This window comes from Microcebus murinus, chromosome 5 (genome assembly GCF_040939455.1).
Source record: "Microcebus murinus isolate Inina chromosome 5, M.murinus_Inina_mat1.0, whole genome shotgun sequence".
NCBI classification, from domain to species: Eukaryota; Metazoa; Chordata; class Mammalia; order Primates; family Cheirogaleidae; genus Microcebus; species Microcebus murinus.
The window spans coordinates 7,111,997-7,399,228 of NC_134108.1; the positions used below are offsets into that span (position 1 = coordinate 7,111,997).

A 287,232-nucleotide genomic window follows, 5' to 3' on the forward strand; every position below is an offset into this window, starting at 1 on the left:
TTAGAACAAAGAAGACACTTCCCAGAGACAATGGGAAGCCCTTTTTATTCAATTGGCACTTTGGAAGTTCTAAATGGAATCAAGAGGCAGCCATTGCTTCTCTTAGAGAAAGTAACTCCAGGCTGAGTGAGTGCCTTCATGAAATAAAAAGAGAGATTAGCACGTGTGAGACTGAAACCAAAGCTGTTAAAAAGACCCTTCTTCGGCCCCTCGAAGACCCCACTCGACCCCTTCCCTGCTGCTCTGTCCTCCACACCTTTTTTGCCACCTGTGCTTTATCCTTCACTCCCTCTTTCCTGTTTTATTCACTTGGCTGGTTATTTTGAAAAATTTTCTAGATTTTCTCTAGGCTTAGCTGTATGTTTTCTTGTAAAATCCAGTGATAAATTCCTCTGATTTATGTTATTTTGGCATTCATTTTAATCTTCCTCTAACACACCCAAACTCCTTGATGAAAAAGCTTGAATTCTTTCTGTGTTTGAAATGTAAATTTGCCACCTTGCTTTCTCTAAAATTTGGTAATGGCTTCAGCCCTGTGGGACAGATAAATTTCAGCCTGTTCCATTTATGTATACATGTCTATTTGTATATTGTCTACAGTACCAAATTGGCTTATAAATAAAGGAGTACTCATAAATTAAGCAAATAAGTCCAAATGCTGTTCAAGGTCACATGACGTAGTAACATTTTGGCAGATGGGACTAAGATAATATTGTTGATTTGATGGAAATGGTTGTGTATTCTGAGTTATCAGCAAAATATGCATGCATTTAACTTCAAGGTTCCTTCTTACGATACTTGCCTGACATGCAGTAATGTACAATCAGTTCATAGCAAATTTAGCTTGAAATGATGGCTACCTTTGGCTGATGTCTCAGGCAAATTTCCAGCCCTAATTGTTAAGAATGAACAGATTGGGTGGATGTGGATGGGATAAAAGTTTGCCAGTGAACTTTTGATAATGAGTATGTTTACTTGGGAAGATTTCTCAAATCTCTTTAGTTTTGCTCAGATAAATTAAATGATGGGTGATCTAATGAATTGAATGTTAGATCATTTCCAGATAAGATGTAATGTTGGAACATTGGTTGCTGAATATAAGTTCATATACTTTTGCCGTCTTGTTTCAGAGAAAAAAAATTATTTGGGTCTGTTAGTAAAAATGTCCTTTTCCATATTAAAGAGTTATTCTGTTAGCCTATCTCTCTGGAAGTTATAAAATATGTATTAATGGTTGATACATGATTAATGGTTAACAATTGTTTACTTCCTAGGTTTTTACTAAAAATTAGGATTGCTAAGAATTAACATTGCAATTAATATGTGTGATTAAATTACTAGAGATGAGAAAGACAATTGTGTATGCAAGTGAATGAGGAGGGTAGGATGTATTTTTTGGTAAGGAAGATAAAAAAAAAAAAGAGAGAATAATTTTGTATGGGAAAAAATCTTGTGTGGTAAATTTTTGTCCTAGAGTAAAATGACTGGTTATTTAAGAGGAAGTATAGGACAAAGCTGAAAGTCTAAGCATGTTGTAAATGATCTAAGTAAGTCATGATAAGGTTTATGAGAAGAAAGTTTATAAAAGGAATATCCTGTGTGATAGGGATAGCTACATTTGGAAGGAAATTATTTATGGTCTTTGTAGGGATTGAACTTTGATGTGAAAAAAAACACACTGATACAGAACTTAAAACTTTAGTCCCCTATGTTAGAGCAACAATGTTTTCTTAAAATATTGATTTGTTCTTAGTAAAACTGCAAGTTTTGATTTTTGATTCTGAAATCTGTTTCCCTAACAGTCATCCCCTAAACTACAGTTTTCTAAGTCTGCCCCATCTCTTCCTGAGATCTGATTTCCCCAGTTTCAGGTTGGAAATGCAGCTGTCCTTCTTTCCGCCCTTGGAAAGGTGTATCTTTTTGCTTGGCTGAAGCGATAACCCTCTCCTTCCACCTTTTCCTCAGCTCCTGTAGCTTTTTATGGTCCTAACTCAGCTTTCATGGCTTGACACTAGTGTTTATCTTGAAGGTCTAGAAAAGCAATGTGTCCTCCAGTCTAACTTGCTTCTGAACTTGGAACTTTTCTTAATGTATCTGAATTGTTCCATGTAAACAGGAAATTCCCTATGCTGTGACTAAGAACCAGATATTCTCCCCCTCAAAGTCCTAGTTTTCTTGTTTACATTTCTCTATGCTAGCGTACACTCAGAACCCTGAATATACTCGTCCTGGGCCTAATTAAATTCAAGTACGCTTATCATCATGGTTTAATTTCCAGTTTATCTAAATAAGCTTTCCATAAAGATAAGCAATCACACTGCAGGAGGTTTTCTTCTTTTTACCTTTTAGGTAACTGGCCTAGGAAACAAAGATTCTGTGTTTCACCAAGGTGATTTACTGTGCTTTGTGTTGTCTTTATTAGGTTTTTAATAACTTAGGAAAACTGAGCCTTAAAAGGGTTAAGATTTTTATACCCATGTAACTTCCTGTATTGCTTTTGAAGTCTTTTGGTCATCACTCTAGTTAAATGAATAACTATTATTTAGCAGTGACCTATGATTCTGTTTAATCAAGTACTTTGACATTTTTTGACATTTTGACATTTTTTACAGGTTTCCCCAGGATCCTAAATCAAATCTTTTTGAAAGAGCTATTAAATGATTAGGCTTACTTGGTAAATCATATGGTAAATATTGTCAAATAAGAAATAATGTTTAATTTCCTTTAAGTTACATTTGTGAAAATATATTATTAGAATGTGCTCCAAAATTATGAGAGATTCCTAAAATTCTGATATGACATGATATGTGTGCATCATAACTATGATCATGTTAAATGGTTGTATGCCACAGAAATAACTAAATTTCCTTGTCAATTGTAAACTGTCATCAGATTTCTGGCTGTGGCCATTCTGAGTTTTTGCCATCACCCATTATTGTTTTAAATTCATCACTGAAGCATTTGCAATTGGCTTTAGTCCAGAATTGTTTTTCATGGAACTGCTAATCAATATTGAGCAAAACAGAATTAATTACAGGAAATTAAGTAATTGATAAGGATAATGTTTGCATAACCTTTATTTAAAACATTGTTGGTTCTGTACTTAAATGTTTTGTTTTCCAGATTCAAGCAAGTATTCTTTCGTAAGCTATCTATAGTTTGCAATAATTTGGTACAGGTGTCCTTTTGTGAACAAAGGTAGAGAAGCATTTGCTTTTCCTCACTACTCAATTCCTCCAAAATTCAGAAAGTGTTTATTTTTATTTATATAAGTTCAATAAAATCTGTTCTCTCTTTATAAGAAGAATACAATTGGAAACATTGGATACCAAAGTTTTGACTGAAATGACATAGTAAGAATGTGCACAAAATGCCCGGCTTCAAGAGTTCCCAGCCTTACAAAATTATAAAAATTGTCACTCCCTGGCAGGCCCAAGAGACTTAAGACTGTAAGAAAAATCTAAAGCCTACCTTGGTTTGGCTTCCTAACTTCAAGATGTTCTAAAATCTGAGATTTCCTATTATATATGATTAGTGTGGAGAGAAAAAGTTATGTTTCTAAGGAAAACTAAAGTACACGTGTCTTGCACTTTGTTTTCGAGCTCTTGTTATCTGTAGACTGTACTAGATGCAAATTCTCCTAATTCCCTCCAATATTTGGCTACAACTAAATCCTGATAAAGTTCCCCAGTTCTCTTTCCCAGAGCAAAACTAGGGATGATCTGGGGACATTCCCCCTACTCAAGTTAGATATTAAGATGGAAGATGAACTAGTCAGCCCTCTGGTCGACACTGGGGCTACTCTGTCTGTTCTTAAGCCTGGAACACTTTCAATGTTCTCTCCCTGGAGTTCTGAATTCATCCAAATGGTCGGGGCAGCCAACCAACCTATGACGGTTCCTAGGTTTCCACCTATGCCCTCCCAACTTGGACCCCTCACTGGCAGTCATTGCTTTTTTGTTTATCCCATCAGTCCCCATACACCTCCTGGGAAGTTACTTCTTAGAAGCCTACCAGGGCCATATTTCCTTCTCTCAAAGGGAGCAAATAATGTTTGAGGTATCCTTACCAGATTTTACCATTAATGGCTTTTACCCAGATTCTCATCTTTTCAGTTAGTCTCACCAATGCTACCCACCATGTTCTCCAAGAGATATCTAAGAGTCATTGGGCACAACCCAACACCAACCCTAACCCCTCAAATTATGAAGATGACAGTTATGGACACTTCCAAGGACATGATTTACCTGGAAGGGTTAAGCCTAGTGAAGGAACTAGATTAGGAAAGTTTCTGGAGTCCTGCCTTAAACCAGCTTTTGCTTGGAATGAATATATATGATCAGAAACATTCCCTATACTGTTTACAGAATTGCCTGCTCCTCATTCCAAGCCATCAGGACAAAACAGAGGTCCCTAGATTATTTTGAGAATCATCTATGTTGTTTTGTGCATCAGCAATCCATTTCTTTTTATTGCTGAGTAATATTCCACATTTATTCACTCATCTGTTGATGGATGTTTGAGTTAGTTCCAGTTTGGAGCTATTACCACTAAAGCTGATATGAACGTTAGTGTACAAGTCTTTGCATGGACACATGCTTTCATCTCCTTTGTGTAAATACCTAGGAGGGGGAATGGTTAGATCAGATCGTGGTTAGATCAGATCAGACCCTTGCTTGTGTGGTCCTACATGATCAGATTTCTTTAGCTACACCAGGTAGTGTTTGTGCTAATCGCTAATACTTCTGGCCACAGCCAGGTAAAATTTTCATTCAGGATGAATTACCGTGTTTCCCCAAAAATAAGGCAGGGTCTTATATTTATTTTTCCTCAAGAAGACACCCTAGGGCTTATTTTCAGAAGATGTGTTATTTTCCCCTCAAAACCTCAGCTTGCAGCATGCAAAATAAGATATATGGATGGCAACCAAACAAATAAAGAGATGTACAAGATCAAATTAGATAATTTAATTATGTGCAATTTATTGTATGTCAGTTCTACCTCAAAAATCTGTCTCTTATTAGAAAAAATGTAAATTAAAAGCACAAGGGAGATTCTACCATATGGTTATTTGAATGATTAAAATTAAAGAGACTGACCATAACAAGTGTTGGCAAGAATATGGAGGAACTGGAACTCTCATTGGCTATTGGTAGGAATGTAAAATGATATAACTGCTTTGAAAGACAGTTTGGCAGTTTCTTAAAAAGTTAAGTGTGTACCCACGATCTGATCTAACCATTCCCCCTCCTAGGTATTTACACAAAGGAGATGAAAGCATGTGTCCATGCAAAGACTTGTACACTAATATTCATATCAGCTTTAGTGGTAATAGCTCCAAACTGGAGCTAACTCAAACATCCATCAACAGATGAGTGAATAAATGTGGAATATTACTCAGCAATAAAAAGAAATGGATTGCTGATGCACAAAACAACATAGATGATTCTCAAAATAATTGTGCTAAGTGACTGAAGCTAGGAAAAAATATACAATGTATGCTTTCATTTACTTGAAAAGTTTAGAAAATTCAGAATAATCTATAGTGCCAGCAGATCGATGCTTGTGTGGAGAAGGGTGGAGAGACAAGAGGGAGGAATTACAAAGAGCATGAGGAAATTTGGGGAGGTAGCGGGTATAGTCACGATCCTTATTATAACAATGTGGTAATGAGTTGCATGCATGTCAGAACATCAGATTTTACACTTGAAAGGTGTGCAGTTCATTGTATACCAATTATAGCTCAAAAAGCTGTTGTTGTTTTTAAAAAAATCTTATAATGCTAACTTTGAGAACCTTCCTCAACCGTTGTAGGGCTTTTGAAAAGTAGAGCGGTGTGTGACTGAGGCCAAGGTTGAGTTATGTCTCCATGTTGGCGGGCAGCCATCTTGAAGTAAGCCAAGTTTTACACCAAAATACAGGGTGTGGATATTGCCCTAGAGAAGACTCACCCGTGAAGTCACTTAGCTGTTCATGAGCGCCTAGCAAGTACTGGGCGCGCCTCTGGACAATGAGGACCCGGCAGTGAACAGAGGAGACCCGAGTCCTTGTCCTCGAGCACCTACACTGTAATGGGGGAGGCTGGAAATGAACAGGATGGCTGTGTAAAATACGTTTTCAAGAGTGAAATGCCAACAAGGAAAACTAAAGCCAGGAATGTGAGGGGGATATTGTGACTTCAGGTAGAATATTCAGGAAGGCCTCACGGAGGTGAGGGCTGGATGAAGTTCTGAAGGAAGTAAGGGAGTGCTTATGAAGATTCCCGGGACAAAGTGTGCTGGGGGAGGGACAGTGCAGGGGCTGCCGGATAACAGGAAAGAGGTGGGGGTGGGAGGGTGTGAATGGGGATCTTGGGGTGGGGGGTAGAAGTGGGGAAGGGGGTTTAAATCTCACAGGTCTTATTTTTTAGTAAGGAGGAGAGCCACGGAGGAGGAATGGGGTTCTCTGATGGCTGGGTGGGAACTAGACTGTAAAGGTGAAGCAGGGAGAAAGAGAAGGTCTCTCATAGTAACCCAGGCGAGAGACCATGGTGGCTTGGAGCAGGGAGCTGGCAGGGAAGGTGGGGACAGGTGTCCAGCTCTGCATGTGCAAGTGGAGCTGACGGGCTATAGTGTATACAAGAGAAACAGGAGTCACGATTGACATCGAAGTTTTGGCCCAAGCAACTGGAAGAATGAAATTATTAATACTATTAACTGAGAGCTCAGAGTGTCAGCTTGTAAGCTTGCTTCAAAACTCCTTTCAAAAACTTGAGAATCTGAGCTCATTTTTTAAAGAAAGGCTGATAGAAGAGATATTTCAAGCTTAAAAAAAAAAAAAAAACCTGTTCATTTGCTATTTGATTAGTTGCCTGCTTGAAAATTGGCAGCAGCCAAAACAGTTTAAGAAAAATGTTCTTAAGAGAAAAAAATATAAAATTTCGATCTTTTCTGGTAATAACAGAAAGGGAGACGAGAGAGAGTCTGGTTTTAGTTGCAGCTAAAATGGACCCCGTGTGTGCGAAAACAGTGCTTTGCAGGAGTGTATTTTAAGAAGCTCTGCCTCGTATAATTTAGTATTCATTCACACTGGCTTCTGCCACTGTGTCAACTTGGTAAGGAGAGCTGTAGCGGAAAACAAGTGATAGCGTGTGTGGTCCCCGCTGTAGCCGCCTTCCTGGGGGAAGACGCAAGGACTTCCCTCCTGCCAGGGCGGCCAGCTGCTGGTCTCCCCTGGGCAGCGGCGAAAGGGAGGGCTGGTGAGCGATGGAGGTAGAAGGGTGAATGCAAGCATGTGGTTTGCTGTCCTCTGGCCCCTCCCTCAGCGTGCACAGAATCCACCAAGAAAAGACTTGGACGTTCACGAAGTTGAGGTGAATGGGGGAGTGAGTGGCGGCGGGCGGGCGGGCGGCCGGGCGAGTGGCAGACTGGAGTCCCAGTGGGTGAGCAGACGCTCAGACTGGCCTGCGTGACCCAGAGGTGCAAGCTGCACGTCTTCAGTGAGGAGCAGCCTGCGGCCACCGCACAGCCCTGGGAGAGCCCGGGCGAGAGGGTTTTCTGACTGCGTTGTCCAATGCGGTAGTCGCTAACCACAGGAGGCCGTGTAACTTTAAATGCAAATTGGTTAGAATGACGTAAAATTGCAAATGCAGTTCCTCAGTCGCACTAGGTGCATTTCAAGGCTCCACGGCACCTGCGGCCACTCGCTGCCGCGTGGGAAGGGCAGGCGCGGAACAGCCCAGCCACTGCAGCAGGGCCTCTCGGACAGTGTCTGTGGCTTCTGCTGCCTGCTCTGCCAGGTGGCGGAGACCAGCTGCTCCCTTGTCTGTGGATTTAAATGACTCTGGCGTCGTGGGATCAGGTGCTGCCAAAACCTGAGGTGCGTCATCAAGATGGCCCGTGGGACACGCAGGGAGAACCCCAGATGGCCTGGCCCGAGATGCCCAGCCCGGGCCTCAGCGTCCTCGCTGTTACATTCTCAGAAGTTGGGGACGGATCCCGAGGGCGAGTCTCTGGAAAATACTTTATTGAACTCAAGCGTTTGCATTTTCTAAATCCTGGTCCACGGTGAAATTTTATAACGAAGTATTTTTTGTGTTTCCATGCTACTGCCTTAATTACGAGTTTTTGGTGTCTGTCTTTGTTTGTCTTGGTGTAAAAGGCACGTAAGAACGGGCAGGCCGTGTGGGATAGGACAGGGACAGCAGTGTTGTCCCCCAAGGAAATTTGTGTCGGGACCCCAAATGGGTTGCCTTGAGCCATCTGGGATGCAGCTCCTTGAACCCTAAAATAAAGCGGTTGGATCACAGGTCTGGGACTCTGTGACTGTGTCTGAGCTACCCGCAGTTCTGGAAGCCTAGTAAGTGGCTTGATGTGTGAGCCAGGTTCCGAGGAGGAGGCGTGGGGCCGAGAGCCGTGGGCAGTCCCGGCTCTCCGCGTAGTAAACGCTGAGCCTCACAGAGACTGTCTACAGAGGAAAGCGAGCCCAGGACACTGGGCTACTGATTCCAGCTCATGCAGAGGGTCAGGGCCGTGGACGCGGCGGAGTGCAGCACGCCCTCAGCCGGCCTCTCTCTCTGCCACGCTGCAAGGACGCGCACCGTGTCGCGAGTGAGGAAGGACGGGAGCCAGGGCTTGTCTGCACCTCGGTGCAGTTTTGCTGAAAATACCTGACTTATTGCAAATACAACCCTGGGAACAATGCAGTGACTCAGAAGAAAGGTCAGAACTCGGGCCCCCAGACGTCCTGACCAGGCAGCATTTCTTTAACCCATCAGCTTGATTCTGTTCTCACCCCAGCCTTCGACTGGACTATGGATATTTCTGGATTCCGCACAAAGCCAGCGGCGAATTCATCGTGTGGCTGCGAGGAGACTCACAATGCAGACACACAGCTCTCTCTTAGCGCGGGCAGCGCGGGGCCGCCCTTGCCGGGGGAGCGTAAGCCGGGAAGGGTGTTGAGCCCGGATGGCGTCAGCAGCGTTCCCGAGTGATCTCCTGGAGCCCCGCTCCGGCCGCGCGGGCGGGGACAGGCACCTGCCGTGGCCGCCTGGAGGATTTGTGCCGTCAGACAGACACCCGGCAGCCCCGAGGGAGGGGCGAGGTGTGAATGTCGTCACTGGCATACTGACATAAATTGAGGCGAGCTTGAATATCACTGGCCGTTTGCTGGCTCCAGCGGCCTTTACCAGCCGCGAGCCTCTGGACGGAAAGACAACAGCTCTGCAGAGTGTCAGAATCTGGGACGGGCCTGCCAAGTGACCCCGAGCAACCTGGAGGCCAGGGCCCCTCTTGCCAAGCAGAAAGGGTGGCGTTCACAGTGGTACTGTCTCCCAGGAAGAACATTCTGGAGCCGTTTTTCATTCACCCTTTGCTCCCTCCTACACTTGTTTGTCAACATGATGAATAAGAGGCAGATGGCAGGCCCACAGTGTTTCAAAAATACAAGCTGGCTTTTTACCCCCAGACCTCCGAGTGTACTGGCCAGAAGAAAAGACCTCAAATAAAACCAATTTTTCATGAAGTAAACTTTAACTTTGCATGTATTGCACCCAAGTATCAAATGAACAAAAGCTGTGCACAGATTTATTTAGTGTTTGGCAAGCATGTGGTCACCCAATCACCGGAACCATGGAGAATGATACGGTATACCAAAGTCCTCCAGGGCTGGCTCAAGGGATTTGTTTATTCACAAAGAGAAGGAAAGAGAAACAGACACTTTCTCAAAAAGCATGTGTGAGCTTGGAAGGGACATTTTGGTTACTTAGAATCGACTCAATGACTGTCATTGAAATTTCACAAAAATCTTGTCTCTTAAGTAAATTGGAGACAACTAAAGCAGTACAAGCTTGCCAAGCTGCAGTTTTTCAACAGAAGCTGTGTTATTTTGAGGGTCCAAGCCCAGGGTTCTGGTGCAGATAGGATTGGAACACTGACCAGTGTTAGGCAGCTGGTTTTGTTGCCCCTTGTTGTGGTGAAAAGAGCCCTATGACGGCAGCAGACCAGGGGTGCGGACGCAGGTCTGCTTCTCACTGTGTCTAAGGCCCATCGTGTCCCCTCTCTGGGTCTCCATTTCTTATCTCTAAAATAAGAGGTTTGGACCAGTAGTTCTCACCCGGGGACATGTGGCACATCATGACTTGGGGAGGGGGAGCTGCCAGCATCTAGGGGATAGAGATCACGGTTAAACATCTACAATGCACAGAACATCCCTAAACAACAGTTATCTGGCCCAAAATTGTGCTGAGGTTAAAAAACTCTGGTTTCAACTAGACTATATTTTCAACAAGGTGACATTCAGTGTAAACATCCTATAGGCCTACAGAGAGTTCAATATATTTCTTCCATTCCATATCCTTTATCCTCAATATAAAGAATAATTTTTATACTTTATCAAAAATATGTGCATAACAAGCACTGTTTTAAGGTGTTTTTCTAAAAAAAAAAGCCAACAGAATAAAGCTTCCTAAGACCCTGGGAATACACTCCTCATATTTGCAATGGCAGCTGGCAATGATTCACAGTCTTGCAGGGTATAACCTATATCCTAGCAGCAAAATTAATCTTTGGGAAAGCTACCTTAATAATTGTGTGCATGATGTTTGCCGGATAAATGATTCATCAGATAGTATCTTGGTGCTGAAAGAAAACACACAGCCCACGAAAGCCCCAGACTGTGGGAAGCAGGCACAAACAACCTGCGGAAGCTCCTAGCTTAGCCCAGCCTCCCTTCCCCGTGCTCAGAACACTCCCGCTAGCCTATGGTTGGGCAGAATCAGCGAACCCAAAGCCCATCTGATAATGAAGTGTTGGGCATCTCACGTGATGTACTAAATATTGTACTGACAGTGAAAAATGGAATGGTTATATGGCTACTTGAAGTCGTTTCTACTGACGGCGTATCACTTTTGCACCATTATAAAGTTGAAAAATCGTAAGTCGGATCATTTTAAGTCTAGGACCATCTGTAGTTCGCCTTCTAAAATGAATATGAAGCAAAGAGGTTAAAAATGTTCTTTAAATTCTTGATTACGCAATATTTTCTTCACATTGTGTTCTTTTCTTTCTTGTGCTGGGTAAATGAATATGGCTTGTTGGCCCTTAATTTACTTCCAATCCTATGAAAATGATGCCCTTAGATGCCTGATCTTTCTATTCCTGGATCGAATACAACTAAACTCTGAGACTTGATCTTGAGGAAATCCCAATTATAAACAAAACACTTTGCTCAGTTGCCCAACATCTCTCATGCTGATCATAAATCCACAGGTCTTTTACTAGTCTTCTACTTTAATTTGTCTTTTTTAGGAAAATGAGGAATTTATGGAGGAATTATTTCAGTGATAAGCTTGATAATTTTTTCTCTTAATCAATGAGAGTAGCAACCTAAGAAAATGAAGAGGACACAGGTAGCTGTTGATCCAGGAACTACGCACCTCACAGGGCAGCTTGGTCCACCTGTATTAAAGTGAGAGCCTTTTGAAAGAAAGAAGGAAACATTTATATATGTGCTGTGATGAGAGATCTATAGCAAAAGTGTTACAGAGCTCTTCATTTGTATGTGACATAAAAGACTTCAGATTTACCGCTAGAAAATCGCTAAGTCCTTAAATTATGACATTTAAAGGATCCATAGAGATGAGTTCATTGCCTTTAGTTTATGAATGAGAACATTACGACTCATTAACTGACTAGCTTAAAGTAACAGAGCAAGTTCTACCCACCTGGGACAAAGTACATCTTCCTTTCTAGGTCAGTCCCTGTTTTGTTATACAGCAAGGTGCCTACCCAGCCCCTTTGAACACCAAAGCTGGCTATAGACATTTATATCCCTTTTTTGGGGATATAAATCTGAAATCCAGGGTTCAGAGAGCTTCTAGTTGGTGGACACATGGAGGTGACTGGGGAGGGTGTGGGAGCCCTGTGCCCTCCCCCACTTAGTCCTCCTGCTCATTATGCCCTGTCACTCCCTCCCATTCTTTGGTGAGAGTAAGGTGGTGAAGGCCACCAAGTAGTGGTGAGGATGACCGAGTGGTCCTAGACTGCTACAGGTGGTTTATGTGTCAGAGACTTCCAGAGCTTGCTGTGACCACGGTCTTCCGGCAGCCCACAGGCCTGCTGCGCCCCCCCCCAAACCTGTCCTGATGATAAACTTGAACTTTGTTCTAAAGAAAGAACTTCTAATGCAGTGTGGAGTGAGGATCATTCCATACTCATGGGAAGCAACATAATGAGGGAAATCCAAGATCACGTTAGGCTGTTTCACCATGTACCTGTCAGAATCCAGTCCCACAGGCCAGGGAATGCCAAATATCAGAACAGAAGATGCACCGAGCACCCCTATTGCTCAGGAAATGACAAGGGCTTTAGGGGCTCCGTGCCAGAGAGCACGGAGACCAAATATGCAATTCGTATTATATCACAATAGCGCAGTCCACCCCTGGTCTCTGGCCAGAGATCCCTTGCAGCAAAATGGTATACAACCAAAAAGACACTGTGTCACGTCACTAGAATTCCACTCAGTCATTAACAATTAGTCCAGTCCATCACTATATCTTATGAAAGGGTCTCCCAAGGTGAGGCCACTCAGGTTTGTGGCTTCCATCGGATCTAGTCAGGTTCCCAAAGCAGGAGTGGTCTTGGCAAAGACGTGGCTTCACCCTTCCTGGCATCTGCAATAATTGAGCTAAGGGGCAAGGTCATCTCCCGCTCTGGGCCTCTTTCACGGTGTTAGTGTAACATTGGACTTCCCTCATTACATAAGCCCTGTGTTCACTTCTTTACCCTCAGCTACTATTTCTTCCTTTCTTTGTTATACCCAAACTTTTCCTTCTTTGGAAGGGACATTAGGATCGGCCACTGTGCTGGCTGGGATTGCAGGGAGCAGTACTCGTGCCTGCCCCTGAGTCCACTCCCATTCAGACAGGTCAGGTTTCTGGGTGCAGAACAGTGGGCTATATTCATCACACCCAAACAACTCAGCCGCTTTTGGTGTTAACCCCAGGGTTGCGGGGGGGGGGGGGGGTGGTGGTGGTGGTGGTGAATGCACAGTCCGCCCTCACCATGCCCTTAGGAATTCCAACACAGTGGCTCAAAAGCAGTTATGGCTTCTTGCTTAGGAATCGTCTCTGCTTCCAGCACTTGCAGTTGCAGCCCTGGCCCGCTCACCCCTGCACAGGGAGGGGAAAGAATTAAGGTACTGTGGGGGAGAAAGGAAAGAAATACACCTAGTCATTATACCAGTGTCCTCCTCCCTTGGCAAGAACTACACTCGTACCGGCATCCTCCCACCCCTCCCCCAGATCCACCAGAAAAACGGAGGAAAATCAGGTGGGGACACACCCTCAGGCCCACTCACACCGAGTGTGAGTGCATGCTCCGAAGGCGTGTGCGCCAGCCCTTCATGCTTTCATCTTCCCCTGTTTCAGACAACCGATGTTTTAATTGCCCGCTGCAGTTCTCTGTCAAACTATTTGTCTGAAAAGGCATCTCTCAGACCACTGTGGACATTACAGCCCATTCCTCGGTCTGAAGAAAAGTGGCTCTGGCATCCACATCAGCGAATACCTTCTGTCCGTGGTCTTGTAGCACTCGGAACATTTGCATCTTCCACCAGGTAAGCAGCACCCGGGCCAGAGAGCGCGTCCATTCCTGTCAAGACCCTGGGCTCCCTGGCTATCCCCAAGGTGCCAGCACCAGCCCCGCCTGCCAGCCGAGTTCAGCCTCCCCGGGAAGCTGCCCACAGCCACCGCAGTCTGGCCCTGCTGCGGGTGGTCAGACAGTTGGAATTGGCACTTTGTGCCTCCAAGGGTGCCAGAAGAACGTGTCTCAGCCGGTCTCTCTACAATGCAGCAGGACCCCACGCCCACGTTGCATGGCCCAGGTGCCACCCCAAGGGAGCACATGGGGACATCTGCCTGTTCATTTTAATCACCATCTGACCCCGAAAGGAGGTTCTTCAACATGTCTTACTTGAATGCACCCCTCAAATTCCCATCGTGATTTCCACAGGGTTTCCATTGCCCTTCTGCCTGACCCCATGGCCTGGCCACCGGCCACTGCCCATGAGGCAGGACAAACCCAGCCACAGGGCTCCTGCCACTGTGCCATTCTCCCACCACCGCTAGGAAACGGCACGTGGTCCAGGCCACTTAGCCGAGCCTCCCCTTCTCCGATCAGAGTGGTAGCCTTCCATGTCGTCCGTTCCCCTTGGGACTGCCACTGCAAACCCCACAGCTCTTCATCATCCCGTTGACAGCTGTTCACAGGGCCCTGTCCAAGTGACGATGGGGTCCGGCAGCTCTCCACGGGCTCCAGAGTCAGTCCTGGGGGAAAGAGGCTCCCTGCTCGTGAGCGTCTCCTCCTCGCGTTCCTGGGCAGTGTGATCCTGTACGAGCCATTTCCATGTCCCTGTGGGGCTCCTCCGGACACTGCCATCCCCATTAGAGCTTGTCTGACACCCCCGAGACAACGTGGGTATTTCAGGTTTTGGTCATTTTCCGTCCTTCAGCCAAAGGCGCAGCTTGTGTTTGCATCTGATACCATGTTAGTAACTGCCCCCCAATGGAACCCTTCAGTGCAGAGTCCCCGAGGTCGTCGCGGGGAGGTGCTCACAGGCTTAGCCATACGCCCAGCCCACGTTCCACGTTTGTCACGCAGAGGCTCTGTCCCCAGCAGGCCAGCTCCACTCTGCGCTCCGGGGGCCCGTTCAGCATCCCGATCAGCACTGCTCGGCGGGCGGCCTCCGCCCGTGCCCTCTGTGAGCCGACACCGGCGGGGGAACGCGCCCCGGTTGAGAGGAAGCCCGGCCCCGTCGTGCAGCCCGGTAGAAGAGACGCAGCCGCGGCCACGAAGCCTGTGCAAGCACACCGGCTCTCCTGAAACTTCCACCTTAATCCCGTCAACCTCACATTCCTACCTGTGAACTCCGTCGGGACTTTATCAACAGGCTTGCAGTATGAGACAGGGAAAGCGGTCCCCAGCCAGCCCGTCCATTCCCACCCGCGTTCAGGTAGATGAAACACGACGTCTTTACATGAAGCCGATTTAAATGTTCCAACCTTCATGGCCTGTTGCTAACTTGCCCAAAGCTGCCTCCTTATATAAGTAAGTGTGGCCTGGAGGTTTCTCAGCACACGGTGGGCTGTGACTGACCGGATGTGCGCACACGCCGCAACCCACTCTTGGCACACGCGGCGAGTCTCAGCCCAGCCCCGCAGCCGCGCTCCAGCCCCGCGCAGCGGCGCAAGCCACGTCAAGCCACGTCAAGCCACGTCAAGCGCGGGGCCAGGCCCGCAGCCCCTGTGCCGCGCTGCTGTTTTCCGTCCCTCTCTTTCCTTTTTCTGTCCATAAATCCTCTCCAATCCACCATGCAGCAGTGCCAGGGGCGCTCTGAACCCATTCTGGGCCTAGGGACTGCCAGTTCACACATTGTCCTTTGCTCGATTAAATTCTGTTAAATGTAATTTCCTGAAGTTTTTCTTTTAACACTATCAACTCTCACATTTTTCTGTTCTGTCAATCTGTTACTGTGGCCTGAGTCGCGGCTTCACCAGGGGTTTTGGTACCGCAGTGTGGGGGGCTCCCTGCAATGGGGTCCCGGGAACTCCTCGTCTCCACGCCCTCCACCATTTTGCTGACTTAGTACGTAAGGTTTTGGGTCCCCTGGGAGGGGCCAAGCCAAGGGACCTTGGCGGCTTGCTCAATCTTCATCTGATTAACCTGCCTAACCGTTGCCCTGAGGGATTGCTGGTCAGGTTTCTCGCTGTCAGCTCTGTCTTCTGGCTTTTTAAATGTCCCCAAACTGGGATAAATAGGGCAGACTGGTTTGGAATCCTTTAATGTTGGGGAGGCAGCAGGGGGTTGCTTTGGCCTGCACAGCCTTCCATAGTGTGGTATTGAGACCTTTGTTTTGATCCATCAAAAGAAAAAGTTTAGACAAATTACATTTAACAGAGTTTAATTGAGCAAGCAAAAAAAAAAAAAAAAGCAAAACAATGTATGAATTGCGCAGCCCTCAGAATTGCAGCAGATTCAGAGAGATTCTGTGGCTGGGGAAAGTGTACAGACAGAAAAAGGAAAGTGAGGTGCAGAAAACAGAAATGAGATACGGAAGCAGCCGACTGGTTACAGCTTGGGGTCTGCCTCATCTGCACACGGTCCGAACAGCCGGTCGCCTGTGAGTGGCTGGAGCACGGCCACCGAGGCTGGCTGAGCGAGCCGCAGCGGCTGGTGCAGAAGCGTCCCCGAACGCGGGTGCTCAGCGGCCCGCCTGCCAAGCTAGGCTAGATTTGTCCGTAAGGACTCAGGCAGGCGCGAGTGTGGGGGCTTTCTCAGGCCAGAATTTAGTTTGATTTAACAATCCCCATCAGTGTCTGTCTGGTGCATCCCATTTGTTAACAACCATCTAGAGATGTCAACCCTGCTGGGACAAGTCCTGTGATTCTCCACTTCTTTTTTCCTCTTTGGTTTACTCCTTTCAATATTTGCTTTATTCACCTTCTTTCTTTTTTTTTTTTTTAATTTTTTTTCTTTCAGCATATTACGGGGATACAAATGTTTAGGTTACGTGTATTGCCTTTGCCCAGCCCGAATCAGAGCTTCAGCCGTGCCCATCCCCCAGACGGTGCACGCTGCACCCATTAGGTGTGAATACACCCCTCCCCTCCTCCCCACCTGCCCGACACCCGATGAATGTTACTACTGTATGTGCACGTAAGTGTTTATCAGTTAATACCAATTTGATGGTGAGTACATGTGGTGCTTGTTCACCTTATTTCTTAATAATCACTTAAAAATTTCCACCTTTTTGAAGAGTCCTTCAACTCTTCTCTTGGCCTTTCCCCATTCTCTTGCTAAGTAACACGGCTTTGCTGTGAATCGAAAGGCCTGTTTCTGACACCTGTTTTGTTCTTATAAATCAGTTTGGAATGAATCAATGTTAGCATTATACATTCCCTTTGACTGTAGCCCACACACACCTGTGTTGAAAGCCCTTTATCATAAATAGACAGGAGGGTCACATGCACTGTTTTCCTCAATGCTCTGAATAAACAGTCTTAAGAAATAATAGTTTGGTCAAGGAGGAAATTGGTTGCTAATTCCTTATAATCGCTGAGAATTATGCCAATAAAAATTTTACAGAAAAGGTCCTACTCTTCATTCCCTAACAGTTCTCCATGCAACATTTACAGGGTGCTCTTCCTGTCTCCCTGGATTCTCTCTTTGAAGAACGCAGTCTGGTCAGGATGTTGACTCCCGTCTGGGTTTCTGCAGGTTAAATGCCCAAGAAATTCTAATCATGTCTGGATCTTAATGGAGAGTCGCTTTGGCAGATGGAACCGTGTGAAGACCCCCAGTGGCCAGACCAAAGCTACGTGGGCCTGCGCTTGCATCCTGGCTGCTCCTTTACCCTGATGTCGGGAAAAGAAACGATTTCTTCTCCTCGCCCATTGCTGGGTTCGTGGCTGAGGCCCCTGTCCACAAGAGACAGATTAACAAGAGAAAAGCTACACATTTATCTAAGTTTTACATGCCTCGGGAGCCTTCGGAAGTGAAGACCCAAAGAAACAGCGACATCTGCGTTTCTAAGCTTCGGTTTCATGAAGCGCGGACAGCTGCAGGGAGGTGGGGCGGGAACAGACTGGGGGGCTTAGTCAAGTGTGCTTGTTTAGATTCTTCTCTGCGTCCCTGTGTCTTCAGGTCTAGGACAGGCACCTCTCAGACGAGGGTATTGTGACCCGATTCAGGAGAGAGGGGCAAGGGAAGGCGAGAGGGAGTTTCCTGCTTCTGCGGTTTTCTCAAACGCCATGGTGCGGGATTTTGGAGTGGCGTGTCCCGAACCCCCTCACCCCCTCGGAAGCCAAAGGCCTAACTAAATACTTTGTACTTAATTTTACATAGAGTAGTAATAGTCCTTAAAGACAAGTATTGTCTAGGAGGAAGGAAACTTAGTACTTAACTGTCTGGGTCTTTTGAAAAAAATGATTCTCCAGAACCTGGTGCACGATGAGGAAGATCTTTGCAGCGGTCAGCAAGGTCCAGCAGCAGCGTGAGCTGACACCGAACAGGGAGAATTCACATGTAGCTACCTGGGACAGGCGTTGAGGAACTGAAGCATCAGATGTGCTACTCTGATGTCCTAGGAGGTGCCTTCCTTCCAGGAGGTTCCATGGGCCACGCTTCTGGATCAAGGCAGATCACCTGCAGCTCTGCTTGGCCCCGGAGCCCTACGCCCAACCCACCTGGCGGTGACGCAGATGGGCGGCAGGGAGCTGAAGAAGAAAACAAAGGCATGTGTGGGATGGGAGCCGGGCAGAGAGGAAGAAAAAAGCGGAGGAAGTCCCAGTGGATGACCACTAACTACTGAAGCTACCCTAGTCAGCAGTAGTCCTATGTGACCCCATCTACAAGAAGAGATAGGAGCTTGCCCAGGTGACACGGATACTTCAGGACCAGGCGGGGCTACAGTCGGGCTCTGCTGACTCCCTTTCTGGTCCTGCCGCACATCCCTGTTGGCTGAGTACAGAACACACAGCACCCATCACCGGGAGACATGGGTGTCAGTCATTCTTGTCTCGGGTAGACTTCAGCTTGGCCAGGAAGTTGCACCGACCCCAACAGATCAGATGTCAACTGCTGAAAGCATCCTGCTTAGCAAATGACCCCAAAGTCTCCTCTTCAATTGCTGATGGGTCACCCTTGTTCTGCCCTGGTGTCCTCTGAAACCCTGGCACCTGGCTTGCCATAGGAGGGTGTCGGCTCTAACTTCCCACCTCAGCTGCCCCTGTCCTCTTGCGTGGGACGCTGAGAAAGTGTGAGCACGGCTGCCTCCCTCAGTGCTGAGAGAGGACTTCGACCTGGGACAGTGTCTATTACACTGTAAAGGAACCTGACAGAAGATTGAGAAATACTTCCCACATTAATTACAATGAATTATCAGATTATATGGACTAAATGACCATTTGGCATCGGATCAGATTTCCCTCTGGACACACTCCCATAAAGAAGGGGACATTCCACAAGAGACCCGCACTCAAATCCTAAGTGTTGAGTTAGCTCTGCCCCTACGCTCCTTGCTCCTTCCCTCTGCCATTTGGCCTTGGAGTTGTTCACTCGCTGGCTGCCCGAGTGGCTTTGCTATAGTCTCGAGCCTGTCGCCTAAGGGGACTGGTTTTAGGGCGGGTATGCTGCGGAACAGCAGCACGTGGAACCGTGTTGAAGGACTGTGCAAACCTATTGCTGCAAGCGATCTGAGTCCTAACACCTCCTTATCAGATCATCCACTCTAAGTAATTCCTACCCAATTTCAACATCACTTCCCCTCCGCCAGCGAAGCGGCCCTCGCTGGCGCTCCCTCCCTCCCTCACGGTGTAAAGTCTGGTGTGTTGAAGTGAGCCGTGAACCGTGAACCGTGAAGGGTGTGGATGAGTCAGACTGAAGTGCAAGTGTCTGCACCTTCCCTAGTAAGAGGCAGTCGGACCGTCTGCGGGCCCCCGGGGTGCAGCGAGGTTTGACGACCTCTGTCACTTTTTAACTGGCGGCTCCACGGCCCTGTGGTCACCGTGGAGGTGGAGCACGGGGGTGGGGAAGGCAGGGACCTCACGGTGGACAGACCGGCCTCGGCTCCCGCCTGTTCACTCACGAGGCCGGCTGCGACCAGGAAGGCCCGCGCTGCTCTGAGCCCGCTCACTCAGCTCATGCCGGCGGCGCCGCAGCGGCCTCTGCTGCCCCACGCAGCCGCAGTGGAGGTCAGTCGGCAGGTGGCCCCGCTGGTGCCCGGCTTTTTGCTTTTTTAAGAAAACAAAAAGCTTGCAGCTGCAGTGAGGGGGAAGACTCCTAGGGGTCACTGCTTTTAGGCCATGCTATTATACCCACTGAGTATTTTGTAGAAAAAAAGAAGAGAGAAAACTGGATTAAATTCTGGTGGTGTGCTATGCAGGGGTGCCAGCAGGCACCTTCTCCACGTGGCAGTTGTGATGCATTAAGGATCCTCTTGTCCACCAGGAAAGACAGATGGCCTGTCGCCCCTGTATTTGGGCACATCAACACCTTCCTAAAGAGACACCCCTGACCCACAGTGAGGCAGAAAGGGGCTGCTGAATCCTTTCCTCTCCATCATAAGGGTCACGACTGCCAACCCTGTAACAAAAGACAGGTTAACAAGAGAAAAGCACGACAAATTTACTTGATCATGGTTGTATGTGATACATGGGCCTTCAGCACGAAGACCCAGCGAAGTAGGGAGAACGGTTCATGTTTATGCTCAGGTTCGATGAAGAATGGACAGCGTATAGAGCTGCGAGTGGGCAGCAAGGGCATGAACTGACGCTGACGGGCAGGGGCAGAGCCCACAAGGCCTGTCTGTGCAGATCCTTCCCGGCCTCCCTGTGCAGCAGCCCTTCCTCCCGGGTATGAGGAGGACCCTCTCGAATGAGGAGGGTGTTCGTTCCTTTACGGCCAGCTGCCACACACAAAGGCAGGGGAAGGTTAGAGTGATGCGTTTAGGCTTTATGGCTGGCTTTGGGGAAAAGGGGTTCTGTTTTTTTGTGACCTGCCTTAGAGAAAAGGGATTCTAGCTCCACGGCTAGCTGTCGGGGAGAGTGGGGGGCTAGAGACAGGAGGGCGGGAGAAGGTCAGACTTTGCTTCTGATGCCCTCACTTTGGGGTATCATTTTCTGAGCCCCAACAGAGCACAGACAGAAAAATCCAGAACAAAATGACAGCGGCATGAACACACCCCACTTGCATTTATACTTGACCTGCCCATGAGGTGAGCACTTTATACTTCCCTCACAAATGGGTCCAGGAGAAGGAAACTTCAGGGTTAAAAGGCAAGAGTGCCAGATTGGAGCAAAAACACTTTTAAAAAGCGGAATTATAAAATCTGGAAAAAATCAAAACAAGCAGTCACAGCACGCGTCCCGAGCACACTCGCTGTTTGGAGAAGGAGCCCAGGGGTAGGGCTCGCAGACCAGTCTGAGTGTGGACAAGGGCGCTGACCCGAGACCTGGACTCACACCCCCCGGGCAGCCAGACACGTGTGCTTTCCGCACGCGCCCTGGGGAGATAGGGGTATATTAGGTTCCTGGACACTTGGGGTGCCAGAGGAGGATTAACGGGCTGTGATATGGGAAAGCACTCAGATTCCTCCCCTGCGACACAGAGAAAGGGCTGTTAGTGGTGCGGTGTGGGCAGCCACAGCTCATGAGGCACTAGTGACATCGCGCCTGCCCGGGGAGCCGCTCGGGGCACTCTGGGAGCACAGCAGGGCGCTCCGCTGGAGAGCTGCACACTTTGAAGCCTGAGCAAGGTCTCCTTCCCAGGTCAACTCTCACCCCTTGACTTTCGGCCAGGATCTGTGCTGAGCTGGCCGCAGCCGCTCCGGGCAGCACTTGGGACGTCTCGGGACAGCAGCAGGACTGCCGGCCTCCGGAGCCATGCCCACCGTGGACGACATTCTGGAGTACATAGGGGGGTTCCACTTTTTCCAGAAACAGACATTTTTCCTCCTGGCCCCGTTCTCGGCCGCCTTCGCACCCATCTACGTGGGCATCGTCTTCCTGGGCTTCACCCCCGACCACCACTGCCGCAGCCCCGGGGTGGCCGAGCTGAGCCGGCGCTGCGGCTGGAGCCGGGCGGAGGAGCTGAACTACACGGCGCCGGGCCCGGGCGCCGCGGGCGAGGCCTTCCCGCGCCAGTGCCGGCGCTACGAGGTGGACTGGAACCGCAGCGCCCTGGGCTGCGTGGACCCCCTGGCCGGCCTGGCCGCCAACGGGAGCCGCCCGCCGCTGGGCGCCTGCGAGCACGGCTGGGTGTACGACACGCCCGGCTCCTCCATCGTCACCGAGGTGAGTGAGCTCAGCCCCCGTGCGGAGCAAACAACTGAGCTTTTCTTAGGGGAAAAACCGGGAAAGACCCGGCTCTCACAGCTGGGCCTGGACATGCTCTTTGGACTCCATCTCGCTTATAAAGCCCTAGTTTCCGAACCAAAGCAGGCAGCTTCTGGTTTGTGTGGACAGCGAGTGGACTAGTTCAAACTAAAAAATTAGTTTCCTCAAATTCCGACAGCGATGGTTCTAGCTCACACATGTCTCAGCAGTAAGAAATGGGCATAGCACATCAGCGCCCTGGGAAATGATGCCAGGAAAAGGGGTGTCATGGAGCCCCCTCTTTTTCTGGAAGCCCCACCTCTCCCTGTGCTCGTCCACCATACAGACGGACCCCCGAGGGTGGCGGGGCTCCCCGAGCTGTGCCTCGCTGCGTGGCCGGGTATAGACGCTTCTCCCTCAGCGGCTGCCTTTTTCTCTAACTTGCTCAAAGAGGCTTGCCTTAAGAGGCTCTTGGCATGGCTCATCCCATCCCTTCCTGCAGAGATGAGGAAGTGGGGGGCCCAGAGCAGAGGAAGTTCTGCCCCAGGCAGAACATGAGGAGGGAGTTGGCAGAGTTGGCCCAGGCAGCCACATCTCCTGTGGCCCCTGAGCCCTCCCCTTAGCCAGAGGAGAACAAAGGAGAGCGTTAGCAGGCGCCCCTAATGCTCTTGCTGTTAAAGTGACAGCGATGAGATGCCACACAGCTCAGCTCTGCACGGCCGCTTCTGTGTCATGTCAACACACCTGTCTGCCTCTGTGTATTCAAGTTAGAAGGGTAAAAAAATGAATTTGTCTATAAATTGGAATAATTACCCAATTTCAGCTGATTTAGCCAACACAACAGTCCAGCCTAATGACAAACCCCCAGAGGGAAGGGCAAATCTTTTGGTCACATAAAGAAAATTAACATAGTCGAAAAGCAGTTGGTTTATTGCCATTCAGCCACGCACTTCAATTCAAGGAATAGTGAACGTGTTTCCTGGGTTGAGCTGTGTCCAACAGGACCCTAATGGGATTTTGTTTTCTTCCTCTCCTCTCGGAACACGTCTCCCGCCTCGGCAGTTTAACCTGGTGTGTGCCAATTCCTGGATGCTGGACCTGTTTCAGTCATCGGTGAATATGGGATTTTTTATTGGCTCTGTGGGTATCGGCTACATCGCAGACAGGTAGGTGAAGCACCTGTGGCGGAATTTAAACAGCCTCGCAGGTTTGGAACACACTTGGACACACCTGCCCCTTCTTGAACACCATCCCCTCCCAACACAGGTACACCATGGTCTCCTGGCTTTAACGTCGATTGCTTTCACAGTCTTAGGTTTCTTCTGCTACTTTGATCATCATGAACCGTGTCTTCATTTGCAGATTCTCCGAGGCCTTAGAAAAACGTTTAGGCAGCAGTTTCTCCATGTGGGCTACCCAGCAGCTTAGGGTCAGACAGCAGAGGAGCAGATGACCTAACCCCCTTGGTAATTCCCAGTTCATTTTTTGACCTCATCACCATCCACTTGGTCATGGGCGTTCGGGGCCTCTGGGCTCTGTGTCACCCGCCATCTGCTGTGTCTCAGGTACTGGAGCCACCAGCACCAGGCCCGGTGCAGAATGTCCCTATGCCCGTGGGATTGCAGGATTCCTGAACTGGGTCCCTGGGGCCAGATGTGACTGTGTGTGGAACCTAGGGTGTGATCTATGGAAGGAGACCAGGATCTGTCTGCACCAAAGGAGGTCTCTGTCCTCCTCCACAACCTCAGTGTCTCTGGAGAGAGAGGACAAAAGGCCCTCGGGTGACTCCGTGTGTTTAGAGGCTGGTCTTCCATGCTCACACTGACCAGGCTCTTCTTATCTGTCTTGTTTATCCAGCATTTTGGAAACCTGAGCTCCTTTCGTGAGACCGACTGTTTATTGAGTGTTTTCCATGCTCCAGGCACTGTGCTCAACATTTTGGACAGTATTACTCTCCTTAATCATCAATCACCTAGTGAGATAGTGGCTTGTAACTATATAAATTATACATAGCATACATGTATAAGCATGAATCTATAACTCTGAAATCAATGCTAGAGACACTCCGTGCCTGCTGCCCTCCCCGAGCACCCCAGCTCCGCCCACGGTACAGCCCAGACCTGTGGGTATAACAGTAAATGTTATTCTCTGGTTATGTTGTCAGGAGGGATTAAAACTTGCAAATGTGGTGAAGATTAATAATGATGACTTAATGTCTCCTCCCCCTTGGGGACACCTGCCTTTCACAGGGGAGGGGGCCTCCTGGCAGCAGGAGGGAGAGGGATGGAAGTGGCGTCACCCACGCTAGTTGCCCTCCGCTCAGCCTCCCTGCCAGGGCTCCTCCTGGGCTGTCTGGGGGAGCTCCCGAGGTGAAGAGGAAGGTCGTTCGTTTTTATTTTTACTGCTGCAGCATGGAGGAGGGTTGTCGGGAGATGTCCCATTAAGTCAAGAGAGACACTAACGAGAGGGTCCGGAGCCCGAGCTCGCTGGGGGCTGTCTGGCCGAGTTGTAAGGTGGGACCCTCACGCTCAGTCCGCGGGGAAGGATGTGAGCCCGTAGGGGACTGAGCTTTGCACAGCGGGGGAAGGAAATTGGGTAATTATTTTCATCCCACTCAACGGGGAGGAAACTGGTTATGATTTCCTCTGACAGTGCATTCCTGAGTGATAATCCGCAGTTACCCACCTTCTCAGACGACCTCATCATTCCTATTGTTGAAATCTCTTCTGCAGGGTTGCTGACTCATTGTTCTCCCCTCAAATGCCGTCTACTTGCCTCTTTTCCTTAAGCTGTCTGAAGTTTTGCCGGCCATTGCCTCCTCTTCTGTTCTGTCTGTGCCTGTAGGCAGGAGTGTGAAGGGTGGCCTAAAGGAACAGGACAACCACCATAACATTAAAAAAAATAATAATTTTCTTTGCATAATTCATGCCTACAATCTTCATATTTTATATAATGGGACAAGAATCTCACGGACACCCATATTTTATCTACAGACTAAACTAACATTAAATAAAACATTGTCTACCATGAAGAATTTTTAAAATATACCCTAATAGCAGATTAGGGTGTCTTCTAAAAGGAAACCAAGAGGATATTATGAGAAAGTTGTAAACAAGAATACTGGAGAGCTGGCCGTGGTAGTGCACGCCTGTAGTTCTAGCGACTCAGGAGGCTGAGGCAGGAGGATGGTTTGAGCCCAGGAGTTTGAGGCTGCAGTGAGCTACGACTGCGTCACCGCACTCCAGCCTCGGAGAGAGAGAGAGAGAGAGAGAGAGAGAGAGAGAGAGAGAGAGAGAATACTGAGTTTTACCCCAAGTCAACTTTTTGAGGGTCAGCTTTGGAAAAGGAAGGAAGGAAGGAAGAAAAGGAGGGAGGGTGGGAGGAAGAGCATGTGTTAGACAATTTGCGAATGAATCTTTTATAAGACGTCTAATTTATTCCATCAGCCATAACCTCCTGAAGAGTGATTTTTGAGTGTCACTTGGCACAAAAAAGTAATCCCTCACCGATTCCAGGTGTTTTGCTCTAATGGTTAATAATCATAAGTGCTCGTTTTAGTGCATGCTTGTGAATGTTTAACAGCTGGCTCTCTGGGAGAAAAGCTGATTTCCAAGGTGCAAACACACCCACCCTGGCCCATTTCAAGCTATCAAAGAGAAGTCACCGGACACAATGTTGGCTAGAAATTTGTGCCGTTACACAACATTTCCACTATGCAGACACAGCAGACGTAAGTAACCTCACACGCATGGAATGGCCAAATACAGTAAAATCATTAGGAAGCAATAAGTTTTGCATATTTATTATACTTGTTTTTGATATAACTTACTTAATTATAAATGTATCTAATTTAATTTTTAATAATGGTGGTGTTGGACAACTAGCTTGCCAATTTTCTGAAAGTCTAGTCATCAGCTCTCCAGAGCCAGCGCCCCACTGTCTGTATGTCAGGATAGAACCAGATCAAAGCAGAAACGGGGGCCCAGCGGGCTGCAGCCGAACTTACCCAACCAGCCAGGATCTTCCGAAACAAGTTCTCCACTGATTACTGTGGGCCGTTTGCTTCACTGTGCATCTTCATTTGTCATAGTTCATTTAGGATCACGACAGCATTTTTAAAGTACATTTTATAATCCATAATTTACAGATGAAGAAACTGAGGCCCAGTGAAATTAAAGTGCTGCTTCCTGGATGTTCAGGTGCATATAAACCACTGGGGGAGCTTGCTAAAAATCAGATTCCGATCCAGCGGGTCTGGGGTGGGCCCGAGGTTCTGAATGTCTAACTAGCTCCCAGGTGATGCTGTTCATCCCTCCAGTCCCCTGCTGACAGTCCTGGACCACGTCCTGAGTAGCAAGTAGCTAAAGGACATAGGAAGCTGGCAGTCCTGGGAGCCCGTCTCGCCTCTCCTATTCCAGCAATTTGTTTTTCATTTAACCACTTAAGTATCTGTGCTGGGTAGAGAGGAAGTCTGAAACCACTATCCCTAGACCTCCCAAACTTCTTCTAGCCATGCCTTATTTTTAAAAAAATATAACATTGTATCCCAATTTGGAAGATGTCCCCCAGGGAAGTTTAAGGCCACGATTAAACCAGGTTGCCAACTTTTTCCTCTATTCTGTGTATTGGAACAGCTCTCTGAGTCCCTAAACTAATGCAACCTAGTTCCCTCGAATCTCCCCAAGGTGTTCCAAACCAAGGCCCCATGGGATGGTAACGTGTGTGTGTGTGGCACCAAAGACAATTTCCATGCAGACACACAAAGACCGTGTTGAAAAGGGATGAGGGTGTGTAGTGAACACTGAATTATGTTTTTCCCAAAGCAAAAACTCTCTTGGGTGGGCAGTTGGCTGAGACTGCTAGAGCAAAGGCTGCAGCCCTAATGATGATGTAAGAGGCCCGGAGGGCATGCGGCACTGGGTGGCCTGGAAGAATACCTGCCTGGCGTGGGGGTGTGGGCCGGAAGCACTCTAACCCTGGTGAATGGGCCCATTGTGCTTAAACTTCATACACAGCAGCTTGGTGAAAAGTGGTAAAGGAACCGAAGGCCGATTCTCTCTGTGGCTGCCAGTCCGTGCCTCTTTATTTCCATGATTTAGAGTTAACTTCTGATTTTGTTTAGATTTCCTTATCTTCCAGGAATTTACCCCAGCCTTCAGGAGTGAAATTTAATTTGATTCCCTCTCTTTGTTTTCCTCCCTGCAGGTTTGGCCGTAAGCTCTGCTTCTTGGTTACAATCCTCATCAATGCCACATCTGGAGTTCTCATGGCCATTGCCCCAACCTATACATGGACGTTAATTTTTCGCTTGATCCAAGGACTGGTCAGCAAAGCGGGCTGGTTAATAAGCTACATCCTGAGTAAGAATGTGTGTGTGATTGCAGCTGTGGGGACAAAGGAGCTTTGCTGCCAAAATACAGGCCGGTGGGGGGCAGCTCTGCGGGAAAACAGACCCAACTCCAAGACAATGTTGACAGGTTTTGTTTTTCCATATCAAAAGAATTTCTAAAATCATTTCAATCATCTCATTCTGCCTTCCTCCTATGAAGAGAACAATGAAAGCAGAAACAACGACAAACATCATACCACCCAGATTCTTACTATATAGAACTCTTGTGGAATTTTTGTTTTTCTATTATATCGACAGAAAATCCAGCCCACCTATTCACAAAGAAGATTTCAATCATGAGAGAAAATAGTATACTTATAGAGGACTTTAATGTTTTGAATAAATCCATTCTTGTACACCTCAATTATCCTCAATTTTCATACAAGGAAACTGGGAATAGGAGTACTGTGGTCAGCCTAGATTACTCAGCCAGCCATTTGTAGGAGCAGGAATATAATTTACACCCTGTTCATTAGTAGCCAGAGTTATGGGTAAGCTGCATGGAGTGTAAGAGAATATTTGAATTTTAACAGCATAGCATCTTCAGCAATATTCAGAAAAATCACCACCACATTAGATCTTGGGAATTAACCTCATCCTTACTTTCCCTTCATCTACATTCAACCAGAATCTATACAAAGGGAAATGGATATTTTGAAATTAAAATAATAATAATAATAATAAAGCTCTCATTACACATGAGAAAACTAGAATATGTGTGCTTGCAATTTTACCTGGGAAAGTTATTTGGGGAATTCCATAAAAGGAAGAGGCACTAACTAGTCCTGCCAGTGTAGGCACTTAATGAATGTTTGGTCAAAGAAGGGATTAATGTGAGCAGTATTCAACCAGTAACTTGGTGTGTAGGAAACACAGTATGTAGAATTATACAGAATTTAATTGTGTAAATGTGAATTTCAACAAAAGTTAATCTTAGCCTCCTCCCATTAATTTCTTCTGCTATCCCTCCGAATGTCCATGACCTAAGCCTCACTGCTCCACTCTGCCTATGCTCCCACCCGAACTTCATCCCTGACCACAACCCCTCTGAAAGACAGACATTTCTGTTTATGGAGCACTTACCTCTGTTTACCTGTTTTACAATATTTTCAGATAATTCACAGTAATTTATAGAAATATTTTTAGGGTGCATTTCCATTTGGTTTATAAATAATTGAAGTCTTTAACATGTTTGCCAAACATTTAAAACAAAGAGCGTGGCTTGTGGAATATCTTGAATTTCTAGTATGTCTGTCATGTAAACACAACTATCCTCTAATTCCATGTACATGGACCTCGTGTCTGTCTTGATGTCATCACGGACGAGATAGAGCTGATTATCGTACCCTGTGCAGTGATATGCTGCCAAATCGGCTCTTAGAGAATAAAAAGCCCTGATTTGTAGAGTTTTCCAGTTTCCAAGATGTAAATACTCCCACCATGGTTGATCTCAAGATACCAATGGGTTGAACAATCAGCTTGCAAAATTCCTGAAAATTTAAAAACCAGTTCTTGCAAGCCAGTACTATCTGACTGCAACCCTCTGCTAAGTTTCCAAGGCATTTACACAAATAGGATTGCAAAGGAATATGTAACTCATGTAAGAGAATATACAGGTGTTCATTTACATAAAAATTATCTGCAATCTAAATTCAATGCTTGATTTGCTTCTTCAGGTCTTGAGTTATCACTGCCTTATTACTCTAGATCAAAATTTTGCATATACAAACTCAATTGCCTTTGTCCTTGAAATTATTCTATAAATCAAATGTTTTTGCTCGTGTGGGCATGCCTTTCATCCTATCTAAGATGAGATTATAAAATTTCATATCAATTAATACAACAGCAATTGTTATAACAAAACAAGAACTAAAGGGCATTTAAAAATATTCAGAGAGCTGTATAGAAAATTCTAGAATATGGACTGTATTTTTGAAGTTGCCATTCTAGTTTCCTGATAGTCAGCCAACTCACTGCTGTGCTGAACTGCACTGACCATGTGGATTCTCTCTGCAGTTACAGAATTCGTGGGGCCGAGCTATCGGAGAACAGTGGGGATTTTTTACCAAGCTGCCTTTACCGTCGGGCTCCTGGTGCTGGCGGGGGTGGCGTACGCTCTTCCTCACTGGAGGTGGTTACAGTTCGCAGTCACTCTGCCCAACTTCTGCTTCTTGCTCTACTACTGGTAAGTCCACTTGGAACAAACAGGAGATAAATCGAAATATTTTATGTTGCCAAAAAGGCTGCCTTAGTGCATAATGTCCTTCTGATTCCTAGGTTTCTTTCAATTTCCAGGCTTATTTCACAGGGAGCCCAATTCCGTGTTTCAGGGATAAGAATCACAAGTTTTAGCCTGTCTCTCCTCGACACCCCAAGCCTGGAAATCAAATGTCTTTCTCTCTGGGCTTAAAGTTTTTGCGACCTGGATCTTACATTTCTGCATCACTTATTTGGTGTTTAAATTAGCAGCTAGCAGCTGTGGTGCAATTTAGACTGTAGACCCTTTGAAGAGATTGATAATAGTTCTGTCCCTCCTCAGAGGAAACTTTAGGATGAAGAAGGCAAAACATGGCATTTGTGTCACCACTTCCCAATACCTGTGCCTGAGGCAGACATCCCCAATCAATCACAGCAGTCTCCATCTCGGATAAGGCCACCATGGCACTCCAGATAGACCATATCAATCCATCAAAGTTACCAAGGAAAGTAAGTTTCCCTGCCCAAGGGAAACACATGGGAAATGGCAGGAGCTGTTAGAAACCTCTAATCGACTCAACTTGAAATAAAGCAAGGGGGATGCTGGATTATCAGACCAAATATCTCTCCCATGCAATAAACCCATTTATTTACTTCCTACGGGATGTATCCACTGTTCTTCCCATGGTTGTCTTGCCTGAGACATAAATGTTGCAACCTTCCCCAGGAAGTGTGTTTCCTTGTCCAAAAGCCAATAAAACTCTGTGTCTTAGTCAGCTCAGGCTGCTATAACTGCGTACATAAAAACAAACACCTCACAGTTCTGGAGGTTGGAAAGTCCAAGTTCCAAGTGTGGCAGAGTCCATTCCTGAGAGGGCGTCCTGGCTTCAACACAGCTAGACTTGTTGCTGTGTCCTCACATGGTGGCAGGAGAGAGAGGATCCTCTGGCCTCTCTTCCTCTTCTTATAAGAACACTAATCACGTCCTGGGGTCCACCCTCCAGGCCTCATCTAATTACCTGCCAGAGACCCCACCTCCAAATTACACATTGGGGTTGGGACATCAGTGTATGAGTTTTGGGAGGACACAACATTCAGTCCATGACACTCTGACAGTGACCTGTATCTCCCCTCCCTCATCTTCCTCTACGCATTTCCACCTCCTCGGCCAGGCGAGGTGGCTCACACCTGTAATCCTAGCACTCTGGGAGGCCGAGGCAGGCGGATTGCTCGAGGTCAGGAGTTCAAAACCAGCCTGAGCAAGAGCGAGATCCCGTCTCTACTAAAAATAGAAAGAAATTAATTGGCCAACTAATATACATATAGAAAAAATCAGCTGGGCATGGTGGCGCATGCCTGTAGTCCCAGCTACTTGGGAGGCTGAGGCAGGAGGATTGCTTGAGCCCAGGAGTTTAAGGTTGCTGTGAGCTAGGCTGACATCATGGCACTCACTCTAGCCTGGGCAAGAAAGTGACACTCTGTCTCAAAAAACAAAAACAAAAACAAAACAAAACATTTCCACCTCCTCTATACCTCAGAATTCACCCATTTTCTTTTCCCATTAGGAAATCATTATTATTTCTTGCTTGGGTTGCTGTGATAGAGTCCCAACTGGTCTCCTTGACATTTGGTTTATTGTCTTTAATCCATGCTTCCTGCCACATGTTAGCCATCCAGTTCCACCATGTCACTGCCCTGCTTAAAATTCTTTCCACGGTTTTTCCCTGCAGAATAAAGATCTAGTGCTTTAGCATGACAGATAGGCCACCTATTATCCAAGTTCTGACACCTCTCAAGACTTCCTCTTGCCACTGTCGCTGAATAGAGTCAAACTGAATTTGCTTACAATTCTGCAAGCTCCCTCATGGGCTTTACATTTTTGAAAGATTGCTCCAGATGCAGAGTAGAAGACAGGTGTCACAGGGGAAAAATTGAGGCAGGGAGACCAGAGAAGAGACTATTGTAATTACCCTCACAAGAGAGGGCGGAGGCCTGAATTAAGATGGAACTGGTTGGTATGAAGAGGAAAAATTATAAGTAAAATTCTAATGAGGCAGCAATGACAGATCGTGGTGACAAACTGTATGTGTGAGCTCCCTGTGGTGGCCTGCACACTTCCACCTCTGCTGCTTGACCCTCTGTCAGTTCTTGGGCCTTTGCAAACCCGGGCCCACTCCGGCTGACCCGCCTCTCCTGTGTGGAGCGTGGAGTCAGGTATCCAGCGGTACCCCACTTGGCAGCTCGCTTCCTGGGGTTCCACTTGGAAATCTCTGAGGAGGGAGCCGGAAGGCTTCCTGGACAAGGCCGACCACAAGTCCCATTTGAGGGAGGAAAGAGCCACCTGTCCCCCTGCGTGATTGTTAGTTTCTTTGTGGATCCAACTGGACCTTACTGTGTAAGATCCTCAAAGACATCTGGCTAGGAAAATTGGAGTTGGGGGGACGTCAGTAAGACTTTCTCCTCCACTGACCTTGTACCCTAGGTGCATACCTGAGTCTCCAAGGTGGCTGATCTCCCAGAACAAAAATGCTGAAGCCATGAGGATCATTAAACACATCGCAAAGAAAAATGGAAAATCTCTGCCTGTCTCTCTTCAGGTGAGCCAGGGCCTTAAGTATCAAATCAGGGGACATGAAAAGGGAGGTTCTGGGAAGACACACGGACACCAGCGTTCTCGGGGGAGCACGGGACCAGCCCACCACCTTGCGTTTGGGCCTAACTTGTAGTGAAATGCAACAGAATATTTTATGTACTAAGATTTGGGGGTCCCTAGGAGAATACTCTAAACAGATGCAAAACATCAAACTAAAAGGGAACCAGAGATCTTTTAAAGGTCAAACAAGGAGTTTCTATCTTGTGCAACTCACACCTCTGCCGGCCACTCATGCCGCGCTTACCTGTGTGTCTGGCATCCTCGGGTCAGATTCTTAGATCAGTATGACAGTTCTTTTTTTCTTTCACTGAAAACTTTTCTATTGGCCCTTTGGATAGAAACAGGAATTTATTTGCTGGGAAGGATGATCCTATCACGATGCTGCTAGAACCAGTGCGGGCTCCTCTCGGCTGGTTCCGTGCTCGGCCCAGTTCAGCCCGTCCTGCACTTCTCGTCTGCAGCGCTGACACCCGGCTGCCCGGCACCGCACAGAGTCCGGCTGTGCGTGCTAGTGCTTGCGTCATATTCCATACCCGGACCGATATGCTCCTGGATCCCCAGACCAAAGTCTCCAGTATCTGACAAGTTATTTTTTCTTAACTCATACTCCCACACTCTTTAAACCTTTCTCCAGGAATTCTTCTGCCTTGGCCCCTCTGGCTGTGCAGGGAACAGCAATCTCATTTCTGCTGCTGCCAAAGGACCTGGCAGCGTATCTAGCCGTGGAGGACACAGGGTGCGAAGTTCCCACATAGGCTTCCCCTTTCCCCTCGATCTGCCACCATGGAGAACCAGAAGAGAGAACAGTTCTTTAAACACAAGCAATTTCTTAGCATTTTAAACATTGGATAGAAATTGCCCCAAAACATTTTAAGCAATCCGCTACCTTCTTAAATAGAATCGAGTTACTGAAGGCGCTTAGTGTTTGCCTTCAGTAGGTCTCACCACTTTGACCTCAAACCTTCTCATCTAATAGGGACTGGAAAAGAAAACATCAAGCTTATTAGGACATTACGTCAGAATGAGAGTAAATCATTTCTGAATGAGGATCTATTAATATGATAGGTTGCGTGTAAGAGCTTGAGATTTACATGACATTTAGAGTGAGCATTTGGGGGACTCAGAGGCCTTTCTCCTTCACTTTCTCCCTGGTTCCTGGGTGGCTGAAATGCGTGTCTGGCAGAACGCCTGATTCTCAGGGGTTAGATTCCTTCAGCGAAGGGCCAGTGGGCAAACCACACGAGAGTCATCACCTCCCAAGAGGTGACATCCAGGTGTTGGCAGAAAGCCTCCACTCCACCACCCGCCGACCAGACGCTTCTAGAGCAGAGTCCTCAAACCTTACCCCCTGTGCACAGGAACCACGGAGAACCTTGTGAAAATGCAGAGAGGTCTGTTTCCCGCCTATTTCTAACTCGCTCCAGGTGATGCTGGTGCCGGCGTGAAGGCCAAGGTCCAAGGCACAGCCTCCTGCCTGGTGGGTCACAAACGGGTCCAGGTGGCAGACACATCACTTCACCCTCAGCCCACAAGGCCGGGCCACGAGGCTGGGCGTGGATTATAGCAGCCACTGTGCTCTACAAATCACATCATCCCAGACAGGCACTACAGCAATTGCCTAACTTCTCCGCATCCCAGCTTCCTCCTCTGTAAAACGGGGTGAAAGAAATAGACCCTAACTTCTAGGATTTTTTTAAAGATTAAATGAGACCAAGTGTGCAAACTGTTTAGTGTAGTGCTGGGCTGGTGGTAAGCACTCGATGTAAGAAATTATTGTTATTCCCAGGGACACCACCATCAAATAGACAAAGCTGTTCGTCTGTGTCTTTTCTTAGAGCCTGAGACCCGATGAGGAAGTGGACGAGAAGCTGAACCCTTCCTTCCTTGACTTGGTCAGAACCCCTCAGATAAGGAAACATACTTTGATCTTGATGTACAACTGGTAAGGAATGTTCTTCACTTTAAAATCCCCCTGAAGTCTTTTAATCACAGTCAGCCACGTTAAGGGAAGAACAAAGGTGCCTTCAACATAGCACCTAACCCCAGTATTGGCACCAGCGGCGGGCGGCAGGTGTGCCTGACACACAGCAGGTTTCCCAGCAAGTGCTGAAATCCACCTTCAGTCCCTGAGCACAGATTGGGGCGTCCTCAACCTTGCCTTCATATTAGAATCACCTGGATCTTATAAAATACCAAGGCCAAACCCCCCCATCTCCAGAAATACTGATTTAATTGGTGTAGGGTAGGGCCCAGCGACCAATATGGTTTAAATGTTCCAGGTGATTCTGACATACAGCCAAACTCAAGAGCTATTGGTAGAGATTGATAGATGATGAGTGCAGATCTCTACGGCAGTACAGGGCTGGCAAGGAAAGAGATTTTTCTTTCCTACCTGGAGAAAAAAATAAATTAATGAATGAACAGGAACAATGTGTTGGCTCCGCAACCCAGTAACGCGATCTCCACCGTGCGGGCTGCGGGCGCTGGCAGAGCTTCGAGGCACGCCCTCCCGTGGGGACGCTGGCTTTCGGCAGCGCTGGGGCTCAGCCGGCCTTACGCGGAGCTCCCCAGGGGTCGGCCGAGCAAGCTTCACAGCACTGCACCGAAAAGGCGGCTTTGAAATCTGGCCTCATTATCCTTCCTTCCTTTTCTGAAAAACTGTGGCTCTTGTTGATTATCTTCACGTTTTCTGTTACATATAATGACCGTTTTTAGTCAATAAAGCTAAAAACATTGTCCAAAATGCTGTTTGCATCTGGTTGAGGGAGGAATCATCAAGAGAGGCGCTCTGCCCGTGTGGTCTTCTGATTTCCTAAAATTGGAATTAAGCGGCCCGCCCTTTCGATCCCACTGCGCTGGAAGACCACAAAGACAGACGAAATTCACAAGCACTCATAACTCGATCTAGTTTTACTAAACAAACTGCTCTGTTAAGACATTCTTTGCTGTCCATCTGGCCAGGGAATGCTATCCTAATTTCTTCCCAGGGTCCTCGGGTCCCAGCCAGCCGATGAAGGGGATCAGATTTTGTAAAGGTGGGGGAGGGTGGAGGGATCCCTGGGAAAGGTGGCCTACAGCCAACTCTTATTTTTCCAGAAGCCTCTGCCCTTGGGTGGCCCGTGTTTGGCACTCCACTTGACCTGAACTCTCCTCTCTGCTCAGGTTCACGAGCTCTGTTCTCTACCAGGGCCTCATCATGCACATGGGCCTCGCAGGGGACAATGTCTACCTGGATTTCTTCTACTCTGCCCTGGTTGAATTCCCAGCTGCCTTCATCATCATCCTCACCATCGACCGCATTGGTCGCCGTTACCCCTGGGCGGCGGCAAACATGGTGGCAGGAGCAGCCTGTCTAGCCTCAGCTTTTATCCCTGATGGTGAGTTTCAGGCCAAGCCGGGGTCTTGTCTCTAAGGCCTCGAGAAGAGGGGGTGTCCACAGCCCTTTGATGGGAAGACCATGTAATCTATCATTCAGATCCATTTGAAAGACGGAGAATAGTGTCCGGGACCTTCCTGAGCAAACCCATACGGCCTGCCTACCTTTAGGAGCAATTGTGCCCAACTGTTCCCTGATGTGATATAACAAAAGAGGCCATGGAGACCCTTGCTACGGGCCACCGAGCCAGCCCAGGGCAAAGCTGGGCTTTGGGGTAGAGCAGACCCAGGTTCAAAATCTGACTCCAGGACATCCCAGGTATTATTTAGCAACTCCTTTCACCTCCCTGCATCATCCTACAGAATAAATGAGAAAACTTAAGTAAATGCCATCAATAAACAATTACTCTATTCCTTTCTCTCCTTTTAAAAATGTTTTCTCAATGAAAGGGAGCAAAGGCCTGTATAATAGAATTCTTTTAACAACTTGGATTTGTTTTGATCCTTCCATTATTAGTAATTTTAAAAAATGTGTCCATGTTTTGCTGGTTTTTTAGAGTGACCTCTGTAGACTAAAGTTGGCCCAGCTTTGGAAACTGGCATAATTCCACTGTCATTAACAATGGAGGTCTAAAGTTAGGAGAGCACAGAGGATTTTTAGGGCAATGAAATTATTCTGTATGATACTATAACAGTGGATACAGGTTTGTCCAAAGCATAGGATGTACAATACTAAGAGTGAACCCTAGTGCAAACTGAGGATTTGTGGTGATCATAATGTATCTGTTTATCAGTCGTAACAAATGCACCACTTGGGTGGGGGGTGTTGATAATGGCGGAGATTGTGCATGTGCTGGGGCAGAAAGAGTATATGGGAAATCTCTGTATTTCCGTCTCAATTTCGCTATGAACCTAAAACTGCTCTAAAAAAATAGTCTTTAAAAACAAGAGCGAGCAAGTGTCAGAATCGTGTCTGAGGTTCACACAAACACACGTGAGAGCTTGCTGACATGATCTGCTTTCTCGCCCCATTCTGGAATGGGCGGCTTGTCCTCACAGCCCGCACCCCACGCCGCGGCTGGGAAGGGGGGCCGTCGGCAGCACGCGTGTGCCAGTGGTGTGCTTGTCCCCGCAGATCTGCAGTGGCTAAAAACGACTGTGGCGTGCTTGGGCAGAATGGGGATCACCATGGCCTTCGAAATGGTTTGCCTGGTCAATGCGGAGCTGTTCCCCACATTCATTAGGTGAGTGCCTTTGCCTGAGCATGACAGGGCACTCGGGCGTTTGCTTGTCGGCTGGAACTGCCACGGGCGCAGGCAGAGGGCGCCTTACTTTTCAAAACGCAGTGTAAGGGAAGGTGAGAAGATCTGAAGGCAGCAGCCGGGCCCAGCGGCTCCCCGCTCACACTACAGGCCGGTAGAACACAGACGCTGTGGCGAGAACAGAGGACACTGGGACACGGGGCAGGGCTCCCAACGGCTGCAGCAGAGCGCGATGCCGGGCAGCGCGGGCGGACGGGCCGTAGTGCAGCCAGGAAGCCCGGTGAAGGGAGCAAGGAGGAAGAACTGCTCTTCCTCCCGCCATGAATCATCTTAAAGCTCATGTACAACAGGAAATGAGTGGAATTATATACCTGTATTGTTTTTAGGCATTGAAACCAATGTAAACTTTTCCCCCCAGTTCTTAGATATTTTAATGATTTGGGGAAGTGTTTATTTGGAGGTGAGGTGGGAGATAATGTTACCCCGGCCGGATGAAGGCCAGCGTGCTGCCAGCAGGAGGTCATGGAGAAGTTGCCGAATAGCACAAGGTGCCAGGCGAGGCCCGGCATGGATTTCTCAGCCCCATCTCCTCTGGAATGTGGGGGCTAAGATTTTTGAAGGCGTTTTCGTGACCGGAGGGCTAGGGAATGGGGTCTGCTGGCTGGCTGGGGACGAACTCATGCAGTTGGGAGGCAGAAACAGTCTTCCTGGTAAACAGGAGTCTCTGGGCGGGGGCTCGCGGGCCCTGTGGGATCAGCCCCCACGCCGAAGGCAGAGTCTGGAAGACATCTCAAAAGCCAGCCTCAGGTTTTACCAGAGATGCCGTCTGCAGAAGCAGTTGGAGAAGTCACAAGTCTTGCCCCTGTGAAGGGACAAGCAGCGAGTGGTGACAGCATTAGGGAAGTTAGTGTTAGCTATGTCCACGCTTCTATAGAAATCAGACTTTTAGCGCTATTCCTGTCCATGGCCTTACGTTATTTTAATATGGGTGGTTTCCATAGCTACTGCACTTTGATAAATTAAAAAGTTAAATCAGTTGCCTGCATTTTAGGAACCTTGGTGTCCTCGTCTGCTCCTCAATGTGTGACATTGGTGGCATCATCGCTCCCTTCCTGGTCTTCCGGCTCACCGACATCTGGCTTGAGCTCCCACTGGTGGTTTTTGGTGAGAAATCCTCATAGAGGTTTTTAAACGAAAACCTGTGTTTTAGGGACCTTCATTTCTCTCTCTCTCTCTTTTTTTAAATTTTTAATTTTTTACTTTTTCTTTATTTTTTTCGTTATTTTACATCTGTTAATGAAGTCTCATAGAACCTTCATTTCTCTACTTCAAAATAGGCAGCGTGCCTATTAGTAAATACCAATCGCTACTACTCGTTAGTAAGGTTATTAGTATCAGCAGTGCTGGGGTGATACAGTGCGGGATTCATGCTGTCGGTCCCCGCGAGCACTCAGGTGTGGGCTCAGGCCTCGGCCCGAGGCGCACAGCCAGGGCGAGGCAGGGCCTCCCTGCAGCTGCCCTAACGCTCCGCCTCTCCTGTCTCGGCAGAGAGCTCACTCTTCTGCCTCCTCCACGTCCGGAGGGTGAAACACAAAGCCCCTTTGCTTCTTGCTTCCCAGAAAGGCAGTTACCATTTTGCAAAGGGCAATTCTGAAACCCGGAGGAAACAAAGACCCACATTAAGAAAAGGCATCGGCACAGTGGAGCCCCTGCGTGCTCGCTCCTCTGCTGCTGCCTGCGAGCTGGGGCCAGTGGGGATGTCCCAGCCCCGAGCCCCTCCCCTCCCCGGAGGACAGAAGGTGACAGGGACAAGTCCAGTCTTCAGCAGTTAACACACAGAGGCAGGAGCTCAACGTGAAATCTGCCGCCAGCCATGAAAGGGCGCTGGGGGTCCTGGGCACGTCCGTCCGTGGGCGTCCACTGCTGTCCCCACAGCTGCAGGCTCTGCGACACAGCCACTCCTGTGTGTCCCGCACACTCCTGCCGTGCGGACGCTGCTTCAGTTCACACACACGGCATCCGCCTTCCCTGGTGCCCCGGCCCACAGTGCACCCATCTCCGTCTCCTTCAAGACCCACTCGGAGCCACTTTTAATTCGAACGTGTGACGCTTCTTCCCTGGGTGTACGGCACTCACTCAGTTTGGGGGAAGGAGAAGAAAAGGCCCCACTCTCGCAGGCAGCCCAGGAAGCCCCTGGCCTCGTTCCTCCTCTTCCCCTCTTCCCAACCGATTTGCGAGGGGGACTTTTCCACTGCGGTGCGTCTGCCAGCAGAAGCCCCAAAGCACTGGTAGAACTCACCCTCGAAACAGACCCGCTGAATTCCTCCCATTCCCGCTGAATGACAGCAAGGTGGCCAGCGCTGGTGGAACACGAGCTCTTTATCCCGCGATACCCGTGGTCTGCCCACGGAGTAGCTGGCGCTGATGAGACGTGTGTGCCCAAACTCCTTTCTCCCCAACACTGGCTAACGAGCCTGTCCCCGGAGCCCCCTTTCCAGGTTGAGGCCACACTCTGGCCCCCTGTCTGCTAGGGAGGAAGTCAGAGCCATCTCAACATCAGCGACTCCCTTAGGTGGCCAGCGGGTGGCCGGTGTGTCAGTGGGACACTTCTGGGTAGCAAACAGATACTTCTTGTTTCTCTAAGTCTGTTTAACAAAGCAGTGCGAAATCCAGACCCAGAGGAACATTGTGGACCCTTGCTCATGCCTCATCTTCCACTGGGAAGGACAAAGGATTGTAACTACATTGCAATATATACAGGAAAATCAAAGACAATTCCAATTGTATTCTTGTGGGTAGTTAAACATCTTCCCTCACCAACCCTTCATCTGCTTAGTTAGCAGAAAGCAAAACCAATAGTTTTGCATTTTAGTTTCTTTCCTTTTCTTTCTATGCAAGAATGTCGTGCTAATTGTGGTCTTGAAATAGTTTTAAAACAGTAATTGAAGAAACATGAAAATCAACACATTGGAAAATCCTGGGTGAAAGACCGCTGGAGAAATTGATAAGGATTATCCCGGTTAATTAGGCCCATCTTTGCAAATACAAAATTCTGAATGAGGGATCATTTGATTAATCCATTGCATTCGTCACAGTCCCCTCACTTCAGAGATTCCGATGCCTGTGAATGTGCATTGTGTTTGCATTAGTTACGATGTAATAACCAAGGGAATCTTGGGAGCTTTGGAGCAGGTTGAGAGGCTGTTATCTAGTGAGCACTTCCACAATTCATACCACGTGCCAGGCACTATTCTCAGTGCTTGGCAAATATTAATTCATTTCAGCCTCTTAGGCCTGTGGGGGAATCTGGCCCAGCAGCGAGATTGCAGAACTTCCCAAGGCCCTATGACCAGTAAGTGAGGGAGGCAGCGAGGCAGCCCAGGCAGCCCAGGCTGTGTTTTGAGCCAATGTGCTCTGTGGCTTCTATTAAGCCCATTTTTAAGGGTTCAAAAATAAAGGCCAGTGTGCTTGTTTTGAAACCCCAAACTAGTAAGAAACCCATATCCCACTTCCTGCATTCCAACATAGAAGACATAAAAATATAACTTTAAAAGATTCCTTTTACTGGAATCTAAAGAAGCAAAAGCATTAACGTGTTCATTATTAAAAACTAGAGCCAGAGACAAGGATCAACAGGAATTTAGCGAACACCTGAATTTGAACTAAATGCCTGGCTATTCTTTATACTTTTTAGTGTCATTATGTAGTTACACATGATTTATTACTTTTATTTGCAAGTAATGATCCAAGTTTCTGAATTATTTTCATTACTAAGTGCTTTATACTGGCAGGGTTATGTTCTTCCTTTTCACACAGTTTTTTTCAAAGTTATTTTCTAACTCCAAAGTATCTTAATATGGTGGCAATGTCCCCTAGCCTAGAATAACCTTGACTCAAAATATTAAGTATTTCATTTCCCTATAAGGAATTGTAATTCAATGGAGTTGGGAATTGGTATAATATTTATGATGGAACATGGGGCAGTCGGAGATGGCAAAAGAATCTGTAAATAAATATAGAAAAAAAACACCCCCCCCAATTTTTTAAATAGAAAAAAGGAGAGCTCTAATTATAGAACCTGTGTTTTTCAGTTCTTAACGTGGTTTGCGTCTGTTTGGCTTTCAGCCGTGGTTGGCCTGGTTGCCGGAGCACTGGTGCTGTTGCTGCCAGAGACCAAAGGGGAGGCTCTGCCTGAGACCATTGAGGAAGCGGAAAACATGCAGAGGTAGGCAGCCCAAGTTCCTAAAGGAACTCTTTGTCAAAGGTTTGGGGACAACTCTGTAGCCAGTTGGAAAGGAAGATCAGAGCAAATCCATACCTCACACCGTACATCCAGATAAACGCAAACTAAATCAAAGACTTAAGAGTATAAAAAAGAACCAGTAAAATAATGAAGACGCCGTGGGAGGATTCCTTTATACTTTCGTGGAGGGGGAGGTCTTTCTAAGTATGCCCCAAAAATCCAGACCCCATAGAAGAAATATCAATACCTGTTTTTTGTTATTTCTGAATTTTGGACTATAGGAACCTAGTCAAAAAGTAAATTGAAAAAAATCTAAATGAAGAGAAACCTGTATGACACCCTCCCACAAGTGTGCTTATGCGGTATGCTTAGATAGTTCTATGTACTTTGTTTTTATGCCATTTTTGGCCTACTGGTGCCACAAACTGAGCTGAATTTTATCCGTTCTACGAAACCTTCATATTTAACATGTTCCTCGGAATTGTTCTTGGGCAAAACGTTGCCAAATCGCAGTGGTCCAAGGCTTTCCTAGAACTTGAGTCTTAGATTGGAAGAGGTTCTGGAATCCGACCAGAGGTCACACACCGGCAGCCCACGGGACACCAAGTCCTCAAGTTCTCTCTGTTTGGCCCACATGGTGTTTGGGGTTTTATTGTTGTTGTTTTTTAAGAAGGAAATTCCATATAAACTGGACTTCCAGGATCTGTTTTAAAAAACCAGAAGATTCGGTAACACTGAGCAGGTGTTCGCTCTTGTTGGCAATTTCTAGGGGCTGAGCGAGGGCTCGGCTTTCTGAGGGGCATGCCCTCTGCAGCAGGCCAAGTCCCTGCTGCTCCTTGTCGTCTTGTGTCTGGTGCATTATAGGGTCCACTTGGTGCATGCAGACATTGGAGCTTGAGACCCTGGATGGAGCCCAACCAGCCCCCCTCGACGACACCCGCGTCTCAGCACAGCCTCCCACGCACATGGGTGCCCCCCTCCCAGATGGGCGACTGAGTCCCGTTTACCGTGGCATCCCCAGAGCCCAGCACGGGACCTGGCACACACAGGGGAGGAGCTCACCAAACAGTCGGGGCACAAATGCTGGCGTTCCTTCCACGGCACCCTTGACTCAGGCTCCTTTTCCGAGGCAGCGTCCGCGCCAGGCAGGCAGGGACGTGAGCGGTGAGGAGCAGGGCTGTGGCGTCTGACAGGCTGTCCTCACATCGCTGTCCCTGTGGCCTGGCGGCCTGCAAGCCTCAGTTCTTCGCCTGTAAATGGGGGCAACAGTATCTGCTCGCTGGCGTCGGTCACAGCTAAACAAGCCGACGTGTGTAAGGGCCTGACGGTGGAGGTCCGGGAGCCACTGTCACTGTTCACAGAAGCTTTCATAGCTGTTCTGTGAAACAGGAAGACAAGCACCTAGACTATCTATTGAAATTCAAATTTTAAACTACGTCCTGAGATGTTTTAAGACAGAGAAATGTAGCTCAGGGACACACATACACGCCATTACTCATCAGAGTCATTTTCTTCAGGCCGGTTTTCAAAGCAGGCTAAGGAGATATTTCAAAAGAGTATTCCTGTTGTTATTTTATATTCTTTCGGTTTATGTGATCAACAAATACTCCTATGAAGATCTGCACTTTTCCTTTCTCTGTACCCAGTGACTGAGTTGACGTTCTCAGACAGAAGACAGGTCTGCGTGTGGTGTGGGGCATTGCGGGAGAGACTCGGAGGGGAGGCGGGGACAGCTGGGACAAGGGCCCCTGCAGCGGGAGGGCTGGGAGGCAGGGCCGTCTGGCAGACCACAGCTGGCACGGAAAGCTGACCCAGGTAGAGTGTCGCGGACACCAAGGAGGGCCAGCAAGAAAGGGCAGGGCCGAGAGCCCGTGGGTTCCTAAGGATGCTCGTCCTGTTCTAGTTACAAACGAGTACAGCCTGTGCGATTCTCGCCTGACGCCTTATTCGCCTCTTAAGCCTGTTTCCTTTTCTGTCGAATGAGGGTAAGAAGAGCCCACATTTACTCAGAGCTCTCACCCAGTGCCTCCCCAGCGTGCGCGTGCGGGCACTCCTCGTTTCATTGCATTACACTTTGCTTTATTGTGCTTTGCAGATGCTGCGGTTTTTTTTTTTTTTTTTTTTTTTTTTTTAATTTTTATTATCGTTTGACACCTTTTCAGGATGGGTAATGCTGCGGTTTTTTTGTGGGTTTTTTTTGGCAATTTAAAGGTTTGTGGCAGCTCTGCATTGTAATTCCCGCAGTACTTCAAACTTTTTCATTATTATCATATTTGTTGTGGTGACCTGCGATCAGTGATCTTCAATGTTACCATCGCAATCGTCTGGGGGCACCACAAACCGCATCCACATAAGACAGCAAACTTAACGGATGAATGCAGTGTGTGTTCCCACGGCTCCACCAGCCAGCCCTCCTGCCTCTCTCCCGCTCCGGGAGCCTCCCTATTCCCTGAGACACAACGGTGCTGACATCAGGCCAGTTAATAACCCACAACAGCCTCTAAACAGTCAAGGGAAAGGAAGAGCCACATGCCTCTCACTTCACATCGAAAGCCGGAAATGACTGAGTTCAGTGAGGAAGGCGTGTCCGAACCCAGAAAGGCCAGAAGCCAGGCCTCCTGTGCCCAACGGTCAGCTAAGCTGAGAGTGCAAAGGGGAAGTCCTTGAAGGAAGTTAAAAGTGCTGCTCCAGTGAATGTAGGAATGGCAAGAAAGAAAAACACCCAAATTGCGGGTATGGAGAAAGTATGAGTGGTCTGGATAGAAGATCAAACCAGCCACCACGGTTCCGTAAGCCAAAGCCGGATCCGGAGCACGGCCCTAGCTCCATTCAATTCTGTGAAGGCTGAGAGAGGTGAGGAAGCTGCAGAAGAAAAAATTGAAGCTAGCAGAGGTTGTCTCATGAGATTTAAGGAAAGAAGCCATCTCTGTAACATAAAAGTGTGTGGTGAAGCAGCAAGGGCTGATGAGAAGCTGCAGCAAGTTATTCAGAAGATGCAGCTAAGATAGTGGGCAAAGGTGGCTTCATTAAATGACAGATTTTCAAGGCAAACAAAATAGCCTCATAATGGAAGAAGATGCCATTTAGGACTTTCATAGCTAGAAAGAAGTCAATGCCTGACTCCAGAGCTTCAAAGGAAAGGCTAACTCTCCTGTTAGAGCTAATGCAGCTAGTGACTCTATGTTGAAGCCACTGCTCATTGGCCATTCTGAAAATCCTAGGGCCCTTACAAATTATACTCAATCTACTTTGCCTGTGCCCTACAAATGGAACAACAAAGCCTGGAATGATAGCACGTTAGTTTGCAGCATGGTTTACTGAATATTTCAAGCCCACTGTTGAGACCTACTGCTCAGAAAAAAGATTCCTTTCAAAATATTAATGTTCATTGACAATGCACCCAGTCACCCAAGAGCTCTGATGGAGATTTACGAGGAGATGAATGTTGTTTTCATGCCTGCTAGCACAACATCCATTCTGCATCCCATTGATCAAGGAATAATTTAATTTCAACTTTCACAACTTATTATTTAAGAAATACAGTTCATAAGGCTATAGCTTCCACAGATAGTGATTCTTCTGGTGGGTCTGGGCAGAGTGAATTGAAAGCCTCTGCAAAGGATTCACCATTCTAGATGCCGTTAAGAATATTTGTGATTCATGGGAGGAGGTCAAAATATTTGGAAGAAGTTGATTCCAATAGTCACGGATGACTTCGAGGGTTTCTAGACTTCAGTAAACAAAGCAACTGCAGATGTGGTAGAAATAGCAAGAGAACTAGAATTTGGAAGTGGAGCCTGAAGATGTGACTGAATTGTTCCAATCTTATGATAAAACTTCAACAGATGAGGAGTTGCTTCTTATGGATGAGCAAAGAAAGTGGTTTCTTGAGATGGTAATGATGCTGTGCACATTGTGGAAACTACAGCAAAGGATTACCAATATTACATAAACTTAGTTGATAAAGCAGTGGCAGAGTTTGAGAACTGACTCCAATTTTGAAAGAAGTTCTGCTATGAGTAAAATGCTATCAAACAGCATTGCCTGCTACAGAGAAATCTTTTATGAAAGGAAGATTCAACTGATGTGACAAACTTCACTGTGGTCTTACTTTAAGAAATTGCCACAGCTACCTCAACTTTTGGCAGCCACCACCATGATGGTCAGCAGCCATCAACATCAAAACAAAATCCCCACCAACAAAAGATTATAACTCACTGAAGGGTCAGGTGATTGTTAGCATTTTTTAACCCTTTGCACTTGGTTGCCTTTTTCTCGATTCCTTTATTCTACTCGGGATTTAATTTTTTAAATACCCCAGATTTTACAAAGCACGGCAGTAGAATAAAAAACTGGAGTTTCTTTTCATACAAACTTATTTATTTGGATTTTTTATATTTCAAATTATTGGTACATTCAAAGAGTAATTTTAATCTCTATAATTTTTGCTAACCATGTCGAGTCACACTCGACATCTGAGTGCAAAGGGTTAACAATAAAATATTTCAAAATTAAGGTATATGCATTTAAGACATAATGCTATTGTACACTTAATAGACTACAGCATAGTGTAAGCATAACTTTTATAGGCACTGGGAAACCAAATTTTCTGTGACTCTTTTTATTGCAAAATTTGCTTTATTGTGGTGGTCTAGAACTGAAACTGGAATATCTCCAAGGTATGCCTGTATCCCCTCATTGATTCCCCACAACAACTCTGTGAAACAGGTATTCTTATTAACCCCTTGACGACTGAAAAAAACCTAGGGCAGAGAAATTAAAGGCACACAGCTGGTAAGTGACAAAGCCAAAGTTTCAATACTGACGGCCAGATTCCATGGCCCAGGTTCTTGTCTCTGCCTCAGGGGTTGGGCTCACAAATGCTAAAATGCAGTGAATTGCCCAGTGCAGTGCCTGCGTTTAGTCTCCAGTGGCTGGTGTGGCTGCTGACTTTGCTGCTGGTGCTATTGTCATTGTTACTATTGTTGCTATTGTTATGGGTGCTACTGCTGTTCTTGTAACTGTTGTTGCTAATGTTTTTATTGCTGCTGTTACTGTTGTTGCTGCTGATGCTGATGTTGTTGCTGATGCTACTATTATTCTTGTTATTGCTATTATTGTTGCTGATGCTTCAGCTGCTGTTGTTGCTGCTTCTATTATTGTTGCTACTGTTGCTGTAGTTGCTATTGCTATTGCAGTTGTTGCTACTGTGGCTGCTGCTGTTGCTGTTAGTTTTTACGATGCTGTTGCTATTACTGTTGCTACTGCTCTTTCTGACATTGTTATTACTGCTGTTGTTGCTGCTCTTGTTGCTGGTATTGCTGTTGTTGCTGTTATTGTTGCTGCTGTTGTTGTAAATGTTGCTGTTGCTATTGCTGCTGTTGTTGCTGCTGCTGCTATTGCAGACTTTGTTTTTGCTGTAATTGCTGTTGTTGATTATGATGCTATTTCTGTTGCTGCCATTGCTGACATTCTTGCTTCCACTACTGTTGTTGCTGATGCTCCTGTTGCTGCTACTACTGTTGCTGCTCTTGTTGTTGCTGCTCTTTTTGCTGCTGCTATTGCTATTGCTGCTGTTGTTGCTGCTATTGTTGCTACTGCTGTTGCTGCTATTGCTATGACTGCTGTTGCTATTGCAGGTTTTGCTACTGCTGCTGCTGCTGTTGTAGTTGCTGTTGTTAATTGTTACATTGTTACTGCTGCTGCTGTTCCTGTTGCTGCTACTGCTATTGATGACATTGTTGCTGCTGTTTTTGTTGCTGCTCTTGCTGTTACTATTGTTACTGCTATTGTTGCTGTTGATTATGATACTGTTGCTATTGTTGCTGCTGCTGCTGTTGCTGACATTGTTGCTATTGCTACTGCTGCTGTTATTGTTGCTGTTGCTGCTATTGCTGTTACTGCTGTTACTTCTGCTGTCACAGTAGCTATTATGATGCTGTAGCTAGTGCTGTTGCTGCTGCTGCTATTGCTGATATTATTGCTTTTGCTACTGTCGCTGCTGCTGATGCTATTGTTATTATGATTGCTATTGCTATAGCTGACATTGTTGCTCCTGCTGCTGTTGCTGTTGTTATTATTGTTGCTATTGTTATTGTTGCTGCTGATGCTGCTGTTGCTATTGCTATTGTTGATACTGCTGTTATTGTTGATGCTGCTGTTGCTGCTACTATTGTTGTTGCTACTGCTGCTGCTATTGTTGCTATGGCTATTGCTGTTGCTGCTGTTATTGCCGCTGTCGATATGGCTACTGTTGCTATTGCAGTTTTTGATATTGCTGCTGCTGCTGTTGCTGCTGCAGTTGCCATTGTTGATTATTATATTGTTGTTGCTGCTGCTGCTGCTGCTGTTGCTGTTGCTACTGCTATTGTTGCTGTATCTACTATTGCTGCTGTTTTTGCTCTTTCTGTTGTTGCTACTGCTGCTATTGCTATTGCTGTTGCTGCTGTTGTCACTGTTGTTGATTCTGATGCTGTCATTAGTGCTGTTGCAGCTGCTGATATTGCTGCTGTTGCTGCTGTTGTTGCTGATGTTGCTGTTGGTCCTGCTATTGCTGCTACTCTTGCTGCTGTTGCTGTTGTTGTTACCGTTGTTGCTTTTGTTGCTGCTATTCTTGCTGGTTCTGTTGCTGCTGCTATTGTTGCCGCTGCTGTTGTTGTTGCCATAGAGACCATGAGAGCTCAGCAGACTTGATTGTACCCCTCCATCTGGAATTTGAGAGAACCCCAAAACTACAGGATGATTTGGGCGAGATTCTGCTATGCCCCACCTCACATTGGACTGGTCCAGAAGTTTAGGCAGGACTAATCACCTCCAGGTGGGGGAAATTCTTCGAGGAGCCAGATGTCTGGAAGCAGCCCACACCTGATTCAATATTACTATAAACAAGAACAGGTCCAAAGGGCGTGGCTGGGAACAACAAAATGAAGAAAGCAGCATTTCTATAATGACTATCAGCAACATCTTGGCCTTCACAAAGACAAGATGATTGAGAAAATTTGCATTTGAACGAATGTTTTAATTGCATTCCTCACTTGCCAAACTGTTGAAAAATAAATGAACTTTGGTAAAAAATAATTTCTCCAATTCTATTTGCAGAAACTGGTGATAACAACGTCTAGATTTTAAAGTCATCATCTTGTACTGACATAAGATTAAATTTAGACTTTATCTACATTCTCCATTACAGAGAAAGGTGGAACGCCCTAAGAAAGGAACTTATTTAGGCCAATTCCACATCTGGAGAGGTTTCCAGGAACCACTCCATCCACATTAGTTATTCAACAAGCTCTGTCTGTTTTCTTTATGGGAATCACTGCTCAGAGCACTTTGCAAGACTAATCCTGGACAAAGGTTATACCCATTTATTACTCCTTTTATTTATTATAATATTTGCTTTATTTTGGTTTTCAGCCTCCTCATAATTTCTTTCTCCCCTATTTTTATTTCTTATTGCAGACCAAGAAAAAATAAAGAAAAGATGATTTACCTCCAAGTTAAGAGACTAGACATTCCATTAGACTAAGAAGAGAGTCCTCTACTCCTGCTATGTCCTTGCTTTGGTGATGCCAAGGCTGGAAGCAGAGGTTTCTTCACTCATCACAAAGCCCAACGATCCGACCTTCCCTACCCTGGAGCCCCATCAACTGAGACCTTCGGCCCATGGAGTTTGTTGTCCCCTTTGTAAGAATGTGCCTCCCGGACCAGATCCTGCCAAACTCTCCCAGCTTACTCTATTCTCAGCATTCCTAGGACAGTGGCCACTGGTTTGCTGGAATTTTTTTCCCCCATATTTGTATTTTTTATTTGATTCCTTTTCCCACAATGACATCAAACCAGAATACCTAGGGGGACTGTGGGCCAGTGACACAGAAAGGATCTGACAAACAATAAAGTTGAGAGAGATAGACTATTTTCTTTAAGAAATAAAACATCCAACACAATATTGAGTTGTCCAGAATGTATGCGAAAAACTTCAAACAGGCCTTTCAGGATCATAGGTGAGAATATTTAAAATACATTGATTGTTATCTGGATTAGACTTGAAGGGGAACTCAAATAAAAGAATCAGGAATACAACTTGAATAATCACCAAGTCCTTCCATAGTTACACTGGATAAGTACAAATGTGTGATTTCTAGAAAAGATCTTGAGAAGAGTTCAGGTTCACGAAAGAGCATTGTTGGCAATTTTAACCCAGAGATGATAATTTTTTAGTCTAGTAAAAATTCCTCAAAATTTCTGGACTTTAAAAAGTATATTAATATTATATCAAAGTAATATAGTGAATATATTTTGAAAAGCTAAATACTATAAGGCCTGTAATGAAAAACTAAATTTCCTTGCCCTATTCCACCTCTACAAAAACCCTGGAGAAATTTTTCAACTATTTAGCTTTGTTTTCCCTAGATTGATCTCCATGCATCTAAATAATTTCTTTATATTGAAATTTTTTGATTTTTTAGTTTTAAATATTATCTATTGACTCTTTAATATAAAAAATGAAAATGTAGCTCTCTTCACCTCTCCTTGTCATCCCAACACACTACTTGTCTCTGCCTATAATCTTTGTATTGTCACATTTTTATTAAATCAAATAGTGAACATTCATTGACCTCATTATGGCTGTTACTAACGCTGAGCCACATAGTGTACTACGAGGGTGCTTCCTTTCTCTCACAACATCTTGTTTTTCCTGACCTTGGTTTTTATTGCTTTGTTTTCTATATATTCACCATTAATTTTCCCCAAACTCTCTGACAGAGCAACAAATCTCCTCTCAATGTATTCAAAAGCATCACACACTGGTTCCCTTTCTTATCTTTTTTCTTGAGAGTCCTCCCAGCTGGAAGCGCCAGACCTCCTGCTTTGTCCTGGCTGATCTCTAGGCTCCTGCACAGCTGTTGCTGTGGCTGTCCTTCCTCACCTTCCTGATCATTCCCATTGCCTCTTTCTCCTGTGGGATCCCCTGTCTCCTGCATCCAGAGTCCTCTCTTTCTTGGTTTTCTCTCTGATTTTGAAGAAGCACATCTTGCAATGGCTTCCCGAGAAAGAGTGCGTGCCTGTCCTGCGCTCTCTTCTGCGGCATCGGTGCTGAAACCCACAGACTACATTTCCCAACCTCTTTTCCACCCGGCCTCCTGTGAGGCTATACTGATGGGTAGCACTGGCCAGAGAGAGGAAGGCACCAACAAGTTCTTGGGCTCCAGCCAGTAGCAACTACCACTTCCTGGTCTTTGTGTATAAACGCTTTCCCCTGTCTAGCATGTCTTTGTCCTTTCTACTCTACCAATGGTTTTGTAAACAAGTGTCTATATTAAATTGCCTCTATTTGAAATACCTAGAGTGGTTTCTGTTTTGCTGAGTCATCGCTGATTAATACTCTACTTGCTACTGTGAGTAGACCTAGGAACTAAATGCCCAAATACGGGAATCTGGGGTGTGTTTAGTAAGGGGATCGAACACACTGATGACTTCATTCTCAGTGAAAATTGGGATACTGATAGTATCTATCCATAGTACACAGTGGCAAAACAGCCACTTAAATTATTAGCTGTGATTACTTGACATGAACTGCCTATTCCAAGAAGACTTTGGACGGCCAAGTGATTGTTGAATGTGATCACTGCTGTGGGCATTATGATCTCAAAAACTCTGGGGTAGGGCTGGCTGGTTCTGATTCCACTGCAGAAATTAAAAAAAGAAAATAAGAACTTGAGGGCTTTAAAATACCAAGTTGAGGCATTGTCAGAGAAGGAGATAAACTCCTATAATGGCCCTAAAGGAGATTCATCAGATTTATAGAGGCAAGGGTAAAAAACTGTGGAAAGCAGACTCAAAAATTGATGCTATGGGTTATAGAATTGCATCATAGGTTGAATGCACAGCCTAGTCTGGTCTCTGAAATGAAAGTCACACAACTGGTGTGAAGGAGGAGACCTCTGAGAATTGGGATGAAGACACTGAGTAGACTCAAGTGAATCTGAAAATCTTAAACCCTCAAACCCACTGCACCTCCTTTGCCAAAAGAAGCAGCCCCTCTTTTCCTTTTTGAGAAAAAGATAATCTCCCCTTGCTTGAGCACTTCTAATCACTTCATCTGAGTTAGGTACCTTGAGAGGGGTGCCAGGACTCCTCGAGACCTTCCCCACCCATTTTTGCCCCAGTATGCCTAGAGTAGATTCCTGCTCACAGTTCAAGGGGAGAAGGCAAAAGTCTGTCTAAGGAAGAGACAGCTCACACATCAAAAGAATTTCAAGATTTTGTAACTTATCAACAAAAGTCAAGGGAAAATTTAGGAATAAATTGTAATGATGCTAGACTCAGGAGGGTGAACATGATGCCGGATCAGGTCAGATTTGTTGATATGAGTTCCCTAACCCAAGATTCTGGATTTAATGTGCTAGCTGAAGCATTGGGCATTAGCTCCAAGAGTTTGCAGATCAAGAATTTCAGAAAAAATACAAGTGACTATTTCCATAATTTGGAATAAGGAAGGGCGTATTAGGTAAGAACAAAATACAGGAGATGCAAAACAAAAGATTGATCAATTTGACACAAAAACAAGACCAAATTAAATGAAGCTAGCTAAGTAACACACACACACACAGATACACACACAAACACACATACCAAAAATAAATTTAATAGATGGGTGACATATTTGAAAAAATATAAAATATGTAAGGAACTAAGGTCCAAAAGAAATAATGTGCTACTATAGATCAATAAGAAAAAGACAGTCAAATGAGGGAAAAAAGATCCAGGCCTACAAATAGTTATTTACAGAAGAAAACATAAAAATGGTCAATTAATTTATAAAAATATGTGCATTCTCATTATTAATCAGGGAAATAGAAATTAAAATAACAATGAAATTTTTTTCACTGAGATTAATTAACTAAATTGATAATATTGGGTTTGTACAAGGGTGTAAATAAGCTTTCATACTTTGCTAGTGGAGGTATTGATCGATACTTTTTTTTTCTTTTTGAGATAGATTCTCACTCTGATGCCCAGGCTAGAGAGCAAATGGCAATAGCTCACTGCAACCTCAAACTCCTGGGCTCAAGTAATCCTCCTGCCTCAGCTTCTGCGTAGCTAGAACTACAGGTGCACGCCCCCAGGCTGGCTAACTTTTAATTTTTTGTAGAGATGGGGTCTCACTGTTGCCCAGGATGGTCTCAAACTCCTGGCCTCAAGAGATCGTCCCACCTTGCCCTCCCAGAGTGCTAGGATTACAGATGTGAGCCCCCACGCCCAGCCTGATACATTGTATTAATACAATTTGACAGTGCCCATCAATATTATAAATATGCATGTCTATGACCCAACAATGTCACTTCCACATATCTATCTTTGAAAACACATATGTGCACAAGGAAGCATTTCAGAGATGCTAATTGTGGAATTTATTGGCAACAGCAAAAATTGGAAATAACCAAGTCCATAAACGTGAGGAATGCCTGAATAAACTACAGTACATCCACTCATCAGTTAAAAGGGAAGGAAAGAGATTTGTAGATGCTCTATAGAAAGACCTCCAAGACAAAAGGCAAAGGCAAGTGTCAGAACAGCAGTGTAGGAATGACGGGACACACGGCTAACTGAGGGCCTGTGGAGCGGAGGTCTGGGACTGGGCAGTGCACAGGAAGGGATTTTAGATTTTCCTGTAGTTCATGTATTTCCATGTTTCCATGTTCATGTCCTGTGTTCATATTATGTTTTTAAATAAATGATTACCTCTGAAAAATAAATTGGCAGTTTTATAAAAAAAAACTAAACATGCACTTACCATGTGACCCATCAATGGCTCCCCTGGGCATTTATCCCAGAGTAATGAAATCATATGTGCACACAAATGATACACGCGGTCAGGCATGGCAGCTTTGTATGTAATCGTCAACAATTGGAAACAACTAAATGCCCTGGTGTTGGTTGGTTTTGAACTGCTGTAAAGGGACGCCTGAGGCTGGGAAACTTATCAAGAAAGGTTTATTGGGCTCCTGGTTCTGCAGACGGTATAAGAAGCATCGGGCCAGCATCTGCTTCCGCTGAGAGCCTCAGGGAGCTGCCAACTCAAGCAGGACCTGAGGGGAGCGTGCATGTCCCATGGCCAGGGAAGGAGCACAGAGAGGGAGGAGGTGGTGCCAGACCCTTAAACAACCAGCAGTCGTGGGAACTGAGCACACCAGAACTCACTCATTATCGAGGGAGGGCAACAAGCCATTCATGAGGGCCGTCCCCATGATCCAAACACCTCCCGCTAGGCTCCCATTCAGCACTGGGGATCTAATTTCAACATCTGATTTGAAGGGGCCGGACATCCAAACCCATATCACCCCTCAAGGGGTAACTGGTTCAGCAAGTTGTGGTGCATCCATACTAAGGAATACTGCTCAGCAAGAAAAACAATTAATATCCATACCTACATAACTTGCGTGGATCTCAAGGGGATTATGCCGAGTGATAAAATCCAATCTCAAAAAGTCATTCTTGAAATGAAAAACTGTAGAGATGGAACACAGATTAGAGGCTGGTTGTGGTAGTGGTTACGCAAATCTACACATGATAAAATAACACAGAACTATACTCACATATGGTACTGCACCAACGTCAGTTTTTGGGTTTGGATATTGAACTGTAATTACATAAGCTATGACCCCTAGGGGACACGAGGTGAAGGGTACCCAGGACCTCTCTGTAGAACCTACAATTATTTCAAAATAAAGCTTTAAGAAATAAAAAATTGAAACTACATGCAGGATTTTAAAAGATTGGATGCTATGAGAGCCCAGAAGAGGTCATTTCGCTATAGCAATGTGACTTACAGTTATCGATCTTGATGCCTTTGAAATCTGAAGAAAACTGATTCCTCTCCCCAGAAAAATACGGAGCCAAAATGTGCACACACTTTCCTAGACTGTACTGCTCCCTCACCCGATTAAGAACTGTTGCTGTGACACAGAGGTTAGCAAACCACAGCCTGTAGGCAGAATCCAGCCTTCCCCTATGTTTTAAATAAAGTTTTATTGGAACACAGTCACAGCCGTCATTTATATATAGTCTATGGCTGTTTTCAAGCTACAGCAGTGGGTTGAGTAGCTGCTGCAGAGACTCTCCTGCCCACAAACCTCAAAATATTTACTATCCGACCCCCTGGGTATAATTCTACCCCTATAACCTGAAGGAACATTGGAGCCAAAAAGAGTAAGAGCAGAGAAGACAGTATCATCAATATCCTAAAAGCTGCATTTCACTTTCTGTGTGCCTGGAATTAAATATCATTTTTTGTAGGCAAACAGGCAAGTGGTTAGATTAAAAGGCGGCAATTTGGAAAGAAGAACAAAAACTAATGTTTATGGAATGCCCCTGGGTGTGGATTGTGCTCTCTGTGCATGTGTCCTGGGAGTCCCTCCCCGCACCCCCAAGGGGAGGCTGGGCTGCCATCTACCTGGGACCCCGGGCCTGGGCTGTGCCCAGGGCATGGTGATGCCACCAACCCCTCACTCCTGAGTCTGGGAGGTGCTTGTGAGTGGAAGGCCAACACACTATCCACATTGTTCCAGACAAGCTCAGGAGAATCCCTTGTATCCAACGCCCATTTATCAAAGAGCACATTATTTTAATTTAAACTAAAACAAATAATTATTTGCCTCTGATGAAGGATAAAGATCTTTCAATACAGGTCTTCTGATAGAAGTTCCACGTGCTGCTTCTTGCATGTGCCACATTCATAATTCATTGTTTGTGATTTGCAATTTCGATTTCTTTAAAGTAGAGCTAGAACTCGAGACATTTTGAAACATTCTGAATCCCAAATACCAGATTTTTACAGTACATTTTCCTTTACATTTGATTCATCCCCATTTAATTAGACAGCATTCTTTTTTTTTTTTTTTTTTTTTTTTTTGAGACAGAGTCTCGCTTGTTGCCCAGGCTAGAGTGAGTGCCGTGGCGTCAGCCTAGCTCACAGCAACCTCAAACTCCTGGGCTCAAGCAATCCTGCTGCCTCAGCCTCCTGAGTAGCTGGGACTACAGGCATGCACCACCATGCCCGGCTAATTTTATATATATATTAGTTGGCCAATTAACTTCTTTCTATTTATAGTAGAGACAGGGTCTCGCTCTTGCTCAGGCTGGTTTCGAACTCCTGACCTCGAGCAATCCGCCCGCCTCAGTCTCCCAGAGTGCTAGGATTACAGGCGTGAGCCACCGCGCCCGGCTTGGACAGCATTCTTAGTGATTCACATTTATTGACTGCTAAGGAAGCATTTAATTTGCATTAATTAAATTACAAAATGTAACTCATTTGCGGATTTACATTTCACCAGGTTACATAGTAAGTAATCAGCTTTGGTAATTAGGATACCGAGTTCAATGAGAAAAAACAGATTTGGGAGCAAAGCCAGCTGCCTCCCGGTTCAGCCTGCAAGTCAGCGGCAGTTGTGGTTGGTGAGCGCCGGGACGTGGCCCCGCGGGGGACGTGACTGTCGGCTGGCTGGCTTCGGGAGGAGGGTCCTGACAGTGGGCGCAGCAGAGGCCGGTGTTGTGAGCTTCCCCTACGGCCAGTGTTGATATTTCAAACCCAACATAGAATTGTCTTTATCTCTCTCACACAGGCCTCATTGACGAGGACAGTGTTTATAAAACACCACCAGACCGAACCCCAAGAATAAAGCTCTCTTCCCTTCCCTTGTTTGGTAACTCTCAGCACGAGGGCCGTGATTAACAAGGATTCTGCAAGGAGGACTCGGGCCAGCCCGAGTGACCTCCATTAAGTTCTGGAATCAAAAGTGACTTGGCAAAGACATCTTTTCCAAAACAATTTGACTCCACTTTTTGTCATCAGACAAATGGGTCTTGGGCTCCGGATGACATTTTGATGTCCTTGGCAACAATGTCTTCGAGGCGAGAATCCGTGGAGGGAGAAGGCTGTGCTTGTCCGGTCCCAGCTGTCCTCTCCGGCTGCCATAATTTTCGGGTCTGTGTGGTTTCAGCGTTACCTCATTCTACACCTTCTCTGGACAGCGGTCCCCAACCTTTCTGGCACCAGGGACCAGTTTCACCGAAGACGATGTTTCCACAGACAGGGGCGCGGAGGAGTGGGTCATGGGGGAGCCAAGGCCCAGGTGCCAGAGAGATGGGGAGGGGAACGGCTGTAAATGCAGGTGGCGCCTCACCAGCCTGCCTGCCGGTCACTCACCTCCTGCTGTGCCCACCCCGCCCCCACCCTCAGTTTCCTGTGGAAGGCCATCTTTCCATGGCCCAGGGATTGGGGACCACAGGTCTGGAATATAATGCATCTTGCAGTGAGTGCTTTTCCTCAATCACAGAGCACACAAGGACACCCCTTCCACAAGGACCGATCCTGGTCAGGCCGAGGCCACATGTCCAGGTGCCCTTGTGCCCAGGGCTGCCTCTCCTCCTCCCCAGGCAGCCCGCCGCCCCTCTCCTGTGACAACAGCAATCTCCCCCCAGGCCCCTCACCGTGACCCAGAATCTGAGGACTCCGCTACCGAGTGACGCGTGGGGGCAGAGGACACTATTCTGTAAGCCAGTCTGGCTGTGTTGTGGAAACTGGTGGTCACTGTCCAGAACCCCGGGGCCTTAAATCATCGGGAGTGCCCGTGTGCCCAGAGGCTCCTAAAAAGCAGCGACTCTCTCGACCCCGGGCACCTGCTATGATGCCCACATCGATGGCTCGGGCCCAGAACGCTCTTCCCTGTTCCAGACATTGCTGTTTAGGTGTCCCGAGGGTTTCCCATGGGTACCCTGTCTCACTGGAATTTTACCACCAATGACTAAAGTGTCCATAGATCTTGGTTAGAAGATGAATTCTGAAAAAGTTTGTACTCATATTTTGCTTGCCATTATCTAAGCCATCTCTCATCATCCCCAGGAAAATCACCCGAAAATTTGGATATTCAGTGACTATTTTTATGTCTACCTGAAAAATGGATGTTCAGTGACTATTTTTATGTCAGGCTCAGAGACATCGGGAGTGAAGCGCAGGCCCTGACCTCCCGGAGTTCATCACCCAGCGCGGCCACCATGCCAACACAGCAAACCGTGACGCTTAACCAGCGTTGTGTGTGGTGTCACTGCAGCGTTAGACTGCAGCCGCAGCCCTGAGTGGGGGGAGTTTGTGTTGATCTTTTCTGCTCAGTAATCACTGGCTGTCGAATACCACGCCAGCACTGCACTAGGCGCTGGGACAAGATAAACATCCATGGGTGTGTTTTCACAGGGAGGAGAGAGGCGGGGAGCGGGGCAACCGCAGCACAGTGCGATCCGATCCCTGCGCCCTGGGAACAGGAAGAGCGAGCTCTGGGTTCCCAGAGTCAGAGCTCAGTCCTGCCCGCTGGGCTGGGACGCCTGTCCGTGGGGAGCTGACATTTAGCTGCAAGGCTAGAAGTCAACAGGATCTGCCAGGCAGGCGAAGGAGAAAATGTGTTTCCTGCAGAGACAGCAGCACCCCAGAAAAGGCAGCGGCGGGGCAGGCTGGGAGGGGACGAGGGACAGAGGTTACATGAGGAATTTAAGACAAGTGTAGCAATGAGAGTGATCCCATAACACTCTAACATAAACTAGAAACCCAGCCAGAATGCTCAGCAGCATTCTGGGGACACTTAGTATAGGGACAGAGATCCAGGGGCAGCTCTATAGGTCCCGAGATCTTAGAGCAAGATGCAACTCCTGTACAGAGAATGCTCAGAAAGCATAAAAGCAGATGCAAGGACATTAAAAATATTCTTCCAGAAAGCAAGAAAAAAATATACAGCATTTTAGAAACAGTTTCATCCAAAACAGTTAAAATGGAAATAGAGTTAAGATTGTGGGTAGAGGTCATTTTAAATTTTCTTCTTCACAATTTTGGCATTTCCCCAATACTCTGGAATGTATGAATTTAAAAAAACTTGTTAGGTAACGTTTCCTGCACACAGAAGCATGTGCGTATAAAGCTCTTACTCCTGAAACCATACCCCCTCCCGACACGAAAGGGAACGACTCCTGCAGGTTTTGTCTATACCACGTCCTTGCTTTTGGTTTTTATCACAAACACACGCAGGCATGCACACACGTGTGTCTGTATGTATCTGTAAAGGCAATATTTTTTAGTTTTATTTAGCTTTCTGAACAGATGTGTTGAGGTATAATGCTTGTGCAATAAACCACACGTATTTAAAGCATACACTTGAATAATTTCTGACATGTGTGCACTTGTGAAATCATCGCCACAGTCAAGACAGTGAACTGCCCGTCCTCCCCGAAAGAGAGCGCACAGCCTGCACTTCCGGTCCAGAGCAGAGCAGCTGCACGCCCGGCAGCTCCCCAGACTGGGCTTAGGGCCCTTGAGGACTCTCCTGCCGTGTGCACTGTAGGTGTCTGCGCTGGCAGGACCGGTGGGGGCCTTCTGCTCAGCCCCAGTCCGGGCGGGGGAGGCAGGGCTGCAGGGGCCTGGTGCCTCCACGCTGCCCTCCTGGGCTTTCCATCACCGCAGGTGCCTCTCCTCTCCCCTGCCGCTCTCCAGAGCCCTCCCTTCCACACTGCAGTCACATCCTAGCAGAGCGTTCACCGCCGTGGTCCTCTCTCTCCCCTGTGGGGACAGGCGCCAGGCACCTCTAGTCAGCCACCGTGCCCTAGTTTCTTCTTTATATCTCCCGGATATGAACTTTATCAGTTATAAATGTTGGAAATATCTTCTCTCAGTGGGTGACATGTACTTTACTATCCTTTTGATGTCCTTAGATGAACGAAAGCTCTTAAGTTGAACATGGGTACATTTATTGATCTTCTCTTTTCGGTTTGCACGGGTAATGTCTTCTTTAGGAAATCCTTTGCTACCCACAGGCCCCAGGCATAAGCCTCTACAATCTCAAAGTTTTGTCTTTCGAGCTCCAGTTGTTAACCTGTCAGTGTGTAACTGTTGTGTTCGGTAAGGAAACGGTCTCTTGGTCTCTCGTTTAGCCAGTAATTTGCTATGCCACCTCTGTCGTAAATTCTGTTTCCATAGAGACATCCTCTGTTTTTGCAGCTCTCTTTTCTGTTTTGTGTATCACCTTCCAATCCCTGGTCAGCATCACTCTGTCAACACCTGTTATCCTTATAATAAGTCTTCACCTCTGCTAGAGAAAGCTTCCCCCTTTCTCTCCCCCTCCTTCTCCCTCTCCTCCTCCTCTTTCCCTCCTCCTTCTCCTTCTCCCTTCCTTTTCCCTTCCTCCTTCTTCTGTGTACTAGCTATTCTTGGACCTTTGCTCTTGCACATTAATTTTTTCCAAGTTCCCCTCAAAACTCAAAACCCAGGTGGGACTTTTATTGGAATTGTCTTAAACCTGTAAATCAGTATTGAGAGAATTAACATCTTCGTAATCTTAAATCTTCCTACCCATGAGTGTCTTATATCTATACATTGAATTTAACCTTCTCTAATATCTTCCAGTAAAGTTTTATAATTTTCTTCCTACAAGTGTTGCAAATCTTAGATTTATCTTTAGGTACTTTTCATTGGTCGTTATTGTTTTAACTGGTATGAAATTATGTTGCTTTTTACCGGTACACAGAAATGCAATTGACTTTTCTGCACTTGTCTTATTATTGTTAATACTTTGTAGATTCTGTTTCATTTTCCATGCAAACTCTCATGCCATCTACGAATGATGACAGTGTTGGTCCTTCTTTTCCAACATTACACCATTTCCCCCACGGGCACTGGCTAGGACCTTCAGGGTAGTGTTGAAGCTGTATTGAACGCACGGCTGTTGCATTAGCCCTGACTTTAAAGGTAATGATTGGGGGGCAGGGGCAAGATATGTAACCCTAACAATATTTGTACCCACAGAAGTTGAGATAATAAAAAAAATAAAATAAATAAAGTTAATGATTGTAACATTTCACCATTAAGAATGACAGTTGCTCTAGATTGTTGACCAACAACTTTATCGGGTAAAGCAATTGCCTTCTATTTCTCCTTTGCTAAGTGTTTCTCTTCATTTGATCTGCTACTGTGGTTAATTATGTTCACAGGTTGTCTAATGTTAAACTGCTGTTGGAATTCCGTGGCGAACCTGACTTGCTCATGATATCATCGTTTCTATTAATTGCTGGATTTGGTTTGATAGTATTTGTTCAGGATTTTTAAATCTATATTAATGGATAGCGACGGCTTCTAGGTCTTTTCCTCTTGTCCTGCCCACAGCTGGTTTTGGAAGTGAGGCTGTGGCGGGCGTGCTCAGATCTCCGGCAACAGGGAACAAAGCTAACCGAGGGCCGAGGCTGGGCTGCGGGACCCATCGCCGGCTGTGCCCGGGCCCTCGCGCCCCTCGGGCTGCTCCCAGATGACGCCTGAGCCCGAGGGACACTCAGGCCGTCCATTCCCGAGCGGTTTATCTGACCACTGACTTGACAACCGTCTCCCAGACTGCCCGGGAGTCCAGTCCCCCACGTGCCTCCTCTCCCTTGCTCCTTCCCTGGTGTCGCTGCCGGACAGTCTCCCCCAGCTCTGTCCCATCTGGTATCACAGGTGTCCCCCCAGGAAAACTCTTGCACTTTTAATTCTGACTTGGCATTTGCTTCTTCTCAGAGGACTCGGTTTAGTGCAGAAATAAGATAATGCTGGCCTCGTAGGAAAGTGTTAGCAAGGGGTTAAAAAATCTGCTCCCTGCAGCTTGGTGGGCCTTGCCTTCAAAACCATCTAGCTGGTGTTTTCTTGGGGAAAAGCGTGCCACTGCCCAACCACTTTGTTTTAATTGTCATAGTATGATTTAGTCTTCCTGCTTCTGGAGCCAATTTTGGTAGTTACATTTTTCTAGGAATTAGACCATTTCTTTTAGTTTGCTAAGGCATTGGCATAAAGTTGTGTTTCGTTTGCTCTTGGTTTTTTAACCTCTCCCAGATCTGTAACTACTCCCCTTTTTAATTGTTACCATTTATTCCTGCCATCGTTTAGCGTTTCTTGGTAACTCCCATCAGAGATTTGTCTATTGCATTCATCTTCTCAAGAAGTCAAGTTTTGGCTGCCTTGATACTTGCTTTTTATCTTTATTTTGTATTTCATTATTTTCTGTTCTTTTTTCTCCATTTTTTTTTTACTTGGGGTGTATTCTGGGATCTTTTATCTAATTCTCTATTCCATGCTGCCAGAAATGTAAGTCTTCCTGTACATCATTATTTATGTATGTTCAGAAAAATATAACACACTTTAGAGGAAAAGGGTGATTTTTTTAATTCAATGTATCCATCATTTATAAAATGTATCATTTTATAATAATTTATCAGTTGGACTTTTAAATCCCTGAAGCATGATTTTTCAGGTTATATGTTTTGTAGCTTATGTGTCATTGTATTTATACATAATTCTGAATCTTTCTTGACCATATTTGATCCAGTAGTTGTAACAAGTAGCTACCATTCCATTTTACTGAAGGAAAATGTACTTCCCTCATCAGAATTGAGTACAACGTAATTGCTAATCAAGCTAGCTAGTAACCAAGGGAAGATCCTGCAAGTTCTTATTCTATGATGGCAAATGAACTATAGTAATTTAATAAAAGTGTTTATCTGGAAAAAGAAACACATGAGTATGTACTTGAGGTTTCTTTGGCTGTTGAAGATTCAAGCTCTTTTGACATGTTAGGACACAATGTTAATTCAGTTGACCCAATAGCCTTAAAAACTGGAAAGCAATCAGATGAAATGGACTATTTGTTTTTATTCATTTAGACCAGCTGGGGATAAAAAAAAAAATCTGGTAGTACTTTCTTTAAAATGTGACTTAGAATAACATATCTTCTTTCTTTGACTTACTTTTAAGAAATGAAATTTCCAGTATTTAGAATGGAAAGGAATTGTCACTTGCATGTGTTGCAACGTAATTACGTCAATGAGATTAAACGAGATAGCAAGATTTCTGCTAACCTCAAAAACTTTAAAAAAAAGCAAGCGTTCACCAACAAAGTTTTAAATGGCCAGTTTTGATTAGCTAAACTAGTAAATATTTGGCAGCTGATTCTGGGATTAAAGCTACAGTCAGATAAACTCCCTTAAGTGTTTGATGTCTTTTGGGGCCAGCCTACAGCTGTGGGAGAAGCTGCCCTCAGACTGGGACCCCATGGGACAGCTACAAGAGTGGAATAAAAGAAAGGCAGAGTGAGAAACATAAATACTGCTTGACCTACAGACTTTGGGCGAACCCCAGACTTCCTGGGCACCCTTTGGGAATCAATCTAAATCGAGACAATCTACCTATGGCTACCATACAATCCAAAGTGTGAGCCTTTGTCCTTCTTGAAAAAATGAAAGACATTGTAAGAAAACACCTGGAAGGACCTTAATGGCCAAATCCTATTTATTTGGAAGGTCCTTGGAAGCCTAGAAGAAACACAACGAGGTCGGGTCCCCAAAACATGAGAACCTGCTAGAGACACATGTTGTGGACTCTGGCAGCTACCAAGGGTGGATAAATGGAAGTTCTGGTTTTGGAACTGCTACTCTCAATGTTATCCATAGGTCTTACAGAAAAACCTCTGCCAATTGCCATGCATGAGGAAAAAGCTATTAAAATCTATAGGGTCAAAGCAAAATAGACGTTTTATTGACATGCACAGTAGTGCTTATTTGACCAATGCTCATTAAGTGTCTATTATGTGCAAGAAGTACTGCCCTGGGCATGGGGACACAACGTGGAACAGGAGAGGCCGGGCTTATTCACCCCTTTTGACCTTTGCGTGACGTGGAGACACAGCAAGAAGGTGCCACTTATGAAGCAGGGGACCCTCACCAGGAACCAAATGTGCTGGACCCTTGATCCTGGACTTCCCGGCCTCCAGAACCGAGAGCAGTCCATTTCTGTCGTTTACGAATTACCCAGTCTATGGTAATTTGCGACATGGACTGAGACAAGAGGCAGGGCAAGCCCAGGCCTAGCCATTCGCAGGGAACCAGCTACGGAGGCTCTGGAGGGGACTCCTCGAAAGCTGTGCCTGCGTGTTCCTAATTTTCCTAGTTGGGAAATGAGTTGCCCAAGGTCAGACACTGGCACATGATTATCTCGGCTCAGACACATTGCAGAATAAAGACTCCCTCTGTTCCACGCACAGGAGAGTAAGGGTTCCAGGGAGAGCACCTGGGGGAGAAGCTACCTCGGGAGGACAAAGGGAAACTCGGAAGAAGAGGCCCCTCCCTTCCTTCAGGTCTGGCTCCAGGGAACTCTGCCGACTTCCACTGGTAGAGTGATTCTTCCAGAACATTCCAGAGAGGGGGAGTTGATAAAGGCTAAGTGCCCCTAATTAAATGAAGTCCCATAAATGGATATGATAAGGTTTGCAAAGGGAGCAACAAAGTACGTGGTCGTGCTGTGGTGCACAGGGGAGTGGACGGGGAAGGATAAGACAGCCAGGGAGAAGGCGGGGAGGGACGGGGAGAGCGTGAGTTCTCTGCCCCGGGGCTGCTGCAGCTTCAGCTGCCGTCAGTTTCTGAAGCTGTGGAGAGAAGTGGTGAAGAACACGGGGATGGTGGAAATTAGATTTGTTTGTTTGCCAGCCATGTGCCTCGCATTTTAAGATTTCGCTATGTACATCAGATTGTCCTTCAGAATGTATTACAGATTAATTCCGCCAGCACTCTGGCAGAGAGTGTGGCCTTCCCATATCCCCACGGCCACACACAGCACGTGAGCGCTCTGTCTCACAAATAGGAAATACTATCTCATGGCTGTTTTAGCTGCATTTCTTTGCTCCGTGAGATCGAACATGTTTTTATCTTTATTGCTAATTTTCTTGTTGTGCTGAAGTGACTGTTTTTGTCCTTTGCCCATTTTCATTTTGGAATATTCCACACTTTCCTTGATTTACAGGCCCTTTGGCACGTACTCTTAAAATAATTTCTTAGAGTTGGTCATTGGCCCTTTAATTTTTCTCTTTGGTATTTTTCATAGAAATTTTTAAAAATTCTAAGTGGACAAGTCTATACTTATTTTCCTTTGTGACTTCTTAATTGGTATTATGTCTAGAAAGTCTTGCCCTCACCCAAACTAGATAAATGTTGACCTACCTGGTATTCTAATATGTCAAATGGTTTTATTTTCCACATTTAAATAATTGAAGCAGATGTATTTTGATGTAAATTGGAAGGTGTTGATAGAATACTCCAACTTCTAGGGAATGTTCCAGGAGGTCCCCAACTTCCAGGGGTAACTTTAGTATGATTAAATGAGATGGCCTTTGAAATGTGGCCTTACCAATACCCTATCTAACAGAGGAAAATAAACTATCAAACAAACAGAAAGTAAGAGAGACTCACAGCACATAATTGCCCTTCAAAGAGAGAGCTCAGCACAGCTGCCTCCCTTGTTTTGTTTGATTAAACACCTGGGGCTCAAGTCTCTTTAAGCCTAACTTGTTATCTTTTACGATTTGTTTCGTAGCCTAGAAGAGCCCTGAACAGACAGCAGGGGTGCAAGCTCTCTGCCTCAGTTCCTGCCAGGACTACATTGCAAGGACTCTGATAAAGCCAGGCTCATGGAGAAAAGGAAAAAAAAAAAAAAAAAAACTGGAAGAAACAAACTCAGCCTCTTTAGCGGCTCCTGTTGTCAGTCTGGAGCAAAAGGGGGAAAAAGCCATTTTACGCTCTCAGCAGCTTTTCCCCAGCTGCTGGCATGGCCCTCCTGTTGTCCTTTCTCTTTCTCTCTCTCTCTTTTCTTTCTTTAGAACTTTTTATTATTTTCCATCCTAATCTCTGTGTGAGAAATCTTTCCTCCAACCTGCGCCCTGAGCTCCTCCTGGGTCCCCCGCTGAGGGTCCTGGGTCTTGCTCAGTCACCTCTGGAGGGCGCCAGAGCGACCGGTCCGCCCCTGCTCCCACGCTCCCGGAAGGCGCTCCTCAAAGCCGCAGCATAGACGTAAAGCAAATAGAAATGTAATTTCCAGCCTCAGCCCTCTGCATTTGCAGATTGCATGGACTGCATCTGCTTTCCTTGCCTTTCATCTTTTTACTCGTCATGCTCACTTTTGCCTCTTTCCTCTGCATTCCGGCGGGATCTCTCAACAAACCTACCTTCTTCTCCTGCCCAGATTTGGTTTTCTGTAATATTCAATCTACTCTTTGCTGCCTCAGTTGCTTCCAGATTTTTTCCTTCTAAAAGCAATACATCTTTAACAAATTCTTCCCTTTCATGGCTTCATGGTTTTTCTGGAATCTTGGGGACAACATGAATTAGAGACTTTCAGAAGTTCTCTCCTTTTTGGTGGGGAGAACTCTTTTATGAGGAAATATTTGCTATGATATCTCAGGTTTGGCACTTAGTCTAAATTTTTTTAAATGTTTGGATATCTTTGCTCCTTTCTTTTTCGCAGACAAAAGCTACGTTTTTTTTCAGAATTAGTAGATGAGGTAGATGAGGTGTTTTTCTGGACTGTGTTTCTCAATGACACAAAATGATCCTATACAAGGCCCACGGGCTATTAAATGGCAAGGCCACCGCCACAGGCACACACAAATGTGTGGGTCACTCTTCAAACCTTCTGGGCACCGACCTATGGATAATAGAAATGTTAGATTTGCTACGGTTTTTCTTTGCCGAATGTTTTGAGACCTACTGTAGATTGGACTTGTCACCCACCCTGGGCCAGACTGCTCTTAGATTCTCTTGCTCATAGGGAGATGGAAACGCCCTGGCATGGAGAGCCTGAGATCGGTTGCAGGATTCCACCCACTCTTTTCTCCTGATAAAATGCAATGCTCAGACAGTATGTCTGTATTACTTGCATTTCTTTCAGCCTCTGCTTGAGAAGTTTCGAGCCGATGAGCAGGTCTGGGGCTCTGCCCTGCTGTGCCAGAGAAGACAGAACAGTGAGTCCACTGCTGAGAGTAAAATTCAGGAATTTGGGGGCCGTTCCATTCCAGCAACTGAAGGTTAAGAAGGCAGAACTTGTAGCTTGGTAAAGAAACTTACTCACAGCCTTCCTGGGGCTTAATGTCATAGAACTTGCTGAACAAGGACAGATGGAGCCTTAGAGGCAGATAGGAATCTCTCCCTAAATTGGTTGGGAAGGGGTGTCACAACAAGGAGCCCAAAAGGTCCCTAAGAAAAGAATTCAAATAAATGAATTTACATGTATTATCAATCCTTTCTCAATAGAAAAAGGGGATTATACACTAAATACACTACTCAGGAACCGTGGTAAAAAAATGTATTAATACTCTAGTCAAGAAAAATGGTTGCACAGTTATTTAACCTAAATTAGCCCTGAGGGATCCATTCACGCCTTTCTGTGCACCATCATCCTAAGTGACTTTCTCTCCTTCTGAAATTGCTTTGTTCCTCTGTTTATTATATCTACTCCATCTCCCCCAACTCGAATGTAAATTGGAAGAGAGTGAGAGATTTTGCCTTTGTTGTTCTCTAACCCAAAGTCCAGTAGCTAAAACTGCAACTGGCACACAGTAGACGATTGGTTAATAACTGCTGAGTTAGTGGGGATGATTGGATGATGAATGGAAATTTCTTGAGCCATGGTATCTCTTTATTTGGGCTTTACTCACGACAAAATAAAAGTTAGGGGCACGTGGCTGGTTGTGAAGCCCAATGATGATGATTAATCCTGTAATAATCCAGCAGTATCCAGGCAGGAGCATTTTTAGCTGTCGCTGTCAGGAGACCAACTTTCATTATCTCAAATGGGTCGTTCATCCATTGACTACATTTGCCTTGTTGATTTTTGGTAATTACCAAGTACACTCTTTAACTTAACCATCAACTAGAAACTCTGCATTCTTTACGCAGTGGCTGTCATCGGCAAAAGACATGCTACTTTAACCGAATTCGCCAGGATTTCTGCACCAAGTGTTGAAAATACCCAGCCTTTTCCTGAATAGGAGTGGTCCAGTGTTGTACAACTGTCCTTTAGAACAAAGCCAGCACAGAAACAAGGTTTCAAGGGCCACTTGTGTGCACATCAGCATTCGGGATGGGGGTATCAGCCCTCGTCTCATTGTCCTAGACATCTGTCTTTCTCTTCCAAAGAGAAAGCAGCCCTTTGGTTTGAGCCCTGGAACATCAGAGGTTATGTGTACAGTAGGTCATGTCTTCAGCTTCCAACAACAGTGACCATGCCAGGAGCAGCTGATCCATGGGACCACACTGGAAATGGAAACTTCTAGAACCTCCCAATTCCAAATGACTGTGGGTCAAGATGTTATATCTCCCCAATCCGCAGACAACATTTCTTAGTGCCCTTGGTTTGGGTCATAGGTGTCTCACTTTCCTTTTGTCCCCCATTCCCAGCCACCAATAGTTAGAGGGTTTTTATCTCTTCATTAGCCTTTTTGGCTAAGTGTGATCAGTGGATCAGCATCAAAGGATTCCCTCAAATTTTGTTTTAAAAAATGAATACATATTGTTTTAAGTGCATATGCCTGATTAGTATATGCCCATGCAATGATTGAGGTGACAGTTTCAACCTTCTCAGTAGATGGCCCTCCGGTCCCTTCCCAGTGGCTTCACCTGGTCTGTCAGGGCTGTGGCTGGTTCTGCCCAATCATCACCTGTCCTCAGCGTCCCTGAGCAGGTGGCCCTGGAGGAGGGAGCCTGTGGCGGTGGGAATTTCAGAGTCTTAACAGTTTTGCCTGGGACTTAAAGTGCCATTTGGAGTTGTGGCTATAATCACCATCAGGAGTGTGTTAGATAAAGTGGAAGGAACCGTCTCATAATGGCCAATTTTTTCGGTATAAAGCAAGAAGTTATATCATTTGAAGATACCATTTTTATTATTTTTTAAATCTTTCAAAGTGATGAACAGTTCTACGACTATTTCTGCCCAAAGCTAGTTGGGCTGAACCTGCTGCCTTGTGGGTCCTGGCGGGGAAGGCCCATGGGCCCCGTAACCCCCACCCCCGCCCCGCAGGTCACTTTCCCCGTGTGGGCCAAGGAGGTCCACATTCTCTAGTCCAAGCCTGCCTTCTTCAATTTGCACTGAGCCCCTGAACGATTCGACTATGGTTTCCATGTCTCTCTAATCTGGATGGCCAGTGTATTTTAATTTGAAATTATCAAACCATAGACATTATATATTTTAAGCACATTTCGTTTCCTCTCCACATCTGTTTCTTACTTACGGTTGTTTACTTTGGTGTTAATCTAACCATGAGGGGAAAACTCACGTGAGTTGTGTTGAACCTCTTGTAAACTTTACTGGAAGCCCACGCGTGCTGTTCCTTGGCGCACTTCCTGATATTTACCCCTATTGAGTGCCATCGTGCACTTGTGAATCTTTATAGGCTCGGCTCGTTCCAACTGACTATAATCAGTCTTGAGGACGTGGGAACTGTCCCTGCTCGGCCGTCGGGGGGGGGGGGCGTCCGCATTTCGTCCTCTTTGTCTTTCAGCCCTACCTTAGGCAGCGCTGACCGGGTGCTCCCTCTTTGGCAAAAACATTTCCCCGCCCTTCTTGAACTTTGCATGTTTCTTGTTCTTAGGTCCAGTCTCTGCAACCCTTCTTGGAAACTTAATTTCTTGTTTTTAACAAATTATGTGTCAGAGACTAAAATCTGGGTTCTGGGATTGCACATGAGATGGTCCCACGGGCTCTGGAGTGGGCAGTCCCTGTATCAGAGGCAGCCCCAGCCCTGGGGGGTGCCGGGGGGCTACGAAGTCAGAGTGCCCACGTCCCCTTTGGACTGATTTAACAAGTCCTCACGTGTCATGTTCTCATGTGAAAATAAATTTGTTTCTTTATCTGTACTATCAACTTTTCTTCTCGTCTCTGTAATTCTCTAATGTAAAAGATCCTTTGTTAACTTTGGTATGTCATGCTTGAATTCCTCCCACCAAACCTCATCTCTAACTTATAATATCAGCCAAAGCTTTAGACATCTTCATTTTCCTTTCTTTAAGGAAAAAAAGAAAAGATATCATGCAGCAATTTTTAAATATTTAAGCCAGACAGATGCAATGCAAGGGTGCAAGGATGACATGGGACTAGGCGCTGGCCATGAAGGACAGGAACAGGACAGCAATTTTGGAGACAAAAGTAAGTTTCTATCAGAATATTGCTTAAACGGGCTCTCTGTTTAGCACATGCGTATGCAAAAATGACATGGTCAAGGGAAGCAGGTATAATTCTTCGGATATCTTTCCCTCTTGGGGGTGACGGGGGGAATCCCCGGCCTTTGTGTAAACATGAGAAGTGGAAATAAGTATCCTCCTCCTCTCTATCCGCTGCAGGAAGAAAAAAAAAAAAGAGACCCAGCACTACTTTGCAAACTGCAACTGGCAGAACCTGGTACATTTTTGTGTCTCGACTGCTACTAGAGTTTTAAGTAAGAATGACCCCGGGAACACAGTGTCTGCCCAAGTAGCAGCTAAATGACATCTATTGGCTCACTCGGGTCCCATGCTACCGCTGTTTCTCAGCAAATTCTCAAGTCTCTCTGTTCTTTCTCCCCTCCTGGGTTCTGTCCGGACCCTGCGCCTGCCCGTCCCAGACCGCATTCTCTTCCCTCCCCACATGGTCTTCGCCCTGGCCGTGGGCACAGCCCTTCCCCCCACCACAGCAGCCCTGTGTCGTAGCGTGCGTCGGCCCCCTCCACGGGAACAAGGAATCTCTGAGCTGCCTCTGCTCCACCAGCTCAGGAGCCCCCGGCAGCCACGTGCACCCACCTCTCCCACGCCGCCTCGGCAACCCACAGCAGGTCTCCTCTACTCACAGACCCTCAGATTTACTGTCAAAGTCCTGCCATCCTGCCGACCAGAGCACAGTCTTCTGCCCCTGCAGCTGTTCTCACCTACTTCCCTGGTGACGGGACCCAATCCCAGGTGGGGCCCACAGCCACCCACCTCCTGTCTCTGCAGCTCTTCTGGCCATGAGGTCCAGGGGTGGGGCCATGGATAACATCCAGATGTGTCCTTAAAGGAAGAGGCTGTGTTTCTCATGGTGGCCCTGTCTCCTGCATGTGACAGGCCAGCCAGAAGCCAGCATGGACCCTGGCAAGGAAGCCCTGCCCAGCAGAGCCACAGATGGCAGGTACCTGGGCCCGTCGTTTTGGAACCCTGGACAAGCTCTGCACTGACATCCTTTGAGCTTTCTGATTACGAGAAAGAAAGAAACTTTATCCTGTGTAAGCCCCTGGTACTTTAGAGATTTGGGTTGCTCACAGGCACATTTAGCTCACACTAATGCACCCCTGGGAAGCTAAGGCAGAGTCGGGGCGCAGGCCAGGCCAGGGCCCCTTCCCAGGGAGCAGCACCAACTCTGGCTTCTCTCTGCACCCTTCGCTGTCTGCCGGGCCCAGAGCAATTCTGTCTCCTCTATTGACAGGAGACGTGTCTGACGCCGGCCTGCCGCCTAGTGCCAGGTCTGCGTCCTGCGTCTCTTGGTGTCCTGTGACCATGCGGCCCAGGGCGATGGTTGCTGCGGTGTGGCGGCCTGAATAGGGGTGAAAGGAAGAGTGGGGGGATACATGCTCTTGGGCTTCAGAGGGGCACCCCGACACAGGCTCACGGGGGACAGGAGCTCACCACGCTGCCCCCAGCAACTCCCGGGGCTGGGGCAGTGACCGGCCTTCATTCTTCCTCCGAGGAATTTTTTTAAGTGGAGGGATTTGAAGTGACTTTTACTTTTTTCATGTTTCTTGGTACTTTTAAATTAAAAAAAAAAAATCAAAACTTAGGAGTCAGGCACACTGCAGTTTAGGCGTTGTCGGGGAGAGCGCCCCTCAGCCCCGTGCAGTTGAAGTCTGCCCTGCCCGGCCCAACGCGGACCTTGTATGGCTAACCGGGGCGCAAAGTCAAGCAGAATAGGTACGCACACTGTGTTCTCAGAAATATGTCGTAAAAGTGTCACAGGACCTCCCTTCCTGCAGCCAAGCCAAACCGGTTCCTGGTGTCGGTGACTGCAGCCAGGAATTCCCCAGGTGACCACCAACGGGCCACCAGGAACCAGCCAATTAAGGGAGACTGGGAATTTGGGGCTTCATGTCATCCACTTGTCTCCGTGAGCACTGCCCACCCGGCAAAGGAAACTCCCGAAATTCCAGACGACATGGGTGATGGGCTTGGGTGTCTATGGCTTTGCCGCCGGCCGGGAAGATTTCAGGAGGAACATGATCCCCAATGTGGGGCTCCTTGCTTTGGCTGGAATTCGGCTGGAACTGGAGTGACATTGCCCTCAAGGCACATCAGCCAGGGGTGTAGCCAAATAGACAGGGTCTTTTACTGTCCCAAGTCTTCCAAAAACAGCCTCTGACCTGTGACCACCTCAGAGACACCCTGACGGCCGCAGGAGTTGGATTCGGACGGGCACCCTCCCCTTCCCAGCCCAGTCTCCCGCAGAGCGCCACTCCCCCCTCAGACACTTCTCCCGGGCCTCCGGCCCCACTGCCACCTGTCCTGCTCCTGCCTGGCCTGCAGCCCCCACGCCCATTGCCTGCTCACCGCAGGGGACCGCACTTCTCCCCTCTCGAGACCCGCAGGAGGAAGTCTCTGCAGGTGGAACTCCGGGAGCTGAAGGAAATGTCTGGGGCAGGACTGAGGGGCTGATTGTCTCGACCTTCAAATCCTCCACCGGCTACAGGGTGGACCCTGCCTGCCCCCACAGAGTGCTCGGTCCATGGCGCTGCCCCCGGGGGCGGGGAGGAGGCTCCTCCCCAGCAAGGCCCTCCCAGGACCTTTTTGTGTTTCCTGATGCCCGAGTCACACCTGCCATCTTCCCAAGCCTTTAGACGCCCACTGTGCCCCAACCAGCTCATACCTGTGTTCACACTGCCCGACGGGCACCCCGCCACCCCTGCTTCTCCTAGGTTGACTTTGGCTTCATCCCAGCAGCAGTGAGGAAGGCAGGAAGGGCAGGCCCACCAGTGTCACCTTTGTGACACAGCGGGGCACATTCAAACACACTTTGTTTCCACCGGGCTCCCTGTGGAAACTGGTTCCCTGGAATAAAGCTCCCTCCCTCAGGGAGAGCACGGGAGGATATGCCCGCCCGGGAGGAAGCTGCACCCTGGGACCCACTTCCCAGCTGGGCTGCCGGGACCGACCTTGCTGCGACCTGCGCTGCAGGATCTAGCGCAGCCGTGCCTAGCCCCACGGGAACGGCACACGCTCCTGTCCCTTCCTGTGTGTCCTCACAGCGCGGGAAGCTGGGGGACAGGGGTGGTTGTTTCAAACGATGGCCCTTCTTTGCTTAGAGCCTTCCGTGGAAGGATTCTAAGAAAGGTTAGAGGACTTTTTCAATACACATTTGAAAAATGTGATTCGAAGCTCATATACTTTTCGTACTTGTTACCAGTAAAGAGTACAATCATCATGATCGGAAAGTGTAATGTACGGGGTTAGGGCTTTGCTGCAAACACGCTGAACTGCAGTGCTAGTTTCACTCTGCTGTGGAGAATTAGGAAGGCAAGGTCCTCTCCCCACCCCCTTTTTATTGGCCAAGGGCAAAGACTGAGGTCTCCGAGCAGCACTGTCCATTTTTAAGGCGCTGCTCGGTACCAATTGCCACGGCCTCAAGTCCCCGTGGCCCGTGGCCATCGCTGATCTTAGCTAGATCAGGCCAGAAACGTTGATAACAGCCACATGTGTTTCTCAGGCCTCCAGTTTGCATGAGAAAATGTTTTTCCCTGGTTGTGCTCTGAAGTCTGGCTACTATGTTATCTTTGTGGGTTGCTTCACACATAAAGAAATTCTAAAATAGAGTTCTTTGTGGGTTCTCCAGTAACAAAGTCACTGCGCAGGGTTTAAGAAGCAAGTAACCGGATAGTCGCATGAATGCCTTTTGATGTATTTACCGTGATATCTCACAGTTGGCGTGTGAGTTCACCTTCTAGAATCACCAACAAAAACCCAAACCATGAGTGAGATAGAATAAAATATTCCTGGAATACAGGTGGTAGAAACTTCTCCCCTAAAATGGTCATGGTGCCTCTGGTCTTTCCATGAGAATCATGTTTATTCCACCGTGTGTATGTAAATGTGACCAGGACACGGTTTGCTGGCAAAGCCACCGTATTGAAAACCAAGTACAGTCATCCCTCGTTATCCACGGGGGCTTGGTCCCAGGACCCCCCTCAAACACTGAAATCCACAGACGCTCAAGTCCCTCATATAAAATGGTGTGGTACTTGCCCATTAGCTACTCACATCCCTATACTTTAAATAGTCACTAGATTACTTATGATACTGATACATGTAAACACTCTATAAATAGTTGTTATGCTATATTGTTTAGGAAATAATGACAAAGATAAAAGTCTGCCCGTGCTCAGTACAGATGCAACTGTCTTTTTATTCTGAACATTTTCCATCTGTGGTTGGTTGGAACCCATGGGTACAGAGGGCCAACAAGCCATCTGCATGTTGATATGTTTTTGCCAACACAGATACCTTCAAAGGCAGAGGCATTTTGTTTCGGAGAGTCAATAAAATAATACTTATTCTAGAAAAGCAGTAGTGATCTTCAAAATACTTTAGATAATTTAGTACCTGGTCCCAAGAGTACCAACCGCTCTCACTAGCATGGGTGAATAGATGAAAGATCGCCAGGGCTTTGGGGGACTTGAAAGCAAGAAACCAAAGTGAGACAAAGCCCATGCAAACAGTTCTTTTGGACGGGTTCTGGCGTGGGGCAGGCAGGTATAAGGATGAGCACAGAGAAGTGAGGGCTTCGAAGGATTTCTGCAGAGGGTGACTCCATCTCTGTCCCTGCGACACTCCGTCCCCAGCAAAATGTCTCAGCTGCCTGGGCCTTCTGAGGTTTGGACCTCAAAGTAAATCGTCTTTTCTTTGGACTTTGCTTTCCTGTAAGCAGCCAAAAACAAAAATCAAACTTAAGAGAAATAAATAAGCAATCAGTCGTGTTGATAAACCATTGCAAAGTTTTATGCAGGAACAAGTCTCAAAACAAAAAACAAAAAAAGCAAGGTCGGCAAGCTCTAAAGAAGAAAAGCGGCTACAGCCCAGGGGCCAGATCCGGCTCACAGCCCATTTTCGCACAGCTCATGAGCTGAGAATGGTTTTCTATATTCTAAAGTAGTTGGAAAAAATTAAAATGAAAATATTCCATGACCTTAAAAAAAATTAGATGAAATTCAAACTTCCATGTTCATAAATAAAATTTTACTGGACTCCAGATGCAGCCACTCCTTTATGTGTTGTCTGTGCCACTTTTCTGAGGGAGAGGCAGGGCTGAGCGGTGGCAGCACAGGCCCTGTGGCCCCGCAGCCTGGGATATTTACCGTCCGGCCCTTTACGGGAAGAGGCTACAACCCCCCGGAGCACAGCATCGATGGCTCTGCGGCCTGACTCGGCCACCGTAGGGTCAGCATTCCGCTCGGGATCTGGTGATTTGGGGCACCTGTCATTACTTCCTCCACCTGCAGAATGGGCACGACAACCACAGCAGCCGGCACACAGGGTTTGGGAGGATCAGGCGAGAATAACCGCACGCGCTCAACACTCCATAAAGCTGAGCAAGTGTTACCATCACTCCCATTCCCTGGTGTTTTCTGCTGAAAGTAGGGAAGGAGTAACTGAACAGTCTCTCCGCTGGCAGACTGTCTTCTTGTCTGTCTCCTTGTCTGGAGAAGACAGACGGGGAAATAAGAGAATTATTGTGAAGTACAAAGAGGATTGTGGAGAACAGAGGGTGAAGGGGAGGGTGGGGCTCGGAGCCGAGCACCCCGCCTCCCTGGCAGGACAGGAAGAGTTGTGACGACAGAGTGACATGATTAAACAGGACATCTCCGGGATGACCAAGTGCATGCTAGCAAAGTATCATGAAACATATTTAAATCGGGTAATACAACATTAGCTCTGTATTTCTGCCACTGGGGACCAAAAGGAAGGAACTCCCCTTAGCAACTAGAAAATGTGTTTTTCATTAAAATAGAGTATTTGGCCCTTACCAGTACCAAGACATCCCGAATATCTCTGAGTGTGTTTTACGGAGCCCCTATCTGCCATGGGCATTGTTGGCAGAGTTATTAAAACAGATTCCTGGCCCCACCTTGCACTTCCTCAGTCAAAGCCAAAGCCAAGAAGACCTAGAGATCTGCATTTCAGCAAGTGCCCTTTGTGATTCTTCTGCACACTAAGTTTTGAGGATCACTGAGGAAATTGCACAATTTGCAAGAAGAGCGGAGAAAATATGAGATTTCTTAAACACCTACTATGTGCCAGGCAATGAATTAGTCACTGTCACCTACTTAATCTCATTGAATTTCCCCAACAACTCTCTACATTAAGTATTATTTGTTTTTTTGTTTTTTGTGGGTTTTTTTTTTTTTTTTTGAGACAGAGTCTCACTTTGTTGCCCAGGCTAGAGTGAGTGCCGTGGCGTCAGCCTGGCTCACAGCAACCTCAAACTCCTGGGCTCAAGCGATCCTACTGCCTCAGCCTCCCGAGTAGCTGGGACTACAGGCATGTGCCACCATGCCCGGCTAATTTTTTCTACATATTTTAGTTGGCCAATTAATTTCTTTCTATTTATAATAGAGACGGGGTCTCACTCTTGCTCAGGCTGGTTTCAAACTCCTGACCTCGAGTGATCCTCCCGCCTCGGCCTCCCAGAGTGTTAGGATGACAGGCGTGAGCCACCGCGCCCAGCCACATTAAGTATTATTGTGGCCACTGTGCAGGCTTGGGAAGTAAGGCTCTGCAGGGTTGGGTGGCATTCCTAGCGTGGCGTGACCACAACCAGTTTTGGGGCTCAGGCCTTCACCACGCCGCAGACTCCTCTCTGTCTGTTCCCCAGGACACACATGTCCTTGCTGTGGAATCCGTAGAATTGAGTTTGGGAAAGGACCTAAGAAATGTCACCTCATCAAGCACTTCTCCTTCCTTTTCTTTTTAATTCCTTGAAAAGTAGAATCTAAAACTCCAGTTTATCCAAAACTCTGTGTCACAAGAATTTTGTGAGAAAATCACTAAAGAATCTGAGCCAGCAATTGCTAAGAGGACAGAAGATGGATTTTAAAATGCTCCCAACTCAGAGGTATTAATCGTGGGGTGCTCTGGGGACCTCGCTGGCCAGGCAGTCAACATCATCCTCTGCCGCGCCGTTTGGAACTGATAACTGTCAGCTAAAAATGCATATTCACGCTCTCCGTTTTTTCCTTACGTGAGGTCATTGGCTGTTTTGTTTTGTTTCCCTTATAGAAGTTCTGGGAGTGGGAAAAAGAAACACACAAATAAGGCTCTTCTAAACCCCTGGATGGATGAAATGGAGGACGTGGGTGATATCTGGACGCTTTCAGGGGGCATGTCTGACACGGACCCCCACCCCTACCCCAGGGCCCGAGCGCCGGGGCGCTTCACCTCTGCATGTTCTCAGCATCCTCGATGGTCTCTGGCAGAGCGACCCCCTTGGTCTCCGGAAGCAGCAGCGTCATTCCCCCGGCAGCCAGGCCCAGCCCCCCTTCAGAGGAAACGGGGTGCAAACGGAGCCATTAGAACACGGCCAGTACGCCAACGCCGTCTACAGAAACGATGACTGCCAGACAACACGGGTGGGACAGACACTACTTTTTTTAAAAAAAGGTTGTCAGTAACATTTAGGAAAGAAAACTAAAACAATAGGATAACTGGGGAAATGCCAGAGTAAGAAAAGGGAAGACTGCCTTCATGTTACTGCTATAGAAGTATAAAGTTCCATAGTAACTGATGCTTGAGTATCAGGGGTTTTGCTGATTTAGGTTATATACACATATACGATTAGATACAGGCCAGTCAGTACATACACATGGGCATTATGACTCTCCTTCCACTTCCTTCTCTCCCTCCTCCTGCCCTTCTTTCTTTCTCCCCCTCTCTCTTCCTGCCCCCGCTTGCATTCACCTGTGCCCAGGCGTAGCAGGTCTCTGCACATGACCAGTCATTTTTGCCTTCCACCTAGTGGGTAAGCAGGGTCCTGGAGGTGCCCTGGCCCAGCTCTGGGCAGAGGAGGCAAGAGTGCCCTCTTCCTGCTCTAATCCAACTCCATCAATAACCAAGCTGATACAGAACTTTGATTCCCACTTGTCTCATCGTGTCTGTTCCCGATTGTTAAGATCTGGATGCAGAAGAGGGGTGAAAATTTAGTACCTTCAAGACTCCAGCAATTATATGTTAAATGCATAGGAGTTGCTGATCAAATTCATAAGAAAGCAGGCGACTAAGGCAAAATATCTCTCATATTCTATCCTGTAGGATGAATTGTTGGAGTCATAGGGTGTAAATCTCTGTCCCACCTCCTAGGAGTGGCATCTTATCTTTCCCATGAAGCAAGATGGCGGAACGAGCCAGGAGATGACTGAAGAGCACACACCATCCTTGCCTTCTGTAAACCAGCTGAGGGGCACCATTCCCTTCACTCAGCACATAGCTACTGAGTTCTTATGCTGTACCCGTCAGGGAGCCCGCTGCCAGGCTGGAAGGAGGAATAATAATGCTCCACAAAGCCTTACCAAACAGGGCGAGGGGCAAGTCCTGCCACACCTCGATCAGCCTGAAGACCATGAAGGGAGTGATGATCCCACCCACATCACACAGGGAGGAGCACACCATCATTCCAAGGTTCCTGATAAAATACAGAGGACAAAAATGCTTACGTGTCTGTGATTCACTTTTCCAAGTGTCACCTGGTCCTAGAGCAGACAGGATGCCCACACTTGTGGCTCGCTGCAGATGACCAGGGCTCAGCACCCCAGAGGAGCCGTGGGGACAGGCCGACGTGGTCCTGAGAGGACGTGACTGGCTAGAGTGAACGCTGGCACGAGCTGCCCATGCGACTGAAGAGAGCCTGCCTCTTGTTAATTACACGTCCAAATATTGAGCTCTCAGGAATGTAATTCCTGAAGAATTGCTACAAGCCCAGGGAGGGAGATAACAACAGCACGTGCTACCTGCTCTTCATCTCACCTTTACCTCGGTGCTGTCCCAGGGCCATGATCTGTCCTCACCTGTGAGGAAAGCACAGTGTCTAGGGGGTACTGGCTCTAGGAGGATCTGGGCTCCTCCCGACCCTAGGACTCTGGGAGTGGGGCCGAGCCAGGAGGGAAGTCTTGACTAATCTGCCCAGCGACTGACCAAGCCATCAACTCGATGGCCATCAAGGCACCCTCAGAGGAGACTCGTAGGAAGAAAGGAAAGGAAGGGGACTAATTACAATGAAGGATCTGTCATTGGAGCTCTCGGTTAAGCTGTGTCAAGGAATGTGGTTCGTGTGCATCTAACACAGAGGAAAGATGTGTTGCACAAGGTGACCAGCCTTAAGTATAGGCTCCCAAGAGGAAAATGAATTCTAGCTTCTAGCACTGGCACCATGGGGTAGGGGCATCTACAGTGCTGATGAGGACAATCTGGTGCTGAACTGGGAGTTGTTGAGGAAGATAGGGCTGATTGTCGAGTCTAACTTAAAGTTTCTTTCCTGTGGCTGAAAGTTTTGGTCTCTGTTGAGGGAAGAATGTTCCTGGGAGAATGAGATTTAAACTGTGCTCAGTCACTTTTTCCACCTGATGAGTGGCTAGGGATGCTCAGAGCAGGTGTTAAGAGCTGGAAGGCTCTGGGAGGCTGAGGCGGGAGGATCACTCAAGGTCAGGAGTTCAAAACCAGCCTGAGCAAGAGTGAGACCCCAGTCTCCACTAAAAATAGAAAGAAATTAATTGGGAAACTAAAAATATATATATAGAGAAAAAAAAATTAGCCAGGCATGGTGGTGCATGTCTGTTGTTGCAGCTATTTGGGAGGCTGAGGCAGGAGGATCACTTGAGCCCAGGAGTTTGAGGTTGTTGTGAGGTAGGCTGATGCCACGACGCTCTAGCCCAGGCAACTGAGTGAGTCTCTGTCTCAAAAAAAAAAAAAAAAAAAATTAAAAAGCTGAAAGGGAAAGAACTTCCACTAGGGAACCGGATATGCATGAAGAGTTAAGGAAGGGTTAACAGGGGGTATTAAGGAATGGAGGACACAGAAAGCTAGAAGGGAAATATGTAGAGAAACCATCTACTTGAAACCACCCTCCTTATCCCTAGGAATATTCTTTGCTCTGAAATCTACTATTTGATATGAGTATAGCCTCTCTGACTTTGTTTTGATTCATGTTAGTATGCAATATCCTTTTTCATTCTTTTACTTTTAAACTATCTTTCCCCTTATATTTAAAGCGAGTTTCGCATAGGTGACATGTAGCAGTTGGGTCTCACTTTTTTGTCCAATCTGACAATCTCCGCCTCATCGGAATTCTCTATGTATTAAATGATTTGTAAAATTCCCCTTCAAAAACATTGTAGATTTCTTCTTTATCATTATTTAGGACCTTCCTTGTCATTACATGTTTTTCCATAAATTCAATTTTGATAAGATTTTGATATTTGTCATATTTTTGTTTGCATTTTCCTAATATGCTTTTGTGCCTTCTTTTCTTTTTAATGTTTCTGAGGAAAAGTTGTATTTCAGGTATGCAGCATATTGTTAGGTTTTGCTTTGTAATCAAATCAGGGAGTCTTGTTTTCTTTTTTTCCAGTAGAAGAGCTGAGAAATGTCAGAAATGTTTGGCCTTAATTCTATCATTAGCTTTTTTGTTTTGCTTTTTTTTTTTTTTTTTTCAGTCTAGTGGATGTGTAATATTGTTTTGCTTTTTATTCCTTCTGGTGTCTTTTCTTTTTTAATGTGTTGGTTATGTGTATTTTTTCCTGATAATTTGGAAGAGTTATATTTTTATTTGAAGGACTACCTTTATAACTTTATATAATACAATTAATATTCTATTCTGTTAGACAGTATTAATTTCCTGTGATGAAAAATTATAAAATTAGTATACTTCTATTTCCTCCTCAAACCATTTCCTTCATTCCCTGATTGTAGTTGATTATATCATTAGTTTTAGCATTTGCCTTTATATTAATATCTTAAAATATACCCAAATTACTTAACATAGTTTCCAATGATACACTTTTTTAAGGAAATCAGTGTATTACACCATCTCCAACATTCCCTCTCTCTTCTCTTTTCAATCTTGGTTAGTTATATTTCTTTATTGTCAGATTTGTGACATTTATATTCTGTTTTGTAACTAATATGGCATTCCTTTTAGTCTCAAATTCAATGATCATCACCAATAACTTTGATACATAACTCCATTCATCACTGTGTTCATTGAATTTTTTTTTCTCTAATAGCTTTTTTGGGAGAGGTTCATAGGAAACATCATCTTTGAGTATTTTTAAATGATTGACAATTGCTTTTATATAGGAATGAGAGTTTGGCCTTTCTCCACAGAGAACCAGGCATTCAGAACCTTTGACATTTTGAGTCAGTCTCTTGGGTCCAGTGGCCATGACAATGGAATTGTTTGGCCCGGCTATTTTAGACTCTGTGCTCACAACTGCCAAATATAGAAAGCTTTTTTTCTTGAATTTGCTTTTGCCTCCTTGCACTCAGTCCAAGCAACTTTTTACAAATGAGAGGCTAAGAAGGAATAGACAGGAAAGAGAGAATCGGGGTCACACTCGCGTCTCTGGCTTACTGAAGGGCTCAGAGCCATGCAGGTGTGTAAGGTGAGTCTGGGCAGCTGGGCTAGTTCTTAGAAACCAGGAGTATGATGACAAAGAAATGATTTGTACAGAGGAAAAAAGGAGTTTAAGGTAATATGCAAAATTCTAACAAAGGTCCGTTTAAGATAAAGGCAATTTTTAAAATTTAAATAAAGTGGTTACTTTTATAATTAAAATAACCTTCATTAAAACTAAGTCTTCTAAGACAGAAGGCAATAAGTGCATGCAAAGACACTGAACAATATTAGTAACTATGAAAAAATAAAGTCACAATAATACCACTACCTCCCAGAACAACTTTTAAAAAGCCAACAATCCCAAACACCAGTGAGGATGTGGAGCAACTGGATCTCTCTAGCATGGCCGGAGAGAAGACAGAATGGCACGGCCACTTTGGAAAACTGTTCGACTTTTCCCATAGAGTTAAAAACGCACTAAACCATGTAACGCAGCAATCCTACTCCTAAGTTTTTACCCAACAGAAATGAAAACGTGTCCACTCAAAGATTCATACCCGAACGTTTATAATAGCTTCCAAACTGGAAGCAGCCCAAACATACCTTAAGTGGTAAATGGATAAACCAGGGGTGGGGAAACTTTTCATGCTGGAAGCCTGTATTAATTTAGCTGTAATCAAATAAAGCCACATTCAAGAAACTTCAATTAGATATAATGAGAAACATACATTATTTTGTAAAAATATAACTATGTACTCAATAATTTCAAAAAGTGAAAACTAGTTGTTAATTTTAAAGTTAACTAACCTTTTTAATGACTTTGTTGTATCTGCTTTTTGTTGGAAAGCATGTGATTATTTGGTGGCAGCATGGAGGTCTGCAGTTTCAGTTGATCTTCTACATGGGTATCAGTCATCTGTGACTTTAAGGGTGTCTTGATTTGGGTTGGGTAGGAGAATGTAGATTCATAGAAATAAGTGGTTGAAAAGCAAGAAAGCATTTTTCGGGCATGTTGCTGAAGGCATGGGTATTCTACTGCATTTTTCCATATTTCAATTGGATCTTTCTTAGCATCAAACAATGAGTTTAAAATGGCATCTACTTATGAGGACTTCATATTAAGAGAAAAAATAAAATAAAATGTCATCTACTGAGAGCTCAATCAATTCCATCTGTAGTTCTTTAGGTGCCTTGGTGACTTCAACCAGGTGAGGCTGAAATGCTAACTATAGTGCAGTGCCATGATTCTCAAAGCCAGTGAACCTTTCCTTGTATTCTCCAATTAATAGGTCTATAACAGCTGTTTATTCTTCAAATGATTTTTATATATCATCCTGCTCATCAATGACCTTTGCTAGCTGGGGAAAATGTTCATCCAAAATTTCCTTTTGAAGAATAAGTGTTTTGAAAAAAGGTAGCTATTTTTCGAAATGCCTGGATTTTTTGCCACATATCATATATAGACTTAGTTTTACCTTGCAAAGAAATATTCAAGTCATTTTGATTTGAGATGCTATCACACAGAAATGCTACATTCCTATAGAAATCTTCTTTCAGTAATTCACATTGCTGATTCTATCCTTCATAAAATTTTGGATCAAAATTGTATCTGTTCTCACAGAGATAAAATTTTGGCTAACACCTCTCCTGCAATAGCTAACACACTTTGGAATGATACAGCAAATCCACACTGAATATCTCATCATTTAACTTTAGCATGTTACAAAACTGAGGGTGCCATATTGCATTTGCATGAATATAAGTAACAATATATATAACTTGTTGCAAAATGTCACATAAAATAGTAGCTTTAGCACAAAGATTTTGCTGATGCAAGATATAATGAAAAGAAATGAGAGTATCTGGATCTGTTAATACTTTTTTTTTATTGTGCAATAAACCTTTCATGTTTTCCTATCATGGATGGTACACTGTACATACACTCACTAAATTTACCAAATTCCATCCAACTTCACAACATTTATCTTGAAAATCATTGAAGATATCTATTCTCTGTGTTCTGTTCACAAGAGTGCCCAAAGTGAGTAACTCATCATAGCAAAGAAAATCTTTTGTTATGACCCGAATGAGGTATAAAACCTGTGCCGAGTCAGTAGTATCAGTTGATTCATCCAAAGAGATTAAATAATATATATTTGCCTTTTGAAGTATTGCATGAAGTTGTTCTGGTAAGTTGAAGGCTAATTCATGCTGCCAATCAGTTACGGTTCTCCTTTAAAGAGGCAGTTGTTTGTACTTTTAAACCTTCTCGGGGGTCTAAGCATCCTACGACTTTGACAATGCACTCTTTCACAATTTCTACATCACTGAATGGCTTCCTTCCCCCCCTCCCCTGAAGTATATAAGCTACTTTATAAGTTGCTTCGGTGGCATTATTTCCAGGTCTTACTGCTGCTTGAAAGAATTGTCTTTGCTTTTGCTTTTCATCTTTTAATTTCCGCAATACAACCTTTGGCACCTCTCCCTCTAATTTAAAATATTTGTGGTCCTTATGAGTGTCATAATGCTGATGAACACTGAATTTGTTTATGTTAATATTGTAGTATCAGGAAGCAAGCAAATCATCTTATCTTTAGCAGAAACTCAATAATATTGCAATCCTCATTTAAAAATCTATTTTCTTCCCTCACAGTTCTCTTGGTCTTCTTTGACATGATGGGCTATTAAGCAGACAGAATTAAAAAATACTGTCGACCTGTGCAACTATTTGCAAATTCCACTTCCAGCAGAAACACAATGCACCATTGTCAAAAGCTGATAACAGACTGGTGCACTTGACCCCCATAAACTCTCGCCAACCAGCCTCATCCTGTAGTGGCGAGGGTCAGGCGGGGGAAGTTAGAACTAAATCATGAGCATAGAGCTGTCAATTTAGCCCTTATGGCTTACTAACTGGAAGGATTGTTTTGTCGAAACTTATTTTATTTTTTGGTATTTTAAAATACCTTCATTTAAAAAATAAAATAAAAATATAAAAGATGAGCAAAAATGTATTAGTAAAAATAAAAGGATTTGTTCTGCAAAATTTGGATTCAGTCAAAAGGCCACACTTAAGGACCTAGAAGGCCACATATGGCCTTAAGGCCGCAGGTTCCCCACCCTGGGATAAATGAACTGAGGTACATTCCCACACTGGAATGTACAACCGAGCAATAACAAGGAACAAAACGGTGATATACGCAGCAAGGTGGATGAATCCCGTTACGCTAAGCGAAAGAAGGCAAACACAAAAGGCTACCTGCCATATTATTCCATTTACAAGCCATTCTGGAAAAGATAAAACTATAGGGACAGAAATCAGATTAGTGTTTTCCAGAGGCTGTAGGTGGGGAGAAAATGGGCTTGACTGCAAAGAGACATGAAAAAACTGTTGGGGGTGATGGAAAGAATCTCTATTTTGATTGTTGTGGTGGCTAACTATATGTTGTCATAACTCATAAAACTGCATTTTAGAAATAGTGAATTTTATTCTGTGTAAATTATGCCTCAATAAACCTGAATTTTAAAAAAAGTAAGTTCTTCGGCACCAAAAGGAAAGCAACACAAGCAAACAGATAAACCGGACTTCATCGAAATCAGAGCTTCTGCGCATAGAGGGATACGATCAACAAAATGAAAAGGCAACCCATGGAACGGAAGAAAACGTTTGCACATCACACTTCTGATAAGGGGCTAATATCCAGACCATATAAAGCAATCCTACAATTCAACAACAACAAACAAACAACCAACCAAAAACCGATTCAAATATGAGACAAGGACTTGAGTAGACATTCTCCAAAAAGATAGACAACGGCCCAGGAGCATGTGAAAAGCTGCCCAACGTCCCTCACCACCAGGCGGACCAAAGCACGGCGAGCCACCCTGCACACCTGCCAGGATGGCGTCCGCCAAACAGAAGTGAGGAGTGCCGGGGAGGACGTGGGCGATTGAGACCCTCGTGGACTGGTGGTGGAGATGTGAGGTGCGCGGTAGGGCAGCCTCAGTGGAAAACACTACAGCAGTTTCGCACAATGCTAGACATAGAATTGCATTATGATCTCATCGTTTCCCTTCTGGCACGTACCCCAGAGAATTGAAAACAGAGTCTTGAAGAGATATTTGTATGCCTGTGTTCATAGCAATACTCTTCACGACAGCCAAAGGTGAAAGCAACGCAACTATCATTGAAAGATGAATGGTTAAACAAAATGTGGTGTGTGTGTGTGTGTGTGTGTGTGTGTGTGTGTATCATTCAGTCTTAAAAAAGAATAAAATTCTGGCCGGGCGTGGTGGCTCACGCCTGCAATCCTAGCACTCTGGGAGGCCGAGGCGAGCAGATCGCTCAAGGTCAGGAGCTCGAAACCAGCCTGAGCAAGAGCGAGACCCCGTCTCTACTAAACTAGAAAGAAATTAATTGGCCAACTAAAATATATATATATACAAGAAATTAGCCGGGCATGGTGGCGCGTGCCTGTAGTCCCAGCTACTCGGGAGGCTGAGGCAGCAGGATCCCTTGAGCCCAGGAGTTGGAGGTTGCTGGGAGCCAGGCTGACACCACGGCACTCTAGCCCGGGCAACAGAGTGAGACTCTGTCTCAAAATAAATAAATAAATTAAATTAAATTCTGACACATGCTACGACATGCATGAACCTTAAGGAAGTTATGCTAAGTGAAATAAGCCGGTCACACAAAGACGAATACTATGTGATTCTGCCGGTATGAGGTGCTCAGAGTAACCAAAGTCACAGACACAGAAAGGAGAAGGTGGCTGCCAGGGCTGGCGGGTGGGGCGCCTGGGGGTTGTTTCACGGTACGAGTCTCAGTGCTGCGAGAGGAGGAGACTTCCGGAGACTGGCTGCGCGGCGGCGTGAGTGGACTCACCACTGCTGAACTGGACACTTAAAAGTGGTTACGGTGCTAGATATTATGAATACCTTGCCACAGTTTTTTTCACAGTTTCCTCAGTTTACAGAACAGTGACGTGCCACAATGGAAAAAAGCACAGGCTTCGGTCAGAAAGGTGTGGCTGTGCCCCAGCCCTGCCGCTTTCTAGCTGGCAACCCTGGCAATGCCTCTCTCCCTTTCCAAACCTCCGCTCCCTCATACACGAAATGGGATAATCATGCTCAGGGACCAATGTAAGGGCCAAGCCGAATCACCGGTCTGGAAACGCTCTGTGCATCGCTGCACATGTCAGCTGTTTAAGGACTCGGGGCCCAAGTTCTTAAACTTGCGGGAGTTTACACAACTAGTTAGCGCTCAGGACTCAGGTCTCCCGCCTCCCTGTCCAGCGCTCCCTTCTCCGTGCCAGCTGCCTCCTCTCTTGCACTTACCGGCTCCACAGAGCGCAGCTTGCCCCCTCTGTCACTTCACATTCCTGCTATAATTAGGGCTTGACCCCTCTCTGAGGTCCGACCCCATCTCTCTGACCATGCGTTCCTAACAATGCCACTTGACATCCAAACTGATCGGCCAAGCCTTGGAGCGTCTTGGGGAAATGTTCTGAAACCGTCGGTCCTCACCGAGCCTGGCTCACCTGACCAGCCCTTTGGGCACTCACCTGATGAAGGTGGGGTACAGCTCGGCATTCACCAGGCAGAGCGTCTGGGCCGCGATGGTGATTCCCATTCGGCCAACACAAGCCACTGTGATCTTCACCCAGTGCAGGTCTGGAAGGGACACGAAGAGGGGGTGTCAGTGGGTGGGGGCTCTGCTCCCTGGGCTGCTTCAAGAAGCCCTGGCGGGCTGTGCTTGGACAGCTAGCGCTGCCGGGGCTGGAAAGGTTGCTCTATCTAACCTTTTCATTTTGCGGTCAGTAAACTGAGTCCCGAGAGATTTCTGGACACATTTGAGGAGACTCCATTGTGCAGAGGAAAGAACGAGCTTTCTGAGTCTCAGCTTGGTTTCTGAGCTCCAAAATGGGAATAATTATATCCAGCTTGTAGGTTGCCATGAGACTCAGAAGGAATGTCTGTCAAATGTCCACTGTCGCCCCCGAATTATAAAGTTGGCTTTTCGATTATCATGTAGTGGTGTCCACTGCCAGCACAGAGCCTGGAGCACACAGGCACTCGATAAATGTGGTTCCTTCAGGCACTAGTTCCCAAACTAATGGAATGAATTTCTTATTCTCAATCTAACGTTCATTTCAACACATTTTTAACTGAACCGTCTTTCATAATGGCCTCGGAGACTGAGAATTAGGGCAGCGAGCTTGGTCTCACCCTGGCAGGCCGCGGTGGGCTTCTCGATCACCCGAAGGAAGGCCCAGGAGGAGCCCTCTCCTGGGGGCTGACCGAAGAATTGGGCTTAACCAGAAGGAGCCTGAGATCCTCGGTACCACTGTCACCTGCTTTACCTGGCTACCCCAACACTATAATGCAAGTGGCCTTGTGACATGCCAGCTCACCAAAAAGGCCTCATGAACGTTGTCATCTCGACCCCTGTCCCCGGACACTGGCTGCATACCGGAATCTTGATTCGTGTCACTCGGCTGGCGTGAGGTTCCAAGAGACAGTGGAACTTGCTCACCCAGGGGTGCAACCCGGCCCCCCTGGCCTCCTGCGGCCCTCGGCCTGGCGGAGAGCCCACCCTGAGCCCTCAGTGAAGGACCACACCCCTTTAGCAGCTAAAAGACAAAGGGCCTTTCAGGTGTTCTTGGGGAGCTCTTTGTGCACAGGTCTTTCGTCTGGAGGGAGCACTGCTGGGGAGGAACCGCAGCCCCGACCGCAGATGGGTGCCCTGTCTCCGCTCCGCACCGCGGGGGCCACTCGTCACGCCGGCCAGAGGGACTCACTTAAAACCGGAGTCAGGTCAAGTCAGCCCCTGCTCAAAGCAGACTCTGGGGACGAAGCCCATGCCTGCCTCTCTCCGGAGGACTCCACGCCTCCCTCTGCCCGCCGGGCTCACCCCGTTCCAATCCCGGCAATCCCGAGCTGCTCCCCCAGTGCCACACTCTCCCCACCCCAAGGTCCTTGCACCAGCCGGAACACTCTGCCCAGATTTTTACGTGGCTCATTCCCACTTCACTTAGGTCTCCCAAGGCCTCCCTGCCCACTGGAGAAAGAATTAACACCCATCACTCCCGAGCCGTCTCTCTGTCCTCCCAGGTCAGGTCACGGGGCAGGGACTTTCTCCGCCTTGCTCACCGCAGAGATCCTAGGACCTGCAGGCCTGCCGGCCACACAGAAGACCTCAGGGGGTTTCCTGGAGGGAGTGAATGACTCTCGGGCATTCTGATAGGACGACGGCGGGGGCAGGTGGAGAGCCCAGGCACCAGGAGGACCGTCCCGGGGAGGGGGCGACGCCTGAGCTCTGCCAGGTGAGGATGGGACAGATTCAGCCCTCGGTCACTCTCTTGCCCGGTACTCACTGCTGTTGCTCTTTAGAAGTCTGCCCCTTCTTCACGCCTAACCCAGGACTCCAGACACAGGGAGACGGGGAGGAAATGGGGAGCATGTGTTTCAGATCCACTCCGCCTCTTGTCCTGCGGTCTCTGCTCTTTCCCCGTAAAAGGAAGGAGAAGAAAACTGAGCTCTCTCCCCCACCTTTCTCTACGTCCAGTCTGATCTGCACAGCCTGGGTCTTGAGAGTACATATTCCGTGGGACATTTTCGGGGTGCCCTGCACGAGAGCCCGCCACGTGACCCACCGAACCAAAGTGCGCCAGCAGGAAGAACTGAGACAGCAGTAAATCTGCCTCCGTATGCATTTAACATTTCCAGAAGCAACGAACGTGAAAGGCAATTTACCCACCCAAATTAACGCTGGCTAAAGTTGATCCGTGGCTTGGTTTATCTTGGATCGTAAGCGCTACAGAGGGAAGGACACATCCACCAAATGGCCAGTGTTAAAAAGACTAGCAGCTGGGCCTGGTGGCTCATGCCTGTAATCCTAGCACTCTGGGAGGCTGAGGCGGGAGCATTGCTCAAGGTCAGGAGTTTGAAACCAGCCTGAGCGAGAGCGAGACCCAGTCTCTACTAAAATAGAAAGAAATTAATTGGCCAACTAATATATATAGAAAAAATTAGCCGGGCATGGTGGCGCATGCCTGTAGTCCCAGCTACTCAGGAGGCTGAGGCAGCAGGATTGCTTGAGCCCAGGAGTTTGAGGTTGCTGTGAGCTAGGCTGACGCCACGGCACTCACTCTAGCCTGGGCAACAGAGCGAGACTCTGTCTAAAAAAGAAGAAAGAAAGAAGAAAGAAAGAAAGAAAGAAAGAAAGAAAGAAAGAAAGAAAGAAAGAAAGAAAGAAAGAAAGAAAGAAAGAAAGAAAGAAAGAAAGAAAGAAAGAAAGAAAGAAAGAAAGAAAGAAAGACACTAGCAATAGCAGGTGTTGGTGAAGGTGCAGGACGACCGGACCACTCACGCGTTACTGGGGACGGGAAATGCTCACTCTGGCCGCCTTGGAAGGCGCTTGGCAGGGCCCACTGCAGCGACACACGTGCCTCCCTGGACCCAGCAAACGAGCTCCGGACCTGTCCCCCAGAGACGAGGGCATCTGCCCTCCAGAAAGACAAGCGCAAGGACGTCTTTAACCCCAACGAGTGGCGCATGCTGGAGACAACACCAGCGACACTCAATAGCGGGATGGTTCCGCGGTGTAATATTCACACGACGGGATGCTCCATGATCATTTTGTAAAAGTGCAAACTACCCTCTCGTGTGAAAGCGTGGATGCATCTCACAGGTGCAAGGATGAGTGAATGAAGGGAGGCCCAAAAAAGTGCATTTGGTGTGGCTCTGCTCACCTGAAGCCCAAGAACAGTCAAAACTAAGGCGTGGAGAAAGAGGTCAGGATTGTGGTGATGGGGGTGAGGGCTGGGCAGGGGGGGGTATGGGTCGTGAAGGAGCAAAGAGACCCTTCTGAGGTGCTGGGGGTGTCCTGTGTCTGTGTCTAGGGTCACCCTGTCGGTGTGCACACGTGTCAAAATTGATTGAGATATACACTTATAATCCACTCATCACATACATGCTACATACACCTCAATTTAAAGTTTTTTTTAAAAAAATCGTAGACTAAGGCAACACTTTGCCAGTGTCCTTGTTCCAGAGGCTCATCAGAAAGTGAACAACACTATTCCCACAATCGATTTCTCGGGAAATGATGAAAATGGCCAACTCACCGTGCGAGATAAAAACCATGATGAGGCAAGCTGCCCCTGCCACCAGATTTGACACGGCCAAGGGGTAGCGGCGGCCGATGCGGTCGGTGGTGACGAAGATGACAAAGGCCGCGGGGAACTCGACCAGAGCAGAGTAAAAGAAGTCCAGGTGGAGGTTCCCGCTGGTGGCCCCCATGTGCATGATGAGGCCCTGGTAGAGCACAGAGCCGCTGAACCTGCGCGAGGGGGGGGCGTTCTGGTCAAAGGCCGGCTCCGCGGCCAGGCGCGGTGGCTCACGCCTGTAACCCTAGCTAGCACTCTGGGAGGCGGAGGCGGGCGGATTGCTCGAGGTCAGGAGTTCGAAACCAGCCTGAGCAAGAGCGAGACCCCGTCTCTACTATAGTTAGAAAGAAATTAATTGGCCAACTAACATATATAGAAAATAATTAGCCGGGCATGGTGGCGCATGCCTGTAGTCCCAGCTACTCGGGAGGCTGAGGCAGGAGGATCGCTTGAGCCCAGGAGTCTGAGGTTGCTGTGAGCTAGGCTGACGCCACGGCACTCACTCTAGCCTGGGCAACAAAGTGAGACTCTGTCTCAAAAAAAAAAAAGGCCAGCTCCGTGGAAGGGGAGCCACGGAGACAGCCCCTGCCTGCCAGAGAGAAGTGCGTGTCACTGGATTTGACCGTCCTGGAGCACCGTGAGGAGGGGGAACGAATCGGGAAGGGTGTCCCAGAAGGGCCCTCTATGCGAAACTTCCTTCCTGGCAGATGTGAGAGTGGCTTCTAGGATACACCCCCACGTCTCCCGAGACTGCGGGTGGCGATCGCTACTGTTCACTGCATGCTTGGGCGCGTCCGGCCGTGCGCCACACGCTGCCCACGCTCATCTAGCCCCGCCACGGGCCTCCAGGAGGTCGGTGGGAGGAGGCAGTGGGCAAGAGAGCAGCTTCCAGGGCCAGACTGCTTGGTGAGCTGCGTGACCTTGAGGAAACTACCTGACCTCTCTGGGCCTCAGTTGCCTCATCTGTAAATGGGCTAATAATAGCACCCACCACACTGGTGCATCTTGGGACTCACTGAGTTAGTGGACAAAAGTGCCGGCTGCAGTTCCTGGCATGTAGTATGTGCTCAATAAAGATGAGCTTTTGTTGGTGTCATCCTCGTCATCCTCCCAAGATCAAGGACCCAGAGCACCACAGAGCAGACAGCGCACTCCCTCCCCCATCTCGCGCTGTCTCAGGTGGGCACGCCCACCCACCTGGCCCCCCACCCGCGTCCGGGGGAAACACGGCAACACTACAGAACACGGCACACAGACCGCCGAGGCCTCGCCTAGTCACTCTCACGTGAGTCAAAATTTAGAGTGTTTGCTGGCGCGGTGGCTCATGCCTGTAATCCCAGAACTCTGGGAGGCCGAGGCAGGAGGATCACTTGAGGTCAGGAGTTCGAGATCAGCCTGAGCAAAAGCAAGACCCCGTCCCTACTAAAAATAGTAACAAATTAGCTGGACAACTAAAAATATATACAAAAAATTAGCCGGGCATGGTGGCGCATGCCTGTAGTCCCAGCTACTCAGGAGGCTGAGGCAGGAGGATTGCTTGAGCCCAGGAGTTTGAGGTTGCTGTGAGCTAGGCTGACGCCACGGCACTCACTCTAGTCCAGGCAACAGAGCAAGACTCTGTCTCAAAAAAATAAATAAATAAGTTAGGTGTCCATGTGTCACTTTTGGGGAGGCAATATTTCTTTGGACATTCAAAGCCTTTCATGATCACATTGGTGTTTACATTGTGAGAAGAGATTTTGTTTGATAACAAATTACTCTTATCCCAGCCTGCAAGCTGCCTGTCAGCTCCAAAGTGGATATCACAACGGATGTTTCTAATTTACAGACCTCTTGTTTTGTAAAACTTTGCCCGGAGAAGCACTGGGATGCTTTTGTTTTTGGTCCTAAATTATTCCTCTCTGGCCAGAGGGGTCAGGAGAACAGGAAGGAAGGCTCCTGCCCGAGCCCCAGTCCCCAGGCCCCCGTCCCCAGCCAGGCCATTCAGCCAGGGCTGACAGAGACCCTGAGGAAGAGGAGTGCCAGATCGATTTTCCAGGCCACAGACCAGCGCACGAGCGTGCAGGGCTGCCACCTCTGGGCAGAGCCCCTGCATTGCATGTGTCTCTTTAACAAAAACAACGTGTTACTGTGTCCGGTGCGGATGCCGGCCCCTGTTCTTAAGTGGTTTTCACAGATTCGCTCACTAATTCTCCCAGCATGCCTCGGAGATAGGTCCCGTCATTACTCCTGTTGCTGATGAGGAAACTGAGTCACAGAGAGACTAGCACACGCGGCCACCCAGACAGAGCTGAGGGATGTGTGGAAGGACTGAGCTGGGGCTTAGAGCACAGAGGCGGCGGGACACCACCTTGGGGTGCGTCGGGCTTGGAGGGGAGCCTGAGCAGTGTGCAGAGCAAGCCACCATTTATTTCCCTCCGCAGGAGCCCCCGCCTCTACCCTGCAGGTGCCGCTGAGCAGACGCTGGGCATCTGCGGAGATCTGCTGGGCAGGGGCGCTGTCTGCAAAGGCTCCCGGGCCCAGCGTGTGGACGGGCCAGGACCTCAGGGTCAAACACAGGGACGGGGGCAGGGGGTGAGGGCGAGTCAGGACAGGGCGCAGGGAGCCTGGTGACCAAAGAGCTTGGTGGTATGTGCAGCGGTGGTTATTCATTCAACTTCCAGCAAATATTTATTGAGGGCCTGCTATGTGCCAGCCATGCCCGTCCCAACTCTGTGTTGGAAGTGCAAGCCGGTGTCCCCGGGAAGCAGGGCAGGCCCCGGGGGGAGGGGAAGGCCCTGGGTGCAGGTGGGGGAGAAAGCCCTTCTGTCGGGGAGGTGACCCCATGTCCCCTGAGGGCACAGGGTAGGGACTCCTCCTGTCATAGCAACTGGGGGGGACGCAGACCCCGGGAGTGCTCAGGGGCACGTGTGTGACTTTTCTGAGTATCAGTGCGTGACACTCTCTGGTAGGGGCCGTGAGGACTTCAGATGTGAGAAGGAAACTTCCCCCCTGAAAGGTTGAGCCCTGAGACCTGCTCCCCCGTCTGACCGCGAGGCGCGACTTGGCTCTTTCCAGATGAGACGGCGTAGGCGGAGGCAGCCTCGGAACCCCTCTGTCCCGTTCCACCCACCTTCCTGCCGCCCTGTCCTCCTCCCCACTAAAAAGAAGACCTTTTCCCATGACCCAATCTTCGTGGGGGCAATAAGGGCCCTTTGGCCACTCAGCAACTGTATTAAACTCCCTTTCCAGCCCGTGCGTGGTGGCTCACGCCTGTAATCCTAGCACTCTGGGACGCCGAGGCGGGCCAATTGCTCAAGGTCAGGAGTTCAAAACCAGCCTGAGCCAGAGCGAGACCCCATCTCTTCCAAAAAACAAAAAAATAGAAAGGAATTAATTGGCCAACTAAAAATATATACAAAAAATTAGCCGGGCATGGTGGCGCATGCCTGTAGTTCCAGCTACTCGGGAGGCTGAGGCAGGAGGATGGCTTGAGCCCAGGAGTTTGAGGTTGCTGTGAGCCAGGCTGACTCCACAGCACTCTAACCCAGGCAACAGAGTGAGACTCTGTCTCAAAAAAAAAAAAAAAAAAACCTTTTCACCCTCCTCTTTTCCCACCTGAGTTTCGCCCGTCTGCAATCTGTGCCGGGCGGGCGGGCCTCACCATAGGTACATGAGGATGAAGGTGCGCTTCCTCAGGCTGGGTGTGCGGAACAGCTCTGCGAAGCAAGGGCTCAGCTTCCCCGTGGCGTCCTCCTCCAGGGAGAGCATCTGGGGGGCGTCAGCGCGTCAGCCCCGCCCGAGCCGCGGCGAGCAGAACCGTCCCTGGGCGCCCCAGGTGGGCCACGGCCGCCGCTGCCACGCCCCACGCCCTCCCCGGCCACGGTGTGGCCCAACTGCCTCCCCGGCCAGCCCCAGGGGCACCTTCTACATGACAAAGCCAACCCCAGGCTCAGCGACGCCCGAAACCCCTTCCTGGCTCTGTCACCTTCACGTCCTCAGGAGGCAGCTTCCCGTTCTTCTGGGCGATGTGGTTCATTATCTCCACGGCCTGAGAGTTTCTCTTCTGCGACAGCAGCCACCGGGGGGACTCCGGCACGCACCTGCGGACACGGTTCAGCCGGCGTGGCGCTTTCGCCAGAACCCGTCTGACCGGGAGCCCGAGGAGGGTGACGCCGCTGGTCGGGGCAGCCTGCCCTCCTCCCACGGGACGGAGACTCCAGGCAGCGGGGGTGAGAATCCGAGGTCATCGCTGTGCGCTGGCCGTGTGGCCCGCGCGGAGCTCCGAGGGTCCCTCCTACTCTTAGTGCCGCCAGCTAAGATGTACCAACCAACAGGGAGCCACCGTGTCCTGCGCTGCCTTCTCTCTACGGAGCAGGCGCCGTCTCTCCTGGAAGTGGCAGCCCTGGTCCCCGGGAAAACACTCACTCGGAGCAGTCGCCCCCCCTCCCCGGCTGCTCTACATCGGGGTGTCTCCGTGCAACACAAGGGCTGCTGGACACCTCTCAAAATCTCTCCCAAACAGAATAAAATGAATTTACTTTTCTTTTAAAATCAGAGCAGGGCCGGGCGCGGTGGCTCACACCTGTAATCCTAGCACTCTGGGAGGCCGAGGCGGGCAGATCACTCAAGGTCAAAGTTCAAAACCAGCCTGAGTAAGATCGAGACCCCATCTCTACTATAAATAGAAAGAAATTAATTGGCCAACTAAAAATATATAGAAAAAATTAGTCGGGCGTGGTGGCGCATGCCTGTAGTCCCAGCTACTCAGGAGGCTGAGGCAGGAGGATCGCTTGAGCCCAGGAGTTTGAGGTTACTGTGAACTAGGCTGACGCCACGGCACTCACTCTAGCCTGGGCAATAAAGTGAGACTCTGTCTCAAAAAAATAAATAAATAAATAAAATCAGAGCAGCACCATGCTGTCTATGTCAAACGGGACACAGATGTCACAGCGCAAATCTTGGGGCTCTCTGGGATAAGGGTCCTCTGAAAACACACAGGCGCCACCTCCCCTGCCCGACCATCGGCCATGGAGACTTGGCCTGGGCGATATAAACACGAACACGCGGGAGAGGAGAGCACACAGAGGAGAGAGAAGAGGGGAAGGGGGAGAGGACCAAGAAGACCACGAGGAGAGGACGTCTGAGCTAAAGCCAGCAGCGGTGGGGGACACTCCGGGGGCCGCCAGGGGCAGTAGCCACCACAGCAAACCCGCCGCTCATCGGACCTTCTCCAGGTACTGGCCGCTTTGCACAGATTGTCCCTGGCTGACCCACCGAGGCCCCTCTCCCCGCTGCCAGCGTGGCCTGGTGTGTCCAGAAGGTGCACACTCTGAAGCCACAGGATTCCCCCGAATTTTTGTTGGACTCTTAGCACCGCTGGAGGTGAATTTAAAGAGGCTGTGTCTGAGGAGAGCTCCCCACGCAACGAGGATCGCCGTAATACCAGAGCAACCTGGACGGCACGAGTGGTGTGAAGGCCAGGCTCCGGGACAGCCCCGTGCCTTGTGCGTGGGGACGCCAGGCGCTTTGGATGTCGGGCGCCCCTCACTCCAGAGCCGGGTCCCACGCGCGGATGGCGGCGGAGCGGGAGGAGCGGGCGGGAGGAAGGGCCTTACCAGTAGTTGAGCAGGAAGAGGAAGGTGGGCAGGGAGACGGCCAGCTGCAGCCAGCGCCAGTGGGGGATGGCGTAGGCCAGCCCGGCCAGCAGCACCAGCCCCACCGTGAAGAACGCCTGGTACAGGATCGCCACCGTCCGTCTGTAGTCCAGGCCGACGAACTCTGTGACTGCAAGGGGAGACCTGGTCGTCACGCAGGCCCTCACGGTGCTCAGAAGCCGAGGGCCCCTGTCCCCTCCGTTTCTCCCCGGGAGCGACTGAGCCTCCCCCTGCCCCACCTGCCCCAGCCTCTTTCTGTCCCGTGTCCTGCATTTCTCCTTCCCCCAAACGCAGCAGCGCTCAGCTCTCACCTTCCCTGCGCCCCTCACACCTGTCGGCTGAAGCCCCCAGGTGCGCCAGGCTGCTCTGTCCCCGGCTTTTCTCTGCCTGTCCCTTTTTGACTCCGTCCTCCTGGAAGCTCCAGACGGAGCCAGGAGACTTCTCAGGACCCGGGAGTGTCCGTTAATTGAGCAAACATCTCTGCGTGCAAATATCTCTGCGGGGACCTGGCACTGCTCTGGGTGTCGGGCTGCTCCGTGGCACGAGAGTCCTGCCATGGCGTCCTCGCGTCCCCGTGAGAGACGGCAGACAACCCATCGCACGTAGCAGATTCCACACCGTGTGAGAACCCCACCATGTGTGGCACGTGGCTCTGACCCAGTCAGTCCTCCGCTCGGGGCCGGCCGTGCGTGTCGGCAGACAGGGCCGCGCAGGCTCAGCCCGCGGACGGGCTCGCCCGCGACACTTCCCCAGCCGGCTCATGGCTCTCAAGGTAGGAACCGGGTTTCTCTGGGCCCTAGCGGAGCTATTTCTTGGAAGAGGGGTGCCAGGTGACGGGACAGAGTCTTCAGAGGTGACGGGACGTGGCTGTGGATCGCCCTCACCGCTCTCTGTGCCCCAGCCTGGGCTCGGGGAATACAGGCAGCCGTTGCACGGAAGGGAACTTTGGTTTCCTGTTATTACCTTTCATTCAATATTTGAAAGGAAAAAAACATGGGCTAACATGTAGAACTGCTCATGTTGGTTTATACCTCAATTTTCTGAAAAACCATAATGTTTCTCTCCTCTGTTCCTTTATCATGTGCTTTCTCCCTAACTCTGGTGTGCCATTCAGACCAGGTGAGTTTGTTTTATTTCTTTCAAGGAGTTGCTGGTTCCTTCATATTTAAGGTGTTAAAATATTCTCCCACCTGTCTCTGCTTCCCGCACCCCCTCACCGCCAATCTTTCGTTCCCCAAATAGATTAGTTGACATGGAAACTGCGATCTAAGCGACTGTGTCTCAGATACGAAGAGAGAGCAAAGGAGGTCGCACCTGCCCACTCTCTGCCCTGGTCGCACAGACGTGTACGCGCAACCGGTGCTCCCGCGAGCCCCCCAGACCACAAACATGCCCCCAAAAGCCCCCACTCCACGCCTGGCCCCCTCCCACTCCACCCGCCACCCGCCTCTGCAGGTCACCAACGTCCAGGCAGCCTGGGCCTTGGCGTGCTTACTCAGGGTGTAGCCGGCCATCCAGCTGCCCTTGCTGACCAGCCCCTGCAGCAGGCGGAAGAGCAGCACTGACACGTAGCCGGGCACCAGGGCCATGAGCACGCCCGCCACCGCGTTCACCAGCACGGTAGCCAGGAGACACAGCTTGCGGCCAAACCTGCAGAGACGGGAGACGGGGAGGGTGACAACTGGGGTTCAGACGTGCAATGGGACACCAAGGGTCCTGGGGGGAGGCCCACCACGCTGCTGTCCTGGCAGACCAAGGCCATCCTGGGGGACCACAGGGGACGGTCGGGGCAGCACCGCCCAGCACTCGGCCTGGCCGTCGGCCCCCAGAAGCTCTGCAGCTCTCGCTGGGCCCAGTGGGGAGTCCCAGGCCCTCCCGGCCCGCCCCGTCCTCCTATGTGGAGCAGACGGCTGCTAACTCAGCGAACAGGGCGTGCCGAAAACCGTGCTTGTCCCCTCACATGGCTAAGCTCACAATGGTGGTGGAAGCCTTTCTGTGAAAACATTCAGTCCCAGTGGTGTCGCCAGCGAGGACGGACTCTCCTTGCGTTGTTCCTGGATGGAGTGGCGAGTTGGCTCCTAACGTTCCAACCAGCAGCAGCTTCGTGGGCTCCATCTTTTCAACCGCATCCCCCGTCGGACAGTCCCGAGGGCGCCAGGGGCGAAGTCACCCAGCCCAGCCTGCCCTGTCCTCTCTGCCACGCTCTGCCGTCCCCAAACCCACTTCGCCCTCCAGCCCCGTCCGCTGCCTCAGGCCTCCGCCTCTTCCCGGCACCGCCCCACTCCCGCCAGTAAACGCCCGTGTCCTCTACGGACCAGGGGAACTTCTCGCCCGGAGGGCCAGCCCCGGCTGCACGGTGTTGGTCTCCTGTGTCCCTGCCCTCTGAGCTCGGCCGGGTCCCTCCCTCCCTCCCATCCGGGTCCCTCGCCATCCTCCTCTTCCCTCCACCACGGCCCTGCCCGCCCTGGACCCCCAGGCTGTGCCCGCTCCGCCTCCTCACCTCCCTCGCCTCCCCCCATCCCCCTGTCACCTGGACAGCTCAGGTGAGAGCTGTCCACACCTGCACTCCCCTTCCTCACCGCCCGCTTCTCTTCAGCCGGCCCTGTCCGGGCACCCGCGGCCCCACGCGTGCAGACCCTGACCCTCCGCACGTTCACACTGCCCGGAGAAGACCCGTCCCTCTCCCACCGCCCTTTCTTCTAGCCGTCCTTTGCCAGTGCCTCCCTCCCGCCCGCCCGCCGCGAGCCGAAGCTCTCTCCACTCCCTCTTCTAGCGTGTCTCGAACATGTGTTACCGCCTTAAACACAGGCTCCTGGAGACAAATCCCAACTCTCGAACCCCGGCCCGAAGCTCGCTCCTGAGCTCAACTCACACACCCGACTGCCTCCTGGATGTCTCTTCCCACAGCCCCAAACTGCACACGCCTGAGCCAACTCTGGCTCCTGCATCACCCCTTCCCCTACACGCAGCTGCAGCGGAAATCCGTCCCTAACCACGCTCTCCCGCCCCAACCCAGCCCTGCACACTTGCTCGAAGCATAAACCTTGGCTTCGCCCCACCTTCCCCTCAGCCCCCGCCCCAGCTGCGCGACCCTCACGCAGCATCTCGAATCGCCCGCCTTGCAGCCCACGGCAGCCCAGAGCACAAGCGCCGCGGCTGCGCTCCACCTGGGTCTGCAGAAGCTTCCCACTGGCCGCGTCCTTCCATCCCGCCCCGGAATCCCTCTGCCCGGGGCGCCGAGGGCGCGTGCAGTCGGACTGGCCTTGCGTACCTGTCTGCCATGTAGCCGACGGTCAGGGAGCCCAGGAAGAAGCCCACGTTCACGCAGGACTGAAAGAGGTCCAGCTTCCAGGCGTTGGCACACACCAGGTCAAACTGCCAGCCACGGCACGCCGGGAGGGGCCAAAGACAGAATGGCGTGTAGGTCAGGACCACACCCTTCCGTCCTGTGTCCAGGCGAAGTACATGCGTCTCACCGCACCGGGAATCCCGGGCTGTTTCTCGGTTTTCTCTTACCGCACTTCCATAGGAAGTGCACGGACACGCAGATTTTCCCAGTGAAAGTCACACCAAGTGCGCCTGCCTCTCCTGCCTCCCCCCACCTCCTATGCCTCTGCCACCCCCGAGACAGCAAGACCCACCCCTCCTCCTCTTCCTCAGCCCACCCAACGTGGAGATGATGAGGACCTTTATGATGCTCCACTTCCACTTGATGAACAGTAAATATATTTTCTCTTCCTTTTGACTTTCTTAAATAATATTTACTTTTCTGGCCGGGCGAGGTGGCTCACTCCTGTAATCCTAGCTCTCTGGGAGGCCAAGGCAGGAGGATCGCTCAAGGTCAGGAGTTTGAAACCAGCCTGAGCAAGAGCGAGACCCCGTCTCTACTATAAATAGAAACAAATTAATTGGCCAACTAAAAATATATAGAAAAAATTAGCTGGGCATGGTGGTGCGTTCCTGTAGTCCCAGCAACTCAGGAGGCTGACGCAGGAGGATCACTTGAGCCCAGGAGTTTGAGGTTGCTGTGAGCTAGGCTGATGCCGTGGCACTCTAGCCCGGGCAACAGAGTGAGACTCTGACTCGAAAAAAAAAAAAAAGTACAGTGTATAATACCTGTAACATACAAAATATGTGTCAATCAATTTTCTGTTATCAGTAAGGCTTCCAGTGAGCAGCAGGCTATTAGTAGCTAAGCCTTTGGAGAGTCAAAAAAGTTACATGTGCATTCTCAGCTGGGTGAGGAAGGGGCCGGCACCCCCAGCCCCATGTTGTTCCAGGGATGACTGTATTCCTAAGACCCTGTGTCACTCTCATCATGTATTAAATAAAGAGGTTGTTGTCAAGTGCTTTGTCATTGACACTTGGTTATCAAAGGACAAAATGTCTTTTGTAAAGGTAGCAAGTACAGATGAGCCTTCTCAAAAGAGACACGGCTGCTAGGTAAGATTTCTAAAAAGAAATACAGCCAAGTAATTTTCCAAGAACAGGAATGTAGCAAAAGAAATACAATCTGTTTTCCAGAATTGGTCAGAGATCCTTCATCATATTATTATATATTTAATTAAATAAATTGCACTAATAATTATGTACATGCTGTTGTCACGTTGGAGCTGTGACAACTGGAAAAGAGGGGAGCAGAGAAGTGTGGGGTCTCAGGGGCAGCCGGCATTGCAGCATCGTGGGGGTGGGGAGAGACTTAGGGTCCCATGTGCCGAGAGCCAGGGCAGGGGAGGGACCAGGGCGGGAAGACAGAGGGGAGGACGGGCGGGGGCTGCCGGGGAAGGGCTTGCTGTGTCTGGGGCTTCGGAGAAGGCAGAGGCGCTCTGTGGTTACAGGCCTTTGAGGAAGAAAAGCAGGACGAAGGGGCGTGGGGCAGCCCCCCTTCCCTGGCACAGAGAACAGGGAGACACTGGCACCTGCCTGGGCACGTGTGAGGCTCTCTTTAGAGCTGAGAGAGGCAGGGAGGCGGCCGCGCTCCAGGGAGACCAGAGGCTGGAGGGTGAGGACTGGGGCCTGTCGCTGCCTCCCCGACCCGACACAGCCCCTGCTGGGTGGTGTCGGACTACACATCCCTCCTCACCGGCCCTGCCTTTCCACGCTTCTCTATTTGCTTCAGATTCATGCCTCCACCTTAGCGGGGGGGTGATGGCAGCCAGTCCCTTAGCAGCTGTGGGCCTCAGTTTCCCGATCTGAAACAGCACAAGGCACCTGTTGTTCTCCGTCACACTCGGGCGGCTGCCGTGAGCATCAAAGGTGACTGACCGCGTGAAAACTGTGTTGCTCAATTTTATAACAAACCATTTCATTTTAAACACTGAAGTTTATTACCCGCTCCCCCAAATCCCCGACGTTGCCCCCACTCTGGGGCCAGACACCCAGAGCCTCAGGGGCTCTGAACGCAGCCAGCCTGGGTGCCACCTGCCTGGAGGCGTAGCTCCTCGGCATGAGCACTTTCACCCTGAAATGTAGGTCAAGTTCTGCAGCATCACCGATCGTCAGGAACTAGTGCGTTGACTCCTGGGAACTCTCCTCTGCACGGATTCGGCGCCCACTCCTGTGGGTGGTTCGGCCGTGGGGCGGGTGACAAGCTTCTGCTCGGGGCCACTCTCATTCTCTCCACCAATCCCAGTATTTATTTCCTCTACAATCTAGCTCAAAACACTCCTCCTCCACGGAGCTTCTCCCAGGTATAATTCACGCAAGGTGGAATTGTTTAGCCGGCGGCGCGGGGCCTCCCGCCTGCCCTGTGCTCTGCTGTCCCCGTGTGCAGGGCGAGATCTCTCCTGCGGGCTCTCCGGCTGCCCCAGGGTCTGTATCCCCAACTGCTCGACTGTCTCTTGTAGCCTCACCCACGTCGCCAAGACAACTTGGTGTGTGCCGTGGGAGGAGATTTTGCTGAGCCACAGGCACAGAGGGTGTGGGATTGTTACCCCTGGGCCTCGGCTTATTCCCTGCTTGGCCAGTCATGTGGCCATTGTTTTTTTGGTTTTCTTTCTAATGTCTGCAAGTCAGTGTCTCTGCAAGGTGTTCCTGCCGCCCTTCCCGAGTGCCTCGCTGCCCCAGGACTGTGCGTGGAGCAGACAGCTCCCGAGCTGGAGGAAGTGTGTCTTACCTTCCACACACACCCCTTCCCCAGGAGAGCTGCCTCTGCCCCCGCCCCTGCAAGGCTGTGAACCTGCCGACCTCCTCCGCTCCCAAACTCAAGCCTCGAACCTCGCCCTACACACCCGTGCACACCTGGGGGAGCTGGGGCTGCACGAAAGGCGGGGGCGGAGGGGCTGTCCCAGGCCCCTGGGCTGCCCTTGCTGGGATCTCACCAGGGCCGGGGACTCTAGCTGTCACAGCGTATACACAACAGGGCAATGCTCACCAGCTCGCCCCATCACAGGACCCCCCCCCCAAGGTCCTTGTTAAAATACAATTTCCCGGGGAATTCTGCCTCAGCAGGTCATGAATAGGAATCAGGGGAGCCCAAGGAGTAACAGGTCCACAGCCAGCTCTGTCTCACGTTGGCCAGAGACCTCTTTCTCAGCATTTGTGCCTGATGGAAGACAGTGGCTCCCCAGCCCAGTGCAGGGCTGTGGCCGAAGCCGTGGCTGATGGAGCAGAAGCTCTTGATGGGGGAGTCAGAAATCAGGGGACATCCACGTTCCTTCCCCAAGGGACCTCGTGACCTAGCCCCTAAGCCTTGGGGTGGGAGCTAAACTTGGTGTTAAACAAGTCAGCGCACCCTCCTTCTTTAAGCAAATTCCAATGTCCAAAGCAAAGCTGAGTTAAAATTTAGTTCTGCAGCAATGAATAACTAAGCCTAATTATGTAACGATCTAAGTAATGATCTTCGGCTTAGGGGGAGGAGCTGGGACGCAACGGGAAGGGGGGACTGAAGTGGGAGGCAATTCCCACCTGCCGCCCTCCTGCCCGCCCACCCAGGCAGCCGATCAGCCTCGAGCACCTGCAGTGGAAGCCGCCCGCTGCCCCGCTCCTCAACACAGCCACGACCAACTCTCTCCCAAACCCCTTCCGGGTGGCTGTCAGTGAGCTTGCCAGGATTCCTGCGATCCTCGCCAAGGCTCCACAGCTCGCGGTCATTCGAAGCCCCTCCCAAGATGCTCTTGGGCCCCTTGAGTCTGCCCCCGATTCCTGCTGCCACCCACCGAGGTCCCCTCCCCCGGCTCCTCCACCTGCCCACACAACTGCTCTCCCGGGTTCCCAGCCTGGCCTTCAGCGGCTCTGTCCGCCCCCCAGACAGAAGCCCCCAGCCAAACCGGGTGCTCCTTCTCCCCAGCCCAAGCACTGTCTGCAACTTTCCCATGGTTTCTTCCGTCCGTTCCCACGACAGACGTGTTGTTGACGTTCCTCTCCGGGGCTCTTTCCTTGGCCTGCTCACGTGTCTCCCCACCTCTCGTGAAGCCTCCCGTCCCCCGCCACCCTGCTTCCCGCCCATTCACGAGGTCCGGCTGGGAGCATCTTGTTCCTCTGCCCAAATAAGACCAAAGTCTCTGTCAGAGTTAGCAAATAAAAATAGGGTGCCCAGTTAAATCTGAGTTTCAGATAAACAGCAGGTTTTTTTAGCATATGTTTCATGCACTATTTGTATTCCCAGTCATAGTCATCAGTATCAAATAGGATGCAATAACGGGGACATAATTGCCCTATAAAATTGTATTATCTGAAATTCAAGCATAACTGGGCATCTTGTATTTATCTGGCAACTCTATATGGGGACTGTGTGTCCCGGCCCCAAGGCGAGATACCATCGGCATCTCCCATGACTCCTACAGGACCCTGGATTCCAATCAGATTAACAGCTCATTGCTCCCTGAACTCATTGCTCCTCTCCCTGGAAGCTCAGCTCAAGCTCTCCCCCTGGCCTGGGATCGACTCCCCCTCCCTCCTGTTTCCTCCATTGCTGCTCAAAATACCCCCTGAGGCTCAGCTCCAATGCCACCTCCTCCAGGAAGACGCCAGGATTGGCTCACCAGCTGAGCTCTCTCCCCCTGTAGAGCCCACCGGTCCCTCTCTGCCCTGCTCACAGCACTCACCACACGCAGCCCACAGCTGGCCTTCAATGGACACTGGCCTCACGCTCGCTGCCCCCTCCCCTCTCATCCCTGTGGGACTGCAGGTGCCTTGAGGGGCCCCACAGCCTCCTTCCCTCCCTCCTCACAGCACCACGCCCCGCGCCGGGCAGAGGGAAGCCCAGAGCACGCTGGCTGGACGCCCCGTGGGCGAGTGGATGGATGAAGGACTGCGCCTGGTCCTTCCAAAGCAGAGCGTGCCTCAGTCCCGGGGAACGGACACGTCCCCGGCCTGCCCTGCTTTCAGGAATGTTCACCTGTCCCGCGGGAGCGTCGTCGGACAGTTGAACATCCCTGGAAGGTGAGTCTCACCGTAAAGCAGGTCTCGCCAGCACCTGCTCTGCCCAGGTGAGCAGGCAGGGCGCCGACTGGGCCAGCAGGGAGAGGGGACCCTGGGCTCTCCTCCAGAAACGGCCCCAGATGTGTCCCCATGGCAACCACTAAGGAAAGGGAACCGAGGATGACAGGAGACCCGAGAAGCCCTGTGAGCCTGGGGACCGTCGGTGGGGGTGGTGGGCAGCTGGGAAGGGCGGGGGCGGGGAGCCCAGTGCCCTGGTGTTTCAGGTAGGTGGTGCCCTCGCCAAGCCGGGCCACCGCTGGCACAGCCACTGAGCAGGCGCCGGCCTGTGGCTTCTCCAGTTGACCGGGCGCCCACGCGGGTCACAGTGCACCACTTTCACAACGGCCCGTGATGGAAAAATCCCTGGCGGCAGTTCCTGCTAACAGAGCCTTGAAGCAAAGTGCTCTAATAACCAATCAAACTTCCCAAGGCAGGCTCCTCTGCCGCCATCGCCCTGCCCCCCAGGCCGAATGGGACCAGCAGTCCCCAGCGGAGCTGCACACGCCCGTGAGGCGGTTACCATCGACCCCGGTCTGCCGGGGATGGGGGTGCCCAGAGAGCCAGGGCGGGTACCCCGGGACGCTCAGCCAGGGAGGGGCGCGGCTGGGACCCAGGCAGTCCGACTCCAAAGCCAGGGCGATTCCCAGTCCCCAGCACCCCCCTCTTCAGGTCACTTGGCATCACTCTTTTTTTTTTTTTAAAGATGAACTATACATTTTTATTTCCACTCACTAAATTAAGCCAGAGAAAGTATGACAATTTATAAACCTGAGTTTCATTTTGGTCAGTCATTGAGCTACATAAATAGTTTTTCTTATAGATAAAGTCTTGAGGTTCTGAGAGTCTTTTCCATTATCTAGCCATTACATGTGCTGCTTTGAAATACAAAACGCAAACTATTATCTCTCCCTCTTTTTTTTTTTTAAATACTGCTTGGTTATTAAAAAAAAAAGAGAGAGCCATGTGTGATTTCAAGCAAGGCATCACTCTTGAGTGAAGGGCGGGCCCACGGCTCTACCTGGGGGGCTTGGGTTCAGTGTGCTCTGGGAGCAGCTGGCGGCAGGTGGAGAGGACCCCCGGTCTCCCGCAGACCCTGTCCACGCAGACCCGCCCCCGCCGCGCCGGCTGGGCCTCAGGGCTCCGCGCCCTCCTCGGACACCCGGCTTTGTGGAGGATCAAACCAGAGAAGAACGCAGGGCGCCAGGACCGAGCCAGAGCCCGCCACGCGCGTGACAGGCACCACCTCTGCTCCCCCTTTCCTGACGCGAAGCAGAACCACGCGGGACGTGCCCTCCGCTCCCCCTGCCCCGACCCCCACCTCACCCCAGAGGCGGAGCCCGCCCTCACCTCGGTGACGATGGAGGAGCCGGGCGTGTCGTACACCCAGCCGTGCTCGCAGGCGCCCAGCGGCGGGCGGCTCCCGTTGGCGGCCAGGCCGGCCAGGGGGTCCACGCAGCCCAGGGCGCTGCGGTTCCAGTCCACCTCGTAGCGCCGGCACTGGCGCGGGAAGGCCTCGCCCGCGGCGCCCGGGCCCGGCGCCGTGTAGTTCAGCTCCTCCGCCCGGCTCCAGCCGCAGCGCCGGCTCAGCTCGGCCACCCCGGGGCTGCGGCAGTGGTGGTCGGGGGTGAAGCCCAGGAAGACGATGCCCACGAAGATGGGCGCGAAGGCGGCCGAGAGCAGGCATAGCGTCAGGAAGGCTCGCTTCTGGAACCAGCCGAACTCCCCGACCTGCTTCAGAACGTCGTCCACGGTGGGCATGGTGGGCCGGCACCTCGCCACCCGGGCGGGCCTGCTCTGGCTGCAGTGGACGGGTGCAACGTCTCTCCTAGAGATCTTTGAAAAGGGGTGTTTTGAAATCAAGGGGCTGTCCAAACGCGATAAGCCTGGAAGGCGACCAAGCAGAAATAATCTTTTGCCCCGCCGCGCGGTCTCAGAGCAGGGGTGGCGTGCGCAAGGCTGCCGGGCCAAGCCCGTCCTTTGCCAGGGAAGCTCGCGGGCAAGGCCAGCTGGAGTCCACCGCGGAGCGAGGCAGGGAGCCAGACAGCCCTCCGCGCAACCCCCAGTCTCTGCGGGCTCCTCCGCGAGATCACCCTCTGAAGAGCGTCTCAGAACCCAGACAAACCAAAGGCAGCAAATGGGCCTCCCGCACAGCCAGGGGCTCGCCAGCCCCTACAGCCCGCCCTCCCGTCCCCACCATCAGCTCCGTGTCCCACCCGCAGCCCAGCTCCCTGCCCGTCTCTGCTGAGCCGCGGTGGGCGACGGTGTGTGTGCTCTCCGGGCCCCAGTGCCACCTGTCTCTGAGGGGTTTAGGGCCAGAGGCCAGCGGGAGAGGGAGCCGTGGACAACCAGGGCCGGCGCTCTGGAGCCCGCAGCCGGCCAGCCACGCCTCGGCGAGCCTCGGCAATGCGCACAGCGCCCTCCGTCACGAGCACCTGCTCGGGCCTGAGCGTGCGCGACCCATGGCGTTCATTCCCCAGCAGCCTTCGGGGAGGATGCCACGTCCCGCTCCACAGCCGGGAGACAGAGGCGTCGGGAGGGAAAAGCGACTGTCGAAGTTTGCGCTGTTACTGGACTTGAACGTCGTCCTGCTCTGAAGCAAGGTCTCTGGATTTCTCCAGCTGCCCCTTCCTGCCCTAGACCCCTCCGTCAACAGCAGCTCATCTGTTGGCTCCTTTGTTCATTCAGCAAATGTCTGCTGGGTCCCTACACACTTCGAGCTGCATGCCGGGCTATGGGACACAGAGACGGGGCAGTGCCCAGCTCTAAGCTCCGTCCAGTGGGGGACGTGGACTCCGAAAGGGACAATCACTTGGGCTGTGATGGCCGTGAGCACAGGGAACCAGGGGTCCCCCAAACTAGTCCCTCAGCCCAACATGCACCTTACAAGGGAGCAGCAGGAGAGGAGGAAGACAGGAGGGCAGGGTAGATTGATAGCCGGCCGGCCGCCAGGCCAGGGCCTCTCGGCTGAGTGCGTCAGCACCTGTGACTTGCTTGTGGCCAATGGAAACAGCAGAGGTCGAGGATGACACTCCCGTGTTTATGTCCCGGAAGACTGTAATGCCCGCCTTGCTGGGAGTCTCCCTCCCTCGCTGGCTGTGATGCAGCTGGCGGCCCGGCAGGGGAGGCCCACAGGGCAGGGAGCTGGGGCACCTCTGCCTGACAGCCAGCCGGAGACCGAGGCCCTCAGTCCCAACGCTGCAGGCACTGAATGCCACCAATAGCACGCCAGCTCGGGAGTGCATCTTTCTCCAGGCAAGCCCTGTGATGAGTCCAGCTCGCTGCAACCACCCTCCTGGCCACAGAACCAGGAGACCAGGCGTGTGCGTGCTGGACACGGCTCAGTTTGTGGCGATGTGGTTACGCTGCAGTAGACAGGAAGGCCTCGGGCCTCTGGGAGTCCCAGAGCACAAGCGAGGCCTACAGGCGTGAGCCCTGTGCCGCTGCTTGTTTGTGCTGTAGCCCACTGCGTGGGGTCCGGGCCGGGTGACGCACTCCCCATGTGCCCAGCTACCCAACGCAGCCCCCTGGGGACCTGAGACCACTCCATGGTCCTCCACAGAGCACCCAGCGCCCTCCAGCAACCCGGTCTGCTGCTCACCCCTCGTCAGCCAGGCTTTCCAGAACTGCCCCCCCACGGGACTCCAGTGGGGGCCAGCACCTCCCCTGGGCAGGCCCCTCACTGCCTGGCTGTGACACAGCCTGAGATCCCAGGGAAACAGGGCCCGGGAGCGGCCTCTGCACAGGGGCAAAGCCCCGTGTGCTGCAGCCCAGAGCTGTTGGCGGAAGGCACCGCAGGGCGCCCAGGCAGAAAGGAGCCTGCCCTGCGCCAGGCCTCAGCCCCAGCCGGGGCTGTGACACAGAGGGCAGGTTAGCAGGTGCCCGGGATGCCAGGTGTTCCCTTCACTGCTGAGATCCCTCCCTGCTCCGTGGGCACTGGCAGCTGGAGCCCCAAGCCCAGTGGCCCATGGGCTGGTGTGGTCAAAAGCGTGTCCCACCGCAGCCGGCTGCAGCTCCCAAATCCCCTCCCTATGGGTTTTCCTCTCTGGAGATGCTCAGTTGCTGCCCAGGGAGGGTGCAAGGGGGCTGCTGCCCAGGGGTCTGAGTGCGACCAAAACGGGGGGGGGGGGGCAGAGCAAGGCCCTCCCCAGAGCAAGGCCATGGAGCACAGCTGGCCCACTCCCCAACACGGGAAGCAGCGGAGTGCAAAGGTCCTGCTTTCAGATGCTGGGGAGAAACTAGGGCCCCTCCGGCTGTGCCTCCCCTGTGGCCCGGCCGGGCCCCCTGCTCCCTTGCTCCATGGAGAAGAGCAGCTGCCCCCTTCCCAGCTGCTCAGACCTTGTCTCTCTTATTGGACTAGGGGGCCCCACCCACCCCCCAGCCTTCCCCTCCCCCGTCTCCCAGCCCCACGGCTCAGACCCACGAGGGCTGGCCGGACACCCCGGCAATCCGAACTGCACAGCAGCTGTTGCCGCCATCCTATGAATAGCTGAGCCTCTGCGACGGAGGAGCAGCCTCCTGGCTGAGCCACTCGTGAGCCGACAGAGCCTGTGAGTTCCCGCACATTGCAGGTGAGAAACCACGGCCGAGGGAGCTGGTCGCCTGCCCACAGTCGCGCAGCTGGCTCCAGGCGAGTCTCCAAACATCCCTCCACTCAAAGCCCATCACCAGTCACCAGTTTCCAAAACTCCCTGTGCTGCAACCCAACTCGCCAAACGTCCAACTGGACGCGGATTCCAGTGGCCGCCTCTCTCTGCTCCGGGCTCAGGACCTCCCGGGCACCAGGTGGAGACGGGGGCAGGAGCCGGCGCAGAGGCAGGGCTTGCCTGGCAACACAGAAAGAAAGGGCCGGCCTCAGCGGCAAGCCCAGATTTGCTCGGGAAGCTTTGGCCACCACGGTGCTGTCCAGGCATTCCAGGTGACGTTCCCGGTGGGGTGGCTGTCAGGCCTGTGACGACGGGGCTGTGAGAACATCAGCCACGGTTCTGCCAGTCGGTCTCGGGGGACTGAGCCTGCCAACCCCTGGGGACCCTCGGTGTGGGGGGATGGCAGCCTGGTTCAGAAGCCCCTGCTCTGGCCACTGGGCGCCCTCCCCGCCTCTCACCTCCCGGCTGTGCTCAGGGCCCTGTCGCCTGCCCAGGGCTTCCTCAGTGGGCCACCGGGTGGGCTGTTTGCCCCTCTGCGCCTGGAACAGATTCTCCCTCACAGCCTCAGGAACCAGCCCTGCCGACGCCCCAGTCTTGGACTTCCAGCCTCCACTGCTGGGAGGTGGCATCTGTGGTGCTTTGTCCCTGCGGCCCCCTGCAGACAAGGGCAGAGAGGAGAGGCCCAGGCCTGCCGGGAGCGCACGGCCTCCCAGACGCACGCGGGCCCGCGGGGTCCCGGTCCAGGCTGCCTCTGCCTCGTCCCTTCACCAAGCTCTTTCTTCCTGGGACCTACTGAAGCATGATGCAGAAAATTCACTCATTCTCTCACCCGATCGTGCGCTCCACTAGGTGGCCCTGAAAGTCTACTTTAGGCCACGACGCAGACATCTGTGATCGGGAGAGAAACACTCCATCCCTTCCCTCGTGGAGCTTTGTACGAAAGGAAAAAATCCCGTTCGTCTGCCCGTCTACGTTCTCAGCTGGGGACCCGAGAAAAACGGGAGTCTACCAGCACGTGCACCTGGCGTGCAGCAGGGGAGAGCGGGGAGAGCCACTCCAAGAGGGGGCTCGGAGCCCCGATGCTGTGGTGTCTTGGACAGAGCGTCCTCTGCGGAGAGGTGGCGGGACAGGGTGGAGGGAAGGCCCACGCAGCACGAGGAGAGCAAAGGCGGACGAAGGCCGGGCGGCGGTTTGCCACGCAGGTGCCTCTGGCGCCAGCTCCAGGCTGAGGAGGGTCCGGACTCGTCTGCCCACGAACTCTGTCCTTCCCGGCGGGAAAGCGCACGCATGTCTGCTCTTAGGCAGACAGGAGGACAGGCAGCCCTCCTCGAGTCTGCTTCCGCCCAGGACGAGCCCCACCCCGCAGGGGCACGGCTCAGGGTGGCCCCGCGGTCTCCTCCCGCTCCTGCCCACAGAGGCGCGATGCGGAGTCCCACGCGGTCTCCCAGAGGCACGGGCCGCAGGTGACATCCAGCGCCGGAGCGCACAGGCTGTGTGCCTGGAGGCGGGAGGGTTTCTGGCCGAGTCTGTGTCCGTCTGCCCGGGCACGTTGGTCTGTGTGTGGCTTATGCGACTCAGCATAACGTCCTCCAGGTTCAACCCCGTTGTCACAAAGCATAGGATTTCCTTTTTTGTTTTTGAGCAAGGCCCATCACTTCAGAAAGAATTTCCTTCTTTTTGGAGGCTGAGTAGTATTTCATTTTGTGCAGGACGCACACCCTATCTTTCTCCATTTTTCTCCAGGACGGTGCTGTGAGCAGCTGGCAGATGCCCCCACCTGGCTGTGAGTGAAGACGGGAACCTGCGTTTCATTTTCACCCTCCCCAGGGCGACTGTGTGTCCCTCTAACACTAGCAGTGTCAAAATGACACTATAAATTATATTCCATTGGATTTTATTTGCAAACTGGTCAAGAAGCAAAACAGACTAAAGAGGCAAAGAAATACACACCACTGGCCATTTACATGCCTACCTCTTTGGCTTTTCCCCGTCTTTACAAAAACGCTGTTTCCTCCGGGAGAGGAGCTCCTTCCGGGTGGAGTCACAGGGTTTCCGGCATCTGCACAGCCAAAGCCCCCCTCGCCCAACCCGGCCATCTGGATGCTCAAGTGCCTCCATTTCTTCACTTTCCCTAGTCTCTTCCTCAAAAGCAAACCCAGCCACTCTGGGAGAGTCCCAATCCCCCAGCCGTGACTTCCATGGGGGACTCTGGCTCTGGGCCTGCTCCGCTCTCCTGCCCACTTTGTCCCTTGCCTCTGGGGGCCGCACCCCTCCACTCACACCGCACCTGCCCCTTTGCCTGTTTACCTGTTCTCGCAGAAGCGTGCAGAACAAACAGCGAGTTCAGCCCAAGGGCACGAGAGGGCAACTACCGTACCAGCCAACGCAGCAGGGCAGAGGCCTCACCCAGCCACGGGATTCTTCGGGAGCCACGAAGGGATTTCTGGAAATTGAGTCTTGCCCGCACCTCTCCCTCCGCACACACGGGACCCTTGTGTCCCAAACTACTGGAGAGGTGAGACCCACCCTTCCACCAGTCCTTCAATACAAAGAAAGGATCGGGCTGACTGGCCCAAAATGTTCTTTTCGACCACCAAGGCTGCTGTCATCCTTCGGAAAGGAATCGTCTTGGGATGTATTATTTCCGTGGTCGGTGAAGTGCATGGTGAGAACCAGGTTTCCTCTTTGTGGTGGATCTCTTGGGCGTGGGTTTGCCTGTGCAGTCCTGAGACACCCCCCTTTCTCATCCCATGTCTCTGCCATTCAATGGGCAGCCCCAATATTTAAGGGGCACAGAAAACTTGGTTGAAGGGAAACTAAGTATCAAGGGTGTGATCAATAAAATTATTCTTCTGAAAAGATTCTAATTCCCACTTACTTGAAAACTTAAAAAAAAAAAAAAATATCCTAACCCCTAGCTGCTGTCCGGGCACGTTTCCCTAAAAATAACTGTAAGGACAGCTGGCAAAGGATGATTACTCTGTTGTTTCGGAGGCTGGGGCTAGACACTACGTAGGTTCTTATGCATCAAAGCACATGTGCTCACACAGCCTTGTCCTCGCTTCTTCCCTTCTGAGGGCCAGACATGAGCCAGCTTGTACATGGCACACCTCCCTGCCATTGAGCCACCAAGGGGGCCAGCAGGTCCCTCTGAATGCCCCTCTTTATAGAGAGGGCACCCATGGACTTCTCGGGTGGGAATGGCTTGGAAGTCAGGCCCGGGACACAATGCCTGAGGACCAGTGACTCTGGTCCTGATGTAACCTGTACTAGACCCTGGGATGACTACCTCAGGAGAGATCTTGTAAAATCCTTACTTCTAAAAAAAAAAAAAAAAAAGATAAAGTAACTCCAACTAGATAATTACAAAATGAGATGGAGGGGAGGACGCTGATTCCGAGAAGTCTGGTTTTGACACGGTAGTAACTCTCTGCTTTCAGGGAGGCTCTTCTCGGTCTCCAGTCAGTCATTTATGACGGAAGACTCGGCCAACCTGCTCCAGAGAAAACCCTCCCACCTTAGCTGAGGTTGTACGCAAGGTGCTTTACTGTCCCTCTGGAATCTGAAGCCCCTGGGCGTTGGGTAACCAGGACAAGCCCTGAGGTCTGCCTGGAGACAGCGAGGCAGTCAGATCTAGACCAAGCACAGGGCAGGGAGCCTGGACTCAGAGTTGACACCGGGGATGGGAAGTCACAGAGAAAAACCGCAGCGCCCTTTCCTGAAGGGTCATCTAGGACACCAAATTCCAACATTCTTCCCACCTCACAGAAAGAACGACAGACAGGCCGTCGGACTGGCAACTAGCTCAGTAACTTCTCACCATCCGGGGGTGGGAAAACATGCTAACACCCAGTTAATAATTTATCTTTTATTGAAATTGTTGAATAATTTATATTACAGTAAAGTTGATTGAAAAAAAAAAAAAAGAAATGAAGAGAAAAATCAATTTTAAAAAATACACTCATGTTGAAATCAAATAAGCCAGCCAAACCGGTACAAACCAAGGGATTCTGTAGGGCGGTTTGCTTTTCAGTATATGAATACCATCGAGTCTATATACAGTTCCACAACGTGAGAAAAGTCACTCGTCAAACACTTCTAGAAGGGAGCGGCCGGCCGGTGGGAGGGCCCAGCACGCCCCGCCCTGCCCTGCCCTGCCCTCCCTCCCTCCCTCCCTCCACAGCCCTGCGAGCGGCCGCCTTGGCCTCCCTCTGCGCAGGCACCCGAGTGCAACGCCAGGGGCGGGATTCGGGCCCCTCATCTTTCACGCAACTTCCGTTAAGTCACACTGTGCAAATTAAGGCTTCTTATAGGTCGGATGGTCGATAAACGATTTTTTTTTTCTTAAAAAAATAAGCACAGTAAAGGTGGTGTCATGAGAACCTGAAGAGATGAGACCTATCCCCCAAATCTGGAAAAAAGTTATTTCCTCTTGACATCTGAACTCCACTCTCACACACACAAAAATCAATCTTTGGGTGGGTTGTTTGGATTCACCAGCCGGTGAAAGAAATACTGACGAATGTGCTCTGTACACCTAGGGCTGAAGATGTCATGCAAAGCTGCGGCCGGTCCTGACTAAAGGCATAGAACAGGAGAACCCTCCAAAACCTAGGCACTCGGGGGCCCTGTGCACATACGTGTGTGTGTGCGTGCGCGCACATGCGTGTGCCCTTTAAGAAACAAAAAGCAAAAGAGAAAAGACACAGAATGAGTATTCCAACTCAGGGGACACGGTGACCACCAGGCCGAAATTCCACAAGAAACGTCCCAGCACGCTGACATCACCTCCCCCCCCCCCAGAATGGATGAACCGGTACGTGACACCCCTGCCGGCAGGAAGAAACTGTCGCTGTTTTCTTTTTTCCTTTTTCTCAAACCTGAGTAATTGTCAAAGTCAATAAATAGGGGGAGAGAATAAAATGCTAAAATATAATGGTCGGATACCCTACAGGGCCTAAAGCAGCAAGGGTTTGTTTCAAATGCAGCCCTCTGTCCCGAGATGTGTCTGGCCTTAAGCTCGCAGACGAGGACTTGGGGCAGAAGCCCGGGCGTGAGGCGCCGCCCCGCGGCCGGCCGCGCCGCGCCTTGCTCCAGCGACTGTAAACACTCGTGAAGGAGCAGGGCCTGGCCTCCCTCGCCCTCTCCTCCAGCACAAAAACTCTTCCCTTTTGAGACAGTTTTTGTTAAAGGCAAAGTTATCGAAGCGTCGTCGAGTTGAAGTCTTATTTGGTTGGAGGTGCTTGGCGGTCCCGCCCCGCGTCCCGCGGGCAGGCAGAGTCAGATGTGCAGGAGGTCCTCGTCGCTGTCGTCGTGGAAGGACACCAGTGTCGTGGGGGCCGCCGCCTTCTGCTGCGCAGACCTGGGCCTCCCTCTCCTCGCCCTCTCTCCCGGCACCAGCCCCACCCGGTCGTCCGCCGGCTCGCCCGGGGCCTTCCTCCGTGGGTTTCTCGCCGGGTGGGAGCTTTCTGCCCCGCCTGCCCTGCCCGAGTGAACTTTCACCTCGGGGATGGTCAGAACCTCGTCCTCGCTGTCCTGGTCGTCCCCGCGCAGGGAGCTGAGGGCCTCGGCCTTCACGGACTTGGTGGTGATGTGGCCGTTTTCCTGCCCTTCCTTCCCCGGCCTCGGTGTGGGCAGCTGGATCTCCTCCATGAGCCACTCCGTTTCGTTCTCATCTGCCTCCTCCTCCTTGTTCACCTGCGAGGGGTCAACAGCGGAGACCAGGTGAGCCCATCGAAGGCCCCCGTTCCGCTCCTCTGCTATCTCCAGCCACCACCCACCCAAGTCAGGGCCCCTTCCGCTGGTGCGAGCTGGGGAACCAGCCCGCCGCCCACCAGAATCACCGCGTCTCCAAGGCCCAGGTCCCCACGGGGGAAGGCGAGGGCTGGCACCCCTGCTCGGCCCAAAGCAGGGGGGCTGCGGAGGGGTCAGCAGACGGGCCGCTCGGCAGGGGCCTCACGGCTGGGGTGCAGGGCAGCGCAGAATGCGCTAGGACGGGCCCAGACAGGGAGAGTGGGCCCTGACGGGCCGGCGGTACTGGCGGGAGAAGGGGCTCTTCTGGGCTGCTCATCACTTGCAAGGTGCCCATTGGCAGGGAGGGGACACGCAGTATGTAGGGAAGACAGACACACAAGGGACTGGTGCCAACAAGTCTGGTTTCAGAAAGCGACTTGGCAATGGCTATCAAGTGTCACCAACATGTTTATGTCCTTTGACACAGAGAAGACCTCTTTTCCAGAAATTTATCTGAAGGAAACCATCCACATGCTAGGTGCACAAATATCTTCATTACTCTGTTTTTTAAAGAATAGCCAAAAAGTGGACAATACCTAAATAGTAAATACTCTACCTAAATCACTTGCGACCACAACAAGAGACACTTGAAGGACAAAAAAAAAAAAACCAAAGAGTGCACAGGTGAACGCGCAGGGGAAGCAGCGAAGGCCGTGGGCAACGTCTTCCTTCCTTCGAGTCAGGCCGCCTGCACGCTGCTCTCAGCTGTGTGGGGGGCGCGGCGCCCACGGCGCTGGAGGTGGGGGGCAGACACCCCGACACGCAGCAGGAGTTACCTTTGAGTATTTGTAGGACACGTTTGAGCTTCTTCTGCAGCAATTGGTGAGTCTGCTCATCACTGTTTCCCTACAAGAGAGGAGCCGGTGAGCACGGCCAGGCGGAAGGAGCAGGACCAGGAACCCCTCCCCCACCCCGCCAGCCCCGACCCGGCGCCAGCACCTTCCATAGAGAGTTTCGAACTGGGAACCTTAGGACTTCGCTGCTGCTGGGCTCGAAAAGAAGAAACACCCAAGCCCGAGAGCTGAGTGTGCCACACGTGCCCCGCCCCCACCCGTGCGCCCCACCAGCGCCCCTCACCTCCTTTCCTTCTTGTACAGCAGCAGGCCCAGCAGGCAGCCCGTGAGCGCCACCAGAAGCAGGCTGAGGACGGCCCCGACGGCCTGGCTCCGCTCCGAGAGCCCCTTGGACCCCGGCCCGCTGTCCCCAGGATCCTCAGTGTCCCTGGAAGGAAGTCACGAGAAAGGCCGCCCCGTCAGGGGTGGCACGGCCACCACAGCCAGGCCCCAGGAACGCCCCACGCAGAGAGCTCTCTCTGCCTCTGCAGACGCCACGGGACCGTGGCTTGCTCCAGCCTGTCGCAGCAAGACCCGCTCGACATGGGAGAGGGCAACAAAACCCTTCCGCCGAGGAGGCGGGGTGCTGGGGGGCAGACTCGCAACACCGCTCCACGGGAAGCTGTCAACACGCGGGACGTGAGCAGAGACACAGCCCTCAGGGGCTGGCTCGCCCCGGCGGGGCACAGGCGCTCCTAGAGCGAAACCTCCGAGAGGCCCGTTTATACTTAGGGGAAAACGCAATATTATTTCCACGGCATTAAAACATTCAAGGAAAATTGTGAAAATAATACAAAATGAGAAGCAAAACTGGACTGGCTTCCCTTTCCACTCGGAGGACGACATGTGTGTCATGATTTGGCACTTCTAATCTTTCTGGCCCTCTGTCACCTGGGGCCACACACGCACAGAAACAGAAATTCTTCCCCACCCAGAGAAGGCAGAGGACAGCGGTGAGAAACAGACAGGCTGCTCGGGATAAAAAGAGAGGCCACCTCAACAGGTGCTGAGGCTGCTGGCTGTTCACCTAAAAAAGCACTTAATTAGGACAAGCGTGGCTCCAAACAATCGGGTCAGAGGGCAGCCAACCACCACATGAGGGTCGCTGAGTCTAAGTCCAGCTTAAACCCAACAATCCTGCCTAAAACATAGAAAGACGAGATACAGCAGCAGCACCGGGTGGTCAGTTCTACCCCGGCCTGCACTGCTGAGCCCTGCTCGGGTAGAAATGTCCCCACGCTGCACACACGTGCCCGGGGACCCCACAGATCTGCCCAAAGCCAGGAACCGACTCGCCCAGAACCCGCTCGGGCCTCTCAGAAACACTTCGGATGTGTCCCCAGAGACCCTCACCATTAGCCAGTTCTAAGTATGTTTTAATTTCCACCTTTGATTTCTTCTTTGAACCATGGATTACTTAGAAACGTGTTTTAAGTTTCCAAATGTGTGTGTATTTTTCAGTTGTTTGTTCTGAATGGTCCCTAGCTTAATCACATCATGTGTGTAGTTAATATGGCATCGCGACCTTTAGAAATTTGCTGAGACTTGGCTATTTCATGGTTAATTTTGACAAAATTTTGTGAGGGATCCGTGTGAGCTTGAGAGAACAGTATTCTCCAGTTGTTGGGAACAGTGTTCTGTGCAGGTCTATTAAGTCCAGCTTTTCCTTGTGTTGTCCCAATCTTGCAAAAAAGCCTTCCTTTTTGTCTACTTGACCCGGCAATCACTAAAACACAGAAAATTGTCATTTCCTCCCCTGTGTGGTTTGTCAATTTCTGCTTTACAGACCGAAGCTTTCTTATTAACTTGACATAAGTTTAGAGTCCTTGTATCTTCCTAGCAAATTGAGCCTTTTAAAAATTATAATGACCCTTTTTATCCCTAACACTTTTTCCTTAGTATTTTATTTTATCTGATTTTTTTACATAAGTACAGATTTCTTTCGTGGTACTTGCTATATCTTTTCTTATCTTTTGACCTTTGGTCTTTTCTGTGTCCTTGTTTTAGGCATATTCCCTGTCAACAAAGCTGTTTTAAAAATCCAGTTTGACAACTTGTCTTTCAATTGGCAAGTTTAGTCCATGTCACCATGGTTACTGACACATTCACATTTATTTCTACCACCTTAGGCTGGAATTTCTACTTGTCTAATTTCATTATGCTTTTCTCCTTTTTTTTGTCTTCTTTTGGGACTTAAGTTTTTTATTTCTCCTTTTCTTCTGTACTGTTTTGGCAATTATATACCATATTTTCATTATTTTAGTGATTATTCTTGAAATTTTGGCATGCCTACTAAGACAAAAAGTCTAGAATTGATTTCTTCCAAATAATAAGAAAGTCTACCTTTTATTTCCATCCTTTGTTTCAAGAAAATAGTTTCACTTTAATATGCTATTACATAAGAAATTAAAAAAAAAAAAAAAAGAGAGAGAGACTCTAATTATCTCCCCACAAAGCCTACATACTATTGCTGTCCAGCAAATTCTCACTTCATGTTGTCAACAGGTTCTGGGAAACTGAAACTTCAAGCTAAATTACACACACCAGTCCTTGAATAATGTCATTTCCTTCAACGTTGTGTCATCATGATATCGAGGGGAAAAAGTTTCTCTTAAAAGATTGCAGTTTCCAAGAGCCTATGGACATTAAGTGAGAATTTACTGTATTTTATTCTTTGTTATTTTTCGGTCCAACAAATTGGCTTCCCTTGAAGCTTTTACAGTCTTTTCATTAGATGTGCTATTATGATATTTCACAATTCCGTGGGTCATTTTGTCATGGTGGTTAACTATGGCAGGTACGTGACAAGCCCGTTCCATGCAGGTTTCTTAGCTGTGGGAAGTTGTTTTGTTATTTTACGTAAGCATAAGTAGTATATATAAACACTGATTATTGCTTTAACCAAAAATTGTGAAATGACCACTTTGGGGAAGTAGAAAAGGAAAGTGCAAGAAAACTAGATCTCCATCTAGTACCGCAGGAAGCCAACAGATGAAGTATGAAATGCTAATTAAAAATACTGAGGTAAACTCCAGAAGAACCAGCTAAAAGAATTAAAAATGGTCATCTATGAGGGTAATAATTACTACTCATCTGTTGTATTTATGTTGTTTTAAAACGTACGCCACTTTGGTAAAGAGAAAAACCCCAGGCACTATTGCGCTTCACACACCCGTGTGGTGGCCGCGTCCATCGGAATCCGTCATCCGCCCCGTGCGAGGGGGAATCCAGCGACGGTCCCCAATGGGTGGAGGTTTTACTGTTGGTTTTAACTTTTGTTTTTACAAGTCTTTATTACTTCATCGACACGTTAAGGGACTTATGCAACTCTCGTTTCTGATGTTCTAAACATCAGGAAAAGCAAGGTCTCCTGCGGAATCTTCCTCTCTAGTTACAGAGTAAAACCCCAAAGTCCCACAAGCCGTGTCCCCAGCTGTGCTTTTCACATTCACAGAAAGTCTGACTTCTGAATGCCTGACACAGACACGGTCTCAGGCCTGGGCTGGTTTCCTCCAAACGACACACAAAACCTTTGTTTATGGCACGTTTAGCCTCTTAGTGACAGAGAATGCAAGGAAAGTTCACTTTTAAGTGTTATAAATAAATTTTTTTTTTTTTTTTTGACACAGAGTCTCACTCTGTCGCCTGGGCTAGAGTGCTGTGGTGCCAGCCTAGCTCACAGCAACCTCAAACTCCTGGGCTCAACCAATCCTCCTGCCTCAGCCTCCTGAGTAGCTGGGTCTACAGGCACGTGCCACCATGCCTGGCTAATTTTATATATATATACATATTTTTTAGTTATCCAATTAATTTCTTTCTATTTTTAGTAGAGACAGGGGTCTCGCTCTCGCTCAGGCTGGTTTCGAACTCCTGACCTTGAGCGATCCTCCCGCTTCGGCCTCCCAGAGTGCTAGGATTACCGGCGTGAGCCACCGCATCCAGCCTATAAATATCTTTAAATTCACGTTTTGCTTCTGTCAGAAAGAACTTCAGTCTTAAACCTCTTTTTGTAATGACCTCACCAGAACCCCTATAAATACGCAAAAGCGCAAAGTACCGGTAGTGAAACTTCCACCGAAAGCCTCTTTCCGTGACTGTGGGGCTAGGAGTCCTGACATCCACGTCCCTAGAATACTGGGACAAAGCTACTTTTGCTGAGCTAGTACCTATAGGTACATGGAAAAGCAAACTGATTTAAGATCTAAAACATGTGACCTGAATCCCCGCATTACCCCGACACTGTGGTGTGCTGACCCTAGGACCCCTTGCTCAGGAAAAGAAAGAATTATCTGCGTGGTAAGAATCATTTTTCTCTCGAAGTCTTAGGACGGAGAATGAGAAGTGCGTGTGAGACGGTGGGCCGAGTGCAGGAGGACGAACACAAACCCAAGAAGGCAAGGAAGGGATGGCTGGGAGACTCGGGACGACCACAAGGGGGCGCCACCTCCCCGCAGAGCAGAGCCGTCCCGCCCTGCTGCCCCGCACCCTGCCCCGACCTTCCCGATGTGTGGGGTAAGCGCCTCGTGCATCCCACACAGAAAAGGCTCCACTCAAATCTGAGTGAAGCTTTGCCACATACTAGTGTGTGTGAGGACACGAAGAAAAGATGTTCTGGGAAAGCACAGGTGAGGCCCGGCCGGTACCTGCCTCCCAGGAGCTGAGGAGGGACAGGGGCGGGAGTGGGGGGCACGGGTAGGAGGCGGGGAGGCCCGGGCAGAGCAGCAGGGGCTCCGGCGGGACCGTGTTCGGGTCACAGCGCACGTGAAGCAGGCTCGGCCACTCTACTGAGGGGGCAGGTGGTGGTGACACTGGCATGGACAAAACAAACAGCAGGGTGCCGACGATCGCTGGACCCGGGTGCCGGCTCTGTGTGTGGGGTCTGACTACCGTTTTTCTCTGTTTTTTTGTGCCGGTTTTGAGGATTTCACAGTAAGACACTGTGGGGGTAAAAATCACACACACACACACACTTATCCCAGAGTCAGGCTCGAGAGGGGATGTGGGGCACAGCTGCTAGTGCCAGGACACGCACTCACCCCAGGGGACACACGGCCGAGGTGTACCAGGAGAAGAGGTACTGGCAGTCGGCGGTCTCGTGGCTGAACTCGGGGATCCCGTCCTTCACCAGCGGGTCGCAGTGGAAGAAGATGGTGGAAGAGACGGACTTGGTCTTGTCCTTTCCACACTTAGAGGAGGAGGCAAACACGACGTCAAGATCGCCATCTGTCGGGAGGGAAGGGCACACACGACCGCAGCACGTCAGCACTGACTGCAACAGCAGCCCCAGGTCACCTCTGCCTAGTCTGTAAGAAGTTTGCAAAGACTTAAAATCAGATGTCCCACGTGCACCGTCGTCACAGCACGAAAGGGCCACTCTCCAACGCACGTCTACAGAGCCCCTGCCCTAAGTCAGAGTGCAAGAGAGAATCTAACCTTGCGCCCAAAGAGGTCTGGCCTCTGTCCTCAGCTAACGACAGCATGCGGAGTAGGGGCTGGCCACGCGACACTCGGGCAGCCAACCAACCAACCCGTCACGCCTACAAAACGGAACCCCAGCGAGAAGCCCGGCCTGCAGGCTCAGGTGAGCAGCCCCGGTCGGCGACACTCCATGCGTACCGTCTCCCATGCGTGCTGGGAACGTGCAGGTCCGGCTTCCACAGGGAGAGGCCGGGAGGGGCTCTGCGCTCAATTCCCTCCAGACTCTGCCCTGTGTGCACCCCCCCTTGGTTGAGTTCAATCTATATTCTTTTGGCGTAAGAAGTAGTAACTGTGAGTTTAACGGCTTCCGGTGAGTTCCGTGAGTTCTAGTGACATACTGACGCTGAGGTGGTTTGGGGACGCCCCTGAACTTGCAGTCGGTGTCAGGAGTGACCCCTGCAGGGACTCTGCTCCCTCCAAACTTGGTGGTTGGCTCAAGCCCTGCGTGGTCTGCTGCTGCTTGAGTGCCAGGAACACGGAGATGAGAGCGCAGTGCGTGAGACGGCTGTGACCACAGAGGGGCGTCCCCTGAGAAGGGTCCCGCGTCCTCGCCTGCGATGGGGCGAGGCAGGAACCGGGCCGCTCTGCAGGGCTGGCGTGGGAGCACATTGCCTAGCTCGTCAGGCCCAGGCAGCAGCTCCACCTCTGACCAGAGACGGGGCTTCACAGTTCCCTGTTCCCGCCCTCTGAGGGGTGACTAGACTCATGCAGAGACTTAAACTGCGTTTCTTCATAAAACGTGCAAAGAGGTCTTCAAACTAAAGCTACTTCCTGGGGCTGGTGAATGAAGACAGTGAAAAGGTGCAAAAGGGATTTAATTAACCAAAGAATAGGTGGACGAGGCCGGGCGTGGTGGCTCACGCCTGTAATCCTAGCACTCTGAGAGGTTGAGGCAGGAGGATCGTTCAAGGTCAGGAGTTCGAAACCAGCCTGAGCAAGAGTGAGACCCAGTCTCTACTATAAATAGAAAGAAAATTAATTGACCAACTAAAATATATAGAAAAAATTGGCTGGGCATGGTGGCGCGTGCCTGTAGTCCCAGCTACTCAGGAGGCTGAGGCAGGAGGATCACTTGAGCCCAGGAGTTTGAGGTTGCTGTGAGCTAGGCTGATGCCACGGCACTCACTCTAGCCTGGGCAACAGAGTAAGACTCTGTCTCAAAAAAAAAAGAATAAGTGGACGCACACGTACACGCGTGCACATGCGTGAAGATTCCAAATTCCAGAAGGTCTACTGGTCCAACATCTGTGAACTTGGAGATTCTCACTCTTAACCGACCAGTGCTGCAGAGCTGAACACTCCTGCAGACGCCCGAGGCGGCGTCACCCCGGGCAGGAGGAAGGTGGGCTCCCCGAGGAGGGACACTGGAGGTAGGCGTGGAAGGATGAGGAGGGTGGGCAGAGGCACTCCAGCACAGGCAGCAGCATGCATAAAGCCACCAGGCAGGAGTGTGACTTTGTGAACAATCGATGGCTGGAGCCATATGCACTTGCAGGACCAGCGGCTTGTAAGCCTGGACTGGGAGGCTGGGCCCCTCAGAGATCTTCAGGCTGCATAAGACAGCTTGGACTTTCCTTCTCTGCATACCAGGGCACCGTGAAGGCTCAAAGCAACCCTTTAGTCAGTCAACAAACATTTACCGAGCACCTCCTCCAGGGCCAGGCGCTGACGAGACGGGACAGCAAGAGAGGGCAGGACAACGTGACGAGCGGCACTGACTCTGAATCATGACAGGGTTCACGGGTGTGTCAGGGCAGCACAACGCGATGTGGGATTCCGAGAGTGAGGCCGATCGACCTCCCTAACACGGCCGAGCCCAGAGAGCAGAGCGTGAGCTTCCCCCGGGTCTACTCAGGGGCCGCAGGCGCCACCTCGAATGCACCCACGCAAGGAGCAGCTGCTACTGTAGCGACAGGCTCAGCTCCAGGGCACGGAAGCACGTGCTGCTTCTTGGGGACAACCATCGGGGAGCAGCCTCTTCTCCCCTCGCAGGGGACCCTGCCAGCAGCCCTTGTACATCAGAGTGGGCTACAGCTTTTTTCAAGCACACTTAACTTTTTATAAAGTTAATGCATTCACATGGTTTAAAATCAAATTACAAAAAGTACTCGTTTACAGGGAAAGACGAGTTGCTTAAAACAAAAGCCGCCCTTTGGAAATACTATTTCAAGGACAAAGGCAGAACCAAAGACAACACCTTAATCAGGACCGCCACAAAACCTTCATTCCTCCCGCTGTTTCCAAATACTCAGGCCAGCGTCTCACAATCCTCTCCTTTCGTCCTTTTGACAAATACGAAATCTCTTACCCTTCTCTAACATTACTTGAAGTTTCAAAATAAGGAAGTGTCATGTCTAAAACCAAATCGAAGGTAATTCGGACCACAAACACCCCTGCCTCCACCCCGACCTAGAACCACTGGTTTGGTTTGTTAGCTGAGATGCAATTTACCAGCAGTGAGATGCTCAGGGCTCATACTCACTGATGTGTCTTAACAAAATGCATATCAAGGCACAGAATTAGACCAGGCTTTTGCTTCGAAACTGATCTGAAATTTCAACTGAAAGGAGTGTGTTGATGAGAAGTCTAAGCCCCTTCTTCAAGGAAGTTAACTACGAAGATTAATGGAAAGTGATGAGTTACCTTGAACGTAGTATTTGGTTTTATCTGCGGTCCCAACCTTCCTACTGAAGTGCTGGTCGTTGGGCTTAACCTGGCATATGTTGGCCCCGGAGCAGGCAGGGTTCCTGGAGCTCGTGATGGTGGAAAGTTGGATTTCGTACAGGTAGTTGTCCCCATTGGTCCTCATGTCCCCAGAGGCTCTGAACAGCCTAGAGACAGGAAAGATGACAGTGACTCGAAGTCCTTTAAGAAGGTATTTGTTACATAAACCCAAATTCCCTGCAATAGCTGTAGGGTTCCCGGGTGTTTCCTTTCCCTAGTGGGCACAGCGCTTCCCCCAGGGACGCCAAAGGCACTGACTGCCATCTCAGTCAACCTGCTCCCCACGCAGCTCTGCTCTCAGAGCGTTCACGCGCCTTTCTCAAGACGCTGCGTCCAGCGCCACGTGGCCCTCCCTCCACCTCTGCGTGGCCAGGCGCCTTGGCCACCTGACCCCAAGATCAGCCCTAGTGACACTGCTGAGAAACTTTTTTTCCCCCCTCTGCTAAGCCCAGAAGATTCCTGCTCACACATGTGTTCAGAAAGCTTTGGCTGCAAGCCTTGGGCTTATCATGAAGTGAAAGAGGAGAGGGGACTTTATTTTTACACTCACAAGAATTCACCATCTTTGGTGTTAAAAATTTAATAGTTGAGCAAATGTTTTCCCTCGGTTTGAGCAAAATATGAAGCCTGCTCTGGCGACAGTAACTAAAACACACAGAAACTATTTATTAATGTCTCGTGATGCTCCCCGATAGAGAAAGATCTGAACTGGGGGGTTTAATTTTGAGTATGTATCAGTGCTCAAAAGGAAAATGTTTCCCTTACTTAAAATAAATATCCCCGAGGCTGAAGCTCTTGCCATTTATAGGGTTGGTGATGGTCCCGTTCACCATCCGCACCTCCTGCGGCTTCACGGCGCAGGCGGCTCGAGAGTCCCAGCTGAAGTAGTAGGTGCAGCTGTCGATGTCAAACCTGGGAGGAGGGAAGCACGCATGACAGTCACCTGCCAGCTGGGCACCACGGGACTGCGAAACAAACAAACGCTACAGAGCCCTGGGGCAGCCTGCTGCCCCGGACCTCTCCGACAGCCCCAGGCTGCCAGTGCTGCTCCACCGGCTGGAACTTCCAGACTCAGCACTGACAACAGCTCTGGGCTGGGACGGCGACGTCACTCTTTTCCAGCACCAGAATAGGGAAGATGGCGTGTACCACATCAGTGACGTGACAAAGCAAGCAAGCATTCAGCACAAATTTTTATGAATTTAGCCACTGCAACATTTAAAACCTGGAAAAATTTGCTCCTAGATTTTCGAACTTTTGTTTTACAAGCTTCTCAGATTCGTTCATTAATAAATCCTTTGACAGTGTCTGGGGTTCCCCCTTTCCAAGCCCAGCTTCCAGAGGAGCCAGTTTGTTCACAAACACCAGCTTGCACGCTGCCTCTATTGGCCAAACTCGGCTTGCAGCAGCCAGGATGGTGCCTGGAGGACTCTACATGTAAGCACTGCCCAGGAGTGGGCCCCACCTACCCATGGGTCCCTCACAGGCTGCTTAAACCCCTGGCCTTGGGTGGGACAATCGTGCCCCTTTGATTCTACTCTGACACTCAAAGACCGAGGCCTGCTAAATACCATTCAGCCAGCCAGCAGAGACAGTCCTAAACCTCGACCAAGAGCAGGTTTTCCAAGGCAAGCTGGGCCAGGAAATTGCATCAATCCAGTCACAGGGTGTCTCAGCACTTTCCCCAGGGGAACTACCCGTGTGAGCAGCCCAGCCCACTACGGGACAATCAGGCCCCAAGTCTCAGTAGCCGCTCCCCCCACCCCTGCGCTGTGACAAAACCCCACGTGAAAACCCGGGAGGACTCTGGGGAGCTCCCAGCATGCCCTGCACAGTCCCGCTCTGAGCCCCAGCCTCCTGACCTCTCGAAGGCAGGTCTGCCCACCGTCTTCGCACAGGTCAATTCTATCACGGTGGACGCAGTCTTATTGTCACCGCATGGATAGCCTTTTGAATAAGTGACAATCACTCTGTCATCTGAAATACACAAATGATTGAACTGATGTTATTTCTGGTGCATTATAAAAAGCCTCAATGTTGGGAGTCAAAATCCACTTGAAGGGCCAGGAGGAGTTTTTGGCTTGCTGAAGGTGTGCCGACTCGCTCTCGACACCCTTAGGTTTGGTGGTGGCCACCCGGCTTGCTCCGCCATTGCCACGGCAACAGCAAGACCTGGGGTCAAACCTGCACCTTCCACTTCATGACCCTAGGTTGCCAAACTTCTGAGCCTTGATGTGTAGAACAAGAACACTGTCCAAAACGCGCGGTTTCAGGGCTGTGCACATGACACGTGAGAACAACGGGACCTCAGTTAATGGCAGCAGTCACCGCTGCTCCATCACACACAGTTTCTGCACCATCTTTGGTACTTTCCTAACAGGGCCCCTCACATAAGCCTTCCAATAATAACGGGCAGGGACCCGGCAAAGTGAAAAGCCAGAGACAGAGACCGGCTCTGGTGTTCCCGGGTGTTCTGGCTCTAAATCAAGCTCTGTGTGCTTTTTACAGGGTCACATTAAAAGCTCTCTAACTTGCAGAGTCTAAGCAAAAAGGGAGTACACGCTTTAAGTTGCATGTATCACAGGGGCAGCATGGCTACAAGGGAGTACACGCTTTAAGTTGCATGTATCACAGGTGCAGTGTTGCTACCAGGGAGTACACACTTTAAGTTGCATGTATCACAGGGGCAGCGTGGCTACCAGGATTCGATACTCTAGCACTGCTGCCGAGAGACTGCCAGGCCTGCCCGGGGTGCCGTCCTAGGACCGGTCTGAGCCCAGCCTGGCCCCGCAGACAGACGATGTCCCCAGGGCAAGGCACGGGGTCTCCGGAGGAGCACGCTCCCTCCACCCAGATCTCACACACGTATGTCCTTCCAGGCAGGGGCATGTGGCGGAAACAACTTGAGTCCAGTACCAGGTGACTCAGGTGTTCTCCACAAGGCACTGGCTGGGGCACCAGGGACCGTGTGGCGGGGAGGTGAGAGGTGGGACTCCAGACCCTCCACCCTGCCCTGAATTCAAAGGTGCTCCAGCTGGGCTTGTTCTAAATATTGGGCTTCTGCGCAAAATTCTGGAAGAAAGAGCTTCACTGTTTTAAGAAAAAAATTTTAAAATGCTAGAACATGGGAACAAACAAATGTGGGTTGTAATAGTGTAGACGCCCCGTGCTAGTTGGGCGACACGCTGACCTTCTGCACCTCAGTGGCCTTACCTGTGGAATGGACCGGGACTAAACACGGACGAAGCACATTTGCTTGGTAAACGTTAGTGCCTGCAACAAAAAGCCCACATCCACGGCCACAGGGATGTATTCCCTACACGAATGTCGGGGTCGCCATAATCGTGAAGGCCAAGAGTAAGATCCCACCTACTGTGTCGGACACCAGGAGATCATTTCTAGCTCCAGGCCCAGGAGAAAGCACGAGCTCTGCCCGCTGGGCCGCGCAAGACGGCGCTCACCACACAGAAGGCCGCCAGCAAGTCACCACCAGCAAGTCAGATCGCCCGTCCCACGTTACCCCGTATTCACTGTTCTCTTGTTCCCCCTGCCTCGAACTCTTAGTGAAGCCATAAATACGTCGGTCTTCTTCAGCTGGCTCCGAGAAAGACTGCGAGTTCATACGGGACCCTCCGCCCTTCTCGGGTGATGTGGGAATGGCAGCAGTAACCACCCCGCAAAGCGCCAGGAGCCTCCAAATGGGGGCGAATCTCGGCTGAGGGCCGGCCGCTGCTTCCTGTGTGGCCACGCTCGCCCACGGCCAGCCTGCACAATCTGAGGCTGCTTTTTATCGAGGGTGGCGCTGGTTTCCTCAGAATCCCCTTCTCCATTTCGCCATCCTAAGCTGACTGAAGTCACCCTGTGGTTTCTTCAGGACAACCTGGGCAACTCCACTTCCAGCCTACCGGGCGATGGTGAATTTATTTCTGTGTTGGTCCCTCCCACACATCCCAATAGTTCTTAAGCCAAGAAAGCTCTGTTTTCCTCCTCTAAGTAATGAAAGAGAACACCTTTCACTCAACAATGAATTGCAAGATGAATTTTCTATTATTAAAAAAGCATCATTATTATTTTTGAAACTGTTACAATGTTACAAAAATACACCCCTGAATTATCTTTACCAGGTCCTTGTGCAACTGTCTGGCTTTCCAACAAATTTACATATATGTCGACTCAGGCACTTGATCTGCAGCCAGAACATGAACTCCAGAGGAACTCGGAGCATTCTTACTTCCTCCCCGACAGAAACACCTCCCTAAGGTAGCCGGACCCCTCTAAACACACAGACAATACAAAGTGGCACTTATCCTAACGTTCCAGGAGCTGCCAAAATGCCCGAGTGGCGCCCCTGGGGAGCAGCACCTGGAGGTTTCCACCGGAACCGGCTGCCACACTGAGAGCACCCTCCCCTTCCCAGACACAGCTCCCCTTCCCACCCAGCCCAGGACCCGCGGGCCGTACCTTTGGCGTCCAGCTTCTGCGTGTGAATGAGTCCCAAGACCTGGACCTCCCCAGTTGGGCTCTTCCTGCAAACACTGGCTCTTTCGGGACAGTCGAGGGGGCCTTTATGTACTCTCTGGCACAAATTTATGTAGTACCTGTAAAACGACACAAAGGGGCAGGGACGAGGAACGCAGTTGAGTCTCTGCCCTAACACAAGTGGGGCAGTGGGGACAATCAACTACCGCATCCAGCAACACCTAAGGAGTTCTCGCCAAAGACCTGGGAAACCCAACACACCTCCCACAGGCCCGAGCAGCAGACACACACAGAGGAACCTAGCCGAATTCGGCCAGCCCAGCTGCTTCTGGTTGTGAGGGCTCCGTTTCTGTTCACCCAGACTCTCCTCCCTCCCGAGTCCGAATGGCCCCAGCGCGCCGCGACCGACACCTAGGCTGCCTCCTGGGACCGCGAGCCCCACGTGCGTGTGCTGTTCCCACCTCCTGAACCACGCCGGGCCGACTACCATCCAGCAACCTCGAGTTCCCACCTGCGGCGCGTGACCTGCGGGCCGGCGGGGGAGGGCACTCACCAGGCACCCTCGTGGACCAGGGACCAGGACCCGGTGAGGGACGACAGCAGCCGCAAGTCGTAGGTCTTGTGCTTCTGAACGAACTTGCACTCCATCTTCGTTGGAGGGCAGACGACTTTGGTCTTCCACTCGAACGTCACCTCACACCCACGCACTTCACTGAAGACTTGTGGCCTTCCGACGTCCTCGTCTTCATCGCACTTAAATATGATCGTGGATGTCCGGTGGCTTTTTGCTGAGGGGCGGCAGGAGTGGGAGGGGTCAGCCCCGCCTGCGCCCCAGACTCGTCTCCCAGCCCTCTCCCCAGCTCTGCCCGCTGACTACTCAGCGTCTGCCTCTCCCCCGGTCTCTCCACCCCATGGCACCAGCACAGCTCCTCGTAGACAGGTGTTCAGTATTTGATCAATGTACTAACGATCACAGAGGTTAAAATAACTCGACACCTACAATTACCTACAGAGTGACGTTCGATGAACCAGGAATAACATTTTGTCAAAATAAGCCCCAAAACTACAGTGGTCAGTCCCTTGTAAATTTAAGGTCTATGGCTCCTTAAAACGTCCCATTTTGTTCCCTGGTCGTTTACAAGAATGACGTGATTTTTCAAGCACTTATCTAACTGTCCTTTGGAACACACGCCACGTGAGTAGGATCGTCCCGTGACGTTCATCTCTAAGAATCCCAGGAGCGAGAGCGCCAGGGTCAGCACGCCGTGAACGGACGCCCTCCCCGTGGCTGCCACGTGGCAGTCGATGCATGAGTCCCCTGGGTTTCCTGAACATTCACTAGCCACCCTGAAGACCCACGACAGGCAATCATTTTGCCGAGACTCGAATCTGAACCGCCGGGGCTGAAAACTGGTAGGTGGACCCAAGCCGGCTAGTGAGCAGGCCCAGCCAGCCACCCGGGTTGGCATCTCTCCGCGGCCCTACTGCGCGGTCGACAGAGGAGGTTACCCGGGGCTCCCACGGATCGACTGCGATGTTTCTCAGCAGGAAACAACCCTAACAAGAAAAGGTTTCACGCAGCAGAATTCCTGCCCTTGACCTGAACGTCCGCAAAGGTCTCGGCACGAGTCAAGCCTGCAAGGTGGGGAGGGTCCCCTGCACCGGCCGTGCTGGGACGCAGAGCCCCCACTCACAGTGTCTGCAGAAGCCCCACTCGCGGTCCCGGTCGTAGTTCGCAGTCGTGCTGCACCAGAGCTTCGCCCTCCCCTCCACGACACACTCCTCGTAGCTCTTCCCGTTGAACGTGAAGGGGAAGACACAGGGAACGCCTTCGTCCGTCTCTGGAAAGAAGAGGAGGGTCTGAATAATCCCGATTACCATATGACATCAGCAGTGCCTTGCCAGGCACCGTCACCCAAGAACACACACGAAGGGGCCCGAGGAAGCTGCCCAGCCTAAACCCAAGCGTGACAGCCAGGAGTCCCCTAGGAGAACTTAACGGGCCACTGGCAGAACGTGGTGGGATTCAAAGCGTGAGCGTTCACACCCAGGAGGATGGTAACGCCGTGCTTCGCGTGCAAACCCAAGCTTTCTGCATTTATAGGGTTTTGGAGCTTCGTGCCTCAGTTCCTTCCTGCTGCTCAGTCTACGGATATAAAATTTATGCCGTTGCAAATCTTTACCTGGAGGGCAAGCATCACCATTCACGTAACTTAAAATGACCGCCTCGTCCTGGTGCCTGTAGTCCAGCTTCATGGACGCCAGCCGTCCGAACGACACCCCCTTGCTCCCCGAGAGCAGACACACGCCGCCATCCTTACAGCCTCCTTGGTCCGGGCCGGTGGCCGCGGTGCACACCCCCACGCTATACGTGCGCAAGTCTCGAGTCACCTGGACAGACAAATGTCACATGTGGCTTCGAGCAGAGCGCCAGCACCTGGATCTCCAGGTGCAGAGAGAATAGTCACTGCCATTCGAGGCATGCTGGGGAAGGTGTAGCTCTGCTGTCATCAAAACGCATTCACCCCCCCTCTCTCCAGGCCTGAATCCCAAGGGAGCCTCCCGCCAGCCCGGGCCCAGCTTCCCTGCCCATCCTGCTGCCCCCCACTGCCCTGCCTGTCCTCTCCAGCCAGGGCCCTGCGGCTCAGCCCACCTTCCCGCAGCCCACGTGTCCTTGCCTGTGCAACAGGGTGTCGTGAGGACTGAGTGCATCAGTGGGCAGAGCAGACACCCCACGTGGACAGGCAGCCTTGCCCCCCTCACCTGCCCTGCCCCGGCAGGCTCCCACCTGCTGCACACCCAGCACCTGAGCCCAAAGCTCAGAGCTGCCACACTCAGACAGGTGCTGGGATCGCGTAGCCTGGTCCAGATACTGGCACGACCTGGCCACATCTAGATCCCCAGGCTCAGGGCTCAGGGGCCCCACCACCAATGACCATGACCTTGATGTAGCCAGCAATCCACAGGGATGTGCACAAGGGCTCCGGCATGACACCAAGTCACACGCTCAAATCCTTCTTGAGTCAGGGGTACCCCCAACTCCCTCCACTATCACCTCTGTGGGCAGCAAACAGCTTCCTCTCTATCTTAAATCCAGGCTGGAGACAGAGCAATTCCCCACGGACTTTGGCCAGACACACTAGACATGGCCCTGACGCTGTGGTGTGTGTTACTCACCTGTCCCCGAGCCGCCCTGCCTGCTCTCATCTGATACGAAGGTCCCCCTGCCCCCTCATTGGGTCCCTTGATCCTCACGAGGTCTGAAGCACAGAAACACCCCGACGCATGATGTCCCAGGCCAAGGATCAGCTGTGCTTAGCCACAGCGTCCAGAAACCTTGCTGACACGTCCCCCACGTGAGAGCCACCACTCATGTGCTGCCATGGTGCTCACAGATGGCCACAGGTGCCACGGCACCCGAAACACGCCAGGCAGCCTGGTGGTGGTCACCAGTCACAGAGCATGCCCACCCCGTGAGGCTCGGGCGCCTCACCTTAAAGGTGCTCTTGGAAAGGCTGGACAGGTTGAAGCTGTAGAGCAGCTGCTCGTCCGTCAGGGCACAGCCCTCGGTCCTCACTTCGTCAGGACAGACGATCGGCGTCTCCCACTCGAACACAAAGTCACAGTCGCTGGTCCTTAACAGCTTCGGCGTTCCCTGTTGTCCGGAAGAGCACGGGCCTTAAAAACCCCGCGGTGCAGGGACAGCAGCTGCCCGCTGCACCCTACGAGGACCCACGGCGGGGGAGGGACGCTCGACAGACAGCAGTGGCTGGAGCACCCAGCGCTGTCCTGGGGCACAACGGGCACCTCTGACCCTGCCCCACGCACGCGGAACTCCCCGGCTCACTCCGGGTCACCGTCCTTTACTTAAACAGAAGCAGACCCTCGGAGTTCTGTGCCACAGGCTCAAAGGGGAAGAGACGGGAGGTCTGTAAATGTCACGAAAGCGAAGTCTGTGAAATCGAAACCCTCTCAGCAAAGGAAGCAAGTGCTTCAATCACAAGCAGGGTCTTCATGCCACCATTTCTAGAAACTGGGGATATATTTACAAAGGGGGCAAGATGCCACTCGGCCAGATGTTCCATAAGCCAAGTGTCCCTGAATGGGTTTCTTTGTCCCCTCCCTCCGCGACAGCAGCAAAAGCAGATGGAGCAGCTGGTCGGGAATTTCACTTTCAATTGCTGTGAAGCATCTTTTTCCCTATGATACAAGTGTTTTGTAAAAGTACTTCCAATGAAGATGGAAACCACAAGGGAGGAGAATCTCTCTAAAATCTTTCTGAAAACGGAGCATACATTCAGTGTGAGACGCCCCGTTTCTAAAAGCCAAGTCAGTAATGATCACTCTCAATGTGCAGTTGCCCAGAAGGAACTGGAATCGCTCCGGTTCACTCGCTCTGTGCAGTGGCAGGCTGAGCACGGCTGCACGTTCTCCACCCGGTAGGGAGAGAGAACCACGGGAAGCTTGTTAAGGGGCGAGTCTGGGAGAGAACTAGAGAATCTCCTTTAAACACTGAAATGCTGTTGGGGACAGAAGCCCTTGCAAAGGTCAGGTCCACGCTGCCCTATGCTGCGTGTCTGCAGAGGCATGAGCAGACGCACCTACATAAAAACGCAGGTATACACACAAGCGCGTGACAGGAGTCGACTGAACACAGCTTTACCTGTCCTTGCTAACTAAGGACTGTCATCACACTCAGAGTCATGAACAGGGGCATGTCCAAGGGCTCTGAGCTGCTTTGGGCCTCTACACAGAGCAGCCTATATAGCAGAGGTTTTGGTTTTTTCCTCCTCTCTGTTACTGTACTTTCCTCGTTGCCAGGTGGCTGCCAGGTCCCTTCCCGCTACTGCCGACAGACCCGAGCCTGGCAGGCCTGGCGCAGGCTTTACAAACCTGCCGCAGGCCAAACATCAGAAAGTCAACTTTATTGGAACTGGAACCATAAGACATGGCAGATCATAATCCACCACCTGAACTCCTTGGGGTCAGATGAGCCTTGTGATCCATCATCTTTAGGATTTTAAGAGGCAATTTGGGATATATTATTTATACTACGTAATAGACACACGTGTATACCCCATATCCTAGAATCAAGCACATCAGCATTTCTGCAGCAGGATGTATGAATATTCACATTAGGCAGGCAAATACCAGCCACAAATAGCTTCAGTTCATTCATGTCAAAGGATTCACAAGTTTCCAGAAGTTCAGAGATGTCAGAAGCACAGAGGGGGCTGTGGAGCAAAGGGCTGTCCCTCCACAAGGCAGGCTGGGACCAGCGGTGCCACCACCGAGCTGCCCTAAGTCGCTGGGGAACGGGAGCCGTAACCTACCAACTTATCTCCTATTCAGAGAGGGTCAGGACAAAACGTGTGCAAAAACTCTTTATAACAAAAACACACTCATTATAATGTATGCTGATATCATTAATATATATTTAACAGGCACATAAAACAGAAGTCAGTAACCTTCTTATAAGTAAAAGTACTACTTTGTTGTAGCCATTTTGATTCCAGAGGTCTCTTGTTACTTGCTAACTACTGAATTTTGAGCTATGCCCTGAATGATTATGGCTGCCCCTAAGTCTGATTTCCCAATAAGAATAAAATCAGTAATGTCATAGTAAAAAAAAAAAGTTATGACTCTTTTATACAACAGTAGTCAAAGCTGAATGTCATTTCTATACAAGTGTCCCATGGTTTTAAATTATAGCAAGCCTTGATGTGCTTCTAACTCAGGGTGAGCCTACTCGGTTCTCAATTAAACGGTTTTCAATTACTGGGACGCGCCACTGACACCCCATGTCACCCGGGGCAGACTGAGGAGCACCCTGCACTGAACTGCGCTCTCTGGTCGTCCGGCCCCGGCTCACTAACCTGTGTCCCAGCGTCTAGACTCCAGAAGGCCGCGGGCGGTGCACTTACCATGCTCACTCCTCTCTTGCAGTGGAAGGCGATGAGGGAGGTGTAGTTGAAATGCCTGTCTGCTAAGCAGGGAGTGCTGCTTTCAAAGTTCAAGTAAATTTCTTTCGCTACCGGATTGAGTATTGGAGGTCCTGCGACCCGGCCAATATCCTAAGCAAAGAACAAAGAGTGTTTTGGGAAATTAATTGTTCCCCCAAGGTTAGAGGAGTCAAAGCGAATACAGAATCATAAAAACCAGACCTCATCAGTTCTGAAGATGAGCAGCATCTAAAAAACTGAGTTAATACCAACTCAAAGTAAGAGTCTTGACATTAAGATGCTACGAAAGAACTTCCGTACACCAGTGGTGATTAGTTTTGATCCTGAGGCTTAGTGCTAGGTAAGAAGATAGGTTCTATTTCTATGCATATTCAATTTTCAGGATTCTAGGCAATAGGAATGCCTCTCTCCAGTCATACTGAGGGTGACTGAGTGAGACCCTGTCTCTTAAAAAATAAGAAAAAAAAAGCTACCTGGTCCTCCATCACCTGCTGGTGGAAAGCAAGAAGCTGAGAAACAGCCCCCACCTCCTGACGCAGCCCTGGGAATGTTCCTTAGCCTGACACGGCAGTCCTTGCTAGGTGTGTCCTCAGGCACGGGGACAGATGTTCACTATTGATTTTCACTGCTTATCACAGCACCTGACACATAGTGGCTGCTCAATAAATATTTCTCACTGAGTGAATGAATGAAGGAAAGGTGAGTGGCCAGAGATGGTGTGTGTGATGAATGTGCATGTGTGCACACATGTGAGCCCGTGTATTCACACATGTGCATCTTCCCCATGATTTTGCTCTCAGCTGCAATGCTCTGCACTCATCACTGTGGGACATGTTTAGGGCCACATAACACAGCACCCTCTCCAATTAAAGAACTTACTATACTTTTCTAAATCTGACCAAGGTTGGCTAAGCAGGAAAACAACTCACACGGGAGGACCCGAAACCCAGACTGTCAGAGGATGCTACCAGAGGCTTCCTGTGAAGGTCCGGTTTACCCAGGCCTCCAGTCACACAGCTGCGGTTTTGCTAAACGCACACTGCAGCTGGGCGTGGTGGCTCACACCTGTAACCCTAGCACTTCTGGAGGCCAAGGTGGGAGGATCACTTGAGACTGGGAGTTCAAGATCAGCCTGAGCAAGAGTGAGACCCTGTCTTTACAAAAACAGAAAAAAAATTAGCTGGGCATGGCGGTGCAAGCCCGTAGACCCAGCTACTCAGGAGGCTGAGGCGGGAGGATTGCCCAAGACCAGGAGTTACAGGTTACAGTGAGCTATGACCAGGCACTGCCCTCCAGCTTGGGCAACAGGGTAAGATCCTGTCTTTAAAAAGATCAAAAAAACAAAAAACACCTCATACTGTGGCCATAGATACAAACACAGACAACTTTCAAGACACATGTCAAGTACTAAAATACACCATGGACTTAACCAAATGTTAATAAAACTCATGGAGACAATTTTTAAAGATCCAAGTCTGTATAAAAAAATGCTTCCATAAAGCCAAAGCTTTCAAAGTAGACAATTTAGCTATCTATCAGCAACCTGCTTTTGCCCTTAATTACAGCACATTACCATAGAAGGTGCTTGCATTTCACGAGTGCTTTAATCGCACAAGACAAGCATTTCAGACAAAGAAACCGGGCCATGCTGATGCGTTTTCCTGCCACTTTACCTAAAAACTTCTCTTCATTAGGGTCAACCCTGAGGCTCCTAACTTGACAGACACACACAAAAGTATCTATAATATGTGTTCACACTGTCTTCCACAGCTCAAATACTTCCCGGCTACCATTATCAACAGCTAGCGACAGCTCAACGCACAAACCCCGACCTCACTCTTCCCCGAGAGCACCCAGAACACACCGAGTCCCGGCTAATTTCTCCATCCTCTGAGTCACTCTCCCTCGAAAGCAAGAAACACACAACACAAAGGCCATCGCTAAACGTCTTGCAAAACTCATCTCCGCCCCCGGTTTCCCACACTCACGATGGGGGGCCCGTCCACGGGGACTTTGCACACGGCGGCCCCGGCAGGACACGGCACCCCGTGCATGGGGTTCAGCGGCTGGCAGATGTTGATGTAGAAATCCGGGCTGGCGTCGGAAGCCTCGTCCTCACTCTCGTCGTACGCTTCGTACCCGCCGGTGCGGTGGATGAGAGGGGACAAGTCGATGATAGAGCTTCCGTTCCTCACGGAACATTCTATCTGTTAAGCAGGAAAGACTGCATTGGAGTCGCCCCCCCCCCCGCCAAAATTTTCTCAATCACCATTAAGCCATAGAAGAATTTAAGAACCTAACGACGACAACAACAACAAAAAGCACAGAGGGTAGGAGAAAGTCTCAAACTGCTGCATCACACAGCACCAGGCGCTTCTGGTCAACTTGATTACCGGGACAATCAGGGCAGACGAGCTCAGCTGTGAAGCCAGCCCAGGGCGCACGGGCGGAGCCGGGCGGGGACTTCTGGACTCACCGCCTGCTCGCAGGCCAGCGGCGTGTGCCAGGAGAAGAAGAGCGTGCACGTCTGCTTGTCCAGGGAGATGAGCATGGGCCTGTTGGCCGGCCCGGAGTCAGGCCTGCACACAAAGCTGATCACACTCTTGTAGCTCAGGCTGGATTTGGAGGGACAAGGGGACCCGTTCTCGTACACCAGCCGCAGGACCTGGTCCGCGTAGGTCAGCCTCTTGCTGGCCTTGCCCACGCTGATCCTGGTCTGGCCAAAGCAGGCCCCTGCGCCACAGGGAAGAGTGGAGGGAAAAGCACGCGGTCACGGACCTGGTGGCCCATCTGCTCATGAGAACTTTCTGCACACCCAGACTGTCAACTTCATGCTATCACTAGTAATATCGAGTGTGCGGTTTGGCTCTGGCCAACGTTACGCATCTAATATCTCACCACATACCCCCATGCCGGCTGATGGCCACGGAGACAAAGGTGTTTGACCTTGGCTCTGTGCGTCTCTTTTGCCATCAGCACGAGGTCACGATGGGGACAACCCAGGGACGGGGGGCCAGGCGATGCTCCAGGACCGAGGCACTCACCCACGCCAGGAGGGCAGTTCTCGTTTTCCCCGCAGATGCTCATGTACACCAGCCCCTTCTCGCTGTAGGCGGCTGTGAATCCTGCTCTGCCACTCAAGGAGCTCAGATCGAACAGGTGTCCTGTGAGACGAAGTGGGAGTGGGACACAGTGACCCCAGCAGGCTCACACACGGACCCCTCGAGCGTCAGGACTTCTGAACCTCACCACGACTCACTGCCCCGCTCACCGATCAATGCCGCTCCAACCAGCTACTGTGCATCACAAGGCGCCAGTGCCCAAAGTCATGTGACGGCCCATCTTCCCCCAAAGGTGGTGGCTCCCTGCACCCTGTGCTCTGGGGCCACAGCACAGCAGCCCTAGGACTCCCCAGGCATGAGGAGAACCCCACAGTGTCCCTCTAACTGCCCTTGGGATGCTCCCTGCACCTCTCTGGGTGCCCAGCACAGAGGACAGCGGAAGTGTCCTGGCCCATCCCGAGAAAGGCCCGACGCACCCACACACGCGGACACTTCCGCCCAGGGTGCTGCTGTGCACGACTCCTCAGGCCCCTCGCCTGAGCCGGGGCTGGTGACGGCACCGTCCCTCACCTGTGTTGGGGTTGGTGACCTGGCAGTCGTCGTGCACGTTGCTTTTCACGGCACAGGCGGCGGCCGTGGGCCAGGAGAAGGTGTACTCGCAGTCCTCCACGGCGCTGATGAACATGGGCCTGGAGTTCTACAAACAAGCACAGACAGGCCCCGGGGGGATCTCAAGTCTGACGCCTTAACTCAGCTACGCCATGGGGAAGCTGCTCTGCAGAACTCACGAGCATGTGGGGTTTCTGAGGGTCTTCTGGGGACAAGGTGCAGATTAGGAACACAGAGGGTCAGAACGTTCTCCCAGGGTGCCGTGGTGGGCTTAGCGCCCACAGGGAAGGGAAACCGCCCAGAGCCGGAACCCACGGAGGGCCAGGAGGGCTCCTCGGGCTGAGACAAAAGACATTGCAGCAAGGGGCCACCAGGAGACACGAGTGAGAAGACAACGGGTGACATTCTGAAGACACACCAGCTAAAATCTATTACACAGTCAAAACAAAAAGACCCACCAAGCGCACTCCCTGTTAGGTCTGTGGATCCTCCCACTCCTCGGGCCAAGGCTGCTCTGTTCGCGTGACCACAGGGTTGGCGAGACTCACTCAGCAGCACCCTACTTCCCGGGTAACCCTGAGATAGCTCTGCGCGCCCCACTCCCAACAAGCCCTCCCGCAGTGCGCGATCTGGGCACCCTTCCATGCTCAGCCACAAGCCTGCCTGCTCAGCCAGGAACCAGAGCCCCGGGGGGGCCCGGCCTCCAGCACCCAGTAGCTGCCAGCAGCCCTCACATCTGGGCAGAGCCTCCGCGTGTTCTTCCCAAGAGGAAACCTCGCTGCCACTCCAGGAGAGCAGGCCTTGGGCGCCTGGCATGCCCTTTGTCCCGGCTCTCCTGCCGCTGCGGCCGATGGCTGGGGGAGCAGACAGTCAGCCTGAGCAAGCACCCAACACACCTACAGCCCTAATCACACCAGCACACGGGGCTCTCCTCAATCTCACAACACGGAAACCACTAACAATCAGCACCTGCTGAGCCCACCACTCAACCAAGCAGGGGAAGACTCGCCCCCGGCCAGTGTGCACCTGCCGGGAATGACGCCTGGCACTTCCGACCTCGTCCCTGGAACCCCCACCACACCGGCAAGATGAGCACCCCTTGTTACCACTGGGAGAACAACGTGGAGTGCCCGAGTAATTAACCAAGCTACGTGGCCAGGAAGTGGAGACGCCACCTCTGACCTGGGTCCGCCCACCCTTCTTGCTCTTCCCAAGCTGCCTCCGTGAAGACAGGGCATGCTGTCCATGTCCTCTACAGCCTTCGGGGGATTCTGAGTCAAACGCAAAAAAGAGCCTACTAAACGTGAGACTAGAACTGCGAGGGGAAGCGTCTAAGAAGCCGGGGGGCGCGGCAGGTCCCCAGATCGCAGGCTGGGGCGACGCTGGACTGTCACCCTCGGTTAAGCCGCGCCATCTCGACCTCTAAGACTCGCACCCCGTGCAGACGAGGGTCTCCCTGACCTGGACGTGGGCCCTCCCAAAGCTGCAGCGGGGGCCGGCCCTTACCACTTGGCTCTCACTACAGGTGAACCGGATGGTGGTGGACTTTTTCCGAATCTGGTCTGGGCATGAGTCGCCGTCGACATACTTGAGGACGATCACACCGTCGCTCCGCTGAGGCCCGTCCCTCACCCTGCCAAGGTTCACGGGCTTGGAGCCACCCAGCAGGCACGCGGCAGCTTCTGGAGGGCACGGCTCTGCAAGACACGAGGTGCAGGTAAGAGTCACCTTCAGTGACCCTCCAGTCCCGAGCAGAACTTCTAACAGGCACCCCAAAACAGCTGCTGTGTCTGCCACACCCGTCAGACGACAACGACATCACGTCAGTTCTCACTCAGTTCACTGCTGTTTCAGCCCAGGCGGACGGGGGACGGGCACAGGGTGTGGTGGGGGATCCCAGACACAACAATCTAAAATTACTCCTGAACCCCACAGACGATGGAGCTGAAACTCCTCGAGGGAGCCAGTGCAACATGTTAAACGGCCCACGTTCACGCACTCTTTATTCAAGAAGTTTCCAAGTGGGAGGCAGAGGCGGGCGGACTGCTCGAGGTCAGGAGTTCGAAACCAGCCTGAGCAAGAGCGAGACCCCTGTCTCTACTATAAACAGAAAGAAATTAATTGGCCAACTAAAAATATATAGAAAAAATTAGCCAGGCATGGTGGTGCATGCCTGTAGTCCCAGCTATTCAGGAGGCTGAGGCAGGAGGATTGCTTGAGTGAGGCCAGGAGTTTGAGGTTGCTGTGAGCTAGGCTGACGCCACCGTACTCACTCTAGCCTGGGCAACAAAGCGAGACTCTGTCTCAAAAAAAAAGAAGTTTCCAAGAACTCTGCCTACTTCCCAGTCCCTGAACCATCCGTGCCATCTGCCCTGGGGAAAGACGTAGTCCCATACCACGGTGCGAACCACAGTGACACAGCCTGCCCAGCAAGACGCAGCAAGGGGAAGTGGGCCCACGGTCTCAACCCACACAGAGGACGAAAATGACACAAGGTGTGGGTGGGTTGTATTAAACGCCACAAAAATGGGACGTTTCATCTCAAGGACTCCAAGAGGCCAGGTGTGGCACCAAGATCCCTGGGAACTGCTCTTGGTCCCAGATGCACAACTGGCTTCTGGTCTCAGCCCTGGCACTGAGGAATTGGGCAAAACACAAAAGGGCTGCCCACGCTGCCGTGGATTAACCAGCGGCACGCAGCGGATCTCCTGCCCTGCTGAAGAGGATTGCTCGCCACCACCTCCATTCCTACCAACCTCCACCTCCCCTGTTCCAAAGCGGTGACGCCGTCCCCAGCAGAGTAATGAGTGACGATCTATCCTGCGCCGCTCCCGGGGCCAGTAGTTAGGACCCTCAAACCACTGCTCCTCTGCTGCTCCTTGGCCACAGCCCTGACGTGATGCAGAGTGCAACTCCTCCAGGCAACGCCCTTCCCACTCGCCCCTCCCCCGTCAGTCCACGACCAGCCACCCCTCCCCCCGCCCCTCTCACCGGTGCCAGCCTGTGGGGACAGAGACTTGCAGACGTTGATGAGGTAGTGCTCTGTGGACCCCGTGCCGGTGACGGCTTCCCAGTTGTCGCTGTACCTCGACAGGGACGAGAGGTCGAAGGAGTTGCCGGCCGCGTCTCTGGAGGGAAGGGGACACGTGGTCAGGCTCGGCTGTGCGCCAGGTGAACCGGGCCCGCCTCCGGGAAGACCCAAGTCCTTCCGGCAGGCGTGCCCTTGGCATGGTGAATCACGTCTCGCCCGAGACAGAACTTTGGACTAGACCCCTCCCTCTCCCTCACATCCGGTCAGAGTCAGCAACGACACAACTTCAAGTGCGGGGAACTCTAAGACTCGCTTTAGCAAAATTAAGTCCTAACAAGAACCCAAACCTGAAGGCGTGTGCTGTCCTCGCCCCCCCGTGAGGAGCAGAGCTCGCCCGCGACAGCCGGGAGCAGCGAACACGCTCGGCCCATACGGCACGGGCCACCTCAGCGCAGCCCACGCAGGCCACCTGCTGTCCAGCCCTGAGGCCACCCATGGTCACCAAAATAAAAATGGCCTCTAATGACCTTTCTGCTCAGGCCAAAGGTTCACTAACTACACAAACCCCGAAAATGACTGAAACCCAACCACGTGGCAGGCACAGCATTAACGGGGAGCAAGACACACACCCTGAGAAGGTGAACTCGGAACAAACTCTGAAAGAAACGAAGGGCTAGCCCTCTTGGCACCCGGCACCGAGCACCCTGGCAGAACAGCACGTGCAAAGGGCCTGCGGCACAGCAAGCCTGGAGCGTTCCAAGAAGAGGATCCCGTGTGGCTGGAGCGGAGTCAGTGTGAGTGCGCGAGACAGCAGGGGTGAGGTCAGAGAGGCGCAGGGGAGATACAGAGAGGGCCTCTGTGACGGGGAATGAACTGTGGTTCCACGTGAGACGGACAGTCGTTGCATTGAAGCTTCAGCAACAGAGTGACACGGCTAGACAGGACCGTCCACTTACTGGGAGAGACCAGTCGGAGGCGGGTGAGGGCAGGGGCGTAAGACCTGGCGTGGCTGCCGGACGGCAGGGGCAGGAGGAAGGGAAGGGGCGCCCAGAGGTGATGGATCAAGCAACAGAGCTCAGAGCACACGCGCTGACGTCCTAAGAGTGTCCAGCGGGAGAAAAAGAAGTACAACCGAGGCAAGCAGGCGGGCAGCCAGGAGAGGAGGCCGGCGCCCTCGGTCACAGCCTGCGCCTTCTACAGCACAGCGGCAGGTGCCAGAGGCTGGCGAGGCGGTGTGCGCGCCCCTCGGAGCTGCACAACGTTCCACTCACAAAGAACCGCAAGAAGACAGGGTCAAAGGGGTGGGGGGGCCCAGGTGAGGGGTGGGGGAAATCTCCCCTCACACATTTTTGCACTCTTAACTGATTATAATAAACATGTATTAACTTTTAATGTCACTGATCACAAAAGTCTCCTATGACTTAATTCTACTTTAACAAATTTGGCATAATTTTCAGAAAAAAAAAGCTTTGTGTATATAAACAAAATCCAAACTTTACTCGTTGTACATAAACATCAGAAAACTGAAGGCAGCCCCCAAAGGCAGCAGGACTGCAGCTACGTGAACCAGGGCACCTGCTCAGGACAGTTCACACCCACTGGAAATGGCAACGTCGCTGAAATTATGACATTAACTGAACGTAAATTATTAAATGTATGCACTTATATACGTTACTAAAACTTAAATCACGGTTTCACCTAAAAACAGATGACACAGCAGGACAAAGGCTAGAAGGAAACACAGAAAGGATTGCACCTCTCCCCAGGAAAGGGTGGGGTGGCTCAGTGGTCACGCATAGGGCGGCTCATCACAAGTCAGAACTGTCAGCGTGTTCCTACAACATGCAGAACTGCAGAGCTACAAAACCAGAATCTCCAGGGACGGGGCCCCGAGGTGCCTACCTGGTAAGCTCCAAGAAAGAGTCTGTGGACATTCACATTCAAGGAGAAGCCCCCACACCCTATATCAAGAGCGGCACATGGCGCCTGGCCCACGCCCCCCCACATACACACACGTGTGAACCTTGCGTGCATGCAGGCTCCAGGGTTGTGCTCCAGCCCCAGTCACTTCCCCGCCCACTTTACATCTTAGTGCGAAATAATCGCAGAATCTCAAAGCAGTGAGGGGGATCTGGGAGTTAACCTAACCCACCTCCTCACTTTAACATTAGGGAACTGAGGTGCAGGGAAACTAACTGACTAACCTAATCCCCCGGCCACTAACCATTAAAGCAAAATCGTATCAAGGCAGTCTCTGTCCAGAAAAGTCCACACATTCATCAACTTACTCGAAGGAACACTCCGTCACGTCGAAAGGTGGGCAGGCATACTGCGTCCGCCACTCGAACAGGTAGGAACAATCGGAAGTCTCCTTCAGAAACACCGGCTAATAAACACATTAAGACGGAACACACGTACAAAAACAGGAATGCAAAACTCGAGTTAGTTTATTATACTTTTTGAGTTTTAAAGATGAAAACGGCAAGGAATAATTATGTTGGTTAAAATCTACAGAAACAGCCGGGCGCGGTGGCTCACGCCTGTAATCCTAGCACTTTGGGAGGCTGAGGCGGGTGGATTGCTCAAGGTCAGGAGTTTGAAACCAGCCTGAGCGAGACCCCGTCTCTACCAAAAATAGAAATAAATTAATTGACCAACTAAAAATATATATACAAAAAATTAGCCAGGCATGGTGGCGCATGCCTGTAGTCCCAGGTACTCAGGAGGCTGAGGCAGGAGGATCGCTGAGCCCCGGAGACTGAGGTTGCTGTGAGCCAGGCTGACGCCACGGCACTCACTCTAGCCTGGGCAACAACAACCAAAAAAAAATCTACAGAAACTGATGAAAGTTTCAGCATATTTTCCATAAGTAATGTATTTTAAACCAAATTAGCCAGATGTCGTGAGGCCTGACGACAGATTCACCATACAAAGACGGTGGCAGCGGCCGGAGGGAGGCGCAGGCCCCGCTCAGCACGGTTGCACACACTCACCTTCTGGGTACTGCGGTCGCAGTAGAAAAAGATGGTCGTGGAGCGCTGGTACACCTTATGGCATGTGTCCCCTCCCGTGTAGTTTATTTTTAACAATCCATTTTCGTAAGTCAGCTTCTGAGTGAGGAGACCTATTCAAGCAGCAGCACGAGAAACAAGGTTTGGTCCGGGCGTCCCCAGGTTGCTGAGCTTATCGTAAGACATGTCACGCCACACGCTCTGAAGAACAGGGGACAAAGTACCCCTGGCCTCCCGACGCTGTACTACCTGCTCCTTGTCACATTTTTACACTGCAGGAAGAATAAACTCGGGCCTACCCTGATCAAGGTTGCAAGGTGACAACTAACCAGAGGCAGGATGACACACAATGCCCGAGTGGCTGAGAGAATGTCCCTTCCTCTGCAGCACCTGAGGCTGCCCAGGTCCTCACACCGGCAACTGCAACTCCATTTTAACAAGTTCTTAAACTTACTAAAATCTTGCTGCCAAAACAGCATGAATGGCCAACAGTCTGCCCTGGAACTTTTACGGCCAAATCCCCATAAGAAATGTGTCCCCTCTGACTCAATTCTAGAAAGTACCATCTTAGAACACCCATTACTCGCTAGTTTCCTGTGTTTTAATGTTGTAATAAAAGAAATGGCATCTTAGAGCCGGCAACCGGTATGGCTAAGAAAAAATAAAATAAACAGACTCCTAACAAAATCCTCCAGTATGTATTCTGCTTAACAAAAAGCAAGGGAAATCAGAAACATCATTAATGTCGTTTTACCAGAATACTCATTCTTCCTACTCAAGAGAAATGCAACCTTCAGCACAGCATTTTAACATTTTAATTCCATTCTTTTGCAACAAAAGCTGAAGGAAAAACCTCGGTACCTGCCACTCTCTGGAATCCCTGCAGTCCTGGCTTCTCCTGACACGAGGAGACCACCTTAGACCTGTCGCTGGTGAGGCAGACCCCGGAGGAGAGCTGCCCGCAGACCCGGAAGTAATAGTTGTACTCGCCGGCCCGCACGATGGTGTCGTTGAGGGCCAGGGGCTTCAGATCGTACAGGTTGCCATGCCTCGGGTCCCTCACCTCGCAGTTGTCTCCTTCAAGAACACAGAGCGGGAGGTGCCGGCAATCACACACACACTTCCAGGCAAAAATATTTACGGTTTTTAATCAGGTAAGGACTGCCTTCAAATGGGCATTAAAAACCATTTCCACATAATTTTATATATATATATATATATACATATACATATATATATATATATATATATATATATTTGCAACTTGTCTGGCAAACAGCTTTCTAGAAAAGCCCCGGTCCCAGGATAAGGACCCACTTCATCAAACAAAACGAAACCAAACCCCAATAGGAGTGTTTTCAAGTAGGAGAAGCCAAAAACACATCAATCCGGGCACATGAGGAAAATGTGACTGGCAAAATTAGCAATGTGCTAGGGTATAAAAAAGTCTAGGATGAGAACGTACCCACCCTCCCAAAGGTGTTTCTTGATCCCACCTGTGGCCACTCTCATCATAAGGTTAGACATCTAGGACATAGCTCAGAACGTCTACAGCTCTCAACATTCACAAAGACTCGTACGGGGCACACCCGGGTCTCACCTTCCACTCTGACGACGGGACAGGCTTCCACCGTTCTCCAGACAAACACGTACTCACAGTTGTCCAGGAGCTGGAAGGTCGGGGAGCCCTGCAACACACACCGACAGCTTGCCTCCCTTCCCATTCATTTATTTAAAGACATTAATCACGTGATAGCCACAGTTAATATCTAATCTTTAACTTCCATGAGCAAAATATACAGCATTTCTTAAACATCTAAGGACCTGGGTAAACTCATACATTCTAGTCAAATCCCAGGGATGGCCAGAAATCCACAAAAAAACCCAGGCAAGTTTTAAGTAGCGTAGAAGATTCAGAGGTCGAAGGGACACAGACAGAACGCGCACTGGCGGGGCGAGCACGCACCGATATCTGAGCACACTCGAACGTGATCCTGGTGGAGAAGCGCTGGGCCCCACACTTGTCGCCGTTGACGTACACGATGGTCAGGGACCCGTTGGCCGCGACCTGAGGACTGATCTGCACCACGCCCAGGTTCCAGCTGTTGGTCTCCGTCACCAAGCAAGACCCCACGGCGCTGCCTGCGAGAACAGGAGATGCGGTTTTGGGGAGAGGAATGGGAGGGGGAGGAGGGTGGCCCTGAGTCAGAAACAGCATGAACAGACGGCAGTAGGACAGGCAGGACCCACCGTGGCAGCCGGGGATGTACGGCAGAGGGTCGCAGACGCTCAGGTAGAACGTCCGCCTTTGGCCGTCGGCCGAGGTGTCCACGGCAGTCCACGGCTTCCTGACCGAGCTCAGGCCGCTCAGGTCGTACTCGTTTCCGGCCGAGTCTGGAACACAACAGGAACCTGCTGGGAACTCTGCTTTCCCGTTAGCCTGCGGGGCCTCCTCTCCCCCAGGGAAGGACTGCTGGGGCGCGAGCCTCACGTCCCAGCCATAAGAGAGAAGGGCCCTGCAAGAGGCTGCGCCTACAGCACACACCCCCCCTCGGCCCTCGCAACTGCCATTCGCGGCCACGTGGTGGTGGCGGGCACCTGTAGTCCCAGCTACTCGAGAGGCCGAGGCAGCAGGGTCGCTTGAAGCCCAGGAGTTTGAGGCCAGCCTGGGCAACACAGCAAGACCCCCCCCCCATCTCTTAAAAGATGAACCAAAACCTGCCCTTCACAAGGAAGCCCCACTGCCATGGAGGTGGCAGGGCCAACGCACAGAGGTCAGGCACCCTGGGGACACCGATCAGCTTCCAAGGCACGGCTTGTGGTATTCTTCTAATGCCTCTTTCTTTCTTTCCTCCTCAAATAAGCAGCTCTGCCGTGTGCATTTAATTTTTTGTTTTCCTCTGAGTTTTCTGTTCTTAAGCAGCATCTGATTCCAAATCATAGCTTAAAACTAGTGATGGCATGCCCAGATTCTCTTCAAGAAAAACATTACAACTCTAGGCACCACGTAAACAGAATTATGTAACACGCCAATGTCACGCTGCCTCTAAAACAGACCATAAACACACACACACGTGTGCACACATGCATGCAGACACGCCTTCACGGACATTTTCTCTCTCTCTCTCACACACACACACACACACACACACTCTCCCTTTTGACCGGCCCTTCAGTTCTCAGAGCTCAGGGCCTACCGGTGACTTGGCAGTCCACCGGGGAGGGAACACAGGCCAGCGCCGTCTCAAACTCAAAGAAAGTGTCTCGGATCCCTCGTCCAGAGTCAATGTCTTGATGCAGGAACTTAGCGGTCCCGGGGTAAAGGTCATCGTTGCAGATGAAGCGGATGATAAAAGCATCCGAGGTACCTGTGGAGCAGGAAGGCCTGGCTGTAAGAAACGGTACTCTCGATGCAGCCCATCAACACAGTGTGACACCAGGATGACACCACCACAGGCACCGGCTTCCCGGCCACTCGCCGACACGATGGCATCACGGGTCTGTGTCAAGGGACGTGGACTGAACACAGCGGCCACACTCGTTGCGGCAGTGAACCTACGTCAGGACGGGTTTATGCCACGAGCCTAGTGTCTGGGAGCTCTCACTCTTCTAGAAACCCCTATCAGCTTATCAATCCAAACATTAGAAAACAATGTAACTCTCATTTATTGGTTAATTCCACAAATACGAAGTCCCTACTCCCTACAGGAGCGAAAGAGAAGAAAACCCCTGCCCTGGGACGTGTTGGTTACAGGGGTACAAGCATGAAGGCTCAGGAGCGGGGGCAGCTTCTGTCTTTCCAGAAACAGGGAGACCAGCAGGACCGAGCGGGAAGAGCAGGGGTGACCAGGTCAGAGAGCTGTCATGGGCGTCCCACAGCCACCGTGAGAGCGCTGGCTTGTCCTCTAGGTGTGACATGGAGCCTCCACAGAAGGCCCTGAGCTGACAAGTGACATGATCTAATGTTCTAAAAACATCACTGGCTGCTGCGCTGAATACAGACTGCAGCAGCCCCTCTTTACCTGTGGGGGACACAGTCCAAGACCCTCAGCGGGTGCCTAAAATCATAAACCCTACATACACTATGTTTCTGAGTAGATACATATACCTGTGATTAAGTTTAATTTATAGATTAAGCACAGCAAGAAATTAACAATGACTAACAATAAAACAGAAAAAATTTAACAACACGTTGTAATGCAACTGAACGTGGTTCTCTCAAAATATCTTGACATTTTTCAGACCACGTTTGACTTCCGAAAGCGAAACCACAGGTAACAGGGGACTCCTAACAGGGGACTCCTGTGCTCTGTGAGGGCAAAAGCAGGAAGACCAACGAGGAGGCTCCTGAGCAGGGTGGGCGGCACAGGCCACGGCGGGGGAGAGCTGACACCGTGTGCTCGGGAAGGGGGACGGTCTGTCGGGCACAGAACCCCCCCCCTCGGCCCCCATTAGCTGCGAAAACAACAAGCCTGCGAACTCACCCCTGGTGGCAGAAAGAGGCCCTTTGTAGGTCAGAGTTATGAAGCCCTCTGTGGACAACTGGAGGCTCTTCTCCAATCCCACCGGCCTCTCCGGCCTCAGGTCCTCCAGGGAGTCCGTCTGGGTGTTCGACTCACAGCCGGAAGCAGGTTTCCCGTCGACGGTCCCACACACTGGCATCGTGCCGCAGACGTTGAACTGCAGGCCGGACAGCGAGAACCACACAAACGAACTTAGGCCGCATGACTTACCATAGACAAAACCCCTAGTGACTCAAAATCCCACTAGGTCACCAGTTATTACCAACTTTCCAACCTACCCATGTGTGGACAGCTGAGTCCCAAAGTTAGTACATACAGTAAAAATTTTAAAGTCCAAACAGCAACACCCAGAAATTTCCCTTAAGGTTCAGTGTATATCATTTTATTTATACAACCCTGTATCTACAAATGCATAAAATAATGTACCATATAATAGAGGAAATATATATAAGCCATAATTTTATGATATTTTTAATCAGAGAAAGTACATATAATTGAAGTCATGTTAAGATGTTGATATCATTCTATTAAAAAGCAGTTAGGTTTGCTGTAGCTGTGAAAATGAAGCAGAACGCACTCCTTGGTATGCAGATACGGAAAGGACAGACTTCTATCTGTTCAGTGTTGACAGACACTGAATACACAGTCTACCTACAGAAAGCGTTTTTCTTAAAGACCAAAAGTTGCCCACTTAAGAAATGGCCAGTGAGGACTAGATCCCACTAAGTGCTCTAGCCGCTGCATGGGCTTTGTCTGGGGTCCCCGATCATGGAAATCAAAGGCAGATTCCCTTTCCTTCCTTCAAGATCTTCCTATACATTAACCACAGAGCTGACAGGTACCTGGGCTCTGCCCTGCCCAGCACCTGCACCTGCTGCAACCTGGTGTTCAGGCACGCTTAGACATGTCCCACCTGGCAGCTCCAGCAGCACGGAGAGGCCGAGCCCGACAGGATGGGGTGGGGGGGGGGAATCTGGGGGCTCCGCCTGGAATGCCAAGGAACACGCTGGCCGGGCCCCCATCAACTCTGTTTCTACTTTTGTTACCTGAGTTGGTCTCTGTTGTCTACTACATACTCCTCCTAACTGTCCTGCTAGTGGACAAGGCAGAGCCTCCCTGACCTGTTTCCAGCATGTTCTCTGTGGGGCTCATGGTCATCTCTCCTAGCATGTTCTCTACAGGGTTCGGGGAGGTTTGTGCCTGCCTCTCACGACCTGTTATGCACCTGTCATATATACCTTTTGTACAGCAACCTGCTGTAAACCAAGGTCTGTAGTCAACTACTTGGTAAATCAAACGGTACTAGAATTGACTTTAACACGGAGGCCGTTATCAAACACATTATGAAATGGAGACATCCCTGTAAAAAGACACTGGAGGCCGGGCGCGGTGGCTCACGCCTGTAATCCTAGCACTCTGGGAGGCCGAGGCGAAAGGATCGCTCAAGATCAGGAGTTTGAAACCAGCCTGAGAAGGGTGAGACCCGTCTCTACTATAAATAGAAAGAAATTAATTGGCCAACTAAAATATATACATATGTTAAAAAAATTAGCCGGGCATGGTCGCACATGCCGGTAGTCCCAGCTACTTGGGAGGCTGAGGCAGAAGGATTGCTTGAGCCCAGGAGTTTGAGGTTGCTGTGAGCTAGGCTGACGCCACGGCACTCTAGCCTGGGCAACAGTTAAGACTCTGTCTCAAAAAAAGAAAAGAAAAGACGCTGGAGGGCTGTGGGGAAGGAGTCAGAGCCCAAGCGCTGCGAAGGGACAGGGCCTCTCCGGTGTTCTCCTGGCTGTGGGACAGGCTCTGTGTTCCTCTCCATGAGGTATTTTACAAAGTTCTCTTCTGTGTCAAATTTTTATAAGACTTTCTCATCCCAGCTCCCTGTTTTCAAAGCTCTTTTTCCAACGTGGATTTTGTCCCAAGCATTTAAACAAATCAAAATCAGCATTCTTAAAAAGGTTTCTCTTTCTAGCAGTGCTTCGTTTATAACAGAATGGCATTAATTTGGAGGTTCTTCTATCTCAACGGCTCCAGACATACCCGCCAGAGCTGTTTATGAAAGAAAGGCTGTCAGAAGATTCTAGAACACAGCCATCCAGGTGGCTTCCCTTTTACAGGGCAATATAATTACCAATTCCTCTTTACTAGAGGTTCTCAAGCCTCCGTGAGCATCAGAGCCACCTAGAGTGCCTGCTAAACAAGAGCTTCTGACTCTGAGGTCCGGGGTGGGGCCCCAGAACCCGTATTTCTAACAAGTTCCCAGGTGGCACCAAGGCTGCTGCTCTGGGGACAGCTGCTCCACACACAGCAACAGATCAGGAATAACTTAGTATTCGACCAGTAACAGTCCTCATGTCAAAACCGCACCAGCACGGTGGTGACAGTTTTACATCATTTCCCCCCTTAATCTGGGTTTCTCTCCTTCCACGTGAGAGCTGCTGTCACGGTGCTCTGGGCAATTCCCGGGGACACCTGCCTCCCCAGCCACCAGCTGCAGGTGACTCTAACGCTCTGTCTCTCCCCGTCACAAAGCAAACTGGAAATTCATTGTATCACTCTTACCACAAAAGTCTTCCCAATGCCTGAGACCACGTATCCTTGTGAGCTGTTCAGTGGGTTCAGATTAAACACAAACCCAGTGTTGGGGTCCCTTATAGAGCAAGCCTACGGGAAACAAAGGGGGGGGGAGAGACACATTGGGAGCAATTCCACAGGAACACGGACCAATACAAAGCACCTCCAGAGCCCACAGGTCTGCACGTCACAAAACCGCGTTTCCCCATTTACTTAAAAACCCCTATCAGAAACGCGCCCTGCAAGTGCTCAACAGCCTCTTCAAACACAGCGCCTCAAGTATGCCAAGGGTGATACCCAAGACTCAGATACTAACTTTACCTGGATTTTCCTCACCTCCCAAGGCCTCAGATTTAAAGGGAAAGTGAGACCCCTAATTAATTTTTTTAAAGAAAACAAACATCTTTAGAAATCTCATTTTCTGTCTCAGTTATTCACTTTAAAGGTAACGATGGGTAATGGAGTATGATCAGGTAACTCTCAAACGATTCCTTCCCTTCTTCTCGGTGTACTTAATTCTGCCCTAGGCCTCCTGCGCCCACTGAATGCAGGCAGGGGGGCAGTGGCCACCGCCCGGAAGCACTGCCCACAGCAGGGGCCGGGCATCCAGCCATCCTGCCCTCACTGGGCACTCGAGCGGCCAGGCGCCCGTGTCGGGCCACTCCTGTGCATAAGCCACACTCTCCGCTGCCCAAGAGCCTGCAGCTGCAAGCAGGAATGCAGGATGACCCCCAGCCACCTGCTCTCGACACAGAGGGGACGGTGACGCAGTAGCTGAGTCAGAAAGCAGGGGCAGGGCTCGGCTCAGGGCTGGGACACCTGCGTGGAGAAGCCAGGTGGGAACACACGAACCTGCTCAGTGTCCGTCGTCGTCTGCACAGGACAGGCGGCCTCCGTGTTCCACAGGAAACTGACCACACACTCCCAGTTGAGAGAAAAGATGGGATGGCTGTTCTGAAAGGTCAAACCCAGGATAAGAGTCAATGTGGCAACACGGAACTTGATCTAACCAGAAGAATTCTGGTCTGGTAAATAAAAAACAGCTATAATCTACTGAATGTTTATTATGGGTCCGTCAATATGCTGGGCACTTAATGTGCACTGATTAATTATCACCTAATGTTCTCGTCACCCCTGCAGAGGAGATAAATCTCTCATGTTTGGATGCTAAGAAATGCAGAGATCCTGCCAGCGGTAAATGGTAGTCTTGGGACCCAAACCCAGGTCTGGGGCCAAGTCCATGCTGTGGAGAAATACTCTACACCAAAAGTCGGGTGCAGGAAGCCAGACGCAAAAGGGGACAGCACGCTTGATTTCACTGACGTCAGCTAAGAATTAGGCAAATCTGACTGTGACGTCAGAGGTCAGGAGAGGTGCTGAGAAGTGACAAGAGGGCACCGGAGGAACGAACTCTGGGGGTGCTCATGTTCTCTTCCTTGCCGGGGATTCGGTTGTACAGCTGCATTCAATTCATGAAAACTCACCCAGCTGTTATCAAGTTGTGATTTGTACACCCGTCTGTGTACGTGCTTCCATCACAAGTTTGCCCCAAACATGGCACACCCCCTTTCTGCGCGAGCTCCACGCCCACAGTGGAGTGTGCACCACGCACCAGCCACTGAGCTAGGAGTTCTGCTAGCGCTTCTCAGCTGAGCATCAGTGACCCACCCGCCCGGTCCCAAGGCACCCAAAACTGCAGATGAGCAAGCAGGCACAGAGAAGTGAAGACCCCTGCCGGGGCCACAGGCTAGGGGACGATGGCCGTCTGACCTGAGCCCAGGCCCTTCCCACCAAGGCTCTCTAACCTGAAGGCCCTCCCACCTGCCAGCTTCAGCAACGCTTCCCAGTAAAACCGCACCAGCACCTTCCACCTGGTGGCGACAAAGGTCCAGCCCGTGGAAGTTCTGAGACTTGCGAACTCTGAGCACGTTCCCCTTTACTCACTCAGTGAGTGTGTTTCCTGGATCCACGCTGGGCACCAGGCCCCGTACAAGTTCTCAGAGATACAGTGAAAATGTGAAATTACTCTGAAAACTGAAGTATCCCACAGAAAAGCTAAAAAATAACTAAAGGTCTAAGAACTTTCTGGGAGTACCCAGTATCTCAGTGGCAACAAACACCCAGAGAGAAAGCAGGAGGCAGTCCCCAGGCAGGGGTCCCGGGCGTGCCCGGGAGGCAGAGACGGCCAGGCTGAGCCGGGTGACCTGGGCACACACCCGTGGAATCAAAGACCCCGAGATTCCTTCCTGAGACTGAGAGGAAAACAGCGGCCCCGGCTCAGGCAAAGCACAGGCCGTGCCCAGCCAGCTGGCTCGTCATCCACTCCCTCACCAGTGAAATACAGGTAAGCCCTTAGCCCCCAGTCGACTGAACAGACTCCTCTTGGCCAAGGGGACCCCAGAGAAACCTTAAAACTGAGTTCCTGGCCCTGACAGGGCGGGAGGCCATGCACCTGGTGACCTGCATCGGCCTTTCTTCCCTCAGGGCCGAACAGACGTGCTCAACGCTGATCCCAACCACCTCCTGACTCCCCCCCTTTCAAGGTTTTTTTTTTTCTTTTTTAAATATACTAAGCTTAAAGGCAGACCTTTTGCAGTCCTGACACAAGTACCAAGCATTCCTTCCAGGTAGGAGACCGCCAGCCATGGAGGGGCTCCGGCCAGGCCACCAAGGTTGCACACAGGGGCCACCGGGTCCTCTGCATCCCCTTCTGTGGCAAAAGGCTGAAAACTCTGCATGCGGATCATGTCAACGCCACCATTTCTTGAACACGGGACCATGAAGTGGCATGAAGCTCAGCTGCACGTGTCCGCGTTTCTCCTTTCATAAATATTCATGACTCCTCCTGTAGCTTGTTAAATACTACCTGCACCCACCCCACTCAGCACGAATTCCTGTCCCTCTACCCCTCCCTTGAAGGGCTTGCTCTTGGCTTCTGCCCGAGGCTACAACCCCTGCGAGAAGTAACGCTCCCCTTTCCAAATGTGTGAACCTCGTGATTCTCCAGCGGACAAGAGAGCTCTTTTTTGAACTCTGAAGAAAGCATCTCTTAGAGAAAATAGTATGTGAGCAAATGACGAAGAGAACCGGGGCTGCAGGCTGCTGGCACAGGAGTGACTCAGCCGCTCACTTGAGCCACCCTGGAGGCAGCTGCGACCAGCCCTTAGCAAGGGCACCGTGAAGGATTTAGCTGCTAAGGAGCACGCCTGCCGGTGTGTCTCCACTCTGGATTCACCTGACCGTCCGGTAATTTCCCCTAAACACAGGATCCTGGTATAAACCTAAAACTCCAGGTGATAAAGCAATTGGTTTTGAGACAACACAAAGGGTTCTGGAAAGGGATACTGGTGATGGATGCGCAACACTATAAAGGTGCTTAATGTATTTAAGCCAAAACCCGTCAAAATGGTCAACTTTATGAGATACATATTTTACCACGATTTAAAATAAGAAGCAACTGAGACTGTACGGCATGAGCCCAAAGTATTTTTATGTCATTTTCTCTGCTGTTCACCCCTGGCTGAGGAACTCAGAGCCAGCAGCGACCGTAACCACTGCCTCTACTTCTCAGCCTGTGTCTCGTTCCTATTTTATTCTGTATTTCATACACGTCCTTCCTTGTCCACCATGGCCGAAGCTACACAAAGCCTCAGCTATGGACTCTGGGGCTGGGACTCTGGGGCTCAGAAAGTGATACCCTGAAGACTGGCGCTTTGCCAGGCTGAGAGGCCTTAGACCAGGCGTCCTCAAACTATGGCCCAAGGGCCACATGCGGGCCTCCTAGCACATTTATCCGGCCCTCCGGGTGGTTTTGCCGAGGCTCCCTGTCCTGCTTAGCAGCTGACTCGTCCCGGGCCCACAGTGCGCACTCTCCAACAGTCTGAGGAACAGTGAACTGGCCCCCTGTTTAAAAAGTCTGAGGACCCCTGCCTTAGAAGCTGCCTTGAGGGCCTTTTGACCCTGCCTTGTTCCTTCCCCAGACCCCGAGCACAGGGAGGGGCTCCCCCTGGAATTTCCTCATAGGACCAAGAAAGCTTCTTTGCAAAAGAAACACAATTACCTTCCATCTCCTTCCTGAAACCTCATTTTATAGGGAGACTTTTTATTACTGCTTCGACCACGCTGCTTGTTATCGGTCTGTTTAGTATTTCTCTCTCTTCCTGACTCAGGCTTGGGAGGTTGTGTGTTTCCAGGAATTTATCCATTTCCTCTACATTTTCTAGTTGTGTGTGCAGAAGTTTTTATAGTTTTCGCAGGTTACATTTTGTATTTCAGTGGTATCAGTTGTAATGTCTCCTTTCCTCCTATTAATCTGCCTTTTCTCAGTTGGTTTTCAACGAACCTTCAGAATACAAAGGGGAAGTTCTCCCCCAGCCCCTGCAGGACCAAACCGTCTCTAAGACCCTGTTCCACTGCCGTGATCCTCGGATCACCAACCCTAAGAGAAGACGGTGCCTGCACAACGCAAAGTAAAAATCCACTATCTATGGAGCACCGAACAGTGTACGGCACGCCAGAGACTCAAACTCCACAGCGGAAGGTGAAGGTGAGGCTTGTACTTCTGAAGTCACAGCCACGGGAGTGCCACAAATGCGCTCCCTGCCTGCTCACGTTTAGCCCCCACGCTGGCCGTAAGCAGAATCACGACCAGCACAGCTCCTCTGCGCACCCCGGACGCATTCACTGCTGTTCAGAGACACGTCAGGTGGTGCCACTCAGGAAAGAACCCGGAGCGACCAGGGTCATGGGCCAGGAGCAGCGCCCTACCAGGCTGCCGCGGGAACAGACGAGGTGGATCCTCGTGGTGTAGGTGGTCGCTCTGCCGTCGCTGGTGGTGCAGGCGGAGCCGTTGACGTACTCCAGGAGGAGGCTGCCACTCTCCTCGATCACAGGGCCGGCCCTTGCCATTCCCAGGTTACTGATGGAGACTGCTTCAGCAAAGGAATCCTGCAACGAAACCATCTCGTTAGTCTCTTCCCTCTAAAGAGAAAACAGCTGACTTTTTCATTACTAACAGTCGATTCATCACTCATGGTAGTTACATCCTATAAAGTTGCAGCAAACAATAAATTATCAAATACTGAACAACTGCTCCTAGGGGGATTACGTAATATACATACACACACACACAGCTCACGTAGGTTATCATCCCGAATCCTAAGAACAACTCATGCTGACGGATTCTATTTCCTTTATTTTACAAAAGGGGAAAAAAAAAATGTTCAGAAGTGCTAAATGACTCACCTGAGGCCGCCCCACTAACCGGTGCCAGCGTAGAGATTCAGACCCTGTTCCACAGAGCTCCGCCCTGCACTGCCCTGTCCCACCCTTGCCCCACCCTCTCCTTCTTCTAGCCATCTTGGTGTGAGGCCGAAACAAGAGGACAGAGCCTGGCCTTGTTCAACCTCAACTAGGAACGTGTATGTCAGGCCGCTGCGCACATGCAAGGATGACTAAGAAAGTGCTCTGTGTGCTGATTTGGGGGTTATAAATGTTAGCAAGTAGGCACATTCACAGATGCGGATTCTGCAAGTAACGAGGACTGGCTGCACTTTGAGGTCGCTGCTCCAGTTAAGAACACACACTTGCGCACAGGTACACATGACCGGAAGCTCAATTCTTAACCACCAGAGGCATCTCACCTCCTTCCTTTAAAAAAAACTCCAAGCTGCCATTAATATATGCCAGGAAAAGTACATTCCTGACACGCTATTTTTACAGAAGCCAACTTCCAGAGCACACAGACGTCTTTATTTTGAGATTCACCACGTACGCCGACCACGAGGCAACATGCAAGGTCCTAGCAGGAACGGCCTCGATCCCGTGAGGAAGCACAGCTCAGTCGCTCAAGTGGGAACTCACGTGTGGATCTAGTCCACCCATGGCAATTCACCCAAACCAGTTTTTCCCCCCTGATTAATCCAGAAGCAAGAGCTTTTGGAAGCAAAATCTCTTTTTTACAGATGTCTGCTGAAGCACTCAAAGACGCTTTTGGATTCATGCTGGAGACAGCCATTAAGCACTTCTTCGCCCTTTAAATGATCGAAGGTCCCCCAAACCACAGCATTTTCTTTCTCTGAAGTTTTAAATCTGAACCATGATTTGAATATGACACACATCTGCTTGGGAGGCAGACCAGCTTACAGGGGGCCCCATTCTCACTCAGAGGGCTTCGCCGGAGCACCAGGCCGGCTTTGGATGGGCGTCCGGAACACCCACCTCCACCCACTAAGCCGTGCACTTATTGGGGAAAATGAGGCCAGCAGGGAAGACAGACTCACTTGATCCTTTTCATATTTCATCTGGCACGCGGACGCGTAGCGGTCACAGCCCGGCACCGGATTCAGAGGCCGACACACGTTTATGTAGTACTTCCTCCAGGTGACGTGTTCCCCTGAGGTGTCCATGGCGTACCAGTTTCCTCCACGACCACCTTCGGATTTTGCTAGCCTAAAATATCAAAGGAAAATGTGCACTCTTACGAGCTTACACATTTCGGTCTGAAAATGTATTTCGAAGTAGTTAGAGAAATGAGGGTATCAGAAGAAACATGCTCTACCCATCCAACTACAGAGTCTGGCTCAGGTGACACACTTGACCTTCGCTACAATCGGCACGCAGCGGGCCCTAAACCCATCCGTCCCCCACGCCTCTGTACTGACAGTCACTGGTTCAAATGACAGAGCTAAAGACTAAGGCTTTGCTGTGGCGAAGACCGGATGATGCCACCGGACCATTAGAATTCGTTCTGCTTAAAGCGCCCCACCTTGGCCCTGCACCGCCATCACCAGTTCCACCCCCGCCCCCCGCAGCTGCGCTGGACCAGGGACCCTGGCAGCTGCCCCTGCCTCACCTGGAAAGATCGTACTGCTCCAGCGTGGAGGGGTCGGTCACCACACACTCCAGGGGCTCCTCCGGGCAGGCGTAACTGGTGTACCACCGGAAGTTGTAGGTAGAGTTGTCCTCTTCCTAATTGCGTGACAGGAAGAGAACTGAGGGGGCGCACGACCAGAAACAGACGCGTCACGCAAAGCCAGCATTCAAAACGTGACAAGGGCATTGTATGAAACAAAAACCGTAGGGAAAGAAAGCTTACTTTGCCCATCTCCTTTCGTTGTAATAAGAAGAAAATTGCCCAGTAATAAATTAAGATGGAAATTAAGTGAGGATAAAGGATTGTTTTTGATGCTTTTGCGTGTTTTGTACCCAAAACTGATGAGCCTCTGGGCCATCACTGAGGTGTACCACCCACTAAATAAACAGCTAAAAAACAAACACCACCTCTGTACCCTGGTGACTAATAATAGGTCTGCGTCTAAATAAAGGGTCCACGAGGGGCTTGCCTGTCCCCAGGGGCAGCCACGCGGAACGATCCCTACCTGGTACTCAGGGGAGCCTACTCCGGCGTCCCGGTCGCAGAGGAAGGTGATCAGGGTAGACCGCGGTGTGTGCCTTTCGTTATTGTAGGGCGTACCATCCCTGTAGTTCAGCTGGATCATCCCATCGTAGTACGAGAGTTTAGCATTGCTCTGTCCCAAGTTCCAAGTCTTCTTATCACTAAAACAAACAAGAGTTTCTCTCACAAAGCCCCGATGAGCAGGAGCATCCCGGGGCTGGTGGCCGGCGTGCCGGGCCGCCAGGGCCAGGCAGGGGTGCAGACCGCCCACCAGGAGCCCTGCTCTCTAAATGCAGGGGAGGAGTGCCGCCCACCCCACCAGGACCCAGATCTGCTCTCGGAGAAGTCTGGGCATCCAGCAGCTGAGAAGCGCAAGACGCACAGGAGGTGTCAGTAAATCCACGTTCCTTTCCCAGGGATGCGGCTTGCCCCTTCGCTGAGAAATGAAAGTCCTGGCACCTTTTAGGCCAGGCTTTATCAGCGTTTAAATGTTTATCGTGAAGCAATGGCATTAGAAGGGAACACACCTATTCCTGAATAAAATTCCCATTAACACAAAATCCGTACGGATAAACCTGTAAGTGAAAAGCTACTTGCCTTCTGGCCACCTGACAGGCCCCCGAGCCTGGCTGGCAGGAGCCCGCAGACACCGGGCCACAGACGTTTATGTAGAAGTCATACTTCCTTGTCTCAACTTTATAGGCACCGCTTTTCTTCATGAGGGGTGACAAATCAAAAGAAAACCCTGAGCGAGAATAAAGACAATGAAAGTAGGTAAGGTCAGTCAGAACACGGTCAACAGGGCAAACTCACCCCACAGTCTCAAAGAGCAATTCTTCCCAAGGCTTCCCGCTGGCAGGAAGGAGCTTGGCAGGCAGGAAAGACATTTTCCCCTTTTGGGCCACCAGAGCCACAATCACCGATGTTTCCCTTGGAGCCGGATCCAACACCGTCAGTCCCTGTTACTGCATTAGCCTGAAACCCTATGCAAAACCCGTAACGGCTAGTCTGATAAACAACCTGCATGTTCCAAGAAGGACGACCACAATATAATGGGGTTCTTATAAAGTCTCTCTAAGGTAGGTTTCTTGGCTAGAATTCATGCAACAAGCCTTTTCAAACATGAGTTATTCCCTTGTGTTCTTAAGATTTTGCATTCAGCAAACCTACTCCAATGATGATCAAAATAGCATTTTCAGTATCTCAAATAAGCCCCAAGCATCAGACTTTCAGAACTTTGGTCAAATAGCATTAACAAAATTCATTATCAAATCAAATCAAATCAAATAGCATTAACAAAATTAACAAAATGTAGGTTATCTCAAAAAGCACTCACAGAAAATGTTTAGAAAAACACTAAGTGGTTGCAAGCCACCCTAAACCAAGGAGGTGCTACCCAGACACGCACCTGCCTGAGAGTCGAAGACCGTGCAGTTTTCCCCTTCCGTCTTAGACAGCACGCAGGCAGCAGCCGTGTGCCACTCAAACTCGTAGAAGCAGCCATTGTCCCCTGAAGTTCTGAACACTGGAGCACTTTCCAGATCACCTGTCCATGGGGAAAAAGAGCCACTATACCATTAGCTCCTAAAGATCTCACTTCGTTCTTACTCTCTTAAAAACAGACTTGGAGGCTGAGTACAATGGCTCAGGCCTGTAATCCTAAGCACTCTGGGAGGCCAAGGCAGGCGGATCGCTCAAGGTCAGGAGTTTGAAACTAGCCTGAGCCCTAGAGCGAGACTCCGTCTCTACTAAAATTAGAAAGAAATTAATTGGGCGACTAAAAATATATAGAAAAAATTAGCTGGGCATAGTGGCGCATGCCTGTAGTTCCCAGCTGCTCAGGAGGCTGAGGCAAGAGGATCCCTTGAGCCCAGGAGTTTGAGGTTGCTGTGAACTACGCTGATGCCACGGCACTCTAGCTGGGGCAACAGAGTGAGACTCTGTCTCAGAAAAAAAAAAAAATAGATTTGGAAGTGGCAGCGGGAAATGAAGCACGACACACCAAGGGTCAAAAATGGTCCTACAAATAAATACCGGATGGTTCCACTTGTCCATGGAAACAGACAGTGGAACGGTGTGCCAGGGGCTTGGGGGAGGGGGGCAGCGAGGAGTTAGTGTTCAATGGGGGCTGAGTTTCAGTTTGGAAAGATGAGAAAGTCCTGCAGACGGATGGTGGTGGTGGGCGCACAACTACGTGAACGAAAGCCCTTCATGCCACCGAACTAGTGGCCTTAAAAATGGTTACGATGGTAAACTTTGTTATGTGTATTTTATCACCACTTTTAAAAACAGATTTTATGTATATTTTACCACAATTAAAGAAGCAAAAAAGGCATGTTCCTAGCCTTTGGCCTTCTCCAACAGCTGGGAACTTATCCAAAGGAAATATTGCAACGAGACGTGGAGAGAGGACATGCAATAGCACAATACCAACACTGGAAACATGTTATTAATACAACAATAGGGAAAACATTTAAAAATAGTAAAACCACACCACATTGACAAGGAAGTCTCTAAAAATTATAAATAGAACTGTGAAACACAGAAGAGAATTCACAAAATACCACATTTTGAGGAACATTAAAATGTGTGAACACACAAAAATTTTGACCCAGTAATAACAATATATACCTAAAATACAGGAAATGAAAATTAGCCTTTTGTTTAAATGATGAGAGCACGGGCAATATTTTAAAACCATTTATGATTTTTTTTCCCCCTTTGGGGGAAGTTAAGCAACTCACACAACTGACCCCGTTATCACTCCTGAGGAGGAGGGTGCCGTGCTGAGACTCCCGGCTCCCTTTGGACACCATCTGGTTTCTCCATTTCTGGATTGGTTTTGGGTGGAAGACCAGGGAAAAATCCAACTGATGCAGCTCTTTTTTATATATATATATTTTTTTAACACAGAGTCTCACTCTGTCACCCAGGCTAGAGTGCCGTGGTGTCAGCCTAGCTCACGGCAACCTCAAACTCCTGGGCTCAAGCAGTATTTCTGCCTCAGCCTCCCGAGTAGCTGGGACTACAGGCATGCGCCACCATGCCCGGCCAATTTTTTCTATGTATTTTTAGTTGGCCAATTAATTTCTATTTTTAATAGAGAGGGGGTCTTGCTCTTGCTCAGGCTGAAACTGATGCATCTCTTATCGCCAAAGAGTCTAGAACCCAAAATGCTTAGCACCACCCCATGCTAGCTGATCACCTTGCAGCAGCAAATGATGAACACAGAAATGAAGACTGCAGGACACCTCTGGCAAGCGACAAACTCTCTGGCAAGGAAAAACTTTTAAATTTTTACCTGGCTTGCACACAAGTGTGATATTAGTTCTTATTTTCTTGCCATCACCACAATCATCACCATCTGAATAAGAGAGTTGAATGTTTCCTTTCTCTGTTGTGGGAGAGGAAATAAATTTTCCCAGATTTTTACTTCCACTCTTGTCTGAAAGAGAGAAAATAGGAAAAAAAATACAGAAGATTAAAAATGATCATGACACAGACAAAGAGGCAGGGGGAGGGGGAAACACAGCCCAAACCCAGCAGGTACACCACGACCCCTTCTTCAGCCACCTAGCCCACTGGGGCAGCAGTGGATTATCTTCTTTTTACTATTATTTTTGTAGAGATGGGATCTCACTATGTTGCCCAGGCTGGTCTGGAACTCCTGGGCTCAAGTGATCCTCCTGGCCTACTAAGTTGCTGTGATTACAGGCATGAGCCACCGTGCCTGGCTCAACAGGTTTTCTTGAGTGACAACATTTGGGCAGTAACAGCTATACTGGTGCCTCCAAGGCCATCTGTAGGCCTAGCAGGAAAGTGCCACGAATGAATGACATACAACATCTGCCAAGGGCACAAGAGACAAACAGCCTGTAGGGGCACCATCACCATTTGTAAAATCACACTACCTCTCATTTTCAGGGCCTCAGTTACCCGGGACACAGAGTCTTGAAATCACAGCCCAGGGGTCAGGGTTTGTCTCGTGACCAAAGCAGAAACTAAACCCTGTTCAGCAGCCCGAGCAGGTGGCCACTTCTTGGTTCAGTTGATTGTTACTATAAAGTGTTATAAAACTCCATCTCAAACTCCTGCTTTTAAAGACACATCACCAATTCTGAATACTGGGATAATCCCTACAATCCAACCAACGCTCACAATTCCTTACTGAATATTTATAGTAGATTCTCATCACTCTTAAAACCTGGCATTTCCGAGGTGAGTCTTAAATGAAAAACAACTAACGTGCTAAATATCTATATCAAATCGAGAAGTCTCTGCATGATAGCTACAGGACCAAAACAATTACAGCAAAAGGAAACTTAAGCACTCTTTCACAAGGTTACAACTGAGATTCCACTTCCCTTACGGCGTAACTTCTGAACAATTCCAGGCACTCACGTTTAAAAAGTCAAAATGGACTTTACACGAGTACCAGCAATGTTATTCTTCAGGTCACAAACTGGAAAGATGACAAAGTATTTTCCAACACGGTTCCTTCTGCTCCTGGTTATGGCTGTAGCCAGGGTCAGGAGGCTTTAGCCAACCTCAGGATTTCAGAGTACTTCACACAGTTACTGACATTTAAGTCATTAAAAAAATTTTTTTGCCACCCTTTACATGCCAAACCCAGAAAGAGGAGGCTTAGATGAACCACAGGAGGATTTTCTAACTCATGCATGCCGGACGCAGCATGCCTTTGGGAAAAGCATCACCCAGACCTTCCCGCTGGGCAGGACTCACCTACTGCGCACACGGCCGCGTCCTCCGGACAGCCTTGCGCCTTGCCTCCCCGAAGCACTCTGTGGCAGATGTTAATGAAAAAATGCTTCTTTTCTGTTTCCGCCTGGCTGCCATCCACGGCTTCCCAATTCTGTTCTGGTTCTGTGACAGAAAAAAAAAAAAAGTTTCTTTTAGCCAAAGGCAATGATGATTTCTCCTATGAGTCACACCTAAATGGTGAATAATCCAAAGGTCAAGGGCCCTAAGCTCCCTGGGCGATCGGTCACTCAATCCCCAGCACGGATCCCGGCAGGCTGAAGGCACAGAACCTCGCTGAAGTTTCTCCGGTTTCTCGTTTAGTGTGATGGAAACAAACTATGCCCCAACACTCCTCCAGAAAAGCAGTCTCAACTGGGGAGAATTCAACAGTACAACTCTCCCAGGCCCCACCGCATAAAATGGGAACCTAAAAACCAAATCAGGAAGCCAGCCCGTGTCTCGGGACCTGGCAGGAAGGCAACCCACTGCCAACGTGCCCAGCTCCAATCCCTGTGAAGGCCAATGAGCTAGAAGAAACCCACAGCTCGTACGATGCTCGGTACCACGGAAGATAAACAAGATCAGTCTGGCCACTGAGCTCTCAGGCCAAAGTGAACAGACACTGACCACAGAGCAAACCATCCCACAAACAGCTGCCGAAGGAGTAAACCAGAATTGTGTGAAGACGGACATAAAGATATAAAAATGCATGTTCTCGTGTGCAAATGCTCCTTTGCAGGCTGGGACTGGGGTTTGCAAAGCAAAACACCAAAACCCATCCACGGTAAGGCAACACTTACGGAGAGCTGTGCTCTGACGTGAACAGGCTACAAGAAACCACACAAGACCGTGAACGTCAACAAGGACCCGCCTAAACATTGGGAGTTTGGGTTGTCGTGGGCGTAGCCTGGAAAGTCCTAAGACGGGACATTTTTAGGCAGCGGGAAGGGTTTTATCTTCCACCTCAGTGCCTCCTTGGGGCTGGGGCTATCTGCATGCAAACGCTATGCAATACTCCAGACTCCTAGAGAACCGGAGCCAGGTCAGGAAGTCTCGGAGTGAGTAAACGTATCTCTGCACCCTTCACAGGTCCTAGGTTGCGTCTTGTGCACGGCGCTGTTTCAAAAAGAGAAGTTGCCAGAGGCGCTCTAGTACGGCCCCTCAGCCTACCGCCAGCCCTCAGGCTGGAGGACGGCCTGCTCGGGGAACACGGCGGGACGCGGCCGCGCCAGCCCTGGAGAGTCTCTGGGTCGGACGCTAGACGGGGCTCCTTGCACTTCACGAAGAACCAATGTCTTCATCAGCACACGCGCTGGAACGTGACCACGGCGCCAGGGCTCTTCCCTGAGGCAGGGCGTCTATAGCGGAGCTGCCGTGGTGGAGGCCAGGGGAAGCTCACACACCACAACAGAGGGATTCCTGTTCCGACACTGTACTCTCCACACCAGACAGGACCCGGGACACACGAGCAACGATCCTGTCGCCGCTGGTGGTCACGTGACTTTTCTGAGTGGCAGTTACTCGAGGCAGGGCATTCTCTCCACCTTGGGGACGATCTCACCTCAGGGAGGCAGCTGGCCTCCACACACCTAGTTCCAAGGCTGCCAAAGGGTTAAAACCACAAATGCCCCAGGAAGATAGTTATCCCCGTCAGAAGTTCCCATTCCTATTATTCCGTGTCTTCTCTGTTTCCTGCTAAAGTCCGAGAGGGCAGCAGGTGGTGCTGCGGCCTGGGTGTGAGCCCTGCCTCACGCGGGCAGAGGCAGCTCGGCATGGCGGCCGGGGTCCACGGCCCCCGCAGGAGAACAGGGGCAGGGAACGCACATCCCGCGTCACGGGCGGGAAAGCAGCAGCAGGACAGAGGTGGAAACACAAGGTGGGAAGATGTGAACCGAAGCCCAGCTCCACCCTCGCCCGACAGCTCCTCCCTCACCCGACAGCTCCTCCGTTCACTGGGAAGACCACCTACCAGAAGGCTGACGTGAGCCTTGAAAAATAAAAAATAAAAGCTTCTAAACACAAAGCACAAGGCCTGACACAAAGCAGGCACCAAGGCGGTTGTCGTTAAACTGTAGTAAGATCACCCGGGGAGACACGACTAGAACACGGGAGTGCCGGTCCGTATTTCGGCTCCCAGTACCACGCTCTTCCACCAAGTCCTGCAGCTACACGTGGAGGGGCTGTAACCCAATCAGCTGACAGCCAGAGAAAACAGCGGCAGCATTTCCAAACGTGTCCGCCAGAAAATGCCCCAGAGTGCACAGGCTGAGACCCCACAGCGGCAAGGGGAGCTACCTGAGTGGCGGGGGAGAGCTACCTGAGTGGCGGGGGAGCTACCTGAGTGGCGGGGGAGCTACCTGAGTGGCGAGGGGAGCACTACCTGAGTGGCGAGGGGAGCACTACCTGAGTGGCGGGGGAGCTACCTGAGTGGTGAGGGAAGCACTACCTGAGTGGCGGGGGAGCTACCTGAGTGGCGGGGGAGCTACCTGAGTGGTGAGGGAAGCACTACCTGAGTGGCGGGGGAGCTACCTGAGTGGCAGGGGAGCTACCTGAGTGGCAGGGGAGCTACCTGAGTGGCAGGGGAGCTACCTGAGTGGTGAGGGGAGCACTACCTGAGTGGCGAGGGGAGCACTACCTGAGTGGCGGGGGAGCTACCTGAGTGGCGGGGGAGCTACCTGAGTGGTGAGGGAAGCACTACCTGAGTGGCGGGGGAGCTACCTGAGTGGCAGGGGAGCTACCTGAGTGGCAGGGGAGCTACCTGAGTGGCAGGGGAGCTACCTGAGTGGTGAGGGAAGCACTACCTGATTGGCGAGGGGAGCTACCTGAGTGGCGAGGGGAGCACTACCTGAGTGGCGAGGGGAGCTACCTGAGTGGCGAGGGGAGCACTACCTGAGTGGCGAGGGGAGCACTACCTGAGTGGCGGGGGGAGCACTACCTGAGTGGCGAGGGGAGCTACCTGAGTGGCGAGGGAAGCTCTACCTGATTGGCGAGGGGAGCTACCTGAGTGGCAGGGGAGCTACCTGAGTGGCAGGGGAGCACTACCTGAGTGGCGAGGGGAGCTACCTGAGTGGCAGGGGAGCTACCTGAGTGGCGAGGAGAGCACTACCTGAGTGGTGGGGGAGCTACATGAGTGGCAGGGGAGCACTACCTGAGTGGCGAGGGGAGCACTACCTGAGTGGCAGGGGAGCTACCTGAGTGGCGAGGGGAGCACTACCTGAGTGGTGGGGGAGCTACATGAGTGGCGAGGGGAGCACTACCTGATTGGCGAGGGGAGCACTACCTGATTGGCGAGGGGAGCTACCTGAGTGGCGAGGGGAGCACTACCTGAGTGGCGAGGGGAGCACTACCTGATTGGCGAGGGGAGCACTACCTGATTGGCGAGGGGAGCTACCTGAGTGGCGAGGGGAGCACTACCTGAGTGGCGAGGGGAGCACTACCTGATTGGCGAGGGGAGCACTACCTGATTGGCGAGGGGAGCTACCTGAGTGGCGAGGGGAGCACTACCTGAGTGGCGAGGGGAGCTACCTGAGTGGCGAGGAAACTACCTGAGTGGCGGGGGAGCACTACCTGAGTGGCGGGGGAGCACTACCTGAGTGGCGGGGGAGCACTACCTGAGTGGCGGGCCAGCGCGGACAGGTCGTAGCGCTTCTGGCCGTCGGTGGCGCCGCAGAGCAGGTCTTCCTTCTCCTTGACACAGGCGTACTTCGTGTCCCAGGTGAAGAAGTAGGTGCAGTCGACCTCCCCGGTGAACACGGGAGACCCTCTCCCGTCGTCATCTGCACAATTCAGGAGGAAAAAATAAAACTCTGTTACGTGACCAGAGCCGAGGAATTAAGGAGCAAGGGAAGAAACAGTCGACAGGACCACGGCCAACTGTCCTGTTAAAAAAACACCAGTCCAGATTTCTCAGAAGCCCTTGGGGTCAGAGATAGGAAGGCTCGTGTCACGTTTCAGATGCTCAAACATAAGCCCTCGCAAGCAGGCCTGTGTGCCAGGCTGCGTCTTGCTAGAGCGGCGTCCAGGAGCTTGACAGAGAGCTGTCTGCGCGGCGTCCCGTGATAAGACGAGAGGAGCGCGCACAAGGGAACGTGCCGGCGGCCAGCGGGACTCTGGGGTCAACCACCAGCAGGGTCACGGACCTCTCTGGGCAGGGACAGGGACTCGCAGACGGGAGGGCAGAGACCGGGGCTCCAGCTGACAGAATGACGTGACCCGGAGCAAGACAAGACCCCTGGGACTCATCCCTGAGGTGGAAGCAACAGAGCGGAGAACAGGAACAGTCGCTCCCGCTGAAGCGTGCCCAGATCCGCGCCAGCCCCGCGGCGCTGGTGGCACACCTCCAAATGCCACAGGCACTCTCGCGGCTGCCTCGGGGCACCCCTCTGTAATGCGCTCCTCAAATCCAGCTTCCTCCTCCCTCTCCCCCCAGCCCCCAATGAGCCCCACAGATGTCCCGTCCACTCTTCTCAGGCCGCCCGCCCATCCCAGAGCCCGGGATCCGGCAGACTTTGCAGCCCTCCCCCTGCTGGAAACCCCATCTCCTCGCCTTGCCAGGCCGGCGGGCCTCGGGCACACAGCTCCCTTTTCCACTCCCCTTGATGATTTAAAAATGCTTGTCTGGACCTCCCACATGATTGGCCTGCTCAAGGTTTGGTGCCCTGAGTTGTTAAATGTTCTAAGGGAAAAGGAAGCACGACCTTGTACTAAGAGCAAACGGTATTTCAGCTGTAATTTCTACTACATCTTTAACATTATAATCCTCGAAATTAAAATACCAGCAACAGCAGCGGACCTCCACCAAGCACAATCTGAGCCAGGCACTAAGCTAAGCATCTCAGCTGAAGGAGGGCTGGCTGCTGCAGGGGAACAGGCTCTGCTTTAAGAACTTTACAGATACAGCCACCTACTATATAACGCTGACGCTTCAGTCATTGACAGGCCACATACACAACACTGGTCCCAAAAGATTATGATGCCGCGTTCTCACTGTACCTTTTCTAAGTTTAGATAAATTTAGACAATCGATACTCACCGTTGTGTTCCAACTGTCTGCAGTGCTCAGTACAGTCGCATGCTGTCCAGGTTTGAAGCCTCAGCACAGGCTACCTCACACAGCAGGTGTGCAGCAGGCCCTGCCATCCAGGTGTGTGTATAAGCACACTCTACCATGTCCACTGGACAACACAATCACCGTATAACACATTTCTGCCTCAAGACCCTACGGCACGGGTACAATTTTAGCCCCATTTCCCAGATTCAGGGTGGCTAAATAATTTGCCTGTGGTTTCATCACTGAAAAGTAGGGGATCTGGGAATCAAATGCAGATGGTCTGGGATTGGCCAGGCTCACAACCACGAGGCAAAACCTCCTACTCCGCTGTGGGGTTTTTTTCTATTTTTCTTATTTTTTCTCCCCTCTGGTTTTGACTGGTTGGTTTTGTTCTGAATAAGTACTTCAAACTATTCGCTCAAGCAAGAGTGACTTCCACCTCCCTTTCCCGGGCACAGTGGACAGCGAGAGCCCGCCCCCCCCCCCCCCAGCTGGGCCCGTGCCACCGTCCCGTGGCGCACTAACTCAGTACTCACTTACCTAGATTAAGAGCAGTTTACTCCTACTGGATTCCTGTGTCTCCACTACTGGGAAAGGATTAGTGTTTCCGCAAACCTAAAATATTCACTGTGTTTTCCTTTAACCAGATAAATGTGAATTATTTACAATTAAATAATACTATGAACGGCCCTAGCTACTCATCCCTACTTTGGAGCTGGTTTTGCATCTGAGACTTACTAACTATCTGCAGGCAGAAACCACCACTGGTATGCACCTTCCATGCATTCTTTTTTCAAAGGATTTTAGCAGAAGCAGCAGCTACGCTCCCCTCTGCCAAAGGGGCTTTGCCTCCAGAAATCACCGTTCCCGGGGCCTGTGGTTTCTCCCCGTCCATCCACAGCACCAGCGTCAGCTCTGCACAATCTCTCCCTCACTCACACAGTCCCCGAGGCTCCAGCCTGGCTCCCCAGGCTCCAGTTTATTCTGCGGCACACCCCTTTCCTGTGTGGCCGGCCCAGCCAAGGGGAGGGGAGATTTCGGACAGAACCAAGGGGCTCTCTGCCTGAGGAGCAGGCAACAGCACTCCTAATCCGTGACTGTGACAAAGACAACGCCACCTACTCCCAAACCGGCTTCGTCCTCCCTCTAGGCACACAGCTAAACTCCACTTCCCAGCCTCCCCAGCCCGCCAGGCTGAGCCAAATGACTTAGTTCTGGCCCATTTAAAAAAAAATTTGCTGGTCCCATTCTGCACAGCCCTTGGAGGCCAAGTCTGCAGATGGCAAGAACATAGGAAGAAAAGCGTGCAGGGTCCCCACATGACCACATTAGCAGAGTCCCCACCTCCAGCCTCGCACCTGAGGACTCACACTGAACTAAAGAAAATAAATCTTTAATGGACTAAACCACCTAAATGTGTGGGTAGTTTTTTTTCTTTTTATTAACCTACCCTAATATATCTTACACGCTTCCCCTAAAATTATCTAATGTCCTTATATTTGAAAGATCACCAATAATAAGGCATCACTTCACAACAAACTAGATTTAAGTTATTAAAACAAATGTTAAAAAATATTATGGCCAAAAGAATGAACATAAGCACCTTTGTGTCTTGAAAATGCATGAACCTTAGAGTCATATGCATAAATAATGCCTAGCAATCCAACTTAACTATAAACCATGTTACATTGTATTACATACCCAATTAACACCTACTGACATTCAAAAATGCATTATTACATTTATCAAATGAACACAGAATCCACCAAGGGCTTTTCTCCAAAAACTGTGAAATTAAATTCAAACAAAGTAACAATGAAATAATTTTATAATATATAGTTTGCTCCAAAGTTTGCAGTACTGAATCATAGAACTAGAAGGAATCATAAATACTTCATAACCCAACTCCTGCCAGACAGCAGGCTCAAAACCCTCCCACAAGACACCTAACATCTCTCTGTCCAGGATCCTTGTTAAAATCATAATGAAAACAGGGCCGGGCGCGGTGTCTCACGCCTGTAATCCTAGCTCTCTGGGAGGCCGAGGCAGGCGGATTGCTCAAGGTCAGGAGTTCAAAACCAGCCTGAGCAAGAGCGAGACCCTGTCTCTACTATAAATAGAAAGAAATTAATTGGCCAACTAATATATATAGAAAAAATTAGCCGGGCATGGTGGCGCGTGCCTGTAGTCCCAGCTACTGGGGAGGCTGAGGCAGAAGGATCGCTCGAGCCCAGGAGTTTGAGGTTGCTGTGAGCCAGGCTGACGCCACGGCACTTACTCTAGCCTGGACAACTAAGTGAGACTCTGTCTCAAAAAAAAAAAAATCATAATGAAAACAGCCTAGTAAAACATTGGCTTTTTGATATTAGGGTATCATTGTTCATTTTGTTAAGTACAGTAGTGGTATCGGATTTACATAAAGGAATTGTTCTTTTCTGGCATCAGGTGGGGCGATATGATCCACCGATGATGTATGGTTTACAGGAAACAAATCTAGCCAAACATTAACAGCTGTTAGAGTGGTGGCATTTTTCACTATAATGTCTTTCTACTTGCACATTTGAAAAATTTTATAATAAAAGAGAACAAAGCGGGGTGGAGGTGCTTTCAGCATTTTCTTCAAGCATTGACTCCTGTGGGCTTTAGCTTTCTCTGGGCACAACTCTGCAATGTCCACTCCTCTCCCCTGGAGTCCGCGACTACATGCCCTTCTCACATCCTCCTCATCCGCTTGGATCTTTTTGGATCATTACACTGTCTTCCCAGCATCCCCAAATGAGATCAGCACACTCTCAGAGACCTCAGCCAAGTCATTAACAAAAACCTCTGAACAGAACGGAGCCAGAGGGAGTCACAACAAGGCTGGAGGGAGACTCGGACCACAGCAGGGCGGCCCAAGCCAGCAGGGGGGATACAGAAGCCAGAACCAAGCACGGGTACCTGAGGGCTGCGGACATGGAAAAAGAAGCAGGCTGCACTTCCCAGGGACAGGAGACACAGAGCAGGAGAGGTGAGACTCAGAATTCAGAGGCGGTCTCCTAAAAGTAGGCTGAGACCAAGATGACACAAGGATGGAGACCCTGAGTGGGGCAGGCAGCGTTCAAACCACACAGATGTACCCAAAGGCCAGCCTGGTTTGTCTCATTCACAAATCAGATGCACGTCACACCCCTGCTGAGAATCTGTGGGACTTCACAGCGATTTGTAGACAGGGTCCAGCTCTTCTGCAGGACAAACACGCAGCCTCTGACCTGCTTGCAGCTACTGCAGTGCCTGCCTTTGAGCACTTGAGTCTGGGTGCCCACCGCCCCTGCCATGCACCCGGCTCACTTCCATGCGCCCTGTGGCTCGGGCAGCACCCCTCCTTGCTTAACTGCCTAACCCCCGTGGGCAGCCCAGACCCTGGCCCAGCCTGACCTCGGTGCCCCTCCTGGTAAAGGGCAGGGGTGATGACACCAAGCAGTGGCTCTATTTCGGCACGAACGGCCCTGGGCTTCAACCATCTTGTTCCTTTTTGCTATCTGCTTCTAGTCCGGGAACACCTAGAACATTGTCATATGCACCCTCAGACGTCGAAGGCGGGCCATAAACAAACAGGCACTAAACAAATGTGTGTACCGTGAAAGTGGCAAAAAGGGCCAGCAAACAGATCCCAGCGGAAGAGTCCACATGCAGAAGCAAGGACAGCAACGGCGGACCCTGTGAACAACGGTGCCCCGGGGGGGGGGGTGGGGGCGGCCCACAGTCGGCAGTGGCTCGAGCGCCTTCCCAGCTGCATCCCCTGGGCTCGACGCTTGCGTGCTTGCTGTGGAGTTTATTGGAGCCTGATGCTGCGATCGCACAAGCACCTGACGTCTCCCCCACTGCAGACACGAGCCTGGGGAGCTTCACGAGCACAGATCCTCCTGTGAGTCACGCAGGAGCCTGCTCCCCGAGCAGAGCGTCCACAGCTCTGCCACAGAAACTCACAAAACAAACAGAAGGAAGGGCCTGAAATACCTTCAGGGGTGGGGCAGCCATGTGTACTTGGGCTGGTTGCACACAGAGGGTGCTGGCAACCAGGCCCCGCTCTGGAACAAGAGCTCTGTGCAGTGGCTGGTGGGCCTGCAGGGGCGCCTGGGCTCACAGGCTGCGGGTCACCAGATAGGATGGGTCTCTGGGTCTCTGATGACGACGGAATCCCACCGCCTGCCTCTCTACAGAATGCAGCTGTGTCTAAAACCTTCATGATACAGATACCATCACAGCTTTCTGAAATGCCAGTGCCTTGGTGACTCAAGGATGATTCTTTTAATCACTTATAGAAAGCCAGGCCACCTTCAGCATAAACTTGCCCGGTGACACCCTGCAATTCCCAGATCCGGAACTCTACCACGGGGCTACCATGTGTAAAAAAGGTTATCTTCTTGATACTCATTACACAGAAGAAGGGGCCACCCGTTGGAAGCTGGGGGGCCAACCCACCTCTGCTGGACCCATCCTTGCTTGAGTGTGCGCCGAAATTCAAGACAGAAACTCTTTCCCAGCAAGCTCAGGGCTGGGCCATTCCCAAAACAAACAGGATGAGGAAAATGGAAACAGGATGCAGAGAGCAGAGGAAAATGGAAACAGGATGTGTGTGACCCTGGGGACTGGGGGAGGGGGATTACTCCAGCAGAAAAAACCAGTCTTGGGACTGGAGGTGGCCAGTCCGAAGGAGGACAGCTCACTTCTCCGTTCAGTGGTCCACGTCCAACAACACACTCACATACACACGCGCGCACACACACATCCATCAGTGCAGACGGTAGGGTCTGAACTCCGGCGCACACTTACCTGCGCTCTTATTGCACTCAAAGTTGATGACGCTCATCCGCTGAAAGCCTGAGCTGCATTCGTCACCTCCGAAATACAACAAGGTGAGGTCTCCATCAGAGTATCTAGATTTTTGTGACAATAATACAAACGTGTTAGGTAGAATCAAGAAAGAAACTTTAATTTTTTAAAAAGTCTGCATTAAGCCTTTTGCATACTGTCAACAAATCACCACTGACATAAAACAGCAAGCTCTCCAGCCAGCTGGAAGAAAATGTCTAAAGGAAATGAGTTCCAAATGTATGGGCTCGCCGTCTCTTCTTGCTTCAAAGTACTAACTGGCTGGAAGAAAATGCTGAAAGTTTTTCTGTGGGCATGAAGACTTCTCTTGTTCTCAATTCTAGATTTTGTACAAAATAAATAATCCCCAAGAATTAGACAGCCTTGCCATCAGCTGCCGTACACACAATCTTACCTAGGGATCCTGGGCAGTATTAACCCTGAACACTCTGAAAGGAGCAGAGTGAAATTTTTTAAATGCAGATATTCCACAGTTCTGAAAACCTCAAAGATAGGTTGTTGGGTTTTCACATTTTTCTGTTCCTGTCTTTTGAATCATAATTGCCCATATCACATTTTTAAAAAACTCCATTTTCATACTACTTTTCTAATGGTTAACTACCAAGGTAAGGGTCAGATAGATTGCACCAAATGCATTTTTTTTAGTTGTTTATATATACTCTTATGTAATGTTAATGGCATTTCAGATTCTCAAACTGCCAAAGAAAAATCAAAACTCCTCAAAAACATATTTTGAAATACAAAACCATATCAACTGTGAATTAATTAGATAGTTTTCCTACAGTATGGCTCTTACAAATAATGTGTTTATAAAACGAGCAGTTCTAACAGAGGCACTCTTATTAAAAAGCCAGGAGAAACATCCAACTGCTTAGCGACAAACAGCAACTTGCCCAAGTCAAACAGGAAGGAACACTGGCTTAACTGATTCTCCCGTACTTTACGGAAAATGGAAGGAGGAAGAGGAGGAGGGAAGTGAGTTACGCTCCACAAGAATATACACGATACACTTGAAAATTACAGAGAAGCTCTTTACACACCGGAGGGTTTGAGTCTGGTATCTTCCTGCTACTTTGACTTGGGTGGAATCGGTCTTTTTAATTTGGCAAACGGCAGTGTCTTTCTTATTGCAGATCTGTGTTTCAGTTCCTCCACAGACATTCAAATAAAATGTGTATTCTTTTCCATCCGAATGATAGAATAAACCTGAAGAACGGGAAATAAACAAGAATAGGCTCTTTTGCATGAGTAGGTGTTAGAAAGTTACAGCACTGCTTCAGCCGAGGCGGAACCCTGTTTCTGAAACACCAGCCCAAACTGCAGTTCTCCACCCAGCGGCACGGACCGCTCAGCCCCGGCCGCCTCGGCCCCTCTCCTGGCAGCAGGCGGGCAGAAGGAGCCCACTCACCTTTGCCCTGGGCCAGGGGCCTGAGGTCGACGGCCACATCCTGCTGCCCGCTGCTCAGAGAGCAGGTTTTGCTTTCCAGGTAATCTCTGTGGCAGGCGTACTCCGTAACCCACTCAATCTCGTAGCGGCAATTGGATTTCGCAGTGAGCTTGGGAATGGTGCCCTACCAGGAACAATTCGAAAGGAACAAAGTAAACTTTCTAAAATGCAGCCGAAATGCAGATTTTCTATGCTTCTGAAAAGCTCAAAAAGAGGTTATTTTACATTTCATTATTCCTGTTTTTTTAAATCATAATTCCCCCATATACGTTATTTGACTTGCAACAACTGCATTTACTTTTACTTTTTTAAATTTTATTCTTTTGAATTTTTTCTTAACTCTTACTTGTTTATGCTTGACTTATTAATTCCATTTCCTTTTTTTTTGTTTTCTGTGTTGTTGTTTTTTTTTCCATGAGACAGAGTCTCACTCTGTTGACCGAGCTAAAGTGCTGTGGCATCAGCCTGGCTCACAGCATCCTCAAACTCCTGGGCTCAAGCGATCCTTCTGCCTCGGCCTCCTGAGTAGCTGGGATTCCAGGCATGCACCACCATGCCCCGCTAATTTTTTTTTTATATTTTTAGTTGTCCAGCTAATTTCCTTCTATTTTTAGCACAGACTGGGTCTCACTCTTGCTCAGGTTGGTCTTGAACTCGTGAGCTCAAATGATCCACCCGCTTCGGCCTCCCAGAGTGCTAGGATTACAGGCGTGAGCCACCGTGCCCAGCCTCCATTTCCTTTTTGGTCACCTTTAGAGAGATACAGGAGCTTCAGCACACCCTGAAGTCAGCGGCACCTGACAATCGTTTATGACCCCGCAAACAGTACTAGGTCGTGAGGGGTGCCTGGTCCACTCGCTCCCTTCCACGAGGAGCACTTCGCAAGAGCCAGGTGAACATCGCTCTGCGTGTACACATCCAGGGCAATGGTCCACAACTCCTTTCCTAACAGTGACAATAGGGTCTCTTATCTGAACGCAAACCGTCTCCTGGGTGAAGCCAGGGCATCACCCAACCACAACCCCGGATTCTGCCATTTTGCTGCCAGAGAGCTGCTTTCACAAGCCGGGAGCCCTGACACTCATCCGTGTGGGAACTGTGGAAGGTGCTGATGAGGTCACTGTTCACCGGGGTGCCACTGTCACCTTTTTAAACATCCTTGGGAGAAATGGCTTACTGGGCTTAGTACCAGAAACAGCTGTCTGTCTCTAGGCAACACTCATCCCTTAGGCATTTACTGAGCACCTGCTACATTGCCCAGCACAGAACAAAGGGCCAGGCTTACAAATGGGTAAATAGGTCACACACAGCTAGTAAGCTGCAACTGCAAGCCCAGCCCTCTTCCGTCTGACTCGAGATTGACGCTTCCAACCCCTTGGCTCAGTGCAGTCTGACAGACAGTGAGGCACAGCAGAGTGCTCAGTGACAGAAGCCAGACGCAGAAAGCCACAGGCTGCAGGATTCCATCTATATGAAATGTCCAGAAAAGGCAAATCCATAGAGACAGAAAGAAGATCCGTGGTTGCCAGGGCTGGGGGTAGGAATGGAGAAAGACTGCTAACGGGCATGAGGTTTCTTTTTGGGGTGTTAGAAATGTTCTAAAATTAGATTGTGGCGATGGGTGTGCAATTCTGTACAGATAATAATAACCATTGAATTGTACTTAAAAGAGGTGAATTTTATAGTATGTAAATTCAGTAAAGCTTTTTTAAAAAGACCTATAAGACAAGGTGAATATTTACCGGCTCCTGGAAGCACTGAATGAGCCCACATAAATGCTTAAATAAAACTTCTATGGGCCGAGTGTGGTGGCTCACGCCTGTAATCCTAGCACTCTGGGAGGCCGAGGCGGGCGGATTGCTCAAGGTCAGGAGTTCAAAACCAGCCTGAGCAAGACCCTGTCTCTACTATAAACACAAAGAAATTAATTGGCCAACTAATATATATAGAACAAATCAGCTAATATAGAACAAATATATAGAACAAATCAGCTGGGCATGGTGGCGCATGCCTGTAGTCCCAACTACTCGGGAGGCTGAGGCAGTAGGATCGCTTGAGCCCAGGAGATTGAGGTTGCTGTGAGCGAGGCTGACACCACGGCACTCACTCTAGCCTGGGCAACAGAGCAAGACTCTGTCTCAAAAAAAAAAATAAAACTTCTAAGTATTGAGGGGTATCTAAGCACATGCCACCCAAGTTCCACCCAGTGAGCAATCAGGCTTGAACAGGAACCTCTAGCCTCACTAGCAACAAATCAGTTTCCTTGAACAGGAAGAAACACCTTACACCCCTTGGAGGAAAAATAGGAGAGAAACCCTCAGTAAAAAGTGATTCTTACCAAATATAGAACAAACTAAAAGGAAAACACTAAAACTACTACCAGTTCAGAACATCTCACAAGACGTGAAAGATCTGAATTCACGTGGGTACAAACGGAAAGTGTAAGTAAATATTCTCAACGTTCCCATCCAGAACCAACAGCAGACAGCCAGGTCTGCGCCGACGGCGACAGCACATGGACGCGGAAGTCTGGGCACACAGCAGGGAGCTGAGCCTTGACCGCACTGGTGTCTGCAGACCCCACACTCCCACGGCGGGCCAGCCGCCAGCCTTAAGCCAGAGCAAATTCCACATGTGCTTGCGGGAAGGGGAATGTGGTTCTCTGGCCAAAGAATTCAGCCCCACCTACTTCATTCTCTTACCAAGAAAGCAGAGAGATAAGTTAAAGCAAAGTGCTGCCCCTTCCTCCCTGGGGATGCCGCCCCCTGTTAAAACACTTAGCCAGCAAACTGACCCAGCCCCAAGGAGTCAAGGACAAATACCACTCGGCAGCTACCCTCAAGAAGTTTACGACAGTGGCGCAGATTTAATAAACAGTCGGAGGACAGAGCAATCAATCTGCCCTGATCAAGAGCAGGGGAGTGGGAGGGAGGGAGGGACACGCTCCCCTGGAAGCAAGCACAGGCTTGAGATTATACTCACGGTCTTTCAACTATTCCGCTAAAATCAACCTAACTACAACCATAAAACCACCTCAGGCAGACTCAGACAACACACCATGCCATCCTGATACACGCAGAAGCCCCTCCTCCTGCTTGGTGCAGAAAAAAGCAAAAACCAAGCAGCCAACCGCTCTCCGTGCAGCGAGCCTCCTCCTGCAAACCCAGCAGCGGCCCTCTCGACACACCCCACTCCTGCACTCAGGCCCGCCAGCCTGCCCCGGCGCGGACCTGGGCTCAGTGACCCAGGCTAACATCTCTGCTCTGAAGTCCTGACGACACAAGTCACTTACCTCTCTCCGCTCTGACGGGCAGACAAACGTAATAGTCACCGCTGGGCTGTGGCCATCACAAAAGTCCAGCTTTTCTGCCTCTTCCTTCACGTAACTCAGGACCAGCCTGCAAGATCCGCATTAAGGAAAAGAGAAAGACAGAGGTAAAAATGACATTCAAATTAGCATGCGGCCCCAAGCACGAGGCACACACACTTGGGGACAGAGGGGTGACAGCAGAAATATTAAAATATAAAAGCAGCTTTGGAATAAAGTAACTTTATCTCGATTTGGAAAAAGACAGTTTAAAAGTAAACGTCCGGAGTGAGCATTGTATTTGAAATACTAAGAAAAGCTGTTTGAGCAAAACAAACAAAAAGGTTATAAATGAGCTAACACAACAAAACAAACACAGAAGATCAGGCCAAGCCCACTTTTACCCACAAGGTCACAGGGTCATTTCCTCTTTAAACAACAACTTCTAAGTGCAAGCCACAGATCTTTTTTTTTTTTTTTTTTAACCTGAAGATACCCCAGAGAACCGGCCCAGCAGCCACAGAGCTGGAGCTGTCCCCACCATGCACAGAGAGCCAGGGCCCTGCCTGCCGTGCCCACCGTGCTCACGGAGGGAAGGGCCGCTGCTCCCGGCTGCCCGGAGCGGGGTGGCTGACAACAGGTGGCCTGCCTTTCTCCCAAGACAAGCTCGGGCTTCTGTTCGGTGCCCCAAGTTTTACTAAATCTTCACTCATTCAATCACCAGTATTAAGAATTGCCAATTCTTCACTTAGGACACTGATGGGCTGAATGGTTTCAGCTTCTCCTTGAGGTACACTCACTTTAGCTCACCCCTTTCCATTTCCAATTATATGTTGAAGCCGTGAGCATTACCTCAGTACGTGGCTATCTCTGGACACAAGGCCTCTGAAGAGGCAAATAAGAAAAAAAAAAAAAAAAGTCACATGAGCGGGCCCCTCGTGCCCTATGACCACGTCCTTATCAGAAAAGATTAGGACAGACGCGCGGAGGGAAGACAGTATGAAGACACAGGGAGAAGACGCCCGTCTAACAAGCCAAGGAGCGATCCTTCAGAAGAAACCAACACTGGTGACACGTTGGTCTCAGACTTCCAGCCTCACAGACCGTGAGAGAATAAATTTCTGTGGTTTAAGGCACCTAGTCTCTAGTATTTTCCTATGGCAGCCTGAGCAAACTAATGCAGACACGTAACACAGAAAATTCCAAAATTCAGGTTATGCTCTTGTGCTTTCTAGGGACAGGAGTGCAACCTGCAAGTGCACACCATTTCTATAACCACCCTGACACGCCAGAGAAATGAGGCATCTACCAAAGGCCCCTAGAATGGGGAGCAAATCAGAATCCTTGCTCTAAGTTCAGGACACGATCGTGGGCAACGTGCTGGAGAAAAGGAAGAACATATGTGTAAACAGCACAGTTTACACAGGAGCACTCAGTGCCTGCTGGGAAGCAGGGTGCCCACCACTCCCCAGGGAGGAGGTAACTGTACACCCTGGAAGATCAGCAACAAACTGCCCTCTCCTGTCCCATGCCCGCCAAAGAGCAGATCACCAAAGACACAAAATTGAAACATGGGTGCCACAAATGAAAACTATCAGAACACACCTTAAGACGGGTATTATTTCAGGAAGCAAATGCACTATGCACCGTGGACCGGATCATGACATACATTTTTACTGCTAAAGAGACGAGCGGTGAGAAAGCGAGCAAAAAAAGCAAACCACCCTATGTGACTCACAGCAACGACCAATGAACTCATAAGCACATGGGAAGTAGTAATTTTGCAGGGACCATCTAAGCCCTGTAGAAAAAGGACACTCTTGCAACTCCCTAAAAGTCAGGCTCTTGTTTAAGATTAAAAATGCCAACAGGATCCTATTGATGTGGTGTGAGGAAAGTAAAGACAAATAAAATAAAATAAATAATAAAAGTAAAAAACATTAAAAAAATAATAAAAATATAAATTAATTAATTAATTTAAAAAATGCCAGCAGCAGGGGAGGCCTCAGACTGACCTGTCCTTGCCCACCAACTTCAGCCCCTCCTTGGGCTGGCCCACGTCGAACGCCTCATCTCCTCTCACCAGGCAGGCGGCAGTGCCGGCGGGACAGGCACGGAGCTGTGAACCCGGGTCCCGAAGCGAGTCTGTAAGATATCACATACTGTGTTTTGAGTGTCAGGCATGGTAATCGCACAGACCCCTTAGGCCCAGGGTCCCCTTAAACAAATTATTAAATTTTTAAAGTCTCCATAGTGACCACTCTGAGACCTTGGGCAAGCGATTAACCTCCAAACAAAGCTCAGGGTGACAGAGTGTAAAGTGCCGGCTCTGTGCCGGCACAGAACAGGTGCCCAGGAAACAGACCATCTTGCCGGTCGTGGTCAGGGAACGTATCCACCTTCTCTTCAAGGCACGCTAACTTTAGCGTTATCCCCTTTCGAGCTACCGGAAAACGCTCTGCAGATGAGCAGATTAGTGGAAAGAACCCACAGACTGACCACTCACTACTACTGCTGTAACTTCAGTCTAACGACACCACCATCCAACTGCCGGTGAGCCACCTCATGGGTTTGGGGAAGGACTAAAGATGAGAACACACTAACATGCTAGAACAATACCCAGGCTTTACAGACTGCCAGCAGCAACAGCCGAGGACCGCCACGGCTGGCTTTCTCTTTACCTGCACGCTTTGATCTGGCCTGACCCCTTACACAGGACACTGTTGGTTTGTTTACTATGTATCTTCTCCCACTTGACTCTAAACACCAGGAAAACAGGAACTGTGGTGAGTTCAGTGCTATAATCCAGTGCCTAAATTAGTGCCTACCACCCAGGAGGGATTCAAAAACTCTTTCTCCCGTGAATGAGTAACTGAATAATACTGCCTCCCTTGGATTTTAACTGCCTCTTCAATCAGAGGGGAGAAGGTTATCACACCCTTTGCCTGGAGCAGTCATGAGCTAATGAGCAGGGAAGCGAACCTTGGACTCTGGAGCCCTCCAAAGACAGGTGGTATTATGACAGTTCACTTAATGGGCTGTTCTGTTCCACAGATAGTTGTTTGCCATGCCACGGGCTACTTGCCCTCACGGGGACTCAAAGTTAGACCGCTTGTCTACTGAAGGCAGAACGTAATGCAAGTGCCCTGAGTATCTAAGGAGTTTAAGCACGCGGCAGTAAACCCAAGACTATGCATGTGGTTTTGAGAGTCACATGCAAACTTGGTTTGAGGCTCAGAGCAATTTCCGGGGCATGGAAAATGTCTGAGCGAAAACTGGGGCACCTCTAGTAAGAATCAGAGTCATTCAAGTTCAAATCAAATTGCCAGTAAATTTGAAAGAAAAGGACTTTTATAACAAAATACCCAGCGAATTCAGATAATCCTCAAAATAATTAAAGACCAGAAATGTAAATGTTTTCCAAATCAAAATAGCTCAGTATTTCAAAATTCAACAATCTACAAGATGTTACAACTTGATAACCATACCTGAGTTACAGACTCATTTAAGACAAAGACTTTATCTATCAGCCTTTTTCCAAAATAATAAGAAAGGCTGTCCTTGGAGAACAAAAAGAGTAACGTAATATCGTGACACACAAAATATCTAAAATTATCACTGGTCACTTTTGGCAAGCCATGTGAGTGGTATAATTACCATGTTTAACTATTTAGAAATAATACATACCATCAGAAGGATAGAGGTAAAAGAAAATAAAAAAAATAAAGAAAAAAATAAAAATAGAAATAATACAGGAACAAGATGAGGCATAACATCTATGTACAATTTAAAGAATAATTATAAATTAATACTCAGGTATCTACTACCCAGCAATACCCGATGTGTTGACTTTATTTTTATAAATTTTTCCAAACTTTCCTAGAGCCAAAGCATTAGGTACTATGTGAGAAATAGAAATATAAGGAAAACACTAAAAATGACCTTTTAATTAGTTAACCACCATCGAAATCTACTCATGGCTGGCGCTGCAGAAAGACAAGTCCTGGCCAACAGGGCTAAAAACTCACAGCCCTTAATTAAGAAAACCATGGAGCCGCCCACCAGGCATGGTGGCTAACGCCTGTAATCCTAGCGCTCTGGAAGGCCGAGGCAGGAGGATCCCTCGAGGTCAGGAGTTCAAGACCAGCCTAGGCAAGAGTGAGACCCTGACTCCACTAAAGATAGAAAGTAAATTAGTTGGACAACTAAAAATATATAGAAAAAATTAGCTGGGCATGGTGGCGCATGCCTGTAGTCCCTGCTACTCTGGAGGCTGAGGCAGAAGGATTGCTTGAGCCCAGGAGTTTGAGGATGCTGTGAGCTAAGGTGACGCCATGACACTCCAGCCCGGGCAAAAGAGTGAGACTATCTCAAAAAAAAAAAAAAAAAGAAAAACATGAAGCTAGTTTTTAGAAACCTAGCTTAGTAAAACTAGCTAAAGACTAGGTTAAAGGATTAGTAAAACTTATTGTTGCCCTTTATCAATAAAGACCATTTATTCACAGCCTTTTCATTAATTTAGCAAAAAGATTCTTTTTTTTTTTTTTTGGAGACAGAGTCTCCAAAAGGGCTCTGTCGCCCTGGGTAGAGTGCAGTGGCATCATCATAGCTCACTGCAACCTCAAACTAACTCCTGGGCTCAAGTGATCCTCCTGCCTCAGCCTCCCAAGTAGCTGGGACTACAGACATGGGCCACCATACCTAGCTAATTTTTCTATTTTTAGTAGAGAGGTGGTCTCTCTCTTGCTCAGGCTGCCCTCAAATTCCTGAGCTCATGCAATCCTCCCACCTTGGCCCCCCAGAATGCTAGGATCACAGCCATGAGCCACTGCACCTGGCCTAGCAAAGATTTTAAATCTAAACCTAAAGCCTCTCACACTAGTTCTAACATCTAAAGAGAAAGCCAGGGAAGAAAGTGACCTGGGCCCAAATATGCATCATGACCTAGTACCCACCCAGCCTCCAACTCGAAGCAAGGGGACTTGGGTACACACAGGAGGTTAGACCAATCCTTGCTCATCACGGAACTCTGAAACCCAAAGTGTCTGGCAGAGAGAACTCATATAATGGACCAACATTATATGTCTGGTCTGGAATTTGCAGGGACCAGGGAGAAGGCATGGAATCAGAATTTCCTGGGGGTAAGGGGTGGGCTGTGCAAAGAGAACATCTCTCGGGACAAAAACTTTCTTAGAGGGCCTACCTAATCAGTGACATGGATGTCCCAATAGACAAAAAAGAAAAGGCAAAGCTACCAAAGCCTTATAAGAAATCCCTCACCACCACCATCGCCCTGCCCCACAAAGGTGCGTACCTATGTCTCTGCAGACGTTGATGTACAGAGAAGTGTCTGGATCAGAGTCATCCACCAGGTAGCCGCCACTAAGCTTGATTAGTGGGTTTAAGTCATGCTTCCTTAACTCTTCATCAAATGCATAGCAAGGTACCTGGTAACGAGCAAAAGAAAAGATGAGTCCTCGACACGCACCGTGGAATGTGAGGGTCAGAAAGCCTAGGATCAATGTCATACAGCACCGGTCTCCATTCCCTCGGGTCTACCAGGCCATGACACACCCCCTACCCTGTGAGAAAAATAAACAAAGCAAAGGCCCAGACGGACGTGGTGGCTCACACCTGTAATCCTAGCATTCTAGGAGGCCAAGGCGGGCAGATTGCTCGAGGTCAGGAGTTTGAAACCAGCCTGAGCAAGAGCGAGACCCCGACTCTACTAAAAATAGAAAAAAATCAATTGGCCAACTAACATACATAGAAAAAAATCAGCTGGGCATGGTCGCGCATGCCTGTAGTCCCAGCTACTTGGGAGGCTGAGGCAGGAGGATTGCTTGAGCCCAGGAGTTTGAGGTTGCTGTGAGCTAGGCTGACGCCACGGCACTCTAGCCAGGGCAACAGAGTGAGACTCTGTCTACAAAAAAATAAATAAAAAATAAACAAAGCAAAGGACCATAAATGTTTCCACGTCTCCACACTGTCCTCAGCACCTCTTCTCCCCTACACTGGGACCATGCACACGCCCTCCCTTGTCCCTGCACCCCCTCAGCCATCCCCGGGGACCCTGCAATCGGGAGCAAAATTCCCTCGAGTGTACCCACCCCACTCCCTCTTCTTCACCTTCCGTTCTCTCTTGAACGCGGTCACATGGGACTGCTGCCCACCCTCGTGCTCCAGCAGAACCATGCCTTGCATGTCCAGGCCCATCCACCACTTCCTCGATGCCGGGCCCAGCACTCAATTCCCGGCCTCCCCTCACGTGGCCTTTCGCGCTGTGGACCATCCCCACCTGCTGAAACCCGCTCGTTCCCCACTGTGCTTCCCAGCTTCTGCCCAAACGCACCCCTCGCCTGCTAACCTGCCTCGTCTTCCTCCCAACACGCTCGGCGCAGGCACGCCCCACAGCTCGCTCGGCAGCCCTCCTCCCCGGCTGCTCGCACTCCCAGGGTGAGCTTGCACATGGCTTCGAACGCCTGCCAGCAGTTCCCAAATTCCCATCTCTAGTCTTGACCTCCCCCGGGACTCCACACCTGCACAGTCGACAACAGCGGAGCTGTTTCTGAGCAGACTCTGGAGACAGACGACTGGGTTCAAACTCTGGTGCTCACACTGAGTATGACCAGGAGCACACTTAACCTCTGTGCCTCAGCTTCCCCGTGTGTCACATGGGAATGGTGCCACAGGGCTGCCAGAAGGACTGAGTGAGTTACCAACAATGTGCATAAAGCTCATGGTGCAGCGCCTGGCAAGTCAATTTAATTGCTATTTTTTCTTTTTATTTCGACTGTCAAGGAAATGAGAGATTTAATTGTTATTTGCCATCACCATTTTGGACACACAAACTTATCTCCAATTTCACATGTTTAACACGTTGACTGCCATACCAGAAAAAATAATTTTTTCCTTGGGGCCACAGTGTTTGATTACAAAAACAGAATAAAAACTTCAAAACAAAACTTCAAAAACAAAACAATCCTTTCTAATTTTAATGAAAATTTTTTTTTATTGTTTTCTGTGTGTGAGTTATATGCAATTAAATTGTCAATATTAATTGTAATAAGAACATCGGCAAGATTTTCATGAACCAACTGCAATTACATATGCTTCACAAGGCCCCAGGCTCAAAACTGGCGTGAGTTAAATACGACTCATGTGGCAGTCAATGTGTTAAAATGGGCCTCTGACTTCTCCCCTGGACGTCGCTCTTGCCCCAGTGTTCCCCATCGCAGTGAACGGCACCACCACTAACCAGCGGCTCGGGCCAAAGCCCTGTGTCATCCCGGACGGCTCCCTTCCTCACACGGCCCGCATCCTGCCATCCGCACGTCCTGCCAATTCCACCTTCAAATGAAAGCCAGGGCCACTCACGCCTCGTCAGCTGCACCACTGTGCCCTCCGCCACACCACGGCAGCCCCTCGCCTGCAACAGTCCCTTGCCTGGCCCCCCGGTTCCAGCTTCTAATGCGCTCCTACCCCTCAGCCCGCATCTCCACTCCACAACCATGGGGTTGGCCTTTTAAAATTAAACCAGGCCACTCCCCACCCAGCTTCCCATTATGCCGAGAAGAAAATCTGGTCCCCCCATTGCGCTAGCCCTCGCCCCACACAGCCACGCAGACCTCTCGATGTGGTTCTGCCCCTGGAAACTCAAGGGCCCTCTCCCCAGGATGTGCCCCTGAGATCCGCATGGTGTTCCCCCTCGCTTCACCCAGCTCCCAGGTGAAATGTCACCCTCAGTAAGGCCTTGTCGGACAGCTTTATCTAAAATGGCACTCGCCATCTCTCTCTGTCCCTCTTACCCGACCTTTTTTCTCTTTCCAGACAGAGTCTCGCTCTGTTGCCCTGGGTAGTAGAGTACATTGGTGTCATCACAACTCACGGCAACCTCAAACTCCTGGGCTCAAGCAATGCTCTCGCCTCGGCCTCCCAGAGTGGTAGGATTGCAGGCGTGAGCCACCACGCCCAGCCACCAACCTTATTTATGCCCATAGCCCTGCAATGTGCATCACCAGGCACGGCTATCTGCTGACTTGTCAGTTTCCTCCCACTAGACTGTAGGCTCCTTGAGGACAGGGGCTTTGTCACCAGGGCAGCACTAACCAAGGCAGCACTAACCAAGGCTTAGGACAGACAATGTCTAGAACCTAACAGGAGCTCAGTTACAATAAATTACGAAGCTCCTCCTCTGAGCATCTTAATCCATCCTTACTTAGGTCTAAGTTATGGCCACTATCTCATCCCTATGAACTAATGGTCTTTTTATTCTATAAATGTCAGGGAACCAGTCATTATAGTTGATGCTTTTAAGAGTTCTGCCTATTTCTGAAGGCAAAGCATTCAAGACCAAAGATGTGCCAAGAGGAAAATGTCCTTGGCCACCAAGTGAACACCCATCTACTGTCATGACTTTATTTGAAACACCCCCATAATTTTATTTCCAAAATAACACACTGGCATCATTTGAACTGCCCCCTTCCAATGAATATTCTAAACATTCATGTTCTCTGCCATCATTTCAAAGTGGCTAGTTTTATTACTTTCCACAGATAAATTTCCTAAAATTTCATCTTTTAAACTGAAGCAATTCACAAGCAGGTCTATTTACCAAAGTTAGCTGCTTAATACTTATTTTTCAATTTTTTCTTAGAAAGATGCTATCAAAACTGCAGGAATATGGGAGGCTGAGGCAGTAGAATTGCTGGAGCCCAGGAGTCTGAGGTTGCTGTGAGGTGGGCTGACGCCACGGCACTCTAGCCTGGACACCACAGTGAGACTCTGTCTCAAAAAGAAATAAATAAATAAAACGCAAGCCTGCGACAGAGAAGGAGCAAGATGGCAGGCGGCAAGAGGGGGAGAGACCGGGCCACACTGGAAAGAATTCGTCATTCTGAAACTGGCTCCATTTCACCAAGACACTGGGGACGGCGAGACCAGCAGACATTCCGCTGGGGGCAGCTGGCGAGTTCGGCTGTCTCCCTGCTCCAGGCGGGAACAGCAGACATGCCTCCCAGTGCTCCAGGGAACCGAGTGTGCCTCAAAAAAAAAAAAAAAAAAAAAACAGTCCCGGCTCCTGGGGAATGTCCTCCCACTTCCTGCTACAGCAGGCAAAGCAAGGGAGACATTCATGAGGCCGGGAATTTGGCAGCCTGGGGGAGGAGTCCACACTGTTTCACGTATATAAATCTTACTTATATAACTCTGGTAAGACTACCAGCAGCCCAGTTCCGAACTGTGTGTGCGCCCGGGAGAGCTACGGTAGGGGGTGTCTTTGCACACTGCTTTAATGAAGTAATCTCTCAAAAACTGCTACCAAGATCCACGGGACAAGTTTTAAAAGGCACTGTTCGGAGCTATTAAATACCAAGCTCTTTACCCATCAAATCGTTCTGAATAAAAGAAATGAGGAGACATCAGTAAATTAAAGAGTACAGTGTGAAAAAAAAAAAAAAGAGTACAGTGTGGAAATTAAGACCACACTGACACTAAACTAAGTAAGGCTTTTTATTTTTTTTTAAAGGAATGATGAGTGTTTTACAAGCACGTAAAACCTTTAATACATCTTCAGAAGTGATCACACCATAGCCTGTAAGGTGCGATCAAAACACACGGAAAGGGCACGTGCTTTATTAAGACCTGTGAGGTGACAGCACCGGCTTTCAGCAGTCACCATGCTCTGGAGTTCTTTCCGTCAACCGCATCCACCCCTAAGGCAGGAAGACACGGAGCCCGAGAACACAGATGTGTCCTCCATACCTGTAGTCCCTGGGCTCCCAGAAAGCAAGAACCACTTTAAAATTTAATGAAATTCCTACTGCTCAGCCCATAACGGGCTCTCAATAAATGCAAACTGAATGAATAAAGCCCCAGCTGGCATCCACACCTAAGGGATGACAAGTGAGAACAAATTACTAACGTTTCTCGTGTATCTTCAGATCGGCTTCCGAGAGAAATTACACGTCCCTGTTTTGAGAAAAACACACTACACCTCCACCTCCCGGCCCAAAACACTGTCTAGAACAGAGATCAGCACGCTGTCCCTGTAAGGAGCCGCGCGGCATGTATCTTAGGCTTTGTGGGTCACACTGGTCTCTGCTGCATATTCTTCTTTGTGGGTTCTTTTGTTTGTTTTTACAATCTTGTAAAAAAAATGTAAAAACCATTCTTAGTTCTGGGGTTGTACAAAAAAAGAGCCTGTGATGGGACTTGGCCCATGGGTTGTAGTCAGACAAAAATGGGTGTCACCACCAGGCTGGAGAATCAGAGCCCAGGAGGACACTTGGGGCTGACAGAGGGGGTCAGGGGTCTCACGGGAGCAGAGGGGGAGGCTCTCCCGGTCACCGCTCCAGCCTGCCCCTCGGGAAGCAGCTCACACGCAGCCAAGGGGACACTTCAGGGTGCCTGCATCTTCCTCCTCCAGCGCCAAACCTCGAGATGCTCCTCCTGTCTCTAACGGTGTTATCTACCGTCATCGAACAGCTTAACCTGAGTTTTAAAACCTAAACAAAGCTTAAATGTGACAGCACTCCTAAATATCAGCCTAACTCTCTCCACATTAAACTCCTCCTTCGCTGAGCATTCCTGACGCTCTTCCCCAGCAGGCGGCGAGAGCCTCTTCCACTTCCAGGTCAGACCGTCTTGTCTTTTACAGATGACCATATTTAAGAAATCAGGGATAATTATTATTCAGCACTTGATTAGATCTTTAAAAAGCTAACATCTCTTTCTGCCTTTCTTAAACTACATGGTATTAGGCCACCAGTACAACTTACTGATGGCTGCCATTTGTAAGTTCCTGTATCCTAAGAGAATCTTTCAACTCAATCCTTAAAAACTGAAAACTAACGGAGAAAAGAGAGAATAATCAATCCACTAAGACTGTAAAGACAGGGACCTCCTCGGAGATCTGGGGGTGGCAGGGAGAAGGTGCAGACGGAGCACCGTCACCCTTGCCCACGCCAGGGACAGTTGGGGGCAGAACAACGCCCGAGGTCCCAGGCTGGGAAATGACTTGACCAAGAGAGCCGTTATACAACATGGTGACTACAGCTAACAGCAATGTACTGCATTCTTGAAAATCACTAAGAAAGCAGCTTTTAAGTGCCCTCACAAAACAAAACAGTAAATATGTGAGCTAATGCATGTTAAACAGCTCGATTTAACCATTCCACAATGTATATACATATCTTGAAACATCATGTTGTACACAATAAATACGTGTGTGTGTGAGAGTGTGTGTGTACATACACACATTCTGTATGTGTGCTGGCGGGGGAGGGGGGGCTTGGGTTCACAATTCAGCCAGAAGCCAGCCCAGGCCTGAGGAGAGGGACCAAACAATGGAAACAGGCAGAGGGGGCTTATCAGAGCAGGATGCACCACAGGCACGAAGCCAGGTGCAAAGGAAGACCAAGCAGTCAAGGTCAGAAACAGATGGCTTCTGAAGACAGGCAGAATCATCTAAACCCAAGCCCAACCATGTTACTCAGCTTACTTACTGAGTTGCACAGCACCAAAAAACAAGAAGAGCTAGCTTGCCTTATATGGGCGAGCCAGTCTATTTCCAATCTGGACCAAAAATCACATCTTGTGATATTTTAAATGCCCTGTCCTAAAAATAAGAACCACCCAGAAAAGTTTTAACTATTAAATCACATGGTATCTCTGCTCAGATGGAGTTTGAAAACTTAAATTTTCATCCCAAAAGGTTAAGGAGTCTTTCAAATGCTACAAGGTCCACGGAGTATACTTCATAAGCACAGAACCTTCAAGTTCCCTTGTTATTACCTCCTTATTAGCTTTAAATATGTCTTTCTTGCAGGCTGCAGTGGTCCTCCACTCGAAGTAGTGCACACATTCTGTCGCAGTTACAAATTCAGGAGTTCCCTATTTAAAAAAAAAATTTTTTTAAATAAGTTACCATACCATACATTGTAAAGTTTCTTTTTAAAACTAGGACACAGTAAAGGATACTGAAATAAAAAAGCAGCGGCAAGAAGGGCTGGGGGGGAGGGGGGACACAACTATTTTAGCTAAACGAGGTCATCGCGAGGTTCCCAAACCACAGATTCTGGTGCGGAAAGCTTCATGAAATCATGTTGGAATTTTAGTACGACTAGTCCAAAACTGTTCTACTGCCCCAACTATGTCAGTACAGTAAAGCTCCTGGGAAGTAATCCTACGAGTTGTTCGACTCTCACAGTCTAAATGTTCTCTTAACCAAACGCCAACAAAATCTGAGCCAGAAACCGTGACCTCATGCTTCCTGTGAAGAGGCCCGTGAGGAGCCCATCTGCGTCCCACCCAGTCAGTCCCCCGCCCGGACTGCGCCCAGACCCCCGCCCTCGAGGCGCCTCCTGCTAGACTTGACCAGAGCGGACTATAAAACCGGTCAACCACAGCACCAAGGGGTAACACACATGGCACAGCAGGAATTAACCCCTACACTCCACGTGCAGATCTGGGACACTCTCCTTCACGGGTCTGTTTCTTATATGGCAAACACAGAGTGCTTCAAGGAAATTAGTTAAAGCAGCAGCAATATATTTTCTTCTATAACATAAGCCTTCAAATTTCATACTGTTGCAAACAGATTTTTTATTTTTAAGGTTTCAATGTGCATGACAGCGCAATTAATAGGCTGATCCAAAATTAACAATATTAGTTCTATTTTCAAAGGTCTTCAGATGAGACGTTATATAGGGCTGAAGATGCAAAGGTCACAGACGCAAATTCTAAAATGGTATTTCAGACCAATCTGGTAGCCGCGAGTTTCACTCAACCCGACTTTCCTAAACACTTGGGTTCTTACTCTGATTCGAGAATACGCATAGGATTTGTGTAACAGTTGCTTTTCCTACAAGCTAGCAATTACTTACTGCAAGTCCCTTTCTAGAAACTAAAGACTAAAACCAACAAATCACACACAATATGCCTAGAGTAAAAACAAACATGCTTTATACAGTGATGTCCCTTTTAAACACAAGGTAATGCCCTAAAGGCTTGGGACCCATTACCTACTGGCCATGGCTTCTCCTAAAAAGATGTTGATCTCCCCAATTTAATGTAAACGAGAAAAGAAAAATATATTTTAAAAAAACTAAACACATTGCCTTAAAATCTAACAAAATGAAATGCTAGGAGATTGCGTGTTTTTTTTTTTTTTAGCGACAGGGTCTTGGTGTGTCCCAGGCTAGAGTGCTATGGTGCAAACATAGGTGACTGGAGCCTAGAACTCCCTCCTGGGCTCAAGTGATCCTCCTGCCTCAGCCTCCCAAGTCGCTGGGACTACAGGCATATGTCACACCAGGCCCAGCAAGCAGAAGTTTTAGAAAAAAAAATTATGCCTGTGACATAAACATTGAAAAATGTGCTGAGTTTTACACACACCAATCACTTTGAATTATAGTCTTACACAGAATGTGGCTCAAGTTTCACTTACAAATTGTAACTATAAGTTTGAGGTGTGTTTACTTATTGGTTCTGGAGGGTGGTGGAGATTTGGTTAGGGTCTTTCTATTCGTGTTTTTAATGTTGCTCACTTACTCTTCCCGGAACAGCATTATAGCAAGAACGCCCAAGGAACAGACACTTTTAACGAAAGAAATACATAAAGTGACCGTGTGCACTCACCAGGGATTTCCCACACAAGAAAGTGATGCTGCTCTGGATTTTGTGACCCTGCTTCTCACAGTCCACTGTTGTGTTGAATTCCAGAATAGATGTGGCCATACTTCGCAAAGCAGAGCTACCTATTTGGAGAGTAAAGACAAATGCACAGGCTATAAAACACACATAACTATACAGCTATTTCCAAGGAAAAGCAAATTAAAAGTGGCATTACAATCTAACTGAAAGCTTATAAACTTGCAAAATTGTCCTTCTCCAGAATTCTCCACCTCAGAAGCGGCAGCCCTACCCGCCTAGTTATTCAAGCCCAAAGCCATTACCTTACCTTGAGTGCTCTCTCCCCCTAGACTACTACATTCTAACACATCAGAAAGCTCCGTCTCCAATCCATTCCATTTCCTTCTCTACTGCCACTAAAGCCACTACCGCCTCTACCTGCACTCTGGCACCAGCCTCCTAATTGGTCCCCTCGCCCTCACTCTAGTCTCATCCCTCTCCACCCCTATCCCATCCATCCTGTACCAGTGTGATCTTCAGAAACATTAACCAGAGCATGTGTAACTTAGCTCCTGAAACTCTTCAACACTTCCCATCACACATGCTGTAAAATCAAAATTCTTTAGAAATGCCAACAAATAGAGTGACCATGTCTCAGCTGTGTCTGGGACATTAATAATACAGAATAAGAAGGCTATATAAAATCAATATGATGGGGGTTGGCAGAGCAATGAACTGACAGACTAGAATAGAGACCAACAGACTAAAAGAGAAAGCAGAGGTACATATGTGTATCAAACTTTGATGAGCCCAGAAGTAACAGATCAGTGGGAAAAGAAAAGGCTGTAGAGTAAATGGAACTGGAAACAAAATGATTATCCACATGAGAAAATATAAATTGGATCCCTACCTATCACTGGTTACAAAAATCAACTCTAAATGGATTAAAGACATAAACATCAAAATCCAAATTTTAAAACTTGGTAGAAATCTTAACAGGAAGAAAAATTTCTTAAGACTGAAAAACATTAACTACAAAGGAAAAGACTGAGCTCTTCGCTGCTTCTGCTATGAGAATGAAGGTCATTCTCAGCAATCAGACTGTTGACATTCCCGGAAACGTCGACGTGACTCTGAAGGGACACACACAGCTATTGTGAAGGGCCCCAGAGGAACCTTGTGGAGGGGTTTCAATCATGTCAACGTAGAACTCAGTCTCCTTGGAAAGAATACAAAGAGGCTCCCGGTTAATAAATGGTGGAGAAAACCAAAGAAACTGCCCATGATTCATGCTACTTGTAGTCATGTACAGAACATGATCAAGGGTACACTACGGCATTTCCATTACAATATGAGGTCTGTGTATGCCCACTTTCCCATCAACAGCATTATCCAAGAGAATGGGCCAATTGTTAAAAAATGCAAAATTCCTCGGGTGAAAAATATATCCAAAGGTCTAGATGAGGCCAGGTGTGCCTTGTTCAGTAGTCTCAACCCAGGAAGATGAGTTAATCCTTGAGGGAAACATTCCGCTTGTTTCAAATTCAGCTACTTTGACTCAGCAAGCCACAATAGTTAAAAACAAAAATATCACAAAGTTTTGGGGTGGTATCTATATCTCTGAAAAAGGAGCAGTTCCACAGGCTGATAAATAAGATCTGAGTTGTCCAGCTACAGAAACAAGACGTGGGGTGATTTCTAAGACCTATGTGTGATATTTTAGTAATGAAGTAAAAGACTTCTGTTGGTCTGGGGGATGGAAAGTAGAAAGACTGATAAGGTTTACCTCCTCTATTTGAGATTTTATATTCATCAAAAAAGAGTTTAAAGGAAAGAGAAATGTTATACAACGGGAGGTAAACAGAACTGGCTTCAAAAACATCTTAGCGGGGGGCGCGGTGGCTCACGCCTGTAATCCTAGCACTCTGGGAGGCCGAGGCGGGCGGATTGCTCGAGGTTGGGAGTTCGAAACCATCCTGAGCCAGACCCCGTCTCTACTAAAAATAGAAAGAAATTAATTGACCAACTAAAAATATATATACAAAAAATTAGCCGGGCATGGTGGTGCATGCCTGTAGTCCCAGCTACTTGGGAGGCTGAGGCAGGAGGATCGCTTGAGCCCAGGAGATTGAGGTTGCTGTGAGCTAGGCTGACGCCATGGCACTCACTCTAGCCTGGGCAACAAAAGTGAGACTCTGTCTCGGGAGGGGAGAAAAGAGAAGAGAAGGAGAGAAAGCGACAGAGAGAAAGAGAGAGAGAGACAGAGAGAAAGAGAGAAAGAGAAATAGAGAGAGAAAAATAGAGACACAGAGAGAGAGAAGTGGTGTCTATGAGGGGACCCGGGATCAGGGCTGCAGCACAGCACCAAGCACGTGCCCTCCTTCTCCTGCCTGCCGACCTGCGTGCGTGCGAACATCCGCCGGGACGAGCTCTTCCTGAAACAGCGGGGGTCTTTTCTAAACTCTTTTCCCTGACCTGCTCGGACAAAAGGGCGCAGAAGCCCAGCCAAAGCTCGGTGACCTAGGACGGTGCCCAGTGGACAGCTCCATGAAGCCCCGCCCACAGCGGGCCTGTCTGGGGCGGGACCTGGAGATTGCACCGCGCAGGTGCGCAGGCGGTGGGGGAGGCAGGGGCGCGCGGGCGTGGGGGGGCGCGGAGGCGCGCGGGCGTGGGGGGGGCGCGGAGGCGCGCAAGCGGTGGGGGGGCGCGGAGGCGCGCGCGCGGGGGCCATGGAGGCACGTGGGAGGGGGGCGTGCGGCAGCGCAGAGGCGCGTGGGGGGGGGCGCGGCATCTCCAGACAGCCTTGCAGGCCACAGCCCTCAAACCCAGGGACCCTGCACACTCCTGTCCCCCCACAGGGTGAGCCCTTCGTGTCGACAGCTCTTGAGGGCCCCTCCTAACTTGCGGGGCCTGTGCTCAGAAGATTACATTACAACCATAGTGTTGATATTTGGGATTCTAAAAGGAATGCCAATATATTTGGTATGTTTATTGCAATGGTGTTGTGTTGTGTTTTTGAGACAGAGTCTCACTCTGTTGCCCGGCTAGAGTGCCGTGTCGTCAGCCTAGCTCACAGCAACCTCAAACTCCTGGGCTCAAGCGATCCTCCTGCCTCAGCCTCCCGAGTAGCTGGGACTACAGGCAAGTGCCATCATGCCCGGCTAATTTTTTGTATATATTTTTAGTTGGCCAATTAATTTCTTTCTATTTTTAGTAGAGACGGGGTCTCACTCTTACTCAGGCTGGTTTCGAACTCCTGACCTTGAGTGATCCCGCCCCTGCCTGCCTCGGCTTCCCAGAGTGCTCGGAGTACAGCCACGAGCCAGCATGCTCAGCCCTATTGCAATGTTTAATATCAAAGTTTGTTATGAGCAACTGATTTAGGCTTATGACACAGTATTAGAACACCTAACAGAATTTTAGGTTTATCACATTTATAACATTAAACTATTCCATTTATAAGAATTATTGTTGGCCGGGCGTGGTGGCTCACGCCTGTAATCCTAGCTCTCTGGGAGGCCGAGGCGGGCGGATTGCTCGAGGTCAGGAGTTCGAAACCAGCCTGAGCAAGAGCAAGACCCCATCTCTACTATAAATAGAAAGAAATTAATTGGCCAACTAATATATATATATATATAAAATTAGCCGGGCGTGGTGGCGCATGCCTGTAGTCCCAGCTACTCGTGAGGCTGAGGCAGAAGGATCGCTTGAGCCCAGGAGTTTGAGGTTGCTGTGAGCAAGGCTGACGCCACAGCACTCACTCTAGCCCGGGCAACAAGCGAGATTCTGTCTCAAAAAAAAAAAAAAATGAATTATTGTTATACTGCAGTTTTCTAATTGTTAAATCAGACCTCTGAAGTACTTAAAAAAGGAAATCAAATACAGTTGACTCTGAACAGGTTTGAACTTCACAGGTCCACTTAGATGTAGATTTTCTTTCTCCTCTGCCACCCCTGAGACAGCAAAACCAACCCCTCCTCTTCCTCCTCCTCCTCAGCCTACTCAGTGTGAAGACAAGGATGAAGACTGATGGCTGGGCATGGTGGCTCACACCTGTAATCCTAGCACTCTGGGAAGCCAAGGCGGGAGGATCGCTCGAAGTCAGGAGTTCAAAAACCAGCTTGAGCAAGAGCAAGACCCCATCTCTACTAAAAACAGGAAGACATTAATTGGCCAACTAAAAACGTAGAGAAAGCCTCCCGCTGGAAGCCTGAAAGGTACCTGTCATGTGTCTGGGAGTAAAAATGTGATTAGAAACTGCTAGTTTATATCATCAGCAACTTAAACAATAACTTAGCCTTTACTCATCTAGTTACCTTCAGCTTCTCGCCTTTAAGCAACCTTTCTATCCATTGGGCCGGCTTTCTAAAGACACCTTCCATCACAGGTAACACCTCCCTCATGAACATTACAAAGAACATGTAATGCATCTACTACCTATCAGAAAATATCAACTCTCTTTCCTCTGTTTCTAAGCCTACCGTAACTTGGTTGTACTCAAATTTTGTCCAGTGAGGCCAATCTCCCAAATCATGCTAGTAACTTGTCTGAATCTGGCACTAGTCTATCAGTCTGTGTTGTTATGCTACACTATACTACTGTATCACCACACTCTACAAGACACACTTTCATTACCCAAAAGTATTAAAGTCAAGTGTTATAATAAAGTCAAGAAGAAAACTACCTTTTTCCTCTTTCTGAAAACCTCAGTAACGGTGGCTCACGCCTGTAATACTAGCACTCTGGGAGGCCGAGGCGGGCGGATAGCTCGAGCTCAGGAGTTCGAAACCAGCCTGAGCAAGAGCGAGACCCCGTCTCTACTATAAATAGAAATTAATTGGCCAACTAATATATATAGAAAAAATTAGCCGGGCATGGAGGCGCATGCCTGTAGTCCCAGCTACTCGGGAGGCTGAGGCAGGAGGATTGCTTGAGCCCAGGAGTCTGAAGTTGCTGTGAGCTAGGCTGACGCCATGGCACTCACTCTAGCCTGGGCACCAAAGGGAGACTCTGTCTCAAAAAAAAAAAAAAAAAACCTCAGTAAACTTGCCTACAGACTCACTTGTGGCCTCTGTCTAAATCGTCAATGAGAAAACCGACAATCTCACCTGTAAGTTTCCTAAGTATATCACCAAACAATAACATTTGCCTGGCCCGACAATCCAGAACAACTGGTGCTTTCTCAGACCTCTCTCTTGGGCCTCAAATCTCCCTGGCCCAGTGTTTTCAGTCTAGAAAGTCTCTTGTGTTTAGAGAAGGAACTCAAACAGGGGATGGGCCTCAACCAGCAGACTTGGCACTGCTGTGACTCCTTCCTCGAAACACTGCTTTCTAAAAGGTCCTTTAACTGTGTCTAGGACTTTCCAATCAAAAGGAGGGACGGAGCTACCACAGGAAGCCACCCCCCCCCGCAAATTCAAAAACCTACCTAACATCCTCTTCCAGATCCCATGCCCTCCCCAAGCACACAGTGCTTCCGCTTCGAGACTGTCCGCCATGAGCAAACTTCACCACTCCGACTGCCTGGGTCGAAGGTCACCACAGCCATCTCCATGTTGCCAAGCCCCAGGGCCACTCACCTGCTCTCACGTTCGCCCTGCCTCCCTTTCGAGAGGCGTGTGCCCCTGCCTCCTCTGCCTGTGACCAAGAAGGCTGTCAATCCACTGGGACCCACCTTCCTCACAGAAGGAAAGGGGGACCCAAAAGGGGTACAAGCGGGGAAATCAAATGAACCCCAGGAAAGAAAGGGTTGCACCTTCTTCTCTGAGAATGCCAATCCTCAGGATTAATCTTTAATAGAAGCCTAACACCAGAGACCACCTGTGAGGACACACAGCCTGAGCACCAAACCAGCGCAGAAGACAGCTGAAAAGGCACAAGGGAGTGTAGGGAGGGGGCACGAAGGGAAATGGAGGTGAAAAGGGGAAAATAGTAAAGTTAGAGTTTAAGAAAAATGTGGGAGAGAAGGAAGAGCCACCTAAGAAACATCTCTCTATATCAAACACACCTCTACATAATTCTTCGTAACCACTGCCTGCATAGTATCCACTAGACGACGGAAGCAACCTGATTTTATCTCATACTGGACACTCAAATTGTTACCACTTTTAACTATTATAAAACATAAAATACACACTATGTATTATAAACATATACATATGAGTGTGTATATAGCTACTTATAATAGCCATACACATGAAGTCATTTTTGCAAAACTGAGGGACCACACTGCCCGTCCAGTAACTTAGGCAGTTTTACTCACCCACTGAACGGTAACTGTCTGTCTTCAAGTCGTGCATGCAGACGGCACTGGATGACCCACACTGGGCAATATTCACATCTCCACAGACGTTGATTTTATACAGTATGTTATTTGCAGTATCAACAGCTTCCCATGTATAACTGGAAAAGAAGAAAAACAACTTGTCACTGTCACTGACTTGCCAATAATTAAACTTCTCTTTATATTCAAGCCACATTTGCTTAAAACTACCACAAACTACAAGGTGCTTTCATTAGCCAAAAATACTAAAGTCAGTTATATTAAACTGATGAGAAGTCAGGGCAGAAACTACTAAATATGACCCCGCTCCGGTTAAACAAACACACTCTGAAGCCACCTCAGGACTCGGCCATCACCAAAATATGAAAATCATGAGCTATAACCACGCCACGGCACTCCAGCCTGGGTGACAGGCCAAGACTCCCATCTATTTAAAACAGAAACAGGCCGGGTGCGGTGGCTCACGCCTGTAATCCTAGTACTCTGGGAGGCCGAGTTAGGAGGACTGTTTGAGCTCAGGAGTTCAAGACCAGCCTGAGCAAGAGTGAGACCCCGTCTCTACCAAAAATAGAAAGAAATTAATCAGACAACTAAAAATATATAGAAAAAATTAGCTGGGAATGGTGGCGCATGCCACCATTATTTTTTAAATAAAAATTTAAAAACAATCTACCATTGATTTAAGAATAATCAACTCAGATAATTTCCCAACAATCATGTTGAATATAAGATAGTATATAATCCTTCCAATCACACGGAAATGCTGAAAAGCCAAAGGATTTTCAACTCTTTATTTTATTAAAAAACTAGCTATGGCATCAAAGACAGTTCTACTGGTTTTACCGTTTATAGCCACAGCTCAGATCTGAACTGACAAGATAAGGCTGTGCAAATGAGTCAACTATATGATGCGAAATCAGACAAAATTTAGTTTAGGTTGATTCACTACATCAAGCATTAAAACTCATTGTTCAAACCTCTGGCAAAGCAGACAATGAGTAATCGCTAATGAATCAATCCATATGCTTGGGGCAAAAAGGTTGGTGTTTTGTCGGTTCAGTCACAATAATTATTCTCAACTCTCTACTCTTCCTTGGGAGAATGCTTTGTCCACTTTGTAAAATGGGGACCAGTTTCCTCGGCAAGAGCAGAAACAGAAAAAGGGGGAGAGTGACTGAAAAGTTCCTTGTAAAATGAAAAAAAAAATGTCTTACTATATATAATAACTTTCATTCAACAGGACTGCTGAAAGGAGGGCAGAGAAGTTAAACTGGAAGTGCTTAGACTGGCCTGCCCAGGAGCCGTGGAGGGCTGGGTGCAGGACCGTTTGGCTTATCTGAGCTCACCCAGCACAGCACCTCCTGGCAACAGGACGCCTCCACACAGAGGTAGCAGTCCACCCCCCAGAGCGCCCATGCACACCGGCGGGGTGCTGACTCAGCACAAAACTATCAGGCCACACACCCTCCCTGCCTCGAATCCGTTTCCCAGTGGCCAGTAGCCCCGTCCAGCAACGCAGGCGCCACAACCATCCTGAAACTAGCTCTGGGGAACAATCAGATCCACATGCCACGAAGCCAAGGGACACAAGCACACAAGCACACCAAGCAGGGTGGCAGAACTTCCAGCCACCAAATTGCTGCAAACCTGAAAAACAGGTTGGTGTACTTAAGTGCTGGCCTTGTGGGGTGTTGTGACTACTACACTCAGCTTCTTTATAAGTCATCTCCTATGGTCAGGATGACCAAACAGCATGAGAAAACCCAGGTATTATCGGCCACAGAGAAAAGTCATCAGTGCTTGCTTCCTATGCCCTTCGTTAACCTTTATTCATTTGTTTCACAAATAGGTCTGTGAAAGGCACAGGAGAGTAGGCAGTGAACAAAGCTGACAAAAAGTCCCTCCCCTCTTGAAGTGTACATTCCAGTGGAGGACAGAAAAATAAATATTATCAGTAAGTAAACAAACACACAGGCTAATCCCCCCTGCTAATACCTGCTCTGGTGGAAACATAAGAGCACAACAGACAGGAAATGACTGGTAGGGACTGCAGACTGGGAAGACTTCTAATTCGAAGATGGCATCTGCCCGGAGATGTGAATGACAAACACAGCAACTCTGGGGGAAACACAGCAGGGAGAATGCTCCACGCGGACAGCCCAGCCACGGCCAGGGTCCTCAGGCGGGAGTGAACAAGGCACATTTGCAGAAAAGGGGAGGGCACTGTGGCCAGAGCGTGGTGGGGAAGAGGAGAGCAGGAGGACCCGCTGGTCACCAGGACCCTGCAGGTTAAGGGAACAGTTTTGATTTTTTTTCATCTTTTTTTTAATTTAATAATTTTCATTTGTTTTTCTTTATTATTTTTTTAATTCTTTTCTTTTTCTCTTTCTCTCCCAGTTTTGATTTTATACTTGAAGCAAAGGAAGGCGATTCAAGACACTATGACTCTTTCTTTAAAATGCTATGCCAGTGCTTTCATTTGCAGAGTATTAGTAAAACTTTTCTATTATTAAGTATGGTTGATTCAGGGAAAATGCTAATCTCTTATTCAGGACCAGGACAGCAGACAGCAAACCTAAAACTGTAGCAGTGGGCCGGGCGTGGTGGGTCACGCCTGTAATTCTAGCACTCGGGGAGGCTAAGGCAGAAGGATCACTCAGAGTTCGAGACCAGCCTAGGCAAGAGTGAGACCCTGTATCTACTAAAAAAAAAAAAAAAAAAATAGAAATTAGCTGGACAACTAAAAATATATACAAAAAATTAGCCAGGCACAGTGGCGCATGCCTGTAGTCCCAGCTACTCGGGAGGCTCCAGCAGGAGGATCACTTGAGCCCAGGAATTTGAGGTTACTGTAAACTAGGCTGACGCCATGGCACTCTAACCGAGGCAAGAGAGTGAGACTCTGTTTCAAGAAAAAAAAGAAGAAACCATCAACAAAAAAAAAAAACGTAGCAGTGGCATCAGAGTATTTCACAATCCTAAGTGTACATGATAGAGGCAGATAAAGGTGATCATTTAAAATGAGTCAACTTGGTAGGAACCAACGCTAAAAAAAACCCACGCAGCACCTAAACACTACGCTTTTCTTAAAAATGAAATTCCACTGCCGATTTTGCATAGGTGCTATTTAAATAAGGTGAGTATAAAAAGCATATGTGTTTATGGAGAAGAAAAGAGATGAAAAAAAGAAAAATGAGGGATATTTCCTGATTATCTGGAAAACTGAGCTTCTAGAAAGAAAAATGTCGCTCTCTTTGATGACATTCTTTCCTGCATTTGCATTTCATATTTGTTTTGTCAAGATTCATCAAAATGTAAGTGGGTGTGGAGGTAGGGAGGGAAGCTCCTGTTACAGTACCTGCACCCCGACTTTTTCAGGGGGATGACCTCACCACTTAGCACACAGGGCAACGCTGCTCCAGGCTTGCGCCTCCAATGCCGTCGCAAACCCGTCAGCAGCACCAATATCTCAGAGTTCTTACATCTCTTAAAAATGAAGAAATGGTCACAGAAGGTTTGTAAACTGCACTACCAAGACATCTGCAAGCTGTCAGGACTTGAAACATTCTGATTCCAATGGACATTACGTCTGCTTTAAAACAAAGAGCTAGCACGTAGTAGCAGCAGGAGCACAGGAATAGTCATTCAGTTGAAAGAATCTCTCTGAAAAATCCATGAAGCATATTCCAAAAACTGTTAGGTACTTTGGTATGCACCTTGGTTAAGTTATCACCTAGATATGCTTCTGCCAATAGTAAATATTTTTTAAAGACTATTTCATAATAAACTTGAAAGTCAGCTGGGCGTGGTGACTCACGCCAGTAATCCTGGCACACTGGGAGGCCAAGGCGCGTGGATCCCTTGAGGTGCGGAGTTCAAGACCAGCCTGAGCAAAAGCGAGACCCCATCTCTAACTAAAAACACAAAGAAATTAGCTGGACAACTAAAATTATATACAAAAATTAGTCAGGCATGGTGGCGCATGCCTGTAGTCCCAGCTACTCGGGAGACTGAGGCAGAAGGATTGCTTAAGCCTAGGAGTTTGAGGTTGCTGTGAGCTAGGCTGACACGACGGCACTCTAGCCAGGGCAACAGAGTGAGACTCTGTCTCAAAAAAAAGAAAGTCATATAAATATCTGATAGCACTGTTTAAGAAATTGCAGGTTGGAAACTAGATGATTCTTGATTTCTTTCCAGATTAAAGGCCAAGCTACCAGAATGGCCTAGGCTACAATCACTCTTAAAATTAAATTGATACTGAAGTTTAAAAGCACCATGATCATATTATAGAACCAGAGAATGGTTTCAGAAGCAATAAAAGTATTAAAAACTAAGTAAAACATAATGGCATCTTTGAGGAAGAAGAAAACTTTTGTCTAAAAGTCTGTGCACTACAAAATTCTCTATCTGAACACGTACAGCCAAAATTAGGAAACTCTATTGCACAACAGTATGGCTCACTTAACAGCCAAGCAAGTATGACCATTCAGCTGAGAGTCCCAGAAGAAGGTACATTGTAGACTAAGTCATTTGAGTTTACACAAGTAAAGACTTAAAAAAAAAAAAAAAAAACCAGAAAAAAATGAGAGCAACATATTAGATCAAAGAGAAAACTAAGCAGTGATATTAAAATTTTAAATTTTAGCAACAAGCCTCTGGAAAAAGCCATCTGCAAGCTGTGTGGAAATGCAGCCTTCACCCAAACACACACACACACACACACACACACAAATGTTTTAAATATATGTGCTACAATAAGGAACTTTTGCAGCAGGTCCCTCTAGGAAGCCCTGTGGGCATTTTCTTGCAACTCTAACACTGTCTATGTCCTGTCTTCTAATAAATCACCGACTCTATGCTACATTCCGTCTCACTGGAAGGAAGCCGACAGGACGCACCGAGGAAGAGCAGGGAGAACTGCAAGGAAGAGCAGGGACAAGCTGCAAGGAAGCAGCTTGTCAACTGGAAGCACCCCCAGAACCCCTGCCTATTGTCCCAGCCTTGAAAAATCCAGCTAACATTCTCAAAGGAGGCAGCCGCATCACAGCATTGCTCTTCTGGTTATGAAGCTGTGCAAGAACCTTGGTTCTGAAACTAGCAAAAGCAAGCAAAATCCTTGCTATGGACAGCCGGTGGTCCCTCTCCCACTTTCAAAAAATCCAAATCCATCCCCAGTCAAGCCTGAGGATTCTAGACACACATGCATGGCATGCCCACTCCCTGCTGAGGCCACAGCTCTGGCACCGGGTCCCCCACACAGTCCATACAACTCCACGGTAGCGTCTTCTGGGGCGGGACAGTTTAACGCCCGCCCTCCCAGGACAACCGGCACTTGCAGAATCAGTATTCACCCAGGGGCTGAGGACAGCAACCTTGGAGTAACAACACGTCACCGCACAACCCACCACAGGCCCTGACATCTGAGCCGAACCTGCCAGGCACTTGATGCCATTACTCAACTCTCCCACGTGCCCGGGAAGAACAAGATCTGGCCCAACCTCACACAACTGTGAAGTGACAAAACCAGAAATGAGCCCGGGTCAGTCTGAGCCCCAAGTGCTTTATTTTCCATTTTAAAATAATTTTTTTAACTTTTCAGAAAACATTTAGTTTCAACTACAGCACTAAAACTGGCAAAACACCCACAAAACTTTAGAGTTCAAATCTTGCCCGAGTAAATGCCAAGGCGGGAGGATCGCTTGAGCTCAGGAGTTCCAGACCAGCCTGAGCAAGAGCGAGATCCTGTCTCTATTTAAAAAAAATAAAATGATTTCCAAGTTCCTATCATATACCAAGTTGTCAACCATCTGCAGTACGATATGATTCAGTGAAATGCCAATTATACCGAAAAATTAAAGTCAGCCCTTTACAGCTCTTTATAGTAACAGATACAGTGGTCCCCCCACCCCTTACATTCCAAGACCCCTGTGGATGTCTGAAACCACGGACAGTACCAAACCCTATATATACCATGTTTTTTCCTATGTATACATGCCTATGATAAAGTTTAACTTATAAATTTGGCACAGTAAGAGATGAGCAACAATAATTAATAATGAAATGGAACAATTATAGCAATATACTATAATAAGAGTTATGTGAATGTGGTCTCTGAAAATATCTTAAGATTTTTGGACAGCAGGTAACTGAACCCTTGGATGAGAGGGGACTAGTGTACCATCGCACGTTGCTTAATGATGCACACGCATTATGACAAATGTGTCATTAGACAGTTTCATAGTTGTGCGGCCATCACTGAGCATACTTACACAAACCTGGATGGTACGGCCAGCTGCCCACACAGGCTACAAACCTATACAGCACGGGACTGTACTGAATACTGTAGATAACTGTACCACAATGGTAAGTGTCTGTGTATCTAAACATAGGTACAGCAAAAACGTGGCACACAAAAGACAAAAATGGTACTATATTGGGAACTTACCGTGCTGGGTAGGGCATGTACCATGAATGAGCTTGCAGGACCGGAAGTTGCTCCGGGTGAGTCAGGGAGTGGTGAGTGAATGTGAAGGCCCAGAGCATTACTGTACACTTTCACATGACTAGCAATGCAGTAGGTTTGTTTTCACCGGCATCACAACGGACACGTGAGTGATGTGTTGCACTTACAGCGTTACTACGGCTCTGGCATTACACCGACTATGACACTAGGCGATAGGAATTTTCCAGCTCCACCATAATCTTACGGGAGCATGGTGCATACGCTGCACGTCAGTGACCGAAATGTCCTTGTGTGGCGCGTGGCCGGATTTGTAGACATTCCCTTCTCGTTTTCAATGTCGTAGTTCACGTGGATCGCTGCTTGGAGAGTAAAAGCAGACTCCTCAGAGTGGCTGAACCCAGCTGAGGACAGCCTCCAAGAAAGAGCCGTGAGCTGTCCGAAGATTCAGACTATACCATGTCATACTGAGCAACAGATCACATGCTTCTCCTAGCTCGAGTTCTTCCCCAAGTGTTAAACTTCTGCTTTTTACTCTCGGTCCAGTTCTGCTTTCCCTTGTGCACAGTAGGAATTGCTAAACATCAGGGGCATCACCTTCTGCAACCTCCCTTCCCACACCCCACACATTTCCATGGAAATAGCATCAGTTCCCCCGGCCGCACCTTCCCGCCGCTGCACCCTCTTTACTGTCCGTATCCGCGCTGGTTGTGGACTCCACTAAGAAGAGACACACGTCTATTTTGCCTTCCTCATAGAGCATTAGTTTCACTGCACGATCAAATAAAAAAATAAAAATAAAATATTTTGCCTTCCTCGTCTCAGATTCATACTCTTCCTCTGACTACTTAGCTCAGCAGAGAGTCCCACAGTGAGTGATGTCGGGAACTCAGAAACATGCTATAATACAATCCAACCACCGGGCCCAGCAGGAAGCGGGGGAGGGGCAGAAGTCACAGACAAGGCAAAGGACTTCAGAAGAACTCTTGATTTTAAAGTGAGTTCTGTGGCCGAAATACACCCTGGACATGGGCAATTAATTTAACCACATAAACTTAAGCACACGGTCTGAATCCTTCCCTCAAAGAAAGCTTAACACCGTTGCTCCTGGCTGTAATAAGGTCCCCGCGTCTGCGGACTCTCTCCCAGATCTCTGCAGTCAGTCCGCGTCTGGTCGGCGACACACAGGCTCCATTTTCACCTCATTTGGTGGAAATTTCATAATATCCTGAGAGGTGTTGGCAGATTACCAATTAGAAGGAAGCACACAAGTAACAGACTGCCAACCAGCCCAGGGACAGGAAGGTGTGTCTGCCTCCCTAACACAGTCCCAGCAAGTGCCACAATTAAAACCGTTCCTGGTCAAGACGAATCAAGGGGCAGCAATGAAGAAGCAAATCTAACTGGCCAACACCACTGCCCAGCGTTTGGAAAGCCCAGTAAGGAGAAATGCAGAGCCGTCTCCACCAAGGAAGTCCTAAACATCCGTCCAAAAGAAAGAAAAAATTCAGAGGAAAAAGTCATAGAGATACAGACAGCTATACAATGTTTTTAAACTATTTGACACTGGTATCTTAATGTGACATCTCTCAAAAGTTTTTATATATGTCATCACTGAATGCCTGCAAAACTGCAATTTGGAGTTCTTTCATTTTAACAACAGTTAACTTCTAAATTAAAGTATGTAAAATTCCATGACCAAGACGCATGGATGGTATGGGCCCCGGTGTGGTGGCTCACGCCTTTAATCCTAGCACTCCGGGAGGCCAAGGCAGGAGGATTACTTGGGCTCAGGAGTTCCAGACCATCGTGATTAAGAGGAGACTCCATCTCTACTAAAAATAGAAAAATTAGCCGGGCATGGTGGCGTGTGCCTGTAGCCACAGCTACCTGGTAGGCTGGGGCAGGAGGATCACTTGAGCCAGGAGTTTGAGGTTGCAGTGAGCAACAATATGATACCACTGCACTCTAGCCGGGGCAACAAAGTGAGACTCTGTCTCAAAAAAAAAAAAAAGAAAGTACAGTACACCCAATCCCTTAAAGAAAAAAATCTTAGGAAACTGGGTTCCTTCTCTCCAACACAAAACATTTCCAAGAACTATCATTCTGTCCCTTCCTCATTTATTGCCATATATCCATACTCTTTTGAAATATATTTTAATTCCCTCACTCCCTGTAAGTCTTGGGGTTATGGTAATGATCATGTAGCTACTAAACATTTTATTACTGGCCTACAATTATCAGCACATAAAGCAGGATAAAAGAACTACTAAAATCTAATAAAATTAATAAGCGCATATGAATCTGTAATTTGTTTTCCTTAAAAGAAAAAAAAAACCACAGTTGGTAATATACAAGCTAAATTCACATGGCAAAATACAGTGCATGGGCCGGGCACGGTGGCTCACGCCTGTAATCCTAGCACTCTGGGAGGCCAAGGCGGGCGGATTGCTTGAGGTCTGGAGTTCAAAACCAGCCTGAGCAAGACCCCGTCTCTACTAAAAATAGAAATAAATTAATTGACCAACTAAAAATATATATACAAAAAATTAGCTGGGCATGGTGGCGCATGCCTGTAGTCCCAGCTACTCAGGAGGCTGAGGCAGGAGGATCGCTTGAGCCCAGGAGATTGAGGTTGCTGTGAGCTAGGCTGACGCCACGGCACTTACTCTAGCCTGGGCAACAAAGTGAGACTCTGTCTCAAAAAAAAAAAAAAAAAAATACAGTGCACGGCAACTAACTAGAGGAATGTGTCTTCTGAATCTATAGCAAGCAACCAATCTAACACTGGAGAAAAAGGGAACGTGAAGTCTCTCCGACCTGCACTTCCAAACGAGCTTTTCCTACTTTGGGGCATGCCTCCAAGTCTCTCAGATATTCGAACAGAATATTCAAGAAATCATCTGGCTCACTACCACCTCTTATCAGAGTCTCAGCTCATACATCCGGCCCACTAACCTTCAAAAATCTGGACCAATCTCCTAAACCAAGAAGGAATTTTTTTAAAAAAAAAGAGAGAGAGAAAGGCCAGCAGGGAAGAAGAGCCTGTTCGGAGGCAGGGTTCCCACAGTGGACATGGGCTGCAGATGTCACAGCACAATGTAACCACTGTTGCCCGCGACTTCTGTGGCCGACACTGACAGAGAAACCGTCTGATCTGGCGTGACAACCATGCCCCGAGGCGCAGGCGGCGAGAGCACGTGAGCTCCACACAGCGTGGCCAAAGCTTATATAGGAAGTACTTCACTTCCTATTCTCACAAACCCACAAAGCTGTGGATAAAGATACAGGGCCTGCAGAAAATAAAAGAAATAAACAGACGCGTGGACGTGCCAGGCACCGTCTCTGGGTCTCCCTGGTAGTCACGCCGGGTCTGGAGGCCGAGTCCCACCTGGCATCTGAGTCAGCAGCGCCAGGGCCTCAGGTTCCAGGGCAGCCAACGGGGACTTGGCAAAGCTTTTAAAGCCAGTATCACGAGTGAGTTTAACAGGGGTCACGTGGAATAAAGAGGAGGGGTGGGAGCTTCCCTCTGGAAGGTGCCAGGAAGAGCCCGCAGGCCTGGGCCTGAATCCTGCCCCGCCCCACAGGCTGTGTGGGACACACAATCCCTCCCAGCCCGAACTTCCTTGTCTGTAAAACCGAGCCAACCAGCAAGGTCACGGAGAGGGAAAAACCACACCAGGAACACAGAGCTTCTGAGATGCTATGATCTCAGGCTTTCATCTGGATCGATAGCAGGATTTGTACTGCTTAAAAATTAAGTTTACAAAAAATGGTAAGTTGACCTGGGGCCTCCCAAGGAGGTGTCACATGACACTGGAAAGGACCGGGAGAGGGGACAGTGGGGCATGCTCCGGCCCCGGGCTGTCTCCACGGAGCTGGGCCACGAGAGACACAGCCAGGGCTGAGCCGAGGCTGCCACGCACCCACCCGCACGGTCAGCTGCCTCCCGGACCGCTCAGGACAGGCCAGCGACTCCAGGCCTGCCCAAACCCGTGCCATCCAGCCACTGGCTGCCACCCGAACAGAGAGACCTGATGATCTGAAACTTCTGGCAGAGGAGGGTGGGGGAAGACAGGACACTCCACGCTAACGAGGCTTCACTGCAGTGCAAGGCCTGGAATTCTTGGTACACTCGCAAGCGACCTTCCACAGTATAAACCTACCAAAAAAAATAAATGAGTGATGGCCTGTCTTCCCTTCTGCTCCCCTTGGCTCAGGTCAACTCTACAGTACATGATGCAGGCCAGTATCTCAACCCTAAACTCTGCTCCATGATGATTTTTTAAAAATCAGAGTAATTATCTGTATGTTGTCACACTTTATAATAAAGTATACGCATTATTTGCTCCTCTCATATAGAAAGAAGAGTGATGACACAGGCTACACCTTTCTCCACTACAGGTACATCTGAATGTAACTGCCTTTAAAGTTAACCCAGCCCACAGCTCAGAATGCAAACCTTAATGCTCAGGGCACTACTCTGCATGCCACAAAGTCCCAGAAATCCCTGCCAGACCCGCCCCTCCCTGCCTGTCTGTTCTAACGACAGGGAAGGTGGGCCTCTCCAACCGCCGGCTGTCAGCTGGGCTGGCTGATGCACAATGCTAAGGTGGCCACCGGCAGGTGCCAGTTCTTCACAAAGGCCAATGAGGCAGACACAGGAGAAAAGTCCCTGTTTCAAGATGCTGGGGTTTCCTGGATGTGTATTATAGTAAAAAAAAAAAAAAAAAAAAAAAAAAAAAAAAAAAAAAGATGCTGGGGTCAAATGTCAGACAGGCACATATAGCCCTGCAAAACCTAACGGCCACCTGGGGAAAAGGAAACACACACACATCACGCTCCTTTAGAGCCTGACCTCACCTTGATGTGTTCATGAGAACAGCATTACTGCCCCTAAGCCAAGAATAAGGAAGACGTCTTTGAGGGACTACATCTCACACCGCGTGACTTATGAACGCGCTGCTCAGCCTTTGCCGGCTCCCAAGGTCAGCACTGTCCCGTCCCGTCCCGTCCCTCCCCCGCCCCTGCTTTCACACAGAAACCACAGCCTACAGAGGTCGGTGGCCTTGCCTCCGGTCACAAATTCACAAAGCGGCCAAGCCGGTGTCTGAGAGAGGCCAGTCCTGCTCCAGGGCATGTGCTGTCTCCACTACATTGCCACAGTAAAAGGGGACTTGAAAAGTTTGTGTACTAAATCGCTGCCCTTAACTACTGATCTTGCTTCCCAGTTCACTGAGGAAACTGAAGCCATCAGATCTTCCTTCCACATTCCCATCATCTACCAGAATCCTCCAAGGGCTCCGCGTTCCTCCTGGGGAAAAGCCATAGTCCCAGGGCCTCTGGGACCTGGCCCCCAGCTAGTCCCCTGCCTCTGGTCCCCCCAGGCTCCACTGTCCCAGCCACTCCTGCCACACTGGCCCCTACCCGCCATGGTGCCTGACACGTGGTCCTTCAGCCTGAGTCCACAGTTCACTCACTCACCTCCTTCTGCTCTCTGCTTAAAAATGTCCTCTTAGGCCAGGAGTTCAAGACCAGCCTGGCCAACATAACAGGACTTCATCTCTACAAAAAAGTTTTTAAAAATTATCCAGGCATGGTGGCACATGCCTGTAGCCTCAGCTACTCAGGAAGGCTGCGGAAAGAGGATCAGGTGAGCCCGGGAGTTCAAGGCTGCAGTGAGCTGTGATCGTACCATTGCACTCCAGACTCTTGTCTCATGAAAGAAAAGAAGAGGAAAGGGAAAGGAGGAGAGAAAGGGAAGGAGAGAGGAAGAAAGAAAAAAGAAAAGGAGAGAAAAAAAGAGAAGTCAAGAAGTCCTCTTACAGAAAGGCCTGGAACAGTGGACTCCCTGTAGAACAGCTCACCCCCCACCCCCGTGACCCTCTTCCCCTCCCTCAGGCAGGCAGTCAGGGTCCACCACGCCATGGATTCCCACCGCCTCTCTAAAGGGCGGCTCTAAAAAGACAGAAAAAAAAATGCGCTGACTTCTCACTTTGCAGACACCAGGTGGACGGAGGGAGCCTCAGAGGAACAGTGCGGTGACTCACTGGAGTCACACCCTCGGCACTTCTAGGAAACCCACTTCTTTAGCACCTCTATTCTGGTGGCCTGCTGTGCTATTTGCAGGCAGAAGTGTTGGGGGAGGGGGGAGTTTAAGTACAAACAGCTGTTTCAAAATTCATAACTGGTTTTGGAGTAGAGAGGACCATACAGATGGCAACAAATTAATTTTACACCCAATCAAAACCCGGTGGCCAGCCTGCTCCTGAATGAGCTCCACGCACTCAGGCATGCTTTCCTCGGCACACAGCAAGTGTGAAGAGCACGGGACAGCTCTAACTGAAAAGATACCTCCTGGCTTGTAATCCTAGCACTATGGGAGGCGGGCGGATTGCTCGAGGTCAGGAGTTCAAAACCAGCCTGAGCAAGACACCCCCCCCCCCCCGTCTCTACTATAAATAGAAAAGAAATTAATTGACCAACTAAAAAATATATATATACAAAAAAATTAGCCGGGCATGGTGGCGCATGCCTGTAGTCCCAGCTACTTGGGAAGCTGAGGCAGTAGGATCATTTAAGTCCAGGAGTTTGAGGTTGCTGTGAGCTAGGCTGACACCACCACTCTAGGCTGGACATCAAAGCGACACTCTGTCTCAAAAATAAATAAAAAATAATAATAAAATAAGGAACCAAGAGCCCAAGTGAGGTTAGCATTTGCCTCTTTTTTCTTCACACTCACTCTAGACTGAGCAACAAAGTAAGACCCTGTCTCAAAAAAAAAGAAAAAAAAGAAAAGAAAAAACACCTCCTAAACTTGCCAACTTGCAAAGGCCACTTGTCACTGTTTACATACTCCTTCATCTTTCCCTCTGTCCCTCAAAACAAAGCTAAGATCAAACCCTTCCAGTCCCTCCCATTTCCCCGGACTGTGCTCCACAGCAGGCACTGCTCAAGGGTCTGCCCCCCATCCAGAGGGACACGCCCCCGTGTGTCCTCGGAGCAATGGCGGCCCCAAGGGATCTCAAGGCACAAAAAAGGAGAAAGAAAAAGCCCAGCAAAGGTCTCTCTGGGCCTGGGACTTCCACCGCCTGGAGGATTCACAGACACGCCCCCCGGTGCTCCTGACACAGACAGACACGGCTTCCGACGCCCTGCTCCGGACGCCTCGAAGACCTAGTCAGCCACAGTTGGGGATTTTTTCGTTTGTTTCATTTTTTACGAGTTACACAGTAAGGTGGTGTTCATTCTTTCCTCGTTCCCACCTACAGCAGACACCCTGAGATCCAGCACCCATTCCTCCACCCTTCAGGGAAGCCTGGTAAGGTCTAAGTCAAGACAGGAGCCCCTGGCTGGTGCGGTGGCTCACGCCTGTAATCCTAGCAATCTGGGAGGCCGAGGCGGAGGATAGCTCAAGGTCAGGAGTTCAAAGCCAGCCTGAGCAAGAGTGAGACCCCATTCTCTACTAAAAATACAAATAAATTAATTGGCCAATTAAACACATATAGAAAAAATTAGCTAAGCATGGTGGCACGTGCCTGTAGTCCCTGCTACTAGTGAGGCTGAGGCAGGAGGATCGCTTGAGCCCAGGAGCTTGAGGTTGCTGTGAGCTAGGCTGACGCCACGGCACTCTAGCCGGGCAACAGAGTGAGACTGTGTCTCAGAAAAAAAAAAAAAAAAAGACAGGAGCCCCCGGACTGCTGACGCCCACACAGAAGTCGGCTGGGCCCTCCTGCTGCCCACAAGAGACACACGGGGAGGCTCTCTCTTCCTCCCCCGGACGGCCGAGCCCACGGGCCCGCTTGCTCCCAGCTTGGACGAAGCCACTACAGGAAGGAGGGTGGAGCAGGAAAGGACACCGGTTAGGATGCCCAACATATGGCACCTGGCGCCCACCCAAACCCCACACCTCCCGTCATTAAGTACCTTGTTGTTCAGGGAATTTTAACTGAGAAGGACTCCTGAAGGCCACATAACTCAGAGTCACAGAAATCTGGATGCCAAATGGACCCAGAGAATCACGTAGGCCAGTGGTTTGAAAGCTTTTTTAATGCAGTGGAAACCTTTCTTCCTCAAACGGAATCTTACATGGAGTGCCAGTGTATGAAACAGATGAAAATGAAATGCTCCCTGGTTAAGGCAGAAACTCCACGGCACTAATGGAGTAACAGGCTAAAAAATAAAATAAATCACTGATCCGACGCAGCGACTAACTTACAGAGAAGGTGACAACGACCACGGATGAACACTGAGGATGTACCAGACACTGAGTGTATTCTCATCCCTACACGAGCCTGACAACAGGACTAGTACGCTGACTCCACACACAAGGAAATCAAGACCTGAGAGCCTCTGTAACTTGCCCGAGGCCTGGGAAGGGAGGAGGAGTCCAGATTCAAAACCAACTCCTACCTCTCTTCAGCCTTGAGCAGGGAAATGAGGTCCAGAGCAAAGAAGTGATTTGACCCAGGCAGCTCAACAACCCAGATCTCGGGCTCCGGGACACGCTGCCAACAGGGACCAGCAGGGGTCCGGCAGCTGTCTCCTGGCAGGAACACGCCCGCCCGGGTGATGTTCAGGAGGACGGAAAGGACCAGCCACAGAGCACGCCCTGCCCATCCCCCAGGCTCCCCCAGAACGATTTACAGCCAAGTTCCAACAACTGCTTGCAGCCCTGCCCCGTGCAGCTGCGCGAGAGGCAGCCAACGTCCCCACGGAGACTCACTGCACAGAGCGCAGGACAATCACCACATGACAAACTCCAACAGAAGAAACCGGGCCAAGGAAAAGAACTAACACAGCAATCAGCGCAGAACTTCAAAACACATCTTCAGAGGGGTGCAGAAAGGTAGCTGTGACGACACAGCAACGGGAGGCCTCGTGGAATCAGACAACAGAGAAGCCGCAGAGCTCACCGACATCCGGAGCACGGTAAGCTGAGAGGCGGGCAGCACACACCTTCTCCAATCCTGTCCAAATCGGGAAGCCGACACAAGAATAAAAGCAACAGATAAATCAAGCAGAACAAAGAGTAAGTTAGGACAAAGAAAAGCTGGACAGCCACACAATGAATGACTATGACACAGCCTGAGCAAGACTGAGGCCCCATCTCTACAAAAAAAAAAAAATAGAAAAATTAGCCGGCCATGGTATGTGCTATGTGCCTGTAGTCCCAGCTACTCGGAGGCTGAGGCAGGAGGATCACATGAGCCCAGGGGTTTGAGGCTGCTGCGAGCTATGATGACACCATCGCGCTCTACCCACAGTGACAGAATAAGACCGTATCTCAAAAAAAAAAACAAAAAAAACTTTGACCCAAACACAGAACATTTTTTCCAAACACGTAAGAGACTCTCAACTTGACTAGGTGTGAAGCAAAAGAGAAATGGCAATACATTCCACCACATTTACTGGCCACAGTGGAAAAAAAAAAATAACCCCCAAAATTTCATTTACCTGGGAAAAACAGTCTAAAACTGTAGTGAGTCCAGGAAGTTGACATGGATAGAACTTTGGGTCCAAAAGGAAATATATAGAATTGAAGGATGAAAACACCATGCATCAGAACTTATAAGACAGGTATAGTGCTCAGGAGAAAGCAGCATATAGCTTTAAATACTTTTCTTAATTATGTAAAATGATTTCAAATAAAAGATCTAAGCTTTCAATTCAAACTAGAAACAGAAAAATGATGTATTCATTGGTGCTGTTCAGCTTTCCTTTTTTCTATTTACTGACAGCAGAAATTAATAAAACTGAAAATAAATGGTCAACAAAATGCTAGCTCTTTTGAAAACACTAATCAAAGGTAAACAAATCTTCAGTAAATATAACAGAAAAAGCACAATTAAACATCAAGAATTTTTTTAATTTACCTACAGATACATATTTTCAAAAATATAAAAGAATAGCATGTTACGTATTTATATACGAATATATAATTAAAACGATAATTTTCCAGGAAAAAAATATTGCCAAAACTGACTCAACAAAAAAGTAGAAAATCTGAATGGACAAGGTAAATAAAACTAAAACCATAATCAAAACTCCTCCCCACTATACTCTGCCTCCTCAAAGGCATCAGGCTCAGATAGTTTTACTAGTGAGTTCTACCAAAATTTAAGGAACAGGAAATGTCCACCACACACAAAAATACTAAAAGCTAACTAATTAAGCTCTTTCTACAAAGCAAACATGTTTTTGATAATAAAATCAGTCAAGAGCAGCACAGCAAAGAAAATTACAGCCCAATCTCACTTTAAAAAACAACTGTAAACATATTACATAAAATATTATGTAAATAAAACTAAATATATTCATGGAAAAAAATTAACTTTCACCCTTCACATCCAACACAGAAATTAAATTTAAAAAAAAAAACTGATCATGGGGCTAAACATAAAAGTTAAAACTATATAAAACTTCTAGAAGCAAACATAGGAGAAAAATCTTTCCGACCTTGGAGTAGACCAGTGGTTCTCAATTGGGGGCGATTTTGGGCACCCCCTTCCCCACCGTTTGAAATCTCTAGAGACACTTTCATTTGTCACAGCTGAGAATGGGATCGGTAGAGAGTACTGTTGGCATCTAATGGGTGAAGGACAGGAAGGCTATTTAATATCCTGCAATGCACAGGACAGCCCCACAACAAAAAATTATCCAGACTGAATGCCAACAGTGCTGAGATTAATGGGGGATGGACATGCTTGAAGCTCTGACTCTGGGAGGAAGGGGGGAAAAAGCAACACACGTAAACTAAACTTTTGTACCCCCAATAATATGCTGAAATAAAAAATAAAAATAAATAAAATAAAAAACAGTGCTGAGGTTGAGAAATGCTGGGGCAAATTTCTTAGCAATGATTTCTTAGGCTACAAAAGCACAAACCATTAAAAAAAAAATTGATAAATTGGAGTCCATCAAATTTTTAAAACTATCTGTTCTTGGTTGGGCACAGGGGCTCACAGCTGTTAATCCCAGCACTTTCGGAGGCCAATGTGAGAAAATCACTTTGGGCACAGGAGTGCAAGACTCAGAAAAAGAAACAAGACTCTGTTTCTCCCCCCCCCAAAAAAAATCTGATCTTCAAAGAATATCACTAAGAACATGAAAAGGCAAGGCAAAGACTGAAAGAAAATATTCATAATACACATTACATACCTAAGGGCTTTTATGCAGAAGATACAAAGAACTATTAATGCTCAATAAGGAGAAAACCCAAAAAACTTTTAATCACAGGGTTCAGAAAATATTATTTTTAGAAGACAGTACAAAAACTATCCGAATGGTCAATAAGCACATGCAGATGTTTGACATCATCAGGCATTCCAACAAATACAAGAAAAGACACTCCTTCGTGTTCAACATCATGAGTTAGCAGGGAGATGAAAATTGAAACCACACTGAGATACCACTACAAATCCACTAAAATAGTTAAAATTAAGACTGGCAAGACCAAGTGTTGACAAAGATGTGGAACTACTAAAACTCTCATGCGCTGGTGGTGGGAATGCAAAATGGCACAACCACTTTGGGTTACAGTTTGACAATTACCATGAAGTCAGACAACTATTTCCACTCCTCATACACCACCCATGACCAGCTGGGGCATTACCAAGAGATCTCCGTGGCTGGGACATTCAAAAGAAGAAAAAAACAGCACCTGCAAAGTGATGAGCTACTCTCTGCCACTAGACTCAGTCCTGGAACCCTGCGGAGTCCTCTCTGCCCAGTACAATAGCTTATAAGCCAAGATCAAAATAGAGAAGAGAACATCTAAATTCTTTTCCTCAGGCCCATCTTTTAAAAATCCCTCTGTCTATAAAACGTTGATAAAAGATGTGAAACCCAATCAGGCATTCATTTCCTGGGAGTTTGTCAGGATGCTGTTCTAAGAATTAATGCATGAGGCCTAATGCAATCATAATTAACAATCTTAGGCTTCTACAGACACTTACTGTTGAAAGAAATGCATACACACAAATGGATGTGATCCAGGTTTAACATGTGGCCCAAATTAAGCATATAAGCATTGTTCCTTTGGAAAAACTGCAGGGAGGAAAGAAATCTCCTTAGAGACAGTAACTAAACCAACCTCAATTCCCAGCTGGCTTCATTAGTCTCTTGTCCTCAATATAATAGAAACTTTCCAGCATTTATACTCAAACAATTTGGGGAAAACTTGTCCTGGATCAATTTTAAAGTACTTAACTACCTAAAGCTAGTCATCCCAATGTATTATTTTATAATTATATAAACTGTTAAGACCTAATACATTAAGGATCTTGTTAATATCAAACTAAAGGGTGGAAATTTGCATGTATTATATGTAATATGTACTTTTTACTAAGTTTAAGGCATTCAGTAATAAGTAAAGATATTGACTACCTAAGAGCCTTTTGGTCACTTTGGTAATTTTGCTTGGCCTGGCCTCTGCCCCCTCTATGCTGGGCCCACTCTCTTCTTGCTCTCACTGGTCCTGCCCCACTGACCTTCAGACACTCCTTCCTGCCCCAGGACCTTTGCACAGGCCAGTCTCCCAGCCTGTCACACTGGCCTCAGGAAACACACTCTTTGTAGTAGTACATGATCTCCTGAGGACTAAGAATCACTAACTTCTTCCACAGCACAGGGCTCACCTGACACAGCAATCCCCTTACCACTTAAAAAACATATTATTGAGTCTTTCCAAAAAACGGCACTTATTTAAAATGCTGCTTCATGCCATATACACTTTGGGAAACTTGCCTTTGTGGCACCTTTTGTTCCATGTGCAACTTGCAGAGTGAAGGTCTCTCCACATGCACGAACGCAGTTAGAGCTGCTGCTGAAATAGTTGTTTCCTTCACCCCTCCACCAATAACCGCACCAAGAATTGCACCCCATCCCGGGAGTGCTCAGAGCCAAAGCTCACGCTGAAGCTTTGTTCCCACAAGGTGCCTGGCAGGCACCCCTGAAGCAGGCCCAGACTTCCCTTCTTGTTGATCTTAAGGGACTGCAGATGAAAAATATCCTAAGGTGTAGGGAGCTAGGCTTGGGAGAAGAGGTTGCTTCCCCAGAAATCCAACTCTTAGAGCAAGGAGTCATCTTTTAGAGCAATGAGAATTTACTGCTTAAGCACTAACGAAAGCTGTATGGCGGCTGGGCACTCCAAAACCTTTGTGAGGATAACGGGTTTCTGAGGACTGCCTTAGCCACCATACCACAATGAACAAGACTGTTTTCCCCGGGGAAAAATGTGTTCCACATTTCAAACACCCAACTGACAGACATTTGGATCACAGTCCTTCTGTACATCAGGGACAGCCTCCACGCAACCAAGGTGCAAAAACAAATGGTAATGCTTATAGGAGTCTACTTTTCATACTCATAGTGGAGACTTGGGTAAGTTACTGACATTTCAGCAAATAGATGTCGAGGAACAGAATAAAAAACGTAGCTTAACGCATCATGCTTTGGTGCTATTCGGTAGAACTTTTAAATCAGATTTAAAAAAAGATTGGCTCACATTCCTATTCCTCAAATATGTGCTAAAGTTCAGGTACTTTTAGCCAATTCTACCTTCTAAAAGTACACAGATTTTTTTTTTTTTTTTTTTTTTGAGTCAAGAGTCTCACTCTGTTGCCCAGGCTAGAGTGCCGTGGCATCAGCCTAGCTCACAGCAACCTCAAACTCCTGGTCTCAAGCAATCCTCCTGCCTCAGCCTCCCGAATAGCTGGGACTACAGGCATGCGCCACCATGCCCGGCTAATTTTTTACATATATATTAGTTGGCCAATTAATTTCTTTCTATTTATAGTAGAGACAGGGTCTCGCTCTTGCTCAGGATGCTTTTGAACTCCTGACCTTGAGCGATCCTCCCGCCTCGGCCTCCCAGAGAGCTAGGATTACAGGCGTGAGCCACCAACGCGTTCTGCCCTAAAAGTACACAGATTATTGACACACACCCTGAAAAGTCTTTAAAAGTATTTAAAGAGAGGTATCAATTTAAAACAGGAAAACACAGGAAGAACTTCGCTTTGCAGGTGTTTTGCTCAGAGCCTGCAAGTGACTGGAGAAGTCTACATGAGCAACCACAGCACAGTAACAGGCAGCGGAAAGAGGTTTGTCAAAACCCACCTCTGAAGTGACTGGGAGCTTTGCTGTCCCAGGAAAATCTGGCAGAAAAACTGAACACACCAACTTTAAAGATATTACAAGACTACAGAGGACTCATCTTATCAGACTTCCAATGCATATCAACCTCAGAAGCCTCTTCAGTATTTGCTAAGTTATGACCACATGTGTCAGTGCCAGAAACATGTAAAGATACAAAGGCCATTCCCACTGGACCAAGAGGTCATGTTCCACCTGGAGACTCTGAGGTTAACGAACCAGGTTCGAGCTGCTGAAATGACTGACCTAATGCAAAAGTCAGAGCCCCCCAAATCAGCCAGTGTATCAGTCTACCCTTGAGGCCAACTTTAACGTTAAGAAATAAATTCCAATCTATTAACAAGACCAAGAGCCCACACCAATAGGCCAGCTGAGCTAATTTCTTATGGACGTTTTTGGTCATACCAGCCATTATTCCAAAATATTCTCCTTTAAATGTCTCAGCCTGCCCTTGTTCACGTTGCCCCCCCCCCTTTTCTCTGTATAATGCCAGTTACTGGAGCAACTATGTATCAGAGCAGCTAACTCCTCTATAAACTACTGTGCCATAAATTCTCCCTCAAGTCTGCCCTTCCCCTTCCAAAAAAAGGAAGGATATAAAAGATATGGTCTTTCCAAAGGGTTTCCATTGTGCAGTCAGCCTCATTCTCCTTTGAATAATAATTTCTACAAGTTCTGAACACAGAAGTGCTAATAAAACTATCTCTAATAGGGAAAAATAAGAACCCCATAAACGCTGGGACAAACTCAAAAGCTCAGCTCAACATATTCTAAACTTCACCTCATTCTGAAAGGTTACCATACTATTATTGCCAAGGGGGAAACTGTTGACTGTTCTCAACTTTCCATCTTGCTTTTTTTTTTTTTTAACCAAAGTTGAAAAATAAATAAAATCTGGGTTCTCCGTAGCCCTAAACAGTCCAGAGAAGGTTGGTCAGAAAATTCCACGAATTGGAAGTTCCCCAGACCCGGGACTCCTAGCTGTTGGAGGGCATTAAGAGCCCTCGATGGCAGTGATGGTTACACAACCGTGGTTCCCGGAGCAGGAGACTCCACCAGAATAATCCACCCGGGGGACAGTGACATCATGCGAGCAACTGGACAGGAAGTTGGGCTCAGAGGAGCGAAGAGTGAAGTCTTGAAGCCAATGCAGGATGACCACCCCCCAACCCCCAATCACAGAGAGGGGGAAAAGTCACCCACAGCTGGAAAGTTACTTAAAGAGAAAATGAAAACCCGCATCAGCCAAGGACACCAAAAGCACCCAACGCCGAGGCCGCGCGCGGGCTCCGACGCGGCGGCGAGCCTTCCCGCGCGGGCCTCCGCACCGCCGCGCTGGCGAAACTTGGACGGCCCGGGACGCGCAGGGAACAAAGCGCAGCTGCAGTCCCTTTCCTGCCTCCTCCAACTTTCCCAGAAGCACCGCTGCGAGGGCAGGCTCGGGGCGCGGGGCTGCCGCAGCGCGTCCCCGGACGGGGCGGCCGGCGCCCGCACACAAAGGCGCCCGGCCCGGTGACAGCCACAAGTGGCCGGGCACGGGGCTGGCGGGCCAGCGCGCCCTCCCGCCCCCGCCCGCGCGCGCCGGACCCCGGTCTCCGCCGCCGGCCAGCACGCACCCAACTTTCCCGGGCGGGGTGGGGCGGGCCCCACCGCGCACTGGAAGCGACTTGGGGAGCCCCGCACCTCCCCGAGCACTCCCTGCCCCCCACCACGGCCGCGCGCCCGGGGCCCCCGCGAGCGCCGCCCGCGCCCCGGCGGGCCACCCACCTGCACAGCTCGGGGAACTCGACGGCCTCGGCCTGCGCGGCGCCCGGGCCCGCGACGAGCAGCAGCAGCAGCTGCAGCGGCAGCAGCGAGCGCGGCGAGCGGCCGGCGGGCGCGGGCCCCAGGTGGGCGCTCCGGCCGGCGGCGGCCCCCATCGCGCCGGGCCCGGGCTGCGCGGCGGGCGCTGGGCTGGCGGCGCGCGACTCCGGGGGGCCGCGCCGGGCACGGGGTCGCGCCGCCAGGGCAGGCGCGGGGGCGGCGGGCGCCGAGCGGGAGCAGGCGCCGGAGCCCGAGGGGAGCGAGGCTCTGCTGGGCACGGCGGCGGCGGCGGCGACAGCGGCGGCCCCGGAACCGCGTCACGTGACCGCCGCTCGGCGCCGCCCCCGCCCCGCCCCCCGCTCACGTGACCCCCTTGTTCAGGTGATCCCCGCCCGGCCGGCTCCGCCCGGCTCGGGTCACGTGAGCGCGGCCCGCGCGGGGCAGGAAGCGGCCGCGGCGGGGCGCGGCGCCAGGTGCGTCCCGGGCGGGCTGCGCGTCGTAGGGGCTGCCGAGCCCCGGCCTCAGTTTCCCCTCCCGCCGCGCCCTGCTGGCCCGTGGCGTGGGCGCTCCTAACGTAGAGCAAGCGTTCCCAGCCTCGACCGGCAGGGAGGAGAATAGGGAACTTGCCCCGGGCGCCCCGGCGGGAGGTGCCTCCCCAGGGCCGCGCGGGGGTGGGGACGCGTCTGTCCCGCCCTGCGGGGCCACGTCCCGGGCTTGGGGGTCAGCGGCCTTTGCCCGTCAGAGCCCTTCACGACCTTCTGCGGGAGCGGGAGCTTCTGGCGGTAGGAAGGCAGCACCAACACGGCAACGGCACGGTAGACAAAGGTGCCACTACCAAGTGCCACTCCGCAGGGCTTTAGTGATTCTTCTATTCGCGTATCTTGTGGAGCCCATACTGTGTGAATGGCTGTGTGCTAGGCACAGGGAAAGTAAAAAGAGAAATCTGCAAAGATTTGGACTCAAAAAATTTACTTTCTTTCAGAGCACATAAGAAAGATACAAAAATGATCACGGCAACATCCTTTTTCAGTGCTTATTCCATACCAGACGCTATGCTAAGCACTTAAGCATGAATCCTCAAAGACCTATGAAGTGGGAACCACTTCATAAATGAGGAATTGAGGCACAGGGCTATGACTAATTTACAAAGATGCTCTGAGATACGGCCAAACTGATATTCAAATGCAGACAAATAACTGTGACCCAATACTAGTGAAGTCTTGGGCAACTAATGAGCAGTAGTCTAGCATGTGGTTTAGCTCATTTCATCCTAATACAATCCTGTGAAAGGTACCTTTATTGCACCCATTTTACAGATCATGAAACTGAAGTATGGTGGCGTTAAATATTGGTAACTAGCCAATCATGCAGCTAGTAAGTGAAAAAGCCAGGGTTTGAGCCCAAGCCAGACAGTCCCAGAGCCTGTGCTATGTTGACTTAGCCACTGTGCTATATTGCCAAAGAGTAATTGATACAGCCCAAGAAAGGGAAGTGGTGTCGCGGCTCAGAGGGAGAGCGCAGGCCTAGACTGTGGGTGTCAAGAAAGGGTTCATGTTTTGCAACTCCAGTGCTATATTGACACAGACATGGGTCATCAATGGATACTAAAGCCATCAGCTGAAAGATTAGTGGGAACCAGAATATTCACTTCATCTCAAAGAGTACTTTCCTAATGAAGACAAAAATACATCTTCACAATGGAAAGATCCTGTAGAACCAACCACCTTAATCAGGAGGTTAAAATTAGTATCACCTATTTTGGGAAAAATTAGCATTTTCTGCTTTTTAAAGCAATGCAGTGAAAAGTCTGCAAAAAGATAATATTTAAAAGAAGGTATAATTATGACAGATGCAGATGTGAAGTGAACATGTGTCAAAGATGTTCTTTAACTCGATTAATGTGAGAAACAGTAATATGTTACAACTGGTTCAAAAGAGAATCCAACAATATGGAGATGATCAGGAATGTTGAAATGAAGTTGCTTAAGAGATGGAAGATTGGTCAGTTCCCACTGCTCAAAAGTCAACTGCATAATCCATAGATACCACTTGTGTTCCTAAAGACAAAAATCATGTGTATTATCATCAGTATTCTATAATTTACAGAGTTGTAAAATACCTCAAAGAAAGTGAAAGACACAAGACCCCCATAAAATCAGATAACCCCAAAAGGTGTACTAGACAACACCTAGCTGTCCCTTGCACTTACCACTAACAGTTACAAAGTCTATTTCAAAGTTTTTTATAATTTTTCTCTACCAAACATGATATCACTTATGTGGTATTCTTGCCAAGAAATTTAACTTAAATCTAATCAGCATAAAACAATCTAATTGTGAAATATTCTATAAGAAAATTAAATTTGACAATTCCAAAGTGTCAATGCTCTGAAAAATATCATCCCCCCCCAAAAAAGTGAAAGTTGTTCTAGATCAGGGTAGCAAACAATAGCCTGTGGGTCAAATCTGACAAGGCAGCTGTTTGTAAATAAAGTTTTATTGGAATTTAGCCACACCCATTTGTTCATGTATTGTCTATGGCTGCTTTTGCCTGCAATGACAGAGTTGAGAGGTTGTAACAGGCAATATGGCCTGAAAAGCCTATAGTATTTTACCATCTCAGCCTCTACAGAAAAACTTGCCAACCTCTGTTTTAGATCCGTGGTTCTCAAAAATGTGGTCCTTAGACCAGCAGCTTTGGTGTCACCTGACAGCTTGGTATTCATAGGTTCCACCCCAAACTATTAAATCAAAATCGATTGAGATGGGGGGGTGCCCCAGCAAACTGTTCTAACAAGCTATCCGGGAGATTGTCCTGCACATGGAAGTGTGAGAACCACTGTCCTAAATTAAAGGAGAATGAAGAAGCATGACAACAAAATGCACCACGTGATCCTTAATTAGAGCCTGGATCCCCAAAAAAGGAAGTTATAAGGGATATTTGAAGATAATTGGAAATTTTTTTTTCTTTTTTTTCTTTATTTTTGACCCTGACATGATTCGGGAGGAAAATTTTTAATATAAATTATATGTTAGAGACTCTAAAGTCAAATGGTATAGGGCATAATTCTTCTGTATTTCATTTAAATTTTGCAGCAAACCTGTGAGGAAACAGAGACTCAGAGATGTTAGTCCAAGCCCCTGTCCTGGGTTGAATTGTGTTCCCTAAAAAGACACTGTGAAGTCCTAACTCCTACTGCTACCACATGTGACCTTCTTTGAAAACAGGGTCGTTCTTTATAGATTAGTTAAGATAGGATCACACAGGAGTAGGGTGGGCTTTTAACCCAGTATGACTGGTGTACTTATAGGAAGTAGGTAAGAGATGCAGAGACAGGCGAGAGCACAGCCATGCGAGAATGAAGGCCTGTTGCATCACAAGCCAAGAAGGGCCAAGGATTGTTGGCAACACAGAAGCTGGGAGAAAGACATGAGCAGGTTCTCCTCCTAGAGCCTTCGGAGAGAGCATGACCCAGCCAACACTTGATTTTGGACTTTTAGCCTTCAGAACTATGAGATTGTAAGTTTCTGTTGTGTGAAGCTACCCAGTGGTACTTTGCTATGGCAGCCCTAGAACAGAAATACACCCCTCCCCTAATAGGACAGATCCAGGCTTGGGATCCAGGCGCTCCACCCACTACTCCATTATGATGATTCAATCTTCTTGCACCTGACGTTTGGCTTTGGAAACACAAGCTCAAGTGACAGACAAGGACAGGAATAGGCTGCTTCTGAGGGTGTCCCTGCTTGGTGTGTAGAGCACTGGCAGAGGCAGGTAAAGCTACGACTGCCCTTTTGGAACACAAACCACGAGCTGTTGAACTGACAGTGCACAGATACCACTCTGAAACTCACACACACAAAAAAAAATATTCCAGCAACTTTTCAGAATATCCAGAAAGGAGCATGATTCTAGCAAAAGACCTCCAAAGCACATTATCATTCCTTTGGGGCATTTCTTGATTCCTAAGATCACAAATAAAATAAACTGCCAAAAAATTGTACAGTAGATAGCCGGGCGCGGTGGCTCACGCCTGTAATCCTAGCACTCTGGGAGGCCGAGGCGGGCGGATTGCTCGAGGTTGGGAGTTCGAAACCATCCTGAGTGAGACCCCGTCTCTACTAAAAATAGAAATAAATTAATTAACCAACTAAAAAATATATATATATATACAAAAAATTAGCCGGGCATGGTGGCGCATGCCTGTAGTCCCAGCTACTTGGGAGGCTGAGGCAGGAGGATCGCTTGAGCCCAGGAGTTTGAGGTTGCTGGGAGCTAGGCTGACGCCACGGCACTCACGCTAGCCAGGGCAACAAAAGTGAGACTCTGTCTCAAAAAAAAAAAAAAATTGTACAGTAGATAATATGGAATCGTTAAAATTTATGGGTGAGATAAAGGTATTGTGATTATGTAGGATACTGTCCTCGTTCTTAGGCAACACATGCTGAACGTGAAGTGTCATGACGTTGGCAACTTTCAAATGATTGGGGGGTGGGGGAGAGGCATATATGTATAGATAGAAAGCAGATGTGAAAAATACAAACGATTGCAAATTGCAGGTGAAGAATATATCAGTGCTCTTGCACCATTCTTTCAACTGTTCTGGAGGCTTGACATTTTTCAAAATGAGAAGTTGGGAAAGAGGTCCCATCATGGAAGATATTGCCTTTGAGTTATGGAGGAATTTAGAGAAAGACAGTGCAGACAAGGAGACCAGTGAGTGCAACGCCATGGGCAGAAAAATACGGAAGCTGAATTTGCTATAGAAGGGCCTTTAGCTCAAGCAAAAGTCACATGGGAAGAGACAGCAACTACTTTTGCCGCAAAATTTTGCTCTATCCTAGGCTGATAAAATATAATCCTTCCCTCAAGGAGCTCACAGTTTAGGAGAAAGTCAATTCTAATATATTTGGAAAAATCGTATTGTGGTCAGCTCCTAGAGGATCTTAAATGATCAGCTAAGAAGCTTAGATTGGATTTGCTGTGAAGTGGGGGCCAACAACAGCTGACACAATAATACATCCTGAAGGCTCACCCTGTGTTGAGATCCATTCCCGGGAAATGTGTCATTCACTCTTCATAATGATTGCATGAGATAAGTAATTTTATCACCCTCATTTAAAAGATGATAAATTCAGGCATAAAGAAATTAAATACCTCAAGAAAAAAGAAAAATTAACTACCTTTCCCAAGGTCATTACAGTTAGTAAGTGACAGAGTATGAAGTGAACTGTACGAGTTGGGACCAGAGCCCATGCTCGTAACTCACACTGCCTCCTGAGCCAGCGATTTGGAGCATGAGACAGAGAGGGTCACAGAGACACTTCAGGAAAATCCATCTGGTTGTAGGATGGACTGGAAGCAGCTTTATTAAACGTATCAGAATGAAGGTGACAAAATCGACCTCAGAAAGGCTCGTGTCCTTCTCCAAGAACACCCCATTCCTGGTTGGTTAACACCTAGCTAGGTGACCGCAGAAGGTACAACCTAGGACTGTGGGGGTCGGAGGGTAGGGGGCAGCTTCAAGGCAGCTGTGGGTGGCATCCTGCAGGCACCCCACACCCTAGCCCCAGCCCTTCCATGAGGCCATGGAGGCTGGCCTCCACCGCACAGGCTGACGGTGTGGATTCCTGCTTCCCAGCCTTTCTTGCAGCCAGAGCACGGGCATACCACCCGATCCTGACGATGGGACTTTATGGGAAGTCGCCTGAGACCTGCTGCAAAATGTCTTTTCCTCCAATAAAAAGAGACACAAAGGAGGAAGTTCCCTTTTTTAAATCTTTATATTAATTTGTTTTTTGCGGGATGCAGTATTGTCTATATATGGTGCTTGCACCTGCTACAGCCCCTCGTCACTGTAAGGAAAGATGTGGCCCACACGGTGGGAATAATGGACAACAGGGTTGACCGCTTCATCGCAACCCTAGAACGGGCCAGGATCGGATCTTTTGCTTTGTGACAAATACATAAATTTGCTTAAGCCATGTGTGTTATTAATTTATTGCCTCTAAGCTCCAAAGGCACCCTTCAATATATGCTCCATGATAAACAAAGGAATTCCTTTAAGTAGTTCTCCTTTAACGCGGCGTGACATTAAGTTTTCTGAGTGGAGAACCCTCTGGAAGAACATGGCTGAGGAGGTTCTCCTGCTGTCTCCAGCACGTCCACACCACTAGGTGCTGATCACCTGCTCCCTCACCTGCACACCAGCAGGTGACCTACTGCACCTGCAGACCAGCTTCAGCCTGGCCCGTCTGCTGTCCAGCGAGCTGAACCACACACCTTCTCCAGAGAGATCTGAAACCCTTCCAAGCTGTCCTTTGGGTCCTCTCCCTCAGCCCTGGGAGCTATATAGTTTCCTTATATCTTATAGTGAGTCTTTTATCATACATCATAATTATTTATATCAAAATTCCCCTGTTTCTAGCTCCTGATTAGACCCAAACAGCTACACCATGTTGAGCCGGCTTTTTGTGTTACTTGCAGCCAAAATCATACCAACTGGCCCAATGTAACACTTAGCAACTTGTGGGACAGGACAGACAGAAAAGAAGGAGTCAATGGTGACCAAAGTTTCTAGATTGGAAGGTTGGCTCTGCTAAGAACAGAAAGGGAGAACAGAAGAGGAGAAAGGAATTTGAGCAGAAAGATGCTAAGTGTCTTTCTGTGCAATAGCAAATCTGAGGAGTATCCAAGAGGAGGTGCCCAGTAGGCGACTGGTCATATTAATAGAACACTGAACATGGGCAAGAAGTCTGCACCGAAAAGTAACGATGGGGAGGAACTTGCAAAGACAGGGGAGTTGACGTTGGGAGGAAGACCATGAGGGGACAACTGGACATCAGCAAGGTGAAAGAAATTGCCAGGGAGAGAACAAAAGAGAAGAGAGATTCTTGGTATGTTAGTTATCTATTGTATAATAATTACCCCCTAATTCAGTAGCTTAAAACAATAATTCTCACTAGTTTTTGTGGGTCAGGAATTTCGTCAGGGGCCAGTAGGGGGGTGCTTATTTCTGCCCCTCGATTTCTGGGCCCTCAGCTGGAAGACTCGAAGGCCGGAGGCCGGAATCTTCCGAAGGCCCTTTCACTCACATGGTTGGTGGCTGGTGCTGGCTGTCAGCTGAAACCCTGGCTGGAACGTCTACAGGTGGCCTCCACGTGTGGCCTAAGCTCCTTCAGACGCGGTCGCTGGGCTCCGGGTCAAGCAGGAGGAGCGAGAAGGAAGAGTAAGGGAGGTGAGAGCGGCATCCTCCTTGTGACTCCGCCTGGGGTCACAGGACACCAACTTTGTCACACACTGTGGATCAGGGCAGCCACCAGGCCCTGCCCAGATTCAGGCAGAGGAAACTCGACCCGGCTTTCGGCTCTCGATGGGGAGAAGGCGTGGAGCGGGGTAAATACCTGGGCGTGGCCATCTTCAGAAAGCACAATTCGCCACACTCAGGGAGCACCGCAGTTACAGGAGGCAGAAAACAAGCCAGGAAAGGAGCAGAGACATATGAGTGGAAAGAAAAGGAAGGGGATTTACAGTAGGCAGAGGGAAGAGAAAGTCCCTGTGAGTCACCCCATGAGAACAGCGTGGAGCTGCGTCACGAGGAGCACACGCGAAAACGAACGCTGGCCGCTGTGATGGGAACGCCAGCAGGAATGTCAGTTTTAGGTTGGTGGCTTCAAAGAAAAGTCTTCGAATTAATTAGAGACACCCAGTACTGAAGTTCTCCAGCCAGGGAGAAGATGGAAAGATGCAGAGCACTTTTAAACAAACCATTCCTTAGTTTCCTTATTTTGTAATGTTCTTTATCAGTAGGGTCAAAGAGTGCATGAATAAATAAAAGCCATTAGCTTTGTATGTGCAAGATTTCATTTGAGTAAGTTCTCTCATGCAACTATGACAAAAGCAAGGTGACTTACTGGAGTGCCACCTTTCTCTTACCTACTACTGGCTCTCTACAAGAGGCATAATTTAAAGAGAAGATAGTTAAGGGAATTCAACAAACATACACTGAATATTTTTTAATTGATAATTGCTATGGTTTGAATGTGTCCTCCAAAGTGTATGTGTTAGGTACTTAATTCCCAATGCAAGTGTTGGGAAGTGGGGCCTAATGGGAGGTGTTAGGGTCAGGGGAGCTTCACCCTCATGAAGGAATTGATGCCGACTGTAAAATGGCTTGAGCTGCAAGTCCAATCTCCTCCTCTGTCTGGTTCTTCTGCCTTCCTCCGTGGGATGACGCAGTGAGAGGGCCCTCACCTGGTGCCTGCACCATGCTCTTGGACTTCCCGGCCTCAGAACTGTGAGCTAATAAACTTCTCTATAAATCACCCAGTCTCAGGTATTCTGCTATAGCTGCACAGACATACTAAGAGGATACTATACTTGGCACTGGGCTGCAAAGCAATGAAGGCAAGTGCCCAGCTAGGGAGACTCACAGGTTAAGAGGAGAGACACGTAAAGGGCTCACTATTCACTGGGATAAGTAGGCGGGAAAGTCCCGACAGGGAACTATCCCTAATTCTAACTCAGTGAGGAATCTGACAGGTGATCCCAGAGGAGATGATCTGAGCTGAGTCTTAAAGGGAGGAGGGTTCAGGGAGAAAGGGAACTTGGTCTTAAAATAAAAAGGCGTGCAGATGGGAGAAAGCTTGTCTTGGAGTGGAGCCTGTGACCGATTCTGGGAAATGTGCTTGGTTCCGTGTGGCCAAAGTACAGGTGAGAATGACGGAGTACAGGTGAGAGTGCCGGACTCAGGGAGATAGGGCCGGCCAGGGAAGCGCAGGCCAGGTTCTAAGGAACTTTGTGTTTTGCCAAAGATAAGTGAAACTGCGTGGCTTTTCAGCTGGGTAGCCCCATAGTCCCATTTTCACTCTAGGCAGATGGCACTGACGACCACGTGCAGGACAGGTGTGGGGCGCAGCTGGGGAGATTCCCGGAGGTCGGGACTCAAGACATGGGGGCCGGCTGAAAGTCTATGCCATAACCCGGTGTTCCAGGCTGAACTGAAGTCCTAGCGCCTAGTCCCTCAGAATGTGACCTTATTCGGAAATAAGGTTGCTGTGGATGTAATGAGTTCAGGCGAAGTCATTCTAGAGTAGGGTGGGCCCCCAATCCCGCTCGGCAGGTGGGGGGGCAGGCACGTGCACAGGGGGAACACCCTGAGCACACTGGAGTTAGGCTGTCATGAGCCAAGGAGGGGCCTGGAACATTCTTCCTTCAGAGCAAGGGGGCGCCCCTGTGCACACCTTGATTCCCGACTTCTGGCCTCCAGAACTGCAAGATGATACATTTCCGTTGCTTTAAGCCCCCTGGTTTGTGGCTCTTTGTCACCACAGCACTAGGAAACAGATGCAGCAGGTAAGAAATGACGAACGCTCAGGTGAAGGACAGAGAGCAGCCACAGGGACAGAGAAGAACCGCAAAGCTCACGGGAATCCCGGGACTAACTAGCAGTGGAGGTGGGAAGACGGATTAGGATGACTCCAGTTTCCGGCCGATGGCTGAGTATTTGGGGACGCCACTCGCTGAGAAGGAGCAAAGCCCCCGAGGCTGCAGCTCTGGGCCCGTGCTTTGCCCAGGCCGGTCCCTGGTGCCTGGAACAAGTAGTTATTGAAGGAGTCAAAAAATGACTAAAAGAGAAAAAGTCTCTTTCTCATATCCATAATATGTACCTAGATATATTCAGCATTTTCCACCTTCCTCACCAATTTTAAGGTTCCGTATTTCTTTGTATGGCCTTGTGTGCCACGTTCTCCATTGTCTAGCTTTTGTCCCTCATGTCTATTATTCCCACCTTCTAAAGTGCATATTTTTTAAGCCAATAAATCAGAACCCATGGTCCCTTAAAGAAAATGTACTTACAGATACAGGGCCTGGCACATAGTAAGTGCTCAATAAATCTACCTATTTATTTATTTATTTTTTCTTTTTTACCTAGACTCGAGCCATTCAATATGACAAAATCTACCTATTTTTATTATCAGAAGACTTGAACGTGTGCTGCTCTGAAAAATCTGGGACCCATAGTTGTCATGCTCTCTTCTTCCCCTTCCTGTCCCTCATGTGACTTCTTACCCAGCCTCCTTCTCTGTCCTTCATGTCATTCCTACCCCTTCATTCTGACCGCCTGCCTACCTCTTCCGCCCCCACTCTTTTGACCTGAAATGAAAGAAAAATGGATTAGTTACCTATTGCATCTTAACAAATTACCCAAAACCTGACAACTTAGAAAAACAATAAGCATGTATCATCTCTCACTCCGCCCAGCTCGGGTCTCTCCTAGGACGGAGGTTAGGTGGAAGCCAGGGTCGTGGCCATCAGAAGGCTCATGTAGGGCTGAAGGGTCTGCTTCCAAGGAGCTCACTCACGCGGCCGGCAAGTTTGCACGGCTCTTGGTGGGAGGCCTCAGTTCCTCTCCACGGGGCTGCTTGAACATCCTCACAGCAGGTGACTGGCTCTCAGAGCAAGCAAGCTAGGAAACCGAGGTAGAAGCTGCAGTGCCTCTTACGACATTGCATGCGCCAGACTGGCCATATTCTAATGGATCACACGTGCTGACCCTCACGTAACGTGGGAGGGAACTAACAAGAGCGTGAATCCCAGAAGGGGAGGGCGACTCCAGGCCACCTGGAGATTAGCACCTACAGAAAGACGAAGGGTAGAGAGGGCTGAAGAAGCATGCTGGGGAGGGAGATCAAATGCATATCTAACAAAGGAAAAGCAGACATCCAGGTGTGTCATTTTTGTGAATACTATATTCATTCATTCATTTCACTGTTTTTTCCTTCGTTTTAAAAACTTTCTTTCCGCCGGGCGCGGTGGCTCATGCCTGTAATCCTAGCACTTCGGGAGAGGCCGAGGCAGGAGGATTGCTTGAGCTCAGGAGTTCGATACCAGCCTGAGCAAGAGTGAGACCCCCGTCTCTACTATAAATAGAAAGAAATTAGCCAAAACAGCTAAAAATAGAAAAAAAAATTAGCCGGGCACTGTGGTGCGTGCCTGTAGTCCCAGCTACTTGGGAGGCTGAAGCAGGAGGATCACTTGAGCCCAGGAGTTTGAGGTTGCTGTGAGCTAGGCTGATGCCACGGCACTCTAGCCCGGGCAATAGAGTGAGGCTCTGTCTCAAAATAAATAAATAAATACATACATACAAACTTTCTGTGAATTAAATTCATTAAAGTAAACGTGAATCAAGATTTAATCTATGTGAAGTTTTTTTAAAAACCATTAATTTTGTCCCAGTGGTTATGAAAAAAAATTAATCATATTCCGGTTGGTGTTTGCATGTCTTTTTAAAATAGGGTGTCAAAATTTTTATGAGAAATTGTAAAATATCCCTTCCACTATCTCATGCCCCTCCCTGTTCCTCTATATTAGCATGTGGAATTGTTGTTCCTAAGAATTGAATTAGTTCTTATAGACACGTTTATTTCAGCAGACCTGTGTCAGTGTTGCCCTGTATAAAAGGCAGCATGGACACACATCGCAGGAAACGCAAGCTGATCCCAAGAAACTCTCCCCGTGGAGCCGGTAGCAGAGAGAGCTCTGGACAAGCTGGCTTAGAGCTCAGCCTCTGCCTACCATCTCTTGGACATTGGACAGGTCACTTAACCTCATCTCCACTTTCTTCATCTTAAACAAGGGTCAACAAACATTCTTTAAAGGGGCAGATCGTAAATACTTTAGGCTTTGTGGACCATCTGGTGTCTGTCACTAACACTTGATCCGCTATCCTAGCATGAAAGCAGCTATAAACAGTGCATAAGCAGATGAGCACGGCTATGTTCCAATAAAACTTTATTTACAAAAACAGGCAGCTGGCCAGATTGGGTCCAAGGGCTGAAGTTTGCCAACTCCCTATCTAGAAAACGGACATCCCTAGAGGACACTGTGGCTGCCTGCTCACTGTCTATTACCCCCTAGCTGATTAGTCCAATCCCTGGGCCAAATTCCTCTAGAAACAGGCGTGCCTGAGCCATTCTGTGCGCTGAGACCTGACTAGAGGATTACTGGCAGTTTCTGAGAAATCAGCATCCTTGGTCTTAAGAAAATGCTGTCTCAGGAAGCAGGCCCTCCCTGACCCCAGCATGGACAAAGAAGCTGATAGGCCCAACCAGGACTAGCCGCTATCCGACCAGCCTCAGGAAAACCCTGACGGTGAGTGTGGCCGAGAGGAGTCTGTCTCTGGACTTCCCATGTAAGCTAAAAAAAATTTCCAGCTCCTCTTTATTAACTCTGAATTGGGTCATCTGTTATTTTGGCTAAAGGCATCCTAAGTGAAAACCTCATTCAAAGGGGAATTATGAGATCTAACTGGGGAAATGTGTGTGACCATGGCATGCAAATTATAAACTATAGCTCTTCCCAATGGACTCGGGAATAGCAAATCACCCCCTCCCCAGGCATCATCACACTAACTGTATGCACATGCCTCTGACACAGTACTCCATTGGAAATGAAAACCTTTCATCTCTCTCAGTGATTTTTAAAATTTTATTTATTTTTAGAGACAAGGTCTCATTCTGTCGCCCAGGCTGGAGTGCAGCAGTGGGATCACAGCTCACTGCAACCTCCGACTCCCAGGCTGAGGCAATCCTTCCAGCTCAGCCTTCTGAGTAGCTGGGACTAGAGGCACGCACCACCCAGGCCAGCTAATAATTTTTGAATTATTTTGTAGAGACAGGGTCTGGCCATGTTGCCCAGGCAGGTCTCAAACTCCTAGCCTCAAGCAATCCTCCTCCTAGGCCTTGACCTCCCAAGGTGCTGGGATTACAAGTGGGAGTCACTGTGCTCCACCTTGTGATTTATTTTTAAAATCAAAAAGTACCAAGTACCTTATAAAGTTAAAACACTCATAGTCTCTCGTCCTCCCTCTACCCCCCTGAGGAGGTTAGCAGGACCACAGTATTTTTTCCTATTTCTTTTTTATTTTTCCATGGTGACCCAGTTCCACGTTATAAAATTTGAAACAAAGAAATAAATTAAGTCAATATAACATTTCATAGCTTGTATTGTGCTTGCTACTATGTTCCATGTACGGCATTCCAGAGATGGACAATAAATCGCAGCTCTCATTTGTCAAGTCCCTACGGTGCTCCACCGACTGGACTGGGTGATTGACAGTCACCTTTCCCCACACTCCTGTGAGGTATTATTATCTTCACTGCACACGGGAACAAATTGAGGTTCACAAGAGGCCAAAGCAACTTGCCCAGGGCTATGGAACAAGGAAGTGGAGGGGCCTGGAGCTGGACTCAGGTCTGCGAGTGCTCAAAGGTGATTCAGGGAGAACGACTGGGTTCAGCCACTATGACAAGCGTGAGGCTGCCAGGAGCTCTTGTTTGCACAGTGCTGGTGGCTGCGGGGCTGAGTCTCCGAGGGTGGGACACGCCACGTCGGGGCAGTCGTGCAGGACTCTGAAAGTGCAGCTTAGACATGAGCAAGCAAAGGGACAAGCTGCCCGGCCAGTGAGACCGGCTAACTGGAGCTGAGCTCGGCCACCTGGAGCTGTCACAGCAGCCCTCGCACCCAGGGCAATTTGCTAACAGGCTCTGGTTCACACAGCGGCTAATGACAGAACTGGGACCCCAGTGGAATCCTGGTTCCTCATTCCAACTCCATTCTTCTTCCACATCAACCGGCTGTGTTTCCTTCCAGCCCAGTGTGAAACCCTCCTTCTCCGCAGTGCCTTGGCTGACCCCTCGGGCACCAGTGGCCTCCTGTTCTCCAACTCTCGAGCTCCTTTTTTCTTTGTTTTTGTTTTTGTTTTGAGACAGAGTCTCACTCTGTTGCCTGGGCTAGAGTGCTGTGGCGTCAGCCTAGCTCACAGCAACCTCAAACTCCTGGGCCCAAGCAATCCTCCTGCCTCAGCCTCCCGAGTAGCTGGGACTACAAGCATGCACCACCATGCCCGGCTAATTTTTTCTATATATTTTTAGTTGGCCAATTAATTTCTTTCTGTTTTTAGTAGAGATGGGGGTCTCATTCTTACTAAGGCTGGTCTCAAACTCCTGACCTTGAGCCATCCTCCCGCCTCAACCTCCCAGTGTGCTAGGATTACAGCCGTGAGCCACCGCGCCCAGCCTGGCCTCCTGCTCTGAATGTCAAGGACACTCCTTGGCTCTGACTCTTGCTTGGCACTTACTGTATACCACCTTGTCTCGTTAGGTAATTTTCCATTTTTGTGCATTTATCTTGGTAAACTCAAGGGCAGGGGCTATATATTAGATTAATTTTTGTGCCTAAATCATATTATTTCATGTGCCCTCCACAGGACCTAGTACAAGGTCAAGTGTGGAATAGCACTTATGTGCCAGAGATTGCTCAGGACCCGGGACTAGCGTGTGAGCCTTTTCCCAGGGTCTCCTGAATGCAGAGGTGTTTATGGGTGTGCAGGTTTGGGGATTAAGCACCTGGGCTTTCTAGAAGTCATCCTGCTTTCCTGCATTCTATCTGGGCCACCTGGATGATTTATTTACTAAAATTACCAAATTTTGCTTTCTTAATCTTAATTTCCTAATCTGTCAAATGTGAATGATAAATAATGGCTGTAAAGTGCCCAGCACTACCCGAACACATACAGCTCACTTGAGCTTTCATACATGCCATATGTGTGACCATTCAGTCACCCGTGATACACAGCAGGGACACAGAGACCATTTCTAGTTCCCTATATCAGCAGTTCTCAAAGTACGGTACGGGCACCTGTCAGGGGCCCTGAGACCCTCTCAAGGTGTCTGTGAGGTCAAAGGTATTTGTCTAATACTAAGGTGTCCTTTGCCTGCTACACTCTCATTCACACGTGTGTGGACGACGGTGGTTCCTAAAGGCAACCGGAAGTGTGATGACGTCATCTCTCAGCCAACGGCCTGTGAGCTTGAGTATTCCTGTGTTTTTACATTTTGTCCATTTTAATTGTGAGTATGGTAAATAATAATAGATGTAAGCCACATTTAAAAAAAAAAAAGCTCTTTGGGGCCCTCAATAATTTTTATGGGGTCCTGAGACCAAAAGGTTTGGGAACTGAGGATCTAGATGCTTCTGTGTGTACTTTCTGAGCTCACTACGAGACGCCAGCTCACCCCCATCCGTAGCCACGTCACAGTTTCGCTATCGCTATCTGTGTCAGGACCACGGGAGCAGTGGGGAGGGCAAGAGCGAGGTCTTCCCGCCCCTCCAGGCCCGGACACTCTCAGGGAAGAATCAATCTCTTTAGGTTAAGGAAAAAAATTCCAGAGCTACAGGCTGCTACTCCCACAGTGGTCCCCCAGGGCCAGGGACATCTAACTGCCCCCACCCCCGCCCTGCGTCTGATCTCCACCTTGAAGGCTGTGCCCTGCTGTTAAGCAACTCTGCCCCAGAGCTTGTGAAACCGCTCCGGTGCAATCACGGAGCAGTCCTTACAGGGCTGTGCCATTTCCCAAGAGCGCAAGGTAGGGGTCACAGTCACAGGAGTCAGAAAAAGCTTGGGGGGGGAGGCGGGGAGCGGGGCAAAGGACACCGATTATGTATGGCTTATTGCGTCATGTTTTCTGTCCCACAGAGGCCATGCAGGTGGCGTGATTGTTCCCACAGCAGGGGCAGCTTTGCCACCAAAGAGACAGGAGATCTTGGCGGGAGGCGCACTGGCACCAGGGGCGTGTCCCCCGTTGACCTTGGCATGCCGCCAGCAACTCTTGCCATTTCAGTGGATCAGGGAGGTGGCTTGTCTGGCCCCTGCCAAGGCTAATCGGGCTCAGGGTTCCCATCAGTAGAACGTGCCAGCTTTAGGCTGAAGAGAGAAATTGGACACACTTTAAGAATGAATGATTAACTATTCTAATTGTCCCAAAAAGAAAATTAAAAAATTGAATAAAAGAAATTAAAACAAGGCCGGGCACGGTGGCTCACGCCTGTAATCCTAGCACTCTGGGAGGCCGAGGCGGGCGGATTGCTCAAGGTCAGGAGTTCAAAACCAGCCTGAGCGAGACCCCGTCTCTACCATAAAAATAGAAAGAAATTAATTGGCCAACTAATATATATATATATATATAAAAATCAGCCGGGCATGGTGGCGAATGCCTGTAGTCCCAGCTACTCGGGAGGCTGAGGCAGGAGGATCGCTTGAGCCCAGGAGTTTGAGGTTGCTGTGAGCTAGGCTGACGCCACGGCACTCACTCTAGCCTAGGCAACAAAGCGAGACTCTGTCTCAAAAAAAAAAAAAAAAAAAAGAAATTAAAACAAAGTTTTAAATATATATATATATAAAAAGAATGAATCATCCCCAGGTACAGTTGATGTAAAATAAAAAATAAAAAAAAAAGTAAAAAATTAAAAAGAAAAAGAATGAATGGCAAATGCACACCCCCTTAACTGTACAGGCTTAGTTAACTGGGTAATCATTTCCAAACGGCCCTTCCTCGAGGTCGCCCCCAGGAGACGACCATTCAGGGGACACATGGGTCCTGGGTGTGTTTGTAGAAGACATCTGCTTTCTTTGGCTAGTTGTTGCCATTAATCGAGATTTGCATGGAATGGCTAGTCCTTGGCAGAACAAAAATATAAGCAGAGGACACGGAAAGGTTGAAAAAGAATATATAAATCGCACAGATACGCAGAACTAGCTTCCGAGGGTCAGTCCTCGGAAGGATGAAATAAGGTCCCTGATTTAGCGGCACACACAGCACACAAGATACCAGAGTCTACACAGTCATCGCAGGGCTGATGCTTCCTGTCTCCAAGGCCACCCCCAGGCCAAGTCTCCCCTCTAGCTACTCCTGCACCGCAGCCTCTGGGCACCTTTCAGAAGGTCTGGATGCTTTAGAATCTGATTTCAGAGCTTTCCTCGGTGAATTTCCTGCTCCGCTCTCCACCCAGCCCCGCCCAGAGTCCAGCCTCTTATAGCCTGAGGCCCCCTCCACTACCGCAGGCCGAAACCTCACACAGTGCCTGGCTGCGGGGCCCAGGAGCCCCTGGCCTCGGGGCTGCTGTGAAGATTCAGATGCAGATTCACAGAGCAGGCTTGCAGCTCCCAGAGCTGAGATAACACCTGCTGGCACAGAGAGAGAGCAGAGGACAGCAAGAGATAGAGAGAGCACAGAGCAAGGCCTCAGGCAGCCAGGAGTCCGAACCACAGACCCCTTTCCCGCCGCCCTGCTGCCCACCAGTCAGCCGACGTTAGCTGGCTTGCGCCTGTGCCGCAAGAATTTGCCATGTGTTGTCCAAGGGCCTAAGACACTAGCCGGAGGCGCGGATGGGGGCAAATCTCCTGCGGGGAGGGCTGGGTGGGATTAGAAGGAGACCCCCCTTTAACCAAGGCGGGCTTCAAGGGAGCCCGGGTTTAACTCCCAGCTGGAGTACACTGGCCTGCTACCGCCCTCCCGGGAACAGGACTCTGCCTTCAGAAGGGGAAACGTGTAAGGTCGCACTTCCCACCCAAAAAGCAGGGCTCACCCTATAAGCGGGGAAAAGGAAAGTGAGGGTCATTCCCAGTGTAGATGAGGAGGGTCCCGGGGAAGGGGTCTAGCCCCTCCCTCACCGAAACCACAGGTGAACCAAGCAATGCCTGGCTGTCAGGGGGTGGCCCTGGTGGCTGCAAACCCCAAAGGGATTCCTGCAGCCCCCAGGGCACCTGTGTGGCTGAGCAGCGATGCTGAGGTGCTCCGGGCAGATGGGCTTAAGAGAAGCCACACTGTGGGGCAGAGCAGGGTGGCAGAGGAAGTGCCTAAAATAGCTCAGGGTCTACTGGTCCCCAGCGGGCTCTCCCGACCGACACAAAGAAGACCGGCAGAGTTGACACAATCATGTGTGCCCTCACAGGGCTGCATACTACTAAGTGGGGGGCAATATCTGTAAAATAATTTGAAGAGGTTTGTTCTGAGCCTAATGCATGTGACCTTGGCCCGGGGAGCCACACCCCAGAACCCCTGAGTGAGTGGTCCCCGAGGTTGTCAGGTTCCCATTTGGTTTTATACATTTTAGGGAGACAGGAATGTAAAGTATACATTGGTTTGGCCTGAAAAGGTGAGATATCTCAGTGCAGGGGATTGACAGGTTATACAGGTTATAGATGGGTTCAGAGATTCTTTGGTTTGAGGAAATAAAGCTTTATCTAAAGGCTTGGAATCTGTAGAAAGGAATGTTTTAAGATAAGGAAGTCTGTTAATCTTAGAGAAAGCCACAACATACTCACAGTGATCTGTGAAGCAAATTGACGGCTTGTAGGCACGATTTAATCTTTGCCTTGTGTGGCCTTAGGTCCAGTTTGCAATTAGTCTAGACTTTAAAAGGGAGTCCATTTTAAATCTCAGTTTTAAGGTTTTTCTGTGGTCCTTTGGCCAAGAGGGAGTCTGTTTGTAACAGAGGGAATGGCCTGATAAAGGGTAAAATGTTTTTCAAGTTGTCTCTTTAAAACTCCCCCCACTCTGCCCTCGAATATTTATAGCAGCACAATTCACAGTTGCAAAGATATGGAAACAACCCAAGTGCCCATCAATATGTGCGTGGATTAATAAAATGTGGTATATGTATACCATGGAGTTCTACTCAGTCACAAAAAACAATGGTCATCCAGCACCTCTTGTATTATCCTGGATAGAGCTGGAGCCCATTCTACTAATTGAAGTATCCCAAGAATGGAAAAACAAGCAACACATGTACTCACCATCAAATTGGCATTAACTGATCAACACTTAACTGAACATTTAGTAATAACATTCATTCGGTGTCAGGCAGATGGGAGGAGGAGGGGGATGGGTATATTCACACATAATGGGTGCAATGTGCACTGTCTGGGGGATGGACACATTTGAAGCTCTGACTTGGGTGGGGCAAGGACAATATATGTAATCTAAACATTTGTACCCCCATTATATGCTGAAATAAAAAAAATTAAAACAAAATAACAACAACAACAAAATTCCTCTACTCTTTTTGGGAATTAAAACCTACATTCCTGCCTGAGGCCAGTAATCAGAGGGGCAGGAGAGTGTCCTGTGTTCTTTGTACCACAACAGATGGCTCAACGGAATTGTCTGGGCAGAGATGGGTTTGATCAGAACCATCAACTGTAGTTGAACAGCAGTAACCTGAAGCTAAAAACCTTCCCTTTAAAAGCTCTGGATTTCTGCTTATACCATGTTTCCCCAAAAATAAGACAGGGTCTTTTATTTATTTTTCCTCAAGAAGACACCCTAAGGCTTATTTTCAGGGGATGTGTTATTTTTTTTTAAGTATGGTACAATGATCTACATTTATTCAAATATAGTTAAGTCATCTTCTTTTGGAACATCATCCTAACTCTCCAAACCCCTAATTCCATCCTGAATTTCTTGTGACTCTATTTCCTGTAGAACCATTGGCCCCAATCTTTCATGTCGAGCAATACAGCTCTCATGGGGCAGATGAGAAGGGCTGCTCATCTTCTTTACCACTCATCAACGAAATGCAAGGGTTGTGCAGATACCCTGCATAGCCATGCCCATCACTAGGTCTTATTTTCGGGGTAGGGCTTCTATTGCACAAATGCTTAAAAATCCTGCTAGGGCTTATTTTATGGGTAGGTCTTATTTTGGGGAAACAGGGTAGTTAGGATGATGGCACTTCTATAAATGCTGAACTTTCAGTAGCAGAATTTGGCCTGGAGCAACCCCTGGTGACGCTGTGTGTAGGAGCATAGACTTTCTGGGTAAGAGAGTGAGGGGCCAGCCGGTTCCAGCAGCTACTGAAGCCTGAGTAGCTCTGGGAAACACCCATCTTTCTCTTCTCCAGATTAGATGCGACCTCAACCAGTGACCAGTTTTAACTTCGTTGAGGAAAAGGAAATGGATTTGGGCAGTGTCCTGACACCTTGGCCATTTGGCTATTTGTTTGAGTAAGTTACTCAGCATGCACGCCAAGACCCTGATTCCATCCATTTGAGAGGTTTTCAGACCTTCCTGCTCTGTGGCATTTTGTTTGGATTTGTTTGGAGGTGCTGTCTGTGGGTGGAGGTCATGGTTGAGTGGAACTAGGGAAACTGGTTTGGATCTGGAGCTCATGATGGCCATCATGCACTGGCCTTGCCACCAAAAAAGGGAGACACAGTGCAAAAAGAATCAGGCCACTGGCAGAGCTGCTCAGGAGGCTGCGGAAGGTGATCTGTTCCGAAGGGTCTTGATACCCTGGCTAGATTTAAATCCCCTTTAAAGACTGGGGCTCTGCCATTTGGGATGGCACAACTAAATGGAGACAGAATTCTCATGGACTTGTTCTATGTGAAGCCTTGGTTCAACCTCATATGAGACACCTTGAAACAATCCAGAGACAGAAAAGCCACCTGCTGCACAGGGAACCCAACAGGTGGACACCCACCCTTTTGATGATTGGCAATTTCACTCAGATGCCCAAATTTGCATTATTTTGATGCCTTTTCAGGCTGGATAGAGGCTTATCCTACCTGAACAGAGAGAGCATCTGAAGTCACCAGAATCCGTCTGAAGGAACTCACTCTGAGATGGGCTCCTACCAGGTGCTGCTGGCCTGGGGCAGGGCCTTTGCCAAGTTCCTGCACGTGTATGCCAGCACAGAGCAGGGACAGACCTCAAAGGATGACGGGATGACAGGCATCAGCAGTCCAGGGAAAGCGGCCAGGCAGACGGAGAGTGGCATGCTGGTGGTGGACGCCAGGGGCAGGCAGCTGCAGAGACAGCCCAGCAGCTCCTCCTCCTCCAGCGGGGATGCCAGCAGGCACCACAACGGCACGGCCGAGCTGCAGAAAGCTGGGGCCAAGGAGGAAAAGACCTGGAAGCCGATGGAGGCAGACAAGGCTCAGACAAGAAAGGTCAAGCTGTTCGTGTCCTACAGGAAGGCCGTCGGGCTGTTCATCTCCTTCCCGAACATCTTCCTCTTCTTGTGTAACCATGTTGCCACCCTGGCTTCTAACTATTGGCTCTGTCTCTGAACCGACGGTCCCATTAACGACAGGACCCAAGAGCACACTAAAGTCCACCTGAGCGTCCATGGAGCCCTGGGCAGTCCGCAAGGTATCATCGTGTTTGGCTACTCCATGGTGGTGTCCATCAGGTGATGGGGACGGGGGCGTCTTCGCTTCCTGCTATCTGCACCTGCACCTGCTGCACGATGTCCTGCGGTCGCCCATGAGCTTCTTCCAGGGGACCCCCAGTGGGAACCTGGTGAAATGCTTCCCAAGGAGCTGGACACGGTGAACTTGGTAAGCCCATAGGTCATCCAGATGTTCATAGGCTCCCTTCCTCCATACAGAGTGAGAACGGACCCTCCTCTGTAGTGGAGGTGACCCGGCCAGTAAGCAAAGCCCCACCTCTAGAACGGAGAGTGCGTTCGCCCTGGAACTGATGCGGGAAACCCAGCTAAAGTGGGATGGGGGTTGCCCCATGCCCTCCTCTGGATGAGGGCGGCCCCTAGAAGAAGGCGTAAGTTAAGCCCTATGGAATAGTTTATGAGAGACGTTCCTAGCATGCCGAGGTACATATGGTAACATAACCATGAGTAAGGAAAGCGGAGTGAAGCAATGGGTCAAACGGTGGGTCGGATGCCAACCATTGTGCATGAGTTTGCCTCTTTCAGGTCCTTGCCCCAGTTGCAGACACTCCTCCACCCTTTAAACCAGGAGACTGGGTGCTGCCTAAAGCCTGGAGAGAACAGAACCTGGACAGCAACTGGCAGAGAAGTGGAAGGAACCCTAAGAAGTCCCTCTAACAACTCACACCTCGTTGAAATTGTCAGGAGTAAAATGCTGGGTCCATTATACCAGCGTAAAGAGGTGTCCAATAGAAGAAGAGGACTCGAGCCCCCTAATGGATGGACCAACTTTTAGGCAAACTAAAATATCTGTTTAAGAAGAAGGAAAAATTAAAATGTTGATATTTTTGCTAACCTTTCTTTGGTTATTTTTTCTTTCTATAGGATGGAGGGACAGCTCCTTAGTAAGGATTTCCCCAGGCTATCACCTCTTCTGCTGATCTGTCTTTCTGCTGGGTTTGTCATCCTAAGCCTCATTTGGTGCAGGTATTCCTGCATGTGGTTTCTGAATTCACAGAAGCCGATCTCTTGGCTCACCTACAGGGTGCAACTTATAGCTAGTACTTGGGAGGCTGACATGGGAGGATCGCTTGAGCCCAGGGGGTGATGGCCACAGTGAGCTAAGTTAGCACCACTGCACTCCAACCTGGGCAACATAGTAAGACCTTGTCTCAAAAAATAAATAAAAATAAATTTACAAAATAAGATGGAGTCTTTTTTTTTTTTTTTTTAAGATGGAGTCACTTATGTCAAGGGTACTCTACACGATTACGAAGCTGAACATCAAGTCAATCCAGGAAGTTGTCAGTGAAATTTCCACCGGCAAGAATCGAGTGATTCGATCCACAGTTACTGTTCACCAGCACCTCCCCTCCCATTCCCCAGTTGTGACAAACACCCTGAAAAGAATGGAGAAGCATCAAAGGACTGACAATTCAGTCAGAGAGGCAAAAAATAACATCCCCTGGGCAGTTAAGGACCACAAAGCAGCCTGTTATTATTATTCCAAATATTTTGGGAATGATGACATCTTTGTCTTGTTTATTCAGATAATTTTCCTCTTCTCTCTCTACTCTTCTCCATCCTTAATAGCTTTGTGATGCGGCATTTTAGTTAATTTAGTGTGGCATTTAAGTTAAAATTGATTTCATTTGAGAATTTCCTACCACACTGAGATAGTGACACTTAGAATTATCTAAAAATCAGGGTTAGAAATTCTAAAACACAGTTGGGGAGTGTGATGAACCGGGAAGGCTCCTGATAAAAATGCCATGTTATCGCTGACGTAGCTTGCTTAAGAGAATGTGCTTTACTTACTAATGGAAAGGAAGCATTATCCCTAGACAGGATTTTAAAAACCCATCCCTAATGTTTACAGGCAGTGATATTAATTCTAGAAGTGACTCAATTACTCCCTACCAGGTCATTTTGGGACAGAAGAAATCACATTTTTCATGCTCCTTTTCTTTTCTTTTTTTTTTTTTTTTTGAGACAGAGTCTCACTCTGTTGTCCGGGCTAGAGTGCCGTGGCGTCAGCCTAGCTCACAGCAACCTCAAACTCCTGGGCTCAAACAATCCTCCTGCCTCAGTCTCCCGAGTAGCCGGGACTACAGGCATGTGCCGTCATGCTTGGCTAATTTTTTCTTTATATTTTTAGTTGTCCAATTAATTTCTTCCTATTTTTAGTAGAGATGGAGTCTCACTCTTGCTCAGGCTGGTCTTGAACTCCTGACCTTGAGTGATCCTCCTCCCTCAGCCTCCCAGCATGCTCCTTTTCTTAATTGGCCTTCTTAGTGAAAGAGGAGACTCTCCACTCACCGCAGGCGGCACTTTGGGGGTGTGATTTAATGGGGTTACAGCTGTATCCTAATCTGAATCCAAACCACAGGCTAATGGTTCAACTCCCACCAAACGGAAACCAGGCTAATTTTCTAGCAGCCTAAAGAACTTTGCACATGGAACGTCCTGGGGAAGCTGTGGGTGAGGAGACCCCAGAAGGATCCGGGACCTGTGGGGTGGGAGGCCCTGTTTCCCAGGGAAGGATGCTTCCACCACAGCCACAGCTGCCATGGGGTCTCCCTGTGCCAAGAGGGCAGCTGCTGAGAAAGGGATTCAACGCACCGGCAGGAGGGTCTGCTTCACATGGTGGGGCATGGAAGGATATATTTGTACAATGGCGTGCATAAGGGTGTCTCTTGGTAGTTCCCTGCCCAATTCTGATGGCAAGTAGACATCATGCAGCAGCCACGTCCTGAGAAAGGCACGGTGACCGGGATTTCCAGCCCTGAGCTAAAGGTTCAGGTCATCGTCCTACCAGGTAAAGCAGCAAGACCAGCAGGGGTGCCGGCTGACGGGGAGGGGGATCTAGTTCCGCAGTGAGCAGCTCCCTGCAAACCTACTGCCAAAGTCCAAGGAAGCTGACAGCTGAAGGAAGAGGCTGACAAATCCAGTTTCCCAGAAAGAAACATGTCGCGAGGACTTAGAACAGAAGCCAGGTCCTGGGCAGCAGGGAGACAGATGAGCTGGTGCATCCCTGCGCTGTGACGCCCCAGACCCAGGGCTTTTACGCCACGGGGAAGGAGTGTGTAGGACAATTTAAGTCGACCCCTCGGGGAAAGGCAAGAATGCTACGTGAATCCGCCTGAGGGCAGGACTCCAGGTCACTGTCAGGTGGAAATCTTAGAGGCTTTCCCAGAGCTAGGGTCAAGCAGAGGTCAACACGCTGGGTCAGCAGCCACCATGGGCCGCTTTAGCCTCCATGAATGGCTGCAAAGAAGGGAGAGGAGGAACAGGGATTGTGGCCTGCAGCCTCCCTGCAGCAGAAGAGACCAACAGCTCAGTCTGTTTGTGCTGCTACAACAGAATACCACAGCCTGGTACTTCGTAAAGAAAAGGAATTAATTTCTCACAGTTCCGGAGGCTGGGAGGTCTGGTATCAAGGAGCTGGCGTGTGATGAGGGCCTTCACGTCATGTCAGCCCACGGCAGAGGGCGGAAGGGGCCGGCTCCCACAGTGACAGCATTAATCCATTGACCTAGCCACCTCCTCCTAGAGGTACCACCTCTTTTTTTTTGAGACAGAGTTTCGCTTTGTTGCCCAGGCTAGAGTGAGTGCCGTGGCGTCAGCCTAGCTCACAGCAATCTCCAACTCCTGGGCTCAAGCAATCCTCCTGCCTCAGTCTCCTGAATAGCTGGGACTACAGGCATGCGCCACCATGCACGGCTGATTTTTTCTATATATATTTTTAGTTGGCCAATTAATTTCTTTCTATTTTATAGTAGAGACGGGGTCTCGCTCTTGCTCAGGCTGGTTTTGAGCTCCTGACCTCGAGCAATCCACCCGCCTCGGCCTCCCAGAGTGCTAGGATTACAGGCATGAGCCACCGTGCCCGGCCAAGGTACCACTTCTTTAATGGCAATTAAATTTCAACACGAGTTTGAGAGGGGACATTCCAACCACAGCAGCCAATATTGCTCTCATAGGTGTCCCCAGGGAAAGAAAGTAACCAGAATCCTGGAGCAGCTGTTTCCAGATGGGGCGAACTTACTGCACAAAGCAGCAGGGCACAGGGTGGGCTGCGGTGTGCTGTGCATTCTGTGCCTGCACATTCAAGGCACTCGTTTCTCTGGACGCAGGAAAATTTTCTGCCGAAGGCTCACAACTGGGTTCTTCTCCAGGTAAGGGCCTCAGCTGAATGGGGCTACCCCCATCAAGGTCACATCTGGCTCCCGGAGCAGCGACTTGCAGCAATTAGTTGATGCAGAGATACAAAGGCTTAGTCCCCTTACCTCATTAGGGACTTAAATGCATACTGGTAAATATTTAGCAGTCAGTTCTCCTAGGAGGGAAAGCCCTGGTTTGTAGTACTGGGCAATTTCTACGGAAAGACACTCCCCCCGTGCCAGTTTCAAGATCAGCCTGCCGTCACCGAGGGAGGGCTGGGAGGAGAAACACAGATTGGACTCAGGAACCAGACAGGACCTGTGGCCCAGGCAGGGCCCACAGCACCCCTCAGAGCGCTGCCCTGCTGTGTGAGCTCCCCAGGGGATCGGCAGAGGCCTCTTTTGAAACCACATCATGGTCCTTCAGTCCTTACAGAACGAGACTCAACACACCTCCTGCTCGTGATTGTTCCATGTCAGGGTCTATTCTCAGGAACCTGAGCTACAACACACCCTTAGAGGCCAGCGACCTTGGGTTGGTCCTGGGCTCTGTTTTCTGCTCACGTCCCCTCCCCGCGTAGCCTCTTCCGGCTCTCCCGCAGGCTGCCATTCCCCCGAGCCCGTGACGGCGCTACTCCGCTCTGGGCTCCCTTTCCGAAGCCCACTTCTACACGTCCAGGTTCCTGTGGGCAGATACACACACTTCGCTGGTGCTTAAAACTCAACCGATACAAACAAATGTGTTATCGTCTCCCAAGCCGGCCTTTTCTCCTGGTTTCTCTCTCGGTGAGTGAATCACCCTTTCCCGACAGCGTAAAGTTTTAAAACAAAACAAAAGCCCAAACCCAGAATTACCTTTAACCTCCTGGCCACTCTCTCAACAGCCGGTCCTGTTCCCTACCTTCCCTCTGTCTCCACCTCACACTCGCCTGCCCAGCTGCCATGGCCCGCCAGGGCTCCCTCACTCCCTTTCCTCCATCTTCCTGCCTGTGCTAGTCTACACCGGCGATCTTCAAAGTAGGGTGGGCCTCACGATCCAATGGGATGCAAGAAGAAAGTACTGGGGCTATAATTGTTATTAGTTTCATCTCTTCCTTTAAAAATATATCTTAAATTGTACATGCTTTTATGCATAAATGCTTATATTTTATAAAGAAAATGCTTTGATTGGGATGCACGCTCACTTTGTTTGGTTTTTTAGTGGTGCATGATCAAAAAGGTTGTGGATCACTGCTCTGCACTACTAACCGGCGATCTATTTTCCTACCACACAGGCCCTCTTATGTCCCTCCTTCACCCCAAGATACTTGGTGACTCCCTGGGTTCAGACGCCACCTCTCTCAATAGTCTTTTTCCAGTTTCCGGTGTTTTCACCAACGCAGCTCCGTTTATCCATAGCTCCTGGTACAACACATACGCCTTTGTTTGGCTTGTAATGTAGGTATGTGTGTACACGGTCCTTATTTTCTGGCATATTTTAAGCTCACTGAGGACAGACTATGTTTATATTTTCTCCAGAGCCTCGCATTGCTTCATGCATGCAGGGAGAAAAGTGTTTGTTGAAGTCTCATACATCTCAGAGATGGATCTTGGTGACAGGTTTCCTATTTAAATAATCCATTCTTCATAGAAAGTGCACTGGCAGTTAATAAGGCATCGTGCAGGATTAAGATGTCTTGGTCTTTTCAGGAAAAGTCCAGGATCCCTAACAGCCTCTGGGTACAGGCCACAGTCCTCAAAGAAGCCAGAGAAAGAGACTGCCACAAGGTGGCAGAATGACATCGCTCTTCAATATAACCCTTTCAGTGTGAATTCTCTTCCAAAACGTCACTGGCCTACCCACCCTCCAAGCTGCACGTCCCCGGAAGAAAATGGAGTGTGGCCGAGCGAACTCCCAGGTCCTTCTCACCGTGTCCTCGGATCTTTGCGAAGGGCATCAGCCCTCGGGGGATGCTCAGCTCCCGAGCACGGGCGGTCCCGGCTCAGCAGGTCTGGTCGGCCCAGCCCAGTGCTCGCTGGCAGACATGGTGCCGGGGGTCTTCTGCTGCCAACTTCTCCTCTGCATCAGGCACCTCCTCTTCGCCCACAGAGAGCCAGGCGGAAGCTCAGATTTGGAAATGTTAGCTGGGGGTTCCCGTGCATTTCCCTTGGGCCCTTGAGCCTCCTGCACTCAGTAGCCCAGGGCACCACGCCTGTGGCCCATGGAAGGCGCAGCAGAGCAGGATGCAGACAGCACGGAGCCAGCACTTGGCTTTGAGTGTTGAAAGCCTGGTGGAGATTTTTTTGAAATTTTTTTTTTCTTGGAAGGATGCATGAGGAATAGAAGACTTTCTGTCCCTGTACTTTCTCCCCAGGGCTGGATAAACGCTCCCAGGGTTAGACCTCGCTAGAGACGGAAGCTGTGAGTGAGCAGATTATGACGGAGCCCTGGGCCCTGCTCTCTCCTTCCCTAGAGTCCCCAGATGGCTTTGGAGACAAAGGACCAGAGGGACCAAGTGCCACCGTTCCTGGGTAGACCCTGGGGTAGCCAAAGAGTCCAGGCAGCAGAGCAGACAGGGTCCCCTGATTCCAGCATGACAAAGTAAATGTCATCTGTGTACTCACCGTATTCCAGGCACTGTTTTAAGTACTGAGTCATTTTAATTTTCACAACAACCCTATGAGTTAAACTATTTAAATCCTCATCTTGGTTTCTAGGTGTGAAAACGAATTTCCTGCCCTCCCTGGAAATGGTGGGGCGTCCTCCCATCCAAGCGGCGCCCAGAGCCCCTGCCTCTGACTTCTGTGCCGGGAAGACGCTGGGGAGAGAAGGGGCCTGGGGAGGGCTTGAGTCACACGGCAGGGTACAGGCCACAGTCTGGGTGGCCAGGCAAACGCCAGCCAGGAGCAGTGACTGCTGAGTAGCCCCCGACAAGGACGAGGCCACAGTGAGCCTGGTGCCAGAAGAGGCTTGAAGTAGGAATTAAAATCAGTGCCAGAAAATTAAGGAGATATTCAATTCCTGGTATGTCTGACTAGGTGAACCGAGATTCATTTCTGCTAGACTAGAGAAAAGGAAGAAAGCAAGCCGGGCCCTCCCCACACCAGTGCACGAGTCCTCGCCCCAGGCGAGAGGGGTTAATAATTTCCCCGTGTTGGCCCTGGGACACCCAGGCCGAGGGGTCGAGGGGTCGAGGGCTCCAAAGGCAAATGAAACCAAACCCAGATTTGCCCAATAGAAACTCGCTCGGTTGGCCGGGCGCGGTGGCTCACGCCTGTAATCTTAGCACTCTGGGAGGCGGAGGCGGGCGGATTGCTCGAGGTCAGGAGTTCGAAACCAGCCTGAGCAAGAGTGAGTCCCTGTCTTTACTAAAAATAGAAAGTAATTAATTGGCCAACTGATATATATAGAAAAAATTAGCTGGGCATGGTGGCACATGCCTGCAGTTCTAGCTACTTGGGAGGCTGAGGCAGAAGGATTGCTTGAGCCCAGGAGTCTGAGGTTACTGTGAGCTAGGCTGACACCAGGCACTCACTCTAGCCTGGGCAACAAAGTGAGACTCTGTCTCAAAAAAATAAATAAATAAATAAATAAATAAATAAGAAACTCCTACCACCTGTGACGCCTTGCCTTGCCTGAGGCTGCCACCTGGGAGAGGTGAAAGCTGGAGTTGGGCCTCTTGCTCCCCCCGCCCCTTCCACCATCGGCCCTGCTGTTCTCCATGCTCTCAGCCCGTCCTCTGATGGAGTCTCTCCCTAGAAAACCTCCTCTCGCTCAGTACAACCGACTCGTTGTTGGCGCTGCCTTATCTCTGATCTTGATACAGGGAGCTTTGCTGAAAAGCTCTTGGCAGTGGTTCAGGGAAGGAATTTTTTTTTTAATTTAAGAAGTTTTATCGAGGTAACATTACCATGCAATGAGTTGCTTATTGACATACGATAAACTTGTCCATTTAAAGCAACTTGGTTACGTTTTGACATGTGTGTACACCCATGAAACCATCAGCACAGCCAACATAGCGAACACATCCCTCCCCCTAAAACTCTCCCTGTGCTCCCCAAGAGATCTGCTTTCTGTCACCGTGGATGAGTGTGCATTTTCTAGACCTCAATGTAAGTGGAATCATGCAGTATATACTCCTTTTGTCTGGATTCTTTCACTCAACACCGTAATTTCGAGATTCATCTCGTTCATTGCCGAGTAATATTCCATTGCATGGCTATACTGAAGTTTTTCTATCCATTCACCTATCTTTGGACATGCACCTTCTTTGGGAGGTAAATACCTAGAAGTGGAATGGACGAAGCATATGGTAGGTCTATGTTTAATGTCTTAACATACTGCTAAACTACTTTCAGAAATAATTGCACCATTTTATATTCCCACCAGCAGTGTATGAGAGTTCCAGTTTTTCCACGTCCTTGCCAACACTTTTTATGGTCAGCCTTTTTGATTTTAACCATCCTAATGGCTATACAGTGGTATCTCATTTTGGCTTTAATTTGTATTTCCCTAGTGTCTAATGATGCCGAACATCTTTTCATGTTCTTAGTTGCCGTCCATGCATCTTCTTTGGTGAAGTGTGTGTTCAAACCCTTTGCTCATTTTAACATTGGGTTGTTTCTTCATTGTCGAGTTTTGAGAGTTCTTTATATATTCCAGACACAACTCCTTTTCAGGTACGTGCTTTGCAAAGATTTCCTCCCTCTCTAATGCTTATCTTTCCATTTTCTTAACGGTCTTTTGAAAAGCAGAGTTTTATTTTATTTATTTTATTTTTTTCTCTTTTTTTGTTTTTTACTTTTTTTAATATTTTTTAAATTTCTCTTTCTTTTTTGCAATGTTCAGAAGCGGATGAAAAGCAGAGTTTTAAATTTTGATGCAGTACACTGTGTGAATTTGTCATTGTACGGATGGTGCTTTTGATGTTATATGGAAGAAGTCTTTGCTTAACCCAAGGGAACAAAGGTTTTCTCCTATACACCCTTCTAGACATTTTCTAGTTTTAGATTTTACATTTAGGTGTATTATCTAGTTTGAGTCAATTTTTTAATATGGTTCAAGTAATGAATCCAAGAAGGCAAGTTCTTCTTTTTTTGTTTTGTTTTGTTTTGTTTTGCTTGTTGTTTGTTTGTTTTGCATAAGGATGCACAATTGCTCCCGCACCTCTTGCTGAAAAGACTATTCTTTCACGGCATCATCCGTGCACCTTTATCAAAAATCAGTTGTCGGTACGCACGTGAGAATATTCTCGACTCTCCTGATCTGTTTGTCTGTCAGGGCCATGCTGCTCTGATCACACTGGGAGAATTGAAGCACAAAGAAGAGTCATAAAGTGGCCCTGAGGTCCACTCCATCTGGAGCGTCTGGGCTTCTTTTTTCCCTCCTAGGACGAGGAGAAAGCCTGCAATGTCTTACCAGAGGTCAGCATGGTCCAACTTTTGCTCAAATGGTCTTAGAACCGCTGCCCACAGCTTACAACAGAGAAGTTTCTGGGCCTGTGTGGACGATGAGAAGCTCTGCAGAGAGTTTATCCATCGTAAACAACCTGCTCCCCAAACCGGGCTGAGAGCAAACCAGAGCCCTCAGGCGGTCAGTCCGATGGCAGGGGGCAGCGCTGTCCTGCAGGGACAAGGACGACTGCACTCCCAGCCCTGGACCACCCACTGGCACTTTTAAAAGATTTAAACACAGACAATTGAAATTGATCACTAAAAAAAAATATGGGAATATTAAAAAATTCATCGTACCTCCTTCCCTGCCCCAATCCTGCCTTCCCTCCTTCAGCATCACTCCCAATCCCTCGGCTCCAAAACTTGTGAGGCAGCTACATGCTAAAGGCAAGTGGGAACAGCGGCTGTTTCTTGTCCTCTTGCACACTGGGGCGTGGCACTGGGGACGTGCCTGGGGCTGGTGACTGGGCACCAGACGGTGCTAGGCGGAAAGCCAGGGCGCTGGGGAGAACAGGGAACCTTCTGCATGACCCGTGCCATTTGCTGATGAGTCTAAAGCTATTCTAAAATAAGAAGGCTGGTTTTTTTTATTATTATTATTTTAAGTGAAAGTAACCATTTAGAAGAAAAGTTAGGGAAAGGGAAAGCATACTAAAAGTGCTGAAAAACAACCTAGCAGTTCTAACAAGTAACCTTTCTCTTTGTTTATTATCTTCCCAACTGAAAAATGACCATTAATCTCAACTGTCCAGAGGCTCCTATTTGACTGGGCGTTTGTTTATTTCTTCAAGCTGTGAAACGGCCCTTGGATGGCTCCATGCAGCAGAAGCGGGTCTGTTCTGGTTTCTTCCCCACCCCTCCTTGGTGCGAACACCCTTCCATCCGCTCCACCTTCTCCCCAAGCCTGATCGTGGCGTTTCTCCTGGTCTAATCAGAAATAAAAAGAACAGAGGTTGAAAGTCTTTTCAATGGAGAGCCCGGAGGCGCCCGGTGCTCGTGGGCGGTGGGAAAGCATAGGAAATTGAAGGCGAGCATTGCAGGCTGTCCTCACGGATCACCACTATTCTGGGGTAATACAGATGCAGGGCACGTAAACATCCTTTCAGTGGATGAGCCCCCGCTGACGAAGGCTTTCTACTGATGAGCACCCCACTCACGGAATAATCTCACAGGTGGATAAACACAAAGACACAAGACTCTGTCACACACTAACCCCAACCAAGTCGCCTGTTTCCTGAGCTACGGCTTTGCCCAGGAGGAAGCCTAGTCAGTAAACACGAGTGTTAAGATGCAATCAGGTACCCCGGAAGCTGAACGCAGCGGTGCTTATCACAGAGAGAACTCCACGAAGGGCAAGTCTGTCGTGGCCCTTGCCACAGAGGCTCATTGCCACAAGAAAGTCACAAGGAACTCAGGATGGAGCCCCTGTAAGTGCCATGGAAGTACATGCCAAGGGGAATGTGGAAGGCGTTAAATATTCGCTTACACATTGAGTCAACCCTTAACATGGAAGGTCCAATGAAGAATGTGGTGAGGTGACCCTCGATGGAACCCACCGCCTGGGGGTCCTGCCTTTGTGTACTCTCCTCCCCTGGGGTGCGGGTAGGACCTGAGGCCTGCTTGGAGCCAGTGGGATATGGCAGAGGAGCTGGGATGGGTGTCTCTCCATGATTAGGTTACCGTAGATACCAGACCGCCTTGGTGACAGACATGCCAGACTCTCCCTTGCTGGCCTTGAAGAATCTGCCATGAAGCAAGCAGCCATGGAGAAGCCCGTGTGGTGAGGGACTGGGGCAACCTCTAGCTGCCGAGAGCAGCTTTGTGTCACAGATCATGAGCCTCTGATGACACTGCGGCCCAGCCGACAGGCCGACTACAGCTGGGGAGGTACAGCTGGAGCCCAGGACGCAGCTCAGCCATGCAGACTGCTGGCCCACAGAAACGCCGAGATAAGAAGGGAGTGTTGTTTTAAGTGGCTACATTTGTTATGCAGCAGTAGCTGACTAATGCAGAAGATACGAAATATTTGCGATTGCCAGCCACTTTTTACTATAAAAATTTTGTTTCTAGTGATTCCCTTCATGCTACGAGAAACTCCCACTGTCCTAGAGGCATCCCAATCTCATGCCCATGGTACAGCTTCATCAGAAACAAGTGATTACGGGAGAGAGGCCATTCCCCAAAGGAAACAAACACAGGGGCCCATTCCCAAAAGAAAACGGAGACAGAGTGAGCATGCTCAAGTTCTTGCCCACCTAAGAGCTCAGTGTATCTAATTTGACAGAGGAAGCGAGAGTCCCTGAGCAGGAAAGTGCCTTCCACAGTTGAATAGCTACTTCCCAGCAGGGCCAGGAGCGAAGCTAAGTTTCCCCAGCCAGTCCCAAGTCTTATCACTAGAGCACATTGTGTGACTAATGACTTTGGATGATTTCATTTCTCTGTTATCTTAACCTATTTAGGGATATTTATTCAGTGAGAAGGCATGGAAATCAAAGTTAAGTAATTAGTGAAGATAAAAGTTTTTAAAGAAATCCAACAGTGGAATCAAACTTGTTATTTGGAAGAGAAATGCCTATTTGGCTGCCCTTTTAAAAAATTTCCAACTGGTGTTTGCATACTCGAGACTTGGAATTACTCCCACAACCAAGAACAACAGAATAGCAAATATGAACCTGCTAAGGAAAGAAAAAGTATTAAGTTTTTAGTTTCTATTTCCTTCTCTCTCTCTCTCTCTCTCTCTCTCTCTCTCTCTCTCTCTCTCTCTCTCTCTCTCTCTTTCACATAAAAAATCTTGAGGTCTTTTCCTACAAAGAGATGGAGGCGCAGGCTCTCTCACTGGAAGAAAACTTGGAGGTTACATCATCAGATGCCTCCTTTACACGGAAACCAGCGAGCAGCTGGAGGGCCACGCTCATGCCGGGGGCTGTGCCAGGCCCAGGGGAGGAGACTCTGGGGCCGGGGTGTCCTTCCCTCATCATGTGACTCCTGCCAAGCCCACCTGTGGCCCAGCAGCACTGGAAGCTTCCGAGGGCAGCAGCAGCCGTGTAGACCCCCTGAGCTTAGAACACAGCTGCTGGTGGACCCCACAGTGGCCCAGGTGCCACAGAGCGGCTGTGTCATTGATCGAGGGTCTTTTAAGCAGAACGCCCCTGCTCGGGCCCTTGGAAAACAGTCCGGCATCTGCCTCTTGCGTTGTGTCCTACTTTTTATTAAATCGACGCCAATCTGAGGGACAGCCTCGGGGGCCAAGGGCTTGGGCAGGAGAGAAGTTGAACATAGAGCAGAGAGGAAGTAAGCGCACAGAGTCAAATCTGGGGAAATTCTGTCACCGACTTGCTGTGTGACTCAGAGCAAGTGGACCTCTCTGAGCCTCACCCTGTCTTGTGTAGAATAAAGGCAATAGTTACTGCCCGCAAGCTCAGCATGACGAACACATACAGGCTGCGTGTCGAGTGTTTGGTAGGAGTATGGGTGCTGGTTTGAACCAATTCCGCCTCTGTAACCACTTCTCCCCACCCGCAGCTGATGGCTTAGAAGGGTTAGTAACTTACACTGATGCAGTGCTTACTGTATACTGCATGCTATCCTGCATGCTTTACACGTAGTAACTCATTTATCTTTATATATTTTTTTCTTTTTTGAGGCAGAGTCTCACTCTGTTGCCCAGTCTAGAGTGCCGTGGCGTCAGCCTAGCTCACAGCAACCTCAAACTCCTGGGCTCAAGCAATCCTTCTGCCTCAGCCTCCCGAGTAGCTGGAACTACAGGCATGTACCACCATGCCCGGCTAATTTTTTCTATATATTTTTAGTCGGCCAATTAATTTTTATCTACTTTTAGTAGAGATGGGGTCTGCTCTTGCTCAGGCTGGTCTCAAACTCCTGAGCTCAAACGATCCACCCGCCTCAGCCTCCCAGAGTGCTAGGATTACAGGCGTGAGCCACCGCACCCGGTTGTAATAACGCATTTAATTCCTACAACTGCATATGAGATAAATACTATTATAATCATCCCCAAAGTATGGAGAAGGAAACAGAGTCACAGGAGGTCAAGGTGCTATTTAGAGTAAACAGCTCATGCGCTGGCCTGGCCAGAACGGAGACTCGGGCAGTGGGGCTCAATGTCTGCGTTCATTATTACCTTCTACTGCCTCGAGGATAAACGTAGCGTCACCAAAGAAGGGAGCCAAACAGCACAGGGAACCATCCCTCCCCCTCCTCCTGTCTTCAGGTCCCCTCCAGCTGTCCCTGGTGTCCCAAGCCCTCTCTGGCCTGGTACTCCACTGTCTTGCTCCAGATTTCCAAATGCCAACTCCTTCCCGGGTCCATTTGCCCCTCCGCTTCTGCTGGATCATGTGGCTCTTTGGGTTCTCCTGAGTACCTGCCGTGTTGCCCAGGTCACCCCGGCTCCTGCCCTGCAGGCTGGGAGGGACGCACCGTGGGCCAGGGCTCGTCTAGCTGGGGAGTTAGAAAAATTGCAACTGTTGATCATTTGGCAAAGAAGCCTGCTCGGGCCTGCTGAACTCAAAACTGAGTGATCGGACGTAAAGCACCCAGCCACGCCAGTGCCACGGCGATGCTGGTCAGTCACTGAGCGGAACTTTCCAGGAGGCTGGAAGCCCTGGTGGGGACTTTCCCTTCAGGTCAGCTGCAGGAGGTAAAAGAGATTCAGCCCTGGGGAGAGAGATCACCCGTGAGTTCCCATCTGCTGCGACACAGATTTGTTAAAGGCTCTGAAAAGATGGCGGTGGAGGGGAGCGAGGGGCTGTCCGGGTCCCCAGCGTCTGCAGGACAGGCTGTCTGGCGCCAGGCCGGGCTGCGGGCTGCTTCGCAGAGGGTGGCGCTCGCCCTCAGGGTCAAAGTCACGCTAACGCTTATTTCCATTTTGTCAAGGAGGCCTTTTAAGTTCGTGACAATCTCTTCTTTTCCAGTTCTCCAACTGAGAAAGGTTCGGCACTTTTTGGGTTCCTGGCCAACACCGTTTGCAAACGGAAATCCCGCTGGTGCTTGCAGCGGTGCCTGGAAACCCATGCCTGGCGTCACACGGGCAGCAACGAGCGGTGTCCCAGCTGGCGGTGCGGCTCAGGACCAGTCCCCACTGGTTGGACACTCAGACTTGAGTCACTTCTAACCAGTGACAGAGACACACACCGAGTGGCCTTGAGTTTGGGCGGTGTCTGATGAAGTGGGGCCAAAAATGGCAAGAAAGATAGGCCGGTGACCTGCGCTTGCAGGTAAAGGAGTGACTCAGCCCCATCGACTGGCAGATGGGCAGCCAGGCCCACTTGGACATGGAGCTGCCACACGCTGAGTGGCCGCTGGCGTGGCAGGCGCACAGGGGCAGCCCTTCCTCCCTCACGTCCGCGAGGAATACCTACGCGCAGAGACACTCACTTGAGCGAAGGGCAAGGCCTTCCGAGATGGAGAAAAGCCCTTCTTCGCTCAAGAGTCACTTTCTTCTCACTAATGTTGATTCTTCACTGAAGCTAAAAAGTAAAAAATAAAGTAAGAAAAAATATTTAAAAAAACAAAAAGAGTAACTTTCAATGACACATATGACAGCACGTGTGGGAGACATACTATCTGGGATTTGCTTTCACATTCTTCAGCAGCAACAGCTACGAACAACAACAAAGTAAGGGTGTTCCTATGAACAACAACAAAATAAGGGTGTCTAAGAGCGTATTTAGACAAACCTGGATACTATAGCCTGCTACCACCGAGACTGGGTGTATATCCTACAAACAACAACAAAATAAGGGTGTCTAAGAGCGTACTTAGACAAACCTGGATACGATAGCCTGCTACCACCGAGACTGGGTGTATATCCTACAAACAACAACAAAATAAGGGTGTCTAAGAGCGTACTTAGACAAACCTGGATACGATAGCCTGCTACCACCGAGACTGGGTGTATATCCTACAAACAACAACAAAATAAGGGTGTCTAAGAGCGTACTTAGACAAACCTGGATACGATAGCCTGCTACCACCGAGACTGGGTGTATATCCTACAAACAACAACAAAATAAGGGTGTCTAAGAGCGTACTTAGACAAACCTGGATACGATAGCCTGCTACCACCGAGACTGGGTGTATATCCTACAAACAACAACAAAATAAGGGTGTCTAAGAGCGTACTTAGACAAACCTGGATACGATAGCCTGCTACCACCGAGACTGGGTGTATATCCTACAAACAACAACAAAGTAAGGGTGGACTAAAGGAAAAGGAACTGGAGAATGTTGACAATTGCTGAAGCTGAGCAATTTCAGTAATGTGCGCACATTGGACTGCTTTAAATACAGTCCAGAGTAATGTATTTTTAGCCATTTTGCGCCTACCTACTTTTACACCCCACAAAGCTGTGCCAACATCTGCTCTCGGTTGGTAAGACACACACTGTTACTCTAACAGCCCCTGTGTCAGTCTGGGTTCTCCAGAGAAACAGAACCCATAGAATGTGTATACAGTCACGTGTCACCTAACTATGGGGGGATATGTTCTGAGAAATGTGTTATTAGGTGATTTTGTTGTCGTGCAAACACCACAGAGTGTACTTAGCCAAACCTGGAAGCTATAGCCTGCTACCGCCCAGACTGGGTGTATATCCTAGCCTAGGTACAGCCTACTGCTCCCGGGCCACACACCTGGACAGCATTTACTGCACTGAATACTGTAGGCAATGGGAACACAAGTATTCGTGTATCTAAATGTATCTCAACATAGATACATAGGTACAGTAAAACTGCCGTATAAAAGATTAAAAATGGCGCCTCTGTATGAGGGCACCTATCATGAATGGGGCTTGCAGGACTGGAAGTTGCCCTGGGCAAGTCAGTGAGTGAGCGGTGAGTGGATGTGAAGGCCTTGGGCACTCCTGTGCTCTGCTGTAGACTTTATAAACACTGTACACTTAGGCTACACTAAATTTATAAAAAATAGTTTTCCTTAAATAATAAATTAGCTTACTGTAGCCTTTTTACTTTATAGACTTTTTAATTTTTTAGCTTCTTGATTCTTTTGTATTAACACTTAGCTTAAAACACAACCACATTGTACGAAAATATTTTCTTTCTTTATATCCTTATTCTGTAAGCTCTTTTCTATTTTAAAATTATTTACTGTCTTTTTACTTTTTAAACTTTTTTGTTAAACACTGAGACACAAACACACACGTTAGCCTAGGCCCGCCCAGGGTCAGGATCACCAATATCACTGTCTTCCGCCTCCACATCTTGCCCCCCCTGGAGGGTCGGGGGAACAACAGGCGTGGAGCTGCCGTCTCCTGTGATAACAGTGCCTTCTGCTGGATACCCCCGAGGACCTGCCTGAGGCTGTTTTGCAGTTCATTCTGTTTGTAAGCAGAAAGAGTACACTCTAACAATAAAAACTATAGTGTAGTAAGTACACAGACCAGTAACACAGGCATTTATGGGACTGTGCACAATGGCATGTGCTGTACTTTTATAAGACTGACAGTGCACGGGTTTGTTTACACCACCAGCACCACAGACACACGAGTAACGTGTTGAGCTACAAAAGTACGACAGCACAACAGCGACAACGTCACTAGGCAATAGGAATTTTTCAGCTCCATTATAATCTTAGGAGACCATCATCATATAAGTGGTCTGTCGTTGACTGAAACATCATTATGGGGCCCGTGACTGCACATATTCTAATAAATGCATTATACACAGGAATGTGCACATGATATAGATTTCGTATATATGCACACAATATATTCTCAAGGGGGGGGGATTTATTTATTTATTTTTTGAGACAGAGTCTCACTCTGTTGCTCAGGCTAGAGTGAGTGCCGTGGCGTTAGCCTAGCTCACAGCAACCTCAAACTCCTGGGCTCAAGCGATCCTTCTGCCTCAGCCTCCCGAGTAGCTGGGACTACAGGCATGCGCCACCATGCCCGGCTAATTTTTTCTATATATTTTTAGTTGGCCAATTAATTTCTTTCTAGTTATAGTAGAGATGGGGTCTCGCTCTTGCTCAGGCTGGTCCTGAACTCCTGACTTTGAGCAATCTGCCCACCTCGGCCTCCCATAGTGCTAGGATTCCAGGCGTGAGCCACCGCGCCCGGCCCTTAAGATTTATCACAAGGAATTGGCTCACACAGTTATGGAGCTGAAAAGTCCCAAGAAACTCAGTCCGCAAGCTGGAGACCAGCGTTGTCGGTGGTACAAGTTTCAGTCTGAGCTATGAGGCCGGAGAAAACCCGAGCCCCAGCTCAGAGACAGTCGGGGGGAAGGGGGTAGTGAGTTCTCAGCCTTTCTCTGCAGATGGGGTGGCGCCCACCCACACGGGGGAGGGCAGTTTGCTTGACTCCGGCTACTGACTCCAATGTTAATCTCATCCAGAAACACCTTTATAGATCAAATAGAATATTGTTTCTCCAAATATCTGGGCACCTCATGACCTAGTCAAGCTGACACAAAACGGTCACAGCTGCTAAACTGCTGTGGCCCTTTGCAGCTCTCTGAACCCGAGACTTGCCACCTTGCTGCTGAGTGATGTCCCCCCACGGGCTCCGGTGCCCCCTCCCGGCTCTGGATGGCAGTCTCTGGAAGGTCTCCTTCTGCCAGGGAGCTCCCTGCTGCAGCCCCACCCACCCGTCACCCAGTAAAGCTCGTTGTGCCACACTGCCACCTTATGGCCCTGCCTCTGCCTCGATTGGCCTTGAAATCCTCAAACCGACCACGATCGGCTTCATTGTATCATGGAAGAACTTTCTTTTGATCCTTCTGCCTCTGTCCAAGCTCTTGGAAAGAACTCAAGCACCTTCAAATCACCATGTCCTCAGCATCCAGTTTGTCCCCAAGCTCCTTGAATTGCTCGTCCCCAGCCCAAGGAATTCCAGGTATGAGGTGCATCAGGGGTGGAGCAGAGGCAGGTCAGAGCTTGAAACTCAAACTACTTTGAGACCTTTAGTGGTCCCAAGCACTGAAGAAAAGATCATGATATTCACTATGAACTTCAAAATAAGCATAATACTAAAGCATAAACTCAAAGCTTATATGTATGCTGAAAGTAAAAATAATTTCCAGATTCTTCTGAATGCTAGATGAGTTTATTGAAAACAAATGTTTTGTTTCAAATTGTTTTGTTTTGCTCTGTTTTTGAGCCCCTGACTTGTTGGCACGCTTAGCATTAAGCAATCGTGCATGCGCTACCCTCAAGCATGGCAGAAATTTAGAGTCTCCGAAGTAGGGCCACATTCGCTATGCACAGCATGGTGCGTGGCGTGCAGAAGTTGCTCAATAAGTGTTTGAACTAATTTGAAGAGAGAGAATGACAGCGACAATTTAATTTGTTTTTGTTGTTGTTGTTATTGTTGTTTTTGAGACAGAGCCTCACTCTATTGCCCGGGCTAGAGTGCCATGGCGTCAGCCTAGCTCTCAGCAACCTCAAACTCCTGGTCTCAAGCAATCCTCCTGCCTCAGCCTCCCGAGTAGCTGGGACTACAGGCATGCACCACAATGCCCGGCTAATTTTTTCTATATATTTTTGGTTGGCCAATTAATTTCTTTCTATTTATGGTAGAAACAGGGTCTCACTCTTGCTCAGGCTGGTTTTTGAACTCCTGACCATGAACGATCCTCCTGCCTTGGCCTCCCAGAGTGCTAGGATTACAGGTGTGAGCCACAGCGCCCGGCCTGACAGTGACAATTTTAAAGCCACATACTATGAAAGACTGTATTTTCCTTCCTGATAACCTCAAGCAATTTGAAATAATTTGATACGGAAAGTATTGTACTATATTTATTGCCATGTCTTTGTTTCTTTTTTAACAAGAACATAAAGCTCTGGTTTCAGTAAAACCTGTAAAAAAATATCAGGAAGGAAAAATAGTCCCTTCTTAACCAAACATTCAAGATTTCTAAATTTAAATAGTGAGGGTTTTTTTTCTTCTTTCAGATCCCTATTTGGTAGAAGGAGGCTGCACTGTTATATAACCCTTTCTGTTGCCAAAACACAATGTAAATTAACAAAAAGGTTAAAACTGTACATTTAAAAATACCTTAAACTATTTTTTGGGTCATGGAAAGAAAGGAGGAAGGCAACTGACCTCTGATCTTTCATTCATCTTGTTATTTGATAATTAACAAATATATTTAGAAATGGTCTTCCCTTCACAAAAATATTACACTAGAGGAGTAGTTAATATTCCTCATAAAAAAATGACAGACAGAACTTGCAAAATGCTATTTACAGCTTTTTCAACAGAAAGCTAAAGAATAATTTATTTGGCTTATTAAACTCTGCCTATCTCTGAAAGCCAACAAAACTCTAAACGCCCAAGTTCTTAAATGTCAGAACCCTGTGATTAAATGTCTTGATATCTACAATCTGTCTGAGGTTATTATCTGTGGAAATGTATTTGCTTCTGCCAAATAATTTATTCCCAAAACACCGGGTGGTTGAGAGTTTTCTCTTGGTTTAAAGTTATCTGACATAAACATGAGTGCCTATTTGGGTCTCCTGGAAGGGTGAATGCTGACAGGGGAGTGCAAACCAGAGAGACACTGTCTGAAATTGCCTTTCAAAACTGGAGTTCAGCCTCAAGTCAGCTCATTCATAAGTTTAGGTGGTCAAACTCTCTCTCTCTGCCTAACAAAAGTTTGCAGCGAACTCCTCTAGAAGAAGATACCATCACCCAGAAGTTTTTTTGTTTTTTTTTTGAGGTAGAGTCTCACTCTGTTGCCTGGGCTAGGGTGAGTGTCGTGCGTCAGCCTAGCTCACAGCAACCTCAAACTCCTGGGCTCAAGCGATCCTCCTGCCTCAGCCTCCCAGGTAGCTGGGACTACAGGCACGAACCACCATGCCTGGCTAATTTTTTCTATTTTTAGTTGTTAGGCTAATTTCTTTCTATTTATGGTAGAGACAGGGTCTTGCTGTTGCTCAGGCTGGTCTCGAACTCCTGAGCTCAAGCAAGCCTCCCGCCTCAGCCTCCCAGAGTGCTAGGATTACAGGCGTGAGCCACCGCGCCCAGCCCACCCAGAACTTCTTAACCTGAAGTCTACAAGAACACCCTAAGGATCTGTGGATAGGATCTCATTTCAATATAATTGGATTCTTTGTTATCCCATACATTTTTTCACTACATTTAAAAATAATCTTCTAAGAAGTAGTCCATAGGCTTCACTATATTGACAAAAGAATCTTGACATACATTTCTCATATACAATGTCCAGAATTCAACCAAAAATTACCAGGCACACACACAAAGAATAGAACCAAGAATAAAAATCAATTGCTTTTCTATATAGTAGCAATAAACGGGAAACAAAACAAAACCCCCAACATGAACAACAGCAACAAAAACTATACGGTACCTAGAAATAAATCCAATAAAATATAGGCGAGACCACTACTCAGAAATTTACAAAAATCACTGAAAGTTATTTAAAAAGACCTATAAATGGAAAAAATATTTCATGTTCATATATAAAAATACTTAATATTATAAGGACACAATTCTACCCCAAAACTGATGTATATATTCTATACAATTCCAAACAAAATCTCAACAGGATTTTCATGTAATCTGAAAAGATATTTCAAGTATATGTGGAATTTCAAAATTTTAATATAGGTTAGTTCCCCAGAAGACCCTGAGACGGGGTTACACATGAAAGTGATTTATTAGAAATTATTCTCAAGGAAAACCAGTGTTGCAGCAGAGAGTGTAAATGAACCCAAAGGACTGTGGGGAGAGCCCTGGCAGCATTTGCTATATTATCTCTAAACAAAACAAATAGCATGAGGGAATTGCTCTACCATATATCAAGACTTATCTAAAAGCTCTAGCAACTAAGACAATATGGACTTGCCAGAGAAAACTTTTTTAATTTTAATTTTCTTAGAGATGGGGTCTCACTCGGTCACCCAGGCTAGAGTGCAGTGGCTCAATCATAGCTCACTTCAGCCTCAAATTCCTAGCCTGAAGCAATCCTCCCACCGCAGCCTCTCAAAGTGCCAGGATTATAGGCATGAGCCATCTCACCCAGCCTGAGAATATTTTAAAATTCACCAGTGGAAAAAAATAAAGGCATCAGCAGAGCCATGCTCACTCTTCTATGTCTTCCTGGCTCCTGGTGGTTGCTGGCAATCTTTGGCATTCCTTAGCTTATAGACGCATCACTGCAATTTATGCTTCTGTCTTCACATGGTCCTCTTATAAGGCCACTTGTCATTGGATTTAAGGTCCACACTCATCCAGCGTGACATCATTATAATTTAATTAATAATAGCAACAATACCCTATTTCCAAATAAGGTCACGTTCTGAGGTTCCAGGACATGAACTTTTGAGAAAGTGGTGACATTGTTCAACCCAGTATAGCACATATGTCAATATCGTAAGGGGCTGCTCAGCCTCTTTTGCAATCTGGCAAATGGAAACTACGTCTACGAATATATACCGTCTAGTACCCTCTAGACTGGCAAACATTGAGTAACACCGAGAGAAAGCGGATCAGTTAGACTCACATATTGTGGGTAGGGGTGTAAATTGGTTCACTCCACCTGCCTTGCCCACTTGAAAGCACTGGTGCATTATTCTATAAACCTGACCCAGCAATCCTACTCCCAGGAATATACCCAAGAGAAATTCTTGCAAAAGCGTACAAAGAGACATGTGTAGAAAAGTTTTAAAACAGCAATGTTTCCAGTTTAAAAAAAAAAAGCAGCCAGGCGCGGTAGCTCACACCTATAATCCTAGCTCTCTGGGAGGCCGAGGAGGGCGGATTGCTTGAGGTCAGGAGTTCAAAACCAGCGTGAGCAAGAGCGAGACCCCGTCTCTACTAAAAATAGAAAGAAATTAATTGACCAACTAAAAATATATATAGAAAAAATTAGCCGGGCATGGTGGCACATGCCTGTAGTCCCAGCTACTCGGGAGGCTGAGGCAGGAGGATCGCTTGAGTCCAGGAGTTTGAGGTTGCTGTGAGCTAGGCTGACGCCATGGCACTCACTCTAGCCTGGACAACAAAGCGAGATTCTGTCTCAAAGAAAAAAAAAAAACCAAAACCGGAAACAGTCCCCCAACAAGAGGATAGATAAAACGTGGCATATTTAGCCAGTGGGATATATCTCAGCAGTCAATATAAACGAACTGCGCTACACGCAACATAGGTGAATCACTCAACACGATGCTGAGTGAAAAAACAGTATGCGAAAGCTGCATAGAACATATGATTTTTATAGAGCTCAAAAACACAAAAATAAACTATGTATTATGCCGCACACATGTGCGGGAAAATGTTCATTGCAAAAGCGAACTCAGGGTAGCGGTGGGTGCAGGTGTTCGTAGATTAAACGTGGACATCGGGCTGCCTTGCCAGAATTCTCAAAAGCAAAACCTGAGCATGGCGTACAGAAAGGCAAGAAGGTAAACCATTCCTTCCATTCATTTGTCATAGTATTTTGTATGGAAGCTTCCTTTGTTCATTCACTCAACATTTGCTAAGACGCAAAAGCTGCTGAGGGTGCGACCTCTCTAGAGACTTGGCGGAGGGGGGTGGGCCTGGCTGGATCATTCTGGAAGAAGAAAGGGCTCCAAAACCAGGGAGTGGGCTAAGGGCACATAAAGACTGTTTACTTGTTTTAAGACATTTAACCTCTTTGATGAAAGAAGAGGTAGATACCTGCTAATTATTACAGGATGCCTTTTTCCCCATAACTTTGCGTTACTGTTAATTCTTACCTTTCACAGCCAGTTTCATTCTCCTTAGCTCCTTGCTCGAGTACTTTGTCATGTCCTCAGCCTCGTGTTTAATCATCCAACTTCTAGTCTTTAGAGGATGCTTTAGAACTGCCCTTCACGTTTCCAGCCCCATCTGTCTCATGTTTTCATTCTACCCCCTCCAACTCGCCAGGCTCTGCTCTGGAACATTTATGTCATTTTTGTCCCCCAAGGCACAGGACCGCAGGATCCATCTTCCATAGGAGCCACCACCAGGTGAGAATGGCCCACACAGCAGGATGTCCAAGTGTCCCTAGTTGCATCCAGGCGCGCCCCCACCCCGCCGCCCGCCTGGGTTCTGCCCTTGTTTGCGGGCAGCGGCAGCACAGCCCAATGCAGAACCTGAAAAGAGAACATTGGAGCAGGCCCAGTTCCATTCCTTCCAGAAAGTTTAACCACAACACACCAAACTGCAGCAGCTGGGCTGGGGGAGGAAGCCAGGAGACAGGAGAACAAGGGAAGCGCCAGAACAGCAAGGTCTCATTTTCTCAGCAGCTCAACTCTGCGCTGCTCATCACTTCAGAAGATAATAAGCTTGAAGGGACATGACCTTTCTCCAGTGAGTCTTCACATCACCTACGTGACATAGAAACTTCCCACCTTCCATTTCAGGATAAACAGGGAGAGCAGATCTTGGCCAGCCTGGGAATGTATCTCATATTGAGTGAAACGGAGAGCAGAGCTCTGCACTCAGGCTGTCCCGGTTGGAATTCTGCTTCCACCATCGACTAGTTTTATAGGACAGCGCTCTGTAGAATGTAGAATGGATTGATCGTATGTACGTACAAGCTCGTGAGTATTAAATGAGACGAGCACGTGAAGCCCTAAGAAGAATGCCTGGTAAACAGGAAGCAGCTACTTGAGTTAGTATTAATCCCTACTTCTCACAAGGAAGGTATCATTATTTATGCAAATAAAGTCGCACGACTATGGCCACTTGGTCTTACCTCTGAACTCATGTGCCTTCCAGAAAAGAAATTGCCATAAAAGACATGGAAGATTCTTTGCACAAAATCAACCCCCCCTCCTCTGTTGAAAACAGAGTGGGGCTGGGAGCGGTGGCTCACACCTGTAATCCTAGCACTTTGGTAGGGCCAGGCGGGAGGATCGATCGAGCCCAGGAGTTTGAGATCAGCCTGAGTAACATAGGGAGACACTGTCACTACAAAAAAAAAAAAAAAAAAAGAAAGAAAAGAAAAATTAGCTGGGCGTGGTGGCTTGTGCCTATAGTCCCATCTACTTGGGAAGCTGAGGCAGGAGGGTCACTTGAGTCCAGGAGTTTGAGCTGCGATGATGCCACTGCACTCTAGCTGGAACAACAGAGTGAGACCTGGTCTCAAAAAGAAAAAAACCCAGAGAGTCATACACCTACCCAAACGTCAAGCTACCCAAAGCTCGATGCACAGTAAGGAAGTTTGCCCCCTTAGTTTCCTGTGTAAAATCATGGAATTGAAAAAATGCAGACAGCCTGTCATTATACGGTTTTTTATTATTCATTGACTCATTCTCACGTAGACCGTGGAAAACCTGTACCGCAGGACTCATCGTCGCGGGTGTGCAGACTGATGATCAACACAATGTAAATCGAATAAGAATATCTTAATTTTTCAGAGGCTTATTACCCATCTGATGACTGTTTGCCATGCTGTGATTTTCTCTTTAGAGTTTTCTGTTTTGTTGTTTCCCTCCAAACCCAGAGAAAGGGCTCCAGGACCCAGAGAGGAAGAGCAGTGGACGCCGCCCAGACACCAGGGCGTGGATCCGGACGCAGCACGTGAAATACCCTGAGCCGGGGAGGGCGGGGAGGGCACTATGGCAGGCAGGCGAGGACGAGCGGGGCAAGGGGCCCGTGTGGAGCGCGGGGCAGCAAAAGGGTGGACCACGGTGGACGCTTGTCATGCGGGGGTCCCAGCACCCAGTGGCCAGCGTGTGCAGTATTTATGGCTCTCACACCAGAAGGGACGGGACAGACGCTCCCTCTTCCTGTCCCCTGGCAGCCAGGACATTTGCAACCGCACCTGTGCCCAGGGCCTTGCTGGACAGTAAGTGATGAGACGTCATTGGGCGGGGGCGTGCAGCAGGCCGCGCCGGGCGGTGCCGACAGTAGCAACCTGGCCAGGCCTCGCCTGATGAGACAGCTCAGCCTCCTTGGCAAAGATTCAAAAACTTTCCTTTCTTCAGGTCACTGAGGACTGCTTTTCTTTAGACCTAGCATAATGTCGTATGGTACAGCATAGTATGACAACACACCGCCAGACAATACCATGCAACATAACACAGCAGCAGCCTCTACAGCTAATCACAGCTCCCCAGAAGAGAAAAGAGAGGCCGTCTAGGTTCCCAGGCCGAGACAGAGCAATGCTTGCCAAACATGCTGTGGCGAGGGGCGTTTTCTGTTCGTTTTTATTTGCAGGTCATTTCTTTTGCAAAGCATAATGCATATAAACTATTTAGAAATGAAATAAAAAGACAAAGTCGGCCCAGCGCGGTGGCTCACGCCTGTAATGCTAGCACTCTGGGAGGCCGAGGTGAGCGGATTGCTCAAGGCCAGGAGTTCGAAACTAGCCTGAGTAAGAGCGAGACCCCCGTCTCTACTATAAATAGAAAGAAATTAATTGGCCAACTAATATATATAGAAAAAAATAGCTGGGCATGGTGGCGCATGCCTGTAGTCCCAGCTACTCAGGAGGCTGAGGCAGGAGGATCGCTTGAGCCCAGGAGTTTGAGGTTGCTGTGAGCTAGGCTGATGCCACGGCACTCACTCTAGCCTGGGCAACAAAGCAAGACTCTGTCTCAAAAAAAAAAAAAAAAAAAAGACAAAAAAAAAAAAGAAAAGACAAAGTCATAAAAGTACAAGTCTAATATTTTAATTATTACATTCAATGGATACGAAATTATTCTGTCAAATTACTAGAAATGTTTCTGAACGCATCCTCTCCGTCCACTCTGATGTCACTGAGGGCTGGCGGCCCAGGCTGACAGCGGGCGCGTCCCCTCTCACCCAGCCCCTGCCCTAATCCCAGGCTGTGAACCAAGGCAGGGGCTGAGGACACTTCCTGAGACAGTTTACCTGCGGCGACCTCAGTCATCCCACAGACAAACCTGAACTCGAGGACAACCCTTTCGTGCCTCGGCTTCCCTGCCAGCCCTTTGCTGAGCTCAGATCGGCTCTGACGGGCACCTCTGGTCACCTGGGGTCACCCTATCATCTGAGAGAGAGAGGGCACAGGTTCCTCAGGTCTTGAGGGCCACCTCCCAAGCGCTAGAATTTCATTCCCTCCTTCCCAGCGCTGTCATCCGTGCGGGGAGGAAACAGGAGCCCGCGGGCAGGCTCCTGCAGCCCTGCAGCCCTCAGAGACAGCCTGTCCCCCGCACTGTCTTCTGTCGCTCCAGTTCACCAGCTTCACGGAAAATACGGAGAATGACTGGAAGTTGGTATCTGAGTCCACTCGGGCTGTTTTAACAAAATGCCGTAGCCTGGGTGATTGTAAACAACAGAAACTCATCTCTCACGGTCTGGAGGCTGGGGAGTCCAAGATCAAGGCAGATGAGTGTCTGGTGAGGGAGGGCCCTTCTTCCCGGTTTGTAGATGGTACCTTCTCGCTGTGTCCTCACATGGCAGAGGCAGTGAGGGAGCTAACTTGGGTTTCTTTTATTTATTTATTTATTTGTTTGTTTGTTTGTTTATTAGAGACAGGCTGGAGTGCAGTGGCACGATCGTGGCTCACTGCAGCCTGAAACTCCTGGGCTTGAGCCATCCTCCTGCTCCTGCCACAGAAGCTGGGACTACAGGCACTCACCACTACCACATATGGTTCATTTTCCTTTTATTTTTGCAGAAACTCAGCCTTCTATGTTGCTCAAGCTGGTCTAGAATTCCCGGCCACAAGTGACCCTCCCACCTGGGCCAGCCTCCCAAAGTGCTGGGCTTACAGGTGTGAGCCACTGCACCTGGCTCACAACCTGGACCTCTTTTATAAGGACACTAATCCCATCCATGAAGTCTCCACCCTCATGACTTAATCACCCCAAAGGCCTCACCTCCTAATATGGAGTTTCAACATGTGAATTTGGGGGACACATACATTCAGACCCTAGCAGCTGGGCACAAGGTCTGTAGGGAAAGGTCAGAGGTCAGCAGGAAGAGTCTGAAAGTGCTAACACTTGAAGGGTCACTGGAGGGAGTGCTGAGGTGCTGTCCTGCACCTTCCCAGAGGACAGTTCCCGAGAAAAGGGTTGGACCTTGAAGACAGAGATGGGCCACCTGATGATGCACAGCTTTATCTATGTAAAAATAGCACAGACTTTTTTACTTCACGTGTTCAACAGAAGACCCCTCGAACCTGAAATTCAGCTGGGAGATACCCCTGTTCTTGATCTATAGAAATAAAAGGCAAGACTTGGGGGATACCAAACCCTCCAAAAATATACTCCACACTGTCACATGATCACTGGGTTAGGGAGTTCTTGGCTCAGCATATGCAGAAGTAAAAATTGCCTTCAGCCCTTGGGCCTCACCTGTTTTCTCTCTGCTTGGAAGAAGAAAGATGGGGACTACTCGGTGGCTCAGTTTGACTCCCATAAACAATCAACCATACTCAACCAGAGCTAATGAGCCTGAAGCATTCTTAACGATGTTTTATTGTGCCGTTATTTTGTTCTAAGCATTTTAAGGAATGTTTTTAGCTTTGTACATTTGCCTAAGAGCAAATAATTCTAAAGGGTACACTTTGATTAAGAGCACACATCAATAAATCAGCGTGATAACGAGCTTTGCAACTGAGTTCCTGAAAAATTTATCCTGCAAATGGGGATGAGGCTTATGTTCTTTGTTTAGGGTAGTGACGGCACAGAGCTTGCAAGTGCTAATCAACTCAGTATTAGGAAATGTTCCGGTTTTTAACTTGTCAGCAACTACGTTTTATTCATGCTGTACCCAAAAGCCATATGTGAGATCGTTATCCTTCTAAAAACCCAATAAAATATTCTTATAAATGAACATTTCATCCCCAATCTCTGGAAAATTCCAATAATTGCCTCTGAAAGCAGAGAATATAGTTCAATATGAGTGATTAGAATAATCCCTGAGCACACAGAATTGGAATTTACAGACAATTTACCTACCAAGGAAAATCTCTCTCATTTTCTATATCACCATATAGAAAAACAGAATTTTTCAACGTGACACCAATCTTATCCATCAGGTTTGAGTCAGGATGTCTGCTGGTCCTTGTGCAAAGTTCAGTCCACCATGAAATGAAGAAGACTTGCCACCCCCGAGGTCAGGATTGTCAAATGGGTGTGCTGCAGCCACTTGGACGGGAATCTCAGAAGGAAGGTCCCCAGAGCACTCTAGGCTACTGATGGCAAAGTACGGCCACCTCCAAATCTGGCTGCCACCTGTTTTTTGTATAGCCTGCAAGCAAAAAATAGTTCTTTTACATTTTTAAATGGCTGATGGGAAAAAGGAGAATTTTTATGATTTGTGGAAATTACATGAAATTCAACTTCCAGTGTCCATAATACAGTTGCATCGGTGCACAGCCATCCTTGCTCGTTTAAGCCTGTCTGTGGCTGCATCCGCACAGCCGCAGAGCCGAGTCGCTGCAACACGGACTGTACCGCTCTCCCAAAGGCACAAACGGCTCCCGTGTGGCCCTTAGGGCGCCTCGCCGGAATCGCGTGGGGCTGTTCCAGGGGCTCCGGCACTCGTTTAAAAATGCAGCTTCTGAGATGCAATTGGCCTCACGTCTTTGCCTCTCACTGGGACAGGGCCAGAGGCCCCCACTGGGGGGACAGAGGGCTTTGCCTCCACCCCTGGGACTGACTTGCTGCCTCCACTGGGTCGGGTGCTGCCCAGCATTCTGAGAAACACACCCGGTGCCTCGAAGTGTATTAACTAATTATTTTTTCCTGTAGCAAAATATGCATAACATAAAACATACCCTCATAACCATTTCTAAATGCACAGTAGAGCGGTGTTAACCGTATGCACATTGTCATGCAACAGACCCCTAGGACGTTTTATCTCCCGAACTCAGCACCCATCAAACACGAGCTCCCGTGCCTCCCTCCCCCAGCCCCTGCCAACCACCCTCTGCTTTCTGTCTCTGTGAATGGGACGACTCTAGCAACCTCATGTGAGTGGAATCACACAGGCTTTGTTCTTTTGTGCCTGGCTCATTTCACTTTGCATAATGTCCTCAAGGAATAACTAATTTTTTTTTTTTTTTTTTTTAGACAGAGTCTCACTCTATTGTCCGGGCTAGAGGTGCCATGGCGTCAGCCTAGCTCACAGCAACCTCAAACTCCTGGGCTCAAGCGATCCTCCTGTCTCAGCCTCCCGAGTAGCTGGGACTACAGGCACGCGCCACCATGCCCGGCTAATTTTTTCTATATATTTTTAGTTGGCCAATTGATTTCTTTCTATTTTTAGTAGAAATGGGTCTCGCTCTTGCTCAGGCTGGTTTTGAACTTTGACCTTGAGCGATCTGCCCACCTTGGCCTCCCAGAGTGCTAAGATTACAGGCGTGAGCCACCACGCCCGGCCAATAACTAACATTTGATTGATGGTTTATGGTTCACACAGGGTGTCCACGGGCATTATTTCACTTACTCAGTGCAGCTACTCTGTGGGGTAGGTTATTTTTTCCTCCTTGTCACAGATGCTGTTGGTCAGCCATGAAGCCAGCCCCAAGGTCACCTGCAGGTGGGTAGATGCTGTGTCTGCCCACAGCCCCTGTGTCTCTCTGCCTCAAGGTATTCTCCACCACGGGCCATGCTCAGCCTGAGCACAGGACAGTCCTGGGAGAGCTGGGAGTTGAAGCCAGGCAGGTGACCCTCCACAGTAGGGGACAGGCAAGTGGTGGGGCGTCAGCACCGTAGCTCCCTCACCCCTCCAGGAGGACAGCTCTGAGGTGGGTCCTCACTGTCCTGGGCCCCTATGCTCCTTAACTCACCCTTTGTTGACTTTCTCCTTTTCCTGCCCACCAAATTTCCTACTCTCTCCTGGTTTCTCAGGATGGCAGCTAAATAAATTACTTGCACCAAATCCTTGTTTTGGGATCTGCTTTGGTTGGAGCTCCAGCTAAGTCACCAGTTATACAGAGATGGTAACCAAGGGTCACAGAGATTAACCTGTTGACTCCTAAACAGTTCCTAAGCAGATAGCCAGGCTGCTAGTCCTCCTCACCGAGTATGGGTTCTTCCCTCTCCCCCAGCAAGATTCCTGCCTCAGACATTGACAGCCTGGTGTTGGCTGAAGGTACCTCCAGGAGCTGTTAGCATCAAACCTGCAACTCACTCCTTCCCTGAGGACTCCCTTCTCCCGTGCGTAACCTCAACCCAGGCTCCTTGCACAGATGCTGAAGGGCTCTGTCAGACTGCTTTGTAAAAATGACACATTCAGAGAACTAGTCCTGTTTCCAGTAGAATACACCTGATCTGTCGAGATTGTTTATTGCATATACGTTTGGGTTTTATCAATTTACGGGGCATGGAAGGCAGGAGAAGGGGGGCAGGTAGTCACATAAGCATTTTCCGCCTGTGTAATTTTAACAGAGTACAAACAGAGGCGCCGCCAGACTTAACCAGCCTCCTTTGAGAATAACATATCTATATACATTGTTCAAAACTCATCAGTCAATCTGAAACTAAAATATGTTCCAATGTAGGAGAATGGGATATTTTGGGGGGATGAATCTTAAAATTTGGGGGACATCAGCAGGATGGCAGAATAGAAGACTCTCTGGAATCACTACCTCCACAAAACTACAGCTAGAAAGGATTCAGAGACAAGAATACCACCCTGAATTCACCAGCACTTCGGGGAAAGTGGAGAAACACCCCCTGGGCCCACGGAATCAAGAGAAGCCACAGCCAGTAACAGAACTGGTCATCGTAGGCTTCAGCCCACCCTCAAGCTGGCATAACGCCACTCACAGAGAATTTCCCCAGACCCATGGGTTTCAGAGTGAGAGGAGAGAACTGCAGGCGAACACTCAACCTCCTCATTGGCCTGGGAATCTCCATGGGAAGCCCACTCTGGTCCGTCCCACAGGAACCACTGGGAGTGCCAGGAGGCACTGAACCACCCGAGCTGAATTGGGGACAAAGAATGGAGCACTGGTTCCAGCAACTGGTGCACAGACCTTGGTGGCTGCTTTGTTCTCTGATTGGCAGGGGTGCCATGTTGAAGAGACTGGCTGGCACCTGAGCACTGCAAGGGGCACAGTTCTCAGGAAGGTCCAAATGCCTGGCTGCATTTCCCACAAAGCCCAGATGCTCAACAAGCCTTCCTCTTGGCCCAAAAACAACTAGAAGGTCAGGATTGAGTTCTGATGCCCACTTAATTCTTCCCCAGAAAGGGAAACAATGGCAGGGCTGCAATATAGTTCCAGGGCAATGTTTAAGTTCCAGTGCTCACTGTAAGTCTTCCCCAGACCAGGAAACAATGGCAGGACAACAAATTAGTTTCAGCACAGCGTTTTGGTTCTGGCGCTCACTATAAGTCCTTCCCAGAATGGAAAGCAACAACAGAGCAGTGTTTAAGTTCTGATACTAACCAGTAACACTCTGACACCACCAAAGAACACCTGCAAAAACTAGAAGAGATGGCTGTCTTCTCAAATGCACTGGCATCAACATAAAGATTCAAGGATTATGAAAACTCAGGGAAATTTGACACCACCAAAAGAAAACAACAAAATTCTAGCAATGGACCCAGAAGAATTAAAGATCTATGAAATGTCAGACAGAGAATCAGAATAATCTTCTTAAAATTTTTCAGGGAATCACAAGAATATACAGATAGAAAACTAAATGAAATTTGGAAAATTCAGAAATGAAATGAAAAATTGACAAAGAGATAGAAACAATTAAAAGTTTTGGGTTCCTCCAGAAAAGAATGTTTCATTTGTGCCTGGCACGTGCCTCTTATCATTTGAATCATTAGTTTTGTGTTGGGTAAGATCTGTAATTCACATAGAACCTGCTTTGGCAATTCAACTCGTCGTATTAACACTCATATGTATACATTTTTAAATATTTAGTGTAAGAGGATCTTGCTATCCAGGGATGACTGGTTTTAGTAAAGTTTGTTAAAAATAATCTTGTTAAAATTAGAGCCACAATTTCATATAAAATCCTGGAAAAAAAGTGAAATTAGAATTATGAAAAAAATATATTTTTATTTTGTCTTTACCAAAATTTACTGTGATTTCAACCACTTGCCAATTATTTTAAACAAATGAGAACTCAACAGTTGATTTTTGGCCTGTTGGAAAAACTTATTCTCAGGAGGCTTCTTTTCAGAACATAATCAGCATGTTGTAAGAAACTGGCATGGCATCACATGACAGACAACAGACCCCCTCCTCTTAACTTAAGCATTTCTTCCTACTGACTCCAAATTTGTAGACAAAGCTTAACTCTCTCAACCAATTGCCAATTAAAGAATCTCTAAATGCACCCATGATTTGTAAGCCCCTGCTTCAAGATATCCCCCTTTTTGGGCCAAACTCATGTACACCCTCCATGTAGTGATTTATGGTTTAACCTACAATTCCTGTCTCCCTGAAATATATAAAACCAAACTGTAACCTGACTGTAACCTCGGGGCCACTTACTCTAGGTTTCTTGGGTTTGGGTATCTCTGGGCTGCAGTCACTCATCTTTTGGCTCAGAATAAATCTCTTTAACATATTCGACAGAGTTTGGTCTTTCTATTAACAAGAGGATCGATTTCAGGTTGCAATAAGACCCAAAGTATAGTTCAAAAAGGAGCAGGGCTGCAGGCCACTTGAGTTCAGACAGGGGTTGGGGGACGGCGGCAGACTTGCGGGGACGAGACTCGGAAGGGCCAGGCGTGGGCAGCGCTGGATGACAGTGAGCATGGCCTGGAGAGAAAGCCCGGAGCCTGGTTCCAAGGAACTTGAAGAATGTGGTGCTAGAAGGTCAAAGATAATCACAACAAAGAGAGGAGGGAGGAGGGAGGTGGTCGCACACACAGGCTGAGTCCCCGGGGACCAGTTCTCCTACCAGTCAGCAGAGATGACAATGACTGGACTTGCTTCCTCAGGTTGCTGGGTCCTTGCCTACCCTTATAGCCATCCTCTGCCTGGGGTCCCCTCTGTCCCTCCTTAATCTGTGAAATCCTACCTGCCTTCAAGCAACCAACCCAAAGGGCACCTCCATGAAACATTCTTTTTTTACTGCAAAAAAATGTGATTTTGTCTTTTTCTTAACTGCCACACAACCTTGTGCCAAACACTCCCGACATAAAGTTGTGTGCAGCTTGGAGCTGTAGTTGTGTGTGTGTCGTTCTCTCCTATTACAGAGGATGGGGCCTTCCATTCACCCATCTTTGCCTTGTCCACATTATGGCGTTTTGCAGAGAAGGCCACTTGTGTGAATGCTATAAACCCTTCTTCTTCTTTAGGGTTGGCGTTATATCCCAGCAAGCTCCTCCCCATCTGCAGAGAATTCTCAGAAATGCCACCCAGTAACCAACAATGACTTAGCCAAATTATCTAAATGCCCAAAGGGTATAACTTATTTAGTCTTCTCTCCATATTTACAAATTTACTTACATCTTCTTGTTGTAGTTTTAACCTTATAGTTCACGTTGGGAATGGGTTTAGGGGAAGAGAGAGCTAACCTCTGAATCCTACCCTTTTTAAGGCGTTGCTTTAGAAGGTTGGAAGAATTTTTGTATTTATTATCACACTCAATTTTCCCACTTTATCTGCAGAAAAGCAATAAATGGGGGCTTCCCATTAGTTCAACATATTTTCCTTAGGCGGAAATTCTCTATATCTTGTAATCTTCATGCTCCTCTCTGAGACCAAGCTCCCACATGGGATGAGATGAGGTTTATCCTCTTGCTGACCCAGGGCCCGCGAGCAGCATCAAGGGAGACGACGGGAAACAGAGAGGACTCACTCTAAGCTCCATATTCTGCTCTTTCCCGGCGAAGAGGCTCTGTTTTCAACCCAAAACAAGATCATTCTAAATGTCATCACTCCACGCCCCATCTGGGCTCCTGCAAGCAAGCTGCCTTGTTCCTGAATCAGATGTCATCACCCACCGAAAGCTCCTGCATCCAAGCTCGGCTGGCAGTGGGGTCCGTGCTCAGTGGGAGGGACTCACTGGTCTTTCCCAGTGAAGGTCAAGCCTTTCTTTTGAAAAAGGAAGAGGACAGAGAATGGACAGGAAGCAACCAAGATCCATTTCATTGTAGCTCCTCTGATCCTTTTGGAGAACAAACAGCTAAAATAAATACGAATGGGCTCATTTATGGACTTGAAACTGTACTCCCCATAGAATCTCATGAAACATTGTTGTTTTCATGGAAATCCTGGACAGGGCAGAAGGAAACAAACATAACAACGTAGTCTCTAGGCCAAGATGGGTGTCACAGCTAAAACCTGGGGCACGCAGTCTGAGGATGGCAGCTGGCAGCAGGTGAGAGGCAGAGCCCATCCTGGGCGGGTGCCGAGTAAAGATGCTGAGGAAGTCGTGAAAAGATCTGTCACGAGGGAAAACGTCCAGATTCCCCCAATATGTGGCCACCTTCTTATTAGCCCCTGCCACTGAGTCTCCTCCCGGGAATGATGCAAAGAAATGCTACAGGAGGGCAGGAATGGGGTGCAGAGACCTGCATCTGGCTGCAGGTGGGAAATTCGTGGCTGTAAATAACTCACCGGTTCATGGGATGGGAGGGGTCTTCAAAAGCACAATCACCCTGGTGAGCTCCTGAATTCAGTTTCATTCCTGAACATTATATGCAATCAAAGGATTTCAAAACACAGACTCTCATTCCATCTAGTATTTCCAAAGAGGGAAGGGAAGCCACGAGACACTCCTCTATTGATGGCCAAATGTTTTTCTTCACAACCCAAGATGATGCTCTAACACGTGGTCGGTGAGATTATAACATCAGCCAATGTTTTCAATAGAGGTGTTATGCCATGAAAAGCTTTCATGCTGCAAGCAAAAAGAAGACCTTTGTAAATTTACACTCAACATTTTAAAACACATACCAAATTTTACACACGATAGAGCTGTGTGTGTGTGTGTTTGTGTGTGTGTGTGCTTTACAAAACACAGATATACATTTTTGTCTGCCACTCAAAGGAGTGAGGAGAGACTGATGTTCATTGAACATCAACAATGTGCCAGGTGCTTTGCAAACCTTATCTTCTCATTTCATCTTCACAACGGGCCTGGGAGGCAGAGACTATGACTGTGACATTTTGTAAATGAAGAACGAGGCTTCGAGAGGTTAAACCCCTTGCCTGATGTCACCCAGGCAGCAACCCTTGCTCTTCTCACTACATCGAGCTGCCCCCCAAGTTCCGACAAATACATCTGTTACCTTTTCCTGCACACATCTGTAAATCTTCCTACTAGAGTAGTTTGTATGGTCCATGGTAAAATGCTGCCAGAAGAGCTGAGAAGCACAGAAATAGCTTTTGCTAAGTACAGATGGGACAGAGGTCCGGCATGTATTTAGGCATTTCCAGAAGATACAGTACAAGAGCACAACCTCAGCGTTAGTTAATCTCTCATGCACATGGGATGGGGTGTCCTTCTGTATCGTATCTGGGAGGTTCTTTAGCTGTATTCCAAGCACAAAGTAAAAACGGTCTGTGTTCAACCGTCCTTACCCACAGTTTCCCTCTGCGGTCCTTAGACGACAGTCTCCACTGCGATGGTGTTACAGTTGTCTTCCTCACGCCTCGGCGGCGTTTCGTCTTTGAAAGCCCTGGTCAGAACCACTTTCAAGGACTCCTTGAACCGCTTCTTCTTACTGCTGCCCACGAAGAAGTAAATGAAAGGGTTGGTGCTGCTGTTGATCGTGGAGAAGAGAAGGGAGATATGGTGTAGGTTCCCAAACGTCGACCAGTACTCGTAGTACAGCAGGTACAGGAGCCTCATGGGCATGGCAAAAATGAGGAAGATGATGATGGTGGCGATGATGACTATGTACAGCTTGGAGGAATGGGAAGTCCACGTGCTCTTCCGGATTTTCACTACCAAGATGGTGCTGGATGCCACCATGAGTGGCATGAAGACCAGGAAGCTCAGAACGGCTATGAAGATGATGACTGCTCTGCAGCCGCTTGGAGACTGGCTCTCTTCTCCACTGCTGATGCACATGACATGCTCCATGATGGTCACGAGGCAAGAGAGCGCCCACAGGAGGGCGCAGACAAATGCCGACTGGTGCTTGGGCCGGTGGCACCGGTACCAGATGGGGTAGAGGACCGACAGGCACCTCTCCACACTGATGGCCGTCAGCAGATAGAGGCCTGTGTTGTAGCCAAACAGGAACGTCACCGACAACGTGACATTGGTGTAGTAATGGCCAGAAGAGAGCCTGAAACCTAAAGCATAGTCAATCGACAGGATCAAAATACAGAAGAGCAAGGAGATGTCGGCGATGGACAAGTGGGTGATGTAGACGGTGAAGGGGTTTCTTCTCATGCGGAAGCAAAGGAACCAGAGCAGAACCCCGTTTTCCACGCAGCCCAGCGGCGAGAGGCTCATGATCACCCAGTGCACGGCGGGGATGTGCCGCTGCAGGCCGCCCTCCGAGGCGTTCCCCCCGGCGGAGGCGTTGGTGGTCCCCTCGGCCACCAACGACGTCACGTTCCACTCGTTCCACTCGGCCATGAGGAGGCCTCAGACGGGGGCTTCACAGGTAATTTTCTGTAAACAAGTCAAACACAAAAACAAAACAACCATGAAAACCGGTGGATTGGCATGAAAGGGAGAATTTCAGCTAGAGATCATGACCTTCATGTTGTAAAAGAGAGTGCGGCAGACTGTGCAATACTCAACACCCTTCCTCCTCGCAACGGTAAGATTAGCGTTTTCTCCAAGAGAGAACGGATCCAACGGCCTTCCTTGCTCCCCAGCGGCCCTGCATTCTGGGCCGTTATCTGCCTGGGGCTCGGGGCCAAAAACGAGCTGGCAGGGCGGGGGGCAGAGGCCCTGGCGCAAGACCCGTCACCGGATCTTGGGTGGCGTTTTGAAAGCCCTTTCGTCTTCTACACCCCCGTTTCCTTGCCTGAGGGAGCAGGCAGCTCGCACTAATATTCGATGACAAAATGCATGTTTGGGCAATGCTGCTGTTGCCATTTTTTAATACTTAAAGTACCATACACAGTGAGTAATGAGAGGGGGTGCCCAGGACAGCCTGGTTTGACACTGTACCAATGTTGAACAGTTAAAAGGCATTTATTTTTTCGTGGCCTCAGCTTCTGCGACCAAGCCGGGGCCCTACTCAGGCTACACGAGCTGTGCAAACCAGCGCTCTGTGGGGCAGATGGTGCCGGCCTAGCAACGTGTGTTTTCGTGCCCGCATACCACAGGCCAGACTGCAGGAAAACACCATCCACAGTCGCCAAGCGGAGCACTCGCCAGGAACCAGCAAAATGCTGAGCATTCCAGGCTGCAATGTAAAGATTATCAGAAACTTTCCCTCCACTTTCACTAATTGCAAAATAAATATGCGCACAGCCCCAGCCTCCTGCTGTAACAAGTGTGCGCCAGCCGCCCCGTGGGGAAGGGAGAGGAGGCTGCCAGCAGAGATCGCCTCCCTTCTCCTAACCTTACCTGTCCTTGGCTTTAAAAAAACATCTTGGGTCTCTCTGGAAGGCCAAGGCGGGTGGATTGTTTGAGCTCAGGAGTTCGAAACCAACCTGAGCAAGAGCGAGACTATACTATAGTCTCTAGTATAAAATAGAAAGAAATTAATTGGCCAACTAACATATATAGAAAAAAAAATTAGCCGGGCGTGGTGGCGCATGCCTGTAGTCCCAGCTACTCGGGAGGCTGAGGCAGCAGGATTGCTTGAGCCCAGGAGATTGAGATTGCTGTGAGCTAGGCTGACGCCACGGCACTCACTCTAGCCTGGGCAACAAAGCGAGACTCTGTCTCAAAAAAAAAAAAAAAAATGTTGGGTTTTCTTTAGTTTGGGGGAGGGGGCCGTAAAACATTGTCCTTTGTTTTTTGAAGTTTGTCCTTAGGAAGTTGATCAAAAGAATATTTTCAATGAGCCTTTTCCTCGTAAGGTCACCTGAAGCAAAACAGTGGCAAATGTGTTATTCCGCGCAAATGCTCTCCTGGCATTAGATGTCCACAGAGCAGAGGCAGCGGGGCCCCGGCACGTGCAGCGCCCCGAGTGTCCATCTCGGTACCCCTGTGCCCGGATCCCGGACTAGTTAGCTGGTGGAACGGCGGTTGCCTTCCCAGGGACGTGGGCCGGGGGCCCAGGAGGCCCCTGCTCCACGGTCCCACTCACGCCTCCCTCAGTGGCTCGGACACGACAGGGAAATCACCTCCGCCGCGGCAGGTTCTCCTTCCATTTCATAATTAGAAGTCACGGACCTGGCACCTCAGAACCCACACAAGGACCAGAACTCTCGGTACCGCGACTCGCTAATCAAAGATCTGCTGCAGAGACCGGGCTTTGCCAGACGTCTGCAGGTGAGACGGCCACAGTCCCCAAACGCAGCCAGCAAGCACTGACCCGGCGGTAAGACGCTGTTCTAGGCACGTGGGATTCGGCAGTGAATAAAAGAGACAAAGTGCCATCCTCGTGGAGTCTCTGTGCCAGCGGGGAGGCAGTCAGTAACTGAATACAAACCACGGGGACACATAAGTCGACGTCGGGTCACAAGTGCTACGGAAGGAAGGAAAGCAGAGCTGGAGGGAAAGCGAGGCAAGGGCGTGGGGCTTCTGTCGCACGTACGGTGACGGATAGGCCTCACTAGCGAGGTCACCCTTGGGCAAAGACCTGAAGGACGTGGGCGATCGAGCCCTGCATGCGCTGGGGGACGAGGATTCCAGGCACAGGGGACCGCAAGTTCAGAGGTCCCCAAGCAGGACGGAGCCGCCGCAGCTGGGACATCCTAGCAAGGGGCAGAATGGGGAGGTCCTGGGGGCCCAGATCCAACAGGGCCCTGCAGGCAAGGACTTTGCTTTTCCTCCCAGCGGGACAGGAAAGCACTGGAGGGCTCTGCGAGGAGGAACGACATGATTCGCTTGCTGGGACTGAGGCGTCGACAGACTTACTGCAGCCCTTGTGCTCAGACTCCAACGGCCGCAGCAGCAAGGAGGCCAGGAGGGAGGCGGACGTGCTGATCAAGAGGACAGTGTGTGTGGGGTGGACGGGCGGCGAGACCTGGTGGAGCCCGGTGGATCTGACTTGCTGATGGCGGAGATGTGTCCTGGTGCAGAGGGAGTGAGTGTCCGGCCGTTTGCCCAGTGGACCCGGAGCAGGTGGGGCAGGATGGGGAGGCAGCCGGTGGAGAGTCCAGGGCAGTGCCCTGATGGGCGCAGTGGTCGGCAGGGGCATAAACGTGGGTGCTGTGTGCACACAGGGGGGGTCTTAAATCATGAGGTTAGGTGGGAATACCTACGAAATGTGAGAGATTAAAATGGAGAAGGGATCCGAGGATGGAGCCTTGGGGCATTTCAGAGGTGGGAGTTTGGGGAGAGGAGGAGAAAGGAGCAAAGGAAGCTAAGAAGGACCTGGCAGGGATGCGGGAGGACAACCGAGGGAGGGTGGCAACCAGGAAGCCAGGTAAGAAAGTGCTCGAGGGGAAGGGAGTGTGAGCCACCACCGAAATTCTACTGAGAGTTCAAGTGGGGTGAGAACTGGAACTTGACCGTGAGACAGGGTCACTGCAACCTTGGCAAGGGTAGTTTCGGTAGAGTGGAAAAGATGGACAGACTCAGAGGGAATGGCAGGAGAGTAAGTGGGAACAGAGTGCAGACGACACTCTTGGGTGCCGTGGTGCTAGAGGAGAGTTGACAAAAAGATAGGAATTGTCCAGCAGAGAGAAAACAGCGGACGACTCTGGAAGCAGGGGTGTGGAGGGGTGTGGAGTGGGCGGGGCAGTCACTGGCTTCCCTAGGAGCATAATTTATTCAGGGAAGCAGAGGGAGGGCAGAGTGCGCAGCTGCACATGCAGCTAGGTGGGTAGACGTGGCTGTGCACGTGTTGGAAGTCAGAAGTTCTCTTCTGAATGCACATCAATGTTTATTCAGCAAAGTAAGGAGCAAGGTCATCAGCTAAGGGAGGAGATGCTGAGGGTCCAAGGGAGAGGGCAAGACGCGAGATCACCCAGTGGGAGAGGGCACTAGGGAAAGACACACAGGGCAGGACGTCTGGCCAGGCAAGATCTGGGGCCCGGCTAAGCCGGAGCTCACGGACTTGAGTGACGATTCAGTGTCTGCGTGCCTCTCTCTGGCTCCGGTCCAGCTGTGCAGGTGCCAGGGCGGGGAAGGAGGAGACTTGGATTTAACCAGGGCCGGGGTTTCACCAGGCAGATGCAACAGGGAGTGGCCAAAGGAAGCATCGCGTGTGGACGGGAACAGCTATGGTGACAGGCTGTGGAACTGGCAGGGCAGGAGAGGAGTGAGGGCGCAGGGAGGTGACAGATGTGAGCAGGAGACAGGAGCAACCTGGCGGAGAGCCCGGGTGCTGGGGAAGTCCTGAAGTCTGAGTACGAAAGGCAGCGAAGGGGAACTAGGACGTGGGGGTTGGAGAATGGCATGCTGAAGCTGACACGGGGGCAGCGTGGCTTGGGGCTGCTGGCATCGAAAAGCGCAGGGCACGAGCGCAGGGTGAGGGCCGTGGCCAGCAGAGCGGAGGCCAAGGCCATTGTGCAGGTGAGATCAGCACCTGACACCGGGGTGCTGGGGGAATTATCCACGTGGCATTGAGATCGCTGAGAAATGGCGATGAAATGCAGGAACATGGTGAGAGAAATGGCTGTGAGCCAGGCACTAAAGTCGCCAAAGGATTTGGGGAACACCCAGGGCGATCCCCTTGGGGAGCGGGGCAGTGTGTGGCATGCGCCTCAGAGCTGGGCGCCCCGCTGCTGCCACGGCTGCTGGCGTTTGAGAGCAGAAAGCGGGGAGAGGGTCATCTGCAGTTGGAGAAAGTCGGTGACAGGGCCCAGCCCGGTGCTGCCGGTGGGAAGGGGAGGTGAGGAGCAACCCCTGTGACTGGGGCTTCCAGCAGCCACATTAGAGAAAGCGAAAAGAAACCAGAGGAATTCATTTAACAATATGTTTTATTCAGCCCAGCATCACTCCAACACGTAACCAATACAAAAAGTACGGACGAGGGGGTCACGTTCTTTCCTTCCCAGAGTCCTCCGGGCTCGGCGTGTCTCTCTCTGGTGGCCACCGCGTCCCCTGTTCAACAGCCACGGGTGACCCGTGGCTACCGTGTTGGACGTCGCGGGTCCCGAGCCATCACAACAAGGAAATGGCGTGTACAAGGGGGTGGACTGCTTTGTCCTTTAACAACAAGCCTAAAGCAAGCACCCGGAATGTGAAATGCGGACTTACTCAGGATTTTTGAGGAACTTGGCAAGAGCATCTTTGTGACTCAGGCCCGCACCCTGGTCTCTCTCGGACCCCAGCGGGGTTGGCGCCAGCTTCCCACCGTGTGGGGACGGCCCTCACTCACCCGGGCGCGTCCCTTCCCCTCCCCCCCATGCCCTCCTGGGAGTCACAGCCGCCTTCGTTTCGACCTCTGACCTATAGTCTGCAACGGCTGGTCCTGGCCTTTTCCTTTACCAACACCAGTTTCTTGGGTTTTTTTTTGTTGTTGTTGTTTGTTTGTTTGTTGACAGAGTCTCACTCTGTTGTCCAGGCTAGAGTGCCATGGCGTCAGCCTAGCTCACAGCAACCTCAAACTAGACTCAAGCAATCCTCCTGCCTCAGCCTCCCGAGTAGCTGGGACTACAGGCATGTGCCACCATGCCCGGCTAATTTTTTCTATGTATTTTTAGTTGGCCAATCAATTTCTTTCTATTTTTAGTAGAGACGGGGTCTCTCTCTTGCTCAGGCTGGTTTTGAACTCCTGACCTCGAGTGATCCTCCCATCTCGGCCTCCCAGAGGACTAGGATTATAGGCGTGAGCCACCGCGCCCGGCCCCAACATCAGTTTCTAGTTCAATCCTACACATTTCCTCTTTTCCCCAAAAGTTTCTTAATACATTCACAAAAATCAGTTGGGACAGGTGTTTCAACAAATAGAACCAAATCGTATCTTTCTTTTAAAATCAAACCAAAGTAACCAAATTCTCAGGTTAGAGGGGTTTTTTTTCTTCTGAAGATAAATCTCGCTCCCTCTGTTCTTCAAGTAAACATTTGGGTATAAGTCCCCAAACTAAGTATTAAGGAAAAAGAAATAAACAAGACACGGTTCTCTGTGTAGCTTTGCAGGGGACAGAGACCTGTATCTAAGTCACTACGGCCGGCAGAGAGAAGGAGACCTTGGCCAGGTGCCGGCAAGCGCTCGGCAGGAAGCAGGGTCTCGGGGTCTCAAAGGAGGCCTGCAGGGTTGGGTCTTGAAGGGTCGGTAAACGTTTGTTCACTGAGGAAGAGGAAGAGATGTATTTCAAGAGAAGAGAAGGGCATGGGCAAAGGCAGGGAGGCAGCAGGGCCCAGGGTGTTCGTGGTGGGGCTCGGGAGGCCTGTGGGTGTTGGGTGGAGGATGGCTCACGAGGAAATGAACAGCGAGACAGGGGCGTGAGAGGCAGCAGGCCGATGCTACAGACTGTGCTTACCAGCTTCAGTGCTTAAAAGACCACCTGGGGTGGCTTACCAAAAAATTCCACAGTTCCACTGTCTCAGAAAGCCTGGGATGGGGCCCTCCAACCTGAATTCCCCAAACCCAAGGGATTCTGACGTGGGTGGGCTATGGCCACAGTTTGAGAACACTGCCACTTGCAAGAGGAAGCCACGAAAGGTTTCTCTGGATTGGGACAGGACCTGGACTGTGTTTGAGGAAGATCACCAAAGTCTGGACGAAGGGGCCACGGACGGAGCGAGGAAGCCAAGAGGGGCTGCGGAAATAGCCCTGGGGAGAAATAACCAGGACGGTGGGGAAAGGAGAGAATGGGTTCCAGACACATCTTGGGAAAGACTGGTCAGACACCGGTGACCGTGATGGGGAGGGGTCAGTGGACGGAGATGTCCCTCTGCTGGGGCCGTGTAGAGAAACTACCGTGTTTCCCCGAAAATAAGACAGGGTCTTATATTTATTTTTCCTCAAGAAGACACCCCAGGGCTTATTTTCGGGGAATGTGTGATTTTCCCCTCAAAGCCTCAGCTTGCAGCACGCACAGGATGGCCGGGACCTGCCAGGGGGAGCCGACCTTGTTGTTGGGGCTGCCCGCACCTTTCCGGTCACCTCTGGGATAGCAGCTGTCACGATGGGCCAGATGAGAAGGGCTGCTCGTCTTCTTTACCGCTCTGTGACGAAATGCATGGGTGGTGCAGATATGCTGCGTAGCCACGCCCGTCACTAGGGCTTATTTTCGGGGTAGGGCTTCTATTGCACAAATGCTTAGAAATCCTGCTAGGGCTTATTTTATGGGGAGGTCTTATTTTCGGGGAAACATGGTACTACTGACTGAGGCCAGGGTCGGGAGGAACAGCGGTTGGGAGCTTGGTCAGTGGAGCCCTGAGAACGCATGATCTCAAGGACACGCATCTGGGTAGGTCCCGGGTTTGGTGTGTTCCCTGCTCCCGAGGTCACGAATCTTTTCATAAGCAGAACTTCACCAAACAAAGAGCGAGACACGCATACGGAATCCTCCAAACACTGTCCATTGCTGTGCATCTGCCTGGCTGTAAATTTCAAATGCAGACGTGTCTAAGACCAAACCCCAAGACCATACGCCCCCTTTCTGTTCCCGTGTTTCTGGCCTAGACTTTGGGATGAATAGCCCGTTCTCCTTGGTCCCTGCTCCAATCCATCCTTCCCGCTTCTCACACTGCCCTCCCTTCATTTCCCATACTCCCTTCACCCACTCTGCTGCTGTTCACTAACTGCCTCCATACCCGTGACGTACCTCCCTGTAGCACAGTCAAAATTTCATCTCCCCCACTGTTGCAGACTGAATTCTGTCCCCTTCCAAAATGCATGTGTCGAGGCCCTAGCCCCACATGACTGAATTTGGGGGCCTTTAGAGAGGTAATTAAGGTTAAATGAGGTCCTGAGGGTGAGCCAATAGGACTGCTGTCCATATAAGAAGAGGACGAGACACCAGAAATCTCTCTCGCTCCACAGGCACACAGAGGAAAGGCCACGTGAGGACATGTGGAGAAGCAAACCGGGAAGGGAGCCCTCACTAGACCAGCCCTGATGGCACCGAGATCATGGACTTCTGGCTTCCAGAACTGTGAGAAAATACATTTCTGTTGTAGAAGCCACCAGACTATGGTATTCTGTTATGGCACCCCTAGCAGTATAATACACCCCACTGAACTGCAAACTCCTTGAAAACAGGACTTAATCGTATTCGGGGATGAATCTCTGGCAATTGCACACAGTAGGCATTCAATAAATACATCAAGAAATAAAGCTCATCATAACAGCTCTGAGAACACACTCTGCTTGCCCACTACTTTAAGCAAAGGACACTGCAGTTAGTAAAAGCAGTTTTCAGGCCGGGCGCAGTGGCTCACGCCTATAATCCTAGCACTCTGGGAGGCCGAGGCAGGCGGATTGCTCGAGGTCAGGAGTTCGAAACCAGCCTGAGCAAGAGTGAAACCCCGTCTCTACTATAAATAGAAAGAAATTAATTGGCCAACTAATATATATAGAAAAAATTAGCCAGGCATGGTGGCGCATGCCTGTAGTCCCAGCTACTCGGGAGGCTGAGGCAGGAGGATTGCTTGAGCCCAGGAGTTTGAGGTTGCTGTGAGCTAGGCTGACGCCACGGCACTCACTCTAGCCTGGGCAACAAAGCGAGACTCTGTCTCAAAAACAAAACAAAAAAAAAACCAGTTTTCCAGTGGTTATAGTAAAACTCGTGAACCACATACAGTATTAGGCAGATTACAGTCATGATGTGATTGGGATGCAAATAAAAAATCCCATTAGGGCCGGGCGCTGTGGCTCACGCCTGTAATCCTAGCTCTTGGGAGGCCGAGGCGGGCGGATTGCTCAAGGTCAGGAGTTCAAAACCAGCCTGAGCAAGAGCGAGACCCCGTCTCTACTATAAATAGAAAGAAATTAATTGGCCAACTGATATATATATAAAAAATTAGCCGGGCATGGTGGCGCATGCCTGTAGTCCCAGCTACTCGGGAGGCTGAGGCAGAAGGATCACTCGAGCCCAGGAGTTTGAGGTTGCTGTGAGCTAGGCTGATGCCACGGCACTCACTCTAGCCTGGACAACAAAGTGAGACTCTGTCGCAAAAAAAAAAAAAAAAAAAAAAAAAAAAAAAAAATCCCATTAAAACTAACTCTCATTCAAAACTCATCATAACCTTCCAAATTGTTTTATTAAAGTGGGGTTTTATGTAAATGAGCACATTGGTAAAAATCACATTCCCAGCCTTACCCAACCAAACTTAAATCTCCTAAGTGAAATATTAATAGCAGCCAGCCCTGCATGGTCACCGCCCCAGCCCCTTCCTCCTCCAGCCCTTGGCACCGTGTGTGGTCTGCATCTGTCAGCGCCTGCTGACAGGGAATACTGGGGGTTGGGAAGGGCGAGGGGGGCAGATGAGTGGCTGCTGCTGACTCAGCAGTCTAGCTCAGAATAACCTGGTTTGAGCTCAGCGAGCCCTCCCCAGCAGCGGAGTGGAGACACACAGCCCAGTTCTCCAAAGCCAGGGAAGCACCTGCACCACAGGACGAGTCAGCAGGGCAACCTGTCCCCCTGTGAACCGGCTCTAGGGCAGGAGGCGCTCTGTCCACACATGCAAATCACTTTTTTTTTTTTTGAGACAGAGTCTCGCTTTGTTGCCCAGGCTAGAGTGAGTGGCGTGGCGTCAGCCTAGCTCACAGCAACCTCAAACTCCTGGGCTCAGGCAATCCTCCTGCCCCAGCCTCCCAAGTAGCTGGGACTACAGGCGTGCGCCACCATGCCTGGCTAATTTTTTCTATATATATTAGTTGGCCAATTAATTTATTTCTATTTATAGTAGAGACGGTGTCTCCCTCTTGCTCAGGCTGGTTTCGAACTCCTGAACTCAAACGATCCACCCGCCTCGGCCTCCCAGAGAGCTAGGATTACAGGCGTGAGCCACCACGCCCGGCCACAAATCACTTTTTATGTAGTGCTTGCATTTGCAGGTGCTGTATAAAACCTGCAATTGCAAATGCAAGACTGCAACCTGGCGTTGGCAGTCCAGGGTGGAGGGACAGCTCGTCCTCACAGCCCTCTGCGCCCCCTAGTGGTCAGTGACACAGCGGTGGAAACCTCAGCTGGGAATACAGTAGGAACAGGCCCAAGGAAGTGATGGCATTGTTATTGGGAAGTG

General features: G+C 49.3%; 4 protein-coding genes and 1 pseudogene across 5 annotated transcripts; 2 read left to right on the plus strand and 3 right to left on the minus strand.

The window, feature by feature from the left end:
• The first annotated feature begins 21,070 nt into the window (after positions 1-21,070).
• On the plus strand, positions 21,071-50,296 carry SLC22A2 (solute carrier family 22 member 2). The gene is made up of 11 exons (XM_012759682.2): positions 21,071-21,826; positions 22,910-23,013; positions 27,053-27,207; positions 29,253-29,421; positions 31,915-32,029; positions 33,921-34,027; positions 35,248-35,462; positions 36,596-36,704; positions 37,774-37,886; positions 40,848-40,947; positions 48,424-50,296. Exons 1-11 carry the CDS (start codon positions 21,416-21,418, stop codon positions 48,488-48,490), a joined length of 1,665 nt encoding a protein of 554 aa, XP_012615136.1. The 5' UTR covers positions 21,071-21,415; the 3' UTR covers positions 48,491-50,296.
• Positions 50,297-73,216: 22,920 nt separating this feature from the next.
• Positions 73,217-105,770, minus strand: SLC22A1 (solute carrier family 22 member 1). Of its 2 annotated transcripts, XM_012759621.3 has the most exons (11): positions 105,012-105,687; positions 98,515-98,618; positions 96,739-96,893; positions 95,205-95,373; positions 93,575-93,689; positions 93,251-93,357; positions 89,566-89,780; positions 86,002-86,110; positions 77,397-77,509; positions 76,270-76,369; positions 73,217-73,752 (listed from the first exon to the last, which is right to left on the minus strand). In XM_012759621.3, the coding sequence occupies exons 1-11, from the start codon at positions 105,420-105,422 to the stop codon at positions 73,686-73,688; spliced, it is 1,665 nt and encodes a 554-aa protein (XP_012615075.1). In that variant the 5' UTR covers positions 105,423-105,687; the 3' UTR covers positions 73,217-73,685. The 2 variants fall into 2 exon arrangements, with proteins under 2 accessions (XP_012615075.1, XP_075858930.1); XM_076002815.1 differs by lacking the exons at positions 73,217-73,752; positions 77,397-77,509 and having other exon boundaries at positions 76,273-76,369; positions 105,012-105,770.
• A 6,390-nt stretch (positions 105,771-112,160) lies between these two features.
• On the minus strand, positions 112,161-219,686 carry IGF2R (insulin like growth factor 2 receptor). The gene is made up of 48 exons (XM_076002814.1): positions 219,520-219,686; positions 197,118-197,257; positions 190,862-190,980; positions 189,017-189,115; positions 182,538-182,670; positions 179,239-179,368; positions 177,209-177,314; positions 173,878-174,040; positions 173,510-173,675; positions 172,410-172,513; positions 166,156-166,320; positions 162,527-162,667; positions 161,085-161,228; positions 159,192-159,329; positions 158,381-158,528; positions 157,767-157,944; positions 157,241-157,356; positions 156,669-156,837; positions 155,155-155,334; positions 151,240-151,341; positions 150,376-150,477; positions 147,775-147,970; positions 146,488-146,658; positions 145,541-145,684; positions 145,257-145,432; positions 144,891-144,978; positions 144,152-144,367; positions 143,273-143,403; positions 142,568-142,665; positions 140,240-140,376; positions 138,755-138,945; positions 137,210-137,336; positions 136,622-136,741; positions 136,054-136,310; positions 135,566-135,784; positions 133,539-133,688; positions 131,108-131,269; positions 129,798-130,005; positions 129,309-129,455; positions 128,168-128,402; positions 127,597-127,733; positions 124,998-125,112; positions 123,901-124,047; positions 123,055-123,242; positions 119,970-120,156; positions 115,178-115,321; positions 114,877-114,946; positions 112,161-114,004 (listed from the first exon to the last, which is right to left on the minus strand). The coding sequence occupies exons 1-48, from the start codon at positions 219,669-219,671 to the stop codon at positions 113,588-113,590; spliced, it is 7,473 nt and encodes a 2,490-aa protein (XP_075858929.1). The 5' UTR covers positions 219,672-219,686; the 3' UTR covers positions 112,161-113,587.
• LOC105868591 (large ribosomal subunit protein uL6 pseudogene) lies at positions 191,932-192,510 on the plus strand (annotated as a pseudogene).
• A 56,560-nt stretch (positions 219,687-276,246) lies between the features above and the next one.
• On the minus strand, positions 276,247-277,632 carry MAS1 (MAS1 proto-oncogene, G protein-coupled receptor). The gene has a single exon (XM_076002716.1). It carries the CDS (start codon positions 277,597-277,599, stop codon positions 276,613-276,615), a length of 987 nt encoding a protein of 328 aa, XP_075858831.1. The 5' UTR covers positions 277,600-277,632; the 3' UTR covers positions 276,247-276,612.
• Positions 277,633-287,232: the final 9,600 nt, after the last annotated feature.

Excerpts from the sequence above, each read along its gene's own strand:
- IGF2R (XM_076002814.1), bottom strand. The coding sequence starts at position 219,671 with ATGGGGGCCGCCGCCGGCCGGAGCGCCCACCTGGGGCCCGCGCCCGCC. Across the intron at positions 190,981-197,117 it reads AGACAGTTACCGTTCAGTGG|GTAGCTCTGCTTTGCGAAGT; the intron begins GTGAGTAAAACT and ends CTCTCCAAATAG. Across the intron at positions 125,113-127,596 it reads GCAGAAGCTGGACGCCAAAG|ATGACAGAGTGATTGTCACT; the intron begins GTACGGCCCGCG and ends TGTGTATTTCAG.
- MAS1 (XM_076002716.1), bottom strand. The coding sequence starts at position 277,599 with ATGGCCGAGTGGAACGAGTGGAACGTGACGTCGTTGGTGGCCGAGGGG.
- SLC22A2 (XM_012759682.2), top strand. The coding sequence starts at position 21,416 with ATGCCCACCGTGGACGACATTCTGGAGTACATAGGGGGGTTCCACTTT. Across the intron at positions 32,030-33,920 it reads CTCTGCCTGTCTCTCTTCAG|AGCCTGAGACCCGATGAGGA; the intron begins GTGAGCCAGGGC and ends GTCTTTTCTTAG. Across the intron at positions 37,887-40,847 it reads GCTCCCACTGGTGGTTTTTG|CCGTGGTTGGCCTGGTTGCC; the intron begins GTGAGAAATCCT and ends TTTGGCTTTCAG.
- SLC22A1 (XM_012759621.3), bottom strand. The coding sequence starts at position 105,422 with ATGCCCACCGTGGACGACGTTCTGAAGCAGGTCGGGGAGTTCGGCTGG. Across the intron at positions 98,619-105,011 it reads GCTCCTCCATCGTCACCGAG|TTTGACCTGGTGTGTGCCAA; the intron begins GTGAGGGCGGGC and ends CGTGGCTGGCAG. Across the intron at positions 76,370-77,396 it reads CTTGCCCCTCGCCCTGTTTG|GGGGGCTGGGCCTGGCTGCC; the intron begins GTAAGGCTTTGT and ends TTTCCTCTGAAG.